Source organism: Orcinus orca, chromosome 10 (assembly GCF_937001465.1).
Source record: "Orcinus orca chromosome 10, mOrcOrc1.1, whole genome shotgun sequence".
In the NCBI taxonomy this organism is placed as follows: domain Eukaryota; kingdom Metazoa; phylum Chordata; class Mammalia; order Artiodactyla; family Delphinidae; genus Orcinus; species Orcinus orca.
In genome coordinates, this window is record NC_064568.1 from 105,738,469 (window position 1) to 105,955,641 (window position 217,173).

The window sequence follows — 217,173 nt, forward strand, 5'->3', positions numbered from 1 at the left end:
CTCCCACAGTAACTGCGGGGTTCAAACCTGAGCGGGTGGCAGTCCTCTGATCAACGGGCCAGGCTGCTAACTAGTCTGTACTGCGCACACCCAGAGAAACCCACAAAAGCCTCTCATCCCTCAAGGGCAGGTTTTGAGACTCAAACAACCCACATCACTGCCTCAAGCCTCCTCTGTGACTCCTGCCGCTGTGAACCCCGAGGAGTGGGTGTCGGCCACTCGAGGTTTCATTTCACTGAACGTCATCAGAAATCACGAGGTCATGGGGATATAAATAGCTGTTTATTTCCTACTCTTCAGGCACCCACACAAGTCTTATGTGCTCAAGAAAAGGGTTTGAAAGTTCCTAAAAACAAACAGGCCTTTCTGTTCAGAAACCTCTCCTCCCTCCACTGTCCAGGAGCAACTAAGAAGAAAGGCAGCAGGCTTCCCTCAGAGTCTCAGAACCAAAAGGAGCCTACGGGTGGGCAGCTCCCCTGGGTGCAAGGCTGGTGGGCAGCTCCCCTGGGTGCAAGGCCGGTGGGCCAGCTCCCCTGGGTGCAAGGCCGGTGGGCAGCTCCCCTGGGTGCAAGGCCGGTGGGCAGCTCCCCTGGGTGCAAGGACGGTGGGCCAGCTCCCCTGGGTGCAAGGAAGGGCCCCAGCTCTCCTCTCCTGAAACCTTGAGAATTCAGCTTGTTTTCTGTCGCTCATTTTCAAAGAGGCCAGGGGGCAAGGTGAGAATTCTGAAGCTTAAGCTTTCCATTTTCAATATATGCAAATCTCATTTTAAAACAATCAAAACATTATCTAAAAAGTAAATATACGTACACTACACGTGCTCAGTAAACCTCAGGTATCTTCCTTAAAACAGGAGAGACCGCTGAGGTATGGGGATTCCTTTAGAGAGAGACTCTAAAAGCCAGATCTGATCTGTATTTGTTTGCAAGACACACGATGCAAGATGCTCCTCACCGAGGCACCAAGCGTGCCGAGGACGGAGAACCCAGAGCTCGCGTCCCGGGAAACCGACGGGGCCACTGTTTGTTTGTGGCTAAGCCTGCAGGGAGGGGGAGCTTTCCAAAAACGAGCAGCCCCTGCGCTGTTGCAAGAAGCTGCACTGCGTCATGGGGGTGCTGGCTGTAGGGAGACCCTCGGTAAACGGAACTGGAGGGTCCGCACATTCCTGGACAGTCAGACGCCAGTGCAGAGCTTAGAATGACTCAGTTCAGACCAGCCTGCAGAAGTGGATCAGGGTCCGAAGCCGGCCTCTCGGTGCTAACTGTGCTAACCTCGTTCTCCCAGCTGGGAGTCAGAGGCGTCCACCCGCTCCAGGCCCCAGCTGAGCTCACCAACCCCACGAATCCACCCAAAGGTGAGGGGACCCTCACAGACGCCGCCTCCAGGGAGCCCCACTCACCTGAGAGGGCCAAGGCTTCGGCAGACCTTATGCTTGGCTCTATGGGGATCCCGGGGGCCTGGGACTCGGGCGGGGCACAAGCATAAAAGGTTCCTGTCACCTGGCAACCTGCATTTGCAAATAAAAATCAGATGCGGCCTAGACAGAGCCCCTCGGAGGCAGAGGGAGCGGAGGCGGCTCCCTGAGGGGGGCCCGCCGGTCCCCGGGGGTGCACCAGCCCGGTGGGGGAGGGCCTGGGCCCTCGAGAGGCAAGGAGGCCGAGGTCCAGTCGGGAAAACCAAGGCTGAAGGAGGGAGGAGCCTTTTCACAGCCGGAGGGAAATTGGAGTCGCCCTCTGTCATTTTCTTCCTCCCTCCCTCCCTCCCTTCTTTCCTTCCTTCCTTTCTTTGTTAGTTAACACCTCTGCGCCTCACCTCATTACCTGTGTGTGTGTGTGTGTGTGTGTGTGTGTGCGCGCGCGCGCGTGCGTGCGCGCTGAGAACATTTCAGACCTACTTTCCTAGCAACTTTCAATACAGCAGAGCATTGCTAACTGTGCTCGCCAGGCTGAAGCCACAGAACGTATTCATCTCCTAACTGAAGTTTGTGCCGTTTGACCAACATTCCTCCGTCACTGATACGCAGGGTAACTGAGGCATGATTCACCCGTTCACACAGCAAGTTCGCGGCAGAGCTGTGAGCCCAGGGCTCTCTACGTGAGATCTGACGCCCAACAGCCGGATCAAAACCCTGCCCGTGGCTTTGTCCGCATTCCCTTTGCCGCTGCTTCTGGAACCAGGAGGGGCTGAGCCACGTTCCTGCCGGCACAGCTGCCGTGTTAAATGTCAGCAGAGAAAGAGTATGTGGTAGAACCTCGTTGTGCTGGGGTGTCATCTAATGTCACTTATGCTTCAAGATATGTCCACCAGTCTACCCTCTCAGAGCTCTAGGCGTTGCCTCTTCACCAGGGTCACTAGTTCAGCAGAGCTCATGCCCCGGACCCGGGTCTGAATTCCAGAAACCAGTCCAATGTCAGCTGATTCCCTCACTACAGTACGGAAAACAAACCTTCACTGCAACTCACTCTTGAGAAGCTAATAAAACCAAATTCTCAGCTTTTTTGTAAACATGCCACTCAATACAAATCCTAAACAATGGCATACATCTTCAATCCCACACGCCAAGAGTGACCCGGACCTGGCTGGAAAAATACTCCTAGAACCATCTGTGTGTTGACTGATCTCAGGATTTCTATTTCAATAACAGCTCAGAAGTCCTGCAAGCTTGTGCTTTGCTGCACGAACGTTCTGTGTGAGATCTTCTCTGCACTTAGCAAATCAGTGCTTTCGCTGAGAGATCTCATCCTCGTGTCTGGGGAAGGCCTCCGGGGGGACCACATCTAATCTAGTCCAGCACCAACACCAACCGGGCACCCTTTTGTGGAGACCTTTTCTGTTTTCTTCATAGTATTTATTCATCCCCTTCTTACTATCACCTCTAATCCCAGTGACAACTGCCGTGGGCACACCACTGCCTGAGAGAAATCCACCAGCGCGATAATCTCCTGGTGTCCCTGTGGAGGGGTGCCTGGGCTCAGCTGCAGGACGCTGACTTCACAGAAGTGTAGGCAGAGACAGTCAGCGTTAAGGGACAGTCTAGTCTTCTCTGGGAAGACTGACAAAACCGACTACTTTTTGCCTAAGGTTAAAACATAAACTTTAAGATTATTCAGGAAGGAAGAAACATGTTAACTTACTAAGTAGCTAATTTAAAACATATAGCCAACCAGTCTGAAACCTGACACCCCGTCCTGCGTGGCCTGGCTCCGGAGCTGGGAGACCTGGAGTTGAACCCAGCCCTCACTCTCACCGAGTAGCTTCGGGCACGTTGCTTGCATTCTGGGAGCGAATCCCTATACAAAACAGGGCAGTTTTCAGGGGCCTGGCGAGATCCCTGCAATGCTTAAAGAAGGTTCCACGAGGCAGCCCGAGCCTGGGTCCTGGCACACAGCAGACCAGGCGTCAGTGAACCTTGGTGTCCTCCTCTGGGGGCCTTTTTCCTCCTTCACCGCATGCGGGGCCTTTCCTAGCGGCTCGGAGGAGGTGAGAGCCGTGGGACGGCACAGAGGACAGACCAGGCGGGGCCAGGCCCTCTGGCCACAGGAACTGCCCCAGCTCCCTCCTTACCGTTTTCACAGGCTGGGCCTTGCCAGTGGTGGCTGCGAGGCCCGAAGGTCACAGGACACTGGTACGGAGTCTCCGGGTGGGGCTGATCAGGGACGAACTCTCTCCAGCCTCGGTCGTGGGGCGGAATCATGTAGGTGTGAGCCTGCTGGAGGGGCCAGAGGGGAGCTGGGGGGAGAGTGACCAGCCCGGGGATGGCCTCGGGGAGCCCCCAGACTCCTCGGGAGCTCCCTTATCTTCCAAAGAGGCTTGGTGGAAACCCGCCATGAAGAAGCAAAAGGCACAATGGAGACAGTGTTGTAAAGTGATGACCTATGTGAGGCTTCGTCATATGGGTAAACCTGGCACCAAAGTACCGCAGGGAAATGTGCCTTCCTTTACCAGCAAAGTGAATAAAACAGAGCTGTGATTCACATCAGAAGCGTCTGCAGGGATCAGCTGCCCTGCGGTTTCACATGATAAAGCCCTGCTCCCAAAATCTTGGACTCTAAGGTCGGTTCCCAGATTTCAGAGTCTAACCGACAGGCAGACACACCCACCTCCCCTCCCTAACTTCCAACCAGCAGCACCAGGTGGAAACTGAGCCGTTCATCCAGTGACCCGGGATTTGGTTTGGCAGATTGACAAACAGCAGAAACGGAGTTCTGCTGCTTTGCTTGTAGGTCCCTGCCGGGGCCTTGCGCAGACCCGCCTCCCCTGCTGGAAGCCCTGCCCCCCCGTACCTGGGCTGGGAGTGAGCAGTAAGGAGCCGGCATGCTGTACGGGCGGCTCATGGGCACCTGTGGCTCCTCCAGGGTCAGCTGCTTCGCTCCTGAGTGTTTGGGCCAAAGGGAGACGCACAGTGTTGAAAACGGGAACTGGAAGGGCTTAGAAAAATACCTGAGAGTTTAATTCCTAGAATGCAGAACACAGTACTGACAAGTAAGGCGTTTTTCTACAGTTTCCTTGGGCAATTGTTTATCCAGGCCATTAAACTGGTTCCCACAAGGTCCAATGTATGTATGGAGCATAGTAGAGAAACAGATAACATAGTAGAGAAACAGTGCGTGGCGGGCCTTGTGGCCTCGAGGGCTCCCCAGCGAGATGCGCGGCTAGTGAGGTCACCTAGCGGTTTGTTTAAATTGCAGATTCCCGGGCTCTACTCTGACACACAGGTCAGGATCTTGGCAAGTGGGAATGTGAATTTGAATAAGCACCCAGTTGACCATGACACACTCTAAAATTACTATGAGTGGTAACAATATTCGGAGCTTGAACGCTTCCCTTCTACAAAATGGCTAATCACGAGAGACTGATGGATGAGTAAAGCTTCAAACAGCTTTTCCATTTTTGGCTTGGAAATCTGGCCCGTATCGTAGTGGAACTACTGCAAAGCACACACACATGCACGCACACAGGTAGAGACCTGGAGTCTGAGAACTTATTCTGCACTAAAACCACGAGAATTTCAATTTATGACCCGAGAACTTGGGCAAGTCGCCTGCTGGGCGTGACTGGGCGGCTGAGGCAGGCAGGCTATAAGAAGCAGCAGGCAGAGAAAGGGACCCTCACAGTGAAAGTGAGGCGTTGAAGTGCCCGGCGGCCCGACCCAGGAAGCCCACCTTTCTTGGCGCCCTCAGGCACGATCCTGTACACCTTGTAGGGCTCAGAGATGTCCAGCTGGCTGCGCTCCACCAGTTCCTCGAAGTCGTTGCTCTTGTTCAGAGCGCATCGCAGACGTGTCTTCCAAGTAGGAGGGTCCGGCTTGTCGATGCCTTCCCGAAACTTTCCTTTAAATAGCGCCCAAGCCTGGTGGGAAGAAAGAGGGGAAAAAGTTAAAATCCAGGTCTTTCCAAAGAGAATCTGGGAATTGCATTTGTAAAGGAAAGAATTGTGTCAGGGGCTTCAGGTTCACACTGTTGCCCAAAACGTGGGACAGAAAGACAGCAGGTGTTTGTAAAAGGCGGGTGAGATTGGAGGACCCCTGGAAGGGCTCCACCCACAGGGTCTGGCGTGAGTTGGCTGGGAAGCAGGGACAGAGCTGTGGGGTGAGGGCCCACCCATACAGCACCTCTGGTCGTCAGAGGATCTGAGGTATTCTGCACGCCAGTTCCCTGAGGAAGTCCCCTTCGCCTGCTCTGCCCACTGGTGGTAGGGCTGGGCCCTAATGCGCAGGTCGCTGGGTAAACTGCCCAAGGGGGAAACAGTCAGGACAGCGACGCACACACAGAGGACAAGAGAGAAACCCCCAGACAGACCCTGAGAGGGACAGTGGGGAGAAAGCGGAAGGGAGAGAAACACAAAGGCGATGGGGACGGGAGAGAGACCAGCACAGAACTTTCCAGAGAGACTTGGAAAGAGGGAGTCAGACAGAGACAGTGAGACATTGGGAGACACACAGATGGAAGGACCAGAGAGGAGAGAGAGGTAGGAGAGTGAAGGCCGGAGACAAGAGAGTGAGAAGACGAAAAAATATTCAGGGAGAGACGGGAGAGAACAGACGCAGAGGAGCAGAGACCAGACAGTGAGGGGCACAGCCCAGCACACCCACCGGCGTTCACAGAAGGGGAGCCTGAAACACAGACGCGTGTGGATCAAGGGAGGCGAAGAGGGATCCAGAGGTTCACAAAGAGGCTCCGGCGGAAACAGCGGTGCGGCCTGGGACCGCCCCTCTCCCTGGTGGGCGAGCCTCCGGCGTCTGACCCTCGGGGTCTGCGCGCCCCACACGCTCTGACTTGGGACCCGGTCCTCCCTCTGCGAGTCACTAGAGAAGCTGAACCCTCTCCTTCTCCCAGGGCTTGGGGCGCTGGCCAGCCGGCGCTCCGGGGCGCCCGCGCGTCCCTCCCCGCTGAGAACCGCCGGCCTGCCGGCTGCGCACTGGGCCCGCGGAGCCCGGGTCAGGTCGGGACGCGCGGGCCGCTGCCCCCCCACCCCCGCAAGCCGCGCCCCAGGCACCTTGAAGAGCGCGGCGTCCTCCTCGCGGTTGTAGTCCTGCTTGCCCGCGTGCTTCCAGGGGATGCGGAAGATGCTCTTCTCCTCGTTCTCCCACACTAGCCCCGGGTACTTGCCGCTGTCGATCTGGTCGATCAGCCACTGGCGGAGCTTCCCGTTGCCGCAGCTCACGGAGCTCATGCCGAACTCGCCGCCTCGGCTGCTGCCCTCCAGGTTCATGTCCAGCGCGCCGGCACAGTCCCCTCGCGCGCCCAAGATCCGCTCCTGCGCCCGCTCTGCGCTGCGGGGGAGAGGAGGGCCGCCCTCCGGCAATGACCACGAGGCCCCGGAGTCTCCGAGGCGGCAAGGCGCGCGCTACCGAGTCGGGGGCGGCTAAGGTCCCAAGAGAAGGCACCTTTCAGCCGGCCCGGCTGGTGCTCTGGGCGCGTGCCGTCCTGCCGCCTCCCCGGAGGCTGTCCTCCCACCCCACCTTCCGGACTCTCCATTCTTGTCACGCCCCGCAGCCCGCGCGCTGCCCAGACTTGCGGCTCTGGCCTTCGCGCACCCACCGACCCCCTCCCAATCCCACCGCCACCGCGCGTGACACTCTGCGCACTCGTAGTTGCTGCTCCCCTGCCCGGGCCCGAGCCGAGGCCAGTCCATTTCCCGCGCCACTGTCAGTTTCCACTGGTGCCCTCTCCCAAGTTCCCACTCCCTTGGTGGCCCGGCGTGTCTCGCACGCGGGCTCCCCTTCGGGCCGGCGTTCCAGGCGCGCGGCGCCCGCAGCTCCCCCCGCGGCCTTCGCCGGGACCCGCACTCTCTGCCCCAGCACACTCTTTTGCCCCTGAGCCCCGGCAGCTGGCGACCATCAGGTGGGCCCCGCGAGCCCCAAGAGGCAGAGAGCGAGCCAGCCTTAGCGAGCCGCGCAGCCTCGTAGCGGGGGATCCCCGCGCGCCGAGCGTCAGCTGGAGCCGGAGGCCGGCCAGGGAGAGCGGAGGCGGGGAAGGTGCCGGGTAGGGCGAGGGGTCGCGGAGCGCGGGGCCCGGAGCGGCCGAAATTCGGAGCGCCTCTCTTCCACCACCAGCCGGGAAGCCAGAGCCTGAGGCCGAGGTGAGTTTGAGCCCCTCAAGGAGGAGCAGGGGAAGCAGCCCCGGGGCGGGGGGACCGTCCCCCGCGGTTAAGCCTGCCGCCCGCTGTGGGTTCCTTCGACGGCCCCACCTCGGCCACGCCTGGGCCCCGACGAGCTCGTTATCCGACCCGGTCCACAGCGTGGCCTCCCCGGGCCCGGGCTGGGCCGACCCGTGCGCGCCGGGGCCGCGGGAGCGCCCGGCCAAGAGCGGATGGAACGGGCGTCGGGGCGACCTCGAGGGGCGTGCTCCCTGCTGGCGACGACGCTGGGGCCCCTGCGCTGCCCTCGAGATGGACCCCGAGACCTCTGGCCTCGCGGCAGGTTCGCTGTAGTGCCCGCCTCGCAGCCGTGCTCCTTCCCGACCCAAGTCTTACCTTGTCCCCGACGCGGAGCTGAGGGCGGCGGTGAGTCCCAAGTTCAAGCAGTGAAACTAAGCCTCCGAAGTGCGAAAGAGGAACTTTATAAAGCTTAAAAGCCCCGCTTAGGGCGGGGCCTGGGGCGGGGCGGGGCGAGCCGGGGGCGCCTCCTGGCGGGACTGGGGGGCTGCGGGCGCAAAGCTGGGCGCGCGGGGCCGCGCTGGGGACGCACCTCGAGTCGGGCGCACGGGAACCTCAGTTGGGCGGTTTCCTGCCAAGGGCAAGGCGCGAATGGGGACTTGGCCTGCGCGCAGGGACTGCGGGAGGCCCGCCGGTAACTAACGAAAGTCGCTACAGCGGCGCTGTAAGAGCGGGTAGCAGGGCCTGTGCAGGAGCGGCAGTCCGGCGCGAAGGGGGCTTGGCGTAACCAAAGACGGAGGACTGTCCACATCGAAGACCTGCGGGTAGCTGGGGGCCACCCTTGGCTCGGCCGCTGTCACCGAGAGCCCCGCCCCTCCGCGGTGTTTAGAGAAAGTCACACTCATTGAAAAGAAAAAAGGAAATGTCCCAGATCCTTGAGCTATGAACTGCGGCTCACCCACTGCCCGCATGTTTGAAACGCTCACATACGCGTGCGTCTCTTAAACGGGTGAATTGCAGTGACTCAGACTGCACAGCCCCCGACGTTTTGATTATGGCCACAGGAGAGAACGGGAAGGGTCCCCGAGCATCCAAGTGCCTAACTGCTCTGGGCTTCACAGTGACGTAGTTTTAAGCTCAACCTGGTAAGAAACAATTTACAAGTGGGGTTTTAAATGTCCAGAATAGGAACAATATTTAAGCGGAGTGATTTTACTTCATTTTCCAGGATCTCCTTAATATCGAAATAAACTCCCTGAGCACCTGCCCACTAAACTCCCCCAGAGCATCTTGGGTGCTTCAGCATGTTTGTGTAGTTAACAATTTCAGGTAAACCGTCAGATCACTGGTTTCTATATGATTTTAGACCACCACCATCCCAGGTCAACACGCAACTTTTGAGAAGCTTCTGATTTCACTGATTTCTCAGTTTTTCTTTTAATCTTATATATTGGGCCGTTGTCTCCTACCCAAAGAACAAACTAAGTTCAGGTTAGAGCAAAACAGGCATGAGGTGCAGAGTGGGGATGCTCTTCCTCAAACCAATGACTTTCTCAGAAATTAACAGGATGCCATGTTTTTATTCACTTAAGTAAGTTTTCCATTATCAGAATCTATGTAATAAACAACAGGTTTTTTTTTTTCAAAGAAAATTATGGTCACAGCGGTTTTTCTTCTTCTTTCATGGATTCATTCATTCAACAAATATTTTTCGAGCACCTCTGCTTATTACGAACCGTCCTTGGCACCTGGGATACCTCAGTGAACAAAGGGCACATCTTTACACTTTAACCAGTGCTCACCAGCAGCAGACGGGAGATTGCTAAGAACAAAAATGGCACACTTGAGCTTTTTGCGCTTTCGCACACGTGTCCTCTGCCCAGACTTAGCTGTTTCAACATTCTCCTCACTCATCCGCTTTCAGACGTTGAAAACCACGTTTACCTTGTTTTAAAATGTGATTGCAAACCTTCAACGCCATCTTCTGGTTTACTCATTTGTCATATTGATCTACCAGAAGTGGTATTTTCTCTTGTATCATGAGGCGGATACAAAGAATAGTGTATGTTAATCACTGAAACTCTTGGTGTCCTCACTGGCCCTGGGAAGTGGTGGGTGGTGACAGGCAGGGCCCGCCGGCTGCTCACAGAAGACTTTTCCATCGTAGTCACAGTTGAAAGAGAAATGACAGAAGTTTTGAAGTTGGCCCTCCGCCCCCAACACTTGAGGAAACCAAAGTGCCCCTCAGTGAAAGACTAGACATTATCTTCAAAGGTCACAGCTTGTAAAAAAGTGAAAACAAGTAAGGACGCAGGTCATTGAATGTCTCTCCAAAACAGGGCCGATCATCGTATTCTGTGAGCAGGTGACTTACTTCCGTGAATTGTCCAGACGTGGAAGTGCTGCTGTGGATGCAGCCCAGTCTGAATGCCAAGGCTCAATTTTCCTTTCATATTTGTTGTAAAGAAACCGTAAGAGAAGCTTAATTTACGTAAATGCAATATTTTACAAATCAATCTTTTAAAATTATACATTCGTATGCAAGAAAAGTAGTTTAGAAAAACCCATACTAGACACAAAAAATAAATTATTGAAACCCTTGTTGTGGATAAACCTATTCTCTCACTAATTATTCTTTCAGAAGGAGGGAACTAAATGTATTAAAAACAGTGCAATGATATCATTGAAAACATTTAAAGTGCAGTGATTTTTAGTTACTTGTAAAAAAAACAGGAAAATACTAAAAATGGTGCAGTTCGTATAAGATAAAGAGCTCCTCTAATGCTCTCTGGCTGTATGTGTATGCAATGCTAATTATTGCCTTTGACCATGGCATCCTATATGGCAGTGCTATTATATTATTATTGTATTATTATGTCTTCATATAAATATTAATATATACTATGTAATAGCACAGTAATATACAGTAATATAGTAATTGCTATAGTATATACCATACAATATACTCTGATACTACAGTGATGTGGTGCTCGTGTGTCACAGTACTAGTGTGGTAGAGCAGCATCATATCGTGACATAATGTTATAGTGTGTAATATGGTATTCTTACTGCATGATCTTATTAATAATTAAATGCTCGGGTGTGGGACAGCTGGTTCAAGCTCCTGAGGTCTTGATGGACTATTTAAGGGAAGTCTCACCTTCCCGTGTGCAGCGGAGGTGACAGCTTTCTCGCCTCCCAGCGTGCTGTGATAACGAGACGGTGCTGAGCCCATGCCTGGCACATCCCGTGTTCAACAAGGCAAGACTATTATCACTTACATTGTGCTTCAGCATTTAGGGAAGTTTCATAGACTTTATCTCGCTTGATCTCCAACCAAAGCTGCCCCAGGGGGCAGGGCAGGCAGTGCTCAGGCCCAGGTACAGATAAGAAAAGAGATTCAGAGGGGGCTGCTGAGTTCCACATGGCTTACCCTAAGACCCATTCCGTCCTCTGCCGGGGTCTACAGGCCCTTGGCTGCCTGTCGCGATATCTTCCAAAAGCAGCCTCTGAGCGCAGGCCTGTCAGCCTGGTGGCACTTGCACGGCAGCCTGGCCCCTCCCGTGAGCAGGCGAGGCGCAGTCTCCCCACCTCTTCTCCAGCCTCCCCTGAGGCTGGAAGCAGCAACCACTGAAACTTCTTCCAACCCTAAACAACTGTTTTCTTCTTTCGGCTCTTAGAACCAGTGGCCTTTCTGGTTACGGTAAGTTCAGAGTAAGAAAAACCGCCTTTTTTTGTTTTAAAGCCACTGACCTGTCTGGTCTCCACTTCATTCTTCTCCATGAAGCTATATTCACTCTGAGGAAACAGGTCCTGCTTTCAAGTATTTAATCCTCTGGGAAAATCTAACCTTATAAGCTACTTATACAGGACAGCAGTTAGGGTGGAATGCTCTGGAAAAGAAGTTGTATGTTAAATGCTGTCACAGCGCACCCAGTTTATGGGAATGGAGTTGAACTTGGTAATGTGATGAACTCCTTGGCAATACCAACAGGGCACCTAAACCTGGATCTTTTTTCATGCAGAACTGTATACACTTTCCTAATTTAATTTGCTAAGTGCCCTGCATCTCTTCAATGAATGAGCTCTGCAGAACAGCCTCGAGCATTGGCTCTGGGACCCTGTAGCCCATTGGCAAGAGGACAGCCCACTGCCAGGCATATAGGAAACTGGACTTGTGATTTTAATCAGTTATGTAGTAAAAAGTCGCAGAGTCAAATACACTGTGTAAGCGCGGTTCCCTTTTGTCTCCTCTTCTTGCCAGTGTTCTGAGAAGTCTCCTATGACGCGTCCTTTCTGTGACTCTATGTAAGCAGTGACGTGGCTTTAACAAGGGACCTTACGATTCTGCCAGCTCCCTTCACCAAGCCAACAAAAGGGCAAATGGTTTGCAAAGACTTTGGGCAATTTTCTGAAAACTGAAGCAATAGGTGAAAAGCCAGTTCCTCCCATTTGCAGCAGTTCACAGGCTGGGTTGTTGTCCAGCTCAACCCTCCTTCCAGCTGGACGCTGTGAGGCACACTGTCACTTGTCGCATAAGAGGTGTCACTTCTGAGACTTGAGGGTCCTGTCGGTGGCAGCTTGTGACAGCCGGTTATGCCCTGGTACCCAGTCCCCCAACCTCAGGGGCGTGGAACCACGCAGGGCTGTGTCTTGCTCATGCGAGTCATTTGTCCTGCTCGTCACTGCTCTGAGAACTCAGGCAAACAAAGCCGCGTGCGTCCAGAACCTTCCTGGCCACAGGTCAAAGAGACGGGGTCAGAAAGAGCCAGTGCTGTTCTCTGAGCTTTCCTCTCCCCGTGACTCCTGCACCCCTGGTGGAAGGAAGGAGGGCCTGGTGTGGCCTGGCTGAGGCAGGAGCCCTGTGGGAGCCCAGGGAGAGCGACGGCCTCTCGGACCAGGGTGCGTGGAGGGTGGTCAGAGGAGGGCGGCAGCGCGCAGGGGGCGCGGGTGCATGTGCGATGAGCTCGAGCTAACGTGACTGGAGTTTCCAGGATCAAAGATAGCGGGTGAGGGGCTTCACTGGTGGCGCAGTGGTTGAGAGTCCGCCTGCTGATGCAGGGGACGCGGGTTCGTGCCCCGGTCCGGGAAGATCCCACATGCCGCGGAGTGGCTGGGCCCGTGAGCCATGGCCACTGAGCCTGCGCGTCCAGAACCTGTGCTCCGCAACGGGAGAGGCCACAACAGTGAGAGGCCCGTGTACCACACACACACACAAAAGATGGGGTGTGAGGAGCAGGTTGGAGGGGGACCAGACGGGACGCGGGGGCACCCCTCCCTGACGGGTCTCTGCGAGTGACGACATTGCTGCTCCTAACCACCACCCCCCTCCACCTCTCCAGGCTCCCTGAGCCACGTGCGTGGCTGCAGAGACTGTGGAGTATGCAGGTCCCGCCCCTTCTCCCACCACCCTCCCTGCCCGAGGCTTTCCTGCCCTCCTTGGTGCGGCCGTCGCTCTCTCCTCCTTCCTGCGTGTGTCCGGCATCTCCGTGCTGGGTGTTCAGTCCTGTCTGTCTTCCCTGAAGGTCCCCCGCAGCGGCCAGGGGACCATCCCAGGTCCAGGAGCACCACCCCGCGTGCCGCTGGTCCAGCCCCGCACACCCCCGCCAGGCTGTCTGGCAGCCTGACCCCAGCGGCCAGCCAGGAGGAGCAATGGGGCCGAGCCTGAGTGGGCACGTGTTGTCTGGCAGAAGAGGGGCCTCTACATCGTTTCCAAATAAGGGGAGCAGTAGCCTTCGTAGGAGGGGGCACTCCTGCCAGCTCAGAGAGTCCAGGGCAGTCAGGCGGGTCGGGCTCTGCCGCGGGGCGCAGTGCACGTCTCCTCTGGACCTCCGTCCTTATCTGTGCAATCCGCCGACGGGATGCACCAGGCCAGTTCCCCTCGGTCTGGTGGAGGGCGTGGCACCTGTCCCTGAGGTGGGAGCAGAAAAGCCCACACTGATCCCGGCTTCCGGCAGGGGAATCGAGGCCTGGTGTGGGAGCTGAGGGGCGGTTGGCACGAGCAGGGCCACGATCCACCGGGAAGGGGCGAGGCTGGCCAGGGAGGAGCATCGTCCCTCTGCTGCCTGGGGAGATTCACAGATGGTATGTTCAGCTGGAAATCATCGGTTCCTCCTTTGCTCTGTGCTTTGCATGTTAGACAGCCTCTGACACACAGCCGTTAGGTGCTTTATACACATTAACTGATTTTAGCAAGAGCCGCTAACTTTACTTTAACCTGGATGTTAAGCAACTCAAAAGATTCTCTTTCAGCTGCTCTCCACACGTGGTTAGCTTAAAAACTCTGAACGTCTTTGCTTTCTAATGTTGTCGGGCCTTCATTTGTGAATGCAGATGACTAGCCCTGTTGGAGACGTGCGAGAGGGCGACCGGGCCAAGTCAGACGCGATCTGATTCAGGGGCTCAGCTACATGCTCCTGCCAAGCCACCCGCAGCTGTGGAAGCGGACACCCTGGGAAATGTGACGTGGAATTCCTGCTTCCGAGCTCTGAATGAAACAAAGCCTGGCGCTGCGAAAGTGGGGTCTCCTCCAGGAGGGTGCATGGCACCTGACACTTTCCCTGGGACACTGAGGGTGAAGCGGGGCCTGCCCCATCTGGTTAGAAAGCCCAGCCCGGACCCCAGACGTGGTCTGCCCTTTCTGAGCTCAGGGACGTGCCCTGGCGCTCCCCCCTCCCCACGCCCAGCAACGGCCTGACACGTCAGACAGGCTCTGTGACGTGGTCAAGGGTAGTTTCCCTGGTCAGTGGGGAAGTGAGGCGAGTGCTATCATTCCATGTGAGAGGTGAACACTTGTGATCGAGGGGTAATTAGAGGCACAGATGTCAGCAGAACAAGCTGGTCACTGAGGCCACCCACCTTGCGGATGCCCGCAGCCCCCTGGCCTCGGACCTTTCACCCGGCCTTCCTGCCAGGCCCCCCGGGACCAGCACCTCCACACCTCCACTTGCCCCTCCCTCGCTCAGCTGGCCCTAACTGAGGAGCAAAGCCACCTGCCCTCGGCCACATCCTTCACATGGAGCCGAGGTGCTTCCTCTATCAGCGGGGTTCCTGCCCCGCTTGCACTTGCCCACAGGCCACAGGAGTGTAAGGAGGGGTGGCTGGAGGTGCCCACGCAGAGTCAGGTCCTGGTGACCCGACTGGCCGATCTGCCTCCAATCTTCAGAGTTCTGAAAGGTCCATGTGGCCAAGGTACTGATGGCCCCTGGGGAGTGACAGGGACAATCTGGACAGTGGCAGATGTTTGGCTTTGTTGAAAGGCGTACGTCGTGGTAGGTTGATTTGCATGAGGCTCGGACCGCACCAGTAACAGCCCTGACGTGAGCGGCTGGGATGGCTCTGCCGGGACATGGCTGAGGTCTCTGGCAGGCGGCGAGCTGTCCTCCCTGCTGAACTTGTGGGACCGTCCTCCCCTTCTGCCCCTCTGGCCCTTTATGTGTGGCCTCGCAGCGCGCTGGAAACTGTCTGACCCCTGCAGCTCCTCCCGGGCCCCCAGCACCCCGGAGGCTCTCAGTGGTTACTGAACGAGCCTGTGTCCTTCGTCTCATTTACACTGAAATTTCTGGTTTGAAACTCCCTTCAGAAATTCCCTTTCTCTTCTAAACGTTGTGCTTTTTCTTTCAACTCTTTGCAGAATCATCATTCAAAGCCAGTAGGCAGTGCATTTTGAATAAACCCATGAACTTGAGTGTTCCTTTCTGCTTACTGAATTCAGTTCTCTGTTTTTATTTGGTATCGTCTGTCAAATGTAGAAAAGAACCAACTTGGGAAATAAGGCCTCAGTGGAGCGGCACTGTGAATACCCTGATTCCGTTTCTTTGGTAGATGCACTTTGCTTTTATCTTGAACTAAGTGTCGCTAGCATCCCTGATGGTCACAGGTTGTAAATGGATTTTTACAGGTACTCGGGGGTGCTCATCCTGGGTGACCTACATAGAACTTTTGGGAGCCTTAAAATTTTGCATTTTGGTAATTTGTGACTTATATAAACTTTTTATTTTATAAATTAACATGCCATCTTTTTGGGGGGTGAATTTTTCCTATTTCTTGACTTCTTTTAGTAGCATCTATAACAAAAGTCCTAATCCATTCTTCTCTGCCTCCATCTTTATAAATTAAAAATCAATATTCCTTTTTAAAAGTTCATCGAAGCTTCCCAATTCCTTCGAAATTTCTTCCTTTTGAAAATCAAGTTCAGGTTCCATCAGCAAAGTTCCTGTTTATTTTGATTCTCAAGTTAAAGCACCCAGGTGGCGAGCATATATTTAGTGGGTGCTGTTTTTCTGCGTTAGCTTTACTGAATAACGCTCAGGGAAAAAGCTTATTCCTGAAACGCTGAAAATCGCGCGCAGGCCTCAGTAATGTGGGCGCTTCAGTGCCTTGTGAGGAGACTCCAGCCTGCTGACGTCTGTCCATCAGTGCATCCCCAGCTTTCTGTTCTGTCGTCCAGGTGTCTCAACCTGCAGCAGCAGAACCTCAGGGCCCCAGCTGTGCCTCAGGCTGCGACCCCCACTTTGCGGCCAGGTCTCAGTATGGGCAGGTGCCCTGCCTGTGATCTGGCCCCCGTGCCCGCCCTGTGGGTCCCAGATGGGGTCAGGGGCTGGCCTCCCCACGTGGTAATGAACACTCCTGTGACGTCCCGAGACCCCTCTCCAGCCTGGCGCAGACGCTCCCTCAGTAAGATTCTGCTGCAGGCCCCCCTGTTCCAGGAAGGTGGGGCTTTGGGAAGCAGAGTCCCGAAATTGGAAGCAAGGACCCTGATTTCCCTCGCACCCGTTTCGGGCTGGAATTACACCCTGAATCTCAGCAAAGGTTTTCCTCTGAGATTCTGGGAGGCCTGGCACCAGGCACCCAGGAAGCCAGGAGGATGGCCTGCCTGGAGTCCCCCCAGCTGTGCCCTCCCCTGCCCCCTCCCGCTGTGCATATGTCCCGCCCTCCCCCCCAGAAGAAGATCTGATCAGACAGACAGAAAGGGGGCGGCCACGAGGGAACTCAGAGCGTCGTGAAGATGGTGTTTGACCTGAACCTTGAAGGCTTCAATGTCACAGAAGAGGCGAAGGACGTTAGAGGCTGGGATGCCATGGGGGAAGGTGCTCCGGAGGGAGGAGGACTCAGGGTAAAAGGCCAGGGAGGGGGCTCAGTGCTCCCCAGGAGGACCACGGGAGCCTCACGAACGGCCGAGGGACCTGCACTGCATGGACGGGCCACTGGCCCTTCAGCGTCACTGTGAGTGCAGGGGTTCAGACGCAGCCGCTGGGCCCCAGAGCCTGCCTTTCCATCAGAGGGTGGGAGTTTGGCTCCAGGGTCCCAGCACCACTCACTCTGAACACAGCTGGGAGAAAGGGGGGCCATGGGGGGCACACTGACCGTTTTAGAGCAGAAAGTGACACAGCCCAGCTCGAGCTTCCGGAAGACCGCTTTGCGGCGGGGTGAGGTGGGCCAGGAGGTGCGGCGCTGGTGGGCCTGGGGGCCCAGGAGGTCCCAGCGAGGGCGGCGTGGGTGCCAGGTGGGCCAGGGTGCGCCGAGGACCAGCACAGAGGGTGACCACGTGTAGGACGGAGGGTGGCAAGTCTGACCCGGGAGCCGGACGCGGGCCGTCAGCGGGCCGTTTGGGCGGGTGGGCCTGTAGAGAGGAGTGGAATCCTCGGAGGGTGGCCCGCGGGGCACAGGCTGGCGGTGGGCGGAGAGGGCCCTGGCGGTAAGGGAGGCCCTGCGGCTGGTGGCCGGTGAGCTTCTCTGCCCGCCCAGGACGCTCAGGCTGGGGGCAGGGGGAGGTCAGGAGGCACTCGGCTTCCCCTGACCTTGGTGCCACACTTCCCTCCCAGGAGGCTTCACTGGCACGGCTTTGGGGTGTCCCTGGTGGGAGCCGCCCAAGATGACTTCCTTGAAGACTCCCCGGCCCTGGAAGGAGACGCCGCACCGGCCGCTCAGCGCAGACGCGGCAAGGGGAGGAGGGAAAAGGATCGGCGAGAAGAGGGGCAAACACGGCGGGGGGCGCCCTGTGGGCACAGCAACTCTGTGGAGGGCTCCCCCAAGCACACTCAGCCAGGAAGCTGCTCAGCCCGCCTGGAATTGGGCAGCAGGGCCGTGTGCACTCAGGGGCTGGTTCCCACGGCCATGACCGTTCACGACGGCGGGGAGGTCAGAGGGCTCCACCAGGCTTCCCTTTGGGTCAGGGTTCGGGGCAAGTGCAGAGGCCCAACCTGGTGTCTGGTCTGCGGCTGCCACGCGGGGCTCCCTTCTCTGCCTCCTTGTAGCCCACGGAGAGCTGGCGGGGAAGGGGGCAGGTGTTGTGACTACACTTAGGGATGAACCCCTGAGATCAGACGAGCTGGGCAGAGAGGCCCCTCGGCCACCCGCCTCCTCTGAGCTGAGCCCAAAGTGACCAACACTGAAAACTGCGGCTCAGGAGCAGCCCTGGATCGGACAGTCCTTCAGGTCCCACGCAGGGCAGCCTCTGCTGCCTTTCACCATCCACGCCTGTCACCTCCGCTCTCCAAAGTGTGGCCCGTGAGGGCAGGGCTGTGTCCGCACACATTAGATGCTCCGTGAACGAATACATGAGTGAGTGATCATTGCAAAGGGATAGCAAGTTCACACCCATTTAAACGAGACCACGTGAGACAAGTGTGGCTGGACATCCTTGTTCAAAATGCTCACCTCAGCATTTGTTACTGTAACACTTGGAATTAAGTTAAATATCTAATTATTGGGAACAATTAAATACACGTTAGTACATCCACACAGTTGGGAAATTACAGTTCTGAAAATTTTTGTTAATTTTTGGAAAATGCTTATGATATGAAGTTAAAGGAGAAGAGTGGGGTGAACATCACACGCACAGTGTGGCCGTAACAGAAGACACGCCAGAGTTAGGGACCCCGTGGCGGGAGCGCTCGCGTTGCTCATATGAACTGTCCTTTCCTCCATGTTCTTTCTGAAGTTTACAGTTTTTTAGGGATAAAATATGGTATAACCAAAACCATAAAAACATGTTCTAAGGACAGAAAATCCACACACACTAAGACTGATTGCCCACATTGGTTTATGTCAAACGCTATGATACCACCTCTTGACCTGCACGTTTCTGCAGCCCTCAGTCTGTGCCAGGCTTGCATTCTCTTCTTTCTTGCTGTACAATTCCTTCCTCAAACGTCTTTGGTTCAAGTTACTCCTATTTTCACGCTGGTGTCTTTTTCTAGATTGCTTGAAGTCTGGCTTGGTTTGAAGCTCTTGGCAGGGAAACGCAGAACTCCACTGTGAAAGTTCAAAGATGGTCTCTGGGCAAGAGAGGTGCTTTGGGAAAATACAAAGATATATTAGAGTATGCTTCCTGCCCTCAATAAATTTTCAGCTGAATACCTCTGGTTCTCTGGTCTTTACCTCGGAGGAACTACTTTTATTAACAAACCACCAATGACACACTTCTGGCAAAAATCCAATGGCCTCACCCCTTTTCTGAGCTCTCAGCTCCTCTGCAGAGGCCCACCAGCCCCTTCTCAGCGACGTGCTCGGGTCTGGTCTTCAGGGGCCTCCTGCTCTGTAATCATCTCTCTCATATTCTGTTGGTGTCGAACCGAATTCATCTCCTGCTTTTCAGCATCTCCAGGCCTCCCAGCGCTCTGGAACCAACCCTGATTATCTGACCAAATACTTCAGAGATGTTTATCTTCCGGACACCAGCTACCCTCATCACCTTGGGCCCAGTGGCCTATTCTGCTCTCTTCAACCAGAAAAGCAAACCCCACTGCTGCCTCTCACCTCTACCAGCTCCTCGTGATTCAGTGCTGTGTCTTCAGCAGAAAAAGGTAGGTCTCTCTCTATCCCAGAACATTCTCCTCGCAGCCTGAATTCAAGCATTCAACCACAGCTTCGACTTCCTCTTCCTGGGCTGGTCCCATCTGTCCCACTCACCTTTAATGGGCTGTCCCTTTGCTTAGCAGAAGTTCTACATCAGAGTATGTGTAATACCTATGGGCATGGCTTTTAAAATTAATTAATTACGTATTTAAATTTTAACCTGCTTTATTGAGGCATGTTTGACATGGAAAAAGCTGTACATACTTAATGTATGTAACTTGAGCTTGGGGATAAGTAGAATCTGTGAAACCATCACCACTGTCAAGGCCAGAAACATGCCCATCACCTCCCACAGGTCCCTCCCACATCCCCTTTTATTACTACTGTTGCTACTACTATCGTTGCTGTTATTCTGGGGTAAGAACACTTAACATAAGGTCAGTGCTCTCAGCAGCAGGCTGTACACAGACTTCCAGAACTTGTCTGTCCTGCACACATGCAACTGTGCCGTTTGACCATCACTTACCTCTCCCCTCCTCCTCCAGCCCCTGGCAGCCACTCTTCTCCCCTCTTCTGTGTGACTATTTGAGATTCCACGTTACAGGTGAGGCCACAAAGGATCTGCCCTGCGTCTGCCTACCTCACTGAGTACAATGTCCTCCAGCGAGTTCTGTCCGTGTTGTCGCAAATGGCAGGATGTCCTTGTTTTAAGACCAAACAATATCCCATGTCTGTCTGTATACACGACATTTCTTTATCCATTCGTTATAAGCATTTTTAAACTTGTAAGACATTTTATTCACACAGCAAACATTTGAGTGCCTTTTACAGCACGCAAGGCACTCCCTAGGCTGTGAGAGGAGCCATGGATAGACTGACAACTGTCCTCAAACTATTGCAATTTAGAGGCAAAGATCAGACTGGTAGCTAACACTGAAGTTGAGGGAAGTGTGTGGTTAGTGCTTGGAGGCATATTTTAATCTTTGATTTGTGTATTTCTCTTGTAATATCTTATTTCCCCCCCCAGTTCTAAAGGTAAGTATCACATTTTCTAATTCTTTTATTTTTCGCAGGACTGAGACTAGCGCTCTGTACGAAGTAAGTTCTCTGGCAGCCAACATGAAGTCAAGAATTCAGGTAATTTTTCAAATGAAGCTAATTTTTTTAAAATAAGAAATTTGAGTTTGCACTATCCTACCTGTCCATCTACGTTGGCCACATTCAGGTGCTTTTCTCTCATACTTCATTTCATCCCTGCAGAGACCTCGGGGCCACATTTCACTGGACTCTCAAGCCTTCCAGGCGACGCCCAGCTCCGGCTAGGGCTTACGGGCAGCTCTCCATCTCAACCCTCATCTCTTTTTTTTTTCCCATCTCTTTGTTTTTTTTAGGAGAGCAGACAGAGCACTGGATTTTTTTTTACGGTTTCTCAATCTTTTCTTGTCTTTCACACCCTTGACCCTTGATGGTTCCAGTCAGTGAGCTTTGCAGAAAGCCTCGGAGTGAGGGCGTGTCTGATGTTCTCCCAGTATTGGTTGGTGGGGTTGATGCATTTTGGCAGGAATCCCGTGGAGACGGTACTTGGTCCTCCTCGGAGCGTCACACCAGGGCTGCATCTTCTTCCTGGAGATGTTACTTTCCGCGCCTGGTTACGATGCCTGCAGACGTTCTCCATGGGAAAGACTGTAAAGTGATTCTTTTTCTCTTTCTAGTTGATCAGCAATCCTTGTTTGTTGTCAGAGCTTAGCCCAGTGATTTTTGTATCCGTCAGTGGATCCTTCCTGCAGCGACTTTTACTGTCATGTTTGCCTGTCGGTGATTTGGTACCCTCCTCCTTTCTTCCACGTTTGTTACCTTGAGTTCTGTAGGGAAGAGCTGCGCGTCTGCCGTTTGTGTACCTACTTATTTGCTTATTTACATCACCGTGGACTCACGGATACTTACTTTGTTCTGTGGATTAGGATCCAACTCTTGTAACTGATGTCTTAGGCGCCACTGTCCACCTGGCTGCTCACAGGCCGGTTTTGACCGTAGGGGCTCCTTCGGGGCTGTCTGCGCCTCGGGCACCTCCCTCTGTTTTTCAAACTCGTCCCAGTTTTCTAGCCCCACACGTCTCAGGCTCACAACCGGACCCCACGGCAAGGTCGCCTTGTTCGGAACAGACTGCAGGGCGGCCTCGCTGGAACCTCGCCCCGGTTTCTGAGTCTCCGGTTCACAGTCACAGTTGCAGCCAAACACCACCTTCCGGGGGAGCCTCGGCCCGGAGCCAGGCCTTCTCGTCCGCTCAGCCCGGGCCGGGCCGCGGGCGGTCCGGGCAGCTAGCAGAGGTGCCACCCCGCCGACCCCGGACTCGCATCGCTCAGGAGCGGCCGCTGGCAAGTGGGCCACAGGCGTCGGGCTTGGAAACAGCTCCAGCTTCCGCCAGCCTGGGGCGCCGGAAACTAGGAACCAAGCGTCTGTCCTCATTTTTCTAAAAGTAGCTCCTAAGGAAACAGAATCCAGGAGAGTGTAAGTCACCTCCACAGAACTGAGTGCCGTTCCAGCAGCCGGGAAAGCGGGACACGTGTGTCGCAGGACCTCAGGGAGCTCGGCCTCTAACGCGCACACGCACGCGGCTCCGAAAAGCTCCTTTGCCCACACGTGCCGGACTCAGGAGCCCACAGGAGAGCGGGGGCACCGGGGGTCCAGAGCCCCGGGGGCTGTGGGGGCGGCCCCAGGAGCAAGGGGGAGGCGCTGCCGCTGAGCATGGCTGTTGAATTCATCTACAATGAAGCACTTTAACATGTACCTTTATTATTGTGAAACACTCTGACATCGAACTTTTCGAAAATAAGGTCTGAGTGAAGGTCTGAGTGACACGAGTGAGACCAAACCCCTCTCTTGGTTTGCCCGTGATGCCCCGGGGCCCGGCGGACTCCCGGGTTCGCAGCGTCGGGAGCTGGGTCAACTCACAGGGACGCACAAGCTGTTCAGTGTCAGCCTGGCTCCCGACTCACTGTGGGAGGTGACAGCACAAAAGGCAGAGCCTAAGGTCGGACACCCCCGAGTTCGCATCCCAGGCCCCGCCGTTACTCCCCGCACTTCCCGAGGCATCGTTTGCCCACTCAGACTCCACGGGGCGCATGCGTGGAAGTCTGGCGAGCCTCCTGAGGGCCCCAGGCCAGAGCGAGCTCCAGTCCCGAGAAGACAGGCACGGAAGCCTAGATCCACCTGACCGTGTATCACCTGCCACCACGTCAGTCTTTGATTCATGAAGGTGACTTTGGTCCTGGTTCCTTCTCTCCTTCAACTAGCCTGTGTCGTGTACCTGCCACGTGCCCCGTGCTATTCTAGGGGCTGAGGTACAGCAGGTCCAAGTGAGTGCCTCCTTAGTCAGCAGAGCACAAAAGCATCTCCAAAAGGATATATCAGAACTTCTGTTTCTATTTGTTTTAATCTAAAGTTTAAAAAATGAGCCGAGGGCTTCCCTGGTGGCGCAGTGGTTGAGAGTCTGCCTGCCGATGCAGGGGACGCGGGTTCGTGCCCCAGTCCGGGAGGATCCCACATGCCGCGGAGCGGCTGGGCCCGTGAGCCATGGCCGCTGAGCCTGCGCGTCCGGAGCCTGTGCTCCGCAACGGGAGAGGCCGCAGCAGTGAGAGGCCCAAGTACAGCAAAAAAAAAAAAAAAAAAAAAAAAGAGCCGACCTCACGCTTAGCCTAGAGAGTGACAGTGGCCCCTCCACGGGGAGGGCCCTAGTGGTGACTGCCACTGGGCACTGCGGGGCCCCTTAGGTGGATTTGCAGGTAGCATCTTCTGGTGTTGAGCAGACAGCCCCCAAAAGAACTATTAGCAAGAAACTGTGAATGAAAGATGGCGGTAATAAAGAGCAAGCAAACAGCAACCCAGAGCCTCCTTCACTCTGAGAACAAGCTCTTTGTTAGCTGTTTCCAGGTTAAAGACATGCAGTACTGATCTAACAGGAACTCAGTCCCCAACATTTGCGATTCTCAGAATGGCTATATGAAATGTTGGTGCTATAGACTGAATGTGTCCCCACGAAATTCACGTGTGAAACCCTAACCCCAAGGTGATGGTGTGAGGAGGTGGGAGGTGATCAGGTCCTGAGGATGGAGCCTCATGAATGGGATCAGTGTCCCTTCAGAAGGGACCCCAGAGGGCTCCCTCGCCTCTTCTGCCACGGGAGGGCACAGCAGGAACACAGCCGTCCGTGAACCAGGAAGGGGTCCTCACCAGGCACCAGATCTGCCGACACCTTGATCCTGGTGTCACAGCCTCTGGAACTGTGAGAAATACACGCTTGTTGAAGCTGCCTGTGGTAGTTTGTACCTCAGTCCAGTTAAACTAATATGGTGGATTTCCGCCTTCTGTCATTAACATCAAACCTCACACCAGACATACGCTTTACCCTAAAGTATCAGCTAATGATCTATCCCAGTGATCATGTAAAAGTCTTGAGTACACTGGCTTAGAATCACCCAAACGCCACACTCACTGAATGAATGACTCGTTCAATAACCTATGCCAGACGGCATGTGAGAAGCTGGTGCTGAGCTAAGACACTACCCTGGCTTAACGGAGCTCTCTCTCCACACACACACATGCACACGTGTGCACACACACTGCACAGTACAGTGTGATAAGTGATATGTGAAAAGGCTTCTGTAGGACGAGGTTCTGTGGGTGCAGCAAGGGACGTGCCTGGGGGAAGCAGGGAGGGCTCAGGGGGGAGGGGCCGAGTCCTGGGGGAGAGGGAGCTCGGCGTCTTCCCCCCGAGACAGGCCCCCACGAGAGGGAGCAGGCCAGCCTGAGCGGTCAGCTGTGCAGAAGCAAGGATGCCTTAGGGTGCGTGGCACCCCAAGGGACAGCAAAGCAGCCTGGGAGGGAAGCGCCCAGGAGGCTCTTGGGAGAGGCGTGTTCATGCCACCAGTCTCTGCCACGTCATGCCCTCCACAGCCTCTCCCAGGGAGCTGAAGGCCTAGTACCGAAGGCCAGGCGGACCTTCCGGAAGACCTTGTGATTTCAAGTGAATCTCTCTGTCCTGGGGGGGCAGGGGAGGTCACCCGCTCTGTACGGATGTTCCTGGCTTTGCAGTTTCCGCCCCGGTCCTGCCCCAGGCTCTCCCCAGAGGCACCACGACAGCAATTTGGGCCCATTATCTCCCCACCTATTTCTAGCCTTTATATGTACATCTGTGAATAGTATATGCTATTTTTTGCTTGTTTTTATAAAGGTTCTAGAAATTATATTTGTAGCATTTTACAGAAAAGTAAACATGACAAGCTATTAAGTACCAATACTTATAGTGGAAACCTGGCTGTTCATTATATTGTACTTTGTATATTTTGGATTTCTTTTTTAGAAAAGCCAGCAAAGCTTGGGAACCCAGGTGGCTGACAGCCCTGCTCCATTCACGGTTCCTAATCCAGAACTTTCTCTTCAACTCCTCTGGGGGGCTTACCCGACAGCTCCCCAAGGGCAAGGGCAGGGCAAGAACTCGCCTGAAGCTGCCTGTGAGGTCCTGCCTGCAGGTCACCTGTGTGGTCAGGACCCAAGTTCTCCACACTCCTGTGGGCCTCGTCCCTGGCCTGGGGCAGGGCAAGAGCTCATGGGGGCATTTCTGCCTCGGACCCAGCGCACAGCGGGGTCAAGGCCATGCTCGTCTGGGTCCTGGAGACACCGCTTCCAACTATGTGACCAGCAGTCTGCCAACGGAAGGGTCAGATCTACCTGACGCCGAGTGACGTGACGTGGGGCAGTAAAGCCCTCGGCAAACGGGGCTGGAGGAGGGAGCTGGTACCACCCCCTGCTGTCCGTGAGGCAGCCAGTAGGAAACGGGTCTCTCCTGGCAGGACCAATGAAAGGTACCTCTGCTTCCTAAGGGCAGTAGCGTGAGGGCTAAAAATCTCCTTAGAGAGCCGCGTGCTCTTTGTCGGAGGAGATGGTGTGTGAATCTGGAAACCAGGGGGCTCAGCACGTGGAAGTGTCGTCAGCTAAAACAGCAGCGATCGAAATCCTCTCATTTACAGAAGCAAAGGCCTCAAAGAAGACCTGAGACGGAGAAGGAGGTCACGAAGGGAGGCTTGAAAAGCGGAGGCAGGTACTGGGGAGGAGGCCGCGGTCAGGACAGAGCAGCTTTGTCCCGGGAACGCAGGTTTGGGGGTGAAGTTCCGAAGGGGAGCAGTTTCCTGCTGAACTGAGAATTTCCTGCACTCAGAGATTTGTGGTTTGTGCTGGCAGTGAGCATTTCCCAGGGGTCAGAGTATCACCATAATGGAAGAACAGACACATTCTTACAGGGGAGATGGTAAAAAGGACAAACACCTGCTTCTCTCTGAGGTTCTGGGAGCTTCATCCGTTAATCAATCGTGGAGCCAAGATGAACACAAAGGAAATTCTCAGAACACTTCCCCTCCGCCAGCGAACATCAAAATGCTTATGTCTACAATAGTTTGTTTTTCAGTGAGAGTGGGAAGGAGACCTTCACCTAGATCTCCTTCTTTTAATTACCTGTCTATACTCTAGTATCACTTATGTAAAACTCTACCCGCTTTCTCTGTCATCTATCTATCTAATCTGCCTAGAGAGACTGCAGGAGAGCTATGTGGATGTGTTCACATTGCTTATCTCTAGGTGAAGAGGTGGAGATAATCTTTACTTTTAAAAAATATTTCATATACATGTATACTCCTTCAGTAATTAGCATATGTCATTTTTATCTTCAGAAAAAAAGCTACGTTTATTTTAAGAGAGACACAGACAGACCAAGGTTGATCATATTCCAGAGTTTTAGATTCAGGCATTTGTTCAACCAAGTTGAGTCTTCTGTAAAGGGTGTTGAAACAACTGAGCTGGAGCGCAAGTGTGGAGTTATAGCTTTTTTTTTTTTACAGACTTTCTTTATTTAGAGCAGTTTTAGGTTCACAACAAAATTGAAAGGTACAGAGATCTCCCATGTACCCCACCCTTCCCCCCCCCACAGAGACACACACACACACACACACACACACAGACACACACAGAGACACACACAGAGACACACACAGAGACACACACACACACAGAGACACACATACAGACACACACAGACACAGACACAGACACACACACACACACAGACACACACAGAGACACACATACAGACACACACAGACACAGACACAGACACACACACACACACACAGACACAGACACACACAGAGACACACACAGAGACACAGATACACACAGAGACACACACAGAGACACAGACACACACACAGACACATACACACAGAGACACAGACACACACACACAGAGCCTCCCCTGCTATCAGCATCCCCACCAGATGATGCAGGTGTTACAATCGCTGAACCTGTATGGACACCCAGTCACCCATTACGACATCAGCACCACCCATAGTTCGTATCAGGGCCACTCGTGGTGCTGTGCGCTCTGCAGGTTTGGACAAATGTACAATGATATTTATCCACATTATAACATCATACACAGTATTTGCACTGTCTACTCATCTCCTTCCACTGCCACAACCACTGGTATTTTTATGTTGGGGTTACAGCTTTTTTTTTTTTTTAATATTTATTTATTTATTTGGCTGCCTCGGGTCTTAGTTGCAGCACGCAGGGTATTTCATTGCAGCGTGCGGGCTTCTCTCTGGTTGGGTTGGGCAGGCTCCAGAGCCTGTGGGCTTAGTTGCCCCATGCATGTGGGATCTTAGTTCCCTGACCTGGGATTGAACCCACATCCCCTGCATTGGAAGGTGGACTCGTAATCACTGGATCGCCAGGGAAGTCCCTGGGTTACAGCTTTTTAAAGGCCAGATCTCCTTTTGTACTGCTTCTTTCTTTGGAATTTGGATTTACAGAAAACTCCGTTCTAATTTCTAAACTCTACTGCTTATCAGCTGTGTGGCCCCGATCAAATTGCTCAACCTCTCTGAGCCTAAGCATCCTCAACTGTAACACAGACACAAAACAACTATCTGGCAGCGATGAACAAATGTGTACAAAGTGCTTACGGTCATTCTGAGGAATGTGCGTGTGCATATGTGCCGTGCACACATGTTGTGTGTATGTGTATATGTGTTGTGTGCACGTAGGACTGTGCACAGGCGTATACTGCACATGCAGGTGCCCATCTGTATACATGTATGTTATATGTGTGCACACGTGTGCATCTGCACACATGTATGTTATATGTGTGCACGCGTGTGCATGTACATTTGCATTTTGCCCTCATTTTACTGCCGCTGTGTATTTCTAGCAGGCGGTGCTGATGAGACACAGAGGCGGTGCAGGAGGTCAGATGCAGGGGAGCCTGCAGGAGACCCGGCTCTGCCGGCCCCTGCCAACCAGCACTCCTGCCCAGCACCCCCTCCCCCAGGGCTGAGGCAGAGCTGCCCACTGGGACCCCAGAGTGGTCGGAGTGAGAAGTTACCCAGGGCAGTTGAAATGCACTGTTTATTTGTTAAATTCCCAAAGGTAACCCTGCCCAGGATGGTTTACCGACTCACAGCACTTGGGTCTCCTCTTACATTATTAAGCTCCAGAGAACTGTGTTTCTTATTCATCATCACACAAAACTCAAAAGAACCAAGACAGAACCCCGCCTCCTGGCACCTCAACAACCCCAGGGGCAAAATCGAGCAGTCCGAGGTCCCTGGTCTCAGATAAAACGAAGTATTTAAATTCTGACTGATTTCTTCTTTTTCCCAAGAGGGGTTTTATGCTGGGTGATAAGAACTTCTTTAGTTTAGTTTTTGATTTTTGGATCTGTTTCTTTTAATCCCTGCCCGCTGTAAACTTTATTCATTAATGTTAAGAATAACATAGTAGAGTCAAAATTCTGGAGCTGAAGTGGAAAAATATAACCAGAGTACGTAACGTTGGACCCTAAGCCACAAAAATTATAGTGCAATTTGTTGCTAAACAAACTTAATGTCCTTTATTAAATTCCTCTATTATAAGCCTCCCAACGATTCCTGCAGTTCCTGGAACTTAAAGCTGTACAAGCCACACCATTTGCTACTTTTCTGTCGCTAAGTTTCCAAAACCAAGCAACGCTGAGATCTCAGCCAGGAAACAAGAATTGTACACTCTCTTTCCTCACCTTTCTCTCTGGTGGACAGTGCAACCCAATGAATAATATTTTAGGAGATTCCAAAATTTTCCCAAATGGTAAAAAAAATTACATTTCACAAATGAGTTTATATTTTAAACATACATATAAATTAGACAAACGGAATCCCAATTCAATGATATGCAGTGCAATCAAAGGGAAGGCTCCCGTCAGGCAGCACTTGGCTTTAGACATGTACCCTGAGGATAAGAGGGAATTTTGTGGAGCCCACCGGGGATTCTCAGTCTCTGCACCGCTGATGTTCTGGGAAAGGTCGTTATTCGCGTGCGGGCGTTTAGCAGCATCACTGGCCTTCGTCCACCAGATGCCAGGAGCAGCCCCCACCCACGTGTGACAGTCACGGTGCCTCCGGACGTCACACAGGCAGGCCCCATGGAGACCCTCAACTCCAATTAAAAAAAAACCAGGCTGTTCAATCAAAAGGAAAGAAACACCAACACAAGGTACACCGTGGATGACTCTCAAAAACTTTATACCAGGAAGGACGCCAGACCCAAAGACCACACACTGTATGGTCCCATTTATATGAAACAGCCTGCGAGGCAGCTCTACAGAGAAAGAGAGTGCATCTGTGGGCGGGTGTCAGTGTGGGAAGGAGGGGTGATGACACTGCTCTGCATCTGGTTATGGTGACAGCTGCACAACTGGGTCGGTGTTCTTAACCTCACCGAATAGCACACTGTAGATGTGTACTATTTTCATATAGCATGTAAATTTGACCTCAATAAAGCTGTTTTTAAAAAAACATGAAAAAAACAATAGGAGGGTAAACGTATCGCCCAAGGAAGAATCAAAACAGGGGCCACCCTGATCCCAGCGACTTGCTTTGACTCCGGACAGCAGTCTCCCCAAACAGAGGTCAGAGCCCCGCCTTCTCCTGGCCCGAGCGACCGTTAGAACAAGCCTGAGGTGTTTTTGCCAAACAGCTGCATCGTCTGTTAGCACCTGATGCCATCCAACGGGCTGTGTAGTCAGTGCTGCTGTGTGTCTTTCTATGGAAAACATTGTGTATGCATGGTCACCCATGTCCAACCTGGCCAGGAAGAAGATGGGCAATCAGCAGAGGTCTGCCCTATAAGACCATCTCTGTCTTCTGTTAGCATGTGAAATAGTTCATGGTGAAGCATGCCTAGCGTGACATAAAATGCAAAGGGGAAAAAGGTTTGAAAGCCCCCAGAATCCCCCATGGCCGACTCAAACCTCTGTCACAGTAAAAAAAAAAAAACCAAGTCTATCTCCTTTGGTGTGCCTTAAATAACAGCTGTTGTTGCTATTCAAAGAAATTCTGGGGTCTCTTTTATTGTAAATGGGACAGCACATGCCTTCTTAGGGAACGGAAATATCCTCTCTTCCCTGGAGGGCTAGTCGTTTCCAGGGGTTGGTAACCTGTCTCAGGCAGGAGAGCTTTCCCTGGTCAAGTTATACATACCTACTTGACCCAATACACATACAGCCCTAAGTGTGTGTATTGAAATTTTTAGAATCTTCAGCTCTGATGTACCCAAGAAAATCGAGAAATCGGTTAGAAATTGAGGCTGTTGGGTAAGTTATCCCAAGACCTCATTGTGGCGAAGTTTTGGGTAAAGGAAGGTGTTGATAGTAAATTCACCCCTATCTCCTTTAGCTGGAAGCTGTGCGGCCTTGGAAGAGATAATTTCAACAATTTATATTTTCCCCAAAGGCCACGCACACAAAAAGATACTTTTCTCTTTTAATGACTCTACATCTGACCTGAGACAAAACACTGAAATTCTGAGAAACTCTGTATTTTAAGACCCGGTAAACTGAGGACAGGAGAACTCACACTGGCCCTGACGGAAATGGCAGCTAGGAAGGTGGGTGACGCCTGCCAACATTTCAGGAAAAATAACTGAACGATAAATAATTCTGATTAGGCCCAACTTCCGAAGTGGGCTGAGCAGGAAGGATGATGATCTACCCAATTAAATCCCACTGGTTTCCTAGAAAATTGTTTGTCTCACGCGTATTCTGTGAAATGTGCACAATTTTACAGCGGCGTTTTGCTGAACAGGGTCCAGGCAACAAACACGTTAAAAATAAGCATCTCCTAAAACATGGGAATACGAAAAAGGTGACATCGCTAGAGAAGATCCAGTCATGGTTTGTTGCCTACCTCTTTTTGAAAAATACATAAATATAAGCTTCAGAAGTAATTTTGCAAGTTTTCTTTCCAGATCTTGGCAGTTGTCAAGTGCCAGGATCGGAGCGAGAGGCATATGGCTGGGGTGGAAGCCCTCACTACCTAAGCGGCGCAGGTTAGGCTATTTTCCAAAACACGAAGTTGTCTTTTACTTCCAGAGGGCATGATGGTTCTCTGCTTTCTTAGCTTTGAGTTTTAAACTTATAGAAACCAAAGAGGGGGGGCGGGGTTACTGATTCAACAACCCAACTGGGTTTATTCTAGCTAAGGAAGTCAGAGATGTGTTCACCACTATACTTAACCATCGTCTGTTAAAATATTTACTCATTGCCTTTTTATAATGGTTGTTATAACTACTTTCCAACTGCCCCATTGTTTCCTTTCCTACACAAAGTTTTCTTTTGAAAAAGTTAATTCTTTTCCATGGACTTGAGAGCTTTTGTTTTGTCTTGTTTTGTTTGTTTTTGTTTTGTTTGGGGGCAAAACAATTCTCGACAAGAGGAGACTGATTCTTTGGTCTTAGAAGTATGTTAAGATATGTCTGATGATTTGGTGTTAGACGGAACAGCTGTCATTGGTCCAGAGTTGTGTTTGTGAGACCGTGTGACTTGGTGCCGACCTGCGCAGTGTAGACAGCAGCATCTCTCACTCCGCCTGGCAGGTCCCCAGGACCGCAGGGCACTGCTCCCGGACAGTCCATCCCAACCTGGCCCAATGTCCCTCCTTCCTGTCTGCTCAGTTCTTGGGCCACCTGCCCCATTGCTTCTCCCGGGCAGCTTCTGCCCTGCCTCTGGCTTATTTTCTGCACCTTTGTCTTGGTTCTTCCAGCAGGTCCCTCCTAGACAGACACCATCTCTACCTGCTGCCCCTTCTAACCGAGATGCCACTCGCTGGCATGTCTAGACCTGTTTAGTGGATCTCAGACACAACCAATTCAAGTCTACAAGCCTCAAGATGATTTCAGATCCACAGTCCTTGAGGAAAGACGCTTCCCTGTGTAAATGTATCATGTGGAGACATGACCTGGTCTCTCGTGGGCCAGGTAACTGTGGCCTCTTCTGCGATTCAATTCCACTTTATTAATTCATAAATCAATCCACTGGGACCCAACTATGTCACATGATAACGTTGCCTCAACCTTTGTTTCTAAATCATTTTGGCAGGTTATCTTTGTTTTGCTCACATGGAGAGCTCGTTGCTCATTGATTCCAACATGGTATAGAGCAAAGAGCAATGGATATGAGTCAGACCTGAGTTCTAGGTCCTGTCCTGCTACTGAGCAGCTGAACGTGGGTGCTGGTGATTCCACAGCTTTGCTGGGAAAATGAATTAATGTACGTGAAGGTGCTCTCTATATGGAAACACTTTATGAAGCGTTATAGGATTTACAAAATAAAAGTAATTTTCTGAATGGCACTGTAGACTTCTTTCATTTTGTGAGGGAAAACAAATTTTCATAATCTGAGGAAGAAGCTATTGAACAGAAAACCTAGAGAGTCTGGACTTTTCCCAGAGAAACCTGAAGAAAAGAAGTGGTAAAATAGTACAGACATGTCTGGACACTGCAATGCAGTAAAGCACTTCAGATCCGAGCGAGAGGCTGCACGGGAGCCTTGCCGCCAGCAGGCTGGCTTACGGTGCAACCCCGGTTGCCCGACGTCAGCTCGTGTCTTTTCCAAAGAGGTGTGTGATGCTAGGACCAGAAGTTGTGCTTCTCTAGAGAGAAGAAAAGTGGCTTTAAGCAACCGTTTCAACTGGTACCGTGAACTTTGTCCAGAGCTAGTTTCACAGCAAACAATCAGCATCAAAACTCTTCTGAGAAATGAATGTAAATTGTGAGAAAGGCAGTGAATGAAGAAATCCAGGAAACAGAACAAGGCTATCAGATAGCAAGTGCATGGACTGGAGTGAAAGGTAACAAGAATAAGGTCCACGGTATTGTAAGAAATATGTAAGAGTTTAAAAATCCAAGCCACAGGAAGGTAGCTGAAGCCAGAAACGTGTGGCTGGGCTCTGGTCGGGTCTGCAGAAGGGAGCCGCAGAGGAGACCCCGGAACAGGCCTCTCCTCTGCACCAGAGCACCCTGCACCCTGGGGGGGACACATGGGCTCGGCTGGGCAGGGACCTGGCCCAGGGCTGTGAGCACAGCGGGGCCACCAATAGTTTTGACTGATGGACTTAAATACAGAAAAAGGAAATAAACATGTCAGCGGAATTTTTTTTTTAGCTTAAGAAGCAAAATAAAATAAGATTAGGGTCCTAGTGGTGAGGCCTTGATAAAAAGAATGTTTAAGAGGCTAAGATTCATTTCCCAGAACATTTGACTTTTATGTATTTATTTTTTAAAGAAAGGCTCAGAAACAAATGATGTCAGCACACAGGGGAGGTTACAAAACTCCAGGTGGGCTGAACCGGGTCCTGCTTGGTCCACAGTGGGCTCAGATTCCTAGTTTCCAAGGTGCTAACTGTATGAGGGCAAACGAGGTCCTGAGCGCGTTTCTGAAAACTGGGTGGGTGGGTAGGCAGGACCCGGTGAGCAGAGGGGCTCCTGTCCTCCGTCGGTCGGCTCAGCCCGCCCTCTCGCGAGCCAGAAAGTGAAGAAGGGGGGCTTCCACAGCGCAGTCGTGAGGGGCCAGGAGGGAAGCACAGACCGGAGCCTGGGGTCTGGGGAGCGAGCAGGGCAGAGCTGGGGCCTCTGAGGCGCCCTGCTCGGGGCAGGACAGCCTGATGGGAGCAAGACTCAGGGAGCTATGACCAGGAGACTCAGGCACCTGCCGCGAGCCAGGCCCCGCCCCCAGGGAGCTGAGGGCCCGCTGCCGAGGCTGGCACTCCCACCTTAGAAATGCATTTGGTGAGCGACAAGGATTTACCGTGCAGCACAGGGAGCTCTACTCAGTATCTTGTAATAACTTACAATGGAAAAGAATGTGAAAAAAGTACGTAAAACTGAGTCATTTTGCTGTACACTTGAAGCTAACACAATATGTTAAATCAACTAAACTTCAGTAGAAAAAAAAGAAAGAAATGCACTTGGTGATTTTTGGCACAGGAGAAGGGCATGCTTTATGACTGGGATTCATCAAAATCTCACAAACACTTAAATTAGGTCCCTCTCCAAACAGAGGAACATCGTGATTTTTGCAATAGAGGAGACAGTCTTAATAAGTTGTATGTTTGTAGAATTATTATATATCTGAGTCTCTGAAATGCACCAGGAGAGACGGCAATTTAAAGACACATTGATGGGAGAGCGGGGTGCTTCAGCCTCTGCCCACGTCTTGTGAAGTGTGGATTCTCATATGTGAGCCTCTTAATGGAAGGGACACCCACAGGAGAACACTGCACAGGAAACACAGAGCAGCTTTCTCACCGAGGGTCCCCCCAAATAACAATAATCATCTTCAATTATCTTTGAAAAAAGGACCAGAAAAAATGAACATTTGAAAAATCAGAGACTTTTCATTACCTTTTCACTTGTGCCTCTACAGAGAATGAAATAGAAACAGATTAGTGAAGTCTCGGCTATTAGGAAGCGTGAAAAAACCGGATCAGAACGGGGTCGGGAGACCCGCGCACAGAGGCTGCAGTAAAACCAGTGGGCTTCAGGGCCTCCGTGTTTCCTAGGGAGCTTGTGAGCACAGGTCCACACAGCGTACATGACTCCAGGGTTCTCGGTGTGACAGCCAGTAATGGCCACGGAATTACACAAAAAAGAATACGGGACAGAACATAAACACATGCTGTTAAAAATGTTCTTGTTGAATTTTATACTTATCGCTCCAGTAAATAAATGAGAACAAAAATAAAATACATATCACAGTAAAAAGAAGAAAAAAGTCATGGACTAATACTTTTCAATTGCAATAAAGCATAGTTTGAAAATTGGGGAAATACATATGTACCTATATGTTGGTCTGTCACATTAATGAATAATTACAATTTGTTTTAAAGCCTTAACTTTTGCAAATTTGTTGCAAAAGTCAACAAATAAACATAAGGAGAACCGAACTTCTCTTTATGTCAGATTTGTCAATCTATCTTCACTCATCATTGATCACAGACCTCTTTTGCTTTATTTTAATTTTGAAAAATTTCTTTCATGTTAAGCAACAGATGTATCGATACAAATAGTTAGGAAAAGTTTTAAAAGCATAAGATTGGGAGAGATTTACAGAAAACCCATTTCACATCAAATTCCATAAATAGCATGTCTATGCGTCTTTGGGACCAATTCTGGTAGCTTTCAAACATCTCTCCAGCCCCAAAATTGTAAAGGCAAGTAAATGTTCAGGTGGTTACACAGGGGCTGCCCTTGGTTATTTCAAATCTACTCTGCAGGCTGGAGACCAAACTGCCCCCATGGGGCTCGGATTGCAAGTCTTTCTGAATTTAGTGAAAAAGAAAAAGGCAAAGCTAAGCCTAGCTGATTCCCTCTGTGCCAGTGCTGCCTGTTAACTGGGGTTCTCTACATTCACTTCGTGTAGAAAACATCGTTAATTAAAGATGACGTAATAAAAACACCCACATCTAAAGGTGATGTAATATTATTAAGACTCTACAGCAGACACAGCCGTTATTTAGACTTGGATCAACCAAAGAAATTTTGGGGGAGGAGTATTTTCGCACTGGAATGGTTTAGGATTGCTGGCTCTTGGTAGACAGATCAACGTTTAGTTGTTTATTACTAAAAGTTATTTGTAGTTAATGCTCTGTGGCCAGTGCGTCTCCACATCTCCTGCACTGGGAGCACTGAGGCCCTGCTGCCCCCCTGGAGGGACGGCTGTGAGGAGGGGCAGAAGGGATCCCCCAAGTCCTGGTGCCGCACCTGGGGGCGGGGAGGGGGCTTCAGGTCGCCAGGGGCACCTGGTGACCATGCTGCCTGGAAGCTCCAGCTCTGGAGTCTGGAGCGCGGCTGAAGCATTTCGGCGGCCCTGCCGGGGAAACCCTTGTGCAGAAGTACCTCTGCAGGGTCTCACTGCAGCACCTGGGGACCCCGGAGAGCGGCTGGGCCGCCCCAGCCTGTGCGGACGGTGAGCGCCGCCAGGCTCGGGCCACTCTCTGGGGCCGCCGTACCGCCCCCGGCCTGATAGCCCCCGGCCCCGCCAGCCTCCTCCCCCGCCCGTTACAGGTGCTACCCGCCAGTCACCTTTGGCGCCTGACCCTCTCTGCCTCTGGGGAACCCCAACCAGCGCTGCCCGCCACTACTTCCATCGGGCTGACGCCTGCCCTCCCTCACAGCTCTTCCCCCGCCTCCAGCCCATCCTGCCTGCCAGTCATAGCCAGGCCCCCAGATGCCCTGCACATCTGCTTCCAAGTGCACCTGGCCGTGCCGCCCCCCTCCTTCGCCCTCCGCCCAGCAGGCCCTTGACTCCCCTCCCTTTCCAGCCCCAGCCAGCACACCCTCCACTGCAGGGGCCTCCTGGCCTGCATTTGGGCTTCTAGCTCAGCATTTGCTCACAGGACATTCCGGAGTGACTGCCCCCTCTCCCCAACTCAGTTAAAAAGCCTTTGAAGGCAGGGCCGCCGAGCCTGGCTCCTCCCCTCCCCCATGGCGGCCTGCGGGAGCTGCCGGGCGCCTGCGTGAGCTGGGCACTGAGGTCTGACTGAGGCACGCAGTCCATCCTCCCCCGCCCTTCACAGGGGGGCACAGTTCATAGCAGATGTCAGAGGCCACCCGACCCTGCTGGCCTTCCCTTGGAGGGTGTCATTCCTCCAGATGGGCCACGGGAAGTACAGATCGGGGGGCACACTGGGCACACTGGCAGGAATAGATGCTTCTAGGATGCGTTTTAAAGATGAAAGCGGTGAGTCACAGGCCAAGCCCCCGACAGCATGCTTCTGGGGCAAAGCGTGGAGGAGAACCCAGGCTCCTCTCTCAGACCCACTTTTAGCATCAGCTGCTGACACTGATACTTCTTGGAAGCCAGTGGTACTTCCTCTTCCTATCACGGACTCTCCGTCCCACCCATGCTGAGGGCCAGGGCTGCCTGTAGGAAGGAGTCTGGCCCACAGCGAGCAGAATACCCTGCCAGCCAGCATCCCATTGGGTCTGGGGAGTCAGGACAGGACACAGGATGGGAAACTTCTTCTGCCCCCAGCTTTCCCGTCCTTCTTGAAGACCTGCCCTGCCTCCCTGCCCCCAGCCCTGCCCTCAGCCCCAAAGTCAGAAGGAGGCCCCCTGTTCCTTCAACACACTGTTGCCTCCCCTGCCTCTGTCCTTGATGAGTCTCCACTGAGTCATCTGAGCTGAGTAACAGCAAATCCCTGGGCTTCTTGCACAAGCCCCCCACCCCGGAGCCCCTCAACTTGTGTAACGCTGCACCTCAAGGACAGAACACCATCTGCTTCGGGTGCTGGGCTCCCAGCACCAACGCCACTCTGGTCCAATTCCGTGTTCCTGAAAAGGGCCTCCTGGGGCGCCACGACACCCCAGGACTCTGCCCGCCACCCTGGGGGTATCAGGAAGGCCCGGTGGAGGCACGTATGGTGGACACAGCGCCCACGCAAGGGGATGTGGTGGAAAGAAGAAAGGCTTCCCTCGTGCCTCGCCTGTGTTCCTCCTGTCTCCCCACGAGGCCCCGACCTCAGGAGAGAACTCCAGCGTGGATGCCCGCACCCACTGGCATTGCCCCAGGGGTGCTGGCGTTTACAAGGAAGTGGCGACCTTAGCGCAGTGGGTCAGGCTGCTCGGACTCCAGGCCTCACTCTGCCACTTCCTGGCCCGAGACTGGACAACAGTCAAGTTCTCTAGAATTTCTAGAGTTTCTTCATCTCAAAATTGGGGATAAAAGTAAAACCTATGTGACAAGATTGTCGAGAGGATGCGCTTTCGGGAACATCACACACTAAGTGCTCAGTGACTGTTGACCGTCCAGAGGCTGCCTGTCCTGTCCTCCAGATGGGGGGAGGGGGGCCAAAGGGGCCTTCCTAGACCATAAGGGGCCACCCCGGGGGCTGCAAGGTGGGCTCTGGCTACACCTCTGCGCCACCCAACAGGGTGCCGGCCAAGCCCGCTCACCCCTCCCAGGGAGTTTCTTTCAGGCGGGTCTGAGAAGAAGTCCCCACGGAGTGGGCTGCCTCCTCGGGGGCTCCCAAGGTGTTCCAGGGAACTGGGGTCGCAGTGGACTTCTACCAGGCCACCTGGCCACGGGCCCAGGCCTCGGCTGCCCTCTCCCGGCCCAGCACCACCTCTGCCCCGAGCTGCGCATTGGTACCCGCAGCCCCGAGCTCCCAGCAGCGGATGACTCAGGAGGGGCTCTCATGCCGCGGGAATGGCCCACCGCGCAGCACGCCTGAGACGCACCTGATCTCACACCGTCCTGCTGTTCCTGTTGGCATCCGCGTGCTTCACACACACCAAGGGGAATGGAACGTCTGGCAGAGCCGGGACGGGCCTCTCTGGATGCCCTCTGAGGAAGCTGGGCGCCCGTGGCCTCTTGCCATGAAGGGCACACCCTTTGCAAAGCAGGTGACATTTCTCTGGGGCACATGGAGGCCTTTCGATTATTATTTCCCAAAAAGGCTCCCATCAGTGCCTTGGGGAAACCCAGAGCCGACTGACAGGCAGGGCCGCTCGCCAGAAAGCACGGTTCCAGTCTGTGCTCGTCTGGCCACGTCTGGGGGCAAGTGGACTCTGTCCCTCTCTGTGGCCGGAGGGACACACACGTCAAGGTCCCATCACACACGTGCTCATCGTGAGAGTGTCCGGGGGGCCAGGCCCCGACCCCCATGAGCTGATGTGTCTCCCTGGGTCGAGCTCACAAAACGCACTTGGCGTGGTCAGCGTTGTTTCCAAAAACTGTCCCGAACTATCGATACTAGAAGGGATTGTCCTCCCCCAGAACCAGCCCCCCTGCCCCATCTAGTTTTCATACACAGGCCTTGGTATAAAGGATGTTCTCAGGTCCGATCCCTTCCCCACAGACGCAGCACACCGCCGGGATCAGAACACCGGCGGCCTGTGCTCAGTCAAGGCCGCCAGAGCCCTTCACACACCCTGCAGCCGCGGATGGCAACGCTTCCCCCGACAGTGAGCCCAGAGCGGCCCCGCGGCCTCGCGGCGAGGTGGCGGAGCCCAGGCTGCAGAAGAGAACGCGAATTCTGATACTGGCTGCGATAATCACGTCCCACTGCCGCAGCTGGGGGGAAGCAAGAGAGCAAAGTGTCCCGGTGAAATGCAGCTGCTGTCACCGGATTCAAGCACCTGACAGCCTGCGTGTCCTAGCTGGGGGCCCAGCGAGACCCCAGTAAACCCTCAGAAGGGACGGTGAACGTTCTCAAGCCTCCGGGAACAAGTCAAAGGCCGTTTTTTTTTTTTGTTTCTTTTTCCCTCCCTTTCTCTGGGCAATAAAAAGGAAAGGGAAGAGGAACTTCCCTCCGAAGTCTTGGTGATTTCTTCTTAAGTACATCTATAAATACAAGCGTGTTGAAAGCACGTTCTCGATAATATTATTAATAACGCAGGGTCAGGATGGGAGGGGTCACCTAATGTGGGATCACAGGGTATTGAGTCTTAGCATGTTCCCTATTTTCAAGACTAGATGCTGGTGTGCAGGGCAGCCTGTCGTGACCAGCTCTGACTTTCCCTGGGCGCCCAGGTTCTGCTGCCTAAGGTCCCAATGCCCCTTGACGTTGCCCACATGGCTCCCCTGAAGGCTAAGGAGTCCTCTAAAATAAAATTTAAAAACAACAGAACACAGCTGTGTGCACACACACGCATGCACAGCAGTCCCTGGAATCTGTAGGCTGTCTCATGCACCAGCAACAGGAAGCAGCCCCAGAAGTTGGAAGTGGGGTCCCCTGCTGAGACGGAAGCTGGAGAGAATCAGCACCCCATACATAAAAAAGCCCCCAGGGGGAACCTATCTCCAGGGGGAAGCCCAAGGTTCACAAAGTTGCTCTGAGAGACGTGAGTTAAGTCAGAGAACCAGCTCAGGCAGAGGGAGCGCAGACCAGGGTGGCTGCTGAGAACGTGGACGGGGACATAGGAGGCTGCAGGCTGCAGAAATGCTCCAGGGCGCGATGGCAACAGCATGCCTCTCTGGACACGCCTGTCAGGACACCCCGCCCCCAGGTCTCAGCCCCACATCCTTTACTCCTTTTCTTTTCCCGCTTTATTGAGATATAACTGACATATAACCTTGTGTAAGTTAAGGTGTACAGCATGTTGGCTTCCAAAAATCTGATAATGAAAGACAGCCTAGTTAGGGGATAAAATTAGTCTTCATAAAGCTAATGTTTTATCTTTCACAATAAATTAATAAATTGGACATTTGGATTGGACATGAATTGTCGCAAGTATGGTGTCTGGGAGTCTGTTCCGGGTCTGTGGACAGACTTGAGCCCCTGGTGCGCGAAGCTGGGTGCCAGCAGGGCGTGAGCCCCGTGGACGCCTCTGGCCAGCGGCCCCTTCAGTCTGCCCTCAACGTGCCAGAGTCCACACCCCACCTCGGTGTGGGAAGAGCCATCGGCAGGGAAGCAAGCCCCTCACGGGCTCTGGTCCTGGGAGCAATGGCCTCCCCCTCCCCAGGCTCCCGCAAGCCCCTTCGCCTCCGCACCACAGCCCCGCTCTGGGCGCCACGACTGTCGCCTGGATGGCCGTGATTGCTGCCTCCCGACAGGCCCCCAGCGTGGGCCCCCTTCCCCCGCACCATCACGGTGCCTGCTTGCCCAGCACGTTCGGCAAGCCCCACTCCGTGCCTGCAAAACGGCGTCCACGCGCTTGCAAGGCTCCACGCCTGGGGACCAGACTGCGGGAAGCTGCAGGGCACCCGCCCTCTGAGCTTGGTCAGCTCCAGGGCTGGTGTGAGAAGGAAACCAGTTACTGTGCCAAGCAGAGAGCGAAAGCCTGGGCCTTTGCCTGTTTCTGCAGCTTTGTCTGCACCTCTCATCAGCGCCCACCCCTGTGCCTGCTCTGGTCACCCAGAGAGACTGTGGCCTCTCCTGCGCGCATGCCAGGCCCCTGCCTGGACTCCCCCGCACCCACTGTGCCAGCCAACTCCAGCACTCATGCTTCAGGCCCCGATTAGGTACCACCTCCTCCGAGATGCCGTCCTGGGACACGACCTCCCTAACCCAAACTGGAATGGCCTCTCTGTGCCTTCCCCACACACAGCACCAGGGGCACCTATACCAGTGCTTATGGCCGGCTCTGTAACCGCCAGTTTTCCTAACTGCCGACCCCACCAAGCTAGTCTTTCTGAGAATCAGGGGTGGGTCTGTGCACCCTGCCTGAGTCCCAGAGTGTCAGCTGGGATGAATAAGCATTTCTCAAGCAAACTGGCAAATGACTGAATGAAGAGAGGCAGTGCAGGTCTCTTCCACCACGGGCCACGATCCTGAGACCCAGGCTGGACAGACCTGTGTTCAAAGAACATCACAGAAAAGACAGCCTAAAGAAACTGCCAGGGCTACGACCCCCTCCTCTAACAAGGCAAGGCCCTTGGGACAGGGGGGTTCACCGTCCCCACGTCCATGTGACCTGAACACCTGCTCTGGTCTCGGAGAAGGGGCCTCTGCCTCTAACATCTAAGCACGGTTAATACCATCTAACGGAAACGTCCGTGTGCTTTTGGCCACCACCCACCATGGCCCCAAACAAAACCCCCAGAGAGACTGGGGGGAGCGGGCAGAGGCTTTGGCTCGGACAGCCGTGCACACGGCAGCGGTGCTGCCTTTGGCTTGGACAGCCTGCACACGGCAGCGGTGCTGGCTCTCCCAGGGGCCCTGGCGTTAGAGCCTCACAAACCTCGAAGTGCAAAGCCCAGGGCACTCTGCCCCTCCCTCTCGCATCGCACACTGATTTGAGATCAAAACCTGGGTTCAGGCAAAGCAGCACTAACGTTTTTAGTTTTCGGTGTGTTTCTTGGCCTCTCTGAGCCTCAAGTGAATGAAATAATACCTTCTCTGTGGGTTTATACGGCTTCAAGGTGATAGTCCGTGACCCGCAGAGCACCGATTACCGGGTGATTGTCGTGGGTGCCACGAGGGGTAGGGGAGCCCACAGGGTTGGGGCCGTTGTCCCTCGTGCTGTTTCCTCGCGCCCCCCGGCGCGCCCTCACAGGTGGGCAGCGGAGACACCTCGGGGCCTCGAGGCCTGGCACCTCCACCTGGATCACCTGTTCTTCACCCAGGTAGGCCTGTTAGGTCAGAACAAGCATTGTGGTGCCCGTCACCCCACACCCATCAGGGGCCGTTTTGGCACAAAGTGTCCTGCCCCGAGCCCTTGCCAGGAGCGTCCAGGCGCTGCAGACGCAGCACACAGGTCAAGCCTCCTTCAGCCACTGAGCCCACGCGCCTCAGCTCCCGTGGTCCCGCCAGACCTCTCCTTTAAGTAACACGTTACACTTCCTTCTTCCCCCACTGGAGTGAGTTAGACGAGAGAACGCTGGGAAATCAACTTAAACTGCTCTTCACACCAGCTACTGTCCTTCACATTGAAGCTGAGACTGGAGTTGGGAGATGGCCCTGCGCACCCCCCGGACTTCCCTCTGCTCAAGCCGGGGACTCACTTTCTCTCCCAGGAAAAGTAGTTCACGTCTCCTGCCGTCACTACTCTCCTTCTGGAGGATGGCAGTGGCCTTAAAATAAAGCAGCATCACTGCCAGGGGCAGCCTCCGAACGTGCCTCGTGGCGCCCGTGGAAGAGCAAGTGGGATCCACACCCCAGCTAAGGGCAGGCGCAGCGTGTGCAGCTGCCCTTCACCGCAGATGCATGCACGTGTGGTGGAGGCGAGACCCCAGGACGAAACAGCCCAGGAGACAGTCCCCAGGGGCAGGTGTGCCCAGCAGGGCCCTCAGGAGTGGCAACCGCGATCACCACATGGTCACCGGGTGGGGCAGCAGGGCCCTGAGATGGCCTGGGGGCAGCAGGGCTACGGGCGAAGAAGGAGCCACAGCAGGGGAATTAGGCAAAAACCCTTCCCTTGTCAAAGAGGACGCGTAGTTCCCAACATATGATGACACAATTGCATATGTATTGTTTAAAAAGAAAACAGGTGAGTTCACAAATTGCTTCCGGACACCGAGAAATCAACTCTGACTGCTTTCCATCTGGGCAGCGCCTAAACTCGGGCTTTGCAGTATCTCAGGTACGTTACAGTCTTCTGACAGAGGCCCAGCACTTCAGAATCCCTGGGGTGGCTGTGGAGAAAGAATGTTACTGGCGACCGACATTAGGACAACATTTCGGGTTACAGGAACAGATCTAGGCGTTCACACTGTACCCGCATTTAAGCCTTCAAGCTGACTCCTAAATACTTCTGTTAACATATTTACATTTCTTTTTGGTTTAAGGAAAACATTACTTTAGAGCAAACTGCTGTGGCTGTAGGTGAGGAGCTCCGCGGCTGCGCTTTCCTTTCCTGCCGCACATCTGCGGCCCGCACGAGCGTGGAGCCTGGCCCCCGGCTTGGCCTGACTTCAGCTTTACCCACCACAAGGCACCCCCAAAGCCCGCATCGGAAGCTTCGAGTGGCCCAATGATACGATCCTTTTCCCGTTGGCTTCAAAAGCCATTGTGACCAAATGCTTTCACCCATGAGGCAGAGTTGATTGGAATAATGAAAAACACTTTTTCAAAAACCATTTCATGAGGTAGCTGAGATCAAATCCCAAATCCACAGCAGACACAAAGGCGCTTAATAAGTGCTCAGGCATTTTAAATGTATTTTTAAGCGCAAACCGTGACAGTGCCTAACGATGCTCTTTCTTCCCAAATCCCAAAGGTGCATGCAAGCCTTGTGAGGAGGCCCCCAGGGTGAGAGCAGCAGGGGGCTGGGAGGAGGGGAAGCTGGACAGGGGCCAAGGGCGGGCGTCTAGGGTGCTCCCCACACGACCCAAGGGCAGGCGGTTCAGGCAGGCACCACCGAGTAGGGCGCAGAAGGGCAGGGCTGGCCTGGGCAGGGCCGGCTGCAGCAGGGGGCCCTCCACGGCCACCTCCAAGTGCCTTCCAGCAGACCTCGCACGGGGAAAGGCAGTGAGGCCGACGCCGGTAGTGTGGCTTTCACGGCAGCTCCCGCAGCGCGCACATCCAGCACTCACGCTCGCTCACACACACACACACACACACACACACACACACACACACACACGAGCGCGCGCGTGCACACTCCCCAGCCTGCGGCGCAGAAGCTGGGAGTGGGGCTGCTGGGGTCTCGGGGGGGCCTGGATCCACCGGGACACCCCTTCCTGTCCGCGGGCAGGGGCGCCAAGGGCTCAGCTAGGTCTCCGTGGTGCAGCTGCCGTAGGCCAGAGGAGGTGAGGCCGGGAGGCCACCCCAGCGCCTGGCGCCAGGCGGGGGCTCCGCGCGCCCCTGCTCTTTGTATTTACCCAGAATGCCTCTGGCTTCTTCTGCATCCCGCAAAGGGCTCTCTCCGTACTCCTCCTTCAGCCACTGGCGGAACTGGAGAAGTGAAACAAACCAGGACGTCACACAGCTCATCCCCTACACTCCCACCTGTTACCTGATGGTGTAGGTTTGCCCCTATGAACAGGGGGCCAAGGGGCATCGGGCAGTCAGCTCTGAGGCTGGCCAGCCAGTGTCTAGCAAGAGAAATGACTGCTTCTTCCAGGTTCTGGCCTGAGAACGTGAAAGCAAGCCTGACCAAGGAAACGGTACTTGACCCCAAGGCAGAGAAACAGAAACTAACATGGGGCCTGAGGACAGTGGGAAAAGGGAATGACCGCAGCGGCTGGTGGACGAGTGGCCAGTGATACTGCAGAGGGGCTGAAGGGGTGTCCTTGGACCAGCCGACCTCTGGGGGCCTTTCCAGCCTCCACAAGTCTAGGCGGGCACGGAAAGACGGAGGTGTGTTCCCAGCCCCTGAGCACGCTCACCTGACAGACCTGGTGTTCCTCAAACTCCTGCAGCTGCCTCTGGAAGCCCAGGTTGGGGTTTGCACAGGACCTCCCCGCACGCACAGTGCGCAGGGCATCTTCCCAGCCGAAGTCGGTGACCGTCATGATGTATGCGACCACCAGAGTCACACTCCTGGAGACGCCGGCCAGGCTGCAGGGCCAAGAACCACACAGGCAAGGGAGGGTCGGGGACTCTGAAGGCTCACTGCGGAAGCCTGCCTGCCCTGGAGTGCGAGTGCACAGCAAGCCAGCACGTTACTAGGAAATTACTCAGAACATACCAGCTCTGTCTCCTTTATGACACTAGAATCTCAGGCATCCTTTACCTGTGTAGCCTCATTTTTTTATTGGTTTTCTACTGGCTGTGTCTCCGGACACTTCACTGTCTGATTCCCTATTGCTCCTGAGCTCCTCTTCAGATAGTCCCCGTTTCCCTGGACAGATAAAGTAACTAAAGGACATCCAGGGACTGGAGGGGTCCAGGATCTGAGCAACAAACCCAGTTATAATCTGCAGCCGTTCAGACAGCTTCACGTTTTTAGAGTCTGGTTTTCTTAGGGATATCAGGGCCAAGTCTGTAACTTAAAAAACTCATTAAATACAGAAGCCCTTACCAAATATTTTGTGATCCTCTTCACATACATAAGCAGAGTGCCAGCGTGGGCACGCTCTGCAGGCCATAACGGTCAATTTTCTCTCACAGGCTGAGTAAGGGACCGATTTTAAATGCACATGCAAATTACGGCAGTCACAGAGAGGTTGTGCTGCGTCAGACTTGGAGTGCTCAGCAACGGTTTAAGATGGGGAAGTTTAGCAAATTTCTCATTTTTAGAAAAGCCTATCTTCAGATTGACACAACTGTATGAGATACAAATTCCTAGAACATCAGGCCTGCACATATTCAAATATAAATAATAATAACAGTAAAAAACCACTCTCAAGTAGCGGTTCTTCCTGCGTATCAGAAAAACTGAGAGAGCGTTAAAAAACATACATACTCTTGGGCTGCACCCGGGCAGATGCTCTCACCAGGCACAGGACTCCAGAGCCCCTTGAAACGGCTCTGACTGCGCCGCAAAGCGTTTTGAAGCAAATGTCACAAAACCTGCACTTTGTGTTTATCACATGTCCTGCTCTTTTTAAAAGTAAAATGAAAATGGGCAGCGATGAAACGAGGGCCCACATTCCCTGAGTGCTTGCGACGTGTCAGGTGCGGGGCACCGTGCTTGAGTTCTGTGTCTCAGAGAAGCTTTCTCTGCACGATGTGTGCACAGGTGTATGTGTGTGTACCACGCAGACGGCAGCTGAATGCAGGTGGAGAGCTGCATAGGAACGGCTCAATTCTAAGAGTCTATTCAGTTCTCTTTAAAGCAAAGTGTAAGCCCCAAACACGTAAAAGCTCCAATCTATAAACTGAGAAGAAATGGTCATTTTGGTGTGACACCCACACGTGCAATCTAAACTCTCCAGCAAGAAGCAGTGCTTTGAATGGGCACCGGGCAGAGCCCATACTCTGTCGGGATCTCGGAGGAAGGCTGGAAAAGGAGTTTCTATGTCGTGACCTCAACAGTCCCTGCAGAAACCTAACTGAGAAAATGAAAATCCTAAGTGAAAAGGAAAGAAAAAATGTACGGTTCTCTTTGCACAAAAGCAAAGGACGACTAACAAGCAGGTGGGGTCAGGTGGGGTGTGCACTGGGCGTTTGGGGGAGGTAAGCAGAACAGGCCAGGGGTCATCCGGCAGGGGCACACGTACCAGTGAACAAGGCAGCCCTCACCTCGCAGGCGGCACTCGTGGATGAATTGAATACTTTCTTTGAAATGTCTTATCCTGGGGTGAGGAAAAAGGAGAGACGTGACATCTCTGTACTTTACTCAACACATGATGAAAAGAAAACTCCACTGAGGTTTATTGTAAAGGTCTTGAGTTCACAGCTTCAGACCCCAGCCACCGACCGGGGCTAGAACGGCCTCGGCTTTGAATCCGACCCACACCGCTGAGGTCCGGGAGGGCAGCCCATCCGCTGGAATTGTCAGAAGTTCTCTGCAAGGGATCCCTGAAACACACAGTTGCCACTGACTTGTTGGGGGGTGGGTCCTGCCCAGCCCCATGGTCGGTTTGGGTCCCTCAACACTCAGCAGTACCGTGACCTGCTTACCAGCCACCCAGGCGAGGGAGGTGCCCACCCAGTGTGGGCTCCCTGAGCCCTAAAGCCAGTTCACTTCTGACCGTCTGTGGATAGGTCCTGTCTGCCCGTCCTCCAGGCCGGGGAAGGGGAACTGCTGCTCCAGTCCCGCTCGGCCTCACTGGATATGGGACTTCGGGAATATCACCTGGCTTCCCTTAACCTCACTTAGAAAGTGGGAGCTATGTGTCACAGGCTGGGACGAAGAAACATATAACAATGTGCTTTGCAAACTCTGAGGTCCTGCATGAAGATGAAACCATGATCTTTTCTCCTGACCCTCGGCTTTTATAGGACCCCCTTCCCCTGTCCCTGGTTCCTGCCCAGCTGTGTGCACCAGCATGTTCTAGATGGGTAGGTGGGTTAAGTACACGTACTCTGAGGGGAACTACAGAGGACGTGCTTTTCGATGTCTCCTGCCTTTGAATGGCTTATAATGCAGCAAAACACCTAAAGATGCCCATGGACTAAAGTCACAACACCTACTGAGTACTGATTATTTAGCAGGGACTCTGCTAAGATGCAAGAGATTCAGAGCTGAATAAAATGTGGTTCCCAGCCACACACACTAGGTCTGCTGTCTCATGTCAGGGTGAATGAATCCAGTAAGAATGGGGAAATTCAGGTGGTGGGACAAGCCAACTCAGCCAGCTATCGACTGCAGAGGAAACTCAGCAACCTAAGTGCCGGTGCCCGGCTAGATTAGGGCAGCTGGCACAGAGGAAACTCTAGTGGCAGGCCTGATGCCGCCATGTGTGGAGGGGCCAGGCTCCCACCCGCAGACTCTAGACTCTCACCTGAAACCTGACTATAGAGCAGGGCAAGGGGTGCTTCTGCTGACTTTCCCAGGGGCAAACGCTCCAGGTGTAAACGTACAAAGTAAGCAGGGCGCCGCGACGCTACTCCCCCAACCGACCTGTTGTAAAACAGGCAAGGAAAGATTCCTGCTGTGATCCTGAAATCCGAGGAGACCTCCTCGGAGCAGGGCTGTGAGGCAGAAGCCAGGAAGGCCAGGCAGCAGAGCAGGGAGGGGCGGAGGGTGTGGCCCTGGAGGCGAGGCTGCCCGTGCACAGGCAGGAGTGACGGTCCAGGGCGGGGAGCGCCGCCCATCCTGTCTCTCAGCAGGCGGAGCTGGCGGTGAACTCTTCTGATGATTGGGAAGTGCTGGGGCTGAGGGGGTCTCCTCTGTCACCCTGAGGCTGTCGGGGCAGCAGTTCCCAGTCCCTCGGAGGCCCGTCTTCCCTCCAGTTCCGGCCACAGAGAAGTAAAGGGGAGGCTGTGGGCTGGGGGCCCCTCCCGATAAAAGGAAGGGCATCTCTGCCCCAGGCTTCCTGCCAGGGGACTGGGAAGTGGCTCATGCCCAGAGTTGCGTCAGCCGCTCTGCGACCACAGGTGGCAGGCCTCCGGGGTGGAAGGGGGCTCCAGGAGCTGCTGCCCAGACCTGGAGCACCCACCCCAGGCTTCTTGGGCAGGGAGTGAAGTAAATCAATGTCTTTATAACTTAAAACACTGTCAATCAGATATTCTGCTATTTACAGCCAAGCACTGTCTACCTGATATTAACAAGTGCAACGGTTTTAAAGACACTGAGCCACTCATGTGGCCGAGGAGTGGCTACAGGCGGCCCGTCCACCCTCTGCCTCGTGGAATCCCATGCAGACACGCCAGAGGGTGGGCAGGTTTGACTGCAGGTCCAGGGCTAGGCAGTTCGCCCAGGACCCAGGCTCATCTCAACTGCAGGCTAGTGGCCTCCGTACCCTAGGCTGGCCACACTGCAGTATCCAAGGGTTCCCAAGAGGCCTCTCCACGCCTGCAGCCCATGCTCTAGCCTGTGCTCTGTGGGGCTCTTTCTGGTCCAGGAGAGCTGTGTCTGAGATGAGACAGGTGGGAAGAACACCTTCCAAGCAAGGGAAGAGCGAAGCAGGAAACGAGAGACGACGGCCTGAGCGCGTGGGGAGCACGGACGGCCTCGGAACACACTGTGGAGGCTACGCCAGGCGGGTGGCTCGTCCCGGGGACCTGTCGGCCCTGGGGAGGCCACCGACACCTTACAGAGACGACAAGTGAGCCCCTTTACTGAAACCCCAGGGTGGGAACCTCTTCTGTCCGCCTTTCACGCCTGCATGTCCGAAATCACACGCAGGATGAAACCCAGGTCCTAAATAAGGCGTGGTGCTGGGTTCAAGGGTCAGTTTTGCCACACCTCAGCACGAGAGACTGAGGTGGGGTGCGGTCAGCAGGGAAACGTCTAAAGTGGCCGGAGCCCAGAGCGTGTGTGCGAGGGGCCCCCCGACAAGGGAGCTGTGAGGAGGGTCTCCCCCCAGCCTCTCCTCTTTCGGCTCTGTCTGCATCAGGCGTCAAGTCCAGGAAAAACCCACCGATGGCTCCTGCCCATCGCTGTGTTGGGACAAGGGCTCCGGCCCAGGAGCTTAATGATGCCCACGGAGGGCCCGCTCGGAGCCCCACCTCGAAACCTGACTCATGGGCAAGACCGGACACGAGGCCAAGCCGGACAGACACTCCTGGAAGTGCCTCTTCCAAGGAAAGCCAGGAGGCAGGTGCGCTCAGTGCTCTTGGGGTAGGTTATTTCCAGGGAAGCTCGTGACATAAGCCCTGGCCCGGCCATCACACCCCCTCCTCCACAGTGGGAAATACCCGGGGCTCCGGGCTGCACGTTGCTCAACGCTGGATCAAAGCAGAAGGCCAGAGGGAAGCACATCTGCCACAGGCTTCCCCTGAACGCCGGTTCCCTATTCCTGCTCTTCGTGCTGTACCTTTACTTCCACACAAAGACACGCGGTCAAGCTCTGCCGGAGGACAGCCACGTGGGCGCGTCCAAAGGGACGCGTGCCGACACGTGCGCGTGGCTGCCAGTGTGGAGCTGCCGACAATCGCCGAGAGCACGGGGGCCGGGCGAGAGACGCCCTTCCGTGGGGCTGGTACACAGCCCGGCAGCTGTGCCACTGTCCCCTTCTTCCTCCTCCCCAGTCTGTGCTGGCCCTCCGCACTGGGCAGTGCGTCCCAGCCCGCCCTGTCCAACCAGACGCCCAAAGCAGGACCAGCTGGGTGTCCCTGACCTTCGGGATAGGATGCTGGATGAACCTAGCCAAGCCGCACCACACGACGCTCATTCTTTGCGTCTGGACAATCTCTTCTCACTCCAAGACTGCAAGACCTGGAGGCTGTGGTCCCCACTGTTGGGAGGTCTGAGGCGGTCCTGTCCTGCTGGGAGGGACTCTGCTTGTGGGAGGTCTGGCCCAGCACCTCGGGGGGCAGCTGGGCTCACCCCAAAGCCAGCAGTGCCAAACCAGGCTGCGCTGACAGCACAGCCACAAGATCCAGGCCACCTCTCCTGCCCCTCATGAGAGTATGAACGTGTGTGTGCACGTGTGTGTGCATGTGTGTGCGGTATGTATACAGGAAAGCAAAGGAGAAAAAGACCAGGAAAGGCCAGCACCCTTAGGGTTTTTTTCCCTCAGAAAAGAATGTTTTAAAAAAAAGCCTATGGGTGGAGTGTCCTCTCTGGGTGCAGGCTCTGGAGGGTGCGCTCAGATCAGAGAGCTGCTTCCTCCTGGGCAGAGTCAGTGCAGCCCCCCAGGCCCTGCGCTGACCGGGCAGCTCTCACTGCACCCGAGGTGAGCGGGAAGGAAACTTCCCCACCCGGAGCAGACTGCACACAGCCTTCAGCACATTTATGTCAAGGCTTCCGCAACTTTTACATTTCCTGCATTGTCAACATTTAAAGAAAAATTGCGGGGAATATGTGTACTGTACTTTTCATTTTGCCAAATAAGGTCATTTTAAAAACAAACAAAAACACATCCCCTCTCTACCATCTACTACAACATCATTTTACAAAGAACAGTTCCACCCCAAAAAAGCAAGGACGACATAGTCTAAGACTAAAAAATAGGTTTTTAAGTTGAATAAGTGAAGAGTCTTATGAAAAACGCAATACACGTTTTCCACATATTTCTCATTTCTGCGACTGCAGAGTCCTCAGGAGTCGTGTTTGTGCATCTTTGTCTGGAAGCAGGACAGAGCACATCAGGGCCCACTTAGCTCTGATCTTGCAAAACTGCTTTTTAATAATAAAAGTAAAGAAAAATGTAAATGAGAGAAAAAGAGAGCTGGAAGTACAGAAGACTAAACTACAGAAAACACACACAAAAAGACGGGAGGTGGAATAAAGCAAGGAGGGTTTAATGCAAGTTCTCTGCATTTCTGGTGCCTCTTCTCTCCACAAAAACCCCAGGAACCTGAGACCCTGCTCGACTCTCAAGCCACTGTTGTCACCAAGTTTCTGCTGCGAAGATGCGATGCTGCAGCTCCACAGAGAAGACAAAAAAGATAACCCTTCCCTTATGGTGTCTAAGTCCAAACACCAATCTGATAAATACTAAACTAGGAATGAATACAATAAGCTGCGATACCTCCAACCATTCACTCTCAAGACACGTTAACACTCCTTTCTTGAAGAGGCAGAATATGGAATCTGATTCTTTGGAGATACTTAGTGTCTTTTTACACACTTGCACTACCTCACCTAATGCTACAGAAATCGTGTGAGACAGGTATTTCACAGGGGAGACAAGTGAGGTTCAAATGACTTGCCCAGGGAAGCACAGACAGAAAGCAAAAGCAAACATTTCCAAAAGCCTCAGCTCACTCAACCACTGCACGTCTGCCGCTGGCAGAAGGCGTGTGCATTTGATGTAAACCCGACGATGCCTCCAATTCTGCAAAGCACGCAGAACGCACCAGCCTGGGTTCTGTGGGGTTGTCACCACTGTGAGAACCTGAACTTTCATGTGTCCTGACTTTGTGAGGCAGGGCGGTAGTGGGGACCAAGCTAAAATTCTGATGTTACTGTTGTCTCCGGTCAGGGTTCTGCATTTCAAATTCCTGGAAGATCAGAGGGGAATTTGTGAGGAGTACGGCCAAGACAGAAAACTGACCTTTCTGGCGCGTCTGCGGTGACCGAACGCAGGTAGTCTCCAAAGGTCACAACCCTCTTACTAAGCATAATTAGCAAGAAGAATTCCTGCTGGTATAGGGATTTGTGGGGAAAGAGTTAGGATATCAAACCTTAAATTATATCCAAAGTTGGAAATAATTTTTAAAATCTTTAAGTTTAAAAAAATAAGCAATACAGTTTTCTAGAATTTATTTTTGTCCTTAAATATAGGAACTCTCAGGCACCAGGAAGTAAAAGCTGCGAGACTGAAGGGCCTCTGGTTCTAACTGGGCTTCCAGAGCAGTAAGAGGATTTGCCTCCTGACCATCTACGTCGGTTGATGATACAGAAGCTGAAGGTTCACGGTCAGCCTGCACATGCGCCTACTACTTGGTGAGTAATAAATACAAGCTACCCAAAGCGACGTGGGTGATACAGAGAAGTCAAGAGCTCTGCCTGCCAGCGTCAACCGTCTCACTGTACAATGAATGCATGCTCGCGGTTAAAAGGCAGGCTGTGCTTTCCAGTGAAATATCTGTAACAGGTAGAGAAACTCAAACTATTTCATAGGCTGTCTCTTAACATACGAAGTACCCTCGAATTCCAAGCTTAACTTCACGATCCCTATATAACTTCACTAAAGCAAGAAACATTTATAGAATCGTGCACATTTATGCACCTAAATCCCTGCCTGTGTATAAGCTTTGCTATTACTAATGGATCAAAAACAAAAGTTTCCCTAAAGAATCACACATGTGCCTATGAGCACAACTGTCTTTCCCTGAGTTATGGTCTGGACCCCCTTTTCCAACTGAACCCGAGGTCAGGCTGCTGCAGGGCTTCACTCACGACGGCAGCAACGGCCACTGCCCAGCTCGACCTGTCACCAGCCCCGAGCACAGACGCCGCAGCACCCACCTGCTGGACCACACTCTTGGCCCGATTCCAGGAAAGGGTGAGAAGGCAAACCACACATCGTAACAAGACATCTGTACACGCTTGGGACAGCAGAGAACAAGTTCAAATCTTATGAGCTAGTCCTCTGGCCCCAGGCTGACTGGGCTCAGGCTGGTTTTGCCAGAAGATCTGAATAGACCCAGGAGACGTCGGAAGTCGGGGGAGCGGCTGCTGCACCCTCTGTCCCCGTCCTTCCCTGGATCACACCTTCCCAGCATCCGCAGTGGACCTCCTGAGCACCTGTAACTCTCAGGACGCACCAACGCACTTGGAGTAAAAACACACTTATTTTCAAAAGTGCTCGGAGGTCACAGAGAACACTTCCACACACATGGTCTCATCTCCACAGATCCTGGAGGCAGGCGTTTGCAGATGAGAGAACTGAAGTTCAGGGGCGTTGGAATGACTGGCCCGTGGCAGAGGGAGCTGCTTTTGAACCTGAGATCTCTAAGCAGTCTGGGTCTACCGCTCACTTGTCTGCACAGGGCAGGACCGCTGAGCGCTGTCTTCACCTGGTGAGCTAGGGTCCTTGCCCCAGACGTGGAGCACAGTGCCTGCCTCCACCGAAGCTGAAGCATCCTGGGGCGGTTCGAGCAGAGTGGCCATCTGCCCTGACCACGAACACCCACGGGCTGCTGCAGTCAGATTCTTCCGGAGGGTCAGAATGCCAATCAGGTAGCGACAAGTCCAACAGTATGTTAGAATTTCGGTTTGAGATAAGAGCAGAGCAACCATTCTAAAAACAGCCACCAAAACATGGGCAGAAGACTGCCGTGGCCTCGAGAGACAGGCAGTGGCTCGCTTCCTTCCGTATACACCATGCCCTCCAACCACTTCTGTTTCTCGGCACGACTAGTAACCAAGGAGGCTCTCTGATACTTCTTCTCCTTCCAGGTCTAGGCTGCTACTGTTCTCCTGGTGACCCTATAAAATCTTTCCTCACCATCCTGGATCTTAAAGACTGACCTTTTCTGTGAACCACGGAGAGCTGTTGTGGAAACACAGGCTTTGGGTAGGAGGTTTTGGCCCTGCATCCAGCCTCCCCTGCCCCTTCCTGGTCTGACTCTACACCTCCTGCCCCTGCCCTCACCTTTACTCTTTCCCCCATCAGTCCATCTGACTATAGCCTCCCGTCTTTCCAAACAGGTAGACCTCACAAAATTATCGCATAACCTGTGATTTCTCCGCTCTCCAGCAGTAAAAAACCAAGGCTGGCTGACACTCAGTGCTGGACAGCCTTCAGAGTGGCCAAGTTGTATGGTCTGTACCTCTGACGTGCAGGCCTTGCAGGCGATAAAGCTGGAGATCCGCGGCGGTTCTCCATCCTGACAAGCCCATGGACTCCCAAATTCCCCAACACCACAGCCTCTTCCCTGATGAAATGCAGCAACATGTCATTCTGGAGGGGTTGTTGTGTCTGCCCTAGAACAGGCAGCAAAGGCGAGCCTGAGGCAGAGGCTGGGTTGCTGGACGTACTGAACAGCCACGTCCTCGACTCCTGTGGCTCTCAGCCTGCCTGGTTCAAATCCAGGCTCAGGAGAACTTTCATCTAGTCCACATCACCTCCAGACACCGAGGAGTGTGGTGTCACAGCTGTAACCTCGTTGGTCTGCAACCCCTGTCCCACAGGTCTCATATGACTGTGGGGAATCTGGAAAGGAGAGCGACTATGAATCTCTCTTTGGAGGGACACACAGAGCTAAAGCGGCACCGGAGACGTATTCAGCTGTGGGGAAGAGAGGGCAGGACTTTCCTAACCAGAAAAACGTGGTCTCTCAACTCAGACCAGCTTTCCAAGGATGCTGTCCCTCAGGTGGCCACTGGCCACGTGAGGCTGCTGGGCACTTGAGACGGAGCTGGTCCGAATGGAATGTGATGTAAGTATAAAAAGCGCACCAGGTTTTGAAGACTTTGTATGAATGAAAGGATATAAAATATCTCATTTTTAAAATGCTGAGTACATGTTGAGTTGATAGTATTTTGAGTATATTGGGTTAAATAAAACGTATTATTAAAATTATTGTCACCCGTCTCTTTTCTACTTTTTAATGTGGCCCCTAGAACATCTAAAATCATGTGTGGCTTGTGTCTGTGGCTCGTATTATGTTTCTGTTGGACAAAGTGTAACAGCTTCCAGGGAAAGGGTGAACACGCTAAAGGTTTGGTTTGAGGCACCCTGTACAAAATTAGGCTCTTCATACACACCCCACTGTCAGAGCTGCACAGGGGAAGGACCGGCAAACCAGCAGCGCTGACCTCCTGGGCCTCCCCCATCGCGGCCGGGCGGCAGCTGTGCATCGAGGTCCCTCTGCTCTGATGGCTTTAAGTCCTTTATCTTTAATATGTCCAAATAATACAGAAAAAAACTTACAGGTTTTGAGATGGTGAATCCGCTGCTGGAATGCACAGGTATTTAACCCCCTGTGGAATGATAAAAAATAAAATAAGATAAAAAGATGATACTCTGTGGAGAAAAGTATTTAAAGGAACTATTTACTCAGGTCAAAAAATAAAAAGTAAAAAGGAGAAGTTTTTCACTCATCTTCTATTGCCAAGGAACTGGAGGAAAACTCTTAGTTAAGTTCCTGGTCATTTTCTATGACCATGCACACAAATATTCATGCTCTCGTTTGTAGGTTAGACAGGGTTTATCAAAGAAGCGAGATGACTGAGTCCTTCCCAGGAAGTGTCTACAAGTTTCAAAACTGTCATCTCTGATGCTTGTTCAAATACTCTACTCTTTAAATCTATTTCATTTAAGATCCTGAATGGCCAAAAAGGAAGCACTGATAGTAAAAACCTTATCATGATGACATGTTATACGACAGTCTTAGGAGGAGGAGAGTTACAGTTTCACTGATGCAATGGTAGGAGCTTCACACACTCGAAACAATTTGATTTATTTTGCTTGCTTTTCAGAAGAGTAAAAGTTTACATACCAAACTAATATTTCTTTAAAAGAATGACCCAATTTGAAAAAAAACGAACTTCACATTGTTCACTATAAAAATCTATAAAAATGTTTATGTAAATTCATACTATAAAAAATCATGCCAAATTTGAGTTTTATTAAAAGCTTGGTTGCCTCTTCTTTGGAGGGATTTAAAGTATATTTCAAAAGGTCTTCAATGTCAGGTAAAAAAACAAAGTCTAGAAATCTCAGCAAACTTTGTGAAGGAAAATGGCTTCATGAAGACTTAAATAAACCACTTTTAAACCTTTCTCTCTTGATAGCCTAATCTAACAGAGTCTAGCCACCAGGTCATAGATAATTAACGGGGAACACATTTTCAGAAACTAGAAAAGTAACCAACCTAAGAGAGTCAAAGAAGGAGAAATATGTGGAATCATGGTACAGACAACCACATGTCCCTTAGCAGTTGAAGGCATAAAATTATTATTTCTAGAATTATTTGCAATTTTTTTGCAGTTGATCATTAAAATTTTACACTCAACTCGTATCATTAGGAATTTCTGTGTTGTACTTGCTAGTGCAGTCTTGCGAGGAACATGTGGTCCTCCTCCACGTTGTGGATCCCCCTTTCCAACACAGAAGCTATAGAAACTATGTTTCTCAACCTCCTTTGCTGTTAGGGTGCAGACTCGGGACCTGGTTGCATCATCTGACACACCTACTTGAGGCAGATTTGGAAACAGGACACGGGAAGTGTCAGATGGGTAAAGAGCACCTGCTCAACAGGTGCAGGTGGCGGCTGAGGCGGGAAGTGCTGGGCGGACGTGGCAGCAGGTCACAGCGGGCAGTTGTATGTTGTGCACTGGGTATTGTTCCTCGAGCTGCGGTTGGCAGCCTGTCTCTCCAGCTCTTCGGGGGAGATCATAGCCCTCGGCTCTCTCTTAACAAGCCCCTTTCTGCTGAGGTGCCTCAGAGTGGAATCTGCTGTCTGCGACTGAGATCTGAGTGGCACAGCCCCCTCCTGCCCCCGCCGTCATGAGAGGCCAGAAAAACCGCCTCTCCTGCTTATTTCTCACACACACACGTATGTGTGTATATTTTTCAGGTTTGAGTCAGTCACGACATCTTCTAACACAGGCTCCCGTGGATCTCCAAGAAGACGAGTTTTACTGCTACTTAACCACAGCGGAACACGCCACACGTGGCCAAACGCGCTAACACGCCACGGGTTAGCTGCTGGGAGAGGAACGTGAAGCAGCAGGCTGTCCCTCACTCAAGCTTCGCTTCGTCACCTCACTGTCTCCTTCCGTCCCCGTCCCCTGGACTCTGGGCATCGTGCTCTGCTGGAAACAGTGAAGCGGCTGCCTGAAGTTCTAAGCAGCTCCAAACCCAGAGAGGTTTGACAGCCCTGATATGAAGGGAAAGAAAATGGAAAAGGAAACGACACTGTTAAAAAGAGTCATTTCACGCCTCCCCTCATGGAGGCCAACAGGCTTGCTGGTGTAGACACACACTGGTCATCTTGTGATCCGCCATTGAAATGACTCATTTACTTTTTTCCTTTTACTCTGAAGTGAGAGTCGGCTGGATCAGGCCCAGAAGCTTGTGAAATGCTTCCCTCCCACACACTTCCCCCAAGTTCCTTCAGACCAACCCTTCCAGAGGGACGGGAAGGGTTCTCAGGGTTCCACTTTCCCTTCTCCCGCGACTGTCGGTCTGAGCAAGCTGCTAGGCAGCGATGCTGAGGCGGGTCCCTCTAATGTGGGAGGAAAGCACCTGCCGCACTTTCCGACCGACAGCCCCTTAATCCTGCAGAATCCAGAGCCGGCCCAGCCCATATGTCGGGAGGAGAGAAAAAAAGGAGAGAAGGAAGAGAGGAGGGGAGGGTAAGTGGCTCTCAGCTTATAGAGAGCGTCCGCCATCAACGCCAGCATGGTGTCGGGGGGGGTGCTCTGCTGCTTCAGGGGTCTCTGGACGGGGTCTCGTTCCCCTCTGTGGTGCCTGACGTACGAAGGGAAAGAGGCCAGCCCCACACAGCAGGAGCAAGCCGGGAGAAGGTGGCAAGGGGTGTCCCCACTCCGTGCCTGCCGAGGGTGAGGAAGCACCTTTCGGCCATGTCGGTCCCCTCAGCCTCACTAGCTGGGACGGGCACGTGGCAATGATGGCTTCCCATCTGTGACGCATTTAAGGAGGAACAAAGGGTCTCCTGGCCACAAGTTTGGGGATCCCCTACTGCAAAGGAAGGACGCTGAAAATATACAATATAAGATCATGTTCTCTCAAAGACACAATAACAGCAGTAAGAACCTTCCCTGGAATGATGCCTGGCACACCACAGGCACTTACTAAACGTCTGCTGGATGATAAGAACGAGGTGAAAATCAGTTAACGTGACGATCACATCGTAAGAATAGTACAAGGGGAGAAAAATATTGTGACGTGCCCAGGCCTTATTCTGGTGACCACAGAAACAAGAGGCACGCCATGCTGGGGGCACGCGCACACACACGCTCCAGCGGGACACAGCTAAGAAGCAGCTCACCGTGATCTACAATAAGAAGGGAACAAACTATGCAAATACAGTGAAGAAAGGAGTCAAAATTGTCGAAAAGGTTCAGTTGCTCACCACCCAAGAACGTCTACTTATCCTGGCTTAGTCATTAACAAAGCACAAAAAGTATCTTTCTTGGAGGCCACAGACTGCAGAACATAAGGTGCCTGAAAGAAGGCTTCAGATGCCTGCACATGTGTACAATTCAGTTAATTACTAATTCAGAAAGCAGCAAGAGTGCTGGCAGCGTGAAGGACCGCAACGCTAATGAGAAAGCCGGACAGACTTAAAATTATTAAAGAACTGGGCTCAGCAAATGTTTTAATATGATGTGGAACAGAACTTTTCATCTACCTGGACCTAAACAAAGGACCTTTCTGTAGTGCTGGAGTTCAGAGAGACAGATGTTTAGCTAAGTTACGGAAAGTTTAGCAAAAAAATAAAGAACGTCTTATTATAGGACAAAATTCTAGAGCAACCTGAAAACTTCATAAGCAATGAAAACAGCAGCCATGGTCTCCCTTTTACTACAGCGCTTGCTGGGGGGCATCTCCTCCTTCGTATTTGCCGCTGGTATTTTTTAAAACCCCTAAAATCAGTTATCTTCTTTGAAACAAAATTCTTACTAAATAAGTAAAAATTCAGTATTTCCATGATCTTCAAAGAAGTGATTGTTGGAAAGCTAATTGACATTAAACTTTTATGGAGCTAATAAATGTCGAGTTACAGACTCTCACCTTAGAGAGCTGGCCCAGGAGTGCCCACTGAAGTACAAAAAGCAGCTCAGTTAAGACGGCCATGGTTTCTACGAGGGACAAAGAAAGAGCAACCAAATTCTCTGGACTACATGACCTTCTGAATGGCTTCACATGTCCTGAGAATGGCACCAGTACTGATGAAATGGGAACCAGAGGGAGGAAAAAAGGCAAAAAACGTATACACTAAATCTTCACAATACCAAGTGACACATCGATTAGTGTGACATAATGTCACACTAATGTGACACAACGTAGGAAAAAAATTAGGAAAATACAGAAAAGAAATAAGAGTTAGGTGGGATTTGCCAAGGAGCGCTTTTTGGATGAAGTTTTTGTTTTTGTTAGGTTTTCAAAGAAGCGGTAGTCATCACTTGACTGAAAAGAAAGTTGAGAAAGTATTCCAGAGGCTCTTCTTGAACAAAAGGTTAAAGCTTTCTAAGTCCGTATTCTCAAAAGTTCTAATAATTTTCAGTTTTCTGTTTCAACAAGCATAGTAACCACCAAGAGTAAGGTGTTTGCCTTTCTTTGGGTCTGAAACTAAAGATTACACTTAAAACGATACGTAGGCAAGTACTTGAAAAGCAGGGCCAAGGTTCTGATCTCAGGACTAGTGAAGGAATCAAACTCTCGCCTGTTTCAAGTACAATTTCTAAAATTCACTGTTCTTTTCTTTCTGAAACATCGTAAGCAAGAGTCTTCTGAAGAACCTAGTTGACATTCTACTTTTCAAAGGAAAGGCCAAGCCCTTCAGAGCTGTCTTCTCTCTCCCAGGACGCTAATGGAGACCAGTTACAGAAAATAACTCCTTCCTGCCTATTTACAACCTAAGAGGAAACATCAGTAGGAGAAGCAGGGGCTCACTTAAGGGGCCAGAGTCGGGAAATCCAGGCAGAAACGACATAATCAGAAATCTTGGTTTCTCATTTATCCCGTTCAGTGCCAGCAGCAACTTGGGTGTGCATGGGAGGACCCCTGAAGAGACTGCGTTTTTCCTTTGACCAGCATGTTTGGGGGCTGTACTGCACGGCTTGAGAAAGTAAGCTGAAGACCCCATGAAAAGCTAGTTTCACCACATTCCCAAAAAACTCTGAGTCCAGAAAAGAAACATAAAATTAAAGAGAATTAAATGTGGCGACTTCCCTGGTGGCGCAGTGGTTAAGAATCCACCTGCCAATGCAGGGGACATGGGTTCGAGCCCTGTTCTGGGAAGATCCCACATGCCGCAGAGCAACTAAGCCCGTGCGCCACAACTGCTGAGCCCCCGCACCCTAGAGCCTGTGTGCCACAACTACTGAGCCCACGCGCTGCAACTACTGAGCCCATGTGCTGCAACCACTGAAGCCCGTGCACCTAGAGCCTGTTCTCCGCAACAAGAGAAGCCACTGCAATGAGAAGCCCGTGCACGGCAACGAAGAGTAGCCCCTGCTCACCACAACTACAGAAAGCCTGCGCAAAGCAATGAAGACCCAACGCAGCCAAAAATAAAAAATAAATAAATAAATAGGACTGGAAATACAGTGTTAAATAAAAAAAGAATTCAATTTGAACTGTCTCACACCTGATCAGAAGCAGGACCACAGCTTATATACTAATTTTTAAAAAGTCTTTCTCACTTGAGACAATCGCTCTCTCCACTTTTCTGGTGTGGTAAAACACACATACCATAGAATTAACCATTTTAACCATTTTAACAAGTACACAGCTCACAGGCATTAATGCATTCACATTCACATCCCTGCCGCCCATCTTCAGAACCTTGTCATCCTCCCAAATGGAAACTCGGTCCCCATTAAACACTAGCTCCCTCCCCAGCCCCTGCGAGCCTTCTACTTTCTGTCACTATGAATTTGACAACTTCTGCACTTTTATATAAACCTAAAGGTAGGTAAACTCTGAAAAAGTTAGTCTGGCCACACTCTTAAAGGTCTCATACCCAACAGATGGCAACTGCTGACTTGGAATTGCTTTTGGACAAACACACCAGGTTTGACAGCCTCACTGTCTGTTTCCAGGGCCCCTCCTGGCAGAGGCTCAGTGCAGAGAAAGCCCAGGAAGATGCCCAAATCGCTCATGTACGTGGAAGCCAAGCCCAGCTCCTGGCACATACACTTTGATTAGTATTTCTCCTTGATGTAAGAATTTTCACCCAGCCAATAACATTTTAAAAGGAAAAAGTACAGTACAAAGTTATATCCATAAAGAGGTTACATCTGGAAAACCCGATGTGCGTCTGCGGACTAAGAGCTGGAAATCAGCACAAAACACCAGACAGGGAAGGTCCCGAGGGTGAGGCTCCGCCATCTCTCTTGTTTGGTTGTTTATACCGCAGCAAAAATCTCAAAGAAACTACTGTAGAAAATCACCCCAGAAGCTAACTGCGGCCCCTTAGCTGTGCCACATGATACACGTCTTAAATCCAGGTTCTAAACCGAAGATGCATTTTCTTAACGTCCCCACTTGCCACTGATTCTTCCTGCATCAGCTAAATTTAGGAAACACCACCACAAATAACAACTTCCAAGAACTCTGTGGTGCTTGGTGGGGAGGGGAGGGGTGGGAAGGTCAGAGTGGAGAGACAAGATTTAGCCCTCAGTTTGATTTTGTGAGAAAAAATGCAAATGAGAACCCTCCAGCACCTGCTGGCTTCTTTCAGGTTAGTCAAAAAACGACATACATTTGACTCGTCAGGTCAACAGGTGGAGAACCCAAAGGCTTATTTTTGCTCTAACTCCTTTTGCTAACACGGGCACAGTCCGCTGGAGTCCCTCAGGCTGCGAGGGCGGGCGATGGGGAGGTCACGCCAGCCCAACCACCTAACCCTCTTCCGCGACCTGGGTTCTGTCTGAGGACCTGCTGGTGCGCCCGATGTGACTCGTGAAAACAGGGCAGTTTCGGCAAAATCTCTCCAAATCGAGCAATTCTACGGTGTAACCTAACGGGTGTTAATGCTACACGACCACGTTGAAAGTCACTGTGAATGAAACACTCCTCAGGAGTGATCAGCAGTGGACCAAGTTTGCCTGTAAAAGACACAAAGGTGGATTTTTATCCGATCATGTGTCTCGGCTGGTGAAACACCCCGTCTGCAAAGTAAAACGACCCCCTCCCAAGCTCTGTGGCTCTGTTACGACCCCCCTTCCTCCAGCTCACCAAGCCCAGGCACCTGCTGCCTGAGACCCCCAGGCATCCTGCACTTTCCTGCTTCCCCCTCCCCAGGCTCCTGTGGGTCCTTCTCTCCCTCAGGAGTCCTGGGGGGCACTTCCTCAGAAAGCACCCCCGTCCCAGGCTGACTCCAGCGATTTCTCTAACTGCCACCCAGCACCCAATGGGCCGCACAGGGTGCCGGGGCCCCAGCACAAAGGACAGTAACTGATTTGAGGGTCAGTCTCTCCTTTAGACCCCAAGGGTGCCGGGGCCCCAGCACAGAGGACGGTAATTGACTTGAGGGTATCTCCCTTAGACCCCAGTTTCCTTCAATGCCTGGGTCCCATCTCACTCATCTTTCTTGCAGCACCCTAGGCACCTCTCTCTCCAGAGATCATCAGTACATGGTCACTAAGTGAAGGAAGGGAGATCCACCTTTAGAATATTAAATTCCAATGTGCCCTGAGAGTCCCGTGTCCAGGGGGGCCAGAGGTCCCTAGAGTTGGCAGGAAGCACCGCCCAGGGCAGGCAGGCAGACCAAGCCGTGTTAAAGGGCGATGTCTCCATCTGCAGGGTCCTATGAGCTCTAAATCTCAGCAGGATGCTGGGCCCATCTCACTAACAATGAAAAACTATTACTAAGGTGGAGGCTGGCCAGATGCTCAGAAATTTCCAGGAGTGCATTAAACTGGGGACTCAGTGGCCCCAAGTTTCATTCCCAACACAGGCCCCTGGAAACCACTGGCTCAGTCCCTGAGGTGCACCCCAGCTACACTCCCTGCCACCTGGCCACCAAGTCCAGAGGTGACAAACAGGCCCGTGTGTGTCCGGACACAGCCCGCCTGTTCATCTGCGTGTGGCCTGCAGCTTCTCTCAGGACACGGGTGGGAGGGGGCGGCAGAGTGCTGCCTGGAAACCTCAGGGTCCTAGAGCCAAACATATGCATCATCTGGCCCTTGACAGAAGGTGTGCTGAGCCCTGGTCGGACAGTGACGCCTCCGAGGTCACTGTGACAACCTGGAGCTCATTAGGTAAATCACACGTCGCATTCCTCTTCCACACACGGGATATGAGGATCAGGCCTCGGGGGCTCAGGCCTTGGGATTGCCTGATTCTAAACCATCACTTGTGCCTGGCTCTCTTCCTCACTCTGGAGAGAGGCACAGAGGAATTTCTCTCCAACACAGGACTTTTCTAAAAAAGGAGATTTGATTCCACCTGTGAAGCACTGAGCGGCTGGAGGTGCTAACAAAGAAACGAGGCGTGTGTTGTCACCAGCACAGACCAGGCTGCAGAGGTGTCGCCCGGGGCTTTGGAGGGCCGGGCTCATGCGTGGGTGCGCTGCCGGCTGGCCTCGCCTCTGTGCAGGAGGGTGCCCAGCCCCTCCTCCGCAAGGAGCTCAGCGTTTGGAATGTTGTCTGTGGTCCCTCTTGCGGGTTGCCAAGCAAATGAGTCCAGACTCCCTCCCTCCCAATGGGACGAGACCTCCCTACAGGCGAGTGGCCAACGCCGCAGATTCCACTGGGGCGCAATCCTCGGCACTTAAGGAGCTTTTTCTAAGCAGCATTCAAGGTCCCTCGGGCCTAACGTCACATCCTCCAGGTGGGGTCAGACCCCAGAAATGGTGTTTCGAGAATGAAGCAAACACTGACCCAGAGCAGGGCACTGCCCTGCGAGATAGCCAGTCCTGCGTGGGTGGGGTCAGGGTACGGACACGCACAGGTGGGATGCGGTAAAGGCCAGCGCGTGAGTCCATGACTCCTGCTTCTCCTGGGCGTGAGGAAGGGCGCGCTCTCCAAGGCAGGTACGTGTGGACGGTCAGATTGCACTGGATCTCCCTGGCGCGCGGGTCGCCGACATACCACAGTGTGGGGGTCCAACCTCCAGCACTACAGGGGAGGGGCGCCTTCCCTGCTCTGCTCTAAGACTGACTCCGCTCTGCTCAGTGCCCCAGGCCTTCCTTGAAGGGCAACACTTCACCAAGCCCTCCCTCCCAGACGCTGCCGCTGAAAGCAAGCCGACGGGCCATTTTTATTTTGACAGCTGCATCCTCTCGCAGTGGGCACAGAGGGGAGAACTGTGTGGGGAGGCCAGAGGTCCTTCATGGGGGTGGGCAGGACGTCAAGACAACTGGTTGAAACCACTGGTCTTGATGCCACTGCAAGTGCAGGGGTGGCAGCAGGAGAGGGTTCCAGCGGAAAAGCGGGGAAGTGTCAGGTTACAGGAACACGGGAGGGGGCGTGGGAGAAAGGCAAACACTTGGGAAGATCGTTCTTCGCCATGAGTCGGGGTGTTCTACAAGGCCGTTTGAATTCAGTCCCTTTGGGTTGATCTGGGGATCTGGGAGTGTCTTCCACTTGGATTCCGTGGAGCTGGTCTGGTTACACAGGTAAGTTCAGGTCGGACCAGCTCCACCATCGCTAGGCCCTGAGGACTCTGAAGGCCAGTACAGTCGGCAACGACCTCTGAACTACTCTGGTTAGGAAGAGTTTCCAGGCCTGGAACGCTCAAGCTGAAGCCCAGGCTCCACTCTGTTGTCTGAGACGCCTCAGGTGATCGCACAAGTCGCGGCGGCGTCCCTCTGCAGCCACTGGGACAATGCGGGGTGGCCTCTCCTTTCTCTGGCTCTGGCAGTAGTTCTGTGGATGACGCTCCTTTAGTTGGGACAAAGTCTGGGAAGCCACCAAGCCTGTCCACAGTTGGCCCTCAAGAGGAGGGGGATCCCACCCCGAATGCAGACGCACCCGTGTCCTCTCCGTCAGCCAGCCTCCGCCCTCACCGCGGATTCAGTGATTTTCCCTTAGAAGAGAGAGCAGAGCGGCTGCAGACGCCCTGCTCAGTCACCGATGTTGGAACCACACCTGTGCTCCTCTCGTGGTGATAGCTGAGAGGAGAGAAACAATTTCTCACTCCAGACCCGGGGCCTCTGCCAGTCTCTGCCCCGGCACACACACAAACTCCCGCAACATCCCAGGAGTCAGAGCACAGAGAGGGGAAGGCAGGGCCTCGGCTGCAGCAAGGCGACGGCACCAGCTGGTACTGTTGCTTCACCCCCAGCTCCTGGAGTCAGGTTGGGCCACTTCCCTTGCAGGTGTGGCAGGCACAGGGCCCACTGGCAGTGCCTACCTGGCAATGAATTACAGGAGCACCTGAAAATGGCAAATCTGCTTAGGGTTTTATAAGGTGCCCACAAGAATTCTATTTTGTCTGATAAGACTATTACTATGCCACCTTTCTTTTGGTTCGTGTTTGCTGGAGACCCGTTTCCCATCCTTTGATTTCTAACCTTGCTGTGTCTCTTTGTGCAGATGACTCCTCTACTTCCTGGCGTCCCAGTTCAGCCCTCACGGTTTCTGACCAGGATTACCGTGAGAGCTTCCCAGCAGTTTCCTTGGTACCTGTCTCCCTCCCTCCATCCCATCCCCTAGTCAGAATCTTGGAAAAGAAATGTGAAGGAGTCACCTGACTTTGTTCATAAGTCTTTGCTGAGTCTCTGCTTCACACAAGACGAAGCTCAGACTCCTCGGCTTGACGAATAAACCTTTCCTAATCTTCCCGGCGCCTCTGCCCCTCCAGCCTGGCTCCTGGCGCTCCTGCCCCGCTGAGCCCTGTGCTCTGCACACCCGGTGCCCTGCACACACACCCTCACCCAGCATCCATCCCCCGCTCCCCAGCAGACCCCCCTATCCTGGAGGGTCAGTCCACACTGCCCGCTCTGTGGCGAGGCCTGGCTGACCCAGCGGGGACGGTGCCCCAGGCCCCTCAGCTCTGACGTGCACTCGCAGCTCCGCACCGTTTAAGGATTTCTTGCCTGTCTCTTCTTAGTGTGGGGCCACAGCGTACTCCTCTTTGCATTTTATCCCCAGTCCCTGCTACAAGGTAGGTGCTCAATTAACATTTGCTGAATCTGAAGGAGTAACTCCCAATTTAGCCAAAAGGAGAACTGAACGTGGCACCCCCCTCACCCCCCACGCTGACCACCCTCTCCACTCTGCAACCAGACGACATCCACACGTGTCCTTATTTCCCCCTTCCTGACCAGCCCGGAAGGGCTGGTCCTACGTGAGACACACCTCCCCACTGAAGCGGACATACCAGTCCTGCAAGGCTGCCTCAACACTCCTCTTCACAAAGTCTTCCCCAACCCCCAGTCCGTGGGCATGAGGACGTTGTATAAACAGACCAACTACCATCCAGCACTTACGGGCAATCCTGCCGCAGTGTGTCAGTGCATACTGCCATTCCAGCTGGAGCAGAGGGGAGAGACCACGTGTCACATGCTTCTCCTGAGACCTCGGTTTGGAAATCCTGGCAGATCCTGCCACTAGCATACTCTCTGTTGAGGACTCTGGGAGGGGTCTGAGCTAGGAGAGTCCCCTCCAGAAGCAGCGCTTGGCGCCCATGCACAGGACGTGATCGCACAGGGGCGTCTGCAGAAGAGAGAGGAGATGGAAGCTCAGCAGGAGATGCTCAAGAAACTGGGACTTGACTGAGAGGAAAAGTCTAGGAAGAAGAGTGTTTTGCAAAAGTCTTCAGTTACGTGGTGGAGGCTGGTCAGTAAGTGTGAGAACTAGAGAGCGCGCCCACACCAGGAGCTCCAGGGAGCCGGGCAAAGGGAAGTTAACACACCTCTTTCACTCACAGACAAGAAGCACTGCTTTCCTGCCTGGAACCAACGCAGGCCTCGGCAGTTTCAGCCCCTCTGGCTCATCTGCGCTGGAATTCTGGCTTCAGAATTCCATTTGTCACAGAAGGCCAGCAGCCAGGGGAGCCGCCTTCTTCGCGCTTGACGGCCCACACACGGGGAACTCAGACACGGCTGGATTCGAGAAAGAGCGATTACTAGACAGTTTTCGATACCTACCATAATCATTTCTATTTGAGTCATTTCTATTTAAGTCTGGGGTTGGCTTCAAAGAAATTTGCCTCAACACATGAAAGCTGCAAACTTTTGGCCCAGGAGGTGCCGCCGATACTCAGAGACTTCACCGGAGAGATGGAAACAACTGTCAGCCTGAGAACGATCCCAGGTCGAACAACGATTTGCTTTCAAAGGCCCTGGACCTCATCAGCAATTATGATAGTGTGGTGGTTTCTGTAATGCCAGTAGAGTAACAGAACTCATCCACACCGACCAATCCGACCAGGAAACCCTGCCCAGTGCTTCAAGCTGTATCACTAGGGGATCTGTGAATCCTAAAAAAGGATATAAACTCATGTAACTGAAACGTTCAAGTAGAAGTACAACATAACTGATATTGAAAATAAAATGTGCACAGTTGAGAGGTGTGTCATGGGCTTTCTTCTCCCTTTGAAGATTAAGATGACTAAAAGAGACGCTTTGCATCCACTGACCCAGGAGGATGACAAGCATGCAGTGTGTCTGAGGCCACACGTTCACATGTGAATCCATGGGAAACATTGGTACCAAACACAGAACCCATTCCAGCCAAGCCTGGACACCCAAGTGCAATCTGCCTGTCACCACTCCAGACACCAAGTGTGGCCACCTGCTTACCTTCCTTCCCTACCTCTCTTCCTTCAAAATGATACTATGAAGATACTCCCACTGTGGAAAATAAATAGAGAAAAAGGTGAAACTCACCCTTTCCACCCTCTTCTCCTATCCTACTGCTCCATTCCCAGGAGTCTGATACGGTCCTTGCAAGCTCCTATCTGTACATTTACACACTTATTTATGTACATACAGGAATACATTATTGATATGCAATTTTACACAAAGGGGATCATATTGTGCATATTATTCTACAACTTGCTTCTTTTGCTTAGCAATCAACCTTTTCCAGCGCACACATGTAAGCCTCCCTCTTCTGTTTGAACTGCTGCAGTGTCTCTTTCACACAGGCGTGTCGCCGCTGCCAGGTGCCCTTCTGCCGGCTGTGTGGCTTGGCTCCAACTTTTTGCATTACAAACAGACCTGCAGTGAACCTCCCTGCCTACACCTGTGTGTACAGGACCAGGCATGTGGCTTTCAGCAATTCTCTTCCTCGTGCCAGGGGAAATGTGGCCAATAGCCCCTGTGACTTGAAGGTCATGGACAGGAGGGGCCTCAGAGTCCTAAGAGCTGAGCTGACATGGCCACCAGGTAGGCAGAAAGGCAGAGCTGGGTCTGCCTACGAAGCCTCCAGAGGAGGACAAGGTAACCAAGGTCTCCCTGATGAGTCAGAACGCGGCCCCGGTGCCTGGAAAGTCCTCCCAGCCTTTCACGATCCGGCCACAAGCTCCCGAGATCCGAGAGGGTGTCTCGGCCAACCCTCCCAACCTCGAGCTGCCCTGGCTGCGGCCAGTCTTCTTTTAATTGGTCGTCCACTGTCCGTGTCTTAGACTGTGCTTTCCTTGTAGGACCAGGCTTCCAACGCAGACCAAAGGCAGATGAAGCACCGCTGAGAGGTCAGCCAGAGAGTCACGTGGTTGCAGGAACTTAGCAAGAGGGAATTCTGAACTGGAGGCCACTCCAGCTGTGTATGGCAGAACATCTGCGCCTGCCCAGGCTTCCTGACAGTGGGGGGAGGGCAGCGAGGCTACGCTGCATTAACAGACCTCTGGCCTCACAGATCACTGGTGGTCAATATACCATTCTTGACACTGCTCTTCTTTCAGACCCTGAAGTCAGCCACAAACGACCGAAGACGTGGCTTCTCACTTGGGAGTGGAGCTTAAATGCACTCGGCTCTGAGTGTGTCAGCATCTGCAGAACCAGATCCAGGCCGAGTGCTGGGGAGACCAGGAAGTCCAACGCGGCAGAAATCCACTGCCCGCAGTGGCGTGAGGCCAGCTGAGGAGCTAGGCCATCAGACGGAGGTCAGACGGCCATTTGACGGCCTGCAGGGTCTGTCACAGAGCACTCACAATTCAGGGCCCGACAAAGAGTGCAAACTATAAGTATTATAGGAAAAAGGGAAGAATTCCTGAGGTTGGAGGTCACTGGGAGTGTCCTTCTCAGAAAAGGAGCTGGGCCAAGGTCTGAGGGAGGGTAGGACTTGGGTGGGCAAAAGAAGGGTGGAAGAAAGAAGTGGACACAGAAGCACAGTTTCTCAAACTTCAAATGCCATTTCACACCTTGGACTGGGCTTGTTTTACATTTAGGAAGCCAACAAAAATTTTGAGGGTGAGAAACGGGGTGGGTCACCAGACAGAAATGCAGCAGGGGAACGAGGTCCCTACAGGAGCCCCTCAGGCTCTCAGCACCACTGTCCAAGCAGACTGGGCATCTCTTGGAGATACACACCTATATGTACAGACACATAAATAACAGTAAGTGTCAGAACCAGGAGAAGTGGTCAACTACACAGAAAACTAACAAAATTAAATCCTGAGTCTGGATAACTCAAGAAGATGTCTTTTGTGTTAAAGGAAATATAAAACAGAATCACCAGGAGTAAATGCTGGCCTATGAAAACATCCTATTCTTGAAAACAGAAACAAACGCTTAAATGGTTCAAAATACGAAAGTCACAACTTAAAATGGGAAGAATACGCAAGCCGAACTCAAGCTCAGAAAATCCATGTGGCATCATGCATGCAACGCCCTGATTTGAATATATGTATATAAACGATTTGTTTTCTATTTAATCCTAAAATGTAAATCACTTAAACATTAAATTGTTTCTGTTATTAGCCCAGAGAAGGAATGAGAATACTTTTTAAAGCATTTTTGTTAATAGTGAAAAATAGTTGTTTCCTGCAGGTGCTCTGGTTAAATACCCAACATGAAAGATGAAACAAACTCTGAAATTTTTACATCAGAAAGATAGACTTCTGGTTCTTTTTTCAGAGGAAGGGAGAAACCTTTCATTGCTCAATATTACTTCCTCAGCACCTACAAACAACACGGGGTTTCTGATTGAAAAAGCACTGTCTTTGTGACAGGAGTTTTCACCATCCCTCAAATCTGGAGCAACCAGCAGGCACTGAAAACACAGCCCACAAATAAAGAAACACTTTCAGCAAACGCAGGCCACTGCCCCACCCAGTCCTCAATGTGGAATCGGAGGAAGGGATTTTTCCCCCTTAGATGTTATGATTACAGATTTCGGCTTAATTCCTACTTGAAATTCATCTACATGGCAATGATTTCTCCCCCGGCTCCGCCATCTGCTAGCAGGTGACGTGGGCAGGCCGCCAGGTCTGGTTATGCTACAAAGGAACCAGGACACTGCTATCCTCCAGGCTGGGTCCCCAGGATCCATGGGGGATGAGCAGGACCGATGTGATTCCGTGGAGTCAGGGCCCCACCAGAAGGCATATCCTGGTACTCTACCAGCCAGGGCGGTACCAACCAAATTTTCTAAATCCCCAGTTGTCTCCAAAGGCCCAGCCAAAAGCCCAGCACCGCAAATGCCTCCAGACTGACGTGGTAAAGGAGGACCCTTGTTCGCTGAGCGGTTCCTGCCCTGAGCCTGATGGTAATTATTAGTAACATGTATAAAAGAGTTACCGTGTGTATGTTGTTTTTTCACTGAGGGCTTCACCATGGCAGACACTGGCATCACTTTATCTCTAGCACCCGTCCCAGGGCCCTGCCTGCGGCAGGAGCTCAAGAGTAAACTATCCGCTCCCTGCCTTCAAATGGAAGAATTGTCTGGACAGGGGACTCGACGGTGTGAGGAAGGCATTCACAGAAAATAAAACAAAACAAAAATACTGCTAATTAAAAGTAAAGAAGAGCAAAACTCTGTGCTGGTGATGGTTTGGGGAAATAGGTATTTTGATATACTGCCAGTGGGGGTACAAATGGTACAACCTTTCCAAAGCTGATGTGCCAATATCTACTAGTACTGCTAGCAAAGTCAGAAGCATCAGTCATGCTAGAAGAGGACCAAGGCAGTGAAACATTCTGGGAAAATCTCTGGCCTGGGAGAGAAGATAGTAATTGGAGCCCTGGACCGCTTTCCCTCCACTGACCACCTCGCCACAGCGTTCAGAGGATAAGCAAACCTGATCTCATCCACCAGAGAAGCACCTACGGTGCCGTGCAGGGCAGCAAGGCTCACAGAACCCCCGCATGGATGTGACAGGACTGAAACCTTTCTATTTTGGATAGTAACTACCTCCCCACTTCCAGCCCAGTCCAGCCCAGCCCAGCCCAGCCCAGCCCAGGGCTGCCCAGAGAAGGTTAGGGCCTGTTCTATAAACATGCATGGCTTTGAAGATCTCAGAAAGGGCACGAGGTGCCAGCTCCCTTCTCTCCTATCTCTTATCCCTCCACCCTTTATCAGGGCCCTGAAACCACCTGCCCTCTCACCTCATTCCTGCCCTACTTCCATCCAAGGATCAGGGCCAGCAAAACATGGAGCTGCTGAAACATAAAATCTATCCATTAATTCCCTACCGACTGCAAACAAAGTAACTTCCCTGACTCATCTCAGACTGGGTGAAATTATGGCTTCTGGACCTGAGTTTGAAACTTAAGAGAGACAACTGCCTTCATGCATCAGGCAGAGGGCTACACAAAGGTCCGGAGCTTCTGGGGCCCTGGAGAGCGTCCTCGACCCCAACCACTCAAGGCAAGCACGCCCGATCAGATAACTTTTGACGCCTCAGTTTTCCCCACCTGTGCAATCAGAGAATTTATCGTTTTAATTTTTAAACTAAGAATATATTCATGAATTACTTGTGAAGTTAAAAATGAATGAAGTAAGAGGGGCAACGTTAAAGTATGTCATGCTATAAAACGAAGGTCTAACCCTTAATAAAATGAAATCACAGGAAAGTACTCACTATCAAGAGAGGTAATAAAAGCACCCAAAGGCTGAAACAGGATGTTGCCAAATAAAAGCAGTCCCGTGGGGAAAAGGCAGTAGATCTGGTACCTGAGGCTCGGACCTGTTTCCCTCCACTGACCACATCACCCCAGGGTTCAGAGGATAAGCAAACCTGATCTCGTCCATCAGAGAAGCACCTCCAGTGTCAGGCTGGGCAGCAAGGCTCACAGAACTCCCACATGGAGGAAGTTCTGCGAGCCTGAAGATCTGGTATCTGGACGGAAGGCACAGTGTGGACGGATTCCGGGGCCGTGTTCCTACCTGGCAACGTGTTGTGCCGACCAGGGCACAAGGGTGCGAGGCAGCCTAGAGGGCGAGGGTGGGGAGGACATCTATGCAATTTATTAAAATAAAGGAAACCTCAAGCCTCATCTTCTGATTTAAGGGGAAGTAAATCATGACCAGTTTACGTTTAACTTATCATCTAGGCCATAGCTTGGCTATATGTTTAATATAAACTACTGTTGATATATGAAAAATGGGGTAGCTATTTTCTAGGGAAATGTTAGGCTCCAGAAAAATGATGTTTTGTTGCTGTTGTTTCCAATAAAATCACGCTGCAGCACAAGTTATAGCACCTTAACAAAACCCATGAGCTAAAACAACAAAGGGAAGTGCAAGCTCAAAAATCTGGAGAAAGGAACAGAGGTTTGTTCACATCCCACCGTCCTCTGTATGGTGATGTCAGTAGAATCACTTATTACTCTATATCCGCATTTATTGAAACTGACTGAAATCTGGCAGCTGTAATGGACAAGTAAAATAGATAAATTTGAAATAAAAATATATTACCTACTCTCGCATAATATGAATTTAGGTGTAAACTGATTGAACTAGGATTATTTCTTTCAGAACAAGCCACACCTCCCTCTCCAATACCCAACCCTAAAATAGAAAAACACATCACAACCACACTCGCATTATTTTCTACAAAGAGGTAGTTTGGGCTCTGTCAAGGCTAATAAACAGAAATATATTTTGCTCCCAGCCAACAGCTCAAACCGCCCATTAGGGTAAAATTGAAGATGCTTTTGGAATTAGTGTGAAGGCAGACACACCCTGTTTACTCTAAAACCTAAAACACAACAACAGCTTCTGCACTGACAGTCTGCACAGAGAAGCCCCGGAAAATCTCCGGGGACAATTTACCCTCCATTGCCTTTATTTCCTAGCAAATAATTGAGCTTAAACGGAAAAAATCAGGAAATGAGCAGCCTGAATTCTTCTGGATTCTAAAACGGGAGATAATTTTGAAAGGAGCTAAAACAGGTTTTAAATGTCCTTAAGGTCCAAAGGGAAACACAGCATCAGCTTGTCCTCTGGCATTCAGCCAAGAGAGCCAAGTAGCTAGCAGCGTAACAGAAGGACGATCAGGAAGAGAAGGCGTCCTCCCGCCACGCCACGGACCAGGCACAGACGTGGCCTGAGCGCAAGATTAACACGGCCGGTGACACAGGGGCACAGCGGTGCTGCAGAGAACATGGCTGCTTCGTCAGTGCCCCCTGGACCCAGGAGCACAGTGCAGACACGCGTGCACCTCAGTTCTCTCACCTCCAGTGCTGGCCTGGCGCTGTCGTGCACAGACAGAATGTGTGTCACCTGGTTCTTGCTCAACTGCTCTGCATCTCTGGCATCTGTCACAGAAGAAAGAGGAGGACGTTTTAATGTTTCCTGCAAGTGAAGTGCTCCTTAAGTTTGGCCGGCAAACGAGCACAGAGTGACTTGCGTGTTTCCCTCCTAAAAATTCATAACTGACTAGACCAGAATAATCTAGACTTAGGGAATCTAGATTATTGCTTTTAGGTGTTCTGCAGATAACTAAGTTTATTTCTGATTGGCACATCTTCTGTTAAAAAGTAGTCATATAAAACTTGAAATATATTTAGATTAATAAACTTTATAATCATGAGTGTTACTGTTTAGAGGGAGTCACTTTGTAGTTGACACTTGTTAAGTTGTAGACCCTTAGGCTAGTATTTTACGTGAAACATGTAATAGGAAAGATGTTTCAAATATTTTTTAACTACCTCTTAATGATTAGTAATCTAAGTTAAAATTAAATACAAAAAAGCAACTTACTATATAAGATATAGGAATCTGCCAGACTTATCAACCCTAATGTCAAACACCAGGGAATGGCTCCAGATGCAGATAAGACTGTGGTTTATAACATCTACATTCACTTTATGGCAAAACTAAAAATGGAACATTTTCTGGAAATTCCAAACAAAATAGTCCATAAGTTATAAGTTGGCTATTAAATTATCTGCATATGACACTAAGGAGACACCAAAATTACATTCCCTTCCAGTGATCATACGTGTAGAAGAAAGTTGGAATAAATCCCCTCAAGTTGGAACTTCTGCTAATCTACAAAACAGGGCCCAGCAAGAATCAAGGAGGTCCGCTCCCCCTCTGCCCCTGCTCTGGCCTGGGGCAAGCCTTTGAAAATGATAGAGGGTAAAATGGACTGAAAATCAAATGTTTAATTATGATGTTTCTGGAGAATATTAATGACATGGGAAAATGCTCAGGATACGGTATTAGCGGGGGAGAGGGGGAGCAGGTACCAAACTACAAATACAATATAAACTCAATTTGTTAAAACACATAAAGACAAACACACACAGTGGGGGAAAACTGCTCTAAGGAATTAGCCCAAACGGTGATAATCTTGAAGAGATGGAATTACAAGTGTTTTAATTTTTTTTTCTTTATAGTTTTTTTGTGTGTATTCAACACAGGTGGTTGTAGAAGTTTAACATGCCTATGAACTACCTGGGTTTTTTTTAGAAAGGCAGACTCCTGGGCTCCAACTTAGTTCAAGGTCTATGGCAGGGCTGGGAATCTGCATTTCTAATAAGCCTTGGTGATTAAGCAGAAACTAAGAAACACCATTCTAAACATTTTGCAGATAGCATGTAACATTTTTAGAGTCAAGAGAATGATCTTTAAAAGTAATTTTAAAACGTCGGTTTTACTTTAAGACTCTCTTAACTGCCGCAGCAACCCCAAGCGCCTCCACGTCCATCAGAGGACCCGGCCCGGCAGACCCTCCGCCAGCTACGCCAAGCCGGGGCTTCAGTGAGTTTTGAATTCGGCGGGAACTCAAATTATTTAGGGTCCCACAGGCAGGCAGACCCCACGTGTTCACCGAGGTGTGGTTTTCCAGTCCCCACCAGTACGTGCATTTTAGACAAGCGGTGAAACAAGGTCAAGCTGGAGCTGCTGGCGCCCAGACAAGGCGGGGCAGCGAGGCGTTCGGAGCAGCTGGGCGGGGTTTCCCCCCCAAGGCATTCCAGGCCAGGCTCTTCCAGATTCTGACTCCACCCAGGACTTGAATTTTAAAGACTGTTTAAATATACGTGTTTTCCTTTTTTAAAAAACAGTGTTACTGAGATAATTCACATACCATAAAATTCACCCTTTTAAAGCGTACAATGCAATGGGTTTTAGTATATTCAGAATTGTTTAACCATCACCACAATCTAACTTTAGAGTATTTTCATCACCCCATAAATATACTTTTGTAACACAGGTTAAGATAAACAACAACAAAAAAGGTGGTTTGGGGATAAAATTGTTTTCGAATACAACCACCCTTGATACCACAGATGAGAAAACTGACTGCTGGGCCCCAGAGAAAACAGAAGTGACTCCTGGGGACGCTCGTGCCCCTTCTGCTCTGCTCTCCTTTCTACTCTCTTGCAGCGCCATCCGTCCGCATGCATACGCCACCTTCGGATTACTCTTTCCCATAAGCACAGGCTCTGTCCACCCATTTACGTGCATGAGTGCTCAGCCAACACTATTGGAATGATGACATTTATTCTTCAGGACTACATGTTATTGGTGGATGGCTGTCTAGAGCCAGGGGCGCCGTGGTAACGGTGTGAATGCAGCTGGAAGGTCGGCCGTGGGGTCATCAGCTAGCCCACGTGCACGTGCACAAGCTCTCCCCGAGCACGAAATCTTTGGAGAACTTAGTCCTTTGCTGCTCAAACCGAGGTCTGGCAAGCAGCAGCCTGGCACCATCTGTGAGCGTGATGGAAACTGTTGGCAGGAGTATTGAATTTGGTTGGTATTTATTACAATTTCTGATTTGTAAAAATATTCACCCAGCAATTCTACTTCCAAGAATTTATCTTAAATTCTGTTGTTTTCAAAAACAAAGACATTCCCCTCTCCCCATGAAAGCGTTAATAATAATTCACTAAATAACCATAAAGATGTTCATGCATTCTAGCACCACTCCCCTACCTGCCACAAAGCACTGCTGCTTTTTCAGAACTACAGAGCTTACTAATTTAGGAACTCCAGGACTATTTTTAACATGTTCTAGCAGCAATTAGCAGCTGTCAGCTCACTGTGCTGAATTCTCTTTGAGGCCGGTTAGCTGCCCTCGGAGCCCAGGGGGAAAAGGAAATGAACATCATGCAGAGAAGTCATTGAGACTGTTTTAACAATCGATGTGAACCTGAGCTCACAGATTTAAGCAACCAGAAAACAGACAGGAGTGTGTTCTTGTTTGTCTGGGGAGCGAGGCGTGGTGAGGAGGGCCCTCGCCACCAAAACAGGAGGCTTGTTTCTGCACACGTCCTGGGCCAAGTCCATGGATGACGCACAGTCCATCTCCAGCGCGAGGGAGACCGGGCTCCCCATCACACACACTCAAACGCCTCACAAGGTGGGGACCAGCCCCTCCGCTCCGCATGCACTTTGCTCCGTGGGTTGCTACTCACCCTTGCATCTACAGAGCATTTTGAGACAAACGAGCTAAAAATAAAAGGTCAGTAGCAGACAGCATATCAACAAATATTCAACAAGCTGCAGAGACAGGTGTAAGCAGAAAAGTCAACACAGGATAAGAATGATCTGCTAGAGATGAAACTGCCACTTGTTTTCCCCAGGTAATTTAAAAAATGGGTTTCTGAAAATTTATTAATAACTAGAAAATAAAAGTGATAAAGATGACAAACAAGTTACATGGCTGCTAAATGTGCCTTTTAGCCATCCTCTTTTGATAACAGAGCTCCAGCAAGCGTGCAGAGTTAAAAAAGTCAGAGGTCAAGGTGGAATCTGCAGGGCTCCACGCCACTCTGCCAGCCATTGGCCAAGGTGTCGGGGTACAAGGACCAGAGCACAGTGGTGGCCACGTCCAGAGCAGACTCTGGATGATCTGACGTCTACACCTGGACTCCATCATGCGTGAGAGCCTAAAGGTAATCTTTAAAACAGTGAACTCACCACTAGCAGGGGCGTCCACGTGTCCGTCCACAGGTGATGGACAAACACAGTGTGGTGCATGCACACACTGGAACGTTGCTCAGCCTAAACAGGAAGGCAATTCTGACGCAGGCTACAGAAGTGGATCAACCGTGTTATGCCCAGTGAAATAAGCCAGTCACGAAAGGACTAACACTGCGTGACCCCACTCACACGAGGCCCCCAGAGCCATCAGATTCATAGACAGAAAGGAGGGGTGTGGTTTCCAGGGGCTGGGCTGGGGGATGGGGAGTTAGTGTCCAATGGAGACAGATTCAGTTGGGAAAATGGGAGTTCTGTGGACGGATGGTGGTGACGGCTGCACCACGGTGTGAATGGACTTAATGCCACTGACCTGCACGCTTCAAAAGAGGTTAAAATGGCCTATTTAACAGTTTACATATTTTACCACAATAATAAAAAAGGAGAACTCACCTTTGAAGCTGCCGATATACAGGCCAGGCAGGATCTAGGGGGAGACACAGACCAGACGCGAGTGTTACAGGCCTGCGGCTGACGGCATCTGGCACGAGGCGGGGCCCTCCAGGAGGTGGGAGCGCAGCCCAGGCCTGTGCCCACCACACCCACCTCCCAGCACCTTCCCAGGTGGACAGCACGGACGACAAGCATCCTTGTCTCCAGGGCTCGCCAGTGCTCGCCGGCTTTCTGAGTCCAGCCCCACACCAAGCGCTGCCAGCATCCCCTCCACCCGTCCTGCCTGCCCGCCCCCCGCTTCCCCCTCTCCCACTCCTCTCTCAGCTCCAGCAAACCCGCCCTCTGCAGTCTGAGGCTTCGCACATGCTGTTCCGCAGCCAGGCAGCAGCTCTACTCCCGCTCTCCCTATCCTTCAGGCCCCAGCTCCGACCCATGCCCTGGGGAGGCCTGTCCTGAGCCCTGCTTCAGCGCCCACCGTCTTCCCCTTGCAGTGATGCTGTCATGGACGTTACTAGGTGGAGGCCTGTCCCCTCTGCTGGGCTGCACACCCAGCTCCTGGCCCAGGGCTTGGCCCGTGATTACCATTCAATAAAGAGCTGCTAAATGAATGAAAGAACTGTCTAAACGTGCACGTTAATAAGAACACACATTTGCTGCAAAACGTCTACTTCTAAGGCAGTGGTTCTCAAGCCCGACTATCCACCAGAACCAGCGGAATCTATTAAAACTTCAGGTTTCTGGGAAGCCCCCAGCCCCAGGCTCCACACAGAATGATTCAGTAGACCTGAGACGGAAACGGGTGACTGTAATTCTCACCTTAAAGCACCCCCACTTTGCAAAACACGAAGCCAATTCCTGTCCTGCCAATACTCTGTATGGAACCTCTGAAATCCAAATACGGACACTGCTTTGGAAGCTACACCACGTATATGATTTCCAAGTGCATACAGCACACTGGCCTTGGGGACACTTCAGTGCAACCCCTGGTGCCCTGGCGACACCCTCATCAGCACCACTGCCACACACACCTCTCAGCCCCATCTGCTTCACACTCTCTGTTGTTTTTTTCCACTTCCACTAAGAAAGCTGAAAGCAGCAGGTAGTAACTTCCTTCACGTGCTTGGATTCCTTCAAGCATCTTCCTGACAACCAGCTGCCCACGAAAAAGTCACTGTGGGGATCTACTGGGACACAGCAGTACTGGGTCCAGGGTCAGCGTCTGTCATGGGGGACCAAAGAACTAATCGACCAAAATAGGACACTTGTGAGAGTGAAAAGAGGTACTATTAATAATCTAGGACAAAAGGCAAAATCCAGAAGTGACATCGTCGTCATAGAGACGTGTGGTCACTCTGGCTGACTCAATACCCGGGGAGGCAAAACTGGCTTGGAGAGTGCCCCAGGGGACTGAGAGAGTCACGGCACTGAGGCGGGCAGGGTTAGCCCTGGAACCAGGAAATGGAAAACTGCCAAGGAACTAAAACACTTGACAGGTCTTTCTTGAAACATAATCAGTCTTTGGGATTCTCCTGGGAGGAAGGGTGGAGTAAACAGTTCACCATTCCTGTTTTAAAACAACGTAAGAACAATGCAAGTTCACCCGGGAGACGCCTCGAACTGATGCTCTCTGGCAGCTCTTGCCTGCACAGAGCTTTTTCACGTGTCATCTGCGCTTCTCCAGGGTCTCTCCTATCTTCATTAGATACTCAAGGGCAAAATCATCACCCAGCTCCTTTGACTGATGGGGACACAGACTTCCTCCCTGACCGAACTTCGAGTCTTCTCCACCTGGCTGGTCCTTGGCCAGATTTAGCCAAGAACCCTGCTGAGCCAGGTGTCAAGCGCCCACCCGCTCTTGGTATCAGTCAAGCCCCTCTTCCTCCACCCTTGGCTCTGATCAAGCTCCATCAGTGATTTCCACCCACTCCCTCACCTGCTCCGGTTGCAGTGGGAGTGGAGCTCCATCTCCCACTTGTAATGGTCTTGAATAGAATCATCCTTGCCATTTCCAATGTGTCAAAATTCTTTTTCTTTCCTAACACTGACCACAGCAGTCTCCCAATTCATACAGCTGACAGTTACAATGGACCAGAACACAATCATGGAGCACGTTTGCTTCCCCAAAGTTGCAGAATGCATCAGAGTGGCTGAATGGTTTCCTGAGTTCCTGTCACACACGGGTACCCTCTGGGCACTCGGGATACAGTGTGACCGAGAGACATGGCCCTGCCGGTGTCCCACTTCCCTTGCTGAGTTGCTTGCTTAGGGAGGGAAGAGGCGCCTTGACCACTCTGGGGTCCCCGAGGACCTTCAGGAGGCGATGACACTCAGGGGCCCTGATGTCCAAAAGAAGCGGGCTGGGAGAGAGGCAGGACAGGCAGGGGGCGGTGGAGACAGCCAGCCCTGAGAAGGAAGGCCCGTCTCTCCTGGGAGCAAGCGTGAAGGAGGCGAGACGGAAGGGGCAGAGGAGGGGCAGCCGCTGCAAGTGTTCAGGCTCTAGGTTAAGTGCCACTGAGATGCTAGGTGTGTGTGGCTGTTAGAGAGAAGTATTTTTATCTGCTGTATCTGGGAAAGATCATGATAAATATAAAGGAATGCTTTCCTTATTGTGCTCACCTCTGGCAGGGGACACTGGGGGCTGGGAGGTCTGGAAAGACCACTTCTAGATTTCCGTTGGCACTTCTACATATCGTGCACATGCATTACTTCAATTTAGTTTTTCCAGAAAGTCAAGTGGGGTTATTTGGGGAAAAGATTATGGCCCATTTTTGCTTTTCTTCTTTGTACTTCTACTACCTTCTCTACTAAACGTAAGTTAATATATTTCATATTATTTTCAAATAAAATAAAACAGGGGCATGAGATTAGCTCATCTCTGGGCTCTACTGCTCTCGAACTGATTGTATGTTCCTTGAATCCATCCTTTGGAACTCACCTCCAGGGCGTCTTCCAGACCCTGCACCCCATTATTCTCCCACCCCCACTATTGATCCCACCTGTCCCCTCACGGTGTCACCTTCTCCCCGTCACCCAGAATGAAAAACGTGGAGCCCCCTCCCAGCTACCCCTCCCCTTGGTAGCTCTCAGTGAGCTACCAAGTCCCATCACGGCCCTTGCCCCTTGGTTGTGAGGCCAAGGGTCCCAGTGCAGAACCTCGCAGGCTACAGCAGTAGCCACTGAACTGCTCTGTCTCATCAAATTAATTTCTGAAAGCCATATTCTCATTGGGTCATTTTCTAGGTCAAAATGTTTGTTGGCAAACCCTTTCCCAAGAAAATGAAGGCCAAAACTGAAAATGAGCTGAGAATTTCAACGTGGCTTCCTACCTCTAAAGGATTCCCCACTTCTCTTCATCTGCAGTCAGGCCAGATAACCCCTATTTTCCCAATATCCCCTCCTGGTTCCACCTTGGAACATCACCTGCTCTGCTCCCAATACTCTCTCTAAACAGGGAAGAGATGCTCACTCTTTGGGGTCCCTCATCCCATGGGTATGTTTGAAAATTATAAACCCTGTAATTGACAGTTATTTTATTGGTTTCCTAGCCTCTGAAGCCCTTTCCTGTGTTTGGAGAATCCCCATCCCCACTCTGGAGTCTTAGTGGGAAGCAGAGCCCAGCTCTTCCTACATAAGATCCCCACTCCCATTTGCCTTCCTGCTACAGCAGGGACATGGGACATAAGTGCAACACGTCTCCACGGCTCCTCCAGACGAAGCCAGAGACAACTCAGAGCATCCTCTCTTGCAGTAGGGCAGGTGGAACACGCAGGACCCACTGGCAGCAGCAGTAGCATCTTGGGGCAGCCGCAGAAATGCTCTCACCAGACCAGTTCTAGGATCTGCTCCTGGCAGGTAGCCTAAATCTGGTTCTCCAGACTTCCCAGCCTTCTGACCTATTCTACCTAAAGGAGTCACATTTGGATTCTGTTGCTTACAACCAGGGACCCTGATGTTGGCCGTTCAACCCAGAAAAACGCACAAATGCAAATGAACTGCACAGACCTTCAAGCAAGTCACAGACTAGCAAAGCCCCACCCACCTACAAGGGCAGCCCCGCTGGCACTCCAGGAGCCAACAGGAGACGCCTCCCTCCTCTGGACACCACGCCTGCCTCAGTCAGCACTAGCTTCCACTCCTCCACAGATCCCCAGTTAGTCTGCGCCTCTGGGCCCTGGTGCAGTGCCTTTGTTCAGCTCCTGCCTGACCTACTGCAACAGCTCTTAGAGTCCTCCCTACCTCTGGACTGGTCCCTCCAAAGGATTCCTCAAGCCTCCTTCAACACACTAAAATCTCCTTAGCGCTCCAAGTAGCTATCAGAAATTCGACACCTCAGCAAGAAAGACCTTCAAGGATGGAGGTTTCTCTGTCTTTAGCCTCCGCCCCATGCCTGGCCAAGGTGATGATGCAGAGATGCAGGCCAGGATCCCCAATTCCAACATCTGGGTTTTATGGGAAACAGCCCAATTTTCAAATACTGTCAACTGTATTTTTTTAAAACCTTAAATACTGTGATAAATAAAACATCTGTAGGCTGAGTATGGCCCATAGACATCTAGTTTATGACCTCTATCTGCTGCCTGCATTGTATTTGTGAATATGTTTTCTCTAAACTTGAGTGGTTCTCCATTGACTGGTAGATACTTAAGTAAATGTTTCTTCAACAAACGAATGAACAAGTAGACAACGTGAGTCAGGTGGGAGGGGGCCAAGCAAGGAAGAGAAAGATGGAAAACCATGATGAGTGAGGCCTGAGAGATCAAGCTTTACCCCTTTCTGCTCTGGGAAGTTTTCTGTTCAGGGCCAGTGGCTCTGGGGCTGGTGTTAAAGGAGAGCGGCTCCCAGGAGAGACCCCGGGGCAGAGCGCTGGCAAGGACAGAGGTCTGAACTTAGCAAAATCAAGGAGGCAACTTACCAAAAATCATGTAAGATGCACATTTTACATGCACTTAAATATTTTAATTATAAGGAGAGGACAGAGTTGTGCCAGTAAACTTTTAACTCCATTTTCCAGACTAGGAGAATAAGCTACAGATTCAGGGGCTGGAAATAGAAAGCAAATTGCTCAATCCCAGTTTCTGTAGTTTCTTCCATATAAAATTACAAAACAAGATCCAGGAAGGCTGGAGAACTGGCCATTGCCAGGCAGAGAAATTACATTTTTGTTTTCAAGGAGAAAAAAAAGCCCGTAAATATTTAAATTTCTATACCAGTCAGCCTCAGTTCAAACTTAAAACTCAAAAAATCTGACTGGTTGACTCCCCTGGTATTACTGTTGCTGGTAAAGCCCTAAGTGCAGAGAAAGAGAAAATGAAATGAAATATTTTCCCAGCAGGCTCATGGCTCCTCTTGGCCCATGGGGGAGGCCAGGGAAGGGCAGAGTGTGCATCTGGGACAAAGCGGCTGACCAGTGAATTCATGGAAAGTCTGAACTCAAGCCAGAAGCAAGAACACAGGGGGAGTGAAGTTATCACCACACAGTGAGAAGTAAGGATAGATCAAGGAAAACGTCTGTAAATGCCACGTGGGAATGTTCTACGGCTCTAAAAGAAAAGTAGAGAATTGGTCCCAACCATCCTTGGGCCTTGGAAACCACTGTTCTTTCCCTGTGCTGAGGATGTTCATGCCCCATCATCCACCTGGGTGGCTGCTTGTCACTCAGGTCTCACATGAGGTAACAGCTCCCAGGGAGATCTTCCCTGACCATCAAACTCCCTGGCACCCTCTGTCACATTACCCTGTTTTATTTTCTTTATCACGTTGATCAGTACCTAAATTTTTTTCATTTGTTTCCTTACTTTTTTGATTGACCTTAAAGCACGGGTTGTGTCTGTCTTGTTCCCTGCTGTGTCCCAAAAGCCAGGCCCAGAGATGGGCACATGAAGCGATAACCACTGAATAAAAGGTGATGAAACACACCACAAAGGGAAACACTCTCTGACATTCTGCTGGTCAAAAATGATCCTTGTTTTCTACTAGAACACTGTCTGGGAGAGATAACGAAGGTTATCCCGCAGAAACCCGGCCTGCCCATGGCTGACGGCTCCTCTTGGTCAGCCTCCTTCACAGCCACACTGTCCTAACACTGACCACAGACACATGGACAAAATCAAATCCTTCGCCACAAAAAAGCACTTGGGCACAAAACAACATTGCTTCTAAGACAGGAAATATTTTAAGTTTATTTTTTAAACATTTTTCTTAGTACTTCAGGATGCCATGGAATCCGAGGGCACCCCCCAAACAGATGTAAGATCAAATGCCTGATCAGGTAGCAGTACACGGCCACAGGGCGGGGCATCTTAATTCTTCCTAGGTTAGAAAGGACTCTGTGGGCTTCAAAGCCAGGGGCGACGGGGAAGACTTTGGTGGCTTCCCTGAAGGTCTAAATGTCACAGACTTTCTTAATGCCATTTGGCCATGAACTTAACAGTTTGCATTTATGAAAGGAAGAATCTGAGAATACTCTTGCGTGCACTTAGAACAGTGCCTTAAGCATCTATTTCTTTAAAATGAAATAAAACTGTAATGTTGAGAAGAAAAAACATACAAGGGGTGGTGTGCAGAAGACAGAAACCACCAGCATGGAACCCTGCATCCGCCAGGCCCACAGCCACGCTGCCTGCGGCGTGCTCCCTCCTGCAGGACTCCTCTGTAGGCTGCCTGTGACCAGTGTGGGTGGCAGGGTCTCGTCTTTCACGCTATTTCCCACTACAGGATCTAGCATGGTGCCTTGACAATAGCAGGAATTCCATAACCTAATTTGATGAACTGGTGAACGGACAGACGAATGAGTTATGAAGGTAGCCACATCGGGTGCTCCGTTGTGGAAACAGCAGCATCTAACAGCACGAGGACGTCTGACCTTCCAGCCCCTTCCCAAACTAAAACCATGCTTCCCAACCTTTTCAGCCTTATTCCACCTTCTGATAACGATTCAGTTCCATATCACACAGGGCTCGGGAGATTGTGAATGGAGAACCCCAGGCCAGTGGCTCTCAACTGTAGTTTTACCCTCCAGAGGACATCTGGCAGTGCCCAGAGAAATTTCTGGTTGTCACCATGAGGGGAGAGTGCTACTGGCATCTAGCGGGTGGAGGCTGGTATGTTGTTCACCACAACGCCATGAAGCCCCCACTGGGGTCCACATCAAAGAACGATCCAGCCCCAAGTGTCAACAGTGCAGAGGTTGAGGAACGGGCTATGCCTAGGGGGACATATTCTCCTTGCTCTTTGCCCTTGGACTATACTCCTTTCTCAACTGTACTCCCTTGTCTTCCTAAGAAGAGAAGTCATCCTCAAACAGGTGTCAACCGTATCTAAAGCAGATGTCTTCGCTGTCACCGTTGATGGGAAAAATCCAGGAACGCTAACAGCAGTGCATGTGTGTCCTTTACAGTTTGCAAAAGTGTCTTCTAATACATTCTCATTTGCTTCTCCCAAGAATCTGGGTAGTAATTGGGCGAAGTAACATTATACTCATTTTAGAGCCAAATAAGGAGACTAGTTAAGCAAACCACCATCCCTATGGATCAAGGGCAATAAAGACATTGATGCTCAGAAACAGAGTGGCTTGTTCAAGAACACACCCATGCAGGAGCAGAGTGGTGGACACCACAGATCAGGCTTTCTGATGGCTCTGCCCCCTCCTTCACAACAGTGGTCTTCTCATAGAAAAGTGATGCAACAAGCTAAGTGTTTGCCTCCCGCTGCCATGAGCAAGTTGCCCATGAAATACTGGGCAGCATCTGTTTCCACCAGGTAGGATGCTTTCAGGGGAAACAGGGCAGTGAGGAACGAAAAGGCCGCCAGACTGGGCAGCTGTGTGCTGGATGAACTGAACCAACGCTGGGTCCTCACAACCTGCCCTAGAATGGTAATGCTTCAGCCCACTTTTAGATCATCAGTTCAGGTTGCTCAAGATAAAAACATGCACATTTCTCTAATAGAATGCTTGGCCAGAGAGATTAGATTGTTTTTAATGGGCTATTATAGTACTTAAGACTAATAAGATGAGAATGAGGACTTTTCTTTATAGGACCTCCCCCAAAAGATTTGGGGGTCAGACCTTTGAGAAAACTTCGACTCAACTAGGAATTTTCAAAGGCTCCACAGACACACATTTGCTTGCAGCAGCCTGTTTAGTTTGACCTAATCCTACTACAGACACTTGCTAGACTGGCCTTTAGCAGCAAGGCGGGGCAACCTGCTGACGCCAAGAGCTAGGCCACCTGGCTTTGAGTCCAGGCTCTGCCACCCACCCAGTGGGTGACTCTGGCCAGGTCATCTGTAAAGCAGGGATGAAAATGGCAGCACCTGCTTCGTGGAGTTGTGGTGGGGATTCAATGAGTTACTCCATGTGGTGAAGTCTCAAAACAGGCCTTGGCACACCGTAAGTTCATCAGTGACTATAATTTTGGTCACTTTAGAGGATCTATTTGGAAACTGCACAAAAAACAATGAAAAAATAGTTGTAGTTGCCTGACTTAACCCTCTCCTCCTTATATCAATATCAAACATGAAGGGAGAGAGGAGAAGGCTTTTCCTATTTTGCAACTAATTTGGGACTCCGGGGAGCTTTTCTCAGTGTCTTCAGAAGTCACTTGGAATGAACTGGTATTCTAGTTCAAAGAAAGACTTCCACTATCGTCAACATCAGTGGGAACTGGGTTCAGAACCCAGTTCGGCCACTTCCTAGCATTAGGACCTTAGACACGCTACTTTCTGAGTCTCCATTTCCTAATCAGCACAGAGAGTAAGATAAGACAGACTGACTCCTAGGGCTATAGTGAGGCTTAGATTTTATAAACTGCAGGCACATTGTACGAGGCTCAAAAAAAAAAAAAAGATTACAACTGCTGTATTCTCTGTTTCTTCATCATCTTTTATTTATTTTTTTTTTTGTGGTACGCGGGCCTCTCACTGCTGTGGCCTCTCCCGTTGTGGAGCACAGGCTCCGGACACGCAGGCTCAGCGGCCATGGCCCACAGGCCCAGCCCCTCCGCGGCATGTGGGATCTTCCCGGACCGGGGCACGAACCCGCGTCCCCTGCATCGGCAGGCGGACTCTCAACCCCTGCGCCACCAGGGAAGCCCTCCTCATCATCTTTAATTGGCCAGAACACAGATGTTTCTTCCCCTAACACTCTCCAAGTAGCACGCTGTGTACACCTAACTGAGATGGGCACGATGTTCTGCCACACAGGAGACTGGGGGCGTATTGATGAGGAGATCCTCCACGAGGACAAAGAATAGAAATAAAAACTGCTGTGTTCAAAAACTGCTGCATTGTTTAGTTCATAAGTTTCCTTTTGCCAAGGATGACCGACTTTTGTGAGACTGGAAATAAATCTTGTCCCAGGCACCTCAGGGCACACACACACGGCAAATAAAGTTTTCAGTTCCAAAGGCACTGCGTTTTTATCTATAAATGTTCTTAGAAAAGCATTTCTACGGCTAGCACCTTATACTAATTCCACTAGGTCTGCAAATCAACCATTCTTTTTTAAAATTTTTAACAGAAAAAATGAAGCCTAGTTCCAAGTCACACACTAACACATGAGCAAATTCTAATTAAGGCTTTTAATTTCTCGCTTCCAGCAATCTACTTTGCCACTAAATAACCCTGCAACCTAGAGCAATTCTTCAGATCTCAGCTTAAACATCTGTTCTCCAGCATGATCCTTGGCCTGGACTGAATGCTGCTTCTAGGTTGTGCTCATCACATCTAGTTACCCGACTCTCAGGAAATTGCCTGTCATCCTCTGGAGCCCTCACTCCTCCCCACCTTGTGTTTGTTTTCTCTCTCTTTCTCACACACACACACACACACACACACACACACACTCACACACTCACACAACCCGTGTTGTGTAATACAGTAGCCATTAGCCACAGTGGCTTTGAGTACTTAAAATGTGGCTAATCCCAAATGAGATGTGATTTAAGTATCAAATACACACCAGACTTTGAAGACTTAGCCCAAAAAACTATATACAAACCATTCTAAGAGTAACTTTATCATGGTTAAATGTTGAAACAACAATATTCTCAACATATTTCAGTTAAATATATTATTAAAATTAGTTTCTTTTTACTTTTTTAATGTGGCTACTAGAAAAATTTAAGTTACATATATAGCTCACATTATATTTCTATCGGTCAACTGCTGGTCTATACTGAAGGTTCTGTGAAAGACCTCTGTCTGTGTTTTTTACCATTGCACCTCTCCTAGCCCCCTCAACCAGTACAGCACCTGGCTAATGGTAAGTACACAATAACAATTCGTTGATTTAATGGTGTCTCTAAATCTGTCTGTATGTATGTTTCCCCGTCTCTACATTGGAGATAGTGGCTCTATGTACAATATAAGATGGTCATGAGAATAACATCATCAAGAAATGTAGTGCTTTCTTTGAAAGGTAAAAATCATGATATGAATATGACTGCTTTTGCTGAAAAGCCTGCAATTAATTTTGAACACTTAGGCAATGATTTGTATGCCTAAACACGTTCTTTGAGTTACAATAGAAAAATATTACAAATTAATGCTGAAAGAGGTGGAGAGTGAACACCTCAAGGGGAAATAACTGTAGGAAAAAAACAAAGTAAAGCTGAGGTGTGACCACAACTAATGGGAAGGCAAACAGAGCCCACAAACTCGCAGAAGCCCCTTTATTGTTCTGTTTGCATTAAAAAAGCAGAAGCCTGTGGTGCTGACGGATTCCAGTGCTAATGGGGACATACATACTGCGAGTACTTATCCAAGAAAGAGAGTCTCTTTCCACCCACCCTTCCCACCAAAAAAGCCCTCACAAGGAATACCATTCTGGTTACCAAAAAACCTCCGGTACGCAGGCCTAAACCACACAATCCCCTTTTATATAAACTGAGTCTCCATGACAGTGAACTTGACGTGGCAGGTGAAGAGTTAAGTGGGTAACTTTCCTACCTGCCTGGACTGCTAACACTCCAGCTGAAAGAACCCCAGGGCTGACAAATCAGCTTTATACCCACCCAGCAGGGAAGCTGAAAGTGCGCGGAGACGCTGGTGAGTGGAATACACCGGGGAAGAGAAACAGACCAGAGACTAATCTCTGATCCAGGACCATTTCAAAGACCCGAGAAGATGAGGGCTTTAAAAAAAAAAAAAGTTTTGTTAAGTCTTTTCTTTAAACCAGAAGTACCAGATCAAAAGCTCCTTAACCTTGCGTTTGACATGAATACACCCCAAGCAACTCTCAACTGTAAGAGCTGGAATCTGGTCCCCTCCACCGGCAGGAAAGGCACAGACCATCCCACGGCCTCGGAAGAAGGGTCTGGGGCGCCGGAGAGCAGAGCAAGCCGGGTTTTCTATTCTAGAAGGCACAGGTCGCCCTGCGCAGAAACCACGCGATCCGGATAAATCAGCTCTGAATCTGTGCTCTCACCACCCGCCCCCCCCCCCGCCCCCCAGGGAATTAAAAGCACCTCAGGATTTAGGCCTCTGTCAACTTTTCTGTCCACAAGAAAAAGTTATCTGCGTACACGGAAAAAAAAAATCTGGGAAGAGGAAATTACGGAAGAGAAGACACTTATCTACTCCACTTTAGTAATGATGTGGGTGGTGAGGCTTCAAGAGCCGAGTCTGGGGGTGAAGGGGAGGGGAGAAAAGGCAGAAACCACAATCCTTGTGAGCTCAGCCCAAGTCGGGGCAGAACAAGCGCCGGCGCCGCTAAAGGGCACGGCTAGCTCTCAGCCACAAGCCGGAAGCGGCGGGGCCCGGGGGCCTCGCAGACGCAGGCACGCGGCGGCCCCCGCCTCTCGGGGGCCCGGGGGCGCGGACGGGGCGCGGAGGGCTCCCCTCGCCGGCAAAGCCCCGCGCAGGCAGGCTGAGGAGTGGAGGCAGAGGGCAGGAACGAGGGACACGTTACCTTGTTCATCCCATTCCCCATGGCGGCCGCGCGGTCTAGCGCCCGGGGCGCGGCGGCAGGCGCACTGAGGGCATGTTGGAGCGGGCGGGGGAGCAGCGGGAGGGCGGGCAGGGGGCACTGCGCGCCCGCAGCGTAAACAGCAACACGGACCGGCGGCACCCAGGCCTCTCTGTCCGCTGCGCTCCTGTCCCCCGCGGCCCCCGGGCTCCCCGGCCGCCGGACAGCGGCACAGGCGCCCCTGCGGGAAGGGGCTCGCGGCGCCCGCACCCTCCCGGAGTGAGCCCGGCGCCTGCCACGCCGGCCCCCGGGACTTGTGGACGCGGTTCCTAGGGGCCCGGCCGGGGCGCTGGGATTATGTCTCCCGGGGACCGGGGTGCAGGGACATGACTCCTGGAAGCGGGGGCCTCCAGGATTCTGGCTACTCGGGGGCCCGGGCCCAGGGCGCACGCGCACCCCCGCCCCGACCGCCGTCGCCCTGCGCGTTCCGAGACGGGGCGGGGCCGGTGGTCACGCAGGCGCAGCCCCTACCCAGTGAGGCGTGTCACGGGTCGCTCCCCGGGGGTCAGGGTCACCAAAACTCCGGCAGGCCTTTCCCCGGGGCCACTGGGGGCCTGTTACCGGCAGTCGCCGCCCTGCCTTGACTGCCTGGGTGAATCAGGTGCTAATCGAAGCCTTGGTCTTGCAGGCTCCCCTGCCTGGGTTTTCTGAGTGCTACCGATTTAGTCCGGGTGGGGGGATTCCTACGGCCCTGCCGCACCCACGAAGAGCGAGAAGGCTCACCCGGTGGAGAAGGTGGGCTCGGTGACTCATCTCTGGGATGACCTAACCTCCCGACCCTGGCGGAGCAGATGTCCGGATGTCAGACGTCATACCGTGACTTTGGACGGCCAGTGTGCCCCCTTCAGATTGTAAACTGGCTCTAGTAGTTGCATGGGTATGTTGATACAATTGCTTCCGGAAAGCCCCTTTCCTTGCTAAGCAACACGGTAATGTCTGCGTTGTGGTTCTGCCTGGAGTGGGACACTTTCTAACCTGTAGCAGAATTGTGTAAGTAGTCTGTCACCCTTACTAAACTGACTTCTTCCCTGCGGACAGAATCCTTGAACTAGGCGTTTAGCCGTTTCATTTTTATACCCTCAGCAATGCCCTGCACATCGTGGGTGCTTGATAATTATTTGTTAAATGAACGGATGCCTCATTCTGATACGGCCGGGCTCACCTCCGATGACCTCATTTCATCTGCTCCTCCTTTCCCGAGTCGCAGCCACACAGACTTTCTGTGTGTCCCTTGAACGTGCCACCCTTGGCGCTTGATCTCTTGACCATGGCCTTGAGCCTTTGTGTGGGCTGTGCTCTCCACCCAGCCGTCTCAGTCCCTAGCTGGCTCTTCCTTTCAAGCTCCCAGCCCAGATGTCACCTCCTCAAAGAGGCTTTTCCAGACCACCCGATCTAAAGGAGATTCTCCAGTCACCATCATATTACCCTGTATTGTTTTCTTCATAGCAATTAAGATGAGTGGACATTCTCCTATTTATTTGCTATCTATCTCACTGGAAAGCATCCTGCAGAGGAAAATGACCTTGTCTGTCTTATTCACTGCTGCAGCCACATGGCCAGGGACAGGGCCTGGCACAAAATAGGTGTTCAGTAAATATTTGTGGAATAAGTTCACAAATTCCAGAAGACTGAGGAAACAGTAGTGAGGCTCTAAGGAAGGCTGACATTTTGAAAAGAACTTGCAGACTCCATCTTAGTCATTTCCCTCCTTGTTGATGTCTTCTGGGCCACAACAGGTACCAGAGCCCCACGTGTAGGAAGCCCCCCTTGGTGTGCACCCAAATTGTCCCCCGTGGGTAGGATAGGACCCTTCCTATCCCTTGCTTCTGGGTTGTTCCTTCCCCACCACCTTCACTTCCTCTTTTCCCTCCCCCTCCCAGTCACCTGGACAGCCCACCTCCTCTGCCCCTCACCATCATTACTTGTACTGCTTTCCTGCTTATAGACAGCACAACATGGTTAGTGGGCTGCCTGGGGAATCCCAAGACCAGCCTGTGTCCCTAAATCTCAGAGTGCTATTGGGCAAGATGATCAGCTTTTCTGAACCATTTTTTCCCTCCTTAAAATAGAGCACTGGACTGTGAATTTTCAAAGGTCCTAGCCAGCAATCAGTGAACGACTTTTATTTCCCTCCTCTGCTTGTGCTGTCGTTGCTTCCAGTTCAGATGAACTTTCGAAAACGTGAACAATTCTTGAGTTAGTATCTGCCCATAAATGACAGAGCCACACCCAGTTTTTCTTCTGCCCTCCATTTGGAACATTTTCTTTCTCTTATTCATTTCTTAAAAACTTATTTTTCTAGCTCAGACCATCTGCTTAACAAGCTCTCCTAAGCTCAGAACCAGCTATGGTGTGTGCGTGTGTGTGCCTTTGTGTGTCTGTATTTGTGTGTGTGTCTGTGTCTTTGTGCATGTGTGTGCACGTGTGTCTGTGCGTGCATGGGTGTGTCGGGAAAGTTTTCCACAAGGGACTCTATCTCCCTGCACTCCCGTCCACCTTATCCTTGAAGCTAACCCCAACTCTCTGCATCATAACCCCAAAATTATCATTGTCATGTGTTGCAATTCTGTGACTAAAGAAAAGGAAAAGAGAAAGTCTGATCCATTTTGACATGTCCTGGTTTTCTCTTTTAATTTTCATAGCACCACCTCAGAGATTTTCAGGTTCAGCTCTCATGCTGAACAGGTGACATACTCATTTCCAAGCTCCTTCCTGTCTTCCTCTTTTATTCTTTATAGCTGCTGATAATGGAAAGAAGGGAGGGAAGAAGACTCCTAGAGGAAGCTGGAGTAGAATCTATTTAGAATCTCTTCAGATTCACGTTTAGAGTAGAATCTATTCACTTGCATTCTTATTCGTAAAATTGTTAAGGCATCATAAGCCTAGTGGAATTTCACTCCATGTAAGATTTTTACTTCTACTTTTCTTCCTGCTGTTTTCCTGTGTCTCAGCACAGCCAACACCACACATTTTGGCAGCAACTCCCAAACAAATAAAGCTTTCATGTGTGCACAGTGCGGAATGGTTACCAGTCACGTGGGCCAGCAGGGACCATACGCATGTGGTTAAGGATAACCAGTTAGTGGTGTATTGAGTGAGCAATAACTTTGAACTTTAAGGTGGGAGTGTGTAAAAGCCCACAAGCAGAAGTTCAGCCATTAGAGCCACAGCCAGGTCATTACGGGTGTTGCTGATAATTCGGAGAATTGAGATCAACCTTGGCCCAAGTGGGAAGTAGTGAAGCAATCTTCCTTGGCCTTTTGAACATACTGTAATCTGGAGTGTCTCAGCCTCAGCACTGCTGACATTTGGGGCTAGATCTTTTTTTTTTTTTTCTTGTGGGGCTGTCCTGTGCGTTGTACGATGTTTAGCAGTATCCCTGGCCTCTACTACTGGATGCCAGTGGCACCCCTCTGTCATGATGGTCAGAAACGTCTGCAGCCCTTGGAGAGCAAATGCAGCCCCTGCCAGTGTTGTTTGTGCAGTGGGCGCATAGGGGTGAGATCTTTTAGGGACGAGATTTCTTTCTCTGTGTGCCTCTTGCCCTCTCTCTTTCTCTCACTTGGTAACCACTTAAATGTACACTAATAGGTGATGTTAGCCCTCTGCAGAATCCTCAGGCCACACGGTCAAATTAGAACAAATTAAGAACAGGAGGTTAAGGTGAAGAGCTAATCCAGCCAAAACATGACTGAAAGTTAAAAGAAAAAGCTAGAACCTAATGAATTGTGGAAATAAGTAAAAAAAAAAGAGTCTATAACTACTGAAGCAAAAGCACAAAACATTTTTCTCTGCTTCTCCAGAACTGTCCAGAAGGAGAGTGGTATCCAGTTGAGTGCTTGGGGCCACGCCGAGCAGTGTGAGCGCAAGGATGGCCCCTTCAGTGACCTCAGCGTTTGACAGGCCACTGATTTCCAGCCTCCAAGCAGTCTCCTGAACATGAACTTGGTTTCCTTCTTCCACTTAAGAGGTTTGGGGACCGCGGATCTCAGAGCACTGACAACTGGAGAGTGTGGCGTCAGGGGAAAACAGCAGGAGGAATGAATACCCAGGTAGGTAAGCAGGGTAGAGAGATGTGGTGGAGAGTCTGGGAGGAGGTAAGTGGAGAGACGCCAGCAGGCATGTAGTTGGGCATCAGTCAACTACGTTGACATGTAGAGCTCCCAGCTGGGTTGGCAGAGGCAAGGCCTGCCTAGTTGTGGAGGAATGGAGCTGTGAGGCAGATTGTAAGGCAGAGTATCAGGCAAAGGGGGAATAAGACAGAGCCCGGGTCCCTAAAGACTGGAGGAAGGTGACACTGCTGTCAGCCTACAGGTTGTAGCACGTATGCCTGTGTGTTGTCAGTATACCTAGTTTCCAGAATTGTAAGCTTCATGAGGGCAGGGACAAGTTGTCATCAATCTTAGTATCCAGCACCTGAAATAGCCCCTACTATGTGGGGAAACCTTCAGATGTTTGTTGATTAAGGAGAGAAAACACAACTGGGAGATTGTTGCATTTATCCAGATGTAAGGTTCACAAATAATTCATCCCTTTATATGCCAGATACTCTGTCAATGCTGTATCTACTTAGCCTGCCTTTTCTAGAGCAATGCAATTTCCATGTGGGATGGCTGTGATCTAGGAGTGACCAAAGTCCTACTGTGCCTTGTTTTTAAAACTGATGCAGTATATACTGGTGAGAGAGAGACAGAAAGACAGAGAGAGAGAGAGAGAGAGAGAGAGGGGCGGGGGGGGGGGGAGAGAGAGAGAGAGAGAGGGAGGGAGGGAGATTGAACACAGTGCTTGCATGTGTTGCTGTGCCCTTCCTCTTGATTTGCAGCCATAGCTGTGGTTGGCAGAGCCCAGCGCTCTCTGTAATTCTGCCCTTGACGTCATGCTGTTCTTTGAGCTTTGGTTAGGAAAGCAGTCCTGGCTTATGAACATCATCTTGCAGGTTGTCTATGGTTCCTTTTCTTGTCTGGAATGGTTTGACTCCACCTCTGCACTCCCCTCTCTCTACTAAGGAAGGTCTACCTGAGACAACAAACAGGTCCTTTAAAACCCTTCATGGTGAAAAAAACAGAAGCCTTTCATGGTCGATGATCCCAGCCCAAAACAGCTGACAAAATCTGAACAACTAATGTATTTTAGGTTCAGTAGAATAATTGCCCTTTCCATCTGTGTGTGACAAGGCTGGCATAAGATACAACCTGGGCCTTACTTTGTATTCTAGCTCATCTGGGTGCAAGGAGACACACCAAGTACTTCCCTGATGATGGTCAGAAACGTCTGCAGCCCTTGGAGAGCAAATGCAGCCCCTGCCAGTGTTGTTTGTGCAGTGGGCCCATAGGGATGAGATATTTTAGGGACGAGATTTCTTTCTCTGTGTGTCTCTTTCTCTCACTTGATAACCACTCAAATGTACACTAATAGGTGATGTTAGCTGGTTTCATGTGTGTAGCTAAGTGATTCAGACTGTTTTCACGGTCTCCAGATCTTCCTAAAACCCTATTCAAAGTGACTGCATGGCCTGCAATCTAGTGGAGAGTGGGATAGCCCCTGAGTGTCCCTGGCCAGAGGATCCCTCTGCATTTACCACACCTGCATGCCCAGCTGCCCTCTGGGAGGCGTACTTCTGCTTCTTCAAATGCCTTTGGTGGTTGGGGGCAGCCCTGAACTGAAGACACGAGAGAACATGGCAAGAGAAGCCCCAGCTCTGAGAAACAGCTGGGCAGGGGCAGCTCCCCTTAGAGAGACTGATCCGCACCTGCGGAATGTTACTGTAGAGTTCTTTCCTACTGAAGAGCTTCATGTTGGTTAGTTTTGTTTGTTTTTTTCCCCCTTTTATGTGAAACAGAAATTGAACTAGATCTGAAGACATTAAAAAGTGTCTGGGTAGGGGGCTGGATGGAGAAGGGGGTTTCCTCAGAGGATGGAATGTCCCAAGAGAAATTTCACTTGTCGTGAGAGGGGAAGTCCATTTCATATGACGTAGTGGTGTCATTGTTCAACACTCTGTTGGGCAATTTGTTAATATTTATCATTATTTTGATTTGTCATTCATCATTAAAACCCTGTGAATTACAGAAAGACCATTATACATAAAGTGCTACTCAGGCTAAACGATAGATCAGGATCATTTTCTTTCTTATACACGACGGGGCGTTTGTGTTTTCTCACTGACCATCTCTTGGTCTGCAGGAGACCACCTGCCTCCACCCAGACAAGACAATTTCACTCAGAGCTGCGTATTGCTGTTCAAAGACTGGCACCTTTCCAGTGCTTGTTGGCCTGCACTTTTTACCATCTCTGTCATACCTGTGTGTCCTTTCTATGCAGGGCTTCAACTCCAGATCTGCATAGACAGCCACTAGCACAGGAGCAACTGCTGCAAGGAGGATCAAGCCACGGTAGCACGAGGTGTATTCAGTTCACAGGAAGTTAGGGTGTGTTTCTCTTTCACCTCTCATACATCCAGTAACCCCTGAAAGAGGGCAGGAAGGTCTGAGGCAATGCTCGCCCTGATTCACCAACACACAACTTGCATACTGTACAGACTAGAGCAATGTCTCAATCTAAAAACATTTATATTTGGCTTTATAATGGCATCAGTTTCTCCCCATTCTGCTTCAAAATACAAGGGAGTCCTTACTTTACGTCTCTTGTAATTAAAGGGTCCACGATGGTGCTTACCCTATCAAAGGCACAGTTTGTCTTCAAGGTGATGTGAGATCTGTCTCTAAACATAGAAAACTTTGTGACTTTTAAATGGCAGTCTCCTCTCCTGCTTGTCGAGGTTTTGTAAGGCAGCCCGAGGGCAAGTGCAGTGGCTGCTTAGAGAGAGAGATAATTGATATATAAGACAGTGTGGTATGTGGACGTCTTTCCTCACTGCAGTGCTTCTAAAAATGTGTATAATTTTTTGAAGTATAGTCATTTACAATGTTGTGTTGGTTTCATGTGTATAGCTAAGTGATTCAGTTATATATATTACACATTTTCAGATTATTTTTCATTATAGGTTATTGCAAGATATTGAATATAACAAAAAAATGTACAATTTAAGGGGAACTTTGCTTTTAAAATCTCACTATGTTCGTTGCAGTCGTAACAACCAAGCAAACGGGGCAGGAAGCTCTCTGCTTTGTGGTTATTTTATTCAAGCCATGTATGAAGTTTCTTTTTGGTATAAAGGTATGTGTGTGGTTTTTTTCCTTGAGTAACAGTAACTCTAGGACTTCAGAGTCGGTGTAAGTGTTGATTCTGATCTCCAGAGTTACATATCTGGCTATGACAGGGCTGCAGAGGTAAAATGTCTGCTGTGTGGTAGAGGCAGAACTACCTTGAAACAGACCGTGCTCCCTTCTGGTTGTTAAGTGTAAAGTTTCACTGAGTCAAGATAATAACCCCTTAGCCCTCTTTACCTATTTCCTAAAAAAATATATGGTTTTAGTTTGTATCCGTCACTTTCTGTTCTTTTTAATTTTATGAAATTTCTTATTTCTAAAATGTTTAGTTATCACATAAAAAAGAGGGGACAGGGCTTCCCTGGTGGCGCAGTGGTTGAGAGTCCGCCTGCCGATGCAGGGGACGTGGGTTCGTGCCCCGGTCCGGGAAGATCCCACGCACCGCGGAGCGGCTGGGCCCGTGAGCCATGGCCACTGAGCCTGCGCGTCCGGAGCCTGTGCTCCGCAACGGGAGAGGCCACAGCAGTGAGAGGCCCGCGTACTGCAAAAAAAAAAAAAAAAAAAAAAAAAGAGGGGACAGTTTGGTCCCTTCACTCAGTATAAAGCATCTGTCATGAGTGTTACTATCTTGTCCCAGTTTGCCCAGGATTTCCCTCATTTTAGAACTGGGAGTCCTGTGTCCCAGGAAGCCCTTTAATCCTTGGCAATCCAGGACAGCTGGTTACCCTAGATCTATGATGTATTTTGGGGGAATACACATTAGCTTTAAATAAGAAAAAATACTTAATTTTTACTTAAGCAGCTTCCTCTTTATTTACAAATAGTTCCAGGTGTGAAATGTTGAAAAGGAGCAGTTGTCTCCCATTACTGGACAGAGCCAGGCTGTCTTCAGCTGCTTCTATGTGGCAGGAACTGGTCTCTCCTTAACAGTTATAGCAGCTGCTACTTTCCAGAAGGGAAGTATTGGCTAAAGAAAAGTCAATGTCAGTATTTCTCCCTGAAGAAAAATGCATATTAATCTTCCCCAAAACAAATCAATAGTTGTGTTAGGTTCAATTTGAATATTTTCCCTAGAAACTCTCTCAGAGTAACCATGAGAGCCTAATAGATTTTCCTTATAGTATTAAATTGACGAGATCACAATGCTTGAAAGAGTACTTATTTCAAGGAAAATGGACAGTTTCCTAAAAGCAGTTAGATTTTCACAAAGCGGAGGGTTTGGGTACATAAATGCTTTAATTGAGCATCTTCTTTCTCCTCGTAACTCCCCCTCACTGCCTACTGTCCCTCAGCCTAGTTACCGCTCCCCAGGTAACACGGCCTTAGACATCCTTCTGCAACCCCATTTCCAAGCATTAAGGTGACATTTTTATTCATTCGACCAACATTTATTGAAAACCTACTAGGTTCTAGGCATTGTGCCAGAAGCTGAGGATACAGAAATAAAAACAAAGCTGCCCCACACTCAACTCACATTTATTTATAAGTTCATTGGAAATAGGGACTTACACATAAATGATTTCCATGGAATATGGTATATGCTGAGTTTGTAAAACTTGCTTTTTGGAACTCAGAGGAGGGCACTCAGAACTGCCTTAGCTGGCTCTTCTTTTCTATAAAAATAAGCATCCTATCTTAAGAAGGAAGAGGCGATTAGGACACAGACACACACAGAGGGATAGACCTTATGAGGACACAGGGAGAAGACCGCTGCCTACACACCAAGGAGAGAGGCCTCAGGAGGAACCAACCCTGCTGACACCTTGGTCTTGGACTTCCAGCTTCCAGAACTGTGAGACAATAATGTTCTGCTGTTAAAAGAAATAAGAGATGTTGTCTGTCCAGTCTGTGGTACTTTGCTATGGCAGCAGTTCTAGAAAACTAATACAGAGAAGGAAGCAGCCACTGCCAGAACCGTGACTTTGTAGGGAAGCCATGGGGAAGAGATGCCCTAGCCTCTCTGTCCAACTGCTCTCTATCTCACTTAAAAAATAAACCTACCTGGAGGCCGGCAAAGGAGCCCAAGTGATTTGCTCCATATGTACACTCTCCCAGGGCACTTGCAGGACAGAGAAGGGTAAGAATGGATTCGGGGGGACAAATAGAAAATGATCAGCAAAGACATCTCATCAAGTTTTGAAAAGAAGGGCTCCATGGAGGAGGTGGCTCTTGAACTGGGTGTGGAATAATAAATGAGTTAATATGAATAAAGTACTTAGAAGTTTACTTGTACCGTAATATGAGTTGTGTGTGGTGTTGTTTTTACCACCATACCCTTTCTATTTATTATTTCTGGTTCATCCTGGCAGTCCAGGAAGGTTGGTATTATTTTCCCCTTTTTACAGATAAGAGAATTAGGCTCAAAGAGGTTGAGCAAATGGCTAAGCCAGTTTCCATACTCAAGCCTGCCTAGCTCAGAAGCCACCAGTCCAGGTTGCATCCCTGATAGCCATCAGCCAGATGATGAAACCTGAATAAAGGACAATTCCGAAAGAGGATGTTACAGACACAGGGGCATGTTGGCAAGAGAGACTGTGGCACCTTTGGGGACCTGAGGTGGTTTACCAAGGTGGCAACATGGAATGCAAAGTGGAGAGAGGCAAGACATCAGTGGAAGGGGGGCAGAGCCAGTTTAAAGACATCTTCATATGCCATGCCAGGAAGTTTAGGCTCCCTCTCAGAGATGTTGGGGACCCTTTGCAGGATTTGGATTTTAGAATGAGCATCTTGAGGGCTTTTGGGAGTATGTCATATTTTAGTAGGTGAGACTGAAGATGGGGAGATCACTTAGAAGGCCATTGCCTGGTGAAAAATAATGAGAGCCCTAAATAAAGATTGGCAGAGGGGATGGAGAGAAGGGCTGGTTGGGGAAAAGGGAAGAGGGAGAATTCGTAGGACTTGAAGATTAATTGGATACAGGAGATTGGAAAGGGGGAAGAGCAAAGGGTTACCCCAGGTTTCTAGCTTTGGTAACTATATAGATGGTAGCGCCATTCACAAGGGTGGGAGCACAGGAGGAGGAACAGGGTTAGTGGGAGAGCGATGATTATTGTCTGGACATGCCGAGTTTCAGATACCTCTGGGTTATCCAGGTAGAAAATACAGAGCTAAATTACTCCAGAAAATATAGAAAACCCAATGATGACTTAAATTGTGTTGTATCTCACAGCATAAATCACAATATCTTGATTGCTCTAAAAAGTGACTATTTTTCCTACCTTTGTTCTGAGAGATAAGCAAATACCACCATGATTAGATCATAGTTATAAGCGTGTTATTTCAGTAATTTTTTAAACAAGCAATTATTGTTCCAATTTTACATAAAGTACTAAAATAGGTATTGGGAGATAGGAAGGTAATAGTGAAAGATGAATAAAATAGAGTCTTCCAGGAATAACTGATGGAGTTACAAAAATGAAACAAAAGAGTGACCCAAAGAGGATGGAATTAAATATGGACATGGTATGCCTCAAGTTTTCCAACTGAACACTAGCGTGATGACTAAGCTACTCATAAATCACATTCCAGTTATGTTGTCAGCAATAGAAAATAATAATAGGAATAAGGGCCAGATAAAGGCAACAACTCTTAAACCCCACTGGTAGAGCAAATTATACATGTCACGCAGGAGGCCTCTTTCTAGTGTATCATTTCAAATTAGCTCTAATAGGCAACAAATAATGAGGAAGTAAACTATGCAATGCCGAAACTTGTAAAGATAATAAAGGTGCCTGTGTATTCTAAATAAGAGACTCCAAAGATGGTTTTATGAGATCTTAATTCGAAATAATTTATTTTATCATCCACCTCAACTTCAGTGGCTTGGTAGTTCTGACAACCCTAATTATGGTCAGCAGGTATTCCTCAGGTGCCAAGTAGTATAAAAGAGAGACAGCCTCCTTGAGAAATGGCTCTCAGTCCTCCTAAAAGTCCCTTGCAAAAGCATCTGTTTGGTTATGCTGTTGGTCAAACAAATGCCCCTAATATATATTTGGATAATGAGAAAGATAAGGCACCATGCATTTTCTTTATTGCAATAAAAAAACTATGTACTTTGTTATATCCTAACTGAAATTTCACTTAAGACATAAATAGAAAGGCAAGGAATTCTAAACATACAGAAGACAAGGAATATTGCTCCTACTCTAACAAGTAAAAACTAGATAAACTATGTAATTATAACTTTTCTTGAACCCATCAGAGACCTGAGGTCACAGGTAAACTAAATAGCCCCAAGTCCAAGGAAACGTAGGCCCTTTCAAGGATAGAGAGGATATAAGCACTTGCCCACCCATGGTAGAAGATAGCAGGAAAAGATACCGGGCACCATACAAGTAGGTAAGAGCTAAAATTTTGGTAACAGATTGCTAGAGGCCAAGTACGAGCTAGTGTGAAAGGCCCCCAGGTGACATGAGGAGAGTCTGTGCCCACTCACAGCCTCTTCCCCACAGACTTTCATCAGATCCCTATCGGTGCGACTGGGGCTGGGGGTAGGAGGTGGGAGGCAGCCCCTGTGGGGTGCAGACGTGGACGAGGGGAGTGCTGCCAGCCCAGGGAAATCCGAGTCCCATCCAGGCCTGTCTCCCCTTTGCGACTAAAGCTCTACGTCCCTGGGAGAGGGACATGCACAAAGGAGCATGTGTTGTGTCTCAGGAAAGATTAAAAATAAAAACGATCTATCTCTGGGGGAGGGACAGAAAACAGTCCTGGCCCAGGATCCCATACCAGTACCTTGGAGGGCTCCTGCCACTGGGAGAGGGCTGGGAACTGCAACACTAGGGTTACCAGGTTTAGCATGTAAAGCTAGAGCTAAATCTGAATTTCACAAAAACAATAAAAAAAATTCTGTGTAAATATGTCACCTCCCAGTGGTAGACGGCCGTTGCTTGTTCCTTGGCGCTCACTATCTTTGTGATGGGAAATGGGAGAATGCTTTGTTGTCCTGGTCTAGCTGCAGTCTCAGATGGGTCCTGTGTGCCTGGGACTCCAGGATTGGGCTTCCCCTCTTCCCATGGAGTCAAATTATTCTGCATATCTTTGGCAGCTCAAGTATGGGTAGGGTTATCAGAAAAAAAAAATTAAATTTGAATTTTACATACACAACAAATAATTTTTTAGCATTAGTATGGATTATTAATGCTTACGGTTCTATGATTCCCATTTTAACTGACCAAAAACTAAAGTTAAAATAGGGTAACTCCCCATAATCATGTGCTGAGTAAGTGGAAAGTGTGTGTCTTCAGGGCACCAGCACTTAACTGCTACTCCAATGTGAATTCTTTCTGTACTGTGCACACTTACTTACAACACTGTATTTCATTAGAGATAATTACAGAGCAACCCCACATGGATTTCTAACAACCATTTTTTAAATAATAGAATTGTTTTTAATTTTTAATAATATTAAAAATTTTTCCATACGTTGAGCTGATTAATAGAATCACAGATTAGAACTTATTGTTTTTTATTTCACACACTTACATTTCTAGACATCTACTGTGATTCTAATTCTGCTAAAAGAAGAACATCTAAATATTTGTCTCTGCTTGGCTGAGTTTGTTTAAGTTGGTGGAGGAAGCAACAAAGAGGAACCACAACTCCAGATATAATTCTGAAGAATAACAGAGAGAAATATAGAAATTTCCATGTCTTCTTAGAGTATAGACTAACAAAAAAAACTAAACCAAAACAAATAAATGATAATACTGGGCACAGCCAGGCACATGTCTGAGAGTCTCGGGAAAGCATAGTTTCCTTTTAATGCAGAGAAGATACGGTTTTAATTTTATAAAACTGAATTCTTGAATTACAAAAATTCTTCTAGTTCTAGGGGAGAGAAATTGAATTTCCTGAGATAATATTATGTTAATTAATTTTCTCTTGCTGCTTTAACAATTTACCACAAACTTGGTGGCTTAAAATGAAACAAATTTATTAGCTTACAGTTTTGCAGGTTAGAGGTCTGACATGGGTTTCACTGGGCTAAAATCCAGGTGTTGGCAGGCTGCCTTCCTTTCTGGAGGTTGTAGAGGAGAATCTGGTTCCTCCTCATTGGTCTGCTGGCAGAATTCAGTCCCTGCAGTTGTAAAACCTATGTCCATGTTTTCTTGCTGGCTGTAAGTTGAGGGCCATTTCCAGCTTCTGGAGGTCACTAGATTGCTTTCTCCATCTTCAAAGCATTAGCAGCCTGAATCCTTTGCACATTGCGTTTCTCTGAACCACTCTTTTTCATTGTCTTCCACTTTTAAGGATTCACATGTTTAGACTGGGCCAGGATAATATCTCTGTCTCAAGGTTCCTAACCTTAATCACATCTGCAAAGTGCATTTTGCCATGTAGGGCGGCAGTGTATTCACAGGGGATTAGGATATGGACATCTTTGATGTATTCTGCCTGCCGTACATAGAGATTAGTTAAGAATTTTGAAGCTGCAAATAGAAAACCTGACTGCTAGTGAGTTAAAGCAATAGGAATTATTTTTCTGTGATAGAATGGGGTCTGGAGGCAGTGAGATTAGGTTTGGGTGCCCATCAGGGTCTGGCCTCTTTCACCTTTCTACTCTACCATCTTTAGTGTTTTGACTTGCTGATGTTGCTGCAGTCCCAGGCACTATGTCTGCTTTCAAGGTTAGAAAACAGAGGGAGAGCTATTACAGAATCTCTCCTTCAAACTTTCTTGTGTATCTTTGATCAGAACAGGGTCATGTGGCCACACTTGTTGCAAGAAAGTATAAAAAACAGAGTACCTGGCAAAGATGAACTATATTGTCTGGAAAGTCTTAGAGCAATTATAAGTCATCTCATGAGAGACCATCTTGGGAAATATCTGGGGATTTTAAGCAAAGAAGAATAGGGGAGGGTTCTTGAGTAGGCAGTGAACAATGAGTTATCTCACAGAATCAGATGAAAAATAAAGCAACCAATAGTCAGAAGAGAAATTCCCAGCATGTCTCCAAGGATCTGAGCAGGAGGGATTTGTGAAGCTTTTCCCTAGATAATACAATAATGTGACTATCCTCCAACAACTCCTAATATAAATCTGCATTTTTACTTCTAGACTTTAAATCCCTGGGAGAAAAAAAATTTGATTGGCCCAGGTTAGGTGAGATGCCCACCCCTGGGTTTATCAATTATGACCCTGAAGTCAGGGACATTTAGTGCAGACAAGGCCTAACCCTGGACATCTAACCCTGTGTATTGAAGACTATTCTAGAGCAATGGTAATTATTAGATGAAGCTTTAGCAAAGTGATGTCTGTGAACGCTAAAAAAGTAAATATGGATGAAACTTAAAAATTGAAATTCTGACTAGATGACTGGGTCATGATTTTATTATGTGATAATGATGGCCAACACAGTGTAGTGGCAGAAGTTTTTCCAAATAACATTGAAATATTATTTGGTGAGAACTAACGTTAATGGGCTAATGCAAGAAATGTCTAGTGATGATTCTACCAAAAATATGAAGCATATGAATGAGATTTTACACTAATACTTCAGAAGTGGTAACCTTTACTGTTGCCTGTTTATCCCTCTCAAAACTATTTACCTATATGGAGGATTCTATTGACATCATACTCAATGATGAAAAGCTGAAAGCTTTTTCTCTAAGCTCAGGAACAAGACAAGGATGCCTCCTCTTGCCACTTTTATTTAACATAGTACTGGAATTCCTAGCCAGAGCAACTAGGAAGAAAAAGAAATAAATGACATCCAAATCAAAAAGAAAGAAGGAAAACTCTCTATCTGCAGATGACATAATATTATACATAGAAAATCCTAAAAGACTCTACCAACACTGTTAGAACTAATAAACAAGTAAAGTTGCAAGATACAAAATCAATATACAAAAGTCAGTTGTATTTCTATACACTAGCAATGAACTATCAGAAAGAGAAATGAAGAAAAGAATGCCATTTACAATTGTATCAAAAAAAATTAAGTACGTAGGAATAAATTTAACCAGGAAGGTGAAAGACCTATATTCTGAAAACTATAAGACATGGAGAAAAGAAATTGAAGATGACACAAATAAATGGAAAGGTATTCTGTGCTCATAAATTGGAAGAATTAATATTGTTAAAATGTCCATGCTACTCAAAGCAATCTACAGATTTATTGTCATCCCTATCAAAATTTCAATGGCATTTTTTTCCTAAAGAAATAGAATAAACAATTCTAGAAGTTGTAGAGAACCACAGAAGACCCCAAATAGCCAAAGCCATCTTGAGAAAGAAGAACAAAGCTGGAGGCATCACACTTCCTGATTTCAAACTATATTACAAAGCTATGGCTTTGTAATATAGTATAGACTTGGCATAAAAACAGAAACATAGATCGAGGGAGCAGAATATAGAGCCAAAAAAGAAACCCACGCACATATAGTCAATTCATTTATGATGAAAGAGTCAAGAATATACAATGGGGAAAAGATGGTCTCTTCAATAAGTGGTGTTTGGAGAACTGGACAGCCACATGCCAAAGGATGAAACTGGACCCTTATCTTATACCATACACACAAAAAACCAGCTCAAAATGGATTAAAGACTTGAACATAAGAACTGAAACCATACAACTCCTAGGAGAAAACATTGAGGGTAAACTCTTTGACATAGACCTTGACAAAGATTTTTGGTTTTGATACCAAAAACAAAGGCAATGAAAGCAAAAATAAACAAATGCGACTGTATCAAACTAAAAAGCTTCTGCACAGCAAAGGAAAACATCACCTAAATAAAAAGGTAACATACAGAATGGGATAAAATATTTGCAAATCATATATCTGATAAGGGGTTAATATCCAAATATATAAAACTCATACACCTCAACAGCATAAAAACAAACAATCTGAACTACAAAGTGGGCAAAAGAACTAGACATTTTTCCAAAGAAGACATACAGATGGCCAATAAGTACATGAAAAAATGCTTAACATCACTAATCATCAGATAAATGCAAATCAAAACCACAATGATTTATCATCTCACACATATTAGTATGACTGTCATCAAAAAGATAAGAGATAACAAATGCAGGCAAGGATGTGAAGAAAAAGAATCCCTGTTCACCATCGGTGGGAATGTAAACTGATACACCACAGTGGAAAATGGTGTGGAGGTTCCTCAAAGAGTTAAAAATAAGACTACCATATGACCCAGCAATTCCACTACTTGGTATATGTCTGAAGGAAATGAAATCACTATATCACTATCTCAAAAAGATGGCTGCGCCCAATATTCAGTGCAGCATTTTCAAAATAGCCTAGGCTGGGAACCAATCTGAGTGTCCATTAATGGATCAATGAATAAAGAAAATGTGATTTTATAGATCTATATCTATAATGGAATATTATTTAGCCATTAAAAATCCTGCCATTTGTGACAACATGAATGGAACTTGAGGGCATTACGCTAAGTGAAATAAGTCACGCAGAGAAAGACAAATACGGTATGATCTCACTTATATATGGGGAAGAAAAAAAACCTCAGAGAAAATGAGAATAGATTGGTATTTGCCAGAAGCAATGGGTGGGTGTGGGAGAAGTGGGTAAGGGTTGTCAAAAGATACAAACTTTCAGTTATGAGATAAATAAGTTCTGCAGATATAATAATGAACAGCATGGTGACTATAGTTAATAATACTATACTGTATATTTCAAAGTTGCTAAGATAGTCGATCTTAATAGTTCTTATCACAGAAGAAAACATTTGTAACTATGTGAGGTGATATGTGTTAGCTAAGCTTATTGTGATGTCATTTCACAATATATACATATATCAGATTATTATGTTGTACACCTAAAACTAATACAATGTTATGTGTTAATTATATCTCAATAAAACAAACAAAAAAGAATTAGAGAAATGGAGGAGGAGCTGGTATTATAGGAACCACAAAAATAAAAGAGGTTCTTACAAAAGGGAAATTCTTGATATATTTTTCCATTTAAATAAAACACACAGTACAGCCAAGGATATCAAGGGGAAACGCTGGAAAGAGAAAAAAAAAAAAACACCTACAGAGATTAAATTTTTGTAGCATTTGTTAACTTATCACACAGTGGAAAGAACATGGGCTATGGCATCAAACAGAGTTCAGTTTAAATCTTGCTACACTCAACAGACATGTAACCCTGGGCAAGTTGCTAAAGTGAGTCAGTCATCTCAGGCATAGTGTGTGACAAGATACCACCTAGCACAGTTATGAGAACTAAGTGACATGTATGAAAGTGGCTAGTGTAGCTAGGAGCCCAGGAATCCACTGGTTACCTGCCTTTGGTTCAGCAGGTCTGAGCCTAGACCTGGGTATCTGTGTTTTAAAAAGTTCCCTGGGTGATTATACTGCATGGGCAGGGTAAAGAAACATGTAAACAACTCAGTGTCTTGCCCATGGTAAGTACTTGGTGGTCGTTTTTATGTACAGAATATAAGGATTCTATCATTTTTATTAAGGCTGTTGTGACTTTTTAAATTAAGCACAATGACAAGACCTGTCCTAAATAAGCAGCTCAGATTTTCTTTTTTCTGCCATGAGAGAGAGAAAGAGGGATGGAGGGAAGGATGAAGGAAGGCAGGGAGAGAGAGAGAAAACTAAAATGAACAAAGGAAAAATATAAATGCTACTTATGGTCTAAATCTGTACCACGGCATTTAAAGATTAAACATGAGAGATGTCAAAGGTCTTTAACATATGGTCATGTATAATTTTGCTGAGGCAAATTTGAATCATTTTTGCTTTATAATGTGTAGTACCAAGTCACTTAGTTGATATGTGTGCTTACCCACTGATCAGTATCCAAATTTCGTTTAGGGTGTGTTGTACTCTATTCATGACCATACATAGATAAAAGCTTTGTTCTTTGTGAGATGGCCTCAGAAGAAATTCAACTGCTATGACAGAAAGATATTTGCAAACTTGGGGAAATGGAAAAGATCTCAAAATAATCTAGCAAATGTCAAAGATTTATTACACTATACATTTTTTAACATAAGGGAAAGGTCTCATTCCATTCACAAATAGTTTTCAGCAATAAAATGTTACATGTAAAGGTCAGAATGCATGGCATATGATGCTCCCAATATTTCAAAAGTTTGTCTGCCTTTCTTCATAGGGAAAAAAACAAAACAAAACAGCAGACCTTGGGGAATGGAGAGAGTCTAATTTCCAGAGTCACCGTATTATAAGATTCAAATGTCCAGGTTTCAATAACAACAACAAATTATAAGGCATACAAAGTAACAGGAAAGTATGACCCATGCAGAGAGACAAAATATATGGATAGAAGTGATTCCTGAGGAAGACCAAATGCCAGACTTGACAAAGTCTTTAAAGCAACTTTCTTAAAGATGCTCAAAGAGCTAAAGGAAGACATGGACAAAATCAGGAAAACAATGTATGGACAGAATAGAAATATCAATAAAGACACAGAAAGCATAAAAGGAACAAAAACAAATCCTGAAATTGAAAAGTATAACTGAAATGAAAAATTCACTAAAGGGATTCAAAAGCATATTTGAGCAGGCAGAAGAAAGAATCAATAGACTTGAAGAAAGGACAATTGAAATGATCAAGTCTAAGGAACAGAAAGGAAAAAGATTGAAGAAATAGGAATAGAGCCTAAGGGATCTGTGGAACATCATCAAGAAAAGGAACATATGCATTGTCCCAGAAGAGGAGAGAGAGAAAGGTGCAGAGAGATATTTGAAGAAATAATGACTAAAAACTTCCCAAATTTGAAGCAAGGTATGAATCTTCAAATCCAAGAAGCTCAATGGATTCCAAGCAGGATAAATTCAAAGACATTCACACTGAGGTAAGTTACACTCAAACTGTTGAAAAACAAAGACAAAGAGTATCTTGAAAGTAGAAGAGAGAAGTTATTCATCATACACATGACACCCAGAAGCCTTGGAGACCAGAAGGCATTGGGTTGAGATAATTAAAGTGCTGAGAGAAGAAAACTGTCAACTGAGAATTCTACATTTAGCAAAACTCTTCTTCAAAAATAAAGGAGAAATTAAGAAATTTTCAGATAAGCAAAAGCTGAGGGGAATCATTAGCATCTGACCTTCTTGCAAGAAATGCTAAAGGCAATTCTTCAGGTTGAAATAAAAGGATACTAGACAGGAACTCAGAGCCATTTGAAGAAATAAATGTTTCCAGTAAAAGTAAATACATAGACATTATAAAAACTAGTATTATTGTATTTTTGGTTTGTAACTCTTCTTTATTTTCTACAAGTTTTAAAAGACAAATGCATAGAAAAACAATTACTAGTCATTGTTTTAGGAAACACAGTGTGCAAGTTTGTAATTTGTGACATCAGTAACTGACAGAGGGTGGGGACAGAGCTGTATAGGAGCAGAGATTTTGTATGGTATTAAACTCAAACTGGTAAACCTCAAATTAGAATGTTATAACTTTAAGATATTAAATATAACCCCCATGGTAACCACAAAGAAAATAGCTATAGTACGTACATAGAAGGAAATGAGAAGAGAAGGAAAATGTTTCAATTAAACACAAAATAATACAGTAATGCAGGAAATGAAGGACAAAGAAGCAATAAACCCTACAGAAAACAAATAGCAAAATGACAGAAGCACGCCCCTCCTTCTCAGTAGTTTAAATGTAAATGGATTAAACTCTCAAATGAAAAGACAGAGATTTGCAGAATGAATTTTTAAAAATAATCCAACTATATGCTGCCTACAAGGAATTCACTTTAGATTCAAAGACACAAAAGGATTTAGGGTGAAAAGATGGAAAAAGGTATTCTATGTAAATAATAACCAAGAGAGTTGGGGAGGTTATACTAATATCATACAAAATAGACTTTAAAAAGCCTGTAAGAGATAAAAAACTCATTATATATTAATAAGTTTCAGTACAGCAAGATTATATAACCATTATAAATATTTACACAGCTAATAACAGGCCCTCAAAATATATATGAAGCAAAAACTGACAGAATTTAAGGGAGATATAGACAGTTCTACAATAATAGTTGGAGATTTCATTACCCCACCTTCAATAATGAATAGAACAGGGACTTCCCTGGTGGTGCAGTGGATAAGAATCTGCCTGCCAAATTCAGGGGACACAGGTTCAAGCCCTGGTCCAGGAAGATCCCACATGCCACGAAGCAACTAAGCCTGTGCACCACAACTACTGAGCCTGCTCTCTAGAACCTGTGAGCCACAAGTACTGAGCCTGTGTGCAACAACTACTGAAGCCCGCATCCTCTAGAGTCTGTGCTCTGCAACAAGAGAAGCCACCACAATGAGAAGCCTGTGCACTGCAATGAAGAGTAGCCCCTGCTCGCTGCAACTAGAGGAAGCCTGCATGTAGCAACAAAGACCCAATGCAACCAATAAATAAATAAATAAATTTATTTAAAAAAAATAATGGATAGAACAACCAGACAGAAATAAGTAAGAAAACAGAAGACTTGAACAACACAACAAACCAGCTAGATCTAACAAACATACACAGAACACTTCATCCAGCAACAACAGCATACACATTCTTCTCAAGTGCACATGGCATTCTGTAGGATAGACCATACATTAGGCCACAAAACTAGTCTCAATAGATTTTTAAAAATTGATATCACACAAAATACCTTTTCTAAACACAAGTTGAAGTTAGAAATTAATAACTGAAAGGAAACAAAAAAAATTCTGTCTATCAACAGATGAATGGGTAAAGAAGATGTGGCACATATATACAATGGAATATTACTCAGCCATAAAAAGAAACAAAATTGTTATTTGTAGTGAGGTGATGGACCTAGGGACTGTCATACAGAGTGAAGTAAGTCAGAAAGAGAAAAACAAATACTGTATGCTAACACATATATATGGAATCTAAAAAAAAAGTGGTTCTGAAGAACCTAGGGGCAGGACAGGAATAAAGGTGCAGATGTAGAGAATGGACTTGAGGACATGGGGAGGGGGAAGGGTAAGCTGGGATGAAGTGAGAGAGTGGCATGGACATATATACACTATAAAATGTAAAATAGATAGCTAGTGGGAAGCAACCGCATAGCACAGGGAGATCAGCTCGATGCTTTGTGTCCACCTAGAGGGGTGGGATAGGGAGGGTGGGAGGGAGACACAAGAGGGAAGAGATATGGGGATATATGTATACGTATAGCTGATTCACTTTGTTATACAGCAGAAACTAACACACTCTTGTAAAGCAATTATACTCCAATAAAGATGTTAAAAAAATTTACAAATATGTAATCATGTAAAAGTATAGTCTTTAACAAGGAAAGATTTCTTCTTTCTTGTTCAAAGAAGAAATCACAAAAGAAATTAGAAAATACTTAGAATTGAATTAAAAATGAAAATACAACATACCAAAATTGATAAGATGCAGTGAAAGCACTGTAAAGAGGAAAATTTATAACTGTAAATGCTTACTTTAAAAAAGAAGAAAGATATCAAATCAACAATCTAAATTTATCCTTTAAGGAACTAGAAAAAGAAGAACAAACTAACCTCAAAGCTAGCAGAAGGAAGGAAATAATAAAGATTAGAACAGAGATAAATAAAATAGAGGGTAGAAAAACAATGGAGAAATTCAATGAAGCCAGAAGTTGGTTCTTCAAAGAAATCAACAAAATTGACATACCTTTAGCTAGCTGGACTGAGGCAAAAAGAAAGACTCAGATTACTAAAGTCAGAAATGAAAGTGGGGAAATTACTACGAAATCTACAGATATACAAAAGATTATAAGAGGGCACATAAACAACTATATACCAACAGATTGGATAACCTAAATGAAATGGACAAAATCCTAGAGACACAAAACCCACCAAGACTGAATCATGAAGAAATAGAAAATCTGAATAGATCTGTAACTAGTGAGGAGATTGAATCAGTAATCAAAAACCTCCCTACAGAGAAGAGCCCAGGAGCAGATGGCATCACTGGTACATTCTACCACACACTTAAAGAAGAAATAACAGCAATCCTTCTCAAACTCAAAAAATTCAAGAGAAGGGAATACTTCTAAACTTATTCTAAGAGGCTAGCAATGCCCTGATACCAAAGCCACAGAACGCTACAAGAAAAGAAAACTACAGATGAATGTCCCTTATGAATTATTGATCCAAAAGCCTTCAAGAAAATATAACCAAACTGAATTCATGAGCATATTGAAAGGATTATACACCATGGCCAAGTGGGATTTATTCCTGCAATGTGAAGATGCTTCAACATATGAAAATCAATCGTGAAATACACCTATTAACAGAATGCAGAGGGAAAAATTACATGATCATCTAAATTAATGCAGGAAAAGCATTTGACAAAATCCAATGCCCTTTCATGGATAAAAACACTCAACAAACTAGAAATAGAAGAAAACTACTCAACATAATAAAGGCTATATATGAAAAACCCACAGCTAACATCACACTCAGTGGTGAAAGACTGAGAGCTTTTCCTCTAAAATCAGAAACAAGACCAGAATGTTAATTTTTACCATTTCTATTCAACAGAGTCTTGAAAGTTCTAGCTTGTTTTAGTCAGTTTGGGCTGCTGTAACAAAATGCCACAAATCAGGTGGCTTAAACAACAGACATTTATTTCTCACAGTCCTGGAGTCTGGGAAAGCTAAGATCAAAGGCAATATGGGTCCTGGTGAGAACTCTACTTTTGGTTTGCTGATCGCCTCCCCCTTGCTGTACCCTCACTTTGCTGAAAGAGAGAGATCATCTCTCTTGTGTTTTCTTTTTTTAAAAAAATAAGGGTATGAATCTCATTCATGAGGACTCCTCTCTCATGACCAGGTTACCTCCCAAAGGATCCATTTCCAAATATCAGCAGTTTGAGGATTAGGGCTTCAACATATGAATTTGACAGTGGGGGCAGGGGAGCATTCAGTCCATAACATAACCATAGCAATTAGGCAAGAAAATGAATAAAAATATTCAAACTAGAAAGGAAAAAGTAAAATCATATCTATTCACAGATGGCACGATTTTATATGTAGAAAACCCCCAAAACTTCATACAGACACACACACACACACACACACACACAGAGCAAAAGAGAGAGACAGAGACAGAGAGAAGCAAAAACTGTTAGAACTAATATGCAATTTCAGCCAAGTTGCAGAATACAAAATCAACACACAAAACCCATTTGCTTTTCTATACACTTACAATAAACAACCCAAAAAGGAAATTAAGAAAAAAACTTCATTTACAATAGTATTGAAAATAATAAACTACTTAGGAGTTAACCAAGGAGGTGAAAAACTTGTACTGAAAACTATAAAACATTGTTGAAAGAAATTAGAGATAAATACAGATACATCCCATGTTCAATTGTCATATTTTAAAGATGTCACTACTCCCCAAAGGGGTCTATAGAGTCAATACAATCCCTACCAAAATATCAACAATTATTTTTTGCAGAAATAAAAAATTCATACTAAAATTCATATGGAATCTGAAAGGGACTTTATATTGCCCCAACAGTCCAGAAGAAAAGACCAAATTTGGAGTACTCACACTTCCTGATTTAAAAACTTACTACAGGGCTTCCCTGGTGGCGCAGTGGTTGAGGGTCCGCCTGCTGATGCCGGGGACACGGGTTCGTGCCCCAGTCTGGGAAGATCCCACATGCCATGGAGCGGCTGGGCCCCGTGAGCCATGGCCGCTGAGCCTGCGCGTCCGGAGCCTGTGCTCCGCAACGGGAGAGGCCACAGCAGTGAGAGGCCCGCATACCGCAAAAAAAAAAAAAAAAAAACTTACCACAATACAAATTTACAGAAGTCAAAGCAGTGTGGTACTGGCATGAAGACATATGCATAGACCAATAGATGAGACAGAGAGCTCAGAAATAAGCCCACAAATATATGGTCAAATGTTTTTTGACAAGTATACTCAAACCATTCAAGGGGAAAGATGTTATTTTCAACAAATGGTGCTGGGAAAACTGGGTATCCATATACAAAAGAATGAATTTAGACCCTTACCCAACACCATATACAAAATTAACTCAAAATTTCATGACATTAGATTTGGAATATCTTGGATATGACACCAAAATCACAGGCAACAAAAGAAAAAATACACAGATCGGATTCCATCAGAATTTAAAACTCTTTGCATAAAACACTATCAATACAGTAAAAAGGCAACCCACAGAATGAGAGAAAATATTTGCAAACCATATATCTGATAATGCATTACTATCCAGAATATATAAAGAATGCCTAAAACTCAACAACCATAAAAAACAAACAACACAATTCAAAAATGGGCAAACGTCTTGAACAGACATTTCTCCAAAGAAGATATACAAATGGCCAATAAAGTTCAACATTACTAATCATTAAGGAAATACACATCAAAATCACGAGATACCATGTCACAGCACTAGGATGACTATTATTTTAAAACCCCAAAATACAGAAAACAACAAGTGTTAGTGGGAATGTGGAGAAACTGGAACTCTTTAACACTTTCGGTGAAAATGTAAAATAGTGCAGACGCTTTTACATTCTGTGTAATTACATTTAAACACAGAATCACCATATGATCCAGGATTCCACTTCTGAGTATGTACACGAGGGGATTGAAATCAGGGACTTGAACAGATATTTGTACATCCATGTTCATAGCAGCATTATTCCCAATAGCCAAAAGGTGGAAACAACACAAATGTCCACCAACAGATGAATGGGTAAACAAAATGTGGTATATTATGCACTCGAATGATATTTAGCTTTAAAATGAAATGAAATTCTGATATATGCTGTAACATGGATGAACCTTGAAGACATTGTGCACAGTGAAAGAAACCAGAAACAAAAGGATAAATATTGCATGATTCAATTCACATGAAATGTCCAGAATAGGCAAATCTATACAGACCAAAAATAACTTAGTGGTTGCCTCAGGTTGAGGAGCGGGAATGAGGACTGACGGCTGGTGGGTACTGAGTTTCTTTTAGGTAATTAGAAATATTCTGAAATTAGATTGTGATGATGGTTGCACAATTGTCTGAATATATATACTAAAAACCATTGAATTTTACACTTTAAAAGGGTGAATATTATGGCAATAAATTGTATCTCAATAACGCTGTTGGGGGAAATGCTGAGAAGATTTAAAGATGACACAAATAAATTTTATACATATACAATTTCAGTAGAGTGACAGAAGTCAGTTCCTGGATCCCTTCCCGCACTCAGATCAGCTCCTCTCATCCACCCCTAGTTTCAGCCTTGTCCTACTTGTTCTTATTTTTTCCTTTGCTCAGGCCACAAATAATTCATTTTTCTTTTCTTTCTGTTGGTAGTTAGACACCATCCTTTCCAACTCTTGGGATTTTTTAACTCTGAAACTCAGCTAAGGGCTAATGCTAGGGTTTCCTGTATTACCCTCTTCCTTGCTAGGCAGAGTTGCTCCTTGGGTAGCTACTTCTGCTCTGGACTTCGTCAGAACTGGTTTTGAATTCCAGCTCCTCCACTAGTGATGAGCTGTATAAACTTGGGAGATTTATTAAATATTTTAAACTTGGCTTCCTCATCTGCAAAATGAGGACATAATACCTGTATTAAGTTTCTACGGTTTGTGAGAATCAAAGGATGTAATGCATCTGAAGCACTTAGCAGAGTCCCTGGGACATCTTAGTGCTTAGTAAGTGCTTTTATGATTTGATTTTCTAAAGTGGAACACTTTCTTCTTTTGTTTTTTACAGTGTCACTGCCAATCATAACAAAACTAATCACTACAGAAAAAATGAAATGAGGTAACAACAAATAATGAATGTAAAGAAATTACAAAACTTACGAAGTTCCTGTAGTGTATTAAAACAAAACTTTTCACTCTATAATTTGACTCATTCAACAAACGTGGTGGTAGGCAGAAAAATGCTCTCCCCCCAGACATGTCCACAAGCTAATCCCTGGTGTCTGTGAATATCTTACCTCAAATGGCAAAACGGGCTTTGCAGATATGATTAAGGTTAAGATGGGGAGATTATCCTGGCTCAACCCTTAAAAGTGGACGATGACAAAAGAAGAGTGAGTTGGAAAGATGCAGTGTGAAAAGTGCCATTTCTTTAAAGATGGAGGAGGGGGGACAAGAGCCCAGGAATCCCATGGCCTCTAGAAGCCAGGAATAGCTCTCAGATTACAGTCAGCAAGAAAACATGAGCCTGCATCCTACAACTGCAAGCAACTGGATTCTGCCAGCAAGCCAAATTAGGAGGAAACAGATTTCCTCTACAACCTCCAGAAAGGAATGTAGACTTTCTAATACATTGATTTTTTTCTAGTGAGAACCATGTCAGATTTCTGGCCTACAGAACTGTAAGCTAATTAATTTGTGTTGTTTTAAGTTATTAAGTTTGTGGTAATATTAGGACAGAAACTAATACAAAATATTTATTGAGTGCAAGGCACAAGGTCAGAGTGGGTTGAGGGGAGTGGGGAAGGATACAGGCAGAGACATGACCTTCATGGAGTTTACCATCTGGCTAGGGAAAGAAATACTAACTAAATAATCACAGGTGCCAAAATGGGATATTTAATGTGTTTTGAAAGCAGAGTAGGGGATCTAACCCAGCTGGAGGATACAGGAAATTCATGATATTTCAGGGAGACTTAAAATACGACAACAGGGAACTTCAAAGACTTGTGTTCTCAGCCTTTATTTCTGATAGTGGAGATCATCCCCTCACCCTCTGTCCTTGGATAAAGCCTTCCAGCACCTTTCTTCTAAGGCTTCTCTCCCCAACTGGAAGAAGCCATCAACATAATCTGCTTCTCTGCGGACCTTCAACAAGTTCACTAGACCCCTGTTAGCCCACTAATGATTTCCTTTATGGAACTTCATTTATCAGGTTGGGAATACTAAGACCTCAGATTTCAGCTATAAAACGTTGGGAAATTAGTCAGTAACACCCAGAGCCAAGTGTTAGATTTGGAATAGGAGGACTTTCTCTTCTTTTCTCATGAGATATCACTTTGAGATGAACAAAGTTGATCTTGGCCATAGTTTTTACTTTGTTTTTGTTTGTTTGGTTTGGTTTGGTTTGTAATAGTCTGCCTAAAGATCAGAATAAGGTGGATAATACTTTTTAAAATAAACATTTTATTTTAGAATAGGTTTAGATTTATAGAAAAGTTGCAAAGAAAGGGCAGAAACTTGCTCTGTCTTTCCCCATTGTCTTTTATCTCTCTATCTATTTAATTTTTATTGACGTATAATTGATGTACAATATTATATGTTACAGGTGTACAACATAGTGTTTCACAATTTTTAAAGGTTATACTCCATGTATAACTATATTCCCTGTGTTGTACAATATATCCTTGTAGCTTATTTTATGCCAATAGTTTGTACCTCTTAATCCCCTAACCCTATATTGCCCCTCCCCTCTTCCCTCTCCCCTCTGGTAACCACTAGTTTGTTCTCTATATCTGTGAGATGGCTTCTTTTCTGTTATAGTCACTGCTTTTTTTTTTTTTTCGGTACGCAGGCCTCTCACTGTTGTGGCCTCTCCCATTGTGGAGCACAGGCTCCGGACGCGCAGGCTCAGTGGCCATGGCTCACGGGCCCAGCCGCTCCGCGGCATGTGGGATCCTCCTGGACCGGGGCACGAACCCGCGTCCCCTGCATCGGCAGGTGGACTCTCAACCACTGCGCCACCAGGGAAGCCCTTTTTTTGTTTTTAATAACCTTGAAAGTTTTGAGGAGTATTAGTGAGATATTTGTAGAAATGTTCCTCAGTTTGGGTTTGTCTGATGTTTGCTCATGGTTAGACTATGGTTATGGGTTTTTGGAAGGAAGATCACAGAGGTGAAGTACCATTCTGATCATATTAGGGTTACATGTTATCAATGAGACTTACCAGTGATGGTAACCTTGACCACCTGGCTGAAGTAGTGTTTTCCAGGTATCCTTACTGTAAAGTTACCCCTACCTTGTCCTTATTCTCCTTGGAAGCAAGTCATCAAGCAGAGCCCATACTCAAGAGGAGTCTGGGGCAGGGAGGAAGGATTAAGCAATACCTCTTGGAAGGCAAAGTATCTACATAAATTATTTGTCATTCTTTTATATATAAGATCCCTTTCTTTCTTTCTTTCTTCATTTATTCACTCATTCAACCACTTACTTATATCAGTATGGACTCATGGATGTTTATAGTCCAATACTATGTTATTTATTTTGTTGCTCAGAGTTTTCCAAATTTTGCCATTCGGAGCTCTTTCAACTTGGCTCTTGTGTCCCTTTGACATGATTGAATCATTTTGTTTCTTGAGTACTTCCTTTACTGCTGGCACTACTAGATGCTCCAGTCTCACCTTGTATTTTCCCTGCCACAGACTTAGCCTTTTCTCCAAAGAGCCCTTGTTCCTTTTATCAGAGAATGGTGTTGTTAGAAATGAAGATCTGAGTATGCTCATTGCTACTATGGTCCCACTGCTTCTAGGCCCTCTTAGTAGACAGAGTTAGGACATATATGGTATATATATGTGTATATATATATATATATATATATACACACACATACATACACTAACCCATGTATATACACAAATATCTATAATTTCTTTATCTGTCCATCTATGTCTGTGTTAACCTAAACATGAGCTCATTCTGATGTCTCTAACTCTAACCTAGTACCACATAGCTCATTCTAGGGAGTAATAATTTGAAAAAATGTTTCCATAAATATCAGTTTCATCAATTCAATTATAATTTTACATATAGCACTATGGGCATCACCTTTCTCTCAAAACCTTCCTGTGACTTGCTATTGCATACAGACTCAAATAGCAATTCTCAGCTTATATACCTATCTTTTACAACTTTATTGACATAGGCGTAATTGATATACAATAAATTGTACACGTTTGAACTGTATAATTTGTTGTTTTGCCTCTGAAACCATTGCCACAATCAAGTGAGTAAATAAATTTATCCATCATCCCCAAAAGTTTCTTCATGAACCTTTTAGTAATTTCTCTCTCATTCCCCTCTCTGTATACCTTCCATCCCCAGGCAACCACTGACCTGCTTTCTGTCACTAAAGATTAGTTAGTACCTTCTAGAATTTTATAGAATCATGAGTTTGTACACTTTTTTGGTCTGTCTGCCTTCACTTTGCACAGTTATTTTGAGATTCATCCATATTGTTGCATGTGTCATTATTGATTTCCTTTCTATTATTGAGTACTATTCAACTGTATGGATATACCAAAGTTGTTTATCCATTCACCTGTTGGTGGACATTTAGATTGTTTTCAGGTTATGGCTCTTACACATAAAGCTGTCATAAATATTTATGTATAATCTTTGTATAAACATGGCTATATTGTATGGTAGGTGTACGTTTGAATATGTTTGACTTACATTCCCACCAAAAGTGTACGAGAGGTCCAGTTGTTCCACATTTTTACCAACACCTACTTTGGTCACTGTCTGTAATTTTAGACATTCTAATAGATGTGAAGTGGTATCTCATTCCTTAATGACATATGATACTGAACATGTTTTCCTGTGCTTATTTTCTATATGTTAATCTGCTTTGTTAAAATGTCTATACAAATTGAACATTTTGATAGGGTAGTTTATTGTCTTATTATTGGGCTTTGAGAATTATTTATGTATTCCAGATACAAGGTGTTTTTTTTTTTTCTTAATTGGGGTATAGTTGCTTTACAATGTTGTGTTAGTTTCTGCTGTACAACGAAGTGAATCAGCTGTATGTACACCTATATCCCCTCCCTCTTGGACCTGCCACCCCCCATCCCGCCCACCTACATCACCACAGAGCACCAAGCTGAGTTCCTGCTCCATACAGCAGGTTCCCACTAGCCATCTGTTTTACACATGGTAGTGTATATATGTCAATCCCACTCTCCCAATTTATCCCACCTCCCCTTCCTACACCCCTTGTCCACACGTCTGTTCTCTAAATCTGCGTCTCTATTCCTGCCCTGCAAATAGGTTCATCTGTGCCATTTTTCTAGATTCCACATATATGCATTAATATTTGTTTTTCTCTTTCTGACTTACTTCACTTTGTAACAAAGGGAACCCACTTGCACTGTTGGTGGGAATGCAAATTGATACAGCCACTGTGGAGAACAGTATGGAGGTTCCTTAAAAAATGGAAAATAGAACTAGCATATGACCCAGCAATCCCACCACTGGGCATATACCCTGAGAAAACCATAATTCTAAAAGACCGTGCACCCCAATGTTTATCACGGCACTATTTACAATAGCCAGGACATGGAAGCAACCTAAATGTCCATCAACAGATGAATGGATAAAGAAGATATGGTACATATATACAGTGGAATATTAGCCATAAAAAGGAACGAAACAAGGTGTTTGTTTGTTTGTTTGTTTTTAGCAGATGTGTGATTTGCAAATACTTTCTCCATGGAGCTTCACAATAGAAAGTCTGAGGAAACAACATTCAGAGGTACAGATCATCTGATAAATGGTTGGCCTTAGAGTATTCTCACTACAAGTTATAATAGGCCTCCATTTCTCAGTCATGAAGGAAATAAGGGTACTAAACAAGTTTTCAAGGCAGTGGCCCACTCAAATCTGTACAAAATAAAGATATGGTCCTGAAATGGGGTACAGATGGAGTCTTGACTACAGAAAGCCCATTTACTAAACCGGAACAGGTCAGAGTAGAACAAACAGGAATATTGACTTGGTGACAAATTATCTACCTTAGGGATCCATAGATGCCTTTTCTACTATGGACAGATTTGGTAGCAAAATATAGGACAGAGTTACATTCTTAGGTGGGCTTTTCTTAAGTAATGCTGTGGTGAGTAGAAATCTGCCTGATCGGGGAGAACAGCAGATTGTTAAAGCTAAGTCACATAAAAACTTGTTGTCAATACATAGTCTGGGATAATTGGAAAGCCATCTGGAAAAATAAATAAGTATGAATCCATACCTTACACTTTGCACCAGCATACATTCCCAAAGGAACTTATTTAATAATAAGTTTGAAAAAAAATGAAACCAGACGGTACAAAACAAAACAAAACAAAACAACTAAAGAAACTAAAAGCTAAAGAAAAAAAAATTTTTTACACTACCGTTGAGTGAAGTATCCCTGACTAACTATTATACTAAACTCAGAAAATATTAATAAATTTAGATACACGAAAGTCAAACATTTCTGCATAGCAAAAGCCATCATAAGCAGAGTCAAAGAACAAATGATACACTGAGTAAATGGATATTAACAAATCACATTGAAACAAAGGACTAATTACTGCAATATATTGTGATTTTATATATACACATATATATGTATATGTATATATATATATGTATGTCAGTAATATTTAAGTAGCAGAAAAATGAGCTAAGAATATGAGCAGAGGGTTTATAGAAAAGAAAAAACAAATGACTTTTAGCACATAAAAAGATGCTCAATTGCACTCATAATAAGAAAAGTTCAAATAAACCAAGCATATTGGCAGAGATGAAAGTTTGATAGCACTGTGTTGGCACGAGTATAGGGGTAGATTCACGAAAAATATCTAATAATTATAAATATATGTGCATAAAACAGCAGAGTCAAAATATATGAAGCAAACAGTGACAGAATTGAAGGGAAAAATATTTCTATAATAATAGTTGAAGATTTCAATATATCATTTTCAATAATGGGTAGGACATAGAGAAAGAATATCAATAAGAAATAGAGGACTCAAATAACACTATAAACCTACATCTAACAGAGATATGCAGAACACCCCACCCAACAACATCAGAATACACATTCTTTTTAAGTACACATGGAACATTCCCAAGGATAGAACATATATTAGGGCACAAACTGTCTCAGTAAATTTTAAAAGATTGAAATAATACAAAGTATCTTCTCCAATCTCAGTGGAATAAGTTCCACAAATATGTGGAAATTAAACAACAAATGGCTCAAAGAAGAAACCACAAGGGAAATTAGAAAATACTTAGAGATGAAGAAAAATGAAAACTCATGGGATGCAGCAAAAGCAATGCTCAAGGGGAAACTTATAGCTGTAAATATCTACATTAAAACAGAAAAAAGATTCTAAATCAATAACCTAACTTTACACCTGGAGGATCTATGAAAAAGAGAGAGAGAGAGGGAAAACTACACATCCTTCTGCAAAACTAAAAGAAGGAAGAAAATAATAAATATTAGAGTGGAGATAAATGAAATAAAGAATAGAAAAATAGAAAGTCAACAAGACCAAAAATTGTTTTTTTGAAAAAATAACAAAATTGACAAGCTTTTAGCTATACTGACAAAGAAAAAAGAGACAACACAAAAGTAAAATAAAAAATAAAAGTGGGGAAGGAGAAAAACCATATGATCATCTCAATAGATGCAGAGAAAGCTTTTGACAAAATTCAACACCTATTTATGATATAAACCCTGCAGAAAGTAGGCATAGAGGGAACTTTCCTCAACATAATAAAGGCCATATATGACAAACCCACAGCCAACATCGTCCTCAATGGTGAAAAACTCAAAGCATTTCCACTAAGATCAGGAACAAGACAAGGTTGCCCACTCTCACCACTCTTATTCAACATAGTTTTGGAAGTTTTAGCCACAGCAATCAGAGAAGAAAAGGAAATAAAAGGAATTCAGATCGGAAAAGAAGAAGTAAAGCTGTCACTGTTTGCAGATGACATGATACTATACATAGAGAATCCTAAAGATGCTACCAGAAAACTACTATGGCTAATCAATGAATTTGGTTAAGTAGCAGCATGCAAAATTAATGCACAGAAATCTCTGCCATTCCTATACACTAATGATGAAAAATCTGAAAGTGAAATCAAGAAAACACTCCCATTTACCATTGCAACAAAAAGAATAAAATATCTAGGAATAAACCTACCTAAGGAGACAACAGACCTGTATGCAGAAAATTATAAGACACTGATGAAAGAAATTAAAGATGATACAAAGAGATGGAGAGATATACCATGTTCTTGGATTGGAAGAATCAACATTGTGAAAATGACTCTACTACCCAAATCAATCTACAGATTCAATGCAATCCCTATCAAACTACCACTGACATTTTTCACAGAACTAGAACAAAAACTTTCACAATTTGTATAGAAACATAAAAGACCCCGAATAGCCAAAGCAATCTTGAGAACGAAAAACGGAGCCAGAGGAATCAGGCTCCCTGACTTCAGACTATACTACAAAGCTACAGTAATCAAGACAGCATGGTACTGGCACAAAAACAGAAAGATCAATGGAGCAGGATAGAAAGCCCAGAGATAAACCCATGCACATATGGTCACCTTATCTTTGATAAAGGAGGCAGGAATGTACAGTGGAGAAAGGACAGCCTCTTCAATAAGTGGTGCTGGGAGAACTGGACAGGTACATTTAGAAGTATGAGATTAGATCACTCCCTAACACCATACACAAAAATAAGCTCAAAATGGATTAAAGACCTACATGTAAGGCCAGAAACGATCAAACTCTTAGAGGAAAACATAGGCAGAACACTCTATGACATAAATCACAGCAAGATCCTTTTGACCCACCTCCTAGAGAAGTGGAAATAAAAACAAAAATAAACAAATGGGACCTAATGAAACTTCAAAGCTTTTGCACAGCAAAGGAAACCATAAACAAGACCAAAAGACAACCCTCAGAGTGGGAGAAAATATTTGCAAATGAAGCAACTGACAAAGGATTAATCTCCAAAATTTACAAGCAGCTCATGCAGCTCAATAACAAAAAACCAAAAAACCCAATCCAAAAATGGGCAGAAGACCTAAATAGACATTTCTCCAAAGAAGATATACAGAGTGCCAACAAACACATGAAAGAATGCTCAACATCATTAATCATTAGAGAAATGCAAATCAAAACTACAATGAGATATCATCTCACACCAGTCAGAATGGCCATCATCAAGAAATCTAGAAATAATAAATGCTGGAGAGGGTGTGGAGAAAAGGGAACCCTCTTGCACTGCTGGTGGGAATGTAAATTGATACAGCCACTATGGAGAACAGTATGGAGGTTCCTTAAAAAACTACAAATAGAACTACCATATGACCCAGCAATCCCACTACTGGGCATATACCCTGAGAAAACCATAATTCAAAAAGACTCATGTACCAAAATGTTCATTGCAGCTCTATTTACAATAGCCCAGAGATGGAAGCAACCTAACTGTCCATAATCGGATGAATGGATAAAGAAGATGTGGCACATATATACAATGGAATATTACTCAGCCATAAAAAGAAACGAAATTGAGCTATTTGTAATGAGGTGGATGGACCTAGAGTCTGTCATACAGAGTGAAGTAAGTCAGAAAGAGAAAGACAAATACTGTATGCTAACACATATATATGGAATTTAAGAAAAAAAAATGTCATGAGGAACCTAGGGGTAAGACAGGAATAAAGACACAGACCTACTAGAGAATGGACTTGAGGATATGGGGAGGGGGAAGGGTAAGCTGTGACAAAGCGAGAGAGAGTCATGGACATATATACACTACCACACGTAAGGTAGACAGCTAGTGGGAAGCAGCCGCATAGTACAGGGAGATCAGCTCGGTGCTTTGTGACCACTTGGAGGCGTGGGATAGGGAGGGTGGGAGGGAGGGAGACACAAGAGGGAAGAGATATGGGAACATATGTATATGTATAACTGATTCACTTTGTTATAAAGCAGAAACTAACACACCATTGTAAAGCAATTATACTCCAATTAAGATGTAAAAAAATTAAAAAAAATAAAAATGGGGACATGTATTTTATAGAAATAACAAGATTGTAAGGGGATACTTTGAACAATTTTAACCAACAAATTAGATAACCCAGATAAAATGGACAAATTGACTGAAGAAGAAATAGAAAATCTCAACAGATCTGTAATAAGTAAATAGATTTAATCAGCAATCTCCAAATCTCCAAACAATGAAATGTCCAGGACCAGATGGCTTCACTTGTGAATTCTACAAAACACTTAAAGAAGAACTAACAATCAATCCTTTATCAACTCTTCCCAAAATATAGAAAAGGAGAGAATACTTCCTAACTCATTCCATGAGACCAGAATCACCCTGACGTCAAAGTCAGAAGACATTACAAGAAAGAAAAATTATAAACGAATATCTTTTATGACCATAGATGGAAAAATCCTCAACAGAATATTAGCAAATGGAATCCAATGGCATATTAAAAGGACAATACACCATGACCAAGTGGGATTTATGCCAGGAATGCAAAGGTGTTTCAAAATAAGAAAAGCAATCAACGTAATAGACTGATCACATTAAAAGAAGGAAGGGGGAACATATGATCATCTAGATTGATGCAGAAAAGGCATTTGGCAAAATTCAACACCCTTTCATGGTTGAAAAATCACTAAGAAACTAGGAATAGAAGAAAACTTCCTAAACATGATAAAAGTCATTTATTAAAAACCCACAGTTAATATATTACTCAATTGTGAAAGACTAAAACCTTTCCCCTAAGATCAGAAACAAGACAAGCATGCCCATTTCCACTCCTGCTATTCAAAATTGTACTGAATGTTCTAGCTAGAGCAATTAGACAATAAAAAGAAACAAAAGGCATCCAGATTGGAAAGGAAGAAGGAAAACTATCTGCATTTGCAGAGGACATGATTCTATATATACAGACTCCTAAAGAATCCACAAGAAAACAAATGCAGTGAAGTTGTAGGTTGCAAGATCAACACACAAAAATTCAGTTGTGTTTCTGTACGCCAACAGTGAACAATCAAAAAGGACATTTAAAAGTCTATTTTATTTACATTAGCATCTAAAATAATAAATACCTAGGAATAAATTTAACCAGGAAAGACTTTACACTGAAAACTATAAAATATTGCTTAAAGAAATTAAAGAAGACAAAAATAAGTGGAAAGGCATCCCATACTTATGGGCTGGAAGATTTAATGTTGTTAATATGTTAATACTACTCATAACAATCTACAGATTCAATGAAGTCCTTTTCAAAATACCAATAACCTTTTCTGCAGAAATGGAAAAGTTGATCCTCAGAATCATAGGGAATTACAAGGGGCCCCAAATAGACAAATAATCTTGAAAAAGTAAAACAAAGTTGGAAAACTCACACTTCCTGATTTCAGAATTGACTGCAAAGCTACACTGGTCAAAACAATGTGATACTGGCAGAGGAATAGATATATAGACAAATGGAATAGAATCAAGGGGCTGGAAATAAACCCATACATCTATGGCTACTTGATTTTTGACATGGGTACCAACTCCATTCAATAGGGGAAGAAATCGTCTCATCAACAAATGGTGCAAGGACAATTGAATTTCCATATGCAAAAGAATGAAGTTGGACCCCTACCTTACACCATATATAAAAATTAACTCAAAATGGGTCATGACCTAAATATAATATTATATAATTAAAATAATAATATTATATAATTATTATATATGTATATATTATATATAATTATATAATAATATAATATATAATAATATTATATAATTATAATAATATAATATAATAGGGCTAAAATAATATAACTCTTAGAAGAAAACATAGGAATAAATGTTCATAACCTTGAATTTGTTAATGAATACTCAGATAAGACACCAAAAGCTCAGTCAACAAAAGAAAAAAATAGATAAATTGACTATCAAAATTGTAAAATTTATACATCAAAGGAGATTATCAAGAAAGTGGAAGACACCCTACAGAATGCGAGAAAAATATTTGCAAATCATATATTTGATAAGGGATTGATATCCAGAATATATAGAGAACTCCTACAACTCAACAACACAAAGACAAATTAAAGAATAGATAAAATGGGTAAAGGGCTTGAATAGACATTTCTCCAAAGAAGATATACAACCAGCCAATAAGCACATGAAAAGATTCTCAACATCATTGAATGATTAGAGAAATGCAAATCAAAATCAAAATGATACCACTTTACACCTACCAGGATGACTATAACTAAAACAATAGAAAATTATAAGTGTTGGCAAGAATGTGGAGAAATTAGAATTAGAATTAGAAATTGCTGATGGTAATTTAAAATGGTTCAGCCGTTGTGGAAAACAGTTTGGTGGCTCCTCAAAAGGTTAAACGTAGAATTACCACATTACTCAGGAATTCCAGTCCTAGGTATATACCCAAAAGAATCGAAAATAGGAACTCAAACAGATACTTTGTGCCAATGTTTACTGCAGCATTATTTACAATAGTCAAAAGGTAGAAACCATTCAATTATCCACAAATAGATGAATGGATACATAAAATGTGGTATATACATTCAATAGAATATTATTTGGGCATATAAAGGAATGAAGTTCTGCTTCACGCTACAACACAGAGGAACCTTGAAAACAATATGCTAAATGCAATAAGCCAGACACTAAAGGACAAAAATATCACATGATTACTCTTATTTGCCATATCTAGAATAGGCAAATACACAGAGATAGAAATAAGAGGTTATCAAGGGCTGGGTGGCGGTGGGGAAGCAATGAGGAGTTATAGCTTACTGGGTACAAGGTTTCTGTTTGGGGGTGATTGAAAAAGTTTTGGAAACAGTGATAATGGTGGCAGAACATTGTGAATGTAATCAATACCGCTGAATTGTACACCTAAAAATATTTTAAATGGTAAATTTCATGTTGTATAAATTTTCCACAATAAGAAAGAAGGAGAAGAAGAAACAGTGGCCTCAAAAGAAAAAAAAGAAAACACCTGGTGGTTAATGTGTCGTTTTTCCACTCGCAATTCTCAGCTGCTATTTGTAGTAGAGGTTTCGAACATACAACATATATTTGCTTATATATGCATAGGCAACTAAATTATAACTGGAATTACATACAAGAATTTGAGAACACAGGTTGTTTTTCGGAGGGAAGCTGAGTAGAGGTGAGAGGAATACTTTTCATTGTATACCATTTTGTTTCTTTTGAATTTACGATTTGTTTTAATTAACTAAAATGGATCAAAGCAAAAGTTTTGAAGTAGAAGATTACCTTCTGTGCAGTAAATGGTTAACTCAACAGGTCTGGGTCATACAGACTTGTAGTTTCCAAAGGAAGGTCAGGCTCCTGCTGGGCTCCCAGGAGATAGCCTCTAAGCCCTGTCAGTTAAGAGTACCTGAGGCCACACCAGAGAGTTTATGCTGATACCCTGATTTATGGTTGGGCCTTAATGGAGACCAAATTCAGCCACAGAGTCAGCCATGTCTACATGACTGATGCTGGATAAAAACCCTTGACATAAAGCCTTGGGTGAGCTTACCTGGTTGGCAACACTTTCTGCATGTTGTCACACATCATTGTTGGAAGAATTAAATGTTATCAAAAAGACTCCAGTGGGAGGGGACACCTTGAAGCTTGTGCCTGGTCTCCTGCATTCTGCCCTATGTGCCTTTTTCTTTTTGATTTTAATCTGTATCCTTTGCTGTAGTAAATTGTAACCATGAGTATAACAGCTTTGCCAAACTCTGTAAGTTCTTGTAATTAATCATTAAATCTAATTCTTTATTTTTATATTTGTTGGATTTATTTATTGAATTACAATTAACATACAACATTATAGTAGTTTCAGGTGTACAACATAGCAACATAGTGATTCAATATTTTTATACATTATGAAATGATCACTACAATAATCTAATTACCACATGTCACCAAAGTTTTTACAATATTATATCCTATGTTGTATGTTACATCTCTGTAACTTTTTATTTTTCCTTTGGGAAAAATTTTTTTAAATTTTTTATTGGAGTATAGTTGATTTACAATATTGTGTTTGTTTCTACTGTATAGAAAGGTGAATCAGTTATACATACACATATATCCACTCTTTTTAAGATTCTTTTCCCATATAGGTCATTACAGAGTATTGAGTAGAGTTCCCTCCTGTAGTGCTATACAGGAGGTCCTTATTATGTATCTATTTTATACAAAGTTTATGGAAAGCCTTATTTTTTTTTTGTAGCTGGAGGTTTGTACCTCTTTATCCCTTTCATCTTTTTCATCTGTCCCCCACATATCCCTCCCCTATGGCAACCATCTGCTTGTTCTCTGTATCTATAAGTCTGTTTTGTTTTGTTTATTTTTTTATTTTTTAAAATTTATTTATTTTATTTATTTTTGGCTGTGTTGGGTCTTTGTTGCTGCCTGCAGGCTTTCTCTAGTTGTGGCGAGTGGGGGCTGCTCTTTGTTGTGGTGTGTGGGCTGCTTATTGCAGTGGCTTCTCTTGTTGCAGAGCATGGGCTCTAGGCACACGGGCTCAGTAGTTGTGGCTCACGGGCTGTAGAGTGCAGGCTCAGTAGTTGTGGCGCACGGGCTTAGTTGCTCTGTGGTATGTGGGATCTTCCCAGACCAGGGCTTGAACCCTAACCTTAACCCTCCATTGGCAGGCAGATTCTTAACCACTGCAGCACCAGGGAAGCCCGTTTTGTTTTTGAGGTTCCACATATAAGTGAAATCACATGATGTTTGCCTTTCCCTGTCTGACTTATTTCACTTAGCATAGTATCCTCCAGGTCTATCCATGTTGCCTCAAATGGCAAGATTTCATTCTTTTTTATGGCTGAGTAATGTTCCATTGTGTGTGTGTGTGTGTGTGTGCATCACATCTTCATCCATTTATCTATCAATGGACACAGGTTGCTTCCATATCTTGACTATTGTAAATAGTGTTGCAATGAACATAGGGGTACATGTATCTTTTTGAATAAGCTATTTTGATTTATTTGGATATATACCCAGAAGTTGAATTAATGGGTTATATGGGCGTTCTATTTTTAGTTCTTTGAAGAACCTCTATACTGTTTTGCATAGTGGCTGGACAAATTTACATTCCCACTAACAGTGCACAAGGGTACCCTTTTCTCCACATCTTTAGCAACACTCGTTTCTTGCTTTTTTGATAATAGTTATTCTGACAGGTGGGAGGTGATATCTCACTGTGGTTTGATTTGCATTTCACTGATGCATAGTGATGTTGAGCATCTTTTCATGTGCCTGTTGGCATTTGTATGTCTTCTTTGGAAAAATGTCTATTCAGGTATTCTGCCCACTTTCTGACTGGGTTGTTTGCGTTTTTGATGCTGAGTTGTATGTGCTGTTAATATATTTTGAATATTAACCTCTTATCCATACCATTTGCAAATTTTTCTCCCATTCAGTAAGTTGTCTTTTCATTTTGTCAATGGTTTCCTTTGCTGTGCAAAAGCTTTCAAATTTGATTAGGTCCCATTTGTTTATTTTTGCTTTTATTTCTTTTGCCTTGGGAGACTGATCTAAGAAAATATTGCTATGATTTATGTCAAAGACTGTTCTGCTTATGTTTTCTTCTAAGAGTTTTATGGTTTCCAGTCTAACATTTAGGTCTTTATTCCATTTTGAGTTTATTTTTGTATGTGGTGTTAGATAATGTTCTAATTTCACTCTTTTACAGGTAGCTATCAAGTTGTCCCAGTACCACGTATTGAAGAGACTGTCTTTTCTCCATTGTGTATTCTTGCCTCCTTTGTCATAGGTTAATTGACCATAAGTGGGTGGGTTTATTTCTGGGCTCTCTATTCTGTTCCATTGATCTATGTGTCTTTTTTGTGCCAGTACCATACTGTTTTGATTACTGTAGCTTTGTAGTATAGTCTGAAGTCAAGGAGTGTAATTCCTCCATCTCTGTTCATTTTTCTTAAAATTGGTTTGGCTATTTGGGGTCTTTTGTGTTTCCATACAAATTTTTAAATTAGTTGTTCTAGTTTTGTGAAAAATGTCATGGGTATTGCATTGAATCTGTAGATTGCCTTGGATAGTATGGTCATTTTAACAATATTAATTCTTCTAATCCATGAACATGGTATATCTTTCCACCTGTTTGTGTTGTCTTCAATTTCTTTCATCAGTGTCCTATAGTTTTCTGAGTATAGGTCTTTTACTTCCTTACATAGGTTTATTCCTAGGTATTTTATTCTTTTTGATGTGATGACAAATGGGATGGTTTCCTTAATTTCTCTGATAGTTCATTGTTAGTGTACAGAAATACAACAGATTTCTGTTTATTAGTTTTGTATCCTGCAACTTTATTGAATTCATTGATGAGCCTTAGTAGCTGTTTGATGGTATCTTTAGGATTTTATATGTGTAGTGTCATGTCATCTGCAAACAGTGACAGTTTTACTTCTTCCTTTCCAATTTGGATGCCTTTTATTTGTTTTTCTTGTCTGATGGCTGTGTCTAGGACTTCCAATACTATGTTGAACAAAAGTGGTGAGACTGGGCATACTTTTCTTATTCGTGATCTTAGAGGAAATGCTTTCAGCTTTTCACCATTGAGTATGATGTTAGTGAAGGGCTTGTCATCCATGGTCTTTATTATGTTGAGGTATGTTCCCTCTATACCCACTTTCTGGAGAGTTTTTATCAAAAATGGATGTTGAATTTTGTCAAATGCTTTTTCTGCATTTATTGAGATGATCATATGGTTTTATTCTTCAATTTGTTAATGTGGTGTATCACAATATATGAGGGAACTTTCTAACAATCACATCTGGACAATTGAATAGTTGTTCCTTCTCAGAAGTGCATGTGCTCACTGGGGCCCTGTAGCCACCAAATAGATGACCGTCTCTCAGCTATGTTGCAGGCAAGATTGGACTTCATGGTGTCTCAGGCTCCTCCCATGCTGAGTCTATAAGTCTACATACAGACAACAGGCTGCAATCTGACAAAAGTGTCTTTTCTTTGGATTGCAAAATAAATAAATGGTTGTTTATAAAGAGCCAGTAAGGGCAAAGGCATAGGCAGCCCGAGGATGTGGGCTCCAAGAAACAATTGTCACTGGGCACAGACCAATAAAGTGACTTGGTTAAAGAATAAGTTTGAAAATCTGCCTCTCAAACTTGTCTTTATTTGAAAGAAAAAAGAAAAGGCCAAAAGCTTTTACTATTGCTTTTTGGATATCTGTTTAAAACAAAGCGGAGATGTGAGTTCAAGGTTTATTGTCCACAATTAAAAAGGAATCAGGTTTTGGTTTTAATATACTTCCTGCAATATAGTAAGCTTTCAAATGAAAGTGTTTGTTGCACAGCCTGAATGGTCAATAAATCAATTTTGTGTGTCTGTGTTGGTGTCTGTGATTTGTCATCATGCCTTCTTACAATAATCACTCCTCAAAGAACTGTCTCAATGACTGTCTTTGAAGTAACTGAAATATGTCTTATTAATGTACTGGTTTATGTGAAAGCATGTAAAAGGCAAACACACACAAGCAAAATTATCTCCAAAAATTAATCACTTGTTAACTGCTGCTTCCTTCCACTAGAATATAAACCATTTTGTTTGGTAGCGTATCTGGCACCTAGAATAGCACATAGTAAGTACTCAATAGGTCACTGCTGAGAGAATTCCAACACTTATTGGAATGGAACTCTTCTACCTTCAGCTTCCTAACTACGAATTTGGATGCTAGAGACAAGCAGCAGGGAAAATTCCTCAAATCAAAAGAAGCATCAGGGTATGCAGCAGGCAAAGGGAAGGGGAGAGGAAGAGAGGGACACTCCCTATGCCCACAGAGGGACATTGAGTCTCTAGTCCCGTGATCTTTGCTGGTTCCCAGGCTGGCCTGAGACTTGATCTGGGCTCATGACCTCTTTCAGTGAGGCTATAGTGCTGGTGGCAGAGTATTTGTTGGGGAGGTGGGATTTAAATGCATGCACAGTCTTTTTTAAATGATATTTAAAACTTTTGCTGGGCTCTCAAGTTTTGGTGCATTACAAGCAAAGGCCTGTTAGGCAAAGCCTAGTTTCAGTTTTGGCTCACAGTAACATTCTCGGGGACCTACTGGAGTCATCCATCACAGGGGGACATCTCCCTGACCCCACCTGCTCCCGCCTCAACCCAACTTTTCAGAAGTATTGGAAAGAACCTTTTCCCTCTCTTCTTTTTCCCTTCTCTAACTCTTCAGCAAGGCTAACTACTGATGCTACCCACTACGGATCAGGGTCAACATACAGTTCTCTTCTCCCCCTCCTCCCTCTCCTTGGTGCTCTGTCTCTCTCTCTCAACATTTTTTAAAACAGCCTGGCCACAGGATGCACCTGTCCTCGTCCCCTCCTGGGGCGAGCCCAAGGAGCCAGGTGCTGCCCTTGCTGGGGGAGGCTTACAGCTGTTTTGCCTGTGGGTGGGTGGTAACTTGAAGACCATTTGGGCCTTGGGTGCAAGCCAAGATTTTTAATCTAACCTCACCAGTAGCAAAGCCAATATGTTGATCCACATCTGGCTTCTGTGTCTGTGTGTCATTAATTCATTCTCAAACATCAAAAATAATAGATTTAATTTTCCTCAAAATGAAAGATATTTAAAAGTTAACAAATAAAAGTCAGCTGATACTCTTATATAATAATTCTACAAGGCTTTAGCAAGGCTTAAATCAGGTATGCCAGTTTTAGTTTCAGAGAAGCAGGGAGCTTTTTATCTATTCTTGCCTGGAAGGCAATTGTTAGGGTCTTTGTGGGAACCTAACGATCGTCGCATTTCATTCCCACCTGAGGTTTGAACCAATTAAGAAATAAGGTAGATGAGTTGATATATTAATGAAGAAATAACTTATATTTACAGGCAAGCATGGGCTTCCCAACCCAGTCACAGGTAATGTCAGAGTCCTCCCCTCGTGGCAGGTCTGTCTCTGCAGGACTTGCAGCATGGAGGAGCCATGGCAAACGTGGGCTTCCCATGAGCATCTCATGCTGAGGAAAGAGGCAGAAGGGGCTGCACACCATCTGGCTCCCCTTCCAAATTCCAGCAGGTGGGGGAGGAGTCGAATCAGGAGTGGGTAACGATCATTCCTCCCCAACAACAAAATGGAAGCCGGAGCAGTGCAGACCACTTCTCCGTCGCCCTCAGGCAACTTGTCAAAGCTGAGTAGAGTATCTGGCTGGTTCAGAGCCAGGAGCAGAGAAGGGCATGGTTAGAGCTGATAGCAAGTGTGGAGAGAAGCTCTCTGCACTGCTCTCTAGCTGCCTTGCTAGTTTGCCTGGCCTTTTTAAATGAGGTATAAATTACATACAGTAAAGCACATAATATTGTTGCCCTTTTATATGTAGATATTCCTTTAACCTCCACCAGTATGAGATATAGAACATTTTCTGGGTTGCTTTCAAAAGACCTGGTCCACACCTTCTTCTGACCTGAGGAATATCCGAGAAATTCTATTTCCATAAAAATTATTTTCCATGCTTACCTTACACATGTAATCTTTAATTTGTATCCACTTTATCAATTATAGCAATAGTTTCAATTTTTAAGCATTAAAAAATTAATTTTTAAGCTTAAAAAGTTCAACTTATCAAGAGATGTTATTCTTTCAGGGAAGTGATTATCTGTCCCAGGCACTGACTTCCTTCCTCTTAGCAAGAAATTAGAAATTTCTCATAGGGGAAATTCTTTCCCCTATGGTGACAGCATCAGATTTAGAATTACCTCACCAATGGGAGGTTTCTCGTCATTAGCCAACCAATAACAGTCACAGTCAAATGAAATGCATTTTCAAAGGAAATCACTTCTCCAGGAAGCATGTTTTCCTAGAGCACCTGCAGTGCTTTAGAGGAAACATGTCGGCTTTGTAAATGGGTATATTGTTCTTAAATGATACAAGTGGAATTCTGATGCTGAAACATTTTTCATGAGCTTTTTTCCCCAAGGAACTTTAGATCTAAGTTAAAACTTTAAATTAACTTAACGTGATCAGCTTTACATTTTTAATAATAAAATTGCCGAATATTCCTTCCCTTAAAAAAGTCCCATGAGATACAAAATAGATAAAATCTAGGGAAAAGATACCCTTGTCGCAAGCTGTATATCTATATATTTAATATATACATTTATATAAATATGTTATGTAAATATATATATCTATACATACATATCTATATCTTTCTATCTATAAAAAATAAATATAACGTAACATACAGTATTACAGCTCGCCTACCACAACGTGTTCATACGCTGCCCAGCTGGCTGACTGTATAAATGCTGACCTGTAACCCTCCTTTGGGCACCTACACAGGGGCCAGCAGGGCTCGGGCCCGGCTTTGACAGCATTTGCTAGACAGGCCCGGGAGGATGCGAATACTCAGGCACAAATCAGGTCAAAACACCATCATAATAGCACTAAATTAGGTGATACATAGCAAGTAACTGGGCGCAAACACAATGCTTAGCTCTGAGCACATCCAGGTGAGGGCCAGACTTCGCTTTACTGCGTCAGTAATAGCTAAATTGTTAGCGGTCCTAGTCTATGCCTTTGCTCTTGGTTCGCCTCTTCAGTCTGAGTGGCAGGACAGATGTTAAGTATTGTACACACATAACGTTAGTGACAGCTAAAGACTGTGGCTCTCCAGAACACCAAGCTGGGCCACCGCCTCTAGCTGGCAGTGAACAGTTGAGTCTCTTCTATAGATTCAGGGCAAAGAATGAGATGTCGTGTTAGGCTCATTTCAGCTCTAAAGTGCCACAAGTCTTCATTCGAAGCTTTCGTTAGACTTTAAGGTCATGACCACTAGAAGGTGAACTGCAAAGGGGCTTCCCTGTCTACCTTGGCCATTCTTTTCTGGTGTCTATTTTTAAAGGAATGTGAGGAGCTTTGAGAAAGACCTCGAAGTCACTGAAATCCCAAAAAAGATATCATTCTATTACCACTTCCTTTTTGTTTGACGCCTTATAAGAAAATACACATTCATCCTAAGGGTCATAATCAACTTTTCTTTCCATCGCATGGATTAATACATGATTCTATATGCACTGTGTCTAGTGTCAAGTTTCACTGCCTTCTAGGAACATCTGTTTCAGAAATGTATGACTTGTTCTTTTGGGCTAATTTTCTTTTACTGTCATTTTAAAGCCCAAAATGGGGTTCTCTTGCTGAGTCTTTCCTTAAAATTTCACTTTTAGTTGATAGTATTCATTTGTGCATTTATTGGTGCTCTGTGGTGACCTAGATGGATGGGATGGGGGGTGGTAGGAGGGAGGTCCAAGAGAGAGGGGATATATGTATACATACAGCTGATTCACTTTGTTGTACAACAGAACCTAACACAACATTTTAAAGCAACTATACCCTTTACCCCCCAAAAAAGCATATACTGAGTGCCCGTTCTGGGCTGGAGCCTAGAATGGAGACATGAGTGAGCCAGTATTGATCATGGGCCTCTGTCAGAGTTGGAGGCCAGAGTGCCTTTCCCAGGCATGTCTCCCACACCCCATCCTTGTAGTGGAAAAGCTAGAGGCCATATTGGTGTGACATAACCTCCCTAACCTCCACCTCAACTTGGCCACAGTAGATTGGATTGGGAGGGTGGAGTGGCTGACGCGAAATGGGCCAATCACAGTTGTTTCCTAGGAATTCGGAATTGAGACCAAGAGGAAAAGAGTATGTCTCCCTCCATATAAAACAGTATAATTGTCAAAGCTATTTTCTGCCAAGTGACAGCTACTGAAAAAATGAAGAATGAAGAAAGCTGACAGGAGAATTGGAGATAAAGATGGAGAGAGGTGGTTTCCTGGGTGCCCCTTACAAACAAGCTAATGTCTCTGGTCTTTTACTGAATCCCAGTTGTATTTCTGCTTATGATTTCATGAAACACTCCATACCCCTGTGTTCTTAAAATAAACCTCCCCTTTTGCTTAAGTTAGTGCCCAGTGTGCTTCTGTTGCTTACATTCAAGAGTCTTAACATGGTGTCCTGTCCATAAGCAGATCTTCGTTTAGTAAGTCAGACTGAAAAATACATTTTACAATACTTCCCAGTGTGGCAGGACTCTGAGTTCCTGGGCCAGGAGCCATAAGTGTTTTATTCATCCCTGTATCCCTGGCACATTGTAGGAGCTCAAGGGATTGAATGTTGACTCTACAACTAAATGCATGAAGGAAGAGCCTTGGAACCCTCAGCAGCCTACTTAACCACTCTTTCTTCAGGTTCCTCCTCTGAAAGGACCCTTAGAAATTATTTGGTTTAAGTATTTATTCTACAGAAGAGGAAGCTGGGGCCCAGAGAGGTCAAAACCACTCGCCCAAGGTCACACAGCTAGTTTGCAGCAGAACCGAAACTACAATTCATGTCTCCAAGCTCTGAAGCCAGTACTCTTCGTACTACTCTGTAATTTTCCCTTCCTGTGGAACCAACTTCCATTGACCTCAATGGATAATACAGCCAAACGCCCCTAAAGTCAGCCTCCCTTGCTTAAAACTTCCTCAGTGTGGGTTCATAAGTCAGCCATCATATAGAAAAACTCTTGAAAAGGAAACTCACAGTGTCAGTCATCACAGAACTTGGCTAGCCACAGGTACTATTCAATGAGTGGAGGAGAAGCCCCCCAAAGCTGGTGTGTCATGTGAAGACTCAGCATGAGGTAACTAAGACAACTCACGGAACAACTTCTTGTTTTTATTGTCCAGTGAGATGGGGTTTTTCCCCGCCCTTGCCAGTCATAAGAATAAATGAAGAATTGATTACCCCAACACTGATGAACAGAAACATTCTCTCAAATACAATTATGTGAAAGGCATATCTGAGTGAAACCTGGGAAGGACTTAAAAATAAACAAAATAAGTTGATCTGCTAATCAAGAGAAGCAAAGAAAAAAATTCACATTAAAAAGAAAGGCAAGGGAATGATAAACAAAGAATTTAGGATGGTGGCTACAGTCCTAAATGCTGGGTGGGGAGAAGCACAGATATAAAATGGGAGAGGACCAGAACACTAGAACCAAATTATTGCCAAAGTACTGGCTTGTGTGTTGGTGATGATGGGTAGTGGGTTCATGGGTGTTTTTATATTATTAAAAATAAATAAATAAATAAGTAAATTAATAAAAGAGCCAGATATGGACCAATGGTGGGTGTGTCATGAACCAAGGATTATGAATAATCTAAGTCTGTGCAGATAAGATCCATGGACAAGAAAGAAAGTGGAAAAGAGTAATTATAGCGTCAAAATAATGTCCTTGTTTCTCTCAAACTAGAAAATAAACATCTTATGACATATTAAATATTTTTGTTTTGTTATTATTCTACCTGTTGTGACACTTACTTTGTCACTGTCAGGTAGAAAATAAAGGTCTCTTTAATTTGTTTAATATCTGAGTTAAGCTATACATGCTGATAAATGAGTGTTAGCCTTACTTTATAGACTACTTTATAAGAAGCAATAATGCCTTGCTAGGGCTTCCCTGGTGGCGCAGTGGTTGAGAGTCCGCCTGCTGATGCAGGGGACGCGGGTTCGTGCCCCGGTCCAGGAGGATCCCACATGCCGCGGAGCGGCTGGGCGCGTGAGCCATGGCCACTGAGCCTGCGCGTCCGGAGCCTGTGCTCCGCAACGGGAGAGGCCACAACAGTGAGAGGCCCGCGTACCGCAAAAAAAAAAAAAATGCCTCGCTTACCATTCAGAACTAAGACACTCTATGACAAACGTGGGCTTCCTGTGTGTAGCTTACAATATCAGATTGACATGCTAAAACTTGCTTTAGTTTCAGTTTTGAAATAATTGAGGACAGACTTTTTCAGGTCCTGCAATGTTTATTAAATGGACAAGAAAGTATGTTCTAAGACTTTCTGAAACAGGGCTCCAGAAGCAAACAAACTAAGAAGGAAAACAAGAAAAAAACTGAGTAAGAAAGTTGGAGATGAGTTTTGATAGCAACAAAGCTGCCTCGTTAATGTTTTACATTTTATTGATAGTTGATTGCCTGGCCCTGATGAAATGGGAACACACATTCCATAATCCCCCCTTGAGATCACTGCTGTTTTAAAAACATTAACATAGGCAAAAGAAATCTGGTAAAATACTACCACCTGGGGACACCTGGTGAAGGAAATACGGGGGTCCTTTCTGCTATTTCTGCAACTTTTCTGCAAGTCTGAAATTATTTCAAAATAACAAGTTTATAAGTAAATGAAAAGACTGGCAATCAATTTGAATCAGCATTATTTTTATAAAGGTAAAGAACAGCAGCTTTAAGAAAATGTAAGAGAAACTATACAGTTGAGTGTAAATGATTATTCCAGGGTTGCACACAGTTAACTGTAAAACCATAAGCCAGGGTCCAGGTCATGGAGAAGCTGCTGGTCTTCCTTTCGTGACCTAATAGCCGTGCGGTGGTGGGGAGTGTTTAGGGCAAATTCAGATGCAGTGAAACCCTTCAGTGGACACAACTGCTAGATAATTTCTGTGCAGTCTAGTCCCCAAGACTGTAACATTTACTTCTTGGTAAATAAAATAAAATATTACCGTGCAGGTAGAGTTGGAGGGAATGGCCTGCAGAAAAGGCTGTTAAACCTCTCAGAAGAAAAGGCACTGCCCATGATCATTTAAAAGCTCGAATCCAAGATGGGGCAATACTAGGAAAATGCTAACTTTGCTAAAATAATTTTTCTCACTGCAGTCTGAATACAAGTTGAAGGGGTATTTGTTGGTGGTGTGGTGTTTAGTTTTTGTTTTTTAAAGTACATTGAGGGGAAAATAATTCATCTCCTTCTAATAACAACAGTATTGATGCCTCTTTGTTAAATCACCTTGGAATTAATATGAGAATTGTAATCTTTTTTACCTCATTCTTTGTGGAAGTGGTTCTCCATCAATAAATGTTAAGATTTGATTCAGAAAGCAAGGAAAGAAACTTGCAATTTACTTTCCTAGAAGAAACAGTATTCTCTCCCTCTGAACAATCCTAAGGAGGAAGGAAATATAGGATTTCATGTTCTCATTTCTGCTGAAGTTATGAATCATCACACCTGTGTTAACAGTTACTCACTGTAAGAGCTTTATGATGCCCACATGGGGGCATTAGTGAAATTCGGTGTGCCTAACTTTTCATCCACGTGGCCAAGCAAAATGGACTTAAATCTTACTGGGGCAGTCTCTCCCCCACCTCATCACCCTCCCCCCGACTTTTTATGTTTCTCTGTAGTTGAGTAGTTTTCAAGACAAGGAGCAGTAGCTAGAAGGAGACCATGTATATGAAGAGAAACCATGGGCAGCAAAATCTAAAGGAATCTGCAATATGTAAACAGATAGTATTTTTTTCTTTCTCATTTTTTTCTACAGTGACTGTCAGGGAGATGAATTAACAAGGTAGATGAGAGGGAGGGAAAGAAGTTTCAAATTAAGTTTTTTCTTTTAACATGTGTGTACCAGAAACAAATTACCAAAACTGACAGAAAATCTGAATAGACATGTAACAAGTAAAGAGATTGAATTAGTCTTCAAAAAGCTTCCTACAAATAAAAGCTCAGACTCTCATGGCTTCACTGATGAATTCTACCAAATGTTTAAAGCATAACTAACTTCAATTCATCACAAACTTTTTCAAAATACAGAACATGAAGGAACACTTTCCAAGTTATTCCATGAAGCTAGCATTACACTGGTACCCAAACCTGATGAAAACACCACAAGAAAAGAAAACAAAACTACAGACCACTATTTAAAATAGCCAGAACATGGAAGCAACCTAAATGTCCATCAACAGAGGAATGGATAAAGAAGATGTGGTACATATATACAATGGAATGTTACTCAGCCATAAAAAGGAATGAAATTGGGTCATTTATAGAGACATGGATGGACCTAGAGACTGTTACACAGTTAAGTAAGTCAGAAAGAGAAAAACAGATATCATATATTAATGTCTATATGTGGAATCTGAAAAAATTGGTATAGGCGATCTTATTTACAAAGCAGAAATGGAGACACAGACATAGAGAACAAAAGTATGGATACCAAGGGGGGAGGGAGGATGGGATGAACTGGGGGATTGGGATTGACAGATATACATTACTATGTGTAAGATAACTAACGAAAACCTACTGTTTAGCACAGGACCCTCTACTCAGTGCTCTGTGGTGACCTAAATGAGAAGGAAATCCAAAAAAGAGGGGATATATGTATACATATAGCTGATTCACGTTGCTATACAGTATAAACTGACACAATATCATAAAGCAACTATACTCCAATAAAAATTTTAAAAAAAACTATAGACCAATAATCCCTTAAAAATATAGACACAAAGTCCTCAACAAAATACTAACAAACTGAGTCCAGAAACATATAAAGAGGATTAATTCAAATAAGATTTAGCCAACGAATCTAAGGTTGGTTTGACATTGTAAAAGCAATCAACGTGATACACCATAATGAATAATTAACAAAGCTACACGGTCATCTCAATAGATGGAGAAAAAGAATTTTACAAAATTCAACACCCTTTCATAATAAAAGCATCCAAAAACCTAAGAATATAATGGAATTTTCTCAATGTGATAAAGAGTTTCTATAAAAAATTCACAGTTAACATCACACTATATAGTAAAAGACTGAAAGTTTTCCCCAAAAATCAGAAACAGGACAAGAATGTCCACTCTCTTCACTTCTATTCAACATTGTACTGGAGGATTGAGTCAGGGCAATTATACAAGAATGAGAAGAAGACATCCAGACTGTAAAGAGAGAATTAAAACCCTCTTCATTTGCAGATGACGCGATCTTATATACAGAAATCTGAAGCAAGCCACAAAATAAAATAGTAGAACTAATAAACGAATTCATCCAGATTGCAGGGTACAAGATCAATGTACAGAAGATAATTGAGTTTATACACTAGCAATGAACAATCTGAAAATGAAATTAGGAAAATGGTTCAATTTACAATAGTCTCAAAAAGATTAAAATGCTTAGGGATAAATTTAACACGGGAAATGTAAGACCTGTATGGTGAAAGCTACAGAACATCATCAAAAAAATTAAAGAAGACCTAAATTAATGGAAAGACATTCCATGTTCATAGATTGGAATACCTAATATTTATTGTTAAGATGAAAATACTCCCCAAATTGATGTACAGATTCAATGCAAATCAAAATCCTATCAAAATCCCAGCTGGCTTTTTTTTTTTTTTTTTTTGGCAGAAAACGCATATGGAAATCAAGGGATACAGAATAGCCAGAATAATCTTGTAAAGTAAGAACAAAGTTAGAAGAGGGTCGTCCTTCCGATTTCAAAGCCTACAAAACAACAGAAAGCAAGACAGTGTGGTACTGGCATAAGGATAAATATGTAGGTCAATGGAAAAGAATTTAGAGTCCATAAATAAACCCTCACATTTGTGGTCAATTGATTTTTGGCAAGGGCGCCAAGACAATTTAATGGGGAAATCTTTTCAACAAGTAGTGTTGAGAGAACTGGTCATCCACATACCAAAGAATGAAGTTGGTCTCCTTCCTTATATACAAATATTAACTCTTTGTGGGTCATAAACCTTAATGTAAGAGCTAAAACTATAACACTCGGGAGAAATTATAAGAGTACATCTTTATACCCTTGAATAGGGCAAAGCCTTCCTAGATACAAAACCAAGTCACAAGTGACAAAAGAAAAAATAGATGAATTGTACTTGATCAAATTTTAAAACTTTTGTTCTGCAAAAGGCACCATCAAGAAAGTGAACAGACCATTCATAAAACGCAAACAATATTTGCAAAACCGTACGTCTTACGTGGGACTTGTGTTCATAATAAATATAGAACTTTTACAACTTAATAATAAGGAGAAAAATAACCTGTTTTTTTAAAAAAGGGGCAAAAGGGGCTTCCCTGGTGGCGCAGTGGTTGAGAGTCCACCTGCCGATGCAGGGGACACAGGTTCGTGCCCCAGTCTGGGAGGATCCCACATGCCATGGAGCGGCTGGGCCCGTGAGCCATGGCCACTGAGCCTGCATGTCCGGAGCCTGTGCTCTGCAACGGGAGAGGCCACAACAGTGACAGGCCTGCGTACCGCAAAAAAAAAAAAAAAAAAAAAAAAAAAAAAAGGCAAAGGATCTGAAGAGACATTTCTCCACACAAAATGTATAAATGACCAATAAGCACATGAAAAGATGCTCAAAATCATTAGCCATTAGGGAAACGAAAATCAGAGCCACAATGAGATACTACTTTGCACCCATTAGGATGACTATAATCAAGGAGACAAATAATAACAAGTGTTGGCAAAGATGTGGAGAAATTGGAACACTCTTGTTTTATTTATAGGAATATAAAGTGATGCAGCCACTTTGGAGAACAGTTGGCAGTTCTTCACAATATTAAATACAGAGTTCTCATACGACCTAGAAATTCCACTCCTAGATATATACTCAAGAGAAATGATGGGTAAACAACAAGGTCCTAATGTATAGCACAGGGAACTATACTCATTATCCTGTAATAAACCGTAATGGAAAAGAATATAAAAAAAGAATGTCTATATGTGTATAACTGAGTCACTTTGCTGTGCAGCAGAGGGTGGCACAACGTTGTAAATCAACTATACTTCAATTAAAAAAAAGAGAAATGAAAACATACATCTACACAAAAACTTGTATATAAATGTTCACAGTAGCAGCATTTTTATACTAGCCAAAGAGTAGAAAAGTTTCAAATATCCATCAGTTGATAAACAAAATGTGGTATAGATTCATACAATGAAATATCATTCAGCCAGAAAAAGAATGAAGTGCTCATACATACTACAACGTGGATGAACCTTGAAAACATGGTAAGTGAAAGAAGACAGACAAAAAAGGCCACGTAGCGTATGAGTCTTTTATATAAAATGTGTAGAATAGGCAAATCCGTAGACATGGAAAGTAGATTACTGGTTGCCAGGGGCTGGGGGAGAGGAAAGTAGGGAGTTGACTACTAATGAGTAAGAGAGATTTTTTGGGGGGAGGGATGATAAAAATGTTCTAAATTAGTGGCTATGATTACACAATGCTTTGAATGCATTAAAATCACTGAATCTGATACTTAAAAAGGTTGAGTTTTATGGTATATGAATAATATCTCAATAAAGCTATTATATAAAAAAGTGTGTACCCTTTCTCTTTTGTCTCTCCATCATCCTGGTCATTTTTCTAAGACCTGTGCTTGAAGGTCACATGCACTGCCGAGGAGAAGGTGAGAACTTGAAGATGACTCAACGCAAGTCTTTGCCGTAACTGGCACCAAGAGCACATGTGGTGTCATGGGCAGGGCATTGTCCTACTCCTGCATGCCTGAGCCATTATCTTCATGAGTGGCACACTCACCATGATGGATATGGGAGAGTGTGAGTTTGTGTGGGAGGGATGTGCTCTGTAGAATGAAAATATAGGAGAGTCAAACTCAGAATCACTGAAGCTCTGCTAAAGGAATCTCAGTCAGGCTTTGTGTTTGCTGCTCTCCCCTTTGGTAGAAAGAAGTCAATCAGAAAAACAATTTCATATCAAGAATTGCTTTTCTTCAAAACTTGACGCTTACCAGCCAAAAGTAAAACAGAGAATTTCAAGCTCCAACTCTACTTTACTTCCTGTTCATTCCAGATCGTCAGGAAAAACAGATTGTCAAAATGGTACTCCAGATAAAGTGCAAGATCCTTCATCAACAAAGAAGAGTTTTCTAAGGTGATGTTTGCTAATGGAATGAGTACAGTTTAGAGCAAGAGTTAGACTAAAAGTCTTTTCATTCCTGGATTAATAAGTTTCTTACAATACTGCACTGCTTCTCCTCTTGACATTTCACAGAAAGTTTCACAAATAAGAGCTTAAAGAAACAGAGAAACACAAAGAAGTGCAGTTCTCTGCTTATTCCTAAATTAGCCCAGAAAATTCCATTATCATTTAGGGTTTTACTCTGTATAAATCTATGCTGTATGTATGTGTATATATACATATATTATATATATATATATTAGATTAGATTGAATGGTTTGAATATGCTGATATTTGACAATTTTAACCTGTAAGATAGAAATTTCTTGTAGTTCAGCCTAGCACAACACATACATTTAAAATGTATCAAAGGAGAGTATGCATATCTGATGATCTCAAACCAGTAACCAGAGATTGGGTTTCCAGACTTTTCATAGTGAAGTTGTTCATCTTATAACATCTGTTTTACTTGATATCTTTTCCTTCTGTCAGATAATCTAGACCCATCATGGGCCAATGATTTAAAGACCTGGTTTTAGGCTTTGGTTCATGTCAGATGGTGATGAGGTTGTATAAAGGAGGGAAGAGTTATCTCATCATTGGTGATGAAATATGTCAAAGAAAAATTTTACAAAAAGGTAAAATCAGACTCTAATACAAATATAAAATGAACATGTATCAAAGGTTTTGTTGTACTCATTAATTAAATAAGGGAAGCAGTAAGATGTTACAACCAGTTCAAGGGAGAATTCTAAGAACCATATAGGGAGGGAATAAGGAACTATAAAATGAATTTACAAATAGTCTTAAAATTGTTCTTCCATAGGGCAATGATCAATTGCTTTCCAATAGGGACACAATTAAATTGCATTTATATGAAAAAGAATCATTTGCACCATATATTCACCCACTTTTTCCCCCACTTCAGAATCTTTCACAACTGTTCATGACAAATGAATAGCTGAGGAAGGCAGGCCTCAGGATACTACAGAATGCATCAATCTTGGTTATTTTCACCATTTTTTGTGTGTGTGCCATTTAGAGAGCATCATACTATCACTATTGTTTTTTATTCAGCTTTTTCTCTGCATGATATGAGCGCTATCCCATTCCCCAAAATTTAATCCATATTATAACGTTCCATCATATGGATAGGATAGGCCATCATATGGATAGGCCATGATTGTTAACTAATCCCTTCTGTTGGGTGTTTTTACTTCCTTACTTTTCTCCATTATAAATAATTCTGTGCTCATTTTTTAAATTCATTCTTTATCTTTTATACCCTTCACAAATACTACCAAAATTTTTCTGATTTGGAAGTCTGTGCCTTAAGAACTAATGGCTTAGAACCACTGCACCAGAGTTTGGTAATTATACTAGAAACTCTGGAGTCATTACTGCCAGTTTTGTAATGCCTATTATCCTACATGAGTAAAAACTGTCACACTTCCTTTATTGGAAAAGCCATACAATTGCCTATCACATGACGCTTTAGAGCATTTGTCTCAAAGATTTTGAGGTACCAAAAGTAACTGTAAAAAAATGCTTTGTCTATTTTCACTGTGAATTTTGGTTCTGAAGATACCAATGTGTTGGCTTATAAGACTGTTCTGGTGCCTGACACGTAAAAGGATAAAGCAAATAATTTGAATCAATGAATGATATTTTCACCATTAATTGGACGTTATTCCTCCTCTGTCTCCTGTGGTTGAAGTAACTCTGTTTTTTAGCTAATTTTTAAAAAGATGCTCAAGGTGAATTATTCTATACATGAGGTTAGCTTGTGTTTGTGCACAAATGGGGAGATATGAAATCATTTGGAAATCATCATCATGGGAAAGTTTTAGCAATGTTCTGAACGTGTTGACAAGAGCAGAGGGAGAAAAATGAGCTGATATCTAGAAAACTAGATTCTGCTAATGGCTATGCCACTGACCAGTGGTTTGTCTGTTATTACAGAAGGGAGAAATCCAGGACACATGCTGCAGATCAGTCTCCCAGGAAAGGGAGGAGATGGAGAGATGGGGGTGGATATTCCTTTTATATGTATTATTTCCTTCTATCCTCACAGCAGCCCTGGGTAGAAGATTGATGATCATCCCCATTTTAGAGAAAAAGAAACAGGGGTTTGGGGAACTCATGATACCACGAAGAGTATGCAACAGGAGCAGGATTTGCCTCAGCCCATCTAAGTCTGATCAGGGCCCACTCTTCCAACAGGCACGGGAGACATGGGGCCCAGGGCCCATGCTACCCTCAAAAATAATTAATTTTAATTTCTTTTAAAATCAGAAGAAACAATAAATATAATAATAGTGAGGATATAATGATGACTCCAACCTGGATTTTGTCATTGTATCAATACAGCCATAAAATAATTTTAAAAAATTTTTATATGTAAAGGAGCCACCAAGGCAATAGTGCCTTTAATTGCATCTCAGAGGATGCCTGTGCTTAATCAGAGGAGATGCTTGCACTAGACCCAGTCCGAGGCCGTAATAATGCTCCTCTACCTCTACTCAGGCCAAAGCAACCCCTCCTGATTCACTGCTCTGGAAAACACTGTTCTTGGAATTGGTTCAAGTATAAGAATAACTTGTCTGTCTCTAATATTATTTTTAAACTCCCGGTCAAAGGGCACAGAGAAATAGGAAAAATGGGATTATAAAATCAACGAGGATAGATCAATAGATGGATTTTAAAATAATAAACAGTTATAAGCCATTGTTCATAATATTGTCCAGAGAAATGAGTGTAGTCACTGAACTGGATGCTGAAATGATGATAGTGATAACTCAAGGTACCGAGAGAAGTTATCCCCACGGAGTCTCCTCAGCACTCCAACACCCTGAGCTGCAACGGGCTTGCTCACTGAGTCACTCCACTTCCTTTTCTGGGCAGCAGTAGTTAGTCAAGAACCTCAAGTGCCTACACAATGTAGAGGGCAAACATTTCTAGGGAGTGGAAGTTGTGTCACTATTCTGAGATGTGATCTAGGAGAATGTGGTGGAGGTGAAGACTTCTCTACTAGAAATGAGAAGACCTAGATTCTGGCCCTGGCTCTGATATTATCTGGTTACTTAACCTTGTGATAGGGACAACTTCACTTCTTTGAGCCTCAGTTCTCAACATTTTAATTATAATGTGTAATGGTGTGGGTCTCTTCGGGTTCATCTTTTTCGGAAATCTCTGGGCTTCTTGGATCTGGATTTCTGTTTCTTTCCCCATGTTAGGAAAGTTTTCAGCCATTATTTCTTTAAAGAAGTTTTCTACCCCTTTCTCCCTCTTCTCATTCTGGTACTTCTGCAATGCAAATGTTAGTCTGCTTGATGTTGTCCCTTAAGTCTCTTAAGCTTTCTTCACTTTTTTTATTTTTTCCATTCTTTTTTATTTTTGCTGCTTTGATTGGGTGAGTTCCTTTGTCCTGTCTTTGAGTTCACTGATCCTTTCTTCTGCTTCATCTAGTCTGTTGTTGAATCCATCTGGTGTCTTTTTTCGTGTAGTTATTGTATTCTTCAGTTCTGTGACTTCTATTTGGAACTTTCTTATATTTTCTATCTCTTTGTTGAAGTTCTCACTGTGTTCATCCATTCTTCTCCCAAGTTTGGTGAGCATTTTTATGACCATTACTTTGAACTCTTTATCAAGTAAATCGTTTATGTCTGTTTCATTAAGCTGTATTTCTAAGGTTTTATCTTGTTCTTTCATTTGGGATATATTCCTCTGTTTCTTCATTTTGCTTGACTCTCTGTGTTAGTTTCCACACATTAGATAAAACAGCCACTTCTCCCAATCTTGAAGGGTTGGCCTTGTGTAGGAAAACCTTATCATTCAATCATGGCCTTGGATGTCTCTCGAACCTTTGTGGTTGTTGAAGCAACCTATTTTATTTTTAATAACTCCTAGTAGTTGAAGGTGTGCCAAGACCACTCAGTGTCCCAAAGGGGAGGATCTCAGTCAGCACTTAGATTCAGGCTGATTGGAAGCCAGACCCTCAGGTAACAGCTTTTAAATAATGCAAATATATACAGTCCTGTGGGACCACATGTGTAAGCCTTGCTGGCCCCCAAAGCCAGTTGATCTGGAGTTGTTCCCTGGGCAGCAGTTTGCAAAAACTGGGGCTCCAGATGAGCATAAAAACTCACTTCTGGGTGATACTGGTGAGCTGTAGTGAGGCAGAGGGAGAGCACAAAGATGGCATCCTCCAGACTATGTTCCCTGCGAGCACATCCATAGACCTCTAGATGTACCAAACCTGAAGGTTGCCTCTAAGGCTGACACTCCAAGACAAGCAAGTAGGCCTCTTTCACAAAAAGTTTGGGAGTGTGTTTCATTTTGCCCTCTGTGCAGTACCCTGTACATGTATAAGAGCCCTGGTGGTGTAGCCTTCTGAGAACATTCCCTCTAGGTGTTACAGTCCTGTGGGAGCCAAGAATGCAAGCCCCGCAGACACCAGAGTCAGGCAAAGGAGTGTCTCCTGAATGGCAGCTGCAAAAGCCAGGGTACCAGACATAAAACCTGGGGTACCAGACATGTGTAAAAGCTCCCCTTCAAGAAATGCTGGCTCTCTGACATGCAACAGAGGGATAGCATGAACACAGTGCCCACCCTCAGAGGTATCAGGAAAGGTTTACAGTCCGCCCTTAGATGTGTGCTTAATCAGAAGCCCCTCAAGCTGCAGCTATGATGATTAGCTAATAGGCCTCTTTCCAGAAAGACTGAGCTCCTTGGTCTGTTGCCTCTTGCTGTGCCCTGGGGGTGGTAGTTATTTAAGTATTCTTTTGCTGCTGGTTACAGTCTTGAGGGACCTGTAAGCATAAGCCATGCTAGTCATCAAAGCCAGGAGATGTAGAGGTGTCCCCTGGCAGTAACCACAAAAATCAAGGTGCCGGAGAAGGGTATAAACTCCTTTCTGTGAGATACTGGTGAGCTGGGGCAAGGCAGAGGCCAAGCATGAAGATTGCCTCCACCAGCCTCCATTTCTTGGGAGCATCTCTTTGGCCCCTGTAAGTGCTGCACGCCAGAAGCCTGCCCCTCAAGCTGAAGCTTCTGGACAGGCAAATAGGCCTCCTTCTCAGAAAGACTGAGGTGTGTTTCAGCCTGCTGTGTTTGCAGTGCCCTGGGAGCAGTAGTCTGCCAAATACTGGCCCTCCAATTGTGACAGTCTCAATGGAACCCAGGAACTTAAGCCCCCCTGGCCTCTAGAGCCAGGTGATCAGGGGTGTCTTCTGCGTGGCAGCTGCAAAAAGTTGGGCACCAGACATAAGAACTGGGGCACCAGACTTGTGTAGAAGCTCCTTTCTGGGAGATACTGGTGTTCTGGAGTGTGGCAGGGGAAGAGAGCAAAGAGGCTGCACACAGTCAAGTCAAATAAATGTATTATTTCAACAGTTGTTTCCATTTTCACCATCAGTGTTTTTTTAGTTCCATGAAGTACATTCTTTCAAAAGTTAAAATTAATTAATAGTAATGTAGTGATATATAGTAAGAGCTCCCTTTTATTTACTAAGAGACTTTCCAACTATAATTTTTTTCTTTTATGTATATATATATATGTATCATAAAGAATATTAAAGAAAAAAGTATATATATATATGTACTATAAATACCACTCCTTTATATATGCAATTCCTTTTGTTAGATCATCCTCTCGGTTGTCCTTTGCAGATTTGGTCTCAGGTTTGTGCAATTTCTACATTCTTGGACTTCAGTGTTGCTAATGATCAGTAAGAGCTGTCTGGTTTGAGTGATCATGAATTTAGTGGCTCATTTTACAGGAAAAATAATAGGGAGGAATTGGACAATCAACTAGAAAGTGAATTTAGTGTTCACTGAAAGAGTATGTGGTAGGTGGTGGGGTTTTTTGTTTGTTTTTTGAGGAGACTGTTTTTGTTTTTCGTAAATTTGCTTTGAATTCAGCAGGAGCTGTTATCTTTAGCCTCCAGTTTAGAACAGGTGTGTGAAACACAATAGTTTTCATTTCTGTGAAGTTTCTTCTTCAAGCTTGTATGAAGTATGAGGGGCTGAGCACTGTGCTGCCTTCTATTGGGCTTTATGCTGGAGAGAACATTTTGATGGAAAGAACAAAATATTAAAAAGTATTGTCTCGTTCATCCAGTGAATTTCTTTTAAAAAGTTCTAATTATAAACTATACAGGTATAGAAAATACATTGTGAGCATTTTAGAAAAAGAAAAAAATTTTAATTGCCCATAATCTAGGAATACTAATGATAACATTTCAGCTTTTAGGGGTTTTTTTGGTCTTTGTTCTATTCATATTACATAATATAAATATAAGTTTCTATAAAAACAATACTATAAATCTTATTTTGTAATATGAACTTTCTAATATATCAGTGACATTTTTAATGTGGTTAAATATTCATCTACAACAAGTTTTAATGGCTGTATACTTTCTCCATTGTATGAAAATCCCCTAAAATATATAGTGAGTCCATTTTTGGATTTTTAAATGTTTTCAAATTATTCACTATTTAAGCAGTACTTTAATAAATATGGTGCACACACATTTTTGGGTATATGAGTCACTTTTAACATATAATTAACATTTTTCCAAGTAGAATTGATCAGTGTTCCAAATGCGTAAGGTTTTTAGACGCCTGCTGCCAGGTTACTCACCGCGAGGCTGTATACCGTCTATATTTCTACCATTAGTGAATGAGACTTGCCCGGTGCCACAGCATGCCTAACCCTGAGAACTGGTGTGTACGTGTTTGCTTATCCACATCATGGGGAAAGTGGCATTTTACTTTTGTTCTGTGACAAGACTCTGATTTTTAGTTGATGTTTTGGAGTCCTGAAGTAACACGAAAGAAGACAAAAAATCAGATAGGCTGGCAGCAACTTAGGGGTTTTCCTTCTCTTTATAGGATCAAAAAACAACATTAGTGTAGAGTTTTCACTGCATTTTGTGTCACAGAATACTTTCCTCCGAAGTCCTAGGTGACTTTGTGGAACAGTGTTACTGGGGGTCGAGAGGATGAAAGGGAATTACCGAGAAAGCAAAAATAGAAATGGTGCACCTGGGAAGATGGCCCAAGGAAGCTCTCTAGGCCTCTGGGTGCCCAGTGTGGCACCAGCAGCCATCAGTAGAGGGACTGCCTGCACACCGGAGTGTTCCAGAGGTGGACAGGGCTGTAGAAAGAGAGCTTTGCTTTTGTATTTGAAGACAATCCTGGGGGTGGGAGGGGGTGAGGGCCTGACTTGCCTGAAAACAAGTTTCTCCCAACAGGCAAAATGGACACGGAAGAAGAAATTGTTTTTGGATATAGAAAGTTCTATTTATTGTCCACACAGGTTTGAGGTCAGAAATCCAAAACTCCTGATTGTTTTAATAGTTCTTCCTAGAACCCTACTTTTCCCCTATCAGCATCCCAGATAAAATGCCCCAGAGACCTGGCTTTCCAGGAGCATGAAGAGAGGGCAGCGGGGCTGTGAAAGACACAGGCTGGTGAGATGTTCTAGCAGCTGTTGTTTCATTATTTCTCTGTCCCTCTTGGTCTTACAGACCCCAGTTCTGCAATTTTATTTTGTCAATTCCAAGTGAGCAAAAAATTCAACCTCTTCTCTCTCTGCTCTCCCCAGAAAGAGGTTTCTCTCTGTGAAATGATTAACCACATTCACCCTGACAGCCTTCGGTGTGTGGTGGGCTCCTCGTCCTGGATGAGTCTATGTCAGATAAGCTTCTTTTCTGCTTTGTGATGTCTGAAAAAATGGAAAGAGGCCTTGAGAGAGAGAAGAGAGAGCACAACAAGTGAAGGAAAATCAAGTCACCAAGGAAGTTTCCAAAACCTTTTTTTCCCTTTTCTTTTTTGAATGGGAAAATATTTATGTTCACTGATAGGAGTTTTGATTTAAACCTGAGTTTAAATTCTCTTTAGGCTCCTCTGTGTTCACTGTGGGAAAAGAAAAGAGAGTATACGAATAAGATAGTCCTTTTAATAAGATGTGATGAATTTCTGACACGGGATTTGGGAACAACTCCTGACACACTGAAAAGCTGCATCAGCACAATCCGTGAGGATGCAGCTCCTCCACGCACAAGCACCCTCTGTCGGCACTGGTCCCTCTGCCCACGGCGTCTCCCTCCCACGCCCAACACTACTTTCATCCAGTGCCATCTGTTTATGTGACTTTAAGCTTTAGAGGAACAGGGAAGAGGAGGAGAAAAGAAAAGATTGGGGTAATTGGTACAAAACGACAAACCCAGATATTTTGAAAGGAAGAGATTTTATGGACTACTTTTAATATGCATGTGGAGAGGCCGGGAGGGAGAGGAGAGGAGCCTCCTTCCTCCCTTGTGTCTCTCAGTCCCACCCTCCCTCCTCCCTGAAGGCTAGGGGCCCCCAGGCAAGCCTCCAATTTGCCACATCCAGTTTCTTCTGGGGGGAAGGGTCGGGGGAGGGACAGATGGGGAGTTTGGGATTGACATGTACACGCTGCTATATTTAAAATAGATAACCAACAACGACAGCACAGGGAACTCTGCTTGGTATTCTGTAATAGCTGAAATGGGAAAAGAATTTGAAAAGGAATAGATACACATATATGTATAACTGAATCACTTTGCTGCACACCTGAAACTAACAACACTGTTAATCAAATATGCTCCAATAAAAAGTAAAAATTAAAAAAAAAGATTCCTGGGCCAAGAGTCTGAAAGGACAAATGCATCTTCCCCAGGAGCTGTTAGTGAGACTTTTGTCTGGAAGCCCTAGCGGAAGTGACCTAATTACACCCTCAAAGCTCTCTTGCATGCTCGTCCTTTACGACAACTTTCTACTAGGGCAGCACTTGGTGTAGAGTCAGTTCATAGGGTTAAAACTCAGAACCCCACTTCTCTGTTGCGTGTCTTTAAGAAAGTCACTTATGCTCTGATGTTTGCAAAGCCCTTCACCTGAGCTATTCTCCTGCCACTATTACTATTATTATTAAGCCTTTTCTAACTTGATTTGTATCCCTAAGGTAACTATTCCTTAGCTGAACTGTGGAGTTGTGATTATTCTATGTGGTAGCTATTGCTTTGAGAAAACCTGCTTGCATGATTGCCGAGCTCAGAGCAGAAGTAACACCCCTGGGAGAGGTTTATCCTCCCGCCTCTTTCCACTCTGTCTTTGCCAGTGCAGTGGGGTTGAGGGGTGCACCGTGAGGTCACCTCCACCACTCACTTGGCCTTAGAAGGGCAGTGTGGAGCACAGAAAAAACATCACTTTTTTGGAATCAGGGACACCTCAGTGTGAATCCTGGCTGAGTGGATTTGGTCATACTTTCTACTTAATGAGCCTCAGTATCTGTATTAGCTTCCAGGGCTGCCATAGCAAATTACCACAAACTGGGTCGATTAAAGGAACAGAAATTTATTGTCTCACACTCTGGAAGCCAGAAGTCCAAACTCAAGGTGTTGGCAAGGCCGTGTCTCCTTCTCTCCCATCTCCTGGTGGTGGCTGGCCATCCTTGCCATCCCTCGGCTTCTAGCTGCATCACTCCAGTCTCTGCCTCTGTTGTCACGTGGACATCTGATCGCCAGCTGATCTTTAGGGCCCCTTATCAGCTCGTGTATTCTCACCCTCCCACATTTGTTTCAAAATGAATGAACTCAGGAATCTTCTCTGTTCACCCAACAAGAGTTAAATTTCTACATTATTGTTATTTAATTTTTTCCCACATCCATTGTTCTTTTAAAAAGTAAAATTAATACATGTTCATTACATAAGTATTGAAATTACTGAAAAGTAAATGAAAAAAATAACGCAGCATTGGTGTGAGTGATTGAAGAACCATTTCCCATTTGATATGCGATATGCATTCCCACCACAGCAACCTTTAGCATGACTTGACCCATTCCCTAAAGGCACCAGAACCACAAGTTATACTCCAAAAGGAAGGGAAGCACGGCCCGGGGCATCAGAGAAGAATCTGAATGGAAAATACTGCTGGCTTACCCAAGCCCCATCCCCCTCCTTCCTCCTCCCAGCCAACCCCACCATAGACACAAGTACTGAACGTGCTCAGCGTGTCCCGAAGGCCACTCTTTCAAAGTATTTCATCAAAAGAAATATCACTCTAATTAAACAAAAATAAATGGCACTACCGTTGAATAAGGTAAATTGTGGATTAAATTAGGGCTCTAACAGCCCAGGAATCTTTCACAGTTAAAAAATCAGGAAACCTGGCAGCTGTTGCCATGAATGTTCATATAATTGTTTAACCAGCATTCAGCGTCCTCAAAACTCATCTTCTCACACACCAATACGATGGGAAGGACAAGCAGCTAATGAGTTTGTCTTCCTTGAGAAAAGGTCACGTAGGACAAAAGTGCATTTACAAGTGCGAAAGCTTTCACAGGAACATCACCCAGGAATCACTGAGATTATGAATTAACAGTCATCTTTTAAAAGCTGTGTGATACGTTAAAATTAGTTATAACTGTAAGTTCTAAGAAAAGATGGTTGATCTCAAAAATCATCTTGATAAAGGAAGGCCAGAAGTAATAAAGAAAAATATTGATTAATCTTGCAAAAATCGTTTTAAACTTTTACATAAAAAATACACAAAGCCAAAAGATAAACAATATACTGGGGAAATTTTGCAACATGATGGACCACAGGCTTCTCTCCTTACTGTACAAAGAGCTCTGTTATATTAGTAAAAAAAAAAAAAGTGAATAATTCTATGGAAAAATAAGATATCAACATCCAGTGCGTGACAGTAAAGATGTAAATAGCCACCAAAGAGATTTCTCAGTTACGCTCATAATTAAAGGCATGCAAATCAAGGTAACAGTGCAATGCGCACGGCCGTCTATTTAACTACGGCACCAAATAACATTTGATAAAGTCCTGTTCTGGTGAGGTTTACCTGGAAGTCTCCTGCAGTGCTGGTGGGAAGGTAAATTTGTGCAATAATTTTGGTGGGCAATTCCTGTCAAAAATTTTTTTTTTTTTCCTGCGGTACGCGGGCCTCTCACTGTCGTGGCCTCTCCCGTTGCGGAGCACAGGCTCCGGACGCGCAGGCTCAGCGGCCATGGCTCACGGGCCCAGCTGCTCCGCGGCATGTGGGATCCTCCCGGACCGGGGCACGAACCCGTGTCCCCTGCATCGGCAGGCAGACTCTCAACCACTGCGCCACCAGGGAAGCCCTCCTGTCAAAATTTAAAAGTCATATATTCTTTTCCAGGCAAATCTATATACCCCATGGACATGTGTTTTTAAGTAAATAGGTATCATCTCTATCTATCATCTATCTATCTATCGATATCTATGTCTAAGGCTGCTTATTGCAGCATTATTTGTAAGGCTAAAAAAACAAGAAAGAGGGAAGGAGAGGAAACCTCCTATTTCCTAAATAGAAGACTAGATAAACTGTAGCATATACATACCATGGAATATTTTGCAGCTATTAAACAGGATGAGGTAGGTCTAAATATGATCATATGGAAAATTCTGCAAGTCATATCATTAAGTGAACAAGCAAGCTTCGGAATCGCACACACACACACACTGAAAAACATATGTGTGGACATACATACTGTGTGTGTATATATATATATTTAGATATAATGATTTCATCTGGGTATAAATTTGAAGGATTTACATCATCTTTGTGTACTGGAAATGTGATTAAGGGGGCAGGGTCTAGAGTAAAGGGAGTTTATTTTGGGGTCCAAGATGCCTTCATTCTGAGTCAGTGCTGGACACAAGTCTCTCTTGTCAGCTCAGGACTCCAGGGGGTCGCTGGCTGGGAGGTGGGTCCTGTTGGGCTCTGAGAATCCACCTGTCTCAGGTGATGGGAGTCTGAGCACACATTGCATAACTTACAAGGGTCAGCCTCTTAAGAGGCACTGGTTCGAGGGTTTCAATTTGACCTTGGGGAGCACGTACACCTGAAGAATGAATCCAAACCACATACACCAGGTGAGTTTCTTTTCAAAACCATTAAAACTGATCTGGACCCATCTGGCAGCAGGAAGGTGAGAGTCGGTCCACACATCAGCACCCACCGCCTGGCTGAGCCCCTCTCTCCTTCTAGACCTTGTGAGGAGGGATGAAATCATGCACCTTTGTCCTTTGCTTCTGGGGCACAACTTCCAATGTGCATCTTCTGTCTTGCCCTTCTGCCAGTGCAGGCATCATGGAAGGAGGCTCATCCAGAGCACGGCTGCTGAGGTTCCACCAGCACTGCCTGAGAGTCTAGGGAGGGCTTCAACAAGGACGCCACAAGTTGAGGGACTGGGAGAAATTGGTCCTTTGAGAAAAACTAAATTTGAAATTTGCAGAAGTTTATTATTTAATTCTGCTTTGTCTCCCTGTCAATCTCCAAAGAAAGTGCTTATCTTCACTCTAAAAAGGGAAGGAGCATTTTTTCCCAAGAGCAAACCAGGAATAAGCCAAAAAGTGTGTGGTGCAAGTCACTTCCAGATGGAAAATAGGTTATCTTTGTCTTATATTGACCCATAGAATTAAAAAAAAAATAATGATAAAAATTTAAAAAATAAAAACCCAAGATTTTATTTATTTGACATAGAAGTTAGTTTGCTTCAAAAAGTTTGAAAACTATTAAGCCATAGTAAGTGATGATAATATGGTTTAGTTGTAATATAAATTGAGTTTCAAAACTTTCTGCAAGCTAGAACCTTGCCTTTTTCCGTTTTGTTTTGGTTAAATATCTCTGCCTTGCTCCCTTCCTTCCTTTCCTCATACCCTTGACTGCCTTTCTCTTGTCTAAGGACACATTCTACAACTACTCCAAGTCAAAGGACCACCCTCCCCAGCCATTCCCTCCATCTTCCTTCCTAAAGCAACCTCACTTGTGCTTAGGGAACACATGACAGCTCAAATAAACTGTAGCAATGTATTCCCCTTGCCAGGGTCTGGTCTAGGAGAGAGCTTGTGACCCAGTGTTGACCAATGAGATATAAGAGGAAGTGTGCTGGGGGCTACTTAAAACTATTTTACTTCCTGAGGGAGAGAAGTGCAGGAGGAGCAAGTCCCTTGTTCCTCCCCTCCCTTCCTGCTTAGGACAACTGTGAAGACATGATGCCTGCAACTGTGGCAGCTGCCATCGCTCCGCATTAGGTGATGAACACTCGGCAGATAGCCCAGCTCTCCAGGGGAGGCAGAGTAGAAGGACAGAGAGAACCCGGTCCTCAACAGCATCACTGAGTGGCTGAAACACTTTGGATTCAGCTATCTCTAGACTTATTAAGTAAACTAGAAAAGTCCTTGTGATGTAAGCCAGATTTTTCTATTACTTGTAGCCAAAAACACCATTTAATGTATACACAGGCTTAAAAATCAAGTGGGGAAAACTATTAAATTAAATAAAAAAGTAATCATGTTAATTATGATTACAGAAATATGATCAGAGAGCTTTGGCTACACCAAAGACTGAACAATCAGCCTTGCTGGAAGGAGCTGGGGAGAGCTTCCCTGGGGAGGGCTTCTCTGGGGAGGGCCATGGACATGAGGCTCCTTCTCTGGCCATGAAGGAGCCTCACGTCAGGCAGCGAGGATGAGACGTGCACCTGGGAATTAGTGGAAGGGCTGGTGTCCCGGGAAGAGTGAGGAGCTCTGTGCAGCCGGAGGGAGAGCTGGGAAGGAGGAGTGGGGCCAGATAATGAAGGACTTTGTGGGGCATGTTAAGGAGATACGGTTTTATCCTCTGGACGACAGAGGACACATACATGTGCATGTGTGTGAAGGCTCATGCAAGTAGATACACATACCCCTGCCTAATAAAGAATCCAACTGGCCTTTGTCCAAGTTCCTGGGTGGGACCCCCAAAATCGCTGGAATTTCCCCAGTGACTGGAGTAACTTTGCTGTTCATGGTAAGCCCTGATAGTCTATGCTGATGAAGTGACTCCTGGTGGGCCCTAGGTACTTCAGAATGGGGGCTGGCCATGCTGGGAAGACGAATGATGTCATTAGAAGATCAAGGCTTTGAGCCACGTGAGGTCGGCCCAACCTCTGGGGAGGGAAGGAGGCTGGAGATTGACTCAACCTCATGGCCAGTGATTCTATCGATCATGCCTGTGGAATGAAACCCCAATAAACTCGTGACCCCAAGGCTCAGTGGAGCTTCCTGCTTGGTGAACACATTGATGTGCCTGGAGGGTGACACTTCCTGAGGACACGGGGAGAGGAGGGCACAGAAGCTTTGCACTCAGGACCCCAGGTTCTTTGTCTGGTCCTGATTTGTATCCTTTATAATGAAACTATAATCGTGCATGTACCATTTTCCTGAGTTCTGTGAATCATCCAGTGAATGATCAAGCCTGAGGGCTTGTGGGAACCTCTGAATTTATAGCTTGTTGGTCAGAGGTGCAGGTGGCCTGGGGACCCTGGAGCTCGTGGTTGGCATCAGAAGTGAGAGCAGTCTTGTGAGAGGCCTTGCCTTTCACCTGTGATGTTTGGCCCAGCCGGGGTAGAAGTCACTGCGCATGTGAGCAGAGTGACTCCTAGGTGGGAGGTGCTGCAGACCCGGCCCCTGCTGCAGAGGGTTGGGTGCCGTGCCGGGGTCTCCAGCCCAGGGTCCGAAAGGACTTCTCTTCACTCGAAGTCCGCAGACTGACCGCTCCTTCAGAAAAATGCTTACCTTTGGTCGAAAGGGAGCTGGGGGTCTGGAGTGAAGACATCTGAGAGAAACCGGGAGAACCCAATGGTCCCAGCTGTGTCCCCAGAGACAGCTAACTGTTGCCCCCACGGCTGCCGCGGACGGACGTGGCATCGTGGCCGCCTGCGCCGCTCCAGAAGAACGCAGACAAATGGACGACAACTGCCACCTATTTGCCTTTCAGTAATGGGAGGGACGTCAAATAAGGGTTCTCTCTTTTTTTAATCTGATCCTCCTAAGGACTCTGCTGGGAGACTTTATTCCCATTTCACAAAGAGTGTAATGGCTGATTAAAGCCCAGGTTTCCCAGCCACGTGGGGCTTGGCTACGCGCCCAGCTCCCTGTGAGGGCAGAGCCTGAGCCCTAAGCGCACGAAATGCTGCCTCTCGCCTGAGGCCAGTGGAGATGCAGGGTCAGAGCAGTGCCCTTAAAGGAGGTTACATGCTGTCTCTGGGGCTCTGCAAGGTGAGTCACATCCTTCATGAAGTTACTTCCCGGCCTGAGGCTGCATCCGCCCGGACAGGGGGTTTGGGGGCCAGTGCACTAATGGAGTCGAGAGACCTGGGGCTGGAGGGTCAAGGGACAGAGGTGGAGCAGAGAAGGCAAAGGTGACTTGGAGCCCAGGATGGTGGGGGCAGAGAGTGGTACTCCGGCCTGGCCAGGCGGTGGTTACTCTTTGAAGAGAAGGAGGAGTGATCCCTTGTAGTGAGGCATAAATGCTCAGATCATTGGGGTGAATTTACAGAGTTGGGATTAGGGGGTTTGATTTTCTGCCCAAGCCAGAGAGGTGGAACAGGGGTGCAGCCAATGCAGGTGAGAACCAAAGATGGAGCGGGAAGGATAAGGTTACATGCATCCAGAGCGCCCCAGACTTGAAGCTTGCTTCTGTCACTTTCTAAATCTATTTCTACTTCTGCTTAGTTTCTTCATCTCTAAAATGGATATAGTAATACCTACTTCATAGAGCTGGTGTAGAAATTAGCAGTAAGGTAGGTGAAGAGCCTCATGTAGTGCCTGGCACAAAACGGGCATATGTAAAGCAAGAATTAGTTTTCATTTTAAAGACTGTCCAGCACATAGTTGGAAGAATGTTTGCAAGTAATTCTTGGAGGAATGGCTCTTCTGCCACGCTCTCAAGCCCTTTAGATGTTTCCAGAGGGTGTCACAGGTGGAGCTCCGAAACATCATGCTTTCCTGTCCAGGCCTCCCGCAGTTCTTATTCAGGACAACCTAGTCCCTGGGAATAAGCGCCACTCAGGAGCTATTAAATTCCAACTGGGGTAAATAGAGCTAAAAGAGAAATCAGTGCCTGGGAAATTTGCACATCACATCCCTTAGAAAACACTCTTTTTCACCCCTGACATGCTCTGCCAGCAGGAGGGCAGCTGGTGTAGCTCCGGCTGGGCTGGCAGGACGGGCAGTGAGGCAGGCGGCAGCACGGTGAGTGAAGTCACTGGGGCATTGAGGGTGGAAGGGTGCAGGCGTGAGCAGAACACAGCTGACATGTGCTGAGCACCTATGGCAGAACTGGCCCTCAGTTAATTGCTTTCACATGGTAAATGTGGGGTAAATTTTCTGACCCCTGTTTTACATATGAAAGAGATGAGGGTCAGGGTTAAGCAACTTTGATGAAGCCACTCAGATAAAAACTCGCAAAGCAGGGATGAGGTATTTTGTTTGCCTGATGCCCAAGGCAGGTGGTAGCTTTTCAACCATGGCACTGGCAGGGCTTCCTGAGGGCACCCACTTCCCCACCCCCTGCCATGCTGTACTGCAAAGAGGTTTCCAACGCTACGCCATCACTGTGAGCCCTCGCGGGCCTGGTCTTCCTCTTCTGGAAAGGGATGGTCATCTGATCTACCTCCCAGGGTTGTTGTCGGGCTTTAATGAGCGCACGCTTCTGGGCCTGACACGTGGTCGCCCCGCCCCACGTGATCAGGCTGGTTGCACGCGGAAGAAAGCAGATCTGCTTCCTGAAAACGAGACATGCAGCCTTGAGTCTGGCGCTCAGCACCCCTCCCCAGCCATGCCGCTCCCAGCTAGACTGCGCACGAGGGCTTCACAAGCCTTCTAGACCCTGGACTGTGGTTAAGCCATCATTCTCCCACACTGCAAGTGGAGAGACAGACGAAATGAGATCCAGGAAGCTAAAACATTACTGTGGAGACAGGCCACACTGACAAAACCATGTAAGATTACACGAGTGAATTGCCACATAAGCTGAACTAGGGCCATATGGGCTGGAAGACTTCCTCTAAAATTACTTCCAAGAGAATCGTCACCTGCTGTAATGAACAATAACAAAGGGAGTCTATGTCTGAAGTAGGGACATAAGTTTGTTCTGGTAACTGGATGTTGTGTTTGGCTGTGGAGAGGCTGCGCAAAGCACAGGCTGGGAGGACCAGTCAAACCCAAACCCCTCTTCCCCAAATTCATCAGCAAATACACAGAGAAGTGGGAGAGGATTTTGTTACTGTCATTGTTGCAAAACCCAGGAGCTTCAATTCTGACAGCTATAAATTAGGAATGAAACTATAAGCATGAAAGCGGAAGCAGCTTAATTCTAATGTGCTTTTTACTAAACCACTTTTGTGCAGGCTTTCACCCAAAATAAATGATACTCTCACATTTATAAGAAAATGCATGGGATAAAAAGTGTCCCTTTTTAGCGCTTCCCTGGTGGCGCAGTGGTTGAGAGTCCGCCTACCGATGCAGGGGACACGGGTTCGTGCCCCGGTCTGGGAGGGTCCCACATGCCGCGGAGCGGCTGGGCCCGTGAGCCATGGCCGCTGAGCCTGCACGTCCGGAGCCTGTGCTCCACAGGAGGAGAGGCCACAACAGTGAGAGGCTCGCGTACCGCAAAAAAAAAAAAAAAAAAGTGTCCCTTTTTAGAGCCAAGCTTGTCAGACTTCAGATACCTCCATTGCTCTGCCTTCGGGTGTGAGGGGCGGGAGGGAAGGGGACTCCCCATGTAAGACCTCTCGGAATTTCCACTCCCTGGACCACGCAGGGACATGGAAAGTCAAATGTGTGATCTCAGACAAATAGAAGAAAGAAAAAGAGGCAGCAGAATATATAATTGGATGTATCATTATGACATTTTCCACCATCAGATAAAAGAAAAAGAACACTGACCCTTCACATTACAGAAAGAGAATCTCAGAAGCACACGTTCACCTCCTGAGGCCAATGTACATTTTATTATTTAGAAAAGCACAACGGTTTAGATTGCCATCCTCAACAGATCTAGTAGGTTTCAAAGTTCTTAAAACTTTGCTTATCTGCTTAAAAAGTGAACCTGCAGCACGGGCATTGATGCAAAGTTTTTAGCTTGTTTGCGTCGTTTGATGTTTCTATTCTGACCATTACGAAATACTCTACGGTAGTTTCCACCCTAACAGATGCCAACTATCTATCTTTACAACCCACTTACATTTTTTTTCTTTTGAGGAAAATATTGGGACAAATAAAAACAATTTTTAGGAAAGAAGCCAAAGTAGAAGTTTCATATCTGTTAATATGCATGTGAATTCATTCATTTTTTTCTTGTTATTGTTAGTCATCTTACAAATACGGGACCACAGAGTCTTCACTTCCTTTAGTAATATAGCTCTTTCAGCTCTGGGAATTACAAACTCGACAATCTTTAACCAGTTTCAAAAAAAATAAGTTTCCTTTCTTATCAGAAAGTGTATTCTCTCCCCAGATGCCACTCTACATGTTTAAATAACTGAAATTGAGGACTTCGTTGCAGCAAAAAGCTAGTGGCCGACCTAGCAGTACACTCTCAAATGTTCCTTAATCCCTTAATTGAGCATCTCCGCCCTCAAAGGCAGGATATTATTTATTTTAAAGTCACCATAGCTACCCATTTTAAGGAAGCTCAGAGTTAGAAGTGTTCTAAGGGCCCTGCTAGAGGTTGCAAGTTGCTTCTTTGTGTCTTTGGCAACTTTGTTAAATTTTTTTAGAAGTTTCTAGTCTCTCCATGAAGACCAGCCCTTGTTTCACGTTTCCTGCGCCTCTTCTCAAATTTAACCCTTTGGGTGTGCTTCTTGGAATACTCGTTACTTCTCTTCTCTTTGTGTCACTGTGCCTTCCCTTGCCACTCAGCTGTAGTTTCACACAGCCAGCTACTTGGAGCCTGTGGGAGCATTTACAGGAACTTGGGCGCCTTGCTAGCACCCTCGATTAGAAACGTCACCTCAGAAGGCAGAGTAAGTAAGTGCATCACATTAAAGTGAAAAATACATCTGCACGATGCTCTGCTCCGTCTGACTGAAAACAAGAGGCTTCCATGAAATGGAAATAAGCTATATATGTTTTCAAATCAGCAAGATTCCCAGACACCTCTAAAGCTAGTCTAATACCAATATTTCATGACTCTGGCTGAGAAGCCTAAAAGCCAGCCCCTGCATGAGAAAGGGTGCAGCCCCCCTGAGCCCATTTCTTTAGGGTCCCTGTGCCTAAGGTGTGAAAAGGTCAACATCTGCAGGGGGTGGGCAAGGTGGTGGAGGTTATGGCAGAACCCAGACTGGCATTAATGCACAATTGAGGATTTGCTGCTTCAAGTCAATCTGGTAGAGGTAGCATCAAATTTTTCCAGATTCCTTCAACACATGCTGCTCCAAATTAAACCACACGAAAAAACGTATATGTCTTTATATGTTACATTTCTTGGCTGCGACAATGCTATTGTGGTTATGTAGGAGAATGTCCTTGTTCTTAGATAGTACGTGCAAAAGCTTTTAGGGGTAAAGTGATCTGATTTGTGCAACGTACTTTCAGACGGTTTGTCAGAGAAAGAGATAGGGAATACAAATATGACAAACTGTTAACAATTGATAGATCTAGGGTGAAAGGTAGATTAGGTGTTCCTTTGTCTTTTCTGTGGGTTTGAAATTTTTTTAAACAGGGAAAAATACTTAGGAATAAATATAACTAAAATACAGGGCTTATGTGAACAAATGTATAAACTAATATTTAAGGGTACTCGGATGTATACAGCCTGAATATGTGAAAAAGGTTATATATAAGAGTGAGCAGGTGTGAGACACTTTTTTCTTGTATCTATATTTTTAAAACTCACTCATTTTTTATTAATTAGGGAAGATATTGATTTAGGTTGTAAAAAAGAACATATAGACGATTCATTGATTTATTCTTTTATTTTACATTTGCTCAGTTAGCTCATCATACTGAGCCCAGCAAGTGGCCCATGCCCTCAGCACCTGCTTCACTTTCCCTGCAAGGTGTGGTGCTTGACAGGACGGAAGTGGGGCTGGGAAGACATGGAAAACAAACAGCATATGGATTGTCTCCTCAAAGATGTTGACATGTCAGTGTATTACTCCAGGCTGGGAAAGGATGGACTCAGAGCCTGTGAGGAGGGTTGGGGGTTTGCACAGCTGCTTTGGCCTCCCCACTTCCCACCAAGGCCGTAAGGTATTGTTCTGCAGCTTGACGTGGTGGAAGAGTGTTGAATTGCTGCTAAGAAACTTTGGTTCCTGCCATTAGCTGGCTGTGTGGCCTTAGGCATGCTCCTTCACCTCTCTGGGTCTTAGTCAAGTCGTGTGTAAGATGAGAGGGTTGGACTGACTAAATCTCCAAGGCTGCTTCTGGGTCTATAGTCTATTATATGCCTCCATGTAAGCATATATTTCCCCTATTTCTTCCAGCCTGTTCTTCTCTTCCAAGGTAAACCCTCAGAACGTAACCCCTCGAGGAGCTTAAGGGCCTTCAAAAAAGTCGTCACCTTCTCTCAGGTCAACACTCTCCCCCAGGGGAATCTTCGACCAGCTTTCCTGCCCCTTTTCGGTCCCTCAGGGCAGTGAGGTGCTGCAGCCTCCCTTCAGTATGAATGCTGGTGCTAAAAGGGCATTTTCCTTTTAGGAAATCAGATTTCTGTACCAAACAGCATCACACACACTTGGTACTTCATGTGATGGGATTTAGAAATCTCACGGCTCAAGTTGCTCTGATTCTGGAACATTAATTCAGGAAGCAGTACCTCCCTCCAAAAGTACAGATGTCAGAAAACAGACAAGAGGAGAGGTTGTTGTCTGGTCTTTGCCCTGGTCCTCTGCTTAGAAGGGAAGATAAAAGTGCAGGGGAGTGTAGGAGGAAGTTGGTCAGTAAAGAGTTTGGGGCTTTTTTAGTTTTAATTTTTGGTTGTTAAGGGCGTGTGATGTTTCTTCCTTCTGATCATATCAATCAATCAGTTCATTTCTTCTCCAAATCTGGGCTTAGACTGTGAACTTCCTGAGAACTGGGACTATGTCTTCTTCATTTCTGAGATGTCGTGGCCTCAAGAAGAGAGCCTGGTTTTGAAGTCAGACAAACCAGGATTTGAAGCTTCCTTCAGCATGATGTTGGCAATAACCTGACCACTGTTGGCCTTCTCAGCTCCTTTTGGGCTCTAAGTAGCGTGGATGACAGCCCATGTGCCCGTACTCCCTCACCCGGTGTGCCTCCACCCCAATGTGCACACCCTGGATGCAGGTGGTTATGACACATGATGTAGAGCATCACTTCCAGTAGTTGGCATTTGTGTTACTCGCCCATGGGAGGGCAGGGACCAAGAGGGGGGTTTCCTACAACCAAAGAGATGGTGTAATGTGGTGGAGTTTCTACAGGATTAGCGATTAAGCTAATCCTGCCCTTTGGCCATTTTCCTTCACATCTCTCAGTCATCACATTGAAAGATGAAAATTGTTATTCAAGGCACTTGGCCGAGAATCCGTCTTCTTAAAACCCTCTGGAGCTCATCATCTTATTCTTATTTGGCCTTATGGAGGAGTGAACGGAGCCTGAGGGAGCTAGTTAAGTGCAGAACCCAAATTTGAACCCAAGCTTGGGTGACTGAAGGTTCTGTTCCTTCATGAACATCACACTGCACAGCAGCACACGCCTCTTATCGTCCCCAGGAGGCAGACTGTGAAGTTGCCAGATTCTGAAAACCCATGACCCCGGCTGCCCTGGGTCTCTCTGCTGTTGCTGTTTTCAGGCTGCCCCCAGCTGTCCCTGAGGTCCCCACTGCTGTGCCTCAAAGGACACCCCCTCCCACCCTCCATGCCTACCTGGGGCTCCTTCCTCCTCAGATTTAACCAAATCCCACACACCTGTGCTACTTCTGTGTGCCAGGCATGTTGCTAGCTTCTATGACAGATACAAAAATAAGTAAGAAGCAGTCTCTCTTCTAGGAAGTTCCAAGTTTAGTCAAGGGAAAGGCAATCTTAAAATAAGTAGAAAACATGGCAAGGAAAGATAAGGCTTCCAGGGAGCTGCAAAGGGCTGAGAGCAATAATCACAGTAACTGTGTGCAATGCTTGTTGGACAGGAGGCATACTAACAATAAAAACACCGTTGTCGAGGGTCACGTATGCAGCACTTTGCATTTGTTAATTCTCATCCTCACAGAACTTCTCTAAAAGAGATACTTATTCTCATTTTTGCTGGTGAGAAAATCAAATTATAAAGAATCAAAGTCCAGGCAATTCGACTATGGCCACGTGGCTAACCATGGGCTGGGCTTAGATTCAAACACTGTCTTTCTGGTGCTTAAGATAGGCTGGTTCCCATTAGTCCACATCTTACCTACCTATCCATTTCAATCCCATTCTGCAGGGCTGGTTTCTCTGTGACCACCCAGCTGCTAAGCACTGGGTCGGGATCGAGGCTCACATGTCCTGTCCTCAAGTTCTTTCCTAGGACGGAGCGGCAGAAGCCACCAGCAAAAGCCCTGGAGAAAGTGTGCCTTTGAAAGGGTCTTCATAAAAACTCCGGAGCGTTTATGTGGAGAGACGGCAAGAGCACTCCAAAGGAGAGAACTTTAGGGGCTGTGGTCGGGCAGCAAGAGCCAGGGCTTGCCTGGGAGCTGGAGAAGCGGCACCGAGGCAGGTTAGAGCCGCCCTGTGGACGACCTTCAGTGACAGCATCTGCTGGTGGGAAGCCTGGACAGCAATGATGTGGTCCGAGTTGTGGTGGTGTGCACAGGGGCGGTGGTGGGGAGAGACAGGAGTTGGGGCAGCGGCTCTCAGCATAGGCCATTCCTCCAGTCCTGGTGGTGGTGGGTGGGGTGGAGAACAAACAGCTCCTGAACAGGGACAAAGCCACAGGAGAGGGAAGCAGAGGAAGGAGGTTCCAAGGAGCATACAAGGCAGAATCTATAGGACTCAGTTGGTTCTCTCAAGTTAAAGGGAGAATCCAGGGAGACTGAGTTTTCCAGCCTGGGTGGTAAAGAAATGGTGTCAACGCTGACTAGAATGGAGAAGTCAGAGAGGATTTTTTAAAAAGTCTGGGCCTTCCCTGGTGGCGCAGTGGTTAAGAATCCGCCTGCTAATGCAGGGGACACGGGTTTGAGCCCTGGTCCGGGAAGGTCCCACATGCCGCGGAGCAACTAAGCCTGTGAGCCACAACTACTGAGCCCGCGCTCTAGAGCCCACGAGCCACAACTACTGAAGCCCACGTGCCACAACTACTGAAGCCCACGTGCCTAGAGCCAGTGCTCCACAACAAGAGAAGCCACCCAATGAGAAGCCCGTGCACTGCAACCAAGAATAGCCACCGCTCGCCGCAACTAGAGAAAGCCCACTTGCAATGAAGACCCAACACAGCCAAAAATGAAATAAATAGAATGAATACATTTATTAAAAAAAAAAAGTCTGACTTTGAGGCCACTGAGTGCCAAAGGGACAGCTGGGTGCAGATACTGTCAGATTACCAGAAGAGCGGTGTTGAGCTCAGGAACAGAGAGTTCTGAGTCATCTACAAGGGGAGACGGGTGAAGCGGAGAGAATGGAGACATGCTCTAGGGCGAGGTTCTCAAACTTTAATGTGCCCAAGAATCGCCCAGGATCCCTGGCAGTTACCTGACACACAGCGTCTGTTTAATAGATCACATTTCTTTCCCTAGTAGATAGAGTCTTAGGGTGTTGATCTAAAGAGGTGAGCAATATAAGAATTTCAGGAAATACAGATGATATTTTAGTTGTTGCTTTTGCTTGTTTGTTTTAAATAGCCATTTACTGCCTTTCAAATCATACCAGATATGCACTTATTTAACCTGTTAACTATGATACTGACCATAACCCTAAATTACGTGGGCTGAGATGTGCTCAGTCTCTTTGTCCAACAGTTAAGAATGTGGACTTTGGAGCCAAGGAGCTCAGGTCTGCATTTCGCTACAAACTGTAATCTGGGGAGACTCACCCAGACATCACAGCCCAGTCTTCTCCTCCATAAAAAGGGGGTGTAGGCACCTCATAAGGCTGTTATGCTGCTAGAATAACACAGCTCTTGACACCTAGTACATGTTTAATAACTGTTGGTTCTGAGTTTTATCATTCGTTAGCCCTTGGGGGAGAGAGTCTTGTATAGAGAAGCTGCAGGAAGAGGTGCTGGTGAGTCAGAATGTCATGAGTAGGTCCTTGAGTCAGGACAGAAGCAACATGCCAGCCTGCACTGCAGAAAGCTCATACTGATACCCTGCCTGAAACCCACCAGACTGCCATGGGTTGACAAGCAGAGGCCCCTTGTGAACCTTCTGGCTACTTGGTCAAGTTTTCAGTTTGGGGAATTACAATGATCTGTGGAAGAATTCCCCTTCCATCCCAGCTGGCCAGTGGACTGATCGTTGTCATCACTTTCTATTCTTACTACTGGCCAAGAGTGGTCTTTGCAGAGGGGACACACTGTGCTGTTTGTGGTAGCTAGAACAATCTCCCAAGAACCATATTGTCTGCAAAACATGCCATCACAGGCTGAAGAGCTACGGAGTCAAGCTAGCAACCTGGCTTCTTTCTGGTCCACAATAATTCGGGTAACTTCCTGGGCTGGTGTGTCTCCCTTGCTTGACCAATCAGTTATTTCACTGACTTGGTCAGATTATCATCTTCTTCGTCTTGCTCATGCCTTCCGTCTTGATCGTTATCCGCAGCATAATAAAAGCTGACATTCTCATGTGGCAACACTGTGCGTAGCCCTTTGAAGCATAATCTCATTTCATCCTCACAGCATCACTTCTGAAGAAGGTACTATTTTCATTTCCATTGTGCAGGAGACAGACACTTAGACTGATGGGTCTATATAACCAAGGACACATCACTGCTGGTGTATGTATTTAGATGACCTCAAGGCTTGAAATTCTTGAAGCCTTAAGTAGTCCATTTAAAATTAAGGAGAGAAGACAAAGTTGTGTGAAATAATTACAAAGAGTACTAAGAAAATAAACAGCAGGTCCAGCACGGGAGGTCAGGTGTTCATCTTGGAGTTGGCAGGATGGGATTCTGGTGATGTGGAAGAGAGAGGAGGAGACCGCTGCCTGCGGTGGAGGGCGGGGAGAGGCACTGTGGAAATAGGGTCTGGGGTTGAGAAGGCAGAATGAGGAAAGGCCTCTACAGCACATTTAGGTGAGTATGGCGCAGCAAGTGTCACTTTAGGGACAAGTAATATGACAGTGCATTATTCAATAGTACTCATTTTCACTTACTGAAGAAACAGGAAAAATGTTGGCTGTTCAAAACTCATGCTTGTTTTCTATGCGCTGCATTCTAGGAAGACGGGACACAAAGGATATCACCCATGGGAAAACCTCTATACTTTTCCCCTGCATTTAGAGACACTGGTGGAGGAGAAAGAAAACGAAAACCTGAAATCTTCAAAGGGTCCGCACATCCTTCCATGTTACTGAAGGATAAAACCATTCATTTTACCAGGGTCACTGAGTTCTTCATGAGCAAAGGGAAGGCCTAAGTTGAGGCTGAGCAAAGGGAAGGGCTGAATTCAGGCTGAGGGAGGGGCTGAATGGGGAGCCAGTTCGAGAGGCAAGAGAGTGGAGAAGTGGGGAGAGGAATGTCCGCGAGGAGGCTAGCCTGAGGGCAAGGGTCCCGGAAACAGGCTGGCGGGAAAGGTGAAGACAGCAGCAGCCTGGTGTCTGTGCACATCTACTGACAGTCCCTCTCACACTGAACCTGCAACATTTTGCAACACACCTAATATCATGGGCTTTGGTTTGGGGGTGTGGGATTCACACAAAAGGAATAAGTTCCACATTGGATCTGTGCAGAGGAGAGGGACAAGGACAGTTGTGGGAACCGAGAGCCAAGGGAGATTGTGAGCTCAGGGAGTGCAGAAAGGGGACCCAGCAGTGCCCAGGAGAGTCCCTGTGTCCCAAAGGGGACAATGGGCTTCCCACAGAATGTGGGATAAAGGGATGGAGCCATGAAACATCTCTCAGGGATAGGGAGACCTCAGCTGGCACGTGGCCCATCACATACATCAGTGTAGGAAATATCCTTTCATGTTCACTTATTATCCACAGAAAATAACTGCTGCTTTGGTCTTGCTATTTTTGCTTATACCTGCCCCATCTAACAAAAAGTCAGTTAGAAACAGATACTCCTAGGGAGTAACTGGTACTTTCATTATTTATGGCTTAGTTTCATGATATATGTGGTCTCCTTCCCTTTCTCTTTTTACTGATCTCACCAGTATGTGAAAATTGGTATGCGATGTAACTGCTTACTCAGTGGTCAATTTTGTGCTTTCCCCTTCCTCAGAGACAAGTTCCCTTGTAGGAACTTGTAGGCCAAAAAGAAATTCCCTCCTGCTCTCCTTCTTTTCCTGTGTTCCTGAAGTCTCTCCTCATCACCACCTCTGATGAGCCTCACCTCACCCAGCCCTGCCCTCCCAGGACAGCTCTGTGGTTGAGCTTCTCACACACCTCTGCTGACAGTCAGTGTGACATCTCCAACCTTTCCGCAAAGTTCTAAACCATTGACCAGGCCCCCACCCCTCCCCCTTCCACGCACACCCAAACCTGAATTATTCTGAGAACTGTTGATTCAGATTTCAAACTAGGCACATGAGTAGAGGAGAATAATGCTAAAGACAGTCAGGCTCAATTCTCAAAATTCGAAGGAAAACACCATTGAAGTCGGTTATTGTTGTTCTCACTTTACAGGTTAGGAGACTGAAGCTGCTTTCACCTAGGGGAGGGCAGGAAGAAGAGAGCGCTGAGAAGACCCCGCCAAAGCTCCCTGATGGAGACCCTCGATGCGCCTCCCCTCCTCCCCCGCCCCAGCAGCCGCCGCTTGATCTCTTAGGCAGAGAACAGTCCTCGCCTGATGAAGAACACTGGAGGTTTCTTTAGAACTCAGCTTCTAAAGAAGTTCTTCTAAGAAGTCTTTCTTCTTCCTAGAGGACTCCCAGCAGAGTTCACACATAATGGCTACTCTGAAAAGGGCTCAGTGAATGGGCCAGGTCAACTGAGACTAGCCAGGCTGCTACCAGAGCCTGCTGGTAGATGTGGGTGCCTAGGAGACACAGGCAGGGAGGCCCTGCACCACCGCTGTGGAACCTGGGTTCAGGCTCCTCACCTGGGGGCAAACTAGCCCAAGGAAGATGTGGTCAGCCAGTCAGCTCATTCCCAGCCAGCCTTTGGGCTTCCATTAGGCACCTTGCTTAATGTCATTGGTACCTGATAGTGAGCAAAGCAGAAAGCCACTTTGTGACCAGTGGAGCATGCCTGCACTTTTAAGTAATTTACAGGGATTTTAGGTCCAGAGACGGGGTGTATATAGTACAGGGAAGAAGTGACCAATTTGGTATTGGGGGCATTGTCTGAGTCCCCTACTTGCATGACCTTAAGCAAGTTGCCCTTCCTCTTTGATTGTGTTTTCAGATCTGTAAAAAAGGGACCAAGCTCTCCATCTCACGGAGTAACTGTGAGGATTACGTCAGGTCATAGAAAGCGTCTGGGAGCTTCAAAACATGCATTAAGTCATTTCATCTGTCAAGAACTGAAGCAACAGGGCTCAGACCTCAGGCGCCATCAGTGGCACAACTGGGAAGTCTGCCTTCAGCTTCCCTTTTCTGAAAATGTTCCCACTCAGTGGTCTCTTCTGCGCGCCTCAAGCACCACGCTTCTGGGTGTCTTGCTTTCTGCACTGGCTGTCCAGAAAACGCCAGTACAAAGTGCTCCCGTGCTCCACCAGAGCAGGAAGAGTCCTGCTTCTCAAGGTGGAGTGTCTTTCTGAGTAGGTGTGTCAGTCATTGGATAATCAAGGTATGTTTTCCCAGAGTACAATGTTTACTCCATGATAAATCATTTTAAGCATTGTTTTCATGTTTTAAAACACCTGGACACGCCAGGAAATAAAATGCAGAGCTCATTATAATTTTAAAAGATAAAAAAAAGAAACCTTGAAGAAATTTTCTCTCTTAAAACACACAGGCATTGTCAAATGAGTTTCCCAAGTTCTGAAGATGTTTAATTTCTGGTCCAACCTCCCTTATTTGCTCAGGAAGGAGACTGAGGCCCAGAGAAATGAGGGGAGTGCCCACCTTCTCTGTCTCCTCCCACGAGGAAGAGCCACATGAGTAGAGATCTGTCTGCTCCAGTGCATCCCCGTCACCTAGACGTGTGTCTGGTAACAACAGTTTGCACTCAATAAATATTTATCGAACAATTCAAGTAATTCTAAGGGGCAAGAGAACTAAGAAAGCCTCTGAGTTTCCGCAGGGGATATCCATATTAACTTAAGGGTGCTATGTGACACTTCCCAGGAGCAGGTCAGAAGGGGTTTCTGCCCCTGTAAAATAAGACGGGCCTTTTCCTTGGGTAAAACTCACCCAGTCATTTGTCTTATTCCCTAAGGACCCTTCTCAGAGCAGGAAATGCACTAAAATATTCACAGAGATCATTTCTCCCAGTGAGGTTATAATGAGCTTGTATCACTTACAAAATAAGAGTCAAGGACATTATAGCACTTTTTGTGCATCAGCAAAAGCAAGTCCAGCCCAAATGGCGTGTTTACCTGTGTTTCTTTACTGTGAGCGAGGCCTCTATCTGCGTTTACCTGGTGGAAGGGTGCGGCCAGAGGCGTGCTGGCTGGTTCTGAGGGGCACAGCCAGCCTGGTGACCGGCTGGCACACGGGGCTTTAAAGGTGTCCCCAGCCCTCCAAGATCTGGATAGCAAGAAAACCACTGTGACACACAGCGAAGTGGTGAGAGCTATACCAGCAATGTCCCCGCTCCACAGGGCAGCCCACGCACCTGCCCTTCCCTGCGGAGCTCTGCGTTCTCTGCAGATGCTTCTGTTCACTGGACTCAAGGTTACGTCTGTGCAGAGGAAGGAACAGAAGGCGGGCGGGTTTTTTAGGAAGATAACTGTCTTTGCTTAGGGTAAGGCCAGCCTAGCCGGCTTGGGGTGCAGGAACTGTTGGCTGCTTTGCAGAAGTGGTTCAGAGGGTCTTCGGAAAAGGGAAGAAGGCAGAGAAGGCACAGAGCAACATAGCAAGAGACTGAAGTTTGGAGCAAAAGGGGGGTCTGTGGGAAACTCCTGGACTGGGTTTACTGAGGGACTTCCAAAAATAGGGCTGTCTGAAAAAAAATAGTGCTTTCTACGATTTCATTTTCCACCCTGTCCCTCTAACCATCCCTAAAGGCTTCTGCACACATAAATGTCCTCTGTGGGAGATTTCAGGAGACGGGAACAGGAGCTGAGCGCCCAGGCAGCCACGGGGGTGAAGAGTGAGGGCGTCTCAGCAGAAGAAGGGACTTCTGCACACAGAACTTCCCAAAGAGTTCCTGGGCGGGAAAAATGCTGATTTTCCCCATTGTTGAAGGGTTGAGTCAAATTTTATTTAAATTTCAAAGGACAGTTGTGACTCTAGCTGATACTTGACTTCCATTTCCAGGTATATTCCTCAGCATAAGAAGAGTTTAAATTCTGTGGAAATTCTAGAACTTCCCTTTTATATTTAAACACGATTCCTTTGCTTCCATACCCTGGCATCCTTCAGAGGAGCCAGTAAATTTAAGCACTGGCTTAATTAAGCTTAGAATTTAAGTTTATTTTTCATTCTGTGCTCAGGGAACTACTTGGGTGAACAAGTATTTATTCCATATTTACCTTATGCTCATACCTATAGAAAAATAAACATCACTGTCCTTAATGATCCTGTAACCTAATTGAGGATATGGGATGAAACAAATGCAAGATTCGGCAACACTTATATAAGTGTCAAGTGCTAATTTGTGCAGGTTGGGGAGATGCTAAGCAGGCTAGGGTCTAAGGAAGGAAAGATCCTGGTAGACTTGAGGGACCTGGGAAATTTCAGTGAGGCGGTGGGACTTGAGGAAGTTTCAGGATTGACTGTTGGTGGAGAGATCCTTGGAGACCAGGACTTCTCAGCCTCAGATCTGTCGACGTTTGGGGCCTGAAGGTTCTGTGCTGTGGGGTCGTCCTGTGCGCTGTAGGGTATGAAGCAGCACCCCTGCCCTCTACCCTTTAGATGCTAGCAGCTCCCATTCCGCAGTTGTGACAACCAAAAATGCCTCCAGGCACTGCTACGTGTGCCCTGGGGCACAACTGTCCCAGCCAAGAACCACATGTTGAGTAAAGGGAACAGCATACGAGCTGGAGGGAGGAAGAAAGTTGATGGGTGGAGGTGAGACCTTGTGTAGATATCCCCATAGGCTTCTGGCCAGACCGCACAGCAAATGTGGCCTCACCGTCCCAGAAGACAGTATGTGGCACTGCTGGTGGCTGTTCTGCTCAGAAAGCTGCTGTAGAGTGCTGGTCACTTCTGAGCATGACACACTTCTCTCTGGTATCAACAGCCCGATTATACCCTGGGGAGTAGGAAATACATACGGATGGGCAGAAGCATAGCCAGTTAGTAAAGCGCCACGAGTGCCAAGCCACAGAGGTTCTGCTCTGCTTGATAGCACTTTTCTGATATAGATTCTTGACATACTTTGGGAAGATTAATTTGACGGTAACATTCTCAATTGGGCGCAAGGATGAAGCAGGGCTTTCTAACCTGGAGATTATGGATAGGCTTCAGGAGGCCTATGAGTCCCTAAATAAACCCATCATTTTGTGGGTTTATTCATCTTTTGGAGGAGGGATTCCATAGCTTACATCAGACCCCCACAAAGTTGAGAACTCTTGGGTTCAGCTGGGGTCAAAACATGAAACAAGGACATCAGTGAGTATTCTAGTGGAATAATCCCTCCCTCCCTCCCTTTCTAGAAGCAGATAACCCTTCCACATGAGCACCCAGATGCCAGGTCCTGGAGCTGCGGGAAGGGTGGAGCTCAGGTTAGAGACATTTCATGAAGTGAAATATAGTGAATCCAGAGGCTCAGAGAATAATGGAAAATCCTGGAGGTGGCATCTGAGCCCTGCCTTGCCCGTAGACATTGCTGGTCAGAAAACATAGGAGGAAAAGGGGAGTCTGGACTTGCTGGGGGCTGAGGAAATGAGAGAGAAACACAAATGTAAAAGAGCTGCAGAGAAGGTAGCCTCTCATCAGTACAATGACCTAGTGGCTAATCGCACAGGAGAGAGGAAGGCTCCGGGGGCAACGAGTGAGAGATTATGCCAGAGGTCCAAGCCAGGAAGACTGGAGACTGGAGGCAGTAGTGAGTGCGTTTCGAGTGGGAAGACCGAGTTTTGTGTTTAGACACATTGAATTTGAGGCAATGAGAGGGTGTTCTATTTCAGAAAATTCCTTCAGGGCAACGGGGGATACATGACCAATGCTGGGCAGGTGGCAGGAGGAGAGGTGGGCAGTGAGGGCCACACCACTGCTTCCTCCGGGTGCTTGTTTTCATGGGCTTTGCAGAACACAGAGATGTTTTGTGGATGAAAACAACAATCTCACAACATCAACATTGAACTTCTGACTCTAGACTTGAATGTTTATTAGCCCCTTCTTCCTGGAGTGGTGACTGGACGGGGTGTCCGGGCTTTCGGGTGGGGGTGGGGCTAGTACCCGGTCTGTCTGAAACAACTTCTGGGGCAAGCCCCAAACTGTGTTAACAGTCAGGCCGTTGAAGCCAGGAGGTGGTGGAGCTGTGAAAACCTTTCCGGGACTGCGCTTCCTCCCATCGGGTTCAAGTTTGGCCACTCCTGCGACTGCCTGGTGAGAGACGGCATCACGGGGTCTGGGCTCTGACAACAACTAAATCAGAGGTGTTCCCCAATGGCCAGTCCGTTGTAAGTGCTGTTCATCTGGTCAGTCTCCAGCTGGGTCAAGCAGCATGTGCTAGGCACACTGTGGGTGACAGGTATTGTGCCCCCTGTGGAAGATACACAGAGGTAAGGCCACCCTCAGGAAACTCACAGCAGTTGCAGAGGAGTCCATGGCAGAGGTGGCCACCAAGAGTGCCAGGTGGCTGGGCAGGGAAGGCTTTCAGAGGATGTGACCAGAAGCTTGAGGCTGTTAGAGAGATCAAGGGAGTAGTAAAGAAGGTCAATTCAGACAGAAGGAACTTCAAGAGTCACATATGCTTTGAAAACAAGAGACAGCTTAGCAGTAGAGATGAAGGAGGAAGGGAGATGTGATGCATATCAGGGAAGAGTTACAAAGCAAACATTCACGTAAGAAGGAGTGATATCCAAAAGGCTCCACAACTGGTAAGCAAGGGAACTAACCATCAGAATCGTGGTCCAATCAGAAGGATGAGGGCTATGGACATGGAGAAGAACTCTTCCAGAGCTCGCTCGGGGATGTAGCCAGGGAGGCGCAGAAAACAGAATGGACGCTGTTCACCTCGAATACTTCAAATTTAAATAATGTTTGAACTGATAGTTTCTGTTGCAGAGTGTACATTCAATCAATATTTGTTTAATTAACGTGAAATTATGGAAATATGCTTATATATTGGCTGAATTTTATTTTTATGGGTTGGTTTGTCAATTCAGAACCTACTTGGAAAGGTAGGCGGAGCCCAAGGGGACAAAGACATGGGTGGGCAGGGAGCCTTGGGCAAGTGACTTAACCTCCCTGTCCCATGGTTTCCTCATTTGTATAGGGGAATAACAAAATCCACCCTAAGGCTGTTGTGAGAATTAGACACGTGTGTAAAGCCTCATCAGAGAGAAGGTGCCCCAGAATAATAATAAAAACATTAAATTTGATTTAATTTGTATCTTTCTGTTAGACCTTTCATATCAATTTCAATTCACCCAGGGACACATACAAAAAAGCAAACACAAAATTTGGTTCATTAGGTACGTCATACCTCAAGGTCTCCTGTACCTGATAACGCACACGGAGAACGGTGCTGAGGGAAAGGGCAGAGTGTGTGAGCCACACCAGCTGCCAGGCCTTCCGATTCTTCAGAAGGAACTGCACATCCAGCTTCATATGTGGCAACTCATTCTCATTTTTTTAGTGGGTAGGGTGAGTGCAGGTAAAGCCCCTCCCTGGGGCTGCAGCATGTTCACTGACATCTGGAAGATTCCTCCCAGATGTATTAGAATGTAAATACGTACATGAAATAAAGGCGCATTCTCTTTCTCCACTGCATGCTTACTAATGCACTATATGGCTGTAGCATGATTTATCTTGCTATTTCCTGTTGGTGGAAGACTAAGTTGTTCTCAATTTTCGCTAGTGTGTAGCTGCAGTAACCATGTCTGTACATGCTTTTGCAAACTCTTGTGAGTGTATCCATGCAGTAAATTCCTAAAACATGGATTGCTGAGTGAAGGCATGTGCATAGTCCACATTTTGACAGATATTCCTAGTTGTCCTCTAGAACGTGGTACACATTCACACTCGTATGAATAATTATGAGGGCTGGTGACTCTCAAAACTTGCTGTCCATGAGAGTCACCGGGAGCTTGTTAGGAAAAGCTCACAGGCCCAACCCCACCTGCCCAGGGATTGGATTGTTAGGTCTGAGGTGGGCTCCATACATATTTTTGTCAGTTTTTTTTCAATTTCCACACAGTTAAGTTTGAGTCTTGGGGAGGTGGCATGTACAGTTCTATGAATTGTACACAGGTAGTAGATTTGTGTGACCAGCACAACTGGGTTACAGAAGCGTTCCAACACCCCAGCAAGCTCCCTCATGCTATGGAGTTGTACTCACAGCCTCCCCACTGCAAACCCCTGCTGAGCACTAGTCTTTTCTCTGCCACTATCAATTTTTTTCCTTTTGAGTCTGGAATCACACAGTATGTAACCTTTTGAGACTGTCTTCTTTCATTTGGAGTAATGCCATTGAGACTCACCCAAGTTGTTGCCTATCGATAGCTCGTTCCTTTTCATTGCTGAGTAGTGTTCCCTAGTAGTGTCCCCTGACACAGTTTGTCAGCTCAGCACTCGAAGGAAATCTGGGTTGTTTCCAGGTTTCGGTGATTTGCCTTTTAATAAACCCATCAAATGATTCTCATGCAGACGGTCCTCAGATCATGCTTAGAAAACAATGCCCTACGTTCTCCACAAAAGTGGATATTAGCAATCTTTTTAATTTTTGCTCACCTAATAACTGGAAATGCTATCTTTTTTTTTTTTTTTTTCCTGCGGTACGCGGGCCTCTCACTGTTGTGTCCTCTCCCGTTGCGGAGCACAGGCTCTGGACGCGCAGGCTCAGTGGCCATGGCTCACGGGCACAGCCGCTCCGTGGCATGTGGGATCCTCCCGGACCGGGGCACGAACCCGTGTCCCCTGCATCGGTAGGCAGGCTCTCAACCACTGCGCCACCAGGGAAGCCCGGAAATGCTATCTTGTCAGATATGTGTATTCCTGATCTTCAGGGGCTTGAAAATCTTTTAAAATACTTATTAGCCATTTATAATTCTTATGTGAATTGGCTACTCATATCCTTTGTCATTTAAAAAAATTGAGTTGTTTTTGTTTTTCATATTGACTTTTAGGAGCTTCTTCTGTTAAGGATTTTAGCCTTTGTTGATTTTTTTTTTTTTTTTTTTTTTTTTTTTTTTTTTTTGCAGTCTGCCATTTTTCTGCTGTGTTTGATCTGTTGAGGAATAATCAGTGACTGGAATTCCTATAGTTCCTAGAACCATGACGCTCAGATGGGATTCCAACAAAGGATTGGGAATAGCATGATCTATCTGGATGACTAATGGATCATTTTGAAACATACTACTTCAGTCTTCCTTGCTATTGAATTATCTACTTTCTCCTGCTAGTCTGACAAGCTATTTAACAATGAACTAAATCTAAAAAGCAGAACTTACTTTCAGCTGTATTCATTTTGGTTCTATGTATTACACAGTCCTTTACCTTTGGTTATTACAGCTGTTTTCCTGTGGTGGGTGTAGCTGAAGATCATTTTCATTGTTTATGAATCTGAAAATCGAGACATTCAAAAGCCATGTATAGACATATTCTAACATTAGACTGGACTGGAAGATTTATCCTATTGAGTCACACTTTTTTTAAAAAACAGAACTCTAATCAGCTGTTAAAATAACTTTCAGCCTGGGAGAAATAATTCTCATTTATCTAGCACATCAGTGCATTTTGCAAATAATGGAACATTCTTTCAATTCATGAAAAATAAAGAATTCTTTTAAATTTTAATGCATTTTTTGGCATTCTTTCTAAAGTGCATTGAATATTCTTTTGTTTCTCAGAGGGAACTAAACACAGTTTAATTGTTTTTCCTATGGCTTGAGAGATTTTCTAGCAGGAACATTCATTTTAGCAGGTCTCTTACCTAAATGAGTTCACCTCTGGCTGCTAGTACATTTTCTCTTTCTCATGCCACCACCAGTTGACACTGAGTATTCTGGATACTTCTCCTCTCCCTTCCTTATTAGCTGTTGCTTCCCTAGAAATTCCTGCTACATGGGGTGCTGGGGTTCCCAGTGGCTCCAGATGCCACTCTGTGCCTGGCTTTCTGGCCTCCAGCCCCTGAGTTTGGACATTCTGGGAGTAGGCAGTGGGGACCTAGATCCCCATCCCTAGGCTAGGGTGACTCTTCCTCTTTCAGTGGCTGCTTTTCTTTGGGAAAGGATATCTACCTCCATTCATTGTTTCATGTGCTCAGAATACATTTACTGTCTACCATGTGCCATTCAGTAGGTGCTGGGGATACAAGGGGGTCTGACCCTGCCCTCAGTGGTTTCGTAAAGAATAGATGCAGCAAATTGAGGAGAATGTCCTTAACCTGTTCTGGTGACAAATCAGCTCTCTTCTGGCCTTACTGAGGCAAGTACTAACCCTCACTGCATCCTTTCATATGAAACATTCCCAATCCATATTTCTACCTGTTTTGGATTCCAGTGGTCTGTGTGGGAAATCAAGCAAAAGCACTGGTCCTAAGGGCGATTCAATCTCCACCAAATGGGCCTGGGCTCTGGACCAGACCAGTGGTTTGGGGAGAGTTGCAAACTATGGGCTCATTTTAGTATTACCATATGGCTTTCACGTGTTTAAAAAAAAGCAAAACAAAACAGTGGCTCTAGAATTGTTTTCTGTTATGTTTAGTGCAATTTATAAATATTGCAGTTGTATTATGGAGGTCATTTACTCTTAGGGGCTGATCTGAAAATAGAATTTTTATTTATACCATCATATCTAAAAGAAATTACTCAGTGTTCCCAACATCTAGCTTACTGTTATATATAGAATATCACATTAGAAAATCAGGTAACATTTGAAGTGTGTTGTACTTTGTTTGAGGAGCCATGAAATTGTAAGCCTGGTGGCTTGAATAGTAAAATGTCTTAAGACTATTCTGCCTTTTGAGTTCCTGTGCCTGATATTACAAAATAGTTTATATAATTCTTCACTTCCAGCTGTCTCTTTTTTAAATGCAGAGACTCCATCTCTGGCAGAATTATTTCTGCTTGAAATATCTTCTGTTAACTAGTTTTTGTCTAGTAAGCAGGAGTGTTATGCTTCTTTCAACCGGACGAAGGTGGAGCTCACTTACGTAGGGTGCATAAACCCTGTTGCGTCTGGTTTTCTGTTTAGAGAGCTTTCGTTTTTTACCCCTAAATTTGCAACTAAATTTCAGGTAGTTGAAACTGAAACCTAAATCCCTGAAGGTTTTATTTATTTATTTTTTTAGGAGGTGGTTCCGATTCATTTTATTAACAGTTTCCAACTTACATTTGAATGGATATAAGTTGTCTGTGTGATGTCATTCCATTTAAAAAATTTTTAAACTTTCTCTTTTTTAATAGATTAACTTTAGGTGTTGCTTTATGACTCTCTACCTGAAGGCAGAGAAAGATACTCCTCCCCTCTTGGACTAGGAGGGTGTGGAGTTCACCTTCTGAGGGTATTTTGCCTTCTTCTCGAATCATATCACCTTTTATCCTACCAAGTTGTAAATTCTCTTTAAGCAAGAATTCATGGTACCTGCCACATTCAGCCCTTAATAAACTTCTACCAGGTGAACAAAAAGCAATATCTCTAGACTGTTGCCCGATAGTGCCTGATAATGTGGGTCCCTTGAAGGGCAGCCCTAAGGGATATGCCAAGATTGTAATGGGAGTCCTGTATGGGTTTCAACTTTTAAAAAGCCCAGTAGGAGCCTGACTTCAAGTTACTATGCCTGTCGTAAAATGACCCCAAAGCTTACTTTCTTTGCTTTCGCCTAGGACCCTTTATCAATTTTTCTCTATCTGAGAAAGGAAGCAAACTGGCAGCTACAGAATGGCACAGACCCACAGTCTACAAGGGAGGAGTGTGCCTGCTTGGGCACCTGAGGTGAGTGGGTGACAGCATCGTCACAGATGGGCTGAATCACATTACCAAAGGGCTGAATGTGGTTGGCCTGTGCTGGACACCTGACAGAAGGGACACACATGTGTGGCCCTAATGAGCAAATGCAGATGGCTTGGAAGACAAATCCTGCCATGCTGGAAGTCCCTGGCCAGGAGGGGAGGGGCTGCAAGGATTGTGCCAAATCTCCGTTGTTGTTGATGTACTTAGTGAGCAACCTGAGGGGTTTTACAAGGAGTAGAGAGAAATCAAAGGAGTGTTCATTACCTTGTTCCTCTCATGACTGAGAGGAAACTGCCTAAACTGAAGGCTGATGTTTGGGGTGTGTGACACCCGGGTACATGACTTCAATAAAGCACTGAAACTGAACTACAGGATCAACAAATCAGTACCATGTCATCCTATCCATCCATCCACCCATCCAGACACTCATCCATCCATCTGCCCATCCATCCATCCAGCCACCCATCCAGCCACTCATCCATCCACTCATCCATCCATCCATCCATTCTTCCATCCATCCATCCATTCTTCCATCCATCCATCTATCTATCCATCCATCCATCTATCCATCCACCCATCCACCCACCCATCTACCCATCCATCCACCCATCCAACCACTCATCCATCCACTCATCCATCCATCTGCCCATCCATCTATCCATCCATCCTACACAGTTTTAATTTCATACCCATCAGATGCCAGCACTTTGTTTGATGCTTGGAATACAGAGGTGAAAAAAACAGATGTGGTCCAGCCTCTGCTCCTATGGAGTGGGTCTTACATTCACATGGAGAAACTGAGACAGAGAATAGAATCTACTCTATACACCAAGTGATGCCTGAGGACCTCACAGAGGAGTAGAACTGGTCTGACTCAACCCCAGCAGCTCATGGTTGTAAGAGGCTAAATATACCTGTGTCCCCTGGACTTGGGCCAAAGCACTCCCTCCCCCAGAGGCCTCTCCTCCAGAAGGAAGTCATATGACCATTTCCTACAATGAATTCATCACTAGCAACCAACCCACACCCAGGACATGATTTTTACATGTGATCACAAACTTAAAGGGTAGAATTCAAAATGTCTTGGTTTATTACAATTTATGTGGCTTGGGATTTTTTTAAGATCTTAACAGGCATAGACACAGACACTGCAGAGTGTTGTGGTCTGGAAAACACAAGCAGTTGACCCAGAGGAAAAAGGCCAAATACTCTCAGTGTCAGTTACTGACATTGAGCAAGTCATCTGCGTGCCCCCACAGCTACAGCAGGTAACTTATGGAGAACACCTCTGTTTTCAGGTATTTTAATTTCAGGATTCTTTGTGTGGTACATGATTTTCCAGCACAGTTCTGAGTTTTGTCACTGGAAAAGGTTTGTGTTCTTCATTCTGAGGCCACCCTACAGGATGGATGAGCTGGGCCACCAAGTGTGTTTCTGGATTCCACTGTAGGAGCCCAAGTTCTTAACGAATTGCCTGCTTCATAGCTTTCCTCTGTCCTAGAACCAGAGGATGGCCTTCAATGAAGAGGCAAGAGGAGCCTTCTAGTAAAATGGAAAAATGTTAATTATATAATGTTAAGTGACAAAAAACTGGTTACAAACATAGTATATACAGTCTGATATGATTTTATATGAATAGAATACTACAAAGACATATACCAAAATGTTGAAAGTTGGTATATCTTCTTCATGAAGTTTTATAGTTTATGTTTTATTCCTAGGTCTGTGATCCATTCTGGGTTAGCTTTGGCATTGGGTATGAGATATGGGTCGAGGCTCATCTTTTTGTATATGGATGTAAATTATCCCAACACTGTGTGCTGAAAAGACTCTTCTTTCTCCATCAACTGTTTATGCACCTTTGTCAATTGTCAACTGACTATATTTGTATAGTTCTACTTCTGGATGGACTCTCTATTCTAATCCATTGATCTACTTATCTATCTTTAGATCAACACCACACTATCTTAATTACTGTAGCTTTATAGTAATTCTTGGAATCAGATAGTGTGAGTCCTCCATCTTTATTGTTCTCATCTATTTATTTTAGTTTTGCTAAATTATTTCAGATATTAGGTATTTACAGACATCATGACTTTTCTTATATTTTATTATGTAATGACATCACAAGCTACTATAACCCTTAACAACGTTAATTCCTCTAGTTCTTGGTTCCACCTTCATATTTTCTAGGAGCTATTACCTTTTAGTCCTTTTTGTTTCTTTCTCCCATTAAGATCCCTACCTCCCTTCTAGAAGAAAACAGTGCTACAAAGCAGTCACCTGCCATTACCCATCACAACTCTTCCTATTGCTTCTCATCACATGATACTGCATCCCAGAAAGCCTCAGCTAAGCATCTACCCCAGAGAGTACGGAAGGAGAGTGTGATTTCTGATACATACGCGTCTTAATTCCACCACAACAGAGTAACTGGGCCATCCCAGAAATCCTCAGCTAAGCATCTACCCCAGAGAGTACGGAAGGAGAGTGTGATTTCTGGTAACATACGCGTCTTAATTCCACCACAACAGAGTAACTGGGCCACCTTCTCGTTGCTGATATTTTGTTCTTGCATGAAATTCAATGCATTAATTCTTTAGCAATCAAATCCCAGTTTTATCTCTGAACTGCTTTGTGGTCCTAAACACACTCTTTCAACATCCAAATAAACTTCTTAAGAGAATTGTACTTCCCTTGAATCCTGGCTTCAGATTAATAACCACAAAATGTACCTCATAGATGTCAAATGACAAATACCCATTAATGTGACTGTGGTTTCAGAAAAAAAAAAAGCAACAGTGTAATTAATCACAGTCTATTTCTGGCATCACGGTAAGTCACATAGGACAAGCACATAGAACTAGGTCCTTAAAAAAGGTCAAGAAAAACCACATATCCAGAATAAAAGAATGATCAGAAGTGTGCTGAATCATGTTGCAGTTAAAAGAGGGACTGGGGAAAATTTTTCGGTCTTGTTAATATGCTCAAAAGTTTAAATATGAAAAAAGGAAACAAAGAGGAGAGAGAGGAAGGAAAACCAAGCAGATGTGCGTTAAGGAAGTTACTTTTTGAAACGTGCAAGGTGTCCCTCTGAGAGGTAGCCGATCTGGAAGACTAGGCACAACGTTCTAGGGAAATCATGCCCCTCTTGTGTGAAGGAGTCATTCGTCAGTGGGAATGTCCCCACGGCACTCCACTTCTTAAAAATTCAGAAGGTAGAAAGTACAGACAAAATTGTGTAATCCTTTCACCCCCAGAGCTACCTCAGGCAATAATTTGACTTAGGAATCATGTCCTGCAGTAATTGTGATTTAGTCCCAATAATAGTAGGTGACATTTGTAGAATATTTACTATGTCCCTGGCACCTAAGCATAATACATGTATTAATTCATTTAATCCCCACACTAACACCCCTTAAATGTGGATAATAGTAGTAATAGTATCCACATTTAAGGGCTGTTAGTGTGGGGATTAAATGAATTAATACTAGAGAGTCACTGTCCCTGAGAAACCAAAAAAATGTGACAAACCTGGTACCAGTTGATTTTAGGACCACAGCGGTTTGCAAGGGAGAACTGGCTGGAGGAGATGAGTCAGAGGGCAGAGGTCACCTGAATATGAAGGTGCAGACTAGGGGTGGACATGGAGAGAAACAGCAAAACTTGGCTAAAGATTGGGGTTAGGGAGCAAGGGAGGGAACACTGAAAGCCAAGTCTGAGATTTCTAGCTTGGGCACTGTTGTGGGTTGAACTGTGTTCCCCTCAAATTCATGTGTTAAAGTCTTAATGTCCAGAACCTCAAAATATAAACTTATTTGGAGACAGAATCTTTACAGAGCTTACCCAGTTAAAATGAAGTCACTAGGGTTGGCCCTTGTTCAACATGACTGCAGTCCTCCTAAAAAAGGGAGATTTGGAGACAGACAGGCACACAAGGCGGATCCATGTGAAGGTGAAGGCAAGGACCAGGTATACCGACGACTGTCAGCCAGCCACAAGGAGCGCTCCCAATGAGCCAGCCCTGCTGATGCCTTGATCTCACACTTCTGGCCTCTAGAGCTGTGAGAGAATAAATTTCTGCCTTTTTTCCTTTAAAAAAAGCAGAGAAAAAGAGCTATGTTCTGAAGTAACAAGAATTCACAGACAAGCCTCAAAGACTTGTTTTTTCTTCAAAAGAAACATAAAAACAAGAAACCACCTTCAGAGATATGGCCAAGCCAATGCGAGAATCAACATTCAAACGAGAAAGAAAGGAACCTCCCCATGAGGACCCTTGTGTTAAATTTTATGGAAAGATCTAGAATTGTTACCTACACTCAAGTACTATTAGCAGACTCCAGTTTCATTTCTTTTTAAAAAAATATTTATTTATTTACTTATTTATTTGGTTGCGTTGGGTCTTGGCTGCAGCAGGCGGGCTGCTGTGCTCCTTAGTTGTGGCATGCAAACTCTTAGTTGCATCATGCATGTGGGATGTAGTTCCCTGACCAGGGATCGAACCCGGGCCCCCTGCATTGGGAGCGCCGAGTCTTCCCCACTGTGCCACCTGGAAATCCAGTTTCATTTCTTACATTAATAAGGGAAGCTACAAAGTTGCTCAGGAAGAAACATCCAGATTTATAGGATAACTGACAATACATACAGAATGATTTGGAGTCGGGGACAACTCTGATTAAAACAAAAATGTTTTGCAAACGAGGAGTTGGACAAACATCAAAGAGGGTGCCTTACAACCTACCGAATGGGAGAAGATATTTACAAATGATACATCAAATGAGGGGTTAATATCCAAAATATACAAAGAACTGATACAACTCAGCATCAAAAAAAAAAAAATCCAACTAAAAAGTGTGCAGAGAATCTGAACAGACATTTTTCCAAAGAGGACATACAGATGGCAAATGGGCACATGAAAAGATGCTCAACGTCACTAATCATCAGGGAAATGCAAGTCAGAAGTACAATGAGATATCATCTCACACCTGTCAGAAAGGCTGTTATCAAAAAGATAACAAATAACAAGTGTTGGCCAGGATGTGGAGAAAAGGGAACCCTCAGGCCCTATTGGTGGGATTGTAAATTGGTGCAGCCACTATGGAAAAACATACGGAGTTTCCTCAAAATTAAAGACAGAACTACCATATGATCCAGCAATTCCACATCTGGGTATTTACCTGAAAAAAAACCCCAAACTCTAATTCAAAAAGGTTATGGGTCCTGATGTTCTCGGCAGCACTATTTACAACAGCCAAGATATGGAAGCCACCCAAGTGTCCATTAATAGATGAGTGGATAAAGACGACGTGAGATGCATATAGGTATTTTTTATATATATATATATATATATATTTGTATATATAACATGGAATATTACTTAGCCATAACAAAGAATGAAATCTCGCCATTGGGGACACACATAGATGGAAGACTTAGTAATGTGCTAAGTGAAATACGTCAGACAGAGAAAGACAAATAGTGTATGACTTTTCTTATATGTGGAATCTAAAAAAACGAAATAAACAAAACAGAAACAGACTCAGAGAACAGACAACAAACTAGTGGTCGCTGGGGAGCTGTGCTAAATGGGTACAGGGGATTAATAGGTACAAACTTCCAGTTATAATAAAAACAACTCATAAGGATATAATGTACAGCATAGAGAATATAATCAATAATATTGTAATAACTTTGTATGATAACAGATGATAAATAGGCTTGTAGTGGTGATAATTTCATAATGCATAAAAACATCAATCACTACGTTGCATACCTGAAGCTAATAAAATATTTTAAGTCAATTATACTTCAATCAGAAAAAGTGATATAAAAATCTTAAAAAAAAAAAATAAGAGATGTCGCAAAGCTTGTTCCTTTCCCACAGTCATCTGGCTCCCTCTAGAGGACCCTTGGCCACTCAAAAGTAATGGAGAAACTTGTTACGGCTTCACCCACATTAACTGACCTATCTTTGTGTCAAGTCCTGCCCAGAGCTGTGGGGAAAAGTAGTCACTGAACATGGTCTGTGGGCTGAAATTCAGATGAAGCTTTCAGAACAGGTGTCACCTCCTTTGTAAAGCTTTCCTGGGTCTCCCCACATGGTTTATCACTTGCTCATGTGTGTTCATGTGTTGTGGCATGGAATATATAATAATTTGTACATGTCTGTCTTTCTCTCTAGACAATAAACCACTTGAGTACATCCTTCCTTCCTTGTTCATTGCGTCTTCTTGGCACCTAGGCACAGTGCCTGGCACGTAGGAAGTAAGTGTTCAATAAATCAATGTTCATTCACTTAATAAATGATGACATGCTAGCGAATTCGTTCAGTCTCCTGAACACCACACACAGATAAAGCGTTGGTACTTCCAAGGTCAATATCATGTATATCAGCGGACTTATTTCTGATCTGGAAGAATGAATATATTTGGGAATATAAGCCTTTTACAACAGAGATAGTTTAAGAGAGTCGGGGCATTAGATTTCCTGGAAGAAATGAAATATTAACTGGAGAGCCAAAATTCCAACTTATATGGTCAAATGCAAGTATCCTTGCAAGTATAAGGACAGATATCAAAACTTTCCTGCCCTGTGGGAAGAAAATACAGGGTAGGAAAATTTTGATATGCAACTTACTGAGAAAGCCAGCAGGGGCCTAGCGTAGTCAAGGGCAGCAGAAAGGAACTGAGGGTAAGGAAGCATCACTTAGTGGGTCTGATGGGGACGGAAAAAGCACAGGCCCTCCAAAGGGAGTCACAAATGTGCACTGTGAGGAAATGGTGCAACAGATGATGTGTGAGAAGCAGAGTGAAGGACTTCAGAGTCCACCTGACCCAGGCCTGTCGATGATGAGGACGCTCTGAGGAGAGTGTGACTGACTCAGAATCACACAGCTGCAGGGGCTCAGAGCCCCCATCTCCAAATCTTGCCCTCAGATTCGGGAATACCAGTGTGAGAACTCTGACCTCTTTCATGCTGCAACAACCGACCCTGTGGACACATCCAGGGATTCTGTCTAAAGTTTGTCTGAGGCCATGGGCCAGAGGGAGGCAAATCCGTTAGCAGCCACCAGGCAGGCAGAGTTGGCAAGAGTCACCAGAAGGCTGCAGCGGCTGGACTGTAAGGGCCCTCAGACCATAGAAGAGGTCAAGGAAGCTCTTTAGGGTTGGTTATGATACTGGGTCTCGGATTTGGGTTCAGCTCCAACATTGCTTGTGGCTTATCAGCTGGCTGACCTCCACAAAGGAACTCACACCCACTCGCTTCACTCTCTTGTCTCTGAGAAAATGAGCCCAGTGACTGTGCGCTCGGCCTGCAGCTTGACCATTCAGCAGCAGGTTGACTGTGGGCGGGTCAGTTACCACTCTGTCCCACGATTTCTCCAACTGTAAAACTGGGACAATAAAGGTATGTGCTCACAGAATAGATGCGATGGTACACAAGTTTGCACACCTAATGAGCCAAGAAGAGTGTGTGGTGCACAGTAGCTCCTCAGGAAGGTCAGCCTTCGCTCGCTGTTCCTGTCGGCTTTCCTTTAGGGTTGACGATACACAAGGTGGTGTCTGGAAAATGGAGGGTGTGAGCATTTAAATGTGATAGCTTTGGAAACTCACCCAGAAGAGGGCCTGGCGTCTGCTACTCAGTAAATCATGGTGCTTTAATTGTTGCTGAACAATAGGGATATATGATTGCAAAATGTCATTCCAACCTTCAAACCCCATATTTGGGTTTGAATTCATTTTCAGAACTTGCTTCCTAGACACCTCTGCTACTTCAAACCATCGGCCAACAAATGTTTGTTGAAGCTTTTACAAACTTTCAGCATTGGGAAAACAGTTGTGAAAAGGACAGACGCAAATCTTATCTCCTAAAATCCATAGTTTGGTGGGAAAGAGAAATATTAAAGAAATAATTACAAATTGATTTTGTGATAATATTAAAGACTATTGGTCTGAGATTGGATGTTACCCTCCTTATAAGCTGTGTAAATCAACCCGTTACTCCTGTTTCATGGATGTTGGCAGAAGACTTGAGACTTCTGGGCCAGAGACAAAGGACTGTATCACTCACAGCACAGCAAGCAGCTTGAGTCAGTTCCCTTTGCCCTCGGTTCCCATGCAGGTGATACAATGGGCTGGACTAGATGCTACACGCACAGTGGTTTGCATCACAGCTGAGGAACACAGTTTAGGGAATCCACTGCTTTTATAGCAAGTAGTAAGCAAGCCTGCTCTTTGTCTGGGGAACATTGTTACATCTCTCAAGGTTACCAGCTATACAAACAACGCTGAGAAATGGCTAAAGGGACAGTCAGGGCCTTGTACCCTGGCATTCCCAGAAAGGTGTTTAAGGGGGCAAGAGGCCCACAGAGGACTACCTCTTCCAACAAAGACATAAAAGACAAAAAATAGTACCCATAATCCTATTTTCTTTGTTCGGTTTTATCTTTCTAGAATCTCTGTTCATATACACTTTTCAGAGTTGTAACCATGGCATATGTTAGGGTTCTGCTTGATCCATTTAACACTGTATCATAAACAGTTCCCATTGTTCTACACAGTTTTCACGAGACCCTGCACACCTCACTGTGCTGCTGGGTCATAATGGTTAGACGTTTAGTTTGTTTCCACTTTTGTCCTTAGCTTGTCTTTTTGAAAAGCAAGGTCAAGCCCTAAGCCCAGTAAGGAGAACACATTGGAGTGGTTGGAGAAGACTCCACACCAATGTTTGCCTTCTAGACCTGCACCTGCCTTTCTCTGCCTCCCATCCTGCCATACCATTTGGCTTCATCCCAGGTACACAAGAACTCCTAGAGACTTCAGGTACCCTCTACTCAGAGAAGAAAATATCTGGTTCACTGCATCACACTGTAGCACTAACTTCAACTGCTATCTTGCATCTATGTAGAAGGGTTTCATTCGAAAAGAAAACATCAAGGGTAGAGGCAGTGACACAGCTAGAGAAGAGACTCCTTAATATTGGGCTTAAGTCCTAGTTAGGAGGCTTTAGGGAGGCTTTAGGTGCTTCCCCTGGATCGTGAATGACATGTCCGTGCATGGTGGCCTTTGGGGTCGGTTGAGGTCTTACAGCAAGGTTCCACATCAGTTTTTCCATCTCTGAAATCTACAGTTCTTACCAACATTTTTTTTTTCTCTTAAATAGTTGTCTGCTTTATGTGAGTAAGACTGATTTTTTTTTAGGGTTCTAGCAGAAAACAAGTGATTAGGATATTTTTAAATTACAATATATAAGGAGGGTTTAATAAAGGAGCCTATTTAAAAGTGTGGACAGGGAATAGGGAAACCAGAAAGAAAAGTGAAGTTTACTCCTGCCCTTGTGACAGGGAAGCACTTACCACTTCTAAGTATACTGAGAGCCCAGAACCCAGGAAGAGAGGTGAGCAATGACGGCTGCACAAACACGGCTGGGCCTGAAGGGAAGCTCTTTTCCTCTTCACTTCTGGTCTCCCCCAGGATCCCCGCAGGCTGACCCCAACAGGAAATCAGAGGGCGGGGCCATTGTGTGGCCACTCTGGTCTGTCTTCCACTGCACCAGTCAGGGTGGAGAATGGGTCTGGAAGAATAAAGGAAGACATCTGGCACAAAATTCTTAAGGAAACAGTAAGTTTCTCAAAGGACAGACCATATTCTAAATGCGTACCCTAACGTTATGGAACACAGAAATGTTTCTCATCTGTAAATGGCGATAATAATAGTATGACTGGAATGAGGCTGAGGTCACTGCAGGAAGACCAGCTCTAAAAAGAGAAAAGATACTAGAAGAGGTTCGCATTGATGGGTAGGTGGCAGAACGTGTGTGGGAGATTTGGAGGTACTTTCCCTACCGGTACTCTCCCTAATTCACCTTGCTTGATGGCGTAGACTCAATTATAGCAGCTGCTGCCTCTGCAGAACCACCGTGGGGGAAAGAGGTCGCAGAGGGCACATGAAGCAGCCTCCTCTGCTTAATCTTTCCCAGTTACCCTTGCCCAGTTCCTCTTAGCTTCAGTTCTTGGAAACACCTTTCTCTCCACTGCTTTGTAATTGCCAATAAGGAGGCTCCGAGCTACACCGAAGGTTGTCCAGAACCTGTTTGCCCAGCCGGCCCTCCAGCTGTGGGCCACCTGGGGAGGAACAAGAAGAAAACAGAGAGCGCTGCTCTCCCCCTCTCTCCGGAGTCTGGGTCCCTGGCTGCCCACTCCTCTTTTTTTTTTTTTTAATTTTTTTAAACGAAAGCTTATTTATTTATTTATTTATTTATTTTTGCTGTGTTGGGTCTTCGTTTCTGTGCGTGGCTTTCTCTAGTTGCGGCGAGCGGGGGCCACTCTTCATCGCGGTGCGCGGGCCTCTCACTATCGCGGCCTCTCTTGTTGCGGAGCACAAGCTCCAGACGCGCAGGCTCAGTAGTTGTGGCTCACGGGCCTAGTTGCTCCGCGGCACGTGGGATCTTCCCAGACCAGGGCTCGGACCCGTGTCCCCTGCATTGGCAGGCAGATTCTCAACCACTGCGCCACCAGGGAAGCCCCCCATCCTCTTTAACTGATTCTTCAGGTGAGAGTGCAGAGGAGGTGAGCTTCAGGCAGCCTCTCCTGGAAGCAGGAAGTTGACTTTGAGAAGGAAACCTGGTGGTTGGTGAGGAGAGATGGTTCCTCCGTCACCAATAGATTCTCTATGCATACCTGTGCCACCAGGAAGGAGTAGGTAAGGCCTAAGTTGGGAGGACAGGCTGGAATCAGTGCTACATCCGTGTCTTGATCAACATTGCTACTGCCTTGTGCCCATTCTATGAATTAAGTGGCTAAGAGATACACACTGTAATTTTCCCTAAATGCAGTTTCAATGGTACCCAATTACAAAAGGCCTGCAGGGGTGAAGGGGAGCAGTGGTAGGATTTCTGAGTCACCAGCATCTGGAAGTAAGGCCAAGGTCCCTCGCCAGTGTCTATGGCCTGCACTTTCTAAAGTTTTAATTGGATGGGATATAGACATCCTCTTCTCTGCCTTTGAGGAAGGCCATCTGTCACTTCCACTGAAGCAAACCTCATTACCTTCCAAGCAGCCTACTCCTCTTCTAACAGTTCTTTTTTTAAGAAAACACTTTATTGAGGTATGATTGACGTACAAAAAGCTGTACATATTTAATGTAAACAACTTGATGAGTTTGGTATAAGTATACATCCGTGGCTGTCATCAGTCTGTGCCATTACATACATGTTACCTCCAAAAGTGTCCTCTCGCCCTCTTATTAATATTGCTATTGTTGGAGAATGTTACCTGATATTAGGCTAAATAGTTGAAGCACTGTCTGATGGAATGTTCATGTCCAAATAAACTTCTCTACATCATTAAGAGGATTTAGAAAATTATAAGGTTCTGATATCTTGAATTCAGCCTTGGTTAAAAATTAGGACGAGGTTTGATGCCTCAAACTTCAATAACAGGGACCTTAGAGGGAGCAGTTGCTTTGAGATTGTCAAGTACTTAACTAACCATTAGCCTGTGCTTAGAAAGATAAGTCCAGCAAATATTTACATATCCTTTACAATAAATTTTAAGTTAAATCTATACTTATTTTGTACATTGTCATTACAAAATGCGTTTATCAGTTTGTTTAGATAGGGCAAAATCTTTTAGATAATGTTGAAGGGTTTGGGGTTTTTGTTCATTGTTCCACCTTGAGACCATGGATATTTATCACAGGAAATGTATTTGTTAGAGGGTTTTGTTGTAGAAAACTAGGATGCCCACTTCAGGTTGCCATCTGTTTGCCCCCGAGGTTTGGTCTAATCCCCTAACTTTGCAGTGACTAACCTGTTCATTGTCACCTTGCTGATCTGATGTGATGACCTAAGTGCTGAAGGACTGTATAGACCCTCATGGGGCTATCAATGTAACTAAGGGCTTTCTTCCCAACAAAAGTATTTTATAAATATAATAAAGTAACCATATCATGAAGAACCTAGGGGTAAGACAGGAATAAAGACACAGACCTACTGGAGAACGGACCTGAGGATATGGGGAGGGGGAAGGGTGAGCTGTGACAGGGTGAGAGAGAGTCATGGACATATACACACTAACAAACGTAAGGTAGATAGCTAGTGGGAAGCAGCCACATGGCACAGGGGTATCGGCTCGGTGCTTTGTGACCGCCTAGGGGGGTGGGATAGGGAGGGTGGGAGGGAGGGAGACGCAAGAGAGAAGAGATATGGGAACATATGTATATGTATAACTGATTCACTTTGTTATAAAGCAGAAACTAACACACCATTGTAAAGCAATTATACCCCAATAAAGATGTTAAAAATAAATAAATAAATAAAGTAACCATAGTAGATTATCTTTATAAGACAATGTTGAATCTCAATTTTCCTCAACAGACTAGCATATATATAAACTTTAATATCCTTTAAAATTGATCAATTGTTAGTAGAAAAGCCCATGTTATTTATTACGTCACCTTTGCATTTTTAATTTAGGTCTATATAGAGGTACAACATTCAATGTACATTCTCAGGGACTGTTAAATGTTGACCTTTTTCCTAGTAAATATTCCACCTTTGTCTGGAATTTCATTCATAATATGCTAGAACCACACGATACTTCAGCAGATCATAGCATAATATCTTAAACCATAAATGACTATTTTCTCAATAAAAATAAGTCTAATAAATATTGTGTCTTTGATGTTGAATGACAGTTAGTCTTCCCTCGCCAAAAAAACACAAAAAACAAAACCCTGAAATTTTCCTTTCTGATACCAAGACTGAACTTTGCTGAGATTACTGTTTCACTCACCAAAGGTATCATAAGAATACTCAGGGGAGCTTTTTTTTTCTTAGTGTAGCTTTCATAAAGGAAATGAAAGAAATGTGGAAATTGAAACACAGTTCAGCCAGGTGTCTCAGTACTGTGTATGAATTTGATTGCATTCTAAGCCAGTCGATCACATTATATATTTCATATTTTCTTGTATTTTATTTATGCTAAGAGGCCTTATGCCCTTGCAAAGCAGATTTTTTATATTGACCTACACAGTAAAAATAAATTACAGACCCATTCACCTTTAAAACAGGAGACTGTTTCAAGTACACTAGTCCAAGTACCCAAGTACTTTCTTTTGGCGCACCTTTTGGATTTTTTCTTACTGAAAAGTTGATTTAAAAATAAACTTCTGTAGAACATTTGCCCCATGGCTCCAATTCCTGCTTCTATATGGATCTCTCCCTACAGGGGTCTAATCTGTCACTTATACTCAGATGTAGCACGGTGCCCATCCACAGGCCAGCTGCCTATGAATTTACTGATATCCTCTCACACTCAACATGTCCAGATGTGAGCACATCTTCTCACAGAAGCTACCTTCTACAGGCCCGTAGCTATCACCCTGGCATTTCTCTGGATATACCTTTCTTTCCCTCACCTGGAATGCTTCCCCATCTATTCCCGTGGAAGATAATCTGCTCCCCATTATTGTTCATGTCCTGGCAGAGCCTGAATGACATCACAGAGGATATTGGATAGGGGGTTAGGTAGGCTAGATGATGAGTAAGGCCTCTGCCAACTCCTATGTTCTGAGTGCCTAGATCTCCTGATCCCCTGAAATGAGTTGCTCTCCTGACCTCACTGTTAGATCTAAGAAGATCTGTGTCCTCCTCATTCTGCTTCTAACACCGCATAAATGAGCCCTTCTTGTATTTAGCGCCTGTTGTATGTGGAGCTACAGTGAAATTATGTTTGAAATTGAAAACTGAAACAGCATTTGAAAATTGCATAGAAATATTGCTAGTATTTGTGAAGATCGTTGAAGTTTTTAGACACTGAGGAACGTTAGCAGTTGTTTTGCTGTTTTGCTTGCTCACCTCTTTTTAAAAGAGATATTGCTCATTCTAGTCTAGATCGCCCCCATCCTTTCTGTGCTCCTACATGAAATCCTAAGGGACCATGGACATACATGCTCATCTTTCTCATTTCTGGACTTCCAATACATTCATAGTACTGAACAACTTGGTACTCTTTCAGAAATTTTCCCGCTTGAAGATGGGACAATACAATGAAAATCGTGACTTTTCTCTTATATCCCCCAAGTGTCCACTCCCACATCCAGGCAGTGATACTATGGGTTTTTGGATGGCCACTGAGAAACAAAAACTGATTTTTGCCTTTGTAGCAGGAGTATTCCCTAGTTTAGTTAGTTAGTTATTGTCATTCATTCATTCACTTATTCATGCAATAAACATTCATCGAGTGCCTGCTGTGTGACTAATACTGTGCTGAGTTTGTCTCCAAGGGCCTTATCATTTAATAATTAAGACATATAAACGTCTTTTTTGTTGCAGTAAAAAAAAAGCGTGCCCAGAGCACAGAGGAAATATAAAAAGGAAGCTGTACATTCTACCTGTGAAAAGAAGAATAGTTTAATGGGAGTATCACAGAAACTTTAGCTGAATCTTGAAAGACATGTGCTTTCAAGAGTGGGCAAATGGGAGGAGAGGATTCCATCAAAGAGGGCAGCTTGAGCAAAGGCACCAAACGTAGAGCCGTAAAGACTTTCCAGTGTGTAGGTGCACGTGTGCAGGCAATGCAGACAGTCAGAGATGAGGCTGGACAGAGGCTGGCAGTTTCAGATCATGGATTCCTTGTGTGATATGCCAAGAGTTAAGATTTTAGCCTGTGAGCAGATGGGATTGGCATGATCAGATTGAGTAAGAATAGAGGAAGAAACAAGGATGATGCAAAAGTATAGAGCTGGGATGAATACTTTTTGGGGAGGCAGGAAGGATAAGTAAGTTTAGAGGGAGAATTATACAGTCTGTCTTGGACAAAGCCAACGTGCCTGTGGGACACAGATGTGGGGATGTCCAGGAGGCAATGACTGGGAGAGAGGTCTGGAGATGAGTTCAAGAGTACATCCTCAAGGGAGGACGAGGCCATGAAGAGGAGGTGCAAAGACTGAAAACAGAAGGAAAGGGAAGAAAAAGACAGGGAAAAGGAAGGGAGAAAAGAGGAGAAAAACAAGGAGAGAAATAGGACAGAAATGAGGAACATTGTCATTTAAGAAACTGTTAGAAAAAAGGGGTAATAGGAAGGAAAGACCAGAGATGAAGGAGAAGTAAGGAATGTATGACCAACAGCAAGTAAATCAGAATATTTAAATGTTTTAATGCAAATGTCATTGGCTTTGCTGTTGGAGAGAACTGACCAATGCAAACCAATGTGCCAGCAGGATCTGCAGGAATGAAAGAGAGAATGGTGTGCCACAGCCCTAGTTCCACTCTGATCCCTCTGGGCCATGAGGGCGAATTGGAGGAAGAAGCATATGAGACAGCTGAAGGGCTCAAAGAAAAACGGCAGGGCAAGGATCCAAAACAACAGGCCGAGGGTGGTACAGTGAATGCATAAAAGCTGGAGCGTGGAATCAAGGTGCTGAACACTGAACTGCTGGCTGGGACTTGGCCCACTCAACCAATGTGTGAAACCTTGTCTTCATCAACAGATTCTGCCTAGTCAATAGCACATCTGATAAAAGAGCTACCCTAACAGGGACTGAAACCATTGCCTATGGCCCAGTGCCTTGGACCTGTGCCATCCTGGGTGGGTTCCATTGTCATTTGTGGCTGAGTATAACCTGGGTGCAGTAAATCCCCCAAGTTCAGCAGTCTGCCCAGAAAAAAAAGTGATTGGGTGATGGAGGTGTAAGGAATTTCCCCCTCAGGGTCTTGGTCTAAAGAGAAAGGTAAAGACAGCACGGTAAAGTAAAAGGATGGAAGGGGCTGGAGGGAGAATAAAAACTAGGGTCCAGAGAAGGTTTTGTTTCATTTGTTTGCTTTTTTGTTTTTTAAATTATGGAAAGAAGAAGTTTGGAGTAAGCTCTTATTGTCCCTAAAAGTCTGAAGTCTGTAGAAATTAGAAGTCTGACTAAGTAGTCGCTAGAACGGCTGCAAGGTTCTTGGTGACCAGGGGGGAGAACAATTCAGGAGTATGGGTAAAGAGGGTGTATTATGAGATGGAAGAGAAGAGGCCCAACCATCACTTGGGAATAAAGAGCATTTGGAAGGGTTTCCCAATATTGCATTAGATTTTATTAAAATATTTAATGCGGCAAGGCCATTTTGAGATGAAAGTAAAATTAAGAATGAACTGGAAAAAAAAAATGAATGAACCGGAATTTCCACTGGTTCTGGAGAACCCTTGTTTCTGTAATCTACACTCCCTATTCCCTACCACAGACCCCTATCTTGTGATTTATTCTAAAAGATGCCTTTACTGAGCTGAGGAAGCCGGTCATATCTCTAAGGCCCTTTCCAGCATCCACAGCTGTGATCCCGTGGGTCACATGCAGTTTAATAACACATTTTTGTGTGTTTTCGCTGCCTCAGGTCTTTGTTGCTGCGCGGGCTTTCTCTAGTTGTGGCGAGCGGGGACTACTCTTCGTTGCGGTGCACGGGCTTCTCATTGAGGTTGCTTCTCTTGTTGTGGAGCACGGGCTCTAGGTGCGTGGGCTTCGTAGTTGCAGCATGTGGGCTCAGTAGTTCTGGCTCGCGGGCTCTAGAGCGCAGGCTCAGTAGTTGTGGTGCACGGGCTTAGCTGCTCCACGGCACGTGGGATCTTCCCGGACCAGGGCTCGAGCCCATGGCCCCTGCATCGGCAGGCGGATTCTTAACCAATGTGCCATCGGGGAAGTCCCCTCACGTGCGGTTTAGAATAGACATGCCTAGGGGCCCTGGCTGCATGGGTTTCTGTCATGGACAACCCATAGACTTCGTGCTTCACAATTTTCTTGCTGTTTTAGATTTTTTTTAAGAACTCTATTGATTTCTACAGTTGCAGAAATAATGAACAATGCTGGGATAAAACATTTAAACAATAAAAAAAAAACTTGATTGATGTGAAGATCTCTTTTGACCACATCTAAACCAACTTCCCTGCTCAGATGTAACCAGGCCCATGTTTTCAGTCCATTCTTTGCATTCACATCAATGTACATATAGGTATTTATACAAATCTATTTCTGGTAGTTGAGGTTTTTAAAACAAATATGTTCATACCGTATGTATCTTTCTGTAAAATTTTCTGCATATAATTATATGAAAGAAATATTTCCATGATGTTAGTGTTGACCATCAGCATTTGTCACCCCAAGAGGCCCCCAGGAAGATGCATGGACTTCCCAAGACCTCAGAATGGGACCTCATGCTCCAGTGCTGGACACTGGCTGTCCACGCACCTGTCCATCCCTGCCCCCCATCCCATGCCCAGCCCCTAACCACGTCCCTCCCTGTCTGTGCCCGTCTCCCTGTGGCCTTGTTCACCACAGGAAACCCTCCTTTCTAGGCTCCAAGTGCCCACACTTTCCCACCTCAACACCAACACTCTTTTCAATTAAGTTTGCGGGTTTCTCCCCGCAGTGAAGATGAGGGTGAATATCTTACAATTACACTGGTGTTTTCAGCAGTGGGGACTTGGCTTCCCTTCTCTTCTGGGCCAGGGTCAGGCTGGACCTGAGGTGGCGGAACTGGGCCCCTCCTCTTCACCAACATCACCCCCAGCCCCACACCCCTTGTCTGGCCTCAGGGCTGACCCAGGACCCTCCCTGGGCTCCCCCACCTGCTCATCCTCAGGTGGTGTCCTTAATCCACCTGTGCTGACAGGTGAAGGCTCCTTCCAGATGCTCCCAAAATGCTTCACCTCAACATCCTTCCCGGGGTCAGCCCCATGTCGTGCAGGGAGGTTCCACCATCACTAATCCCTTACCTTCAGGGCAGAAGTAGGCATCAGGCCTGCTGCATGCACTGCTGTGCATCCTGCTGTATACACATGTGTGACCCTGTCCTAGGATGTAGGGAGGCATGACTGACCACAAGGTGGACATCAGGCCCTGGCTCACCAGGCAAGGGCAGCTGTGTTCTCCATCATCAGAGACTTTCTCACCCGGCCTGATGATGACCTGGCCTTTCAGGCAGTCAGTGTAGAGGCTGTACAGGGAGCCCTGATGATGCCCCCACACCCCCAGGGAGAACACCTCGTCATGGTCCTAGGAAAGACAGGGAAGTCAGCCAGCAGCATCCCCTCCCAACACCCACTGAGTTGAAACAAAAGACACCTCCATGCAGAAAGACAATGTCTCTAGCCTGACTGCTGTCCTGAGGAAGGTCAGTCAGCAAGGATGGCCCTCAGCTGGTGTCTGGGAACTGGGCTGCAGTAGTTGGTTGAACGGGGGCCCCCCAAAAGTTATGTCCATGTCCTGACCCCCGGAACCTGGGACTGGGACCGTATTTGGAAATATGAGTTTTGCAGATATAATTAAGGATCTCGAGATGAGGTCATCCTGGATGAGGGTGGCCCTAAATCCAGTGGCCTTGTCCTTAAGAGATAGGGGAGGGGACACAGAGGAGAAGCCTCGTGAAGACGGAGGGAGGGACTGGAGGGATGCGCCCACAAGCCCAGGGACACCTGGAGCCCCCAGAAGCCGGAAGAGGCAGGAAGGACCCTCCCCTGGAGCTTCTGGTGGGAGCTCAGCTCTGGGACATCTTGATCTCAGACGTCTGGTCTCCAGGACTGGGTCTCCAGGTTTCTGCTGTCCTCAGCCTTTGTTTGTGGTTATTTGTTATGTAATAGGAAGCTAATACAGCTGGTGAGCAACTCCCTGCCCTCTGGTGAGCAGCTCCCTGCCCTGATCCAAACCCTCGCTCTGATTAGGGGCAGCCCTCTGCGTCTACGCTGTTTGCACAAACCATGTGGTTCATGCTGAACACCAGCTCCCCTCCTGGGCACTGGCATTTTGGAGGGTGAGGGCAGACACCACCATGTGACCAGCCCCAGCTGTGGGCCAAGTCTCTCATGAGCTTCCCTGGGGGGAAATGTCACGGTTTTACCCTTTGTGGCTGGGGGAAGAGGCACTCTTGTGAACCTCGTGGGAAGAAGCAGGCGGGAGGAAGCCGGCACACGGATGCCCCAGTTCATCCCTACTGTGCACCGTGACACATCTCAGCTGTGAGCACACTAGTGTGTGCTGAGCCCTGTGAGCCTCCCAGCAAGTCCCCGAAGGTGAGGGTGGCCCTGCCGACCCCAACCCTTCCCTCCACGTCTAGTAGATGGAAGAACCTCTTCTCCTTGCCATTCCGGGAGCTGTTCCGGGAGCTGTTTTGGGTTTTTGTGGGCTGGTCCCCTGCCTATGCTGCCACTCCTCCACAAGAGCAAGCAGAAGGCACTGTTGGCTCTGTAGCCTGAAGGCCCACCCCCTGATGTTCTCAAGAAAGAATTCAGGGGTTTTCGTAGCAGTGTCTGCAGGCAGCTCTGCATCTGCACTGACGTTCACATCTTCCGTGTAAACACACAGAGAGCCTTCCTTGACCTCACGCCCCCTGCTGACCATTCTCCATGCCAGCCACAGGCCCCAGCGCAGGTGTCAGCCCAAGCACCTGTCTCAGTCTCCTCGTCCATACGGGGACGGTGGTCTCTGCCCACGAGTGACTGGAGGGCACACCTACAGCCACAACACCGGCTCCGTGGACAGTGTGGCCCTTCATGGGCCTGGACCCCCCAATGCCCAATACCACCTGACACAGCATCATGACACGGTGACACTGGCTGCCAGGCGTCCAGTCAGAAGGGGCCCAGAGGCAGCACCTGGCACCAGATCAGACGTACTTTTTCATGGGCAGTGGACATACTAGATATTAGGACTTTGCTTTGTGTCTAGCAAACAAACTGAGCCACTGGAAGCTGATCTGAGCTGTGGACATGAAACCCACGTGCAGGGCAAGAGCTCCCGCCGGACACTGGCTCCTAAGCTTCCACACAGGTGATAACCACACCAGTGCTTCCTGCCCATCCTCTCCAGGCCTCTCTGGTGGGTACTGCTGGACTCCCACTCCCCAGGCTCCCCGACCTAGAGCTTGAAGCACCGACAGGGTGAGAATGGTCACTACACCAACCCTGCTCAGCTCCTCCTGCCTGGTGACCAGGAGAGGGAAGGCCAGTGGAGTCCAAGGACTGGCATAGGCAAAGCTCAATGCACCCCCTCCACGGGGACCCCCTGCTCGCTCAGACCCACCACCTGTACCTCACAGTGTCCACGTCCCACCAACCCACGCCACTGGTGTGGACGTCACATATACAAGCTGCCACGTGTCGTCTTCCCGCATGGGATGCGCCCCTGCCATCCCTGTTTCTCCCTGATGTTGGCCTGGGCCCCACGTATTCTGGCAGGAAGGGGGCAGGTGAGGAGGCCGGCCTGTCCCTCCCGCCTCTCAGAGGCCCAGACACAGGGCCTGGGGGCTTCTGGGTCTTGAGGTCTAGACGCTTTCAGGTGTGGGATGGACCTGTCAGTGTCCACTAGAGTCTTCCCTCTCCATGATTCAGAAAACAGGAGGATCCACCAGACCGAGACCATCCCAGGTTCTGCTGGAAATATGCTTGGATTTGCTCTCCTGACCCTAAAGACAGATCCGTGATTCACCTGCAGATGGTGTTCTGCGAGATTTCCACAAGACCTCTTTCTACCCTGTTCTGAGCAAATTACTAGTCCATCCGTGCTGCCATCACCCCACGAGCAGACGAGGAAGCTGAGGCTCCGAGAAGCCAAGTAATCCAGCCGGAAGCACAGCTGTGGGACCACGGAACGGGGTCTGCACCCGCCGCCCGCCCAGGGGGACTGCCTGCTCCAGCAGGTTCCACACTTGTTCCCTTCACCCCCCTCCCGGGACCAGCTCACAGAGCCTCCTCTTAGCGGGATTTACTTTGCAAACCCTCCCTTCAGCGAGATTCATGTTACAAAACCTTCCTTTAATGGGATTCATCTCAATCCCGTTTTGGGGGTCACCTGGGAGGCTCGTCACTCTGAAGCGGTTTCAGCCTCACGTCACCAGGGCAGCTTCCCTGGCTCAGATTCACCTCCTGCCCGTCCACTCCCAGCTCAGACCCAGAAAGGCCCCCTCGGGCTCCGAGCCCCATGGCTCTGCCTGGGCGTCCATTCCCCTCCTGGTCCTTCCCTCCCATGTCCCCTGCAGGGTCATCAGGAGCTCCCACCTGCCCCAGGCAAGCTGTCCAGTCTGTCCTGGGGAGGCCTCTTTGGTGTCAGGTGGAAGAAACAAGAAGTATCCATGGGGCCTCCCTCACACAGCACAGAGGTCAGCACCCGCCTACTGACCTCATCTCTCTGATGAGCCCAGCTTGGGGTTCAGGGGGCCCCGCAGCGTCTCGTGGTTCTCACCTCATCCCAGGGCTGCCCACAGGGGCGTTGCTAAGTTACTCTGTGCTGGCTGCACAGAAAGGACGCCCATTCACATGCCCCTCCCAGCGCAAGGGGCTCTTGTGATCAGGCTCCTCCCAGGATAAAGGGTTCACTTGGACAAACACCCAGCAGCCCACAGGGCTCTCATGGGCAGGTTCCTCCCAGGATACAGAGCTCACCTGGGCAGGCACCCAGCAGGGCTCAGCACCCAGCAACCCTGCACATAGCCCTCATTGCAGAGCACCCCCAGCCCGCCTGTTGGTCAGAGCTGACCCTGAGCACCTCAGAGCAGGACCTGAACTAACAAACAGCAGCTCCGACAGGTCTGTGACCCTGGGCGTCACTCTGTGCAGACCCTCTCCACCGAGTCTTCCAGAGGCTTCCACTGCAGCTGGGGAACTGTGCCTCTGTCTCCACCCACCACCCCTCCTCTCCCTGACTCCTGGGTTCCTCTCATGAGGAGAGGGGTCTCCTTGAAGTTGCCTCTCACTCATGGGCCAGATAAAATAATTAGGAAACAAGCCAGAGCTGCAACCCAATGTCCACCCTGACCCTCAGGATCCCACACCTGTCCTTGGACCTGGCCGGTGCAGCAAGGCCCATTTCTGCAACCGTGAGCCCCTGAGGGGTGAGGATTGGCTGACGTGGGCAGCCTGAACCGGCCGGCCAGCCCTCCCCAGGTGTGCCTGGGTTGAGGGCTATATTAATAGCCCCTCCAGACAGCAAGAGCCCCTGCAGCTGTGCCTGACGCCATATTCTCTGCCCCACCAGCAGCCGCAGAGCTGGGATGGTGGGAGAGCGTGAGGGGCCGTGGCCTTGTGGGTGGCCTCATCTGAGTGGGGCTCTGCTGGACCTTCTGCAGGAGTTGCCAGGCTTCCACATACTAAGGAAGAGGATCTGTTGCCCATACCTGCCGCTGGAAGTCCTTCTCAGGCAGAGGTGAGGAAGGATAAAAGCAGTGGGGGGCGGGACAGGAGGGGTAGCTCATGTAGGGAAGTGGAAAGCTTCCAGAAGAGCGCCCGGGGCCATGACCATCCCGCCTGGCCTGCAGGCACCAACTTGGCCTGTGTGTTGTGACTGGGATGTGGCTCCGAGCCCTTTCCTGCAACCTGTAAGGTCCTTGCACACATTCAGGTGTTTTACCTGGGAAGGGTTGGAAAAGTTCAGCAGCAGTTGGCCTGGGGCTCAGCTCACGTTTGTTTATTCAGAGATGCCTCCCCACGGTCCCCCAGCTTTCCAATGAGAACACTCCTTGCGGGGGGCTGCTGGCTGCCCGTGAGAAAGACCGCACCTCTGACCAACTTCAGAATTGTTTACCACTGGAGCAAGGGCCCATCTGTGTAACTAGTGGGTTCTTAATTAGCAACATGAACCGTGTCATCAAAGCTCCTGAGTCAGCTTGGAAATACTTATCCCAACAGGTACAGGCGTAAACACCTGGGGAGGCCGTTTGCAGCCGGCACCCTTAGGGATGGGCTTCCAACTGACCCCTCAACGTTCTGGTGTCCAGCCACTGCTTTAGGATTTCTTGGGCCCAATGCTGACTCTAAGGGTTCTGCAATCCAGCCTCTGTTGGCCTTTAATGAGGCCCGCAATCCAGGATCCTACAGAGCAGGGTCGGTGTGACTGTTCTGTGTCTTCTGTAACAAATGACCACAAGCTGGGTTGGGTGGCTTAAGACAACAGGAATTCATCCTCCCCCAGTCCTGGAGACCAGACATCTGAGATCAAGGTGTTGTAGGACCGAAGTCCCTCCAGAGGCTCCAGGATAGGGTTCTCCCTGCCTTTTCCAGCTTCTGGGGTCTCCAGGCGTCCCCAGGCTTGTGGCTGCATCCCTCCCGTCTCTGCCTCTGTCTCCACGTGGCTTCTCCTCTGTGTCTGAGTCTCTCCTGTTTTGTCTCTCATAAGGACTCTCTCAATTGGATTGAGGGCTACCCTAACCCAGGATGACCTCACCTCGAGATCCTTAACTACATATAGAAAGACGCTTTTCCCAGATATGGTCCTGTTCACGTGTTCTGGGCGGGGGGGGCACATCTTTTGGGGCCCGCATTCAACCCATTGCCTGTGTATAAAATAACCCTCATTTTAGGAGATTACCAAGGCCCCATATAGACTGGCACAGACAGCAGCCATGTGGGTGGGGTCTGGGCAGAGTGAGGAATCACTCTGGAAGGAATCACTCTGGAAGGAATCACTCTGGAATCACCTGGAAGGGATGAAGTCCTGGCTGCATTAGGTGAGCTCTTCTACCATGAGGTCCATGGAAACAGCCACTCCACTCTGTCCGTGGAAAGGGACCCAGTGCCGAGTCCAGAAATGGTTATATTGCAAAGCTGGCTCTTCTGGGATTTCATCATCCATAGCATCATGTGACCAATAACTACGGGCTTGGGGGAATCGGTTTCTGGCACGTGATGACAGCACTGTCTCTTTAAGCTCATCCAGCCTAGAATAGGAATGTTTGAAGGAGAAGAGTTTGGGAGATTGCGAAGCTTGGTTGTCAAGGAAACTGAGAAGGTTTGTCAAGGAAACTTCTCCCTTAAAGTGAAGGCAGGGCTGGGAGAGCTGAACTCCTGGGATCTTTTAAAGGGGCTGCTCTGAAGCACCATCACCTGAGAGGTGGTCTCACCGTGAGCTGGGGTTTGAGAAAAGTGTGATGAGATGAAGCCTGACTTTCTGTGACAGCTGGGGAGGGGTCTGTAAAGCACCTTGGCTTTTAAGGCAAAGTTTGTTGCTGGAACAAAGTGTCTCCCAAAACTGGGCTGGAGCTCAAGATGTGTCTGTCCCCTTCTTGTGAGAGTCCAGGGCAGGTGGGTGTCAGGGCCCAGGCTCTGTCCCCCTTGCTTCTCCTCCCTGCTTCCAGGTGAGGGCTCCAACCAGCAGGGTGCGGTGACCAGGTGGGCATCATGCCCTCTGTCCTAGGATGCAGGCTGGCCAAGGCCCTCACCACCTCCACCCATTTCCCTTGGTAACACGAGACACTACGCCCCAGCTGGAAGGGGTGGGAAGGCTGGGAGGTGCAGGGTAGCTGTGAAAAGGAAAAAGGGAAATGGGTTCTGATGGGCAGCTGCGCGGCTCTGCTGTGAGAGTCGCCTGGACGGTAGCGCACAGACTCTGGGTCCTGTGAAGCTTCAGTGCTTTGTGGTTCTGGAAATCCTGTAGGAGACGGTCCACGGCAGGGAAGCTAATGCTCTCAGTGGAGCTGGTGAAGCCCAAGATCTGCAGTTGAGACTGAAGGTGCCGATGTACATACAGGACAAAACCGTCTCGTGGGATTGGACTTCAGGCACGTTTGACATGAATGCAGCCATGTTAATGCCTAGCAGCTTCTATCTTGTGCCTCTCCTCAGGGACCCCCTCCTCAGTTCCTGGGGTTCCTGTAACTCACATACAGGGGGATGGAGAGTGGGCTCTGTCCAGTCTGAGCCCTGAGCTACGCTGCGTGTGAGTCTGCTCAGCACCGCCGTAACAAATAGCACAGACAGGGCAGCTTGGGTAACAGACCTATCTCCCAGCCCTGGATGCTGAGATCAAGGTGCGTGCACGCGGGCTTCTCCTGAGGCCTCTCTCCTTGGTGCTTAGACAGCCGTCTTCTCCCCAGGTCCTCACATGGTCTCCCCCTGTGCCTATCTGTGTCCTAATCTCTTCTCGTAGGACATCAATCCTATTGGATTAGGACCCACCCTGTGACCTCATTTTTACCTTGATCACCTCTTTAAAAATCCCATCTCCAGATACAGCCACATCCTGGGGTCCTGGGGGTTAGGGATTCAGCATGTGAATTTGGGGGGATGTGACTGAGCCTATACCATCCTCCTTAGGAACCAAGTGTGTTTCAGTCCTTCCTTCCCTCAAGTCACACGAGGTGATGTAATGGCTCAAGGAGAGGCCACTCGTGCAGAGTTTGTGTCCCAGCTGGGGAACCCTTCTCTGCTGTCTCTGATCAGGCCGTGGCAGTGCCGGCCCAGTCCTGAGGTGAGCAGTTCTGGGGTTTCCTGCCGTGTCACCCGGCCTGCTGAGGTGCTCATTGTCAGGGCACTCAGGAGCCAGCAGCCTAGTGGGGATGCCGGGGACTCTCAGGGCCTTGGCAGATGTCTCTCCCGCCAGATACCCTAGCGAAAGTGGGGAAACATTTGGGGGATTACAGGCGGGAGAGAGTCAGTCTCGTTTATGCTTCAGAAAGACCAGGTTGGGGTGGGATGTGAGACGCACCGTGCGGGCAGGGAGCTTTGTCAGGCCTGATGGGGGAACCAGGCACAAGATCGGGCTTGGGCCAGGGCTGTGGGCATAGAGGGGAATTAGTGTGGGAACTGGCCAGACTGTTGTCGAAATCTCGGCTTCCCTGTGCACCAAGGCCGAACAGAAATACAGAGACGGGTTTTGGAGGAAGAGAGAGATGGCTTTATGTTTCTGCCAGGCAGCAGGGAAGCCTCAAGCTTCCTCAAGAACTGGGCACCCCTCCTTGAGAATCAGGGAAGATTTTATATGTGGGGTTCTCGCAGTCCGGGGTATAGGATGAGGATAAAAGTAGTGAAGGTCTTGCATTCCTCCTTTCCTTTGCATTATTTCAAAACAGTCATAGCTGGCATCAGGCCGCCTGGTAATTGGGGTCCAGCAGTCTGGTAATTGCATACGTTTGCCTCTGGTTTATCGGCGGTGACCTCGTTTCTGAAATGCAAAAGCTATAGGGGGTGATTTGTTGTGAGGGGCTTATAGAATGTAAGTGCTGGACATAATAAGGTTAGGGAGTGAGAGGCAGGGGGTGTAACTCACACAGGAGTCAGGGGTGATGGATGCCGAATGTAAATTACATAGTGTCAGGGAGTGAGGTTAGCTTTGTAAAGTACAAATGTCGTTATTACAGATTAGTGACAAAGTAAAACAAGGAGTGATGAACTCTTTCGGGCCAGGTTATGTTTCTACTCTAGCCTGTTCACTGTTCCCTTTGTTTTCCTTGTTCTCAGGGGAAGGAAAACTTCATTTCTACTTTTGCTGCAACAAGACTGGAGGAGCAGATGACAGTCACTGGGGCACAAGGAGGGTGGGAGCCTGGGAGACGCCAGTGTTACTGAACAAAACTTGGGTCCGCTTGCCCGAGTGCAGTGAAGCCAGTCTACTGACACCGGGTGCGGTGAAGGAAGGTGGAGCCTTAATTGTACAAGTGCCAATACAAGGAGGCCAGGTGGCTTGTGCTCTAAAACCCCAAACACCCTGAAGGATTTCAGCAAAGCAATTTTAAAGGCCGGGTGAAGGAGGGGAGTCGCAGGGTATGTGATCAGCTGGTGCACAATTCTCTGGTTGATGGTGAGGTAACAGGCGGTAAACATTATAAATTCTTAGGCGCCAGAAGCTCCGGGGCTACCTGTTCATGATCATCAAGTAGTTAATTTCTTCCACTTGGTGGTGGAGGAAGCGTGCGTCAGACACTGTTATCCAGGTACTTCAGAGAGGACCTACAGCAGAGGATGTCGGGGAGGGGTCTGTCCTGGGAAGGCCCCGTAGGGTCCTGCTCGGTTACACCCGGTGCCTGGGCTCGACAACCTGGGAAGGTGGGGCTGCTCCTGGGTGTGGGGAGCTGCGGGCCCAGTCCTCTGAGGGGCCTGTTAGCCCCCAAGGTGAGATGGGGATGCAGTGGCTGGACAGAGACGTCTGGCCTGGGAGAGGGATCCAGGCTGGAAATGTCACGGGAATCATCGCAGGGAGGGAGAGAAAAGGCCAGTGGGGGCAGGTAGGTCACAGCACACTATGTGCAGGTGACTACGGTCCTGGTGGAAGCAACTCAGACAGAAAGGAGTGGCCGTCAGGGGCTCAGCTCCATTCTCCTGTTCCTTTGTAAAACCGCTGTGTCAGAGTTTGAGACACCACCAGGAGACGTCTGGGCCCAGTGCTGCCATGGCTTCATCAAAGGGCCCAGGGGGAACAGAGAACCACTGCAGGCCCCACCCAAGTCCGCACTGGGAATGAATCCCATTGGGGCTCCTGGGCTCACAGACTTGGGGGAACCTCTGTCCTCAGAACCAGTGTTCCTCCCTCCTCTCACCTGCTGGTCAGAGGCCCAGGAACCCCCAACCTGGCTCCACCCCCAGGGCCTGGATTCTGGGACAGCTTAGGGGTAAGCAAGACCCTCATGCTCCTTTATCTGCCTGGGGGTGAGAATGTCTTAAACGCTGCAATTGACTGATAATGGAGGGCTGAATGTTTCCAGAAGGTATGGGTGGAAAGATGGGGCGTGAAATTCCTATGTCTGCAGGGTCTTCCCAGCATGAAGATCTGTGTGTTTCCCCCGGTCAGTCCACATCCTCCCAGGAAGCCCAGATCCAGGATTACGAGGGCAGAGGCTGTCCCCTTGCTTATCTGTAACTTCCCACTCCCACAGCAAGGCTGTGGCTGGCTCCCTGGCTCCCACCATCTGCCATTTATCTGTGCATTGCTCCTCTCCAGGTTACCTGTGCAGAGGTTTCAGAATTGTTGGCTACTACACCCTAGAAAGAACTTCGTAGAATAAAGCCCACTGTTTATATACGGTCCATTTTGCCTTTAGTCTACAGGTTCCATTCATTTCCAAAGGTGACTTAGGTCAGCACCTTTTATCCCATCCCCTACAGTGAGTCGCTTCCATATATTTCTAATACAGTTAGACTCTGTCACATTATGCATTCCATCCTGCAACACTCCTACATCCTAAATAACTAAATTTGAATAGATTATGATTGGCCCCCTGGGCTATGCACATCTGTGGGCTTAGACAAATGCATAGTGACAGGTATCCACCCTAGAGTATCACGTGGACTACTTCAACCCCCCACCCCATGATCTGCTTATCATCTTTGTAGCTTCGCCTTTCCCGGAATGTCGTCGACGGGGTCATACTGTGTGCAGCCTCCGCAGACCGGAGTCTTTCACTTGGCAGTACATACTGAGGATTTATCCATGTCTTTCCATAGGTTGGTGGTGCATTCCTTCTGCTGAGTAGGATTCCACTGCACGTGTATGGGAGGAAAAACAATTCTCCCCCTACTTTTCTAGGTTCTTGGTTGAGGCCCCCCCCCCCCCGCCCCTGTAATAAGAGACAGATTACCAGGAGAAAAGCCGAAGTTTAATAACATGTATACCTTCTGAATACAGGGGGGATACCACAGAAAACTGAGTCACTCCCTGAAATGACCAAAACCATCCCCTTAAATACCGTCTTCAGCTAAAAACAGAAAAAAGATGCTGGGGAAGGCGGGAAGACCAGTTATGGCAGGTTATCATGCAAAGCACAGTAAACGAGGGTATGACTGTTTGCACATTTAAGTCAGGACTTCCCCATTGAAAAGAGATACTTAAGATTTAATTATCCTTCTATTTTTGGTGCAAAGAGGGACATACCCTTATAAATGGAGATTTCTCTGTTGTAAATGTCCTTCATAAAATGGCAATCTCAGTTTTCTGAGATTTGTTTTAAAATTTATTTTATTTTTGGCTGCATTGGGTCTTCGCTGCTGCGTGCAGGCTTTTCTCTGGTTGTGGCGAGCAGGGGCTACTCTTCATTGCGGTGCGCGGGCTTCTCATTGTGGTGGCTTTTCTTGTCGCGGAGCACAAGCTCTAGGCGTGCGGGCTTCAGTAGTTGTGGCACACGGGCTCAGTAGTTGTGTCTCGTGGGCTCTAGAGCGCAGGCTCAGTAGTTGTGGCTCACAGGCTTAGTTGCTCTGAGGCATGTGGGACCTTCCCGGACCAGGGCTCGAACCTGTGTCCCCTGAATCAGCAGGCGGACGCTTAACCACTGAGCCACCAGGGAAGCCGGTTTTTTTTTGTTTTGTTTTTTGTTTTTAAAGCAGACCAATAATCCTTATGCCAGAGAGACATATTTTGGGGTGGCATATTCTACTCGCCTTGACATGGATGTACCCCAATTTGCTTATGCATTCATCTTTTGAAGAATATCCTGATTTCTTCAAGTTTTTAGCCATTATGGAAGTGCTGCTGTGCATAATGGCATCCTTGTTTGCATTTGGACATAGATTTTCAAAGCAGTTGCCTAAATATGGAAGTATGATTGTTGGATCCCAACGTGAGACTTGTTTAGCTTTGGAAAATCTGCCAAGTTGTCTTACAAAGTGGCTGCACATGCATCCCCCCAGCTATGAGGGAGAGTTCCTTTTGCTCCTCACCCTCTAGCAATTGGTATTGTCATAGTTTTGGAGCTTAGCAGTCCTAATAGGTGTGCTGTGATAGCTCATGATTTTAATTTGTAGTTCCCTAATGGTATATGATGCTGAGCTTGTTTCTGTATGACTTTTACTATCTGTATATCATTTTTGGCGGGATGTCTGTTCGGATCATGCTGTTCATGTTTATGCGGAGAGGAGCCCTGTCTCCTCAGGACCTGCTGAGACTTTGGCTTCTGGAACACGCGGGGCTGAGTCCACACTGATGGCCGGGCTTCGGGACAAGCTGGGGTCGAGTCCACACTAACAGAAGCCAGGTCTCCTCAGGACCCACTGGGGCTTCAGCTTGGGACACTGGGGGGTCCAGTTCATGCTGACAGGAGCCTGGTCTCCTCAGGACCTGCTGGGAGGTGATGCCGCTGAGGGAGAAGGTGAGGAAAAATGGGCAGAAGGTTCCTGTGCGTGGCTGACCGCTGAGGGTGTCTGTCTTCAGAGGACCCAGGAGAGGAAGGGCTTGATGTGGAAAACTGGGTTTTTGGCCCCTTCTGTGTGTGGTGTAGACAGAGTGCAGTGTTGTTCTTTGGCGTGTGGCGTCTGGTTTTCCCAGCACCGTTTATTGACGGGACTGTCCTTTCCCTGGTGTATGTTCTTGGCTCCTTTCTTGTGAACTAACTGACCACATGCCTGTAGGTTGATTCCTGGGTTCTCTGCTCTGTTCCTCTGCTCCGTGTGCCCGTTTTTGTGCCAATTCCACACTTTTGGGGGACTGTAGCTTCGTAATGTAGTGTGAAATCAGGGAGGGAGACGCCTCCAGCCCGTTCTCCTTCCTCAGGGTCGCTTTGGCTCTTCTGGGTCCTTTGTGGTTCCACACACATCTTAAGATTGTTTGTTCTGTTTCTATGGAACATGTCATTGGACTTTTGGTAACGATTGCATTGAATGTGTACATTAATTTGGCTAGAATGTATATTCTTTTTAAAGTAAAAAAAATTGGGGGCCACACCATGTAGCATGCAGGATGCGGGATCTTAGTTCCCCAACCAGGGATCGAACCTCCGCCCCCTGCAGTGGGAGCGCAGAGTCCCAACCCCTGGACGGCCAGGGAAGTCCCACCTTAGAATGCATATTTTCACAGTATTCTTTTTTTTTTTTGCGGTATGCGGGCCTCTCACTGTTGTGGCCTCTCCCGTTGCGGAGCACAGGCTCCAGACGCGCAGGCTCAGCGGCCATGGCTCACGGGCCCAGCCGCTCCGCGGTATGTGGGATTTTCCCGGACCGGGGCACGAACCCGCGTCCCCTGCATCAGCAGGCGGACCCTCAACCACTGCGCCACCAGGGAAGCCCGGGATTTTTTTAAAAATTCTTTTTATGATGGTTCATTATCAGTGTATGGAATCACAAATGATTTTTGTGCATTGATTTTTTTTTTGTATCCTGCAGCTTTACTGAATTCATTTGTTAGTTGTAACAGTTTTTTGGTGGTTGAATGTGGAAAACTAGAATTCAGAAATCCCACTGTTTCATCTACATCCAGGTCATCCACAGCACCCAAGACATAGTGGCTCCGAATACAATCTTCCCATGGTGCCTCTTGTAGTATGTGGACTCCTACAAGGGTGATTAGAGTCCCCACTGTGGGTGAACTGGATCTGGGTAGGGCTCGGCCTCTATAACAGCATTTGATGTCTGTATTTCTGGCGTGGTATGATGTTGTTGTTTTGATAAGTACTTTATTTTCTAGTAAATTTCAAGTGTATAAAAAACTTTAAATAGCAGTATAAAGTTTTCCACCTTCACAAAATACTCCAGTTTGTTTTACCCTGTGAGAGTGGGAGGGCCACTCTCCCAGGGAACCAGCACATAACCCCAAAGTGAGGAATAATTAAGGTTTCCACATTATAATCCTATCCACAGACCCGCTTCAACTTTCACCAGCTGCCCCAGCTTTGTGGAAATGTAATTTTCTATTCGAATCCAGTTTTCTCTTCTTGGAACCATCACTGGGGCTTTCCCTCACTTTAAAAACCTTGCTGGATTGAAAGTGTACAAGATGAGCATGATCTGGGTGGTTTTCTGTATGGCTTCTTTCACTTGGGATGTTTTCAGTGTTTATCCGCATTGTAACATTGATCATTATTTCATTCATTTTTTCCATTGTGATTAAAAACACATAACATTTGCCATTTAAACCATTTTTTAAAACCTTTTTAAAAAATTATTTTATTTTATTTTCTATTCTTTGGCTGTGTCGGGTCTTTGCTGCTGCACGCAGGCTTTCTCTAGTTGCGGCCAGCGGGGGCTACTCTTCATTGCCGTGTGCAGGCTCCTCATTGCGGTGGCTTCTGTTGTTACGGAGCACGGGCTCTAGGCGCACGGGTTTCAGTAGTTGTGGCACGAGGGCTCAGTAGCTGTGGCTCACGAGCTTAGTTGCTCTGCGGCATGCAGGATGTTCCAGGACCAGCGCTTGAACCCGTGTGTCCTGCAATTGGCAGGCGGATTCTTAACCACTGTGCCACGAGGGAAGCCCCATTTAAACCATTTGTAAGTATCCAGTTCTGTGGCCTTAAGTACATTCGCATTGTTGTAAAAATATCCTCACCATCCATCTCCAGAACTTTATTTTCTCCATGTGAATCTGTAGCCATTAAACACTAACTCCCCTCAACCCCTGGCAACCTTATTCTACTTTGTCTTTGAATTTGACTTATCTGCATACCTCATACTAGTGGAATCATAGAACGTTTGTCCTTTTGTGTCTGGCTGGTTTCACTTAGCATAATGACTTCAAGGTTCATCCACATTGTAGCATGTGTGAGAATTACCTTAGTTTTAAAGGTTGAATCATATTCCATTGTTTATATACTACACTGTACTTATCCATTCATCTGTTGAAGGATGTGTTGTGTTGCTTCCACCTTTTGGCTATTGTGAATAATGTTGCTATGAATATGGGGTACAGATATCTGTTCCAGTCCTTGCTTTCTTTTTTTTTTTTTACATCTTTATTGGAGTATAATTGCTTTACAATGGTGTGTTAGTTTCTGCTTTATAACAAAGTGAATCAGTTATACATATACATATGTTCACATATCTCTTCCCTCTTGCGTCTCCCTCTCTCCCACCCTCCCTATCCCACCCCTCCAGGCGGTCACAAACCACCGAGCTGATCTCCCTGTGCTATGCGGCTGCTTCCCACTAGCTATCTACCTTACGTTTGGTAGTGTATATATGTCCATGCCTCTCTCTCGCTTTGTCACAGCTTACCCTTCCCCCTCCCCATATCCTCAAGTCCATTCTCTAGTAGGTCTGTGTCTTTATTCCTGTCTTACCCCTAGGTTCTTCATGACATTTCTTTTTTTTTCTTAAATTCCATATATATGTGTTAGCATACGGTATTTGTCTTTCTCTTTCTGACTTACTTCACTCTGTATGACAGACTCTAGGTCCATCCACCTCATTACAAATAGCTCAATTTCGTTTCTTTTTATGGCTGAGTAATATTCCATTGTATATATGTGCCACATCTTCTTTACCCATACATCTGATAATGGACACTTAGGTTGTTTCCATCTCCTGGCTATTGTAAATAGAGCTGCAATGAACATTTTGGTACATGAGTCTTTTTGAATTATGGTTTTCTCAGGGTATATACCCAGTAGTGGGATTGCTGGGTCATATGGTAGTTCTATTTGTAGTTTTTTAAGGAACCTCCATACTGTTCTCCATAGTGGCTGTACCAATTCACATTCCCACCAGCAGTGCAAGAGGGTTCCCTTTTCTCCACACCCTCTCCAGCATTTATTATTTCTAGATTTCTTGATGATGGCCATTCTGACTGGTGTGAGATGATATCTCATTGTAGTTTTGATTTGCATTTCTCTAATGATTAATGATGTTGAGCATTCTTTCATGTGTTTGTTGGCACTCTGTATATCTTCTTTGGAGAAATGTCTATTTAGGTCTTCTGCCCATTTTTGGATTGGGTTTTTTGGTTTTTTGTTATTGAGCTGCATGAGCTGCTTGTAAATTTTGGAGATTAATCCTTTGTCAGTTGCTTCATCTGCAGATATTTTCTCCCATTCTGAGGGTTGTCTTTTGGTCTTGTTTATGGTTTCCTTTGCTGTGCAAAAGCTTTGAAGTTTCATTAGGTCCCATTTGTTTATTTTTGTTTTTAATTCCATTTCTCTATGAGGTGGGTCAAAAAGGATCTTGCTGTGATTTATGTCATAGAGTGTTCTGCCTATGTTTTCCTCTAAGAGTTTGATCGTTTCTGGCCTTACATGTAGGTCTTTAATCCATTTTGAGCTTATTTTTGTGTATGGTGTTAGGGAGTGATCTAAACTTATACTTTTACATGTACCTGTCCAATTTTCTCAGTACCACTTATTGAAGAGGCTGTCCTTTCTCCACTGTACATTCCTGCCCCCTTTATCAAAGATAAGGTGACCATATGTGTGTGGGTTTATCTCTGGGCTTTCTATCTTGTTCCATTGATCTATATTTCTGTTTTTGTGCCAGTACCATACTGTCTTGAATACTGTAGCTTTGTAGTATAGTCTGAAGTCAGGGAGCCTGATTCCTCCAGCTCCGTTTTTCATTCTCAAGATTGCTTTTGTTATTCGGGGTCGTTTGTGTTTCCATACAAATTGTGAAATTTTTTGTTCTAGTTCTGTGAAAAATGCCAGTGGTAGTTTGATAGGGATTGCATTGAATCTGTAGATTGATTTGGGTAGTAGAGTCATTTTCACAATGTTGATTCTTCCAATCCAAGAACATGGTATATCTCTCCATCTCTTTGTATCATCCTTAATTTCTTTCATCAGTGTCTTATAATTTTCTGCATACAGGTCTTTTGTCTCCTTAGGTAGGTCTATTCCTAGATATTTTATTCTTTTTGTTGCAATGGTAAATGGGAGTGTTTTCTTGATTTCACTTTCAGATTTTTCATCATTAGTGTATAGGAATGCCAGAGATTTCTGTGCATTAATATTGTATCCTGCTACTTTACCAAATTCATTGATTAGCTCTAGTAGTTTTCTGGTAGCATCTTTAGGATTCTCTATGTATAGTATCATGTCATCTGCAAACAGTGACAGCTTTACTTCTTCTTTTCCGATCTGGATTCCTTTTATTTCCTTTTCTTCTCTCATTGCTGTGGCTAAAACTTCCAAAACTATGTTGAATAAGAGTGGTGAGAGTGGGCAACCTTGTCTTGTTCCTGATCTTAGTGGAAATGCTTTCAGTTTTTCACCATTGAGGACGATGTTGGCTGTGGGTTTGCCATATATGGCCTTTATTATGTTGAGGAAAGTTCCTTCTATGCCTACTTTTTGGAGGGGTTTTATCATAAATGGGTGTTGAATTTTGTCGAAAGCTTTGTCTGCATCTATTGAGATGACCATATGGTTTTTCTCCTTCAATTTGTTAATATGGTGTATTACATTGATTGATTTGCGTATATTGAAGAATCCTTGCATTCCTGGAATAAACCCCACTTGATCATGGTGTATGATCCTTTTAATGTGCTGTTGGATTCTGTTTGCTAGTAATTTGTTGAGGATTTTTGCATCTATGTTCATCAGTGATATTGGCCTGTAGTTTTCTTTCTTTGTGACATCCTTGACTGGTTTTGGTATCAGGGTGATGGTGGCCTTGTAGAATGTGTTTGGGAGTGTTCCTCCCTCTGCTATATTTTGGAAGAGTTTGAGAAGGATAGGTGTCAGCTCTTCTCTAAACGTTTGATAGAATTCGCCTGTGAAGCCATCTGGTCCTGGGCTTTTGTCTGTTGGAAGATTTTTAATCACAGTTTCAATTTCAGTGCTTGTGATTGGTCTGTTCATATTTTCTATTTCTTCCTGATTCAGTCTTGGCAGGTTGTGCATTTCTAAGAATTTGTCCATTTCTTCCAGATTGTCCATTTTATTGGTATAGAGTTGCTTGTAGTAATCTCTCATGATCTTTTGTATTTCTGCAGTGTCAGTTGTTACTTCTCCTTTTTCATTTCTAATTCTATTGATTTGAGTCTTCTCCCTTTTTATCTTGATGAGTCTGGCTAATGGTTTATCAATTTTGTTTATCTTCTCAAAGAACCAGCTTTTAGTTTTATTGATCTTTGCTATCATTTCCTTCATTTCTTTTTAATTTATTTCTGATCTGATCTTTATGATTTCTTTCCTTTTGCTAACTTTGGGGGTTGTTTGTTCTTCTTTCTCTAATTGCTCTGGGTGCAAGGTTAGTTTGTTTATTTGAGGTGTTTCCTGTTTCTTAAGGTAGGACTGTATTGCTATAAACTTCCCTGTTAGAACTGCTTTTGCTGCATCCCATAGGTTTGGGGTCATTGTGTCTCCATTGTCATTTGTTTCTAGGTATTTTTTATTTCCTCTTTGATTTCTTCAGTGATCACTGTGTTACTAAGTAGTGTATTATTTAGCCACCATGTGTTTGTACTTTTTACAGATCTTTTCCTGTAACTGATGTC

The 217,173-nt window shown here is 46.4% G+C and overlaps 2 protein-coding genes and 2 long non-coding RNA genes across 17 annotated transcripts in view; 1 reads left to right on the top strand and 3 right to left on the bottom strand.

Annotated features, from left to right (window-relative positions):
• IRF4 (interferon regulatory factor 4) overlaps positions 1 to 8,050 on the bottom strand; it is a 15,809-nt gene extending 7,759 nt beyond the window's left edge. Inside the window, exons 1-6 of one of the 3 annotated variants that reach the window (XM_012537185.3) lie at positions 7,972 to 8,050; positions 6,493 to 6,769; positions 5,160 to 5,346; positions 4,281 to 4,369; positions 3,562 to 3,703; positions 1,397 to 1,504 (exon numbers count right to left, since the gene is read on the bottom strand). In XM_012537185.3, the coding sequence (XP_012392639.1) occupies positions 1,397 to 1,504; positions 3,562 to 3,703; positions 4,281 to 4,369; positions 5,160 to 5,346; positions 6,493 to 6,708 (742 nt within the window). In that variant the 5' untranslated portion in view covers positions 6,709 to 6,769; positions 7,972 to 8,050. Of the gene's footprint in view, positions 1 to 1,396; positions 1,505 to 3,561; positions 3,707 to 4,280; positions 4,370 to 5,159; positions 5,347 to 6,492; positions 6,770 to 7,971 lie in introns of all 3 variants that reach the window. The other 2 variants (XM_004281078.4, XM_033408017.2) reach the window with 2 other exon arrangements.
• Positions 8,051 to 18,218: 10,168 nt separating this feature from the next.
• Positions 18,219 to 89,886, bottom strand: DUSP22 (dual specificity phosphatase 22). Of its 10 annotated transcripts, XM_033408019.2 has the most exons (12): positions 89,405 to 89,843; positions 77,497 to 77,530; positions 77,044 to 77,127; positions 73,348 to 73,430; positions 71,909 to 72,102; positions 55,016 to 55,065; positions 53,157 to 53,292; positions 46,323 to 46,375; positions 44,525 to 44,696; positions 44,018 to 44,090; positions 21,337 to 21,875; positions 18,219 to 18,888 (listed from the first exon to the last, which is right to left on the bottom strand). In XM_033408019.2, exons 7-12 carry the CDS (start codon positions 53,220 to 53,222, stop codon positions 18,643 to 18,645), a joined length of 1,149 nt encoding a protein of 382 aa, XP_033263910.1. In that variant the 5' UTR covers positions 53,223 to 53,292; positions 55,016 to 55,065; positions 71,909 to 72,102; positions 73,348 to 73,430; positions 77,044 to 77,127; positions 77,497 to 77,530; positions 89,405 to 89,843; the 3' UTR covers positions 18,219 to 18,642. The 10 variants fall into 10 exon arrangements, with proteins under 10 accessions (XP_033263910.1, XP_033263909.1, XP_033263911.1 ...); XM_033408018.2 differs by lacking the exon at positions 71,909 to 72,102; XM_033408025.2 differs by lacking the exon at positions 53,157 to 53,292 and having other exon boundaries at positions 18,220 to 18,888; positions 89,405 to 89,841.
• Positions 64,019 to 71,902, bottom strand: LOC117197092 (uncharacterized). The gene is made up of 2 exons (XR_004477588.2): positions 66,641 to 71,902; positions 64,019 to 66,441 (listed from the first exon to the last, which is right to left on the bottom strand). It is a non-coding gene; the product is annotated as an uncharacterized LOC117197092 (long non-coding RNA).
• On the top strand, positions 89,878 to 124,261 carry LOC117197090 (uncharacterized). Of its 3 annotated transcripts, none has more exons than XR_007479488.1 (3): positions 89,878 to 90,338; positions 93,265 to 119,764; positions 123,692 to 124,261. It is a non-coding gene; the product is annotated as an uncharacterized LOC117197090 (long non-coding RNA). The 3 variants fall into 3 exon arrangements; XR_004477587.2 differs by lacking the exon at positions 123,692 to 124,261 and having other exon boundaries at positions 93,265 to 95,259; positions 95,645 to 96,636; XR_004477586.2 differs by lacking the exon at positions 123,692 to 124,261 and having other exon boundaries at positions 89,878 to 90,451; positions 93,265 to 96,636.
• Positions 124,262 to 217,173: the final 92,912 nt, after the last annotated feature.

Bases quoted from the DNA above. Each gene is read 5' to 3' on its own strand.
- DUSP22 (XM_033408018.2), bottom strand. From the start codon at position 53,222: ATGCTTCAGCTTCGGTGGAGGCAGGCACTGTGCTCCACGTCTGGGGCA. The intron at 44,091-44,524 runs GTGAGCGTGCTC...TCACTTCTCCAG, and splicing joins AGGAACACCAGGTCTGTCAG to TTCCGCCAGTGGCTGAAGGA. The intron at 21,876-44,017 runs GTAAATACAAAG...CTGTTTCCTTAG, and splicing joins AGAAGCCAGAGGCATTCTGG to GAGCTACTTTTAGAAAAATG.